The sequence below is a fragment of the Erythrolamprus reginae genome, chromosome 1 (assembly GCF_031021105.1).
Source record: "Erythrolamprus reginae isolate rEryReg1 chromosome 1, rEryReg1.hap1, whole genome shotgun sequence".
In the NCBI taxonomy this organism is placed as follows: Eukaryota; Metazoa; Chordata; class Lepidosauria; order Squamata; family Dipsadidae; genus Erythrolamprus; species Erythrolamprus reginae.
In genome coordinates, this window is record NC_091950.1 from 371,968,105 (window position 1) to 372,242,543 (window position 274,439).

A 274,439-nucleotide genomic window follows, 5' to 3' on the forward strand; every position below is an offset into this window, starting at 1 on the left:
TTAAGGCTTATGCAGATGCCCACCTTTAGGCAATTTCTCTCTAGCCAAGCTGCAGCCATGGGTTTGGATTTTCAGGAAGACACATTAATGTGTAAGTAATCAAAGGGAAATCTCTGAGCTTTCCTGGTGCCTATTTTCAGGGACTTTCCCTCTGGCTAGCCTGTCCTAAAGATAAAACCTGGTAATCCTGGTGATCGACCCACATTGGATCCTGTAACATTATCCAGGGACAGGTATATTCACGTTCACTGGGAAAATATCCCTTCAGTATTAAAGTCCGGGGGAGGAGGAATGGGATACTGGCAGTCACAAGTAAAAACCCGAGAGAAAACATGATAAGAATCTGTCTGTCTGTCTGTCTGTCTGTCTCTGTGTGCCTGTCTGTCTGTCAGTCTATCTGTCTGTCAAACATGTACAAGATAGCAGGTATTGGTATAAACATAAATAAAAGCAAAGTAGGTAAAATGGACAATAGGCAAAGAGTTGCGCTTATGCACTTTCCTTACAGACCTCTTAGGAATTGGTGAGGTCGACAGTAGACAGTCTAAGGTTAAACTTTCTGGACTTTGAGGAAGAAACCACAGAGTCCGGAGGTGCATTCCAGGCACTGACCCCTCTGTTGCTGAAGTCGTATTTTCTGCAGTCGAGTTTGGAGCGGTTTACATTAAGTTTGAATTTATTGCGTGCTCGCGTATGGTCGCGGTTGAAGCTGACGTATCCATTGACAGGTAGGACACTGTGGCAGACGATTTTACGACCTACATTTAGCTCGGTTCGGAGGCGGACGCAGTTCTAAATTGCCTAAGCCCGAGATTTCAAGTCTAATATCCGGAATACACGAGAGTAAATAGGCGCCTCGGGAGCCTTTCATACACCGTCTCTTCGCCTCAGCGCCGAGCGCCGGTTCGCTCGTTCGCCGCCGCTCTCGCGCGCCATTGACCTCCCCTCAGCAAGTCCTGGAAAGTTGCAGGACAGGCCGGGGAGGAGGGGGAGGGGGAAGGAGGCGGGGCCTAGAGACGAGCGCCTGGTTTGCCCATTGGAGGAAGCGCGGCTCGGCCGCTCCAGCTGGAGCCGGACTCCGGGGGGCACGACTCAGGAGTCTGAGGCAGCCTCCCCCCCCTCAGCCCGCCCGCCCCGGAGCACCCAGCCAAAGGCTTGACGTTTTAAAGAGAGCCCTGAGCGCGTCGCTGCTTCCTCAGATTTTTTACGGAGCCCGCGAGAGGGAGAAGCGGCAAGAGTCGTCGCTGCCCCCGTCGCTTCTTCCCTGAGCGGGCTGTACAATCCTCGGCAGTGTCCTGAGACTGTACGGTCGGCTCAGGGACGGCTCGGTTTGGAAAGCAGCCTCCCTTCGGCGACCTTCGGCTCCGCGGTCTCAATTGCGCGGGGAAAGAGAGCGCCTAGCCCCGGGGGGGAAAGGCAGAAGCGGCGAAAAGGGGCCACCCGAGCCCAGTGAACTTTCGAAGGCCTTCGGAGGGAGACCTTCCCACCCACCCCTGAAGCCAGCCGCCCCGCCGCTTGGATCTCTGTGCGCCCGGGCTGCCCCTCAGTCCGAGCGGGACTCCCACGGGGAAGCCTTCGCCTTCCTCTCCTGGCATTTGGGTTGAAGCAACGAAGAGCGGGGGGAGAAAGAGCGAAGCGGGAGCGGCAGGATGACAGCCGAGAAGGAAAAAAAGAGGTAAGAGGAGGGGACGGGGAGGAGGAGTGGGGGACGGGGATGGAGGCACCGGGACGACCGAATGGAAGTTGCATGGGTTGCTGTTTTTCCCCCAACTGTCGTTTTAATGATTGTTGATTTTAAATTGTTCTGAAGTCCTTCGGGATTGGGTGGCATACAAGTCAAATTAATAAATTATTTAATACTGCATTTTATTTGTGTTGGGCTGTGAGCCGCCCAGAGTCCTTCAGGAATTGGGCGGCATATAAGTCCAAGTAAGTAAGCAAGCAAGTTAGTTGTTTGGGATTGGGCGGCATACAAGTCAAATTAATACAGTATATTGGTTTTAGTGAGTTTTTATACTACATTGTATTTGTATTTGGCTGTGAGCTGTCCAGAGTCCTTTGGGAGTTGGGCGGCATATAAGTCCAAATAAGTAAGTAAGCAAGCAAGAAGTAAGTGAGTGTAGCAAGCAAGCAAGCAAGTTAGTTGCTTAGGATTGGGCGGCATTACAAGTCAAATTAACACATTGGTTTTAGTGGTATTATACTGCATTTTATTTGTATTTGGCTGTGAGCCGCCCAGAGTCCTTCGGGAGTTCGGCGGCATATAAATCCAAATAAGTAAGCAAGCAAGAAGTAAGTGAATGTAGCTTCTCCTCGGCCGCCTGGTAAAGCGCCCTACTAAGATTTAAAAACAGCAACAAACAGCGGTCGCAACAAGAAAGCCGCTCTCTGGAGCGCAGCCGATTGGCAAGGCAAGGTCCCTGGGACGATCGTCTTAGGCAGTAAACGGGCATCAGCCTTCAGGAAAGGCGGCCCCTTTAAAAACTTGGGGGGGGGGGGGCTAGGGATTGGCTTGCGCGCCGGAGGTTTCGAAATGGGAAATGCCCCGGTTGGAAAAAGATAACGCGCTTCGACTAGTTAAACCTTTTGAATCGTTTCGGTTCGGTCACTAAGCGGGTCGAGAAGCTCCCGGAAGTTTTAGAGACTTTGATCGAAGGCGAAGGTTTGAATGGACAGAACTGAGCGGACCGAAAGCTGAATCTTTAACACCCTCACTTCGTGGGTTGATTTTTTGGGGGTGGAGATGGGGGAAATCCTATCGACGTCAAAGAATGGAAGCGCCTTGTTAAAGTCTTCTTCCATTGAGATCGATGGGGGTGTTTTCTAGGGAGCTTCCTCCGCCGGGCTGTGCTTGCCCGAACGACGCAATTTCGAATTTCTTTCGATCGCCGAGCAGAAAGCGTGGAATGGCATCGAGGGAGATTGGGAGAAGGAGGTTCGCCCCCTGCGAGGTGCGGGATGCCGTCAGTCCTCCAGTTACTGGGCTTAAAGATTGGCAGAGGCGTAGAAGATGCTTCCAGCCTTGCCTGCCTGCCGCGAAAGTTCAGGGGCGGCTCTGATCCACAGTAGCAATAGCAATAGCACGTAGACTGTTTTTTACAGCCCTCTCTAAGCGGTTTACAGAGAGTAAGCATATTGTCTCCCAACAATCTGGGTCCTCGTTTTACCGACCTTGGAAGGATGGAAGGCTGAATCAACCTTGCCAGGATGCGCTCCTTTTGGAAACAAAACCGCTTTTAAGGAGGGAGCCGCGATTATCTAACAGTCCCCCCAGGAGGCGAGAGGGAGAGAACAGCGAGACTCCGGCGTTCTCAATCAGGGCTTTATTCTGAGAAGTTAATTCTGGTCTCGTAGGGTCTGGGAGAGGTCTCTAAAAGAGCATCTGGTCCACCCCTTCCTTTGAGTCGCGAGCGATTTAATTCGTTCGACGCTTGAAAAAGCAACAGGTTATTTTATTGCATTCTTTCTCTGCTGGAGGAGGAAAGGTTCATTCCTGGTGCAAAATTACTTAATTCTCCTTACAAGTAGCCACTGCTGCCCAGAAATTGCCATCCATTTTTAAATGGTCCCCAATATTTGAAACGCGAGATAGACACCAAGCGGTCCTGGGGGTTAGGATCTATTCCTTCATAAATCCATTACCGGCATCCCACCTGCCCACTCCCAATTTCCTCGGTTTTTTGCTATAGTACCTGACAAGAGGAAAAACATGACTTTCTTATGTTTCCTTGTTTGTCTATTCATCCATACGTGGTCTGCCATCAATGGTTATGACTTGCCCTAGACTAGAGTTAAAAAGTGGTTTCAAAATTTTCAGATTTCTAGGCCAAAAAAGGTTTCCTGACTAGGTTTCACTGGAAGAGCATTGGCCTTTCAAAAGTATCTCCGAATTGCACTCAATTCAGCAGGACAAGGAGAGTTCAAGGAAAGATTAGTTGGGTAAAAATCCAACCTGTCATCCTTTGCTTTGTGTTTTATGTGTATTGGTGTTTGGATCAGCTGGCAGCCACCAGGGAACAGGATTTTTCATGCACACCAATGAAAGCAACTTTCTCCAACTTTTACTCTATTGGATTGCAACTCTCAGGATCCTGAGCTAGTATGATCCACACAGCCTGAAGGTACTGGCTTGTATAAGGCAGCCTCAGAAAGCTACAGTTTGTTTCTTGGTGTGACAAATTAAGCCATTTCTGACAATCAGATGGGTTTGGGGTAAAGGCTCTAGAAAAGGTTACAATTAAAGAGTTTGCAATAAGAAGTATGCAACATTTCTCCTCCCCAAACATCGGATTATCTCCCATTCCCCCTATCTCCATTTATGTCTTCGCCTTCATTGCAAGATACTAACTGTGCAAAGGAGAAATTTCAACAGCTTGTCTTCTTTAAAAAGCATTATCTGTAAAATACACTTCCACACTATCATCGATTTTATTTCCAAACTCTCCAAAGCAGTTTTGAGTTGGTTTAAAGTTGCCTTTCTCTTGCTAATCTCAAAACACAGAGAATGCATGAAGCAAGCCATTAATTGATTAATAGGAGGTACCATCTTTAAACCAGTGTTCCATCCCATTGGTGACCTGGTTTGTCCTATATAACGTGTAAAGATTCAGAAGCTCTAAAACCACCAAGGTACAAGCTACTGTTCTTCTGATTGTTTTATTAACAATGCAGAGAAATGACAACATGAAGCCACCCTGGCTTAATCTGTGTAAGGAGGAAGAATAGCTGAGGAACCAGGTAGCAATAAGGACCTTTTGACATAGCTGCTTTGTGCCATCCATACTTGGTTGAGTTGGCTGAGAACTCAGACACTTACCAGACTGTTCTGCTGGCTGTGAAATCTGCTACTCTATTGCTGATCTTTATCCTGCCTCTGTTCTGGAGTAAAACCTGATTTTTTGCATGCAACAGATAGGATTGGTTTCTGCATACAACCTAGGTGGTGGGGGAAAGTAGCTCAAGAAAAAACGGGCAGGGTCTGAGCTGAATAAAGTGTAATTGAGTGAAGTTAGAAAAGGAACTGACTCACAAACAAAATGATAAAATAAAGATTTAAATAAAACCTTTATCTTTTTTTTTAATGCTTTACTCAGGAGTGTGTTTCAGTGTTATGCTGTGTTAGCGTGTTATGTTATTTCTGTGCACTGTTACACCATTTTGCTATTTCACTGCTGCTCTATTTCAAAACCCAACAAGTAGTTTTGTTTACACTTCATGGCCACTATATCTGACTCTTTTTAGAGATGGAGCAATAGAGGTCCAGCTGATAACCCTAATCAGGAACCAAAAGGTGAGGGGCTGGCCTGCATTTTTCTGTATCTGCCTGTCCTCCTTGTCCCATTCGCAACCACCTATGACTTCATGCATGACATAATGTATGTTGAAGTGGAGCAGATTCTGCACACATTGGTGCTGTGACTGAATGTTGCTGGTTTATGGAGCAAAACCCTGTTTCAACATTCGCTCACCTAAGTAAGATTTAAACCTGCCTATTTTGTGAACTGGGAAACAAGTGAAAGCACAGAATCAATACAGAAAATCAACAACAAATGATGTTGTTTGGCAGTATTCTGCTTGTGGGAGGGAAGCCCTGAGAGGTGATTCTTAAGCAACTATGAAAATTAACTCACTCCAGTATTTCTGGAAAACTGGACTCAGGGTTTTTTTCATTTGGAATTATAGTTGATTTAGAAGAAATCTAAAGCTGAAAATTATCAAAAATATCAGTGAATCAATTGTGTATAAACCCAATCCTGTAGCATACCATATATTGGGAGGGGGGCAATTGTCCAAATACAGTCCAAGTATTGGTTTCTTTTAAACATACAGTACTTCTATTTTCTGCCACTTTGAAATATCAAATTAAAGAGGAGAATATTCTTCTTCCCACTTCATTTCCAAAGTCGGCATATTAATTTTTTAGGTTCAGGGTTGTTGTTTTATACAGATACTTATTCTTGATAGACCTTTCTATACTTCTGACTTGTTGGGGATATTGTTGTCCAGATTTTACAGATGAAAACATATAATTCACTGGTTTCAGAGGTAGATATGAACATGGTTCCCTGTTTAACTTAGATCATCCATACTGAATTGAGCTGGATTTGATGTATTTTAACTGAACACATACCTACATCCACATCATGGATTTTTTTATTTTATCATAGTGTATTTTCATTTTTTCATTTTATTTTAGGGTATGGTCTCTTAAAAGAGAAGCACTTTGTAAATTTAAGGTTGTGTAGGGCAGTCATAATTTTCATTTAACTGGAAATAAATATTGCTGTTTTTAGTGGTACTTATCCCCATCTAAATGTGAAGCAGGAAATAATATTATCTCCTGAGTCCTGAAAAACAGATTTCCCCCACTTTTAGTTTTAGTAAAGCTTGTTCTTTTTAAATTTTACTCAGTTTGATGCTAAGATAATAAAATAGATACAGCAAAATATATTTGTTCCATTCATTCATGTCCCAGTTCTCAGAGACTGCCTGGACTAGTCTCTGCTGTTTTCTTGGCAAGATTTATTAGAAGTGATTTGCCATTGTCTCCTTTCTAGGGCTGAGAGAAGGTGACTGTCCCAAGGTCACCCAGCTGCTATGGCTTGGATTTGGATTATATTACTCTTGATGTAAACTGGTTGAAAGTAGCCATATATTTCAGTGTGCCTCTACTCTAGCATTATTTGCTTATTTTTAAACATTTTCCTTAAGTAAACAAAGTATAGTTAATTTTAATATATTATTTTGAATAGAACTATAGAATAGAATAGAATAGGATAGGATAGGATAGGATAGGATAGAATTCTTTATTGGCCAAGTGTGATTGGACACACAAGGAATTTATCTTTGGTACGTATACAGTCAGTGTACATAAAAGATACATTTGTCAAGAATCATGAGGTACAACACTTAATTTGTCATAGGGTACAAATAAGCACAATCAGGAAACAATCAATATTAATATAAATCATAAGGATACAAGCAACAAGTTACAGTCATACAGTCATAAGTGGGAAGACGTGGGTGATAAGAAAACTAATAGTAATGCAGCCTTAATGAATAATTTTAATATTTTAAATATTCTGTGAAATAATGTATCACAGTAGCTTATATCACAACAATTTTAAGACAACAGCATGTAAAAGAAGACATTGAAAGTCAAAGCAATACAAGTAAAAAATGTTTTAATTAATTTATGTCAAAGAATGGCTCATCATTGTTGATATCCTGAGAGACTAGACCCTGAGATTCTCTGGCTCATATTAAGTTCTAGTTGTTCTGATTGTTATTCTAAGATTGGGGGGTGGGGGTTATGTGTGGAATTTTTATTTACATCAATAAAATAAAATGTGGCTCCTTTAGAAAGGAAGTTGGTTAAATGAATATATGGTCATTGTCTAATAAATATATGATTAATACTTTTGAGAAGAGGGGAATTTCCCCCAGTTACAGTAATTGCTAATGGATATGATAAATCAAGACAAAGCACTTTTGAGTTACACTAATTCCAAAAAGAGACTTGAAATGGATACATATTCTTTCTTTTTGAAATTAAGACAGATATGCTTGTGCTGGACTAGGAACAATTGTTTTATCAATAATTTCACAAATGATTGTCTCAAATGGATAAGAGTGATCATTGTACAGGACATGTCTGTACTTGGTTCAGTTTGAGATATTTTTCCCTCTTACTCAACAGTTAATTGTATATTCTTGTGAAAGAATATTGAAAAATTACAAACATGTAAATTGCCTTCAAATAGTGTATGTCACATATATCCCATGTATCAAAGTGATTGACTGTGGTCTACTCTCTTCCATTGTGTGTGTGTGAGACAGAAATAGGTCCATTTCTTTATTAGATAATTTAACACATGTTGAAGAAAGGGAACTGTAGGAATAGTAATCATTGAATGTCCAACACCATAGGTATCGTGTCACCTTAACTTATTTAAACTCACTAGTTTAACAACAATAAATATATGGATTTGTTAATTTTGTAGTATTTTAAAAACTCCATACCTCCAGTGGTTTCTTCCATTGAGTTTGAGTTATTTGTAATACAAAGAATATAAAGATCTTTATAATTGTCATAAAACATCTCTAAGTAGTCATACACCTAAAGCTAAATCACATTCGTGATTATATAATCCTTCCTTCCTTCCTATATTATACATATGTCTACTGAAGTATATGGGATTAGATGGATGGATGGATGGATGGATGGATTAGATAGATAGATAGATAGATAGATAGATAGATAGATAGATAGATAGATAGATAGATATTGTATAACAGGGGTCGACAAAGTTGTTCAGAATCTAGGAGCCAGCCAAAAAATTTAGGAGCCAGAATTTTTTTTAAGCAAACTTGGTTTTTTGCCGAGTCTCCACCTGACATCGCTTTCACCCCCTCCCCCCCGGCGCAGGCCTGGCTCCGCCGAGCCGGCTCTGCTGTACTCCCGTCGGGATCCGAGGGGAGACCGTTAGTCAGAAACCGAAACAGAGAAGAAGGAAAGGGAGACCGGGCCGGGGACGCGGGTGAGGGGGGGAGGGGGGAGGAGGGGTTACTGGTCGGAAGTCACCGCGCACGCGGCCGGAGGAGGAATGAACAAAACCTCACGCCGGGAGGGGAGGGGCTTCCGCTTCTCTCCGAAGGCGGGTGAGCGGCCAAGATCGGAGCGTCTGTGTGCGGTGGGGGGGAGTGAAGGGGTTCGAGTAGGAGGCGGAATGGAGGCAAGGGGGGGAGGGAGAGACGCACGCAAGCGCAGGGGACGCTGGGAAAGCAGCTCGCTCCGAGGTTGATGGGCGGAGCTACGGAAGCCAAGATGTACCATTTCTGGGCGTAAACACAAGGCGGGAAAAATATACTGTATACCAGTGATTTTCAACCTTTTTTGAGCCGCGGCACATTTTTTACATTTACAAAATCCTGGGGCACACCACCAACCAAAATGACACAAATCTAATAAATAAATAAATAAATAAATAATAAATACATACATACATACATACATACATACATACATACATACATACATACATAAATAACCCCCTCATATATACAATCCCATGTAACATCCCCTTATAAATACAGTCAATCATCAATCATCCCTCCTGAAATTTATACCACTGTCTCATTTCTGGGTACTTCTCCTGTCTTTCCCCCTTTTCTCTCTCGTGTTTCTCATTTCTCTCTCTTCCTCCCTTTTTCCCTCATTCCTTCTCCCTCTCACTTCTCCTCTTTTTCCATCCCTGTCTCTCTCCCCCCCTTATGTGTGTGTATGTATACACACTCCAACCATTTCCAAAACCAGTTGAGGGCTGGGGTTTTTTTCTCTTTTATCCTTTTCAAAAACAGGTGTGGGCTGGGGGGGTTTTCTTATTATTTGGGTGCTTTTTACCATATGCTTCAAGAATCACCTCTCTCTCTCTTTTGTTTCACTCTCCTCTCATTCTCTGCCTCAATCATTTTCTCATTTCTCCTTTTTTCTCCCCTTTTTGTTCTCATTTCTCTCACTCTCCTTTCCTCTACCTATCTGTCTTGCTTTCTCTCTCTCTTGCTATCTTTTTCTCTCTCTTGTTCTCTTATTTTCTCTCTCTCTCTTGTTCTTTCTCTCTCTCATGCTTTCTCTCTCTTGTTCTTTCTCTCTCTGTTGCTCTCTCTCTCTTATTTTCTCTCTCTCTCTCTCTTTCCTTTCTCTCATTCCCTCTTTCTCTCTATCCTTTCTATCTCTCACTCTTTCCTTCTCTCCCTCCCTTTCTCTCTCTTTCCATTCCCTCTTTCTCTCTATCCTTTCTATCTCTCACTCTTTCCTTCTCCCCCTCTCTTTCTCTCTCTTTCCTTTCTCTCATTCCCTTTCTCTCTATCCTTTCTATCTCTCACTTTTTCTTTCTCTCCCTCCCTTTCTCTCTCTTTCCTTTCTCTCATTCCATCTTTGTCTCCTGGGGCTGACTGCGCCTGCCCTGCACCCCCCACCGCGGAGGGAAAGCATTTGGCATCGGCACCGCCAACCCCCCCCTCCACAAGCAGCAAAAGCCTCTGCGACTGAGCCGGAAGGCAAACGGCGCACCCCACCGCTTAGGCTTTTGCTGCTCCTGGGGGGGGGAGGATTTTCTCCTCCCCGCCCCCCCGGCAGCCAAACGTCGCTGGTGCAGGAAAGCAGCGTGTTAAAAGGCGCGCTGCTTTCACGGAAAACAAACCCGGCTTTCCTGGCAACGGAGGATGACAAGCAGGATGAAGCGGGGTGGAGCAACGCGAGGCTCAAGCAGGCAGCTTCCGCGCGTTTCTTTCAGCGGAAGAGGAGGAGAGGGAGCGGATCGGGCGGGCGGGGGCTGCGCCTTCTACTGCCGGCGCCTCCCCGCCCCCGCCCCCAGGCAGGCAGGGGAATGGGGACTGCGCGCCCATGGAAAAGGGCACGCAGGGGGGGTATTTTGGGGTGCGCGGGTAGCGGCGGCGGCGGGCAATAGCCGGGGGGCGGCTTCTGCAAGTGGGAGCTCCAGGGCTGAAGCCTCAGCCCTGGAGCTCCCACTTGCAGGAGCCACCTCGCGGCACACCGGTTGAAAAACACTGCTGTATACATACAGTACAGCAGGCAACATTTTCTAGGCGCCAGACAACATTTTCTAGGCGCCACTGGCGACCAGGCGCCTGGGTTTGTCGATCCTTGTTGTATAATATAGATAGATATTATAGAAAGGAAAAAAGAAAAGACACATTTACATATAGAGATAGAGAATGAGAGCATTTATACACAAAAAACCACATCTCAGTTTCAGTTTCAGTTTAATCAGATTTGTATGCCGCCCCTCTCCGCAGACTCGGGGCGGCTCACAGCAACAGCAATACAAGACAAATCCAATATTAAATTAATTTTAAGAACACCACAAGTTAAAAACCAATCATACACACTAGCATACCATACACAAATTTTATAGGCCTAGGGGGAAGGAACATGTCAATTCCCCCATGCCTGACGACAGAGGTGGGTTTTAAGGAGCTTACGAAAGGCTAGGAGGGTGGGGGCAACTCTGATATCTGGGGGGAGTTGATTCCAAAGGGTCGGGGCCGCCACAGAGAAGGCTCTTCCCCTGGGTCCCGCCAAACGACATTGTTTAGTTGACGGGACCCGGAGAAGGCCAACTCTGTGGGACCTAACTGGTCGCTGGGATTCGTGCGGCAGAAGGCGGTCCCGGAGATATTCTGGTCCGGTGCCATGAAGGGCTTTATAGGTCATAACCAACACTTTGAATTGTGACCGGAAACTGATCGGCAACCAATGCAGACTGCGGAGTGTTGGTGTGACATGGGCAAATTTAGGAAAGCCCATGATAGCTCTCGCAGCTGCATTCTGCACGATCTGAAGTTTCCGAACACTTTTCAAAGGTAGCCCCATGTAGAGAGCGTTACAGTAGTCGAGCCTCGAGGTGATGAGGGCATGAGTGACTGTGAGCAGTGACTCCCGGTCCAAATAGGGCCGCAACTGGTGCACCAGACGAACCTGGGCAAACGCCCCCCTCGCCACAGCTGAAAGATGTTTCTCTAATGTGAGCTGTGGATCGAGGAGGACGCCCAAGTTGCGGACCCTCTCTGAGGGGGTTAGTGACTCCCCCCCCAGGGTGATGGATGGACAGATGGAATTGTCCTTGGGAGGCAAAACCCACAGCCACTCCGTCTTATCCGGGTTGAGTTTGAGTCTGTTGACACCCATCCAGACCCCAACAGCCTCCAAGCACCGGCACATCACTTCCACTCATATATTAATCACGCATCAAACATATTTGTAAATATACATTAGGTTTAAAGTAATTAATAATTGGAAGGATATTTATATGGTTAATTAATAATAATAATAATAATAATAATAATAATAATTTATTAGATTTGTATGCTGCCCCTCTCCGAAGACTCGGGGCGGCTCACAACAAGCGATAAAACAATATTGTACAGGCACAAATCTAATATTAAGAAAAAACTAAAAACCCTATCAATTTAAAAAACCAAACAGCACATACATACCAAACATAAATTATAATAAGCCTGGGGGAAAGGTGTCTCAAATCCCCCATGCCTGGCGGTATAGATGGGTCTTAAGTAGTTTACGGAAGACAAGGAGGGTGGGAGCAGTTCTAATCTCCGGGGGGAGTTGATTCCAGAGGGCCGGGGCTGCCACAGAGAAGGCTCTTCCCCTGGGGCCCGCCAGACGACATTGTTTAGTCGACGGGATCCGGAGAAGGCCAACTCTGTGGGACCTTATCGGCCGCTGGGATTCGTGCGGTAGCAGGCGGTTCCGGAGGTATTCTGGTCCAATGCCATGTAGGCCTTTAAAGGTCATGACCAACACTTTGAATTGTGACCGGAAACTGATCGGCAGCCAATGCAGGCCACAGAGTATTGTAGAAACGTGGGCGAATCTGGGAAGCCCCACGATGGCTCTCGTGGGTGCATTCTGCACGATCTGGAGTTTCCGAACACTTTTCAGAGGTAGCCCCATGTAGAGAGCATTGCAGTAATCGAACCTCGAGGTGATAAGGGCATGAGTGACTGTGAGCAATGACTCCCTGTCCAAATAGGGCCGCAACTGGTGCACCAGACGAACCTGGGCAAACGCCCTCCTCGCCACAGCCGAAAGATGATGTTCCAATGTCAGCTGTGGGTCGAGGAAGACGCCCAAGTTGCGCACCCTCTCTGAGGGGGTCAGTAGTTCCCCCCCCAGGGTAATGGACGGACAGATGGAATTGTCCTTGGGAGGCAACACCCACAGCCACTCCGTCTTGTCTGGATTGAGTTTGAGTTTGTTGACACCCATCCAGTCCCCAACAGCCTCCAGGCACCGGCACATCACTTCCACTGCTTCGCGGACTGGACATGGGGTGGAGATGTACAACTGGGTATCATCCGCATATTGATGATACCTCACCCCATGCCCTTGGATGATTTAAGTTAAAAAGGTAAATCAAACATAAGCATCAGTGGCCCAAGACTGCTGCACTCTTTAATCTACACATGAAACCTTGTCTATTGCATGTTGGGGTGGTTGGGATGCCTGATTAAAGAAAATTTAAAAATGAAAGGGTTGTAGTTGTGTTGCTCTCTGGAAAGGTTTGTAGTTGTGTTGCTCTGTTCCTTGGTAATCTTCAAGGCATCACAATTTGTTGGTTATTATTTTTAAAGCCCTACATGGCTCAGGGCCAGAGTATCTGCAAGACTGCCTTCTATCACATACTTCCCAGTGACTGGTAACATCCCACAGGATTGCTCTTCTTCAACTAAACAATGTGAGCTGGCAGGTCCGCAGGAGAGAGCCTTCTCTGTGGTTTCCCCAACTCTCCAGAATCAGCTACCTCCTGAGATCCACACCACCCCCACCTTATTGGCCTTCTGGGAAGCCATAAAGACCTGGCTTTTCCGACAGACCTGGGGCCTTTGACCTTTGTGTGTGTGTGTGTGTGTGTGACTAGTGAAGTAGATCCATGAACGTATGAATGGCTGCAATTATATTAAATTGAATTTTTTTCCTACTGATTCATGTTCATTTTTGTTGTGAGCTACCCTGAGTCCCTAGGGAGGTGGGCAGCATAGAAAAACAAACAAACAAACATACATGCATGCATGCATGCATGCATGCATACATACATACATACATAATGTACATTGCTTTTGTTTCCAATTAAATTGCATCAAAGTAGAATAAAGAGTTTTGCTGTTCTACAACCATCTGGAAATGAAAAGCAAATTAAAATTATTAAAGTGGCAAACATCATACAGGCTTACTCAGGAGTAAGTCCCATCCAGCACAATGGGAGTTAATTCCACTTACGCATGAGATTTGTAATATTTAGTGCTGTCGCTGTTGCTGTGCCTCAGATTAGAATGACCAGATGTCCACTTCTTGTTGGGGCAGATTTCCTGTTTTCTTTTTTAAACGCAATGTTCCAGTGTTCTGAGAACATTTCAAGCTGAATTCTTGAAAGGTCTTGGGTTTTGTTTTGTTTTTTTCATTTAATCAGAGCCCCTTCGTTCTCCTGAAAATGTAATTAAACATTTATTGTTGCTCCTGCTGAAAGTATTTACAAGGCCAAGTAGATCTTGTTGTTTTGTCTACAAGAAGCAAGTGTTAATTTGTATTACCAAATGCAAAATGTAGCAAATGGTGGCTGGAGTGAAAAGTTCAGTGACCTTCCATGTTATCACTGCTACTCATTTTTGTATTTTGTTGTGTTCCCCCCCTCCCCCCGAAATTCATGGAGGTTGACAATGCTTCATTAGCAAGACAAAATATCAGAGCCTAATTGTAGCACCAAATCACAATGATATTACTTCCCTCCACGATCCAAAATCTCGGTAAGATCCAATAAATACTCAGATGTAAAAACAAAATTGTAACACTATCACTACAAAATTGTAACACTATCAGATAATTTCAATAAGAACTTTGAATTAAATTGACTATACACAGTTTGGATAAAGGAGTTCAGATGAACTTTTGTGAGTTATATGGGAATGGGAAAAAACTAAAAACAATCCTCATTTGTAGATCACTGATGAAATACATTGCTCCTCCCTCCAATTTCTTTATTATAATAGCAAAAGAGAATAATCAACTTCCATAAATAGCAAATACTGCAAAATAACCTGATGAATACAAGCACTACAATATTTATTATTAGGTGGAATGACTTAAACAAAAGCCTTGGATCTTTGTCTCAAGACGTTGATATAGTAGTCCAAATACTAGAAAAGTAAGGAAAATGTAGGAGAGAAGTTGTGACACAGTCCCAAAATTTGGGAAGAAACTTACGTGTGTGCAACTCCCAAAATACTACTGTGGGCAGGAGGCTTGAAAATGAGGTATCTATAATAGAATATGCCTTTTTTGTGCAGATGATTCCAGATCTCTCTCTCTCTCTCTCTCTCTCTCTCTGTGTGTGTGTCTATCTATCTATCTGTCTATTTATCTATCCTGGGCCTAGAAAGCCTAGAACTACGGCGCCTAAAACACGATTTGAATATTGCCCACAAGATCATATGCTGCAATGTCCTACCTGTCAATGACTACTTCAGCTTCAACCGCAATTAACACAAGAGCACGCAACAGATTCAAACTTAATACGAACCGCTCCAAACTTGACTGTAAAAGATATGATTTCAACAATTGAGTTATCGAAGCGTGGAACTCATTACCGGACTCAATTGTGTCAACCCCTAACCCCCAACACTTCTCCCTTAGACTCTCCACGATTGACCTCTCCAGGTTCCTAAAAGGCCAGTAAGGGGCGTACATAAGTGCACTGGTGTGCCTTTCGTCCCCTGTCCAATTGTCTTTCCTTTCTTTCACCTATCTTATATATTCTCTTCCTTTCATATATCCTCTCCTCTAAGTTCACTTTCACCATCTTTTATATTATCACATGTCTATTTTTCTTCCTATGTATTTGTGTATTGGACAAATGAATACATAAAATAAATAAAAAAATAAAAAAATAATTCAACTTCTATGCCACCCAATCCCAAGGATTCTGGGTGACTTACAACAACAATATAAATACAAAACGATAAAAAAGAAGTCAAATTTAAAATCTAAAAAATTATAAAACCTTAATTTAAAAACCCATAAATTAACCAACATGCATACTAAACATTCATATGATTTGGCCATGATAGTTGTTAATTCATGGCCCCCCAGGCCCGCCTACAAAGCCAGTTCTTAATGGCCTTGTGGAAGGCCAGTAGGGTGGGAGAAGTATGGACATCAGGGTGAGTTGATTCCGTAGAGCCAGGGCAGCAACAGAGAAGGCCCTCCCTCATGGCCCCGCAAACCTGCATTGCTTAGTTGACGGGACCCGGAGGACTCTGGGAATTGGTCTCTGGGAAGTATGCGGCATTTACTTGCTGATATCTCCAGTTAAAGAGATATTTGGAAGAATGTGTGAAAATATCATTACAAGATCTTGAACAATTATCACTAGTAGAATAGATATTTTAGATTAGATCAATTAATAGTCTGAAATGGTATAAAATAGATTTCTTTAACACTGAACCACTGAATTTAACTCCCATAATCCCCAACTACTATAGCCAGGGATCTGGATGGTTATCCCCGGAGTTGTACCGTAGTCCCAATATGCTTGGAAATCAGTCTAACATAACCATTTTATTATGTGATTGTAAAAGTATGCAAATCATTATCCTAGAAAAATAGAGCTTGGAAAATCAGATTACCACAGCTTTATTGTTATACTTGTAGTATTGCACTGTGCAGTTCAATTTGTTTAAACTTTGCAGAAATTATGATAGTATAAAAATAGTTTCTGTTCTGTATTTCATTTCCTGTGCTGAAGCAACAAATTCATTATTGTCATCATTTAAGACATGATTTATATATTTTTTGACACAAAGCAAAGTGTCAAAGGCTGTTTTTCTGGAAGACTGGTCTTGTATTCCTTTCTCTGGTCACGAATGTAATGGAATCAGTCACTTTCTTTGACTAGGAAAATACGCTAGTTTACTTACTTGGTTGGCTAGACATCAAGAATCAGGTTGAGAAATAAATTGATGTGCATGCTGCCATGCTGGGCTTACTCAGAAAAAAGATGTAAAGTGAACTGACTCTAAACATTATTAGGTGCCAGATTATTAGATGCCAATCAAAGAAATGCAAGGTCTGAAGAAGCAGTAGATTGTAGGCATCTATATGCATATGTACTTTCTCAAATTCTTCCAGTTTCAACTATCTGGTTTTTTTAAATATATATTTCTTAAAGAGAACAGATTGTGTTAATTGTTTTACTATTTTTTCAGACCATGTATTTCTTTGATTGTCATCTAATAATCTGGCACCTAATAATATTTAGAGTCAGTTCATATTATATTTTTTGAGTAGGCTCAACATGGCTGCATAGACATCAGTATATTTCTCAACTCTTGTTTCCTGACGGTTACCAACCAGTGATGAGCTCCTATGGTTACAGTCAGATACGCAGAACTGGTAGAAAAAATTTGAATTTTTTTCTTTTTTTCCCCTTCTGGGCTCTGGGTATGTTTTTCCTATAACAGTAAAGGCTGAATGTGTATAATTTTATAAGAGCTGTGTATGCGTGTGTGTTTGTGCATGTATGTGTACATACACATACAGTTTAAATAGTAGATAATATATATTCGTGTGCCTGTGTGTAATATGTATGTACACATATGGCATATACACATAGAATTAAATATTATATTTTGGATGTTCAGTAATAGTAAATAGATAGGGAAATTGTATCTCTAACCCTAACACAAACTCTTGACGTAAGTGACATCAAGTTGGCCACCTTTAAGCCAGTCACATGACCTTTAAGCTACCCCGTCACATAATCGTCAAGCCATTCCCACCTGGCCACATGGCCGGCAAGCCACACCCACAAAATAATACCACCCAAAGTGTGGTAGTAAAAATTTTTGCAGCCCTTCACTCTTAGCAACCAACCATACCAACCAATCATACCAGATTACGCTAGTGAAACCAGCTTCCTATATCTTGTTAGAGGCTATAGTTAGTATATCAAGAACCAGGGGTGGGCAGCAGGCAGGACAGGGTGGAACTCAGTTCCACAGGTGGAAATGAAGATGCGTGTGCAGCTCCAGCTAATTGCAGCTGTCACTTCCTGGATTACTGGTCTCAGCTCGGATCTCCTTTTCCCCCCTGCTGCTGCTGCTGCATCTGTGCTCCTTGCTTTTTTCCTCTTTCCTCCTTCCAGGCCTCGGATGAGCTTCCCTCTCTCCTGCCCGGCTCCCCTCCAGCCTCATGTGGCCATCTCATGCCTAGGGTGCAAGCAGAAGGTGTGGGTGGAAGCGGCACTGGCAGCGTTTATGCTTCTGGCAGCACCCGTTTGCCTAACTACCCAGCCTAAGGTGGGGGGCACCCAGGAAGGAGAGCGCGGGAAACGCAAAGCAAATTGTCACCCCAGCGAGCGACACTTGTAAAGCTGTAAGTCGAGGACTTAACAGTTTATTTAAACGATGATCGCTCAAGCCACTCCCACCTGATTACATGGCCAGCAAGCCACTCCTACCCAGTCACATGACCATTAAGCCACACCCACAAAATAAGCCACACCCACAGCGTAGCAGTAAAAATTTTGGCTGCCCATTACTATCAAGGACCTTCTGGTAATGGTTTTTATTAGAGCAGGTCCTCAACCCCCAGTCCATGGCTGGGTAACCAGGCCACGGCATGCCTGAAACTGGGTCAGGCAAACAAGTGAAGCCCCATTTGCGGGATGCAGGCAGCATGTGAAACCATGGCCCCTCTGGTCTGTGGAAAAACCTCTCTCCATGGAATCTGGTGCCAAAAGGTTGGGGGCCACTGCATTTAGAGGTTATGCTTAATTCACTTCCATTGTGTGACATTGCTGTGAACCTTCTGCAAGATCCAGGTCACTTGGAACCAAGGAAGGCTTATTCCCTTCTATGCAGGGTATTAAGTTGGGGATGTTAATGTTTCCGTTAGTCAGTCTGCTTCACTATGGTTCATTGGGTTGGGTTGTTATTGTTATTGTTATTGATTATGTTATTGATTATGTTATTGTTATTGTTATTGATATTGATGATGATGATAATAATAATAATAATAATAATAATAATAATAATAATAATAATGGAGACCTGGTCATGGCTTACAATTGGAACACTCAAAAAGGAGACAGAAGGACTAATATTGGCGGCACAAGAACAGGCCATTAGAACAAATGCTGTCAAAGCCAGAATTGAAAAATCAACAGACGATCCAAAGTGCAGACTCTGTAAAGAAACAGATGAAACAATCGATCACATACTCAGCTGCTGCAAAAAGATCACACAGACTGACTACAATCATATACATGATGCTGTGGCACAGATGATCCACTGGAACTTGTGCCGGAACTACCATTTACCAGTGGCAAAGAACTGGTGGGATCATAAGCCCAAAAAAGTGGTCAAAAATGAGCAAGCAAAACTACTGTGGGACTTCCGACTTCAGACTGACTGAATTCTGAAGCATAACACACCAGACATTGTGATCGTGGAGAAAAAGAAAGTATGGATCATCGACATCGCAATCCCAGGAGACAGCAGAATTGAGGAGAAGCAGCTAGAGAAATTAGTGAAATACAAAGATCTAAAAATCGAGCTGCAACAACTCTGGCATAAGCCCGTGAAAGTGGTCCCAGTGGTACTTGGCACACTGGGCGCAGTGCCAAAGGATCTCAGCGGACATTTGAAAATCATTGGAATTGACAAAATCTCCATCTATCAATTGCAAAAGGCCGCTTTACTGGGATCAGCAAACATAATTTGCCGCTACATCACGCAGTCCTAGGTGCTTGGGAAGTGCCCGATTGGTGATGTAATACGAAATCCAGCATAGTGATCTCGTTTGCTGTGTTGTACTGACATAATAATAATAATAATAATAATAATAATAATAATAATAATAATAATTCAATTTCTATGCCGCCCAATCCCGAAGGACTCAGGGCAGCTTACAACATAATAACAATACAAAAAGATACAGCAATAAAAAAGAAGTCGAATATAAGCTCTGATTTTTAAATATGCAATACTATAACCCCCTAAACAGATGAATTTGTATGAAATCCCTCCACTACACTACATTTAGCATAAAAAATAGAACAATAAGCCACTTTCAATTGTTCAATTTTAATCTATTCATCACAAGGCCCCTGAAACTGGTACCCAAAGTGGTCACAGTGGTCTTGCATAGGCATAATGGGAAACAAAGCTCCCAGAGTTTTGGCACACTTCCACTATGCTTGCAAAGCATGGGCTTTTTTAAAAAAAGAATCGACATTCTCTAACTTGCTCACAGTTCCTTGGGGGATCACTGTTCATGATTTGACAACCCTTGGTTTAATGAGTTTTGCAAATTAAACCTGGTGGTTTATGACTTAATGCAGTTTGTGAACTTAGTTACTTTTGGCTTGTTCAGCAAACCATGACTTAGGCCAAATAAATTCTCAGGGCTGTGCCAATATTCTCCCTCTCCTCATTTTGACTGGAATTGTTTTTTTTTAACATGTTATTGTTTATTTGAGGGCCATTGCAGATTATGCCAACATATAAGCTGCAATTCTTTTTAGTGAATTAAGTCAGACAATGATTCTTGTTACCTGCATATAATATTTACTATGGCTCCCCATTGTACAGTAATTGCATTTATATTGCTAATCTTTTCTTGGATTTTAAGGAATTAATGTGTATTGTTTGAAGAAGAGGTTTGGATTCCAGAAGGTTTTTTATTTGTTGTATATCATGAAACCTATCCAAATGCATGACTCAATTGGGTGTGGTTTAAGGTATTCCAGACCTGGCATGCTGAAGTGTGTGGTAATACTGCTAAACAAAAGTCTTTCTGTAGCCAGTAAACATTGAGCATTAACTGGAACACAGCATAACCCTAACAAGCTATTCCTAAGCTGAGAAAAGGGCAGCAATATGATATGCTCCAAAACCATTTGCTAGATAGGTAACCCTGAAATTTAAGCACAGTGATTTTCATCCACATTGTGCAATAGGGCAACAATAGAGAAATAGGGAAAGAAACCATATTCAAAGTGGCCATAGCTTACTAGTAAAAGGAGAAAACTGATGCTAATTGCTTTAAAAGTTGCAGTCAGTGAAGTAAAAAAAAAAGTTCCTAAAAACTATTCCCAGCCACTTTGTGGGAAAAGGCTGTTAATGGGAGTGGACAGAATGTTTGTCTTGAGTGAATCACTTGGTCACTATTAATTCAAAAGATCTTTGCTCCGCTCATTCCATCTCTTAGCTTGACCTAATTCACAGCATATTTAGAGTGGATAAAAAAATAAAATTCTGAATATGATGGCCAGAGTTGGTTGGCAAGGACACAGATTTTTAAAATAGAAAGGAAAGGAGACACAATTTTAGTTTGCAGAGGGTTGTGCGGGAAAGCATTTGGTTCAGGCTGTGTTTGAATATCTTTCACTGATACTCTGTTCCATTTTCTGATTTCCTGCAAGGCCACTTAGACAGCTAGAGTTGGTCACTGGGCAAATGGAGGGCAAGACTAAGTGCCTTAAAATGGAGTGGCTTAAAACAGTGCTTTAAAAGTTTTCATAGATAGGACGCCCAAGGCAAGAATATGGGCTTCATCTGTAAAACACGATTTAAAAATCTGAGTTGTTTTGGAGCCAATTTTTATAATCTCCAGATTGGACAATTACTTCTGTGCTTTATTTAGACATAATTAAAAGAAGGTGTGGTTTGTTACAAATTAAGAAATGCTCATTCAAAACCAAACAAATCGTACTTCGACCAAAGTATATTATAAGAAACTATATGAAACCTTATTCAGACATCATATTAAACCATGTATTTTCTTTGTGCATTGTGGAGTACAGTAGAACTTGACATTGTGTAAACTCAACTAAATTGTGGGTTACTTAATAAATAACCAGGGATACAATAAGTGAGTCCCACAATTCTGTTACTTTCTCTTTTTTTCTTGTTCTTGTCATTGTAAGTGCATTCTTTTCTCTATAATATATCAAGTTTCTTAGGTAGGACCTTAGCTACAGGTAGTCCTCAGCTTACAACAATTCATTTAATGACTTCAAAGTTACAACGGCATTGAAACAAGTGGATTATAACATTTTTTTTATACTTATGACCATTGGAGTACTAACTTAACAATGGCAGTGATTCGTTTAACAACAGTGGTAAGCAAGGTCATAAATGAGGCAAAATTAACTTAACAACTATTTCACTTAGCAACAGAAAATTTGGGCTTAATTATGGTCATAGGTCAAGGTCTACCTAAGGTTGGACCTAAACCAGATGACCAATTACAGTTATACAGATTGCTGCTTGGAAACCAACTTTAAAGCTATGGTTTCAGTCTGTGAAATGTGAGCCGCTATCTACATCATGGTTTGAATGTATTTTGATACAAAAGCTCCTCATCACTTTTTGTGAATGTAGACATAAAAGAACACCCAGTTGAAAACTTTTTTTTAGATTTAACAACACTTCATCTATTTTAAACATTCTGGCACAGGAGTGTCAAATTCAAGGCCAGGGAGCTGGATCTGGCCCGCGGAGTGCTTAGACCAGGTCCATGGGCCTGCCCCAGAAACAGCAAAGGACCGGTCTGCCGTGCCTCTGCCAGAGCTCAGATTCCCCCACCCCTTCCATGAACTCCATTTTCACTGGCAGGGGACAGCAGGAAACCATCGCAGCTGAAAACAGAATCTGGGAGGGCCTCACATGGCTCTCCTGAGCCATCTGCAGCCCTCCCAGATTCTGTTTTCAGCTGCAACGGCCTCCTGCTGCCCCCTGGGAGTGAAAATGGAGTTCGCGGGGTGGGATCTGAGCTCTGTTTTCACTGGCAGAGGGCAGCAGGATGCTGTCACAGCTGAAAATGTAGTGCTAGAGCCTTTTTTCGCTGGCAGAGCACTCAGGATTTTACAGACACCCCCAACATGAGGGACATCAAGTTGGCTATGCCCACCAACGACACCCCCTGCTCCCAAGGTCAATCACAACCCTGATGCAGCCATAATTGAAATCAAGTTTGACGTTCCTGTTCTAGAATGTTTACATTAGGCACTTGGAAGATTCAGCAAATACTTGTTACCTGGACATCTAGACGCTATATTTGAAGCAGCGTCTAAAAGTGACCAGTTGAGCAAGACCAGTTGAACAAGAAATAGATTGTATTTGATTTTCCCACAGAGCATGTTAGCCATACACAGGGGTGGGCTACTGCCCAGAAGGGAAGAAACACAGTGAAAATGGAGCTCCACCCCAGAGCACCCAATTTGGACTGAGAGATGTTGAAAGAAAATGCAGGGCGTCCTGTATAAGCCACGCCCACAGTGTGTTAGTAAAAATTTTGGTAGTCCTTCACTGGCCATACATAATGACAACAAGTGGTGTGCAATCATTATACTTTTAATTTTAGAATAACTAACTGGTTATTCTCATTTTTGTCTTTTCATGGAAAGTTACAGCCTGATGCTTGAAAAATCCCAGATAACATCAGTAAATCTTCTGGACATTCGCAATTAAGTTATCCTCCTTATAAATAAACACCTGATGCCACTAATTAGTTTTTGCAGTGTTCTGAAAATATTGGGGATGGGGTATACATTAAAAAAGCTATTACTTGTTTAGACCCTCTTTAAAAATGGTAAAAAGCTATTTTAATGAGAAAAATCCCATATTTATGACTTTGCTGCCACGAAAAATGCTAGTATGTAGGTATTGTACATGGTCTGAATTAGAACAAAAATGAAGGGTGTTTTCCTGTTACAATATATACTTACAAAGAGAAATGGAAAAATAAGACTACATTATGGAAATAGTAACCCATGCCATAAAAGATAAGAATTATATTTGTACAATCTGATTGATCAATGATAAAATAATAAAAAACTCAAATAAAAACCTATTAAATCCATGTAACTAATTAAATAGTTAAATACAAATGCATGTTTAAAGATATGCGCAAGCATATCTAGTTAAAAGCATAAGGTTTAAGAAATAAAATCTAAATAGTAGCAATAAAGAGTCAAAGACTGAGTTTTGTAACTGCATAGACATGATGTAATATCCTTGGCTCTAGGTTGATCCTGTCCCCTAAGTAGCAAAACCAAGTAAATTTCTAGAAGTGTAAAAGATTTAGTCTCTTTTGAAATATTCACATACAGGCAGTCTTCAGTTTATGACCACAATTGTGACTGTACATTCCATCTCCAAGCAATACAGTCTTTAATTGAATCATGCCTGATTTTTTTTTTACACAAACTTGGCTTCCCACTGCTTTCCCCGGAAGCCCCCTGGGAAGTTTGTAAATGGTGATCCCATGATCCCAGAATGCTGCCAATGTACACTGAGAGCATATGCGCCAATGACAAATTCCTTGTGGGTCCAACCATACTTGGCCAATAAAGAATTCTATTCTATTCATATCCACATGTCATTAATATATATCAGTTGTCAAGTGTCCAAAGTTGGATCATGTGATCACAAGGATCCTGTGACAATCATAAGTTCAAGGCATGGTCACAAGTCACTTTTAAGTGCAGCAGTGTTACAGAATTGTGTATTTTTAATTTTGTGCAATTTGCCTACTTTCTGTTGATGAAATCATGTAATAAACATTGTTAGAGAGGACAAAATACTTATTCCATTTCTTGTTTTGAAAATTGAAAGATGAAAGACAGTATCATAATAATATCCAAATAGTTGTTTGAAGGGACTACATCCTCTTCTTCAAGGTCTTTAGGAAATTGTGGAAAATTTGGAGGAAAATTATTGTCTCCTTTAATCAATCACAAATTAAATGTTTTAATGAATTAATGTGCTTTCTTCAGCTTAAAGTAAAATGTAATATTTTGTGTGAAGTATGTTTGTTTTTATAAAAAGCACCTGGAAGCCAGCTTATACTTCATGTGCAATCCACCAAATACTTCTAGATCTTTCATCTCTAGCAAACATTTTATTCTTACTAGAATCTTATGAAGGTTTCAGTTACAATCACATACGTATCACATTAAGCCATATTTTGTTTTAACTCCAGTTTGTTTACAATATAAACTTTACTATCTTGCTTCATTCTTCGCACTATGCCAAAAAGAAACAGCCCACACTTTATCTTACAATGCAATATACAATAAAACCCAATTCTCACATAATGTCAAACTGGGAATCTTTTTTTCTGAGCTTGTTTAAATAAGCTACTGGAGCCTGGATCATTGCATAGTTTTGAGGTGTGATATATGGGTTTAAACATTTAATAAATCAACATCTAGGAAATCATGATACTGCCCAGATTCATGATTCTTAAGGGTTTATTTTATTCTGTATCTAATGTTTACATGAGTTTAATAACTGCCTGTTAGCAATGCCTATTCTCAGTAACATGAGAATTGTACCCATATTAAACAGAATTAATACAGAACAGTGCATAATTGTATACATGGCTACTGTTAAAAGACCTGAAGGACCAGGATACACCATCCTGGAGAAAATCTATCTTTGTTCAATCCACATGAAAAGGCATAAATCATAGTGGAAACTAAATAATGATGTGAGAATGAAATGAAAGCAAATTTATTTGCATTGTTAGTCTTACTCTTAATCTTTAGGCATCCCAGGCATTGCTCTACTTTCCGTAATCATCATAGTCCTTCTTGTCTATTGCATTAATTGTTTCCTCCCATAAGATGGGATACCATTAGAAAGCATAGATGGAGGTGCAATAGAAATGAAAATCATAGGCTATTTTTCCCCACAAGCAATGATACCAAGAAATACAGATATTTGAAACTAGCAGGTACCAAAGCAGCTCTATGTGATGTATCTCCTATTAAGTTTGCATAGAATTGTATAGAGGATTCTCTTTTGCATGAATCAAGAACCAAAGCTTCTGTGTCAAGATTACAGTGTTCCCTCAATTTCCACCGGGGGATGCGTTCCAAGACCGCCTGCGAAAGTCAAATTTCCGCGAAGTAGAGATGCGGAAGTAAATACATGTACACTATTTTTGGCTATAGACAGTATCACAAGCCATCCCTTAACACTTTAAACCAGAGGTCCCCAACCGCCAGTCCGCGGACCGGGACCGGGCCGTTGGGGTTTTCCAGCCGGTCCGCGGCGCCGCTGCCCTCCCGGCAGAGGACATTATGCAGGACAGGGTGGGGCGTCGGGCAGGGCGGGGAGAATCATGAGGCTCCTTTGGCGGCTGGGGGCTGCCTGGCTTTGTGATTTTGGCTGGGGGGGAGTTAGGAAGGTCCTACTTCTCCCCCCCCCAGCCAAAAACTCAAAGCCTATCTGCTGGATACGGGCGATGAGCGGGACGAGCGGCGCCGAAGCCGGTGGCTGTGGCAGCTGCTGCAAGAGGCTTCCGCGCCGCTCTGTCCCACTCATCGCCCGTATCCAGCAGATAGGCTTTGAATTTTTGGCTGGGGGGTGGAGAAGTAGGACCTTCCTAACTCCCCCCCCAGCCAAAATCACAAAGCCAGGCAGCCCCCAGCCGCCAAAGGAGCCTCCTGATTCTCCCCGTCCTGTGGAGAAGTGTGGAGGGCTGCGTCACTAAGCTCCACCCCTCCATAACCCCACCCCCATATGACCAAAGCCCCGCCCCCCGGGCCGTGGAAAATTGGTCTAGCTTAAAGCCGGTCCCTGGTGCAAAAAAGGTTGGGGACCTCTGCTTTAAACCCTTAAATTACCATTTCCCATTCCCTTAACAACCATTGACTCACCATTATTACTGGTACTCACCATTGAATAAGACACTTAGTGATCCTGATATTTATAAACATAATTATTTATTAACAATAATCATTTTTTTTGTTAGTTATTTGCAAAAATTATTAGTTTGGTGATGACATATGACGTCATCAGGTGGGAAAAACCGTGGTATAGGGAAAAAAATGTGAAGTATTTTTTAATTAATATTTTTTGAAAAACCGTAGTATAGGCTATTCGCGAAGTTCGAACCCGCGAAAATCGAGGGAACACTATACGTTGTTTTACTCTCTTTCTCTTAAAATATATTTGATATAGCATGTGTATCTTTCCCTAACAATGAAAGAAAGAACCAACAGGACTTCATTTTTTTTAAAAAAATATAGGGTTATATAGAAATTCTGCTCACATAATCAATAACTGCAACTGAGTCAGATTTGGGCTTCTTTTGTAGAGATTTAAATTTACTTTTAATTGGATTTGTATGCCGCCCTTCTCTGAGGACTCGGGGCTGCTTACAACATATACAAAACCCCCCAGTAATAAACAATCCAATTAATAATACATTAAAACAATCCTTAAAATTCTAATTAAAACAAATTTCATTGCAATTCATTCGACAATCATACTAAAAACATTCATTGGTCGGGGGGAAGATCTAAAAGAGGAAGAGGCTGGTTCTCCTCATTTATAGAATTAAAAATATGTTTAGTTTGGCTTTAGTTTAGCCTGATGGCTGACATTAGCCATTGTGGATTATAAACACTAATCGATAATAAAGTGTTGTATATAAATCCTGTAACTGTGACTTACTCAACAAATCATGTTATTATAAACTATGGTGTAGCACAATGCTGTAAATTTAACTAACTAACAAAGGAAAGTGTGACTTTGCGCAACTAGGTTTTGGCAGCAATCTTCTCAAGCGGTTCTCTAAAAAGAAACCACCAGGTATTGACTTGTGGGAGGCTAGAGAACACAATATGTGTGCAAGCAATCCTGGTCTAGAAATATCCCAAATATCCCAAATATCCCAAATATTGCTGCAATTTCCAAGAAATAAAAAAGCAACATGTTTATAGAGTGGGTTTGCTTTAGCAGAGTATTTGGTAGAGCAATGGAACAAAGGTTCATTGAAGGTAAGCACACACTGCCAAAAAGGGCTTATTTATTTTCTGTTTTGTAAAATTATTAACCACCATTAAAGGGGGAAGCCTTAATTAGCAAATTTGTAAAGACCCATGGGTCAATCTTTACTCCTCATAACTACATACACTCCTGCGGGGGGGGGGGGGGGGGGAGGTTGGCAATAGGAAGAAAATTATTTTATTTTATTTATTTTATTTATTTGTTTTGTCAAGTACATATTGATGGCATACAAAGATATAATAATATTTATATATTATAAATATTCCATGCTTTGATATTTTCTTTTCTAGCTTGTAGATCTGGGGTTTCCTGTTGGTCTCCCATCCAACCTCTAATGAGGCCTAATGAATCTTAATTTGTTGAGGTTGACCTAACCTAGCTAACGGCTGCTACCTAGTGGGATGCCTAATGAATTTGTCAATTCTTACAAAAACTAAATGAATTACTTGCACTTTCTTCCTCTCCTTCTTACCCAGTTGGGAGTGAGAGAGATTGAAAAGAGAGACCTGAGCATATCTGATTTTTGTCAGGTACACAGCGTTCTGGAGCAGAGCCCACTGGCAAAAACATGTGGTATTTTATCCATAGCAGCATTAGAAAAGTTCTCTGCTCAGTTTGGCGCCAATGATCGAAGCCTGTTGTTAGCTGGAGTTCACACAGACGTCTTGCCAGGTCTGCCCAGAATACTGTCTCCTGTGACTTCCTGTGGTCTTGCATAATATTTCCTTGCTGTTTGTTATAACTTTGTGCATTTTCTGGAGCTGCCTATGATGCTAATAGAGCACATTAAGGGCTCAGGCTCTCAACCAAAAGGATTGATCCCTTGTGGAGCTGCCGTGGGTCACTTCAGGTGACATAATTAAGTTGCGCTGCTCACGTAAGTGACTGCTGTTCAAAGTTCTGAGACTGATGAAGTCTTCCCCACCTGGGTACCCTTCTGATATATCTGACTTTGGTCCCATAAATAACAGTGAGCCCCTCATCTTTTGAATTGATAGGTGGAGACCATATCCTAAAGGTACCAGTTTAAGGAAAATAGAGGTAGCTGGAGAACCACGCTTTTCAAGCAGAATTGAATCCATCAGCTTTTAGATGCCAACCAGAAAAGATATCAGATTTACACAATCCATTATAGAGCTAACTTCTCATGTAGACACTCCAATAACAATAACAATAACAATAACAATAACAATAACAATAACAATAACAATAACAATAACAATAACAATAACAATAACAATAACAATAACAATAACAATAACAATAACAATAACAATAACAATAACAACAACAACAACAACGATAACGGATCATTGACATCGCAATCCCAGGAGACAGCAGAATTGATGAGAAGTAGTTAGAGAAATTTGCAAAATATGAAGATCTGAAAATCGAGCTGCAACGACTCTGGCATAAGCCATTGAAAGTGGTTCCAGTGATCCTTGGCACTTTGGGCACAGTGCCAAAGGATCTCAGCAGACAATTCAAGGCAATCGGAATTGACAAAATCTCCATCTGTCAATTGTAAAAGGCCACTTTACTGGGGTCGGCACACATCATTCGCCGCTACATCACACAGTCCTAGGTGCTTGAGAAGCGCCCAACTAGTGATGAAATACAAAATCCAGCATAGTGATCTCATTTGCTGTTTTGTATTGCTAACAACAACAACAACAACAACAGCAACAACAATAGAGTTGGAAGGGACCTTGGAGGTCTTCTAGTCCAACCCCCTGGTTAGACAGGAAACCCTACACTACTTCAGACAGATGGTTATCCAACATCTTCTTAAAAACTTCTAGTGTTGGACTATCAAAGATGAGATACTTCAAGCTATTTCTAAGAAATACTACAGCACTATCAATACACATGTCACTCCAGCTGAGGTAGTAAAAAAAAGTGTGGGTCTGGAGAAGATACCTTTTGCCCCTCTTAGTACGGGGCCAATTGCTTTGGCCTTTTTCTATTGGGAATATTTGGGATGAGTTGAAGAAGCAAAATGGATGCCATAATAACTCTAAATTGGTTGCAAATATTTAAAACACTGATTTTAAAACTCCTGACACTCTTTTAAAATGAGTTGAATTAGAGAGGATAGCCACATGTCACGCAAAGGATAAAAGAGTATTTGTCTTTTCTCATGGTCTCAGGTGACCCCTGTCAAACGATCATTCGACCTCCAAAGGGATCCCAACCCCCAGGTTGAGAACTACTGTGTTAGGAGATACGAAGGCAAACCAATCCCTTAAAAATTGATATGCATTATAATAATTTGTCAGTTATATTCCTTTGAAGGTTCCATGAAGCATCTTGTCCATCAAGTCCTTTTTAATTGATTGATTCATCGCATTTTTAAACCACCCATCTCCCTCAAAGAGTTATATTTTATATATTTATATATTGATTATTCTTGGATAGTTACTTCTACAGCTACCATATTTGCACCACAAGATTCAGATTATTATTATTATTATTTATTAGATTTGTATGCCGCCCCTCTCCGTAGACTCGGGGCGGCTCACAACAGCAATAAAACAATTCATGACAAATCTAATAATTTAAAAACATTTTTTAAAAACCCCGTTATTAAGCAGACATACACACAGACATACCATACATAAATTATATAGGTCCAGGGGAGATATCTCAATTCCCCCATGCCTGGCGGCAAATGTGGGTTTTAAGGAGTTTACGAAAGGCAAGGAGGGTGGGGGCAGTTCTAATCTTCCAGGGGAGCTGGTTCCAGAGAGTCGGGGCCACAACAGAGAAGGCTCTTCCCCTGGGACCCACCAGACGACATTGTTTAGTCGACAGGACCCGGAGAAGGCCAACTCTGTGGGACCTAATCAGTCGCTGGGATTCGTGTGGCAGAAGGCGGTCCCGGAGTTATTCTGGTCCGGTGCCATGATATAGGTCATAACCAACACTTTGAATTGTGACCAGAAATTGATCGGCAACCAATGCAGACTGCGGAGTGTTGGTGTAACATGGACATACCTGGGGAAGCCCATGATTGCTCTCGCAGCTGCATTCTGCACGATCTGAAGTTTTCGAACACTTTTCAACGGTAACCCCATGTAAAGAGCAATACAGTAGTCGAATCTCGAGGTGATGAGGGCATGAGTGACTGTGAGCAGTGAGTCCCGGTCCAGATGACCACTAGATGTCAGCAAGTATGCCTTCTTTGTTGCCATCCAGTTATCATCTGAATTTTTGAAATCTGATTTCGGGTGGCATTTATAAATTTCATAATTCTTTTTACATGGGCACCCAACTCAAACTTTGATTTTAGATGTACAATGAACCAAAGGCAGAGGATAAAACAATTCAGTTAAAAGTCAATCAAACATTAATACAGAGGCAGGGGTGAAGTGCTCCTGATTCGCTCATACCTGTTGGTCATAGGAAAATCAGTCATGAAGGCAGCGTAAGACTCTGCCCACCTGCCTGGACACCGCCATTTGGCATGTGAGTGGTGCCTCCCACTCCCTTTGTAACCAGCTCTTCTACGACCCACAGGCATAAACGAACCGGGAGCATTTCACCCATGTACAGAGGTCTTCAAACTTGGCAAACTTCAAACTTTAAGACTTGTGGACTTCAACTCCCAGATAAGATTTATAGCTTTGAGATTTGGCTTAAATGTTAGGGTACCAGGTAACATCCAAACTTAAATCAAAGTCCAAGTCAAGCATTGGCTTAAAATTCCAATGTAATTCTGGAACCACCCTGGCACCTCCACAGGGGAACCCAAATCTGGGCTTCCCACCCAGTTAAAAGTTCACGTGCCCTCCACCCACAAACTTATCACGTTGCCCATTCAGGTTGCGGCAGCATGGCAGCATGGCAACTCCTCCTTCTGCTTCCGCTCCAGTGGCAGAGATATGATGGCCTTGAACCTCTTGAAAGAATGCTTTGTGTCTGTATCTACTCCCTCATGAATTCACCCCTACCAAGTTCCCATAAACATCAGTCCTTCTACCAATAGTATGGCAAGCCGTTGATTCACCCCCAACTTCTGCATCAACTTGACACCAGAATTCTCTAGCCTGGCTGTAGAATTCTGGGAGTTGAAGTCCACAAGTCTTGAAGTTGCCAAGTTTGGGGATCCCTGCATTAATAGAAGACCAGGAACTGACATCTGGGGATTCCAATATTCACAGCCCCCAACTATCCAACCTCCCATCCCCCAGATTTTAATAGTCATTTCCCAGTTCCAAAATTCAGTGTGCTTTTTCATTTTCAATAAATTTGTTTGAACCTTTGATCTTTTCTAGACTTAGAGCTTCCATGCTTTTGAATGTCCTTCTGCAAAGAACTGTAGCAGCCACTGTTCTGCAGGATTATGCTGGCAAGTTAGAAGGGAAGTTGGGATCACATTGATATTACAGAAACCACCAGGGTTGCTTCCATGCGTTTAATTAGTTTCATGTTTCTGTGGATGATACATAGTCTAAACATGCAATGAAGGGGTGGGGGTTACAGTATATCCATCTATTTATTTAGGTTGAGGGCTGGGGCTGCTTTTACTTCTCATCACTTTTGCCACTCAGCTGCTTTTTGGAGCCAACGGCAGAGATGAGAGGCTGCTGCTGCTGGCCCATATCGCCCTCTGAGTACCCGTGGACTGGAGCCAGGTTTTAGTCTGATCCCAGATAAAGTCAAGAAGGAGAGGGGAGTGAGTTAGCAAGCAGCCTTGGCTTCTGCCAGTCCTCCTTAACATTGTTGAAGTTTCCTCATCACGTCTGAGCAGAGAGAGGAGATGGCTGAGCAACTGGGTAGGAAGAAGAAAGAAAAACAATTGAGACTGGGGCACAGGTGAGGTCCTCTAGCCTATTCTTTTCAAAATCCACCTCTTCCACAAGGCCTTTATAATCTCCCCTTGTAATTCTCTTGTAAATATTTAAATAGCTGGAATTGTGTATGTTCTTCCCAGGTTTCCTCCCTTCCTCCCTTTACACCATGGGTTTCCCTGCTTTAAAAATTCCCGTTGCAGTTCTCAGTTTGCAAAGTAGCAAAGTTCACAATGCTGAATAAACGCTAATAGTGGAGATAGTGGTCCTTTTTTTAAGAAAAAAAGAAAGACAAATGTTAAGAAATGACAGGTGTATATAACAGAAATCCCAATAAAATATATCTAGGTGTTGTTTTTTACTAAAGTGCAACAAGGAGGGAGGGATGCATATTGCCTGATTAAATGCAAACTACACAATCTATATGTCTGTCAGCTAAATGTCAAGCAACATTCTATAGCTTATGTGAAATTTTATTTTCTGTTATGTATATGTGATGGCAAATTCAGCTTTTTTTCTTTACTTCCCCAAATTCTAAAATCATAATTGAATCTATTGCTTTAGGGCAGTAGTTGATAATTGAATATATTGCTTTAATCTCTTAATGTTCGGGGAATTCAATATTCTGCCTTGAATACAGGAAACGTTTTAAATTCTATGGAATTATTACTATGTACTGTATTTGAACTAATACAGAATAGGAAGAACGAGTGACTATTTTTAAACTTCTGAGAAAATGCTCAGGGTTGGACTCTGAGAGAGGCTAGGTTTTTTGTTTTTGTTTTGTTAATTACATGCGATCTGTTTTTACATTAATGCATAGCCATTCAAAGTAATCAGCTCTCAGGGGTGGCAAAACACCCATTCTTCTTATGTAACATTAGTACTGCACTTTTTGCCAGTTCCAGTTAGTGCAAGTGTCAAGTCTCAGAGGCAAGAGGCATTGGGAGGGATATCTTGATTGGAGCTTCATGTCTCTGTCCCTCTGTTCCAGTCAGGTCACAAAGATACTGCCTTCCACCAAAGGCGGGCTGTCGCAGATAAGTCTGTCAGAACGTGTCTGAGCTTAAAGATAAAAGGGGTTGGGTTGCTTTGTGGACTGCTGTCGTCTCGGTGTTTAAATTCTTTATATCTCCAGTGTAGCTTTCAGAAACAAAGCTTAAAAAGACTAACAAGTTTTTGTTGGTATAACAGAGTTGAACTTTGATTGAAATCACCCTGGGGTTTAGCCACATTCTCCTCTATTGGAACCTAGGCATTGAGCAACTGGTATTATATTAATGACAAGAAGACTATTGAATGGAGTGTAGTACTGGCTAATTTTGACTACATATAACGATCACAAGAAAGGTTTTCAGGAAAAAGTAGGACAGACAGAACAGCTCTTGGTTTATGGATTTATTAGAATCGACTGTCCATGACAGTCGTCCATGTGTTTCTTGGCTCAACCATCGCCGACACTTTCTCTCTAGATCAGTGTTTCCCAACCTTGACAACTGGAAGATATCTGGACTTCAACTCCCAGAATTCCCCAGACAGCATTTGCTGGCTGGGGAATTCTGGGAGTTGAAGTCCAGATATCTTCCAGTTGCCAAGGTTGGGAAACACTGCTCTAGATACTGAGCTGAATAAACGTGGCCACCACATTTTTTTTGTTTTTTGTTTATTTGTATGCCGCCCCTCTCCATAGACTCGGGGCGGCTCACAACAGTGATAAAAACAATACATGGTAACAAATCTAATAATTAAAATCTAAAATAAGAGTTTTACATTACAAAGTCTAAAAAACCCCAAAACCCAATAGATAAAATACATACACACAGTTATATCATGCACAGAATTACATAGGCAAGGGGGGGATGTCTCAGTTCCCCCAAACCTGACGACAGAGGTAGATTTTAAGGAGTTTATGAAAAGCAAGGAGGGTGGGGGCAGTCCTAATCTCTGGGGGGAGTTGATTCCAGAGGGTCGGAGCCGCCACAGAGAAGGCTCCTCCCCTGGGTCCCGCCAGACGATATTGTTTAGTCAACGGGACCCGGAGAAGACCAACTCTGTTGGACCTAACCGGCCGCTGGGATTTGTGCAGCAGAAGGCGGTCTCGCAGATATCCTAGTCCGATGCCATGAAGGGCTTTATAGGTCATAACCAACACTTTGAATTGTGACCGGAAACTGATCGGCAACCGGCAACATTCTCTAGACTCAGAAAGAGAGTATGGCTTAATAAGAAGCTGACAGAACATACAAAGATCCAGGTTTATAGTGCCTTTGTCCTGAGCACACTCTTGTATTGCAGCGAATCTTGGACCCTTTACACATGGCAAAAGAGAAAGTTGAATACCTTCCATGTGCACTGTCTCCGAAGTATCCTTGGCATCACCTGGCATGACAAATTTCCAAATAGCGTAGTCTTGGACCATGCTGGAATTTCTAGCATGTATACACTATTGAAACAGCGACGTCTTTGCTAGCTTAGACATGTTGTGAGAATGGATGATGGGCGGATTCCAGAAGATCTCCTGTATGGTGAACTAGTGCAGGGAAAGCGCCCCAGAGGGACACCACAGCTGCAATATAAGGATATCTGTAAGAGGGATTTAAAGGCTTTGGGATTGGACATTAACAGGTGGAAAACCTTGACCTCTGATCGTTCAGCTTGGAGGCTAAAGATGCAGCATAGCTTTCTCCATTTCGGGGAGAGACTTGTTCGGCAGGCCAAGGCAAAGAGGCAGTCCTGGAACCAGTAAAATCCGGAGGCCAGCCAGGGCATAGAATGGATCTTCCCTCAGTGTGAAAGAGATTGCCACTCTCGGATTGGCCTTTTCAGCCACACTAGATGCTGTTCTAGGAACTCTTGCCAGAGCACGATACCATAGTCTTTTGAGACTGAAGGTTGCCAATGCTAAGAATCGGCTGTTCTTTCTATATAATTCTTAGAGTTGTTGCTTAGGCCACTATGATATGTTGCTACTTTTATCAATGGTACACAAAGCTATTTTTGTTCAGAAGTCTGTTTTTGCATTGTTCAAAAGAAAAATAACCACCTCCTCACAAGTAAACATGTTTCTTGTAAATAGGATAAAAGATTTTTCCAACTGCAGTAAGATAATTACCACCATAATTTTTATAACAGTTGTATAACAGAGAGGTAAGAGGTAATTTTTATAACAGTTGTATAACAGAGAGGTAAGAGGTAATTTTTATAACAGTTGTATAACAGAGAGGTAAGATATCACCTAGAAATATCAACCAATGATAAATAATGAGTACTCTATGGATTGAAGGGTGGGGCTAAAATCTTAGAGGGTACAAAACCCCTGAAATTTTTCTTTTTCTTCTTTTCTGTTTTATCAACCTCAATGATCGAACATAAAGGCATATGCCCATCATGCTATTCTTTTTCGTGGAAAGCCATGTCATTAAATAAATCAAAGACATGAGATTAAAAATACACCAGGGGTTTTCATAAAGAGCTTCCAGCAATGGCACCTATTCTATAAAATATCCTTATCAGACAAATGTGCCATATGTATTCACTGCATTCATTAGATACTAAATAAAAGCTTTTAGTTGTCTTGTCACTTTCTTCTTAAGTAGTACCATTTATTCAGTATTTTTTAAATAATAATTAGGACTCAATAGATAAAAATTGCAAAATCCAAAGTAAAAATCTGGCTGGCTATACTTCCCCCAATGGAGCACTACCATGATGTGATTGTGGGGTTTGCAAGCTCTAACAAAGATGAGAGTTATACCAAAGAGTCAACAAAACTGGACAGGTTTCATCAGAGGAACCAGACAGAGTGTCTCTCCCATAAACAAAATGGTGAAACATAACTTACAGAAACCTATACCAGAGGAGCTGTTACCCAGGTTAACTAGGGCTGCATTAGAGGTTGGAATTTTTGGATATCTAGTGGCAAGTGGGCTACAGGAGTCTGGCTAAACAACCAGGGCCAACTTCCGTGGAATTATAGTACTGGAAGAAAAGTTAATTACTCATTGCAAATGTACGGATTGAAAACAAACGAATAATGATTTGCTATTCTAAATCAAGTCCAATTCTATTCTATTCAATGTGAAGAGGATACCTGAAAAAAATGCTGCACTTCTGAAAAGAACAACATCCACAATCAGAAATAACAAAAAGTAGCAAATCAGTGTTGATTTATAATATGAGGACCCAGATTGTGGGGGCAATATGTTGGCTCTTTTAAAAAGTGCTATTGCTAACATGTTGTAAGCCGCCCTGAGTCTAAGGAGAAGGGCGGCATAAAAACCGAATGAATTAATGAATGAATGAATAAATGAATAATTCAAAACAAAATATTTACAACTGGTAACATACCTTTATTTTTACAGTTTGTGAAAGTGTCTTGACATTTTTTTTCAAAAGCCCAAGTGTAACACATTTGCTCTGAAACACTGGGGATTCCTGGGCTAGCAAGCCTCTTACATTTCATACTACTTATGTTTCTCAGTATTAGGCAGGAGACCGTGTGCATGGCTTTTGTGTTCTTATTTAAAAGGAACCATATTTTTTTCCTTATAGCTTTATATTAAGTTAGGGATATTTCCCAAACTATTTGCAAGTAGAGTAAATTAGCAAGTACCGTTGCTCTTAATTTTGTACGTTGCGAAGTATATCTTTAATATATACAGTTTCTTTGAGGAAATTTCAAACTCAATGTGAGTTTTTAAAAAATGTTATAATACCTTATTTGTTTTTTTTGTTTTTTTTAAAAAGATCCATTTTCTAGATCTGGAAGTTTCTGATTTTGAATGTCTTTGCAAACGTACAAATGATACAAATGTATGTCAGGGTGAAAGAAGTCCTCATCCTTAGTCATCCTAAAGTTATTTTCTATTAATTAACCAGCTAACCACATAGTCTTCTGGAAGAATTCATCCTTCTCAAACTCCACACTAAACCATAATGTTCAAGTAAGTATGTTGTATAAAGGTAAAGGTAACAGTCTCCCCTGACCAGTCATGCCTGACTGTAGCAGAAGAGCTCATTTCTGTTTCTTAGGATGTTTCTATGGTCATGAGGCTGGCATGACTATACTTTCAGGCACACAGTTTGATGTTACTTTCTTACCAAACTGGTACCTGTGGTTAGGTATTTATTTAGTCCTATTAGGTATGTATTTAGCCCTACATGGCCAGAATACCTACAGGACCACCTTCTGCCGCACAAATCCCAGTGGCCGATTAGGTCCCACAGAGTCGGCCTTCTCCGGGTCCCATCGACTAAACAATGTCGTCTGGCGGGACCTAGGGGAAGAGCCTTCCAGCCCTCTGGAATAAACTCCCCACTGAGATTCAAATTGCCCCCACCCTCCTTGCCTTCCATAAGATGTTGAAGACCCATCTATACCGCCAAGCATGGGGGGGATTAACTTCTCCCCTCACCTTTCCTGACTCAACATATGAGATTGGTGTGATTGTCTTAGAATTGCTAGTTTGTTATAATAATGGGTTTTTTAATATAGTCTATATTGGATTTGTATTCTATTGTATTTATTGTTGTTGTGAGCCGCTCCGAGTCCTTGGAGAGGGGCGGCATGTAAATCTAATAAATTATAAATTATTATTTATTATTATTAGTCACATTTGCATGCTTTTGAATGGCTAGGTTGGCAGGCGCTGGGGGAAGAATGGGAGCTCACTTCATCACATGGTGCTTGGATCTCAAATTGCCGACCTTCCAGTTGACAAGGCCAGCTTGAATTCTATGCCACCATGCCCACTAAATATATTATATAACCAGTGAAGGGCTACCAAAATTTTTACTACCACACTGTGGGCATGGCTTATGCAGGATGCCCTGCATTTTCTTTCAACATCTTTCAGTGCAAATTGGGTGCTCTGGGCTGGAGTTCCATTTTTGCTACCACACTGCATTTCCCCCCCCCATCTGGGCAGCAGCCCACCCTTGTATATATCAGTGTTTCCCAACCTTGGCCACTTGAAGAAATTTGGACTTCAACTCCCAGAATTCCCCAGCCAGCGAATGCTGGCTAGGGAATTCTGGGAGTTGAAGTCCAAATTTCTTCAAGTGGCCAAGGTTGGGAAACACTGCTGTATATAACTCACCTTTAACAGAACTGCCCTTGTCTTCTCTTTCCGGTGTTTTATTTTATTGGATTTTGTTTATTACCTGCCATTCCTTTTTCTAATCTGTATACAGATCATAACAGAAACATTTCCCCTTGCCTTACAGCACAGGGAAGAGAAATAGAATTCTTCCAAAGTTATGGTCTTTTTAGTGGTCTTTTGGCTCAGCAGGATTCATTACAAAAGAAATGTTAAAGACAAATTCTGCAGCCACTTTGTCCAAGGTCTTCTGTCTGATTCAAAGAACATTGCTTTAGCTAGTATGTACTTAAATGCTAAATGGATAATGCATGTGATATTCAATAGTGGAATTTAGAGGCATACATATTTATTATTTATTTATTTATTATTTGGATTTGTATGCCGCCCCTCTCCGAAGACTCGGGGCGGCTCACAACAAGTGAAAACAAATCATAAATAATCCAATTAATTAAAATATTTAAAGATTTAAAAAAACCCATATACTAACAGACACACACACAAGCATACCATGTATAAATTAAACGTGCCCAGGGGGAGATGTTTAATTTCCCCATGCCTGACGGCAAAGGAGGGTTTTGAGGAGTTTACGGAAGGCAGGAAGAGTAGGGGCAGTTCTGATCTCCGGGGGGAGTTGGTTCCAGAGAGCCGGTGCTGCCACAGAGAAGGCTCTTCCCCTGGGGCCCGCCAACCGACATTGTTTAGTTGACGGGACCCAGAGGAGGCCCACTCTGTGGGACCTAATCGGTTGCTGGGATTCGCGCGGCAGAAGGCAGTCTCGGAGATATGATAAAGTTGAAATGCTTCCTCCAAGTAGTTTGAGTCTCAGTTATTACATATGGATATTTTATCCATATAAACATTTCCAACATTTTATTGATCTACCACTTTTCCCTCCTTTTTCTTGAAGTCCTCTAAATTTGTTTTATAGCCGTCGTTCTTTAAACCAGGAGTAATTTAGGCATAGTCTGAATGTAATGGAGCAATTTGTATTACTTGCTTGTAAGTCAAGAATCAAATTTGGGAGTGTGGTTGCTGAGACACTTGTGTAAAACAATAGAGTTAGTTATTTTGTTTGGTTAATGACATTATTTTAGACTGGTAAAAGGGATAGCTGGTCCCTTTAGTTTAAAAATAACTTTTAGAGGGCCTCTTCTCTCCTTATCAATTTATGTGGCGTGCTCAGAGAGTTGCAGAAGGAATGAACAATTTCTCCTAGTAGAAACTTCTATTGATCTTGTGCATTTTGCCGCACTTCCTCATATATACTTTTCTGTTGACACCAAAATAGTAACACAGTGAAACCCCATATGTTTACAGAAAAATACTTTTAGTTGTTTTTAAATTTTATTTGTAATTTTATTAGTCTTAATAATTGGCTTGGCACTACCTAGGCAGTGCAGTGACAATAGTTCCCATAATCCCTATTCCTGACTGGAAACACTAGAAGTTATAATCTGATCCTGTATGGTTTAAACAATAATATCATTGTTTGAAATTGTGTAATTGATCAGCACTTTTTCAAAATCTGGCAACTTATGCAACTGAGAAAACCAGTTTTAGAAAAGAATTTGCTGGTTTCACCCTCTGCTTTTAAAAATCTAAGACCTAAAACTAGGGGATTAAAGTCAAACTAGAGGTTTTATTTTCCTCACTCACTCCCCTAGTTATATTTATGAGCCTCACATATTTTTATGGTTCCCAACATGATTTTATTGTTTATTATTAATAGATAGTGATGGGCGAACCGAACCCGCACAATTCGGGTCCGTACCGAATTTTGCGATGTTCGGTATGCCGAACATGAACCTGAAATTTTTTCAAACTTTGGGCAAAGTTCAGGGTCGTGTTCGGCGTTCGGAGCTTTGACGTCACTGGCAGATTGCTAAGGACGCCAAGGTGATCACTTCCTGGATTCCATGGATATAATCTGAATTTTGAATAGTGTAGTGATTTGTAACTATTAAATTAGCCTAAATGAAAGTATTTTACTGAAATGGATTTTACACCTTTTATTATGGCTAGCTCAGTAGAAAACAGCTTGTGTGATCTGAAAAAATGTATTCCTATTTAACAAGTCAGGCAAAAATTAATATATTAAAGTCTTTGTTAAGGGAAAGTCCAATTTTGAATCCATGTATGTATGTATGTATGTATGTATGTATGTATATATATTTTTTTCATAGATTTTCACGGGTACAGGTATGATGGTCTTGGTATATTCGGGTTTCTTCCCGTGTAGGATTTGGAAATTTCTGGTGACATTTCGACGAGGTCCCACTCGTCATCTTCAAGCTGGTGTTTCTGTCCTAGAACAAGGACAGAAACACCAGCCTGAAGATGACGAGTGGGACCTCGTCGAAACGTCACCAGAAATTTCCAAATCCTACATGGGAAGAAACCCGAATATACCAAGACCATCAAATATATAGGGCAGAGTCCACCGGATCAAATCCCAGTAAGGAAGGGTGTGACTAGCTGATGAGGCCAGAACAAGGCCGAAATGGGACCATCCTAGTCTCCCTTAATTTTAAAATACAAGGCAGAGTCCACCGGATCAAATCCCAGTAAGGAAGGGTGTGGCTAGCTGATGAGGCCAGAACAAGGCCGAAATGGGACCATCCTAGTCTCCCTTAATTTTAAAATTCCAGCTAAAAAAAACCATTTGACACACACACACACACACACACACATATATGTGTGTGTGTGTGTGTGTGTGTGTGTGTGTGTGTGTGTGTCAAATGTTAAAAATATAGGACCCAGAACAGACCCTTGTGGCACACTGCTTGTAACCTGTCTCTGCTCAGAATACTCGCCATTAACAATAACTCTCTGATATCTACGCTTCGGCCAACTGCAAATCCACTAAGTCCAATCTACACTAATTTATCTATCAGCTCTTTATGTGGAACCGTATCAAAGGCTTTGCTGAAGTCCAGATAGGCAATATCCACGGCACCACCGTGATCCAACACCTTTGTGACATAGTCAAAGAAATCAACGAGATTCGTCTGACATGATTTACCTTCAGTAAAGCCATGCTGATTTGGGTCCAATAAGTTATTGTTTTTTAGGTGCTGTTCATGGTTGTGTTTGATCACAGGGGGCCAGGTGGGCTTGGCCAGGCTCTGTCACTCATGTCGGGTATGCCTGTGGTGACTCAAGTGCTCATCCAGCAAAAACAAAGCTGGAGAGGGCTGTGTGTGGCCCTCCTGAACTCTGTTTTTGCTAGCAGAGGGTTGCAGGAGGCTATCACAGTTGAAAGTGGAGCTTGGGATGGCCTTGCATGGCCCTACCAAGCTCCGGGTTTTTTTCTGGCAGAAGCACTGTAGGCTAGTTCTTCATTGTTTCCAAAGCAGCCCTGCAAGCCATAACTAAGCATCCTGTGGGCCAGATGCGGCCCATGAGCCTTAGGTTTAACACTCCTGATCTTGATTTTATGCATTGAAATGTAAAGGATAACTTTGTTTCATCCCAACAATTCAAGAATTGTCATGAAACCGTCACCTGAAATGGTGTAGGATTTTGTTTGAAAATCTCCTTTGAAAATCTATAGTCTCCTTCCACATATCATCAGGTTGCAACTGGAAGTAGAGTCCATGATTTCAGCTCCAGCGCTCATTTTTCTTCTCCATTTGTTCTTTATTTACTTCCTTTCTTGATGGAATGTTAAGAACCTGAAACTTTATATGGTATTCTATGATTTTTTAAATAAAGTGGGACAAATGTTAATATTATATGCCTTAAATAGGAGCTTTGGGCATAAAATAATTAAATCACAAGGGCAAAATATTTCAACACTTCGATGTGTTATTGGCTTTTTGTGGTGTTGTATTGAATCACAGTTTAATCATAGAAAATTTAGAGAACAACTTCACAGATTCATAACTATAATACTATAATTAATAGTACTATGTTAAGTAGTCACTGTTTACTTTCCCTTTGCATTGGGATGTGAATAGGGTACATGTGTCATGTTGGCCCACTTGTTTTCATAATCATCAAAGTAGTATCTCTGTTCCTTAGCAGGACAAAAAAATTAAAAAAATGGTCTCAGTGAGGTTGCGTTATTTGATGTAATGGGAGAACATAACAGTCTCTCCCCATTTTCTGGATTTTACATCCATTCTTATATTGTGTCTTAATCTGAAATAAGAGCACTCTGCATTTTTTAAAAACCAGTGAGACTTTTGTAATAGTGGGAGGTCAGAAAACGGTTTGGTTTTCTAGGCCCTCTACAGCGACAGTGAACTCACAAGGGCTCTCTCTCTCTCATGGGATCGTCAGAAAGGAAGAGAGTTTGTTCTGTTCTACATAGCTACATGATGGGATCTCTAAAAGGACAACATGTACGACAGGCATCCTGACTCTTTGGGAAAACTTTGACTTTTGATCTCAATGGATAATAAAAAGGATGGGGAGGAGAGGAACTTAATTTAGATCCAACTACATACAGCATGCAATGCCAGCTATAAGCAGTGCAGTTTCTCTTTCTTCTTCAGCCAAACTTTTTGAGTTGCAGGAATTTTGCTGGGTTTTAATTGTTTATGATTTGTTTATTTTATTGTGAGCTACCATTTGTACTCCATTGGTAATATGGGTAAAGTGGAGAGATATCCACTGAAACTATACTTTCTTAAACAGAGCTTTTAAAATTTATTTATTTTCCACCTTTATTACTTTTTATAAATGATTCAAGGTGACAAACATGTATAATACTCCTTCCCTCTCCTATTTTTCCCAACAACAACGACACTATGAAGTGGATTGGTCTGAGAGAAGAGCAACTAGCCACCTAGCCTACTATAACTCAGTCTCTTGCTTTTTCTGGACTGGTATCTTAAGTACTAAAACGAACTAGCTTTCTTAAAAGAAATAGGAGTAAGTCTGGATGCAAAGTGCAAAACTTGATTCAGAGAGTATGAATGCTGGTCAGGAACACCTTAAAGTGACCTCATCTCGTCCTGACAATGGGAAAGAACGGACAAACCAATATAATTGTCTGTCCTCTTTCAAATGCAAACATGTGTGTGTGAGTGAAATATGGGTTCTTTGAAATAATTGGTTTGGAATTGAAGTGAGCAATGGGGTTAGTGAGGAATGGGGTCCATACTGTCTATTTTCATCCTAGTGTCTCATTGAAAGAATGTAATGGATAGGGTTTGCATCACAATGGCATAGAGTATATTTGCGTGCTTCTTTGACATCTATATTGTTAAAATGTGTGTATCTTACATTATTCTAAGTTATTATGAAATCAATTATTTAGAATATAATAGCATGCATATATGTGTTCAAAAATAATCAATCAATATAATTTCTAATTATTAAAAACATTTCCACATTAGGCTTCTCCCCCCTTTTTAAAGCAGCTACAGTACTCAGAGTTCACGATAACATCACCATGTTTAAGACCTGGGCGCATTGATTCCTGTCCTAGCATTAGTAAAGCTAGCCATATTAAATTTATGGAATATTTCCTCATTTTCAAGGACTCTTGTTTTACTCCAGCTTGTTGTCATTATTATTGCTGCTGTTGTTTATCTGAAAAGATTCACTGAACATAAAATAGAGACTAAGTGGTAGATATTCTTTTTAGAGTAAAATCTTTTGTATACAATGAGGCAAAGGAATTTTAAACTGATATGCTTTGCTCTTTGTTCTTGATAATGTGAAGGCAGCAGAAGTTAAGATGATTGTGAATCATCTTCACATTGCTTTTGAGGGAATGTAGAAGTTAAAATGTTGATGGCATCGACATATGTAGGACCGTGGGCCAAGTTTTTCGATACATCTTCTTATTTCTACCAATATCAAAAACAGATTCTGCACATTTTCCTTTCAAAAGCAGCCCACAAATATTATCTGCTTCATGCTATGAAGTCAAGCAGATGGAGGTTCTCTACATATATGGCATAACTACAATATATGTCAGCCCACAGCAGCCTGCTAGCACCAGACCTCAGCATGGCCTTTTTAAGGCTCCAAAGTAAAATATTTTTCTATATAACTTCTGAAAATCTTCTTCTTCTAAGAGAAGTAAATAACTGCTGCATTAGACTTGAACTGCATATATCTCACTGGTTTTATGTTTAATGTAACCTTTCTGCTCAAGAGTCAGATTTTATGCCTTCATTCTCATATGCCACTCTTATCCCTTTAATGCAGCGTTTCCCAACTGGTGTGCCGTGGCACTAGTGTGCCGCGAGACAGGGCCAGGTGTGCCGCAAAGCTCCTAGGGAAGCTCCAGCTGGGCGGGGCGCTGCCGGTGCCGACCTGGAGCTCACGCTTGCAGCTGTCCCCCGGCTCCTGCTCGATGCCGCGGTTTTTGGTGCTCTCCTGCTGGGCCCCAAAGAAGGAAGGCAGGAAGAAGGAGAGCTTCATTCTTCGCGCCTTTTTCTTGCCTTCCTTCTTTGGGGCCCAGCAGGAGAGCGCCAGAAACTGCGGCATCAGGCAGGAGCCGGGGGGACAGCTGCGAGCGGGAGCTCCAGGTCGGCACCGGCAGCACCCCGCCCAGCTGGAGCTTCTCTGGTGTCGGCGGCAAGTGTCCTTTGGGGCCCAGCGGGAGGGCACTGGCGGTGGGAGCAGGGGTGGTGGTGGCTGCAGCGGCCGCAGGCAGTCGCGGGGAGATGGCGGCGGCGAGAGGGAGCTCCAGGCGGCGGTGAGAGGGAGCTCTCTCTCTCTCAGCTGACTGCAAGCGGGAGCCCTGACGGTGGCGATTGGATGTGCTGCTGGACGCCGTACATGCTGGCACTGCGGGCCTGCATATGCGGCATCCAGCAGCACGTCCAGTTGCCGCCGTCAGGGCTCCCGCTTGCAGTCAGCTGAGAGAGAGAGAGAGAGAAAGAAAGAGAGACATATAAGAGAGGCAGAGAGAGAGAGAGAAAGAGAGACATAGCAAGAGAGGCAGAGAAAGAGAGACAGAGCGAGAAAGAGAGACAGCAAGAGAGGCAGAGAAAGAGAGACAGAGCGAGAAAGAGAGACAGCAAGAGAGGCAGAGAAAGAGAGATAGAGAAAGAGAGACATAGCAAGAGAGGCAAAGAGAGAAAAAAAGAGAGACATAGCAAGAGAAAAAGAGAGACTTAGCAAGAGAGGCAGAGAGAGAGAGAAAGAGAAAGAAAGAGAGACATAGCAAGAGAGACACAGAGAGAGAGAGAGAGAAAGAAAGAGAGATAGCAAGAGAGGCAAAGAGAAAGAAAGAGACATATAGCAAGAGACAGTGAAAGAGAGAGAGAGAGCAAGAAAGAGAGAAAAAAGCAAGAAAGAGATAGCAAGAGAGACAGAGAGAGAGAGAGAGAGAGAGCAAGGGAGAGAGAAAGACATAGAGGAAGGGAAGGAGGGAGAGAGAAAGAGAGCAAAAAAGAGAGAAAGAAAGAAAGAGGGATGGAGAGAGAGAAAGAACTGCTACCTGTGAAATATCAAAGAAAGAAAGTTTATTCTGCCCAGCATCCATACTCATCTTGTAGTCAATTATATATATCTCAAGGAAACCTTTAAGTAAAACTCAGTTACCTTTAAGTTTGGATTGATTGATTGATTGATTGATTTAATAAATATTTGGATTTGTAGGTTGTCCTTCTCCAGGGGACTCAGGGTGGCTTACAGCATTAAAAAAAATCCCTAAAATCTATAGATTTTAAAAACTAAATCTATAGATTCATTCTTAAATAACATTTATTGATGGATATTTATCATAAGAAAGAAAGAAAGAAAGAAAGAAAGAATGAATGAATGAATGAATGAATGAATGAAGAGAACAACTGAAGGATTATTACAGGAGATATGTGAGGCCACCTGTGGTTGGATGGGGCTGCTGTAATTAGTGCTACAGATAAAAAGAGCAGCATGCTGGTTTAGCCTTGTGGAAGTTTATCTGGTTCATAGTTTCGTCAAGATCGTGGTTTTGCTGTTTCCCTGTTCAAGATTGTGTGTGGACTTTCTGGACTTTGGAATTGGACTCAATTTCCCAGTTACTGGGTGAGAAATCGGATTGCATTTAACCTGTGCCTTGTGTGTATCAGAAATTCCCTTTGACATTTTAAAAGGGAGTTTTTTCTGCTTTTCTGTTGATAAAGACTTTTGGTTTTCCTTTTATTGTGTGGTGTGTGTCTTTCTGGACTAATTACCCTGTAATTACGGGCAGTTGGGACACGCCGGCAGAACAAGAGCATCCTTGTAATATAGAAATGTGAATATACATAAATCTTATACTTTAAATCCCACTGCTTTCAAAACTGTTTTAATTAGGGCCAATATAATACAGTCGGTGATACTACTCAAAACATTTTAGTTGGAAGTATACCACATATATTAAACATAATTGCAAATAAAAAACCCTGTACCCCTCTCTATGTGCATGAGGGATGGGGTTTTACAGTATATTCTAGGTTTTTTTCCATGCCAGCAAGTTGCATGTATGGGGTTGTTAGACAATATTTTATCCAGTCACTGAAAGGTTTCTGAAGACATGAGAACATCCCTGAACTTTAATGATAGGTGGTTGAATTAGGCAAACAGCTGAGTTAACTAAGTAAACCATAATCCATAGCGTGCGTGACGAACTAGCTGTGTTCATATAACACTGCAACAGTGGTAGGTTGATACTGGCTTTACAACGGGTTCTCTGAGTGCGCGTGTCACTGTGCGTATGTGCGCAGTTCAGAGTAAATAGAACTTCTGCATTGCAAACTACGCAAGGAGTTTCCTAGTACGGAAAACAGCTGCGGCGCAGTCATCCTTGATCAGCTGGGCTTTGGAAACAGATAAAGATCATTATAACCCAGGGGCGAGTGGGTGGGTCTACTTTCATGGATACAGAGAACCAGTTTTCTCTCGGCTTGGAATCTCCGTTACCAGTTCTAAACAACCGGTGTGAACTGGCAGTAACACACCACTGTACTGCAAGCTTAATCTAACCTAAATGTGCTTTGTTATTTGGGATGAATCTACTAAATCTTCTTTGCTTCCTCAAAATTGCTATATCTAAATTATTTGCCTTGGACAATTTCCAATGAAGTTAGGAAATTATTAAAACTCCCAGGGTAGCCTTCCTCACTTATATAACAAGGCATCCTAATTCCATTCAAGTATTGTAAGTCCTTTGCAGAGAAGACATCTAGACTTTGGAATATTTTCCACAAAGAGGTTACCCAAGCTGTTGTGAACTGCTCATAAACTGAGTAGTTGTGTTCTGCTGATTGACTATTTTTTATTCAGATGAATTTTGCATGCTTTTTCTTACATGCAGCTCCAAAATTTTATGATTTGTGGTTTCATAATTTGTATGAACAAATCATCTAAATGCAAGATTAAATCAGTTCATGAACCGCTAGAATTTGTAGTCTTCTAACTGGGGCCTATAATTTACAATCTAGAGTTATTTCCAGTATTTATTTTAGTCACTAATATAAATGTAATTTTTGTTGACTTGATATTGACATCATAAGGTTTGGGATTTACTACTCATCAAAAATAAAGCCTATCTCACAAGAGAGTTTTGTTTACTCATAGGTTCCATGGAAACCTAAATACCTTTGAATTTACATCTGCAGGACTACAGCAGATGTATAAATTCCACTTTCTTGTGAGTAACCATAAAAGGTTTGTCTTCTGGTGGGCTCCTAAAGTTATGGCATAACATTCATTCCAAGGGCTTTTCCCAGAGAATTCGTTAGGCTGTGGTATATCTAACCCAACCTCCTTGCCTGTTTAGATGAAGTTCCTATAAATCAGTGGCTTGAAACTCCTTTGCCTAAGGAGATGATTCATACTTACAGTATATTGGATGAAAACATAGGAAATGGGCACTGTAAGCAATGGTATGAAATTTTAATTTGTCTTCACAAAAAATACCTACAGCTATTACAGACAATGGGGAAAGAATTAAAGAAAAACATGAATGTGTTTTAAAAGTTATAATCAAATGTTTATCTGGAATACCTACATTTCCCCCTCTTTTTGTGTCCAGTTTATTGTAAAGCAAAAGTGAGTAAGCATTATGAAAGATGAACATATATCTAGATTGAAGATAACAGACATAGATCAGAAAAAGGTGGCTCCAAAGGAAAATTCAATCTCTCAGTTATCCCAATTAATCCAGGCAAAATGTTTTTTACAAATTTGACTAAAATTGTATCAAAGTATACTTGGCAAGGGAAAAAAACTAGAATAAAATAAAACTCAATGCAAGACGTAAAAGAAAAAGGTGGATTTGGACTCCCGAATTGGAAACTATATTATTATGCAGCAGGCTTAACATGGATAAAGGAATGGATAAAATTAGAAAAGAAAAGAATACTGACGATAGAAGGGCATGACCTCATTTTAGGATGGCATGCATTCTTCTGGCACAAAAAACATAAAATACATACATATTTCAAGAAACATTTACTCAGAAATTGGCTTGACGTTAAAAAATATCACTACCTAAAAACACCAGACTGGATCTCACCAATTGAATCACTCCAACATCGAAATTTAATATAATTTGATACAATAATAAAATACAACAAAAGTTGAGATCCAGGGAAAAATTGGCCAAAAGGGGTATAGAAATAGACCTATATTCAGATACAAGATAAATTTCAAAAGGATAACAAAGGTCATTGTTTTCAGATGGGAATGGGCAACAGAGGAAAAACTAATTGGAAAAATTTATTAATTTTTAATTAGATATAAAACAGAAGAGGAGAAAGTGAAAGAACCTATGATTAGCTGGGCAAGAAATTTTGGGCACCCAATTGATTTAGATAAATGGGAAAAATTATGATCAACTAATTGGCAAATTACAAAATCAGCAGCGTTCAAGCATTGTTGTGGGCAATACGCTTACTCTCTGTAAACTGCTTAGAGAGCACCTATCTCACTTAAGGATACCAAGGATGTTTCCAAATTCATCACCCAAATGCTGGAAATGGAAAGAAGAAATTGCACAGAGGCAAGGATGTATTGAAACAAGATAACCACTTGGCTAAAAGTGGTTATTCCCCGCTCACCACCGTTGCCCCCCCCCTGTCTCTTGCAGCGGCTCTCCCCCACTGCCCGCTCTGCCCCACTGCCACCCACTGTCTTTTGCCTCGTTCGCCGCCATTCACACACCCACGCCTCTCACAGCCACTCCCCCCCACCGCCTGTTCTGCCCCACTGCAGTCCACCACCTTTTGCCTTGCTTGCCACCATTTGCCCCCCTGTGCCTCTCACGGCAGCTCCCCCCACTGCCTCTTCTGCCATGTCACCACCCACCGCCTTTTGCCCTGCTCGCCACTGTTTGCTCCCCCACATCTATTGTTGCGGCTGCCCCCACCACCTGTTCTGCCACACCACCACACACCGCCTTTTGCCCCACTCATTGCTGTTCTCTCCCTGCGCCTCCTGTGGTGGCTCCCCACTTGCTCTGCCACATCACCACCCACCGCCTTTTGCCCCACTCACTGATATTCGCGCTCCCACGTCTATCACGGCAGTTTCCCCCCCCCACTGCTCGCTCTCCCACGTAGGTGGTGGCCTATGGCTCCATGCCATGAGCGGCCCCCCTGGCCCTTACCTTACTCTGGCATGTGACCTCCTGCAGGGGCGCCAAGAGCATGGCCTAGGGAGCAAGCGCAGAAGCCAAATCTCGCACAAGGATGCAAGCGTGTGAGATTTCTGGGTTTTTTGGCTTCCATGCATGTGCAAGCTGGGTGGCACAGAGCTCCGGTCCCGTGGCCTCCTCTGTGCTCTCCTGTGCCACAGGCATCTCTCTCCTGCAGCAAGAGAGAGCAGGCACATGGCAGGAGCTCAGGCAGGCTGCTTTTTCCAACTGCCACTCTAGGCACCGCAGCGAGATTCCAGCTTCTGCGCATGTGCAGCAGCCAAAATATTGCACGCAGATGTCCTTCTGGCAGCAAAAAGTGCCGGTTTCTTTGCTTCCACACATACGTGGAAGCAAACAAACCAGTAATTTTTACTGGAATCGCTCTGTTTGCGCATGTACAGCACATGCATGCCCGGTGGCAACGGAGTGAGGCTACATACTTCATTTCCACCACTGGAATGGTATTTCCCCCATTCTGGGTCCTGCCCATCTCTGTATATACACAATATTAGCTTTCGATGGATAGGGATAAATGCCCCACCTGTTTGTTATACAGTATGTTTGTCTTGTGTGTATTCAGTAAAAAATGTAATAAAAAATTAAAAAATTCAATCTCTCTCTCCCCCCCCTTTCTGTCAGAGAGAGAGAGTGTGTGTGTGTGTGTATGAGAGAGAGAGAATGGATTTTTAACACCTAAGCTAAGATTTTCTTCCTATAGTTTTAATAGCAACCTTAATGACCATTCTGGGCTTAATGATGTTGTAGAGAAGTTTTCAAAGCCATTCTTCCATATATCTGTCTCAAAACTTGGATGATATGGTTCACAATGAACATCATTCTGTCCAGAAGATTATTTATGCTTGCAATTACTTTAAAGCAACATGCCTTATCTGAATATTTTCCACATATAAAATTATGTAATTCTAGTGTTACTGCCTAAACATTGTGTTCATGCTGGATTGAGCAAACACACAAGTAACCTATTACTCTAGGGACAAGTGTGGCACTTAAGTGTGTTCCACCAGCCTGCAGATCATTCTCCCCACTGCTGAAAATTGATAGTATAGTATAATATAAAAAGGCACATAAAACATAATTGTATTACAAAAACACGTAAGAACCATAATTTGTCTGGTATCTTAATATAATGTAAAAAAAAAAAAAGACCTCCTGAAATCCAACAAACAGAAGATGGATAAAAGCTCGCACCAACTCACCTACTTTGTGACTTTCCCACTATGGACACTAAGCTCTCCCAAAATAATAAAGAGGAGAAACTTGCAGCCACAAGAAAATCTCCACTCAAGCTAGGCAGTGCTGCAAAAATATGTAATCTTCCCCAAACTTAAGAAGATACAAAAGATTTTAGCAGCCTTGAACGTACTGTGCACTGCTCAGAAAACACTTTAAAACAATATATTATATAAATGTGACAAAAGCTTTAATTGGCTTTGATTTGCCTGTGTTAATGGACAGCACAAGTGCTGGAGCCCATGCAAAACAAATTTGTTGTCCCTTTTGTCTGCTGTACTCGATAATGAAATAAAAAACTAAATTATTTCCAATTAAATATAATTGGCAGCTGAGCAATGGTAAAATACAACAGAGCCTACCATTAGCAAACAAAATTGATCATCCTTTCTGTGTATGTACTCTTAGCCGCTGCCTCTGCCTCTTTTCTTTGTCATACTCTTTTTTTTTAATCAAGACCATTTTTTCCAGCATAAGTTTGATGCAGTAAAAGCATTGTTGTCTTCTCTCTTTATTAAACCCTGAACAAACTTCCTGTGTTTCTGGTCTATTCTTAGCCTTTTGTTATCTTATTTTTTCCATCAGTTTCTATTGCGTTTGCCTTATCAAGGGGTGTGATCAATCTAAGGTATTGAAATATGTTCCTAATTAGTCTTAAAACATCGTTATGCCTAATATGTATGTATTAATGATGCAAATATTACTTATTGGGGAGGGAGGAGAAGCGTTTACAAATAAAAGAATTATTAATTTTTTTCCAGTGCTTTGATGCTCCTCTCATTTTTACTAACAGGTAATACTTTCATTAACAAAAGTTAAAAAAAAAATTAACAGCTTCATTGAAATATAAACATTGTGTATTTTAATTTGCAGCTATAAAAGTTAAGCATGAAGATTTCTTTTGTACTCTCTGGTTTGCTTTGAGCTGGGATAGCCTGCCAACTAACATCCTGTGCTTGCCAGTTTCCAAATGTCAAGGGCAGCTTGTGTTGCATTTTATTGAGGTCTGCGGAGGAAGAATCATTGTGCTTTGCTACTTTCCCAGCTTCTGTTTGCTTTCCTCACCCCCAGGACAATTCCATAATATACTTGTATGCAGATATCAGGATATCCAATCACAATCACTGCTGACCAAACTAAATGGTGTTAATTCTTAGCACCTTTCCTAGCAAATCCAGTTACTTTATTTTATTGGAGTAAGAGACTGCCATTCACTTTGGTAAGTGTTGTGATTCAGCCTGAGGCTCCTCAGGGACCGGCTGGAGCTCTGCCGGATCCATGCCCAGAGGAGGAGGACAGTGAACAGGAGGGGGAGGACCAGGCAGATGGGGGAGAGGAACGTCAGGAAGAGGAGGAGGGAGAGCAGCCTGAGACCCCCGGGGGGTCTAGTAGCCTGGATTCATTGGATGAAGACGCACAGGCTATAATAGACATGAGGCAGCGCCGTGCAGCTCAAAGACGGGGCCAATTAGAAAGGTATTTCCATCCCTGAATTGGCAACAGCTGGGTTTGAGTGCAGTTCTCCTCAGCAGGGTTGAAAAGGCAGGCCCGCCCTTACAGTCTTGTGGAGAGTTATCAACTGGGAGTCCTGTGACCTTGCTTCGATTCTTGGCGTCTCTGATCTTGGCTTGTGGCCTAGAAGTCTGGAAGACTTGGGGGAGGCGTGGGTTTTATTATCTCCAGCGTTGTTTTTGCCAGCAAGAATCCTGTTTTATTGCCTGGCCTTCGTGAAACCTCTATGAAGCTTCATAGTGTTCCTGTCTGTAAGAACAGTTTTTGTTACCTGTGTTTGCTTTTAATTATATAAACTGCCTTTGCTTTTTACCAGTGTGTCTGGCTACTCTTTTTGGTTGGTGTTGGCGTCTGGGGGGACCCAGACAGAACAATAGGTAAGATGAATGAATAAGGTACCACTACTCTGTTGCAAATTGCCAATATTTAAAGAACACACTAGCTTCCCAGGGAGACTCAGATGCCTGAATATATTCATTTTTTAAAAGATCCTTTGATGGTTTTAAAATGTGGGAAGATAAAATGCAATAGTAGAAGTAATCTACATTTCTATTTATTCCATCATATCCATCGTATTCCTGCACTGCTTTGTCTGGAACTATTTTCTTAGGGAAAAAAATAAAGAGGTATTCTCAGGTGCTGGCTGAGAATGAATCCAAGAAATAACTAGGGTGCAGTTATTAAGTTTAAAACCTGGCCCACCGTTTCAGCCCATTAAAATTAAGTTTTAAACCTGGCCCACCGTTTCAGCCATGGAAACTCAGTTGATTTGAAGCAGTAACTGTACCTCAGCCCAACATTCCTCAAAACATAATTGTTTTTGGAAAACAGTATTGAAAAGAGGAGGTACATCTATTCTGCAAGATTTAAATCTAACAAATAATAAATAATTTTACCAGTGTAAATGTTTGATAACTAGCCAAAGATAGACAAACTGATTTTTTTTTTAAACCATAAATCTTTTAATAGGGATAAAAAAATATGTATGGCATCTTTCCACTTAAGACACACAAGTTATACAAGTGTAGCCTGAACTCAGCTTGACTGATTTAGGAACTTGTGTGTCATAATTACTAGGATGTTTAGAGAGTGACATATGTTTTTATTCCCCCAGAAATATGCCCCTGCCACCTCTAGTTTCTCTAGTAAAGTTAAAACAGTAATTATAGTTGCATTTGGGGGGGGGGAGAACTATTGTAGTCTTCTCCATTCAGTTGTCCTTTAGTTTCGCCAGCCCACATGTCTTTGAAAATCTGACGTTCAGCATAGTTGGAGGACACCAAAGTGGAGAAGGCTGTCACAATGTACTGTACCCCTAGAGATAAAGAAAGCCCATCAAACGGCGTACAAAGAGGGTGTGAGAAATCTAGTTGTCAACATACAGTACTCCAGCTTCTAATAATAAACAGACTGAAGTTTGTAAACTGATTATTAAAGGACAAATACAAGCGTGCCCTTATACACAACAGCAAATATTTTGGTTCCCAATATGAAGAACTGAGCTGAGGACTTTTTTTTTTAATTAGATTTTTGTCATAATGTAAAAAAAAAAATATGTGGGGAAACTATAACAGTAAACTTTTTAAAATATGCAAAAATTATGCAAACCCATTTACAGTACATGTGTAAATATTGTATATGTCTTAAATATTGAAATAGGATAGGGAGCAATACATTAAGCAGAAAATCTGAATATCTTAAAGGAGAAAAACAGCTTAGAACCAAATTGTGTTGTTAAAAAACAAAAAAAGGTCAGAAATGATTCAATAAATAAGACTCAAAATTGATGTCTTTGCAAGAGTATGAAGCAAGATTTTAAAAAATAGAGAATGAGATGCTTTCAGAAGGTGGGAAAGATCACCTGAATGGTGCAAGGGGGTGTGGAGCCTTCTTGGAATTGTTGAAGGGACTGGAGGTAGATGATGTCATATCCCACCCCCTCTGTTGAGAAAGGGCTGCTCAAAATTGAGCACTTAGGTGACAATGATGACATAGGTAAACCCACAGGTGGCCTTAATGACTTGCTAAAAGAATGCAAATGACCAGCTGTTTGGAAGGAGTATAAATCTTTCCATTCCCCACCATCCTGTCAGAGCTGATAAAGAGAAACGTCTTCAAAGAAAAACCACAAAGTCCAGTTGCCTCTTAAAAGGCACCTTTGCAACAACCATGGCCTGGATGGCTGAGAGTCTTCATAGAGTAATGTTATAATCTTTTTTTTATTTTGACATCAAGAACACACTGGTATTTTCTTTTCCTTCTGCTTGGAATCTTTAGTTTCCTCATGGGGCCAGTTTCTAAAATGATAAAGTCACTTATTTTTTATGAAATTAAGATAGACAAAAATAAATCTAGTACTCAGAGGAGCTATTTTTATAGTTAATTCCAAAATATTACAGCCAAAGAGGGTGCAAAAGCTCAGCAGTTAAGATGATGGATTTGTTGGTTAGAACAGTTTTTCCCAACCATGGCAACTTGAAGATATCTGGACTTCAACTCCCAGAATTTCCCAGCCAGCAAATGCTGGCTGGGGAATTCTGGGAGTTGAAGTCCAGATATCTTCAAGTTGTCAAGGTTGGGATACACTAGGCTAGAAAGCCAGCAGCCCAGGTTTGAGACCCGAGCTCCATGCAGCAGGTGAACATCTGCCTCATCCAAGCTCCTGCAGTTCAAAAGCATACAAATGCAAGTAGATAAAGAGGTACACTAAATGGGAAAGTAACTGTATTTTGTGACATCATTTTGGCCACATGATCAGGGATTTGTCTATGGACAATGCTGGCTCAATGGATTAAAATGGAGCACCTGTCTCTATAGTCGACAACGACTAGCAGAGTAAAATCCACAGGGAGTCCTTTATATTTTTTTTTCTTTTTAAAAAATTACACTAAAAACTAATATTCGAGATCTGACTGGACCCTTAATCCATTTATAACTTTCTTAGATCAAACTTTGTTCAAATCCTCTACGTTCTTAAGTTTATAATTATTTTTTAAAATAATCTTTATTAAGTTTCTACATATAAAAACAATTTAAACAAACAGAACCTACAAAGAAAAAAATAAAGAAAAATGAAAGAAAATGGACAGACAAATCAACTTGTAAACTTAAACAACATATAAGGCATTCAGTTTCAGTGGTGTTCTACATATGCACAATAGATAATTAATTTTTATTTTGTTCAGTGTGAATATAAATTCACTGGGGGATTTTCAAACTTGCTGTTCCGAAGGTCTTTAATAGTTGCCTAAATTAATAGGTAATTTCTAAAAGTGGCAAAAAAGTGTGTCTTATAAATTTAGCATACTTTAAAAGTTTCTGCTGGGATTGCAAGCCAGATGGACCTTTTTTTTCTCTCCTGATGCTCAAACCCATGGCAGATTGCTATCCTGGGTTTTTTTGTGAGGAGTAGCTGTCCAAAGCATATGTGAATAATCTCCTATCCTGTCCTTATCTAGAGTAGTTCCAAATAACTGGTCAGCTCACTAGTTCTTTGGTCTTCGTCATTGTTATTGGCTCTGCTTTCATTGAAATGCCTTCAGTTCACCATGCCTCACTCTGAAGTTAAGGTAGTACATTTCAAAAACCCTGGGCAGTTCTGAATACAATTGTAATTTCTATATTAATAATCCTAGCTTTTGACATTACAACTTATAGAGCCAGGAAAAACTGCTATTTGATTGATAGAATTGAAAGAAAGAGGGTGAGAATATCCATGATAAAACAAGGTGGTCATATTCTTTCTTTCACTCTAGAAACAAATGTAAAATATCTGAGTGTCTCAGAGAAATCAATCAGCTATTACCACTCCAACCATTCTGCCAAAAATTAAGTTTTCAGTTTGTGCTAATTTGAATTGGAGTTAAGTAACAAGGGTCTAATAGGGTTAAACAGATTGCTGCCTGTTTTTCAAAGCTCAGTACAATTCAACTAATGATTTAAATGATCTCATGGCTGATTTTATTTTTGGAAGCAATCCTGATAAGCTACTCTGGGCAATATTTTTTCATCTACTGTGTAAAAAAAAGCATTCTTGCAGGATATACTTCTGTTCGCGTACTACAAATATATCACTTTTACTACAAATTGCTTTTTTGCAAGAAATTGAAGCAGATTTGAATATAGTATAGAACTCTTATGTTAATAAAATACTTTTGTTCACCTTGGACCTGCTGAATATTTAATGCTTACTCTGGAAATTGAGGACTTAAAATACAGTGTTCCCTCAATTTTCGCGGGTTCGAACTTCGCGAAAAGCCTATACCACGGTTTTTCAAAAAATATTAATTAAAAAATACTTCGCGGTTTTTTCCTATACCACGGTTTTTCCCACCTGATGACATCATATGTCATCGCCAAACTAATAATTTTTGCAAATAAATAACAAAAAATAATAATTATTATTGTTAATAAATAATTATGTTTATAAATATCAGGATCACTAAGTGTCTTATTCAATGGTGTGTACCAGTAATAATGGTGAGTAAATGGTTGTTAAGGGAATGGGAAATGGTAATTTAGGGGTTTAAAGTGTTAAGGGAAGGCTTGTGATACTGTCCATAGCCAAAAATGAGGTATTTACTTCCGCATCTCTACTTCGCGGAAATTTGACTTTTGCGGGCGGTTTCGGAACGCATCCCTTGCGGAAATCGAGGGAACATTGTAATTACATTTCTATTTTTTTTTTACTCATTGCCATATACAGTATAATAAATTTAATGTAAATGAAGTCACATATAGACATGACTGGACAGCCATTTAGGTGTAGTAGTTAAAGACATCAGGCTAAAAAACACCATGAGTTCGAGTCTTGCTTTAGGCATAAAGCCAGGTGAGTAACTTTAGGTTAGGTACTGTCTCTCAGCCTTGGGTAGAAGGCAGTGGCAAAGATTGGCTCAAAGGCATAAAACAAAAGGGCTAATGTAATGATCTGCTGAAACCTGGAGCTGGATTTACAAGATGTATTCTTGAAAATATTTCGAATTCTAGACCAGAGGTCTTCAAACTTGGCAACATTAAGACTTGTGGATTTCAACTCCCAGAATTCTCCAGCCAACTAGGCTGGCTGGATAATTCTGGGAGTTGAAGCCCACAAGTCTTAATGTTGCCAAGTTTGAAGACCTCTGGTCTGGACTGAAAGGCCCTGGACATCCTCATCTGGTATCTCATTCATCGACTAGGCTTTCTTCATCCTTAGTTGAGCTACACAAAAATTAAAACCACACAAAGGATACCCTTCATTTATTTTTGAGTTATCTGTGTTGAAACCATAGTACAATCTTCGCAATCATACTTTCTGGGAATTCTGAGAGATAATTACCTTGTGAAAGGCTGTCATAATCTCTGTGCTAATTTACACGGATGAGATACGACAGAAGGTCTATTATTCCAACCAAAGTTTGCCAATTTTGGACATTACCTAGCTACTTCTGCTTGAAAAGTAATGAGATTTGCCAAAGAAGGAAAACGTTGCACTGTAAAAAAAAGAATAGATGTGATAATATTTTGAAGATCTCAAAAAGACTTCAAAATTATTTACCAGAAAATGAATGAACTGTTTTCCTTGGCATTATTTAATTGGAAAGTAAAGAGATTCAACAACATCTTAAGAAGGGTAAGGTAAATGTTGTTTTAGTGTCCTTGAAGGTATTTAACAGAAAATGAATGAAATTGTGAACAGTTCCTAAATGGAATCTTAGCTTCCTGAAGGCCAGCATTGTTAGGTTCATTATACCTGTGCAAATGTCTTCCACCATTTTATCTCTCAACATTGCAAGATTCAATAACTCTGATTCTGCTATAGTAGATTCCATAATAGGATGTAGTTAAAGTTATCTGAATAGGCAAAGGAAGATACAGACCATAGAAAAACAGGACAAATGAGAAAGTGGGATATATTATTTAACTTTCTTATTATCCACAACAAAAATTGCAGTGAAAAAGTGAAAAATAGCTTAGGCAAACATGTATATGAAATTAGATTTTCCAAATTGATGCAACAGAGTTAGGAAGCAAATGCCTTTTGTGTGTAACTGATTTTAAATTTCAGGCAGCCGCAAAAATCCTGGGAGGGTACTTGTAAGCCCCCCAGAATTACATTGAGATAAGAGGGATGGCCTATAAATTTTATAAATAAATAAACTGAGATCACAGACCTGATTGGCACTTACCAGGGAAGTGCTACATTGCCCAGAAAAACTATTCAGGAAGGGACGTTCAAAAAGCCTGACAATATTTGACTTCTGGTGGAAGTAGGAGTAGAGGACAAAAAAGATGACTGAGGGTCTGATAACCTTAGATTGAATAGACTAGAGGGAAGAATGTGGTTGTGATGTATGAGAAGAGGAAGGGTAAACCTAGCAATGTGTCAAGCCAACACAATGAGAATAAGGGGAAGTTCATTGGGGATGTAGACTTTTAATACTTTGATCTTTTTATGAGTCCCAGAGTAGATTACCTATTTGATATTTCCTGTTTCTTATAAGTACTTCATACTCAAACAGCTATTTTAGTTTCTAAGAAACCATCTGTACCATACACTTGCCTATTATAGTCTAATAACACCCTGAGCCTAACCCAGCTTCAGGAAAAAATAATTACAATCTCTATTTACACTTATGACCATTGCAAATTGCATCACCCCATGGTTGTATGATTGCAATTCAAGTGTTTGTCAAGAAATTGCCAATAGTCTTGACTATTGCAATGCACTTTATATGGGGCTACCCTTGAAGAGTGTTCAGAGACTTCAGCTGGTGCAAAATGCGGTGGGACATGCAATAACAGGTGTACCAAGGTATGCCCATATTATTCCATCTTTACGCGAGCTGCATTGGTTGCCAATCAGTCTCTGAACGCAATTCAAGGTGTTGGTTATTACCTTTAAAGCCCTAAATAGCTCAGGACCAGACTATTTACAGGACCGCCTCTGACCACATATTCATTGCGGCCAGTAAGGGCCCACAGAGTCGCCCTTTTCCAGGTCCCGTCTTGGCGGGACCCCGGGGAAGAGGCTTCTCTGTGGTGGCTCTAACTATATGGAATCAACTGCCCCCAGACATTCTCCTCCCTGCCGGTCTTCCAGAAAGCCATTAAGACCTGGCTTTTCTGGCAGGCCTGGAATTAAGTTGACTGTAGTGTATGTATGGTTCTTTTAGGATATTATTGTTTGATTATATTATTGCTGAGTCCATTTTGGAATAAGCGGCAAACAAACAAACAAACAAATAAACAAGAAAACATTTTCGTCCGGCTTGCAGTCATGTGATCATGAGCCGAAGTGGCACAGCAGGTAGAGTGCTGTACTGCAGGCCACTAAAGCTGACTGTAGATATGCAGGTCAGCAGTTCAAATCTCATCACCGGCTCAAGGTTGACTCAGCCTTCCATCCTTCCGAGGTGGGTAAAATGAGGACCTGGATTGTGGGGGCAATAGGCTGGCTCTGTTAAAAAGTGCTATTGCTAACATGTTGTAAGCCGCCTGAGTCTAAAGCCAGCATTAAAAAAATAAATAAATAAATTTTCAATATTTTTTTTTTTGCTAGTTTGCCCATTGGAAAGATGGATTTGCTTAATGGTTTGCCGTAGTGATTTGCTTTGTGTCCATTGTAAAAATAGTTATAAAATCAGGTCTGGTCCAGCAGTGAAATCTACTTACCTCCCCTACTGGTTTGGAAGTACATGCTTTGTATAAATGCTTTTTCACCCTCTGACCTTGTGCAGAACACTTTGCACATGCGCAGAGGGTTAAAAAAAGAAAAATGCGACCTTGGGCAGATGGGTGAAGTGTTGCAGTCCTGCTGCTACCATTTCTCCAAACCACCGACGACCACTGCTACTGGTGCGGCCGAACCAGTAACATTTTACCCCTGGTCTGGTCATGTGGCAACTCACTTAACTTGTTACTAAAATTCTAATTTCAATTTTGTAGCTTGTACAGGTAGCTAAAAGAATAGGCAATATTTCACTCCTAGCATGTCTTGTTCCTTATCATATCAGTCTTCTTGCAATGATGTTTAAGATGATATCAATCAATACTAAACAGCTATTTGAAAGCATAGATTCCTGATTCAGAATGTGTATAGCAATCATAAGAGCTCGTTGAAATGGTCATTTTCAAGAAGTACGTCAATGGAAAATGAGCCTGGTCTATATTTATATTTTCTCATTTCAGACTGAAGCATGATCAGTTACAAATGGGAAAGCTCAAGTTGTGAATCAGGTTTATTTTTTGGAGTACATTTGTACAGAGGTTCATATTGATATCTTTCTGGTATTGAGTGAAGGAGATGCATGTTAAAACTTCAGCTAAGAGACCTTTGTACTACAATTTGGCTACCATTACATTTTTTTTCCAGAAAAGATAAAACTTAGCTTTTGGTATGCAGTTTTTAGATTATGTAAATAGTTGACTTATCTACAGGCAGATCTCAGCAATGCAGGTTTAGCTTCTGGGTAATCATGTTTTTGCAACCTGTAGATAACCTATCAAAAATAAATGACTGATGGATACAGTGAAAGACTGGTCTAAGATTAGAATCTTGAGGCTTTCCACACACAAATGAATGATAATGGCCCTCTGTACACCATATTGTTTACAGTGATCCCTCGATTTTCGCGGTCTTGATTTTCGCGAAACGCTATACCACGGTTTTTCAAAAAATAATAATTTAAAAATACTCCACGGTTTTTTTTGCTATACCACGGTTTTTCCCACCCGATGACGTCATACGTCATCACCAAGAGTCACTTCTCTGTCTCTTTCTCTTTCTTTCCTGTCATTCTCTGCTTCAATCATTTTCTCATTTCTCTTTTTTTCTCCCCTTTTTTCTATCATTTCTCTCTCTCTTCCTTCCACTCTTCTCTCTCTCTTTCTTCCTCTCTCTCACTCTCTTCCTTCCTTTCTCATCTTTCTTTCTCTCTTTCTCTATCTTGCTTTTTCCTCTCTCACACTCTCTTCCTCCCTCTCTCATCTCTTTCTTTCCTTCTCTCCCCCTCTTGCTCTCGAGCGGCGGGTGGCGGGCGGGCGGGCAAGCGGCAAGCGGCGGGCGAGCGGGCGGGTACCTACGGGGAACAGTGGCCGCCAGCGCTGCTGCAGGAGGACCCGTGTCCGAAAGCCGGTGAGAGGGGTGGATCGGGCGGGCGGGCGAGCGGCGAGCAGCGGGCGGGCGAGTGGGCGAGCGGCGAGCGGGTGGGTACCTACGGGGAACGGTGGCCGCCAGCGCTGCTGCAGGAGGACCCGTGTCCGAAAGCCGGTGAGAGGGGTGGATCGGGAGGGAGGGCGAGTGGCGGGCGGGCGGTAGCGGCGAGGGCGCCGGAGGCGCTGGGGGGCGGGGACAGCCGACATGCAAAGCAATCTTTGTCGGCTTCCGCACTTTCGTCGCTCCCCGCCCCCAACTTCAAGCCCTTGCGCGGCCTTGGGAAAAAGGTGCACATGTGCAGATGCTGTTTTACTTCCACGCCGCTACATCGCGGAAAATCGATTTTCGCGGGAGGTCTTGGAACGTAACCCCCGCGAAAATCGAGGGATCACTGTATACTTCTTTGGCATCAATTGTGACTCGCATTTTAATTCTATACATACATTAACAGAAATGCAGGAAAATTATATGGAAGGAAGTGTGCAAGTGTGCATTCCAACAAGTGAATTAAAGGAGGATTCATTCCTTCAATGGTAATATGACAAAAGTCATTAGTAGACATTACAACCTACTTTGTAATAGATAGTTGAAAGAAAGAAATTGTGTTTGTTTATTTGTTTATTCACTTGTAGATTGCCATTCAGGATTTTCTTTTTATATTAAGCTTGTGTGTGAGGATGATTGATTGTTTATGTGGCATCAAGTTGGTGTCAACTCTTAGCAACCATAGGAAATGTGTTGTAGATACAATCTATTGTTGAGTTGTATTCTGTCTGATGGACAAATTAGCATATGTGCACTTGGTGTCAAATTTAAAATAACCTGAGTTAAATTTTTGAAATAGCTGGGTACAAAAACGAATTACAAAATGAAGTGTATCCTAGAAGAAGAAATATGTTAACATAGGAAGAGGATAAATTTAATAATTAATAATAATAATTTATTAGATTTGTATGCCGCCCCTCTCCAAAGACTCGGATTTGGAATCTGGTTGCCATAAAATTTGCACGTGTCAATGTAACAATGTTGGATGTCATTTAGGCAATATTGACTACACTTAAATTTTAAAATAAGCAATACTCTTCCTTGGTAGATGAAATTGTGACCAGATAATTTAAGGGCGACCTCAATGTTAAATATTGATGAGTCATTAGAGGTTTTTGGAAATTCTGAGTTCTCTCCAGCTCTCTTAAATGTGAGTAAATTTTGCAATAGACAAAAGACAATGGATTTCATCATAATTTTGAAAATATCTTTAAGTGTTCACTTTCTCAGCTTGACCACTCAGTTCAGTCAGCAGTTTCCATGTGTACATAAAGCCAAACATACTTACCTTTATCTTTTGGTTAGCATGAAAGCATGATATTCTTGTTCTGCAAGTTAACATTTGAAGCTGTACCAGCAAGCTTTTTGACAGCAGCACTTATTTTTGGCAGCTTAATTAACTGTGGATTCTTGACCTTTGAGATGTGGGAATGCAGTAGTGAATTTATATATAAAGGGTGAAGATGTACATTAATATATAGGAAGCTATGAAAGTTGAGGAACATTGCCTTGAAATAATACAAAGGGATCTCTACATTAAATAATAGAAGACTCAGTATAGGGAAAAGAAATGTTTCTTCTTGCAGAACATTGGTAAATACTGTACTGTAATCAATTACCACAAAATATGGCAAGGGTCATCATTATGTTTTAAAGTGGTGCTCAACAGATCCACATGTTTACCACATTCAACTGAAGTTAACTTTCTTGTAACTTTAACCTATCTGATCTAATCTTGCTCTATAAGGAAGAGGCTTTTAACTGGCCCTTTAGGCATTTGAGGAGTGCTTTCATGTCTCCGCTCACTCTTTTCTTCTCCAGGCTAAATATGTACCATAATTCACTGGGAATTTGCATATATAAACAACTCCCAATAATAAAGTCTCAGAGAACAACAGCAACAATGGGGATCAAATGTGCGTTCTCAAAGATTGAAGCAGTTCCAGCACAATGTATCAGTAGTACATCTACCAAATATTGGCTTTAAAAATATAGATGACCACTGAATAACAGTAAAACATTATTATTATTATTATTATTATTATTATTATTATTATTATTATTATTATTTTGTGAATCTCATTGCTACTATGTAGTGATTAACCAAGCCACTACACATTGAGGCTGATAGTCACATCCAATTGCTGCTCAATATCTATCATGCTGCCCTAAACAGAGGCCTAGTTTCTGTGGGTACTTGCCAGCCCTACGGAAAATTACAACCTGGTTTCTGAAGGCCCAACCAGTCATCTCTATGCTTGTAGGGCCTCCAAGGTGATTACTGTTGCAATGTATACAATATTCCTGCCACAGGCTGGAAATGGCAGTTTATCTTAAAGGCTGTAGATTCTTCCCACTATCTCATTTATTTACTGATTAACAGCTAACTAGAGCCGAACTATAGAACTCAAGGCTTCCCGATGTCTTTGCCTAAAATTCCCCTTACCTATAGTTAACACAATGTGTACTCACAGATTTTGAGAGTTAATTATTCCAGAAACATTTGGAAGTTCTAAACTAAGATGATAGTGCATTTCATTATCTTCGTTCAAGGTACTTTTCCTGCTTTTATTCTTCTTTCAAAATGGCTCAGACCCCTTGCGTGGGGTTTTGCTTCCGCGCATGCGCGGAAGCAAAGAAACCAATGTAAAGTGAATAGGGGCAAGCTTGCGGGTGGCAGGGATGCACAGATGTGCACACATCACCGTTTCCACCACCGGAATGGCAATCCCAGGCGTACCAGGGACAACCTAATACTGAATGAGCCTTCTGAAGGTTCAAGGAATCATATCACTTTTCTTTTGAATAGAATAGAATTATTTATTGGCCAGGTGTGATTGGACACACAAAGGATTTGTCTTGGTGCACATGCTCTCAGTGTACATAAAAGAAAAGATACATTTGTCAAGAATCATGAGGTACAGCACTTAATGATTGTCTTAGGGGTCAAATAAGCAATGAGGAAACAATCAATATTAATAAAAATCTTAGGATACAAGCAACAAATTACAGTCATACCGTCATAAGTGGGAGGAGATGGGTGATAGGAGTGATGAGAAAAAACTAATAGTAATAGTAGTGCAGAATTAATAAATAGCTTGGCAGTGTTATATCCAAGATGGCGCTGATGAAGGCTGCCTCGGTGAAATGCTTTCAAATGGTTTTTTTTTCCTTGTGAAGGGATCAGGTTAATCTCAGAGACCGCCTTCTGCCGCACGAATCCCAGCGACCGGTTAGGTCCCACAGAGTTGGCCTTCTCCGGGTCCCGTCGACTAAACAATGTCGTTTGGCGGGCCTCAGGGGAAGAGCCTTCTCTGTGGTGGCCCCGGCCCTCTGGAATCAACTCCCCCCAGAGATTAGAACTGCCCCCACTCTTCTTGTCTTTCGTAAACTCCTTAAAACCCACGTCTGCCGCCAGGGCCTATACAGTTTATGCATGGTATGTTTGTGTGTATGTTTTGTTTTTTAATAAGGGTTTTTTAGTGACTTTTAATTATTAGATTTGTTATACATTGTTTTATTATTGTGAGCCACCCCGAGTCTATGGAGAGGGGCAGCATACAAATCTAATTAATAATAATAATAATAATAATAATAATAATAATAATAATAATAATATATGTGTTTGTGTAATTAAAAATCTCAAGAACTGGCTTCTAATTATATACCAATATGGGTACATTATATATATAATCTACATATATATATATATATATATATATATATATATATATATATATATATATATGTTTTTCTTATGTCGGATTACCCTGGTATATTTTTAAGGAACGTCACAGCTCCTTTTTTTTTTTGCCTCTAGGCCCAACCCAGGGCCACTGCAAGGCAGTAATATATTTATAGCCGACAAACTATATTTTGTATGTGTTAAATGTTTTTAGCTGGAATTTTAAAATTAAGGGAGACATAAGAAAAACATATAATCCGACATAAGAAAAACATATACCCCCTCCCTGGTACAGAGCTGGAAGGATTCAGATCTGATGGGTCTAATTGCTAGCTCTCTGCTTTACAATGCAGAAGCTTCCCAGATCGAATCCCAGTAAAGAAAGGGTGTGGCTAGCTGATGAGGCCTAATAAGGCCGAAATGGATCTATCCTAGTCTCCCTTAATTTTAAAATTCCAGCTAAAAACATTTAACATATATATATATATATATATATATATATATATATATATATATATATATATATATATATATATATATAATATTCATCTCAAGCAAAACTAATTTAATTTGAAAAAGTGAGACTTTCAAAATATACCTTTGCACTGGGAAACATTTGTATTAGCTGAGATGACAAAAGTTGCATTTCTGGTACTTCAGCTTTTTTTTGGGAATGCTCAAATTTAAAGACAGTTTTAGGTGGGTCTCCACCGAGCCTTATACTTACCTTCCTGGGTCAGCATGGCAGATTCCAGCCTATTACTGTACTCACAAGTTTATAATACTCTGCACAGACACCTACAGTGGGTGCATCTCATGGACCATTAGGCACATGTCCATGGTGGCACAATGGTTAGAATGCAGTACTCGCTGGCTCAGGATTGACTCACCCTTCCATCTTTCCAAGGTTGATAAAATGAGGATCCAGAGTATTGGGGACAATATGCTGACTCTGTAAGCCACTTAGAGACAGCTTAGCTGTAAAGCACTGTGAAGCATTGCTATTTGCTTGGAGGGATGTATGCAATGGAGTACCCCAAAGCTCTGTTTTAGGCCCAGTACTCTTCAACATCTTCATCAATGATTTCTACAAGGAGATAGATGGGGAACTTATCAAATTTGCAGATGACACCAAACTGGGAGGAATAGCCAACACTCCAGAAGACAGGTACAAAATACAGAAGGATCTTGACAAACTTGAACAATGGGCACTATCTAACAAAATGAAATTCAGTGGTGAAAAAAAGTATGGTTTTACATTTAGGCAAGAAAAACAAAATGCACAGGTACAGTATATGTGGTACATTGCTCAACACTAGTAACTGTGAGAGGTATCTTGGAGTCCTAGTGGACAACCATTTAAATATGAGCCAGAAGTATGCAGCAACTGCCAAAGAAGCCAACACAGTTCTAGGCTGCATTAACAGAGGGGTAGAATCAAGATTGCGCTAAGTGTTAATACCACTTTATAAGGCCTTGGTAAGGCCACAGTTGGAATATTGCATTCAGTTTTGGTCACCACGATGCAAAAAGGATATTGAGACTGTAGAAAAAGTGCAGAGAAGAGCAACAAAGATGATTAGGGGACTGGAGGCTAAAACGTATGAAGAACGGTTGCAGGAACTGAGCATGGCTAGTTTAATGAAAAGTAGGACCAGGGGAGATATGATAGCAGTGTTCTAATATCTCAGGGTTTGCCACAAAGAAGAAGGAGTCAACCTATTCTCCAAAGCACCTGAGGGTAAAACAAGAAGCAATGGGTGTAAACTAAACAAGGAGAGAAGTAACTTAGAAGTAAGGAGGGGTCAGAACAGTTGATCAGTGGAACAGCTTGCCTCCAGAAATTGTGAATGCCCCAACACTGGAAGTTTTTAGGAAGATGTTGGATAACCATCTGTCTGAAGTAGTGTAGGGTTTCCTGCCTAAGCAGTGGGTTGGACTAGAAGACCTCCAAGGTCCCTTCCAACTCTGTTGTTGTTGTTGTTGTTGTTGTTATATTTGAAATTTTAAAAAACTGTTTATTGATACATATTTTGGAGATCATCCATTTCTGTTGCAGGAGTGCATGGAACTATTGGCATATGTGCAGCAAAATTTGTGAATAGTAGTGCACAATACTGCTATTTCTGGTTCCTGTGGCCAATTAAATCTTTCCACTGTTTGCAAAGTTTTAATTTCCTAGAAGCATCTTAACTGTCTAAGGCCCTTTCTGAGCAAAAAAAAAAAAGATGCAAATGACTTTGCTGTAAGCTCTGCTGGATTTGTGGTCTAGTGAAAGATTAAAACACATAACAATAACAGTAACAATAACAATAACAAACAAAGTGATTTGCAGTGATGGTATGTGGCCTTTCTAATTAAACAAAAAAATAGTTGAGATAAGAACAGGCTTAACTGCAAAACATTATTGCTTAAATTATCTACTTAGCAGCCAATGTTTGTAAGTTCAAGCACACATTCATAGCTTAAGCCTTCTTTAAATCATTGAAAAGAAGATTTTTTAAAAAAATATTTATGAGTAAAGACAGAATGTTAATGTATCAATGCCTCGCTTACTTGGTTGCATTGAGCGTTGTGTAAGGTGATGACATAGAACATAGAATGTTTTGTTCAGAAGGCTCCCATAAGGTTCATACTATTATCAGTTCTCAAAGGTAGATCTGTATTTAGCTGTTTATTTCAACCCCCATCCAACTAAGTGATGCTGCCAAAGTTTTGTTCCTGCCCTTGGAAGCCATTTGGGTTTGGATGGTCAAGAACAAACTTAAGCTCAACTCTAGCAAGACCAAGTGGTTATTAATATGTGGATATTTCAGATTAAGGAACGTTCATTTCTAGTTCTATGCAGAACGGCAATCCCCCAGGTAGAACTAGTGTACAAGATCTCAACTGTCAACGTGTGTTTCAAGAGTGGGTGGGAGTTGTGATAAGAAAGGCATTTGCACAGATTTTATTTATTTATTTATTATTTACTTACTTACTTACTTACTTACTTACTTACTTACTTTCTTACTTTCTTACTTTCTTACTTTCTTACTTTCTTACTTTCCTACTTTCCTACTTTCCTACTTTCCTACTTTCCTACTTACTTACTTACTTACTTACTTACTTACTTACTTACTTACTTACTTACTTACTTACTTACTTACTTACTTACTTATTCCAATACACAATGAAGGTTATACAGGATACTCATAGTAAAATATATCACATCACATGTGGATCACTGCAGTGTGCTTTATTTGTTTAATAAACATGTGACTCACTTAATAATTTATATAATAATATGTAAAACTTAGTGTAAAATTGAATCCAGTCACAGGTTGACTTGACTTTCAACTACAATGACTTAATGACCAAAAATATGGATTCAATTGTGGTTGTAATTCAAGAACCACCTATATGTAAATAAGAATATAACGTGCTTCTTGGGTTGAAATTTCTTCTTTCCTTTATTGTCACAGGAGCAGTTCTGAAAGAAGGAAAGAGAAATCAAGGGATGCAGCAAGATGCAGAAGAAGCAAAGAAACTGAAGTATTCTATGAGTTGGCCCATGAGCTACCATTGCCTCACAATATTAGCTCACATCTGGACAAAGCATCTATCATGAGGCTTGCAATCAGTTTCTTACGGACGCACAAACTGTTGTCTTCAGGTAAGAAAAAAATGTTGCAACTGTGGTCAATTCCATCTTATGATCCAGCAGCACATCTTGTTTCCCATTTAAAAAGGATAGCCTAACCCTAGGAAATCCCAATGTGTTAAATACAATGCAGAATCCGGAAGGAGTTGGGCAGTTTATAAATCAAATAAATTAAATTAATTAAATTAAATTAAACTTAATTCATTTTCTGCTATATGAGATGAAGGTCATCAAAGACTTGATGGGGTGGCTTCTGAGCAGCCTGCCCCTCCCCCCTCCAGCCAGCCAACTCCACCTGACCTACTCCTTGAGTCTCGCCATTCTCCTCCACCACCCCTTCCAATTCAAGTGGCGGCAATTGAATCATTCCAACATTGTGTGATTATTGTTTTCTTGTTTGAGAAGTTGAAATTGGTCACTTTATTTTTAGTCCCGCGAAGTTTTGTTTCCCTGAACACGATGGTAAGAAATACAATGGAAAAACATGATGGAGCTGGAATTCAGTAATTCAGTCTGATGTTCAAATTGGGAAATCTTAAGACTAAGGTTTAAGTCTCATTTAAAATACCAATTCTTCTTGTTTCCCTAAGGAACTTTTGAAATGTAAAACTGAATTACTGTCAGTGAATTGCTGCCTACACAGTCCCAAGCTCTTTCGAATAAAGGGAGAGTCATAAATGTGATCAATAAAATAAGCATATTGTCTAAGTAGCATAGGAAAATAAATTCATTATTTCATCACACAGATAAGGAGTTAATATGTAAAGCTAAATATGGAAATTTTGAATTAAAATGATATTGAGCCTGCAGAATCTCTAACCCTAATTAAAACACTAGGGAATGTATATCATAACAGTTCAATGGAGGAATAAGGATACTAGACACAAGAACAGGTTTTTTCCGAACGCATCACTTTACTAAACAAATAATTCCCTCAACACTGTCAGACTTTCTACTAAATCTGCACTTCTATTCTACTAGTTTTTCTCATCATTCCTTTCACCCATTTCCTCCCATGTTGACTGTATGACTGTAACTTGTTGCTTATATCCTAAGATTTTTATTAATATTGCTTCTTCATTGCTTATTTGACCCCTATGGCAATCATTAAGTGTTGTACCACATGATTCTTGACAGATGTATATTTTATTTTATGTACGCTGAGAGCATATGCACCAAGACAAATTCCTTGTGTGTCCAATCACACTTGGCCAAAAAAAATTCTATTCTATTCTATTCTATTCTACTTCAATTTGATGAATTATTCTGCATACAAGTTTAATAATAAATGATAATAATTACATTTATAAATATGAGTAATTCAAATTGCTACACAGTATATAACAATACATTGTATAATACAATAATTATTATACAATAATTATTCAATAACACATCAGTACAATACAATAACACAATAATAGCCATTGGGTCTGTCATATACTATTTTAATACCAATTGGTTATTATAGCTCTGGTCTGGTCAAAAGATATGACTACCTGTGTGACATAGTTTTTCATCCTTTCCTTCTTCACTATCTGGAGTTTTAAATGGGGGGGGGGGACGGTTTTCAGTTCCACAAAGTTCTGTGAAATAAAACATATACATATTTTCATAGAAAGATTACAGTAGTATGCCCATTTTTGTTTTAACAATTGAGTTTTGATATCTAATGACCACATTCTGATGGGGTTATAAGTGTATTTGTCATAGTTATATTTATCATTTATGTCAGGCCTGGAAACCATCTTGAGCATTGGCTGTTCAGGCCTGCCACATTTAAGACTGGGGAAAACTGGGAGGAGGGATTGTATGGAGCTGGGGAGATGTGTGTTGATAATAACGTTCCTTTCTTGGAGAGTCAAGGCCACTGTCCTCTGCACCTGGAGAGGTGTGACTTAGGAGGCATCTTCAATTGGGATGGTGCATTGATAGGACCATGTGATGGACATGAGGGTGCTGAGGCAGGGGCTTGGATTTTCTTTTGGTGGGGAAAACCCGGAAGCTTTCAGATTTCCCAGATGTGCCAATATGACATCTCTAATAAAATGGAACTTTGAGGAAACTCAAACCTCAGAGTTTGCTTTGTTGGGGGGTGTTACTTGGAACCCTGACAATTTATTTATTTGCTTGTCTCAAACTATATCATTCAATATGGCCTCAATATTCTGTGCCATAACAACTAGCCTAACTCCCTTAGATATAATGGATTTAACATGAAAAAAATAATTAAACAGGGGGACAGGGCAAGATAGCAGCTTCCATTCACTGAATATATTTAACAAAGCTAGTTGCAATCTGTTCAGGATAATTTAATTTGAATTCTTGCTCTGAATAGACATTGGACTTGACAACGCTATCATTATATAAAATTCTTGAAACAGCAAAGTAGACCTTAATAAATCAGATCGTTTGCAAATAATGGTATTGTTATAAGTAGCATCCTTTCACTGGAACAATTTTCTATATCTCACAACTATCCATATGTAAGAGAAAGCTACTTGTGTGCTTGCTTTTCCTAGGAGTCATTCTTTAAATGTAGTATGCTACTTTTGTGTAGAAGATCTTAGAAAATTCATCAGGCACTGAAATCTTTAATAGGAAAAGGCCCTTGTTTAAAGATTTGGTTAGCTACTCCAAGTTGGCGAAGTTAATATTTTAAGCTACAGTATATGAGCCAAGAGCCATTCTAAAACTAATTTCTTTTTCTTCCTGGCTATCTAGGAAGGAAATAGAGCCAAGTATCATTATTTTATTTTTTGAACTGTTGCTTTGATAATGCTTGTCAGAAGAGGAAAGCACACTGGAACTAGGCTACTTTTCCTCAGCCTGGATCACTCTAGCTCTGTTGGGTTTCAGCTCCAAAAATTCCTAGCTATAGCTGTTGCCCATGCTGGCTGAGAATTCTAGGCGCTGAAATTTAGTATTTCTGAAGGCTTGGAGAAGGTAATTTTGGACTTCAAATGTAAAAGACTTCATATTGAAGTTGCCCAAGAAATAATTCAAAAGTTAAAATCTATGAAGCTACTTTGTGGATCAGAGAGCAAAAAATAGGCTCATAATTAAATATTCTTGAAGTCATCCTTGCTGCTGATGTGGTCTGCAGAGATACCGGTATTGCATATCTGGAGTTAGAAACCTGTGATTTCTGTTGAATGCCAGCATATAGTATATAGACTTCTATATTTTCCATTTCCTCCTTTCTTGAAAGAATCAGTTATGCCAGGTACTTAAAAGGAAAACTCCCAATTGCCAGAAGTAGTAGTTCTTTGCCTTGAATTTGAATGGGATAACATTTTGAATCAAAATATTGCATCATTCTTTTGGCTAAGTGCTCTTGATATATGAGTGGGAGGGAATTAAACAGTCTGGATTACAACAGTAACAAAATGAGCGCTGCATATTTTCCTTTTCTTCTCGGGCATGTTCTTTTTCAAAATTTGTCCTTTGCTCATTTTCAGTTAAGTGTCTCAGTTATTTTTTCCAGCACCAATTGAGTTTACAACTTGGATTTGTAATTTGTCTACGGAGAGGGGCGGCATACAAATCTAAATAATAATAATAATAATAATAATAATAATAATAATAATAATAATAATAATAGTTGTTGTTGTTGTTATTATTATTATTATTATTATTATTATTATTATTATTATTATTATTATTATTCCAGAATTTATAATCTTATTTTTAAGAAAATTAGGTACAAAAGATAGTTCACCTATCAATGGAACATATCAGTGGAACATAATACAGTGATACCTCATCTTACGAATTTAATTCATTCTGTGACCAGGTTCGTAATTAGAAAAGTTCATAAGACGAAGCAATTTCCCCCATAGGAATCAATGTAAAAGCAAATAATGCGTGCAACCCTATCCCAAAAGTCACCCCTTTTGCCTTGCGCCGCTAGGAAACCCCACTTCCGAACTTCTGTTGCTAGACGAAGCGCTGGGATTCCCCTAAGGCTCCCCTCGCTGGGAAACCCCACCTCCGGACTTTGTTGCCAGCCAAAGCGCCTTTCTTGCATTGCTGGGATTTCCCTGAAGCTCCCCTCACTGGGATTCCCCTCATTTTTGCCGGTGCTGCTTTGAATCCCAGCGAGGGGAGGCTCAGGGAAATCCCAGCACTTCAGCTGGCAACGGAAGTCCAGAGGTGGGGTTTCCCAGTGAGGGGAGGCTCAGGGAAATCCCAGCGCTTCGGCTGACAATGGAAGTCCAGAGGCATGGCATCCCAGTGGCGGCGGCTCAGGTTCGTAAGGTGAAAATAGTTCAGAAGAAGAGGCAAAAAAAATCTTAAACACCGGGTTCGTATCATGAATAGTTTGTATGAAGAGGGGTTCTTAAGGTGAGGTATCACTGTATTTTATTCATTAGAGAGGTGAAGGCCATTAATATGTCTAGAGTATAATTTCTCATTAAGTGTCACATGTTTTGACCACTTATCTAAATCAGGGATTGGTAATATATATTTAATATTCAAAGGAATAAATAGACCTAAACAAATATCACTCGGTGTGATATTTTATGGACATAAAGATGTATTCACTAACTAATGAAGAATATCAACTGTTAATGGGAAAAACAACTGCCTATATGCTATTATGAAAGAATAGTGTTAAACGTTAATTGAAGGTATTGAAACTTACTGAACCTATTAAAATAAATGAGAGGCATCCATCTTGTCTTAGGTTTCATTATTTTCATTAGTAAGTAAATCTTTCATTTTAAAAAAAATCCTAAAGTTTAAGAATTAGAAACTTTGTATTTGGACTAAAGAAGTGAATAAAATGATCTTAAATGGTTGAATAATACCAAAACATTCTTTTAGTATTTATAAAATATATGTTTAGTATACTTGTGTTTGTGGGGGGTGGAGAGTTAGCAACAAATGGAGTAAAGCAAAGCATCTGTTGTAAATGTAATCCTCTATAAAAGATTTTAAAAATCAGGAATATCTGCTTAGACAAAATTTTTAAAGATTAATAGAAACATAGAAACATAGAAGACGGACGGCAGATAAAGACCTCATGGTCCATCTAGTCTGCCCTTATACTATTTCCTGTATTTTATCTTACAATGGATATATGTTTATCCCAGGCATGTTTAAATTCAGTTACTGTGGATTTATCAACCACGTCTGCTGGAAGTTTGCTCCAAGGATCTACTACTCTTTCAGTAAAATAATATTTTCTCATGTTGCTTTTGATCTTTCCCCCAACTAACTTCAGATCGAGAAACATTAAGCCAGGGTTCTTAACCTGGTGCCTTCATTCTCTTGCCTGGAAAATAATGGGAGGTATCAAAATAAAATAATCAAAATATTTCCATTACTTGATCTATATTTTATGCTGATAATGGAATTTTTGCTGATTTGTCACATTTTTGTAGCATTCCCTTATAAAAATAATATTTAAGTTAAATCTTTTACTTGAAACAAGGAAGAGTTTTCAAGCTTAAACCTTAGCTAGTAATAAATATTTTGTAGGTTTAGAAGTACTGTATAATTATATTATACATAGAACTTTATTTCAGGAAAAGAAAAAAATGTAAGATTATAGAAAATATTTTGGAAAATCTACTCTATCAGATAGTAATTCCTTACAACAAAATTATACTAAAGAAGACAGTTTGCTTCTTATTTGATCAAATGAACATCAGTAAGTCATTTCATATATATTGATAACAACAACAATCACGACAACAACAATACAGCAGTCCTGTTTTTCTGAATACTATACAGACTAAAATATAAACTTTGCTAAAGTCACCTAAAGGTCTGGATGTGATCTTTTGTATCATTTCATAATAGGAAATGTTATTCCCATGTCTTTGAGTTCAAAAGAGTGCAGTATACTAAACCTTGCTTTATTCTGGTTCCTTCTTTACTTAGTAACCCATTTCCCTTTGATTTTTCACAGTAGGCGGCTGAACAAGAATGCTGGGAAGGAAACCTTCAGCTTGGGGGTCTGGTGCCCTGGCTGAGATTACTATTGCAGGAAGCTAACTGAACAATAGCTGTAGAATATTTTTACTATTTTCTTCTTGGTATTCTTGGCTTGACTGGTATTCCTCCCTGAAATACTTTACAGGGGTATAGCTCGTTTAATAATGGAATAATTACCAGAAATCCAATAGATGCATTAAATTAGGCTACATGATCTACTTTATAGGATACCCCTTTCTTTGAAGGTATCCTCTGTTCATCCAGCTGCCCTGGTTTAAACATAGTTAAATGTAATTCATGCATGATGAAATTGCCAGCACTTTGAGTTTTACCATCAACATTAAGTGTCTCAATGGGACACTTAAACTGAGAAGGTATATTGCAATTTGATGTTGCTGTATTTTTGTTTATATTGTAATTATCTCTTCTTTTAAACAGCCATGCCTTTTGGTCTGTTGCTTTAGCTATCAATGGACAAGAGTTTGTTCTTTTTTATGTATGAAGATAGAAAATCCCACAGGTGGAAAGACTTTAATGTGTTAAAATACTGAATAGTTTTGTTCAGTTGTTCTTTTGGGAAGAAATACCTGTGAAGGACATGAACCAATTCAGGTAGTATGTATCCCAGAAGACTGATCTACTTAGTACCCAATTTCCCTGCAAGTCTAATGAACGGTTAAATTTCCAGAATTTGTTCAACCAAGCAAATATATAAGATGAAATGAAATTCAAGTGACTTCTGACATTTTAGCCTTGGACAATGCAAATCAAAGTAGATAAGGTGCATGTTCCTATGGCTTTGAGTTTACAAACCCTGGTCTGTAAGAGGCAATAGTACACCTGAAAACCCATATATAGTCTTCAAGTTGAGCTGAACTCCTGTTGACTTAATGGAAACATTCATGAAGCTTTATTTATGATATCGGGGTGGTTTAAATTGTAGTCTCAGAATTATTTTCCAGTTTGCCTATCTTAAACTATAGCATAGATTTTCTGAAGTATTCTTCCATTTAAAAAAATAATCAACCCTATGCAACATTTTAGATTGCCCCAAATAAACCATATGATTAACTTGAGATCGTCTAAGACAGAAGAAAATTTCGCAGGATGGTGTCTATATTTTTTTTCTGGGCAGGTGTGTGTATCTCTTATGGCTGACTCTCCCATTTTTATTTTCTAAGAATGTATATTGTCCCATGTAAAGCCTTGAGACATTCTTAAATAAATATGGTATTTTGTTTTGCAGCATGTTTCCTTCCTTTTATATTTTTAACTTAAAAGCATCAAAGGAAATAAGTGAAGTCATGTTGCGTGGGGAACTTCCTAGGCCTCAAGGGAGGTATTGACTAGCTCAATAGAGGCAGTGGGCACCACATTGCCTCTCCCTAATAGAGACATTCCCAGAGAATGTTTCTCTTCAGTTTAGGCTAAGGAAGCAAAGGTTATATTGATCATTTTTCTGAAGGATCATCATTTTTTAATTTATTTATCAAACTTCTATGCTACCCATTTTGCTGAAATTCATTCCTTTTTGCCTCCCGTTTGTGCACTCTCTCTCTTGCTCTCTCTCTCTCTCCCTCCCTCCCTCTCAGCAGCTGGAGGATACTCCCTCTGTCCTGTGGCTATTTGTGGTAAAAGTAATGGGGAAAAATAGGAAACGGAAAGAAAGTCATTCACGAAAAGTGAATTGGGAGGGAAGGTGTCTGAATTTTATTTAGCAGAGCCAAAAGGCTACCATGGGTTATAGCTGATCCTGTTATAATTAATAACTTTAATTCATACAAATTCTTGTCAGATATTGGAGCAACTGGCATACAGTATTTCTAAGATAATGCACAGGATTTTCTAAATTATATAAATGAACAAATTTACTTAACCACTGTAAAACCAAGAATACATATTTGGCAGTAAATCCACAAATGAACTGTGGGTTAATTCTGACTAACGATAATTGAGTTTATATGACAATTCAGGTTGTATGTTGATGAATGAGAATGTGGATCAAAAGAATGAGAGGCCAGGTTTGTATATTCTCTTGTCTGCTTTCCTCTTTTTCTTCTCAGTATTTCATGCATCTATACCAAGGTATAAAAACTCCACAAACTATTACTTGCAAACTTAATATCAGATGCTGTATAAAGTAAGTACCGTTCTATATTGTCCAATTTCCCAGCAAATCCTAAAAAGGAAAAACACCTTGGAAAATCTGTTGTTTTCATCATACAGTTTTTATTTTTATTTATTCATTAGTCTTGAGAGAGGGGGGCATGCAAATATAATAAATTATTATTATTATTATTATTATTATTATTATTATTATTATTATTATTATGTCAGTACAACACAGCAAATGAGATCACTATGCTGGATTTCGTATTTCATCACCAGTCGGGCGCTTCCCAAGCACCTAGGACTGCGTGATGTAGCGGCAAATTATGTTTGCCGATCCCAGTAAAGCGGCCTTTTGCAATTGACAGATGGAGATTTTGTCAATTCCAATAGTTTTCAAATGTCCACTGAGATACTTTGGTACTGTGCCCAGCGTGCCAAGTACCACTGGGACCACTTTCACTGGCTTATGCCAGAGTCATTGCAACTCAATTTTTAGATCTTCGTATTTCACTAATTTCTCTAACTGCTTCTCCTCAATGCTGCTGTATCCTGGGATTGCGATGTCGACGATCCATATTTTATTTTTCTCCACGATCACAATGTCTGGTGTGTTATGCTTCAGAATTCGGTCATTCTGAAGTCGGAAGTCCCACAGTAGTTTTGCTTGCTCATTTTTGACCACTTTTTCGGGCTTATGATCCCACCAGTTCTTTGCCACTGGTAAATGGTAGTTCTGGCACAGGTTCCAGTGGATCATCTGTGCCACAGCATCATGTCTATGCTTGTAGTCAGTCTGTGCAATCTTTTTGCAGCAGCTGAGTATGTGATTGATTGTTTCATCTGTTTCTTTAAAGAGTCTGCACTTTGGATCGTCTGTTGATTTTTCAATTCTGGCTTTGACAGCGTTTGTTCTAATGGCCTGTTCTTGTGCCGCCAGTATTAGTCCTTCTGTCTCCTTTCTGAGTGTTCCACTTGTAAAGGAGACAGAAGGACATTATTATTATTATTATTATTATTATTATTATTATTATTATTATTATCCACCCATCTTGCCTCAAGGCAACTCTTAGGCAACACCATTATATAAACTATAAAACTGTAAACTATAAATAAATACTTCTAAAACAATAAAATAGAATTACAATTAACAGTAAAATTGCAGATGAAAGATGGGGGGAGGGAGCAAGATGCACAAGGGCGAAGTGGGTTTTCCTCTTGTCTGAAATGGTATAGAATCTCCTGCTTGAGCAGAGAGCTGGACTAGAAGACAATAGCAACAGTATTTAGACTTATACACCGCTTCACAGTGCTTTACAGCCCTCTCTAAGCGGTTTGTAGAGAGTAAGCATATTGCCCCCAACAATCTGAGTCCTCATTTTACCAACCTTTGAAGGATGGAAGGCTGAGTCAACCTTGAGCCTCCTGAGATTTGATCTGCCAAACTGCTGGCAGCCGGTGATCAGCAGAAGTAGCTTGCAGTACTGCACTCCAACCACTGCACCACCAGGGATCTCTTCCAAAGTCCCTTCCAGCTCTATTCTGATTCTGATTCTTAATCCATCAACCACCTCCAGGGTGATATTTCTCTGTTGAGGCTCCAAGCCAACTGGCAAAGCGAGGCGTTCAGGTTTTTATGGAAGTCAGAAGGGAGCTTCACCACTGGTTAGTTAGTTGTTTGTTTGTTTGTTTGTTTGTTTGTTTGTTTGTTTGCTTGCTTGCTTGCTTGCTTGCTTGCTTGCTTGCTTGCTTGCTTGCTTGCTTGCTTGCTTGCTTGCTTGCTCGCTCGCTCACTCACTTACTTACTTACTCACTTACTGGATTTATATGCCGCCCCTCTCTGGGGACTTGGGGCGGTTTACAGCATATAAAAGAACAATACAAAATATCTTAAATCCAATTTTAAAACTAAAACTTAACAATCTAAAACCCCAAAGATTGTCCTTTGAACAAATCATGAAATATCATAAATTATCCTACAACAAATTGGCTTTAACCACTGAATTATGGTTACTCTCTCACCCTCCCATCAGCCTTGTCTTTGTTATCCAGCAGTTGTGTGTCCTTGCACCAATATCTCTCTATTGCTCCTGGAGATAAGGAAGATGAAATTCCTTGGGAGGATCCAGGCATAGGACTAACTCAACATCATAGCAGCCTTCATATCTGAAAGAGGCTATAGATCATAGTTTAATGGCCCAAAGGAATGGAACTATTTTGAGCGCCATGCAAAAATTGTTTGTGGAAGCACCTTTGATCTTAACACACATTTTTCCTTGTAACATTCTGATTATTTTTACATTACTTCCCCATATTTCCAGCATTTTAATGAACTTTTCGGTCAAGAAGGATAGATTGATATCATCCGTGATAAAGCTTTATATTTAGCATGGTGCCATTTAAATAAAATAATATGCACACAAATAAATGTAGACAACTTTTCTAAATCTGAGTTTCAAATTTGGATCTCACTTGAATCATTTACTTTTGGACAGAGATTCTGATTATTAACTCTTAGCTGCATTCTAAAAAGTTGGAGTACAGGAAATGAAAGAAGCATCTGTGGAAACATGCTCTCCTCCTTTAGGACCGTGTACATCCTGACAGTAAGAATAAATCAAAACTTGTTTACAAAGGTTATTTTTAGCATGAAAGAATATCTTCTTTGAATATTACAGTAGATTAAGAAGACAAGGAATTGTTAGATAGTGATTATTAACATTAACATTATTAACATAATATCTATAACTGATCATTTTCTTTGTGAACAAGGCTTTCATTTTCAAATATAGCACAACCTTCCAGTATTAGGTCAAGTGTATTCCTTGTATATTCCTACCCAAATATTATCTTCAACACTAGCAGTGCTATGTCACACAAACATACACTTCAGATTTTTTTTGTTCTCTGGGTGATGACAACAAAAAATTCTGTCCATTACAATAGATCCATGGACTTATTTATTCTTACGTTATTGTATGCTTTAATGTACTGTAAAAATGAACAATTAACACAATGCAATAAAAAGTTATTGTATTTAATTATTTTATTTATTTGTTTGTTTGTTTTGTCAAGTACATATTTGCAGTATATAAAGATATACAATGTTCCCTCAATTTTTACAAGTTCGAACTTTGCGAAAAGTCTATACAACAGTTTTTCAAAAATATTAATTAAAAAATACTTCACAATTTTTTCCCCTATACCATGGTTTTTCCCACCTGATGACATCATATGTCATTGCCAAACTTTCATCCGCCTTTAATAAATATATTTTTAATAAACTTTAATAAATAAACATGGTGAGTAATAATCTAAATGGTTGTTAAGGGAATGGGAAATTGTAATTTAGGGGTTTAAAGTGTTAAGGGAAGGCTTGTGATACTGTTCATAGCCAAAAATAGTGTATTTACTTCCGCATCTCTACTTTGCGGAAATTTGACTTTCGCAGGTGGTCTCGGAATGCATCCCCCGCGAAAATCGAGGGAACACTGTAATAATATTCATGTACATGATACGAGTAAGAAGGAAAAAATAAGAAGAAATATTAGTTATAATAATATTCATATGCATGGTACTAGTAAAAATAAAAGAAACATTAGAGACATTAGGACAGGGGATGGAAGGCACACTGGTGCACTTATGCACGCCCCTTACTGACCTCTTAGGAATCTGGAGAGGTCAACAGTGGACAATCTAGGGGTAAAATTTTGGGGGTTAGGAGATGACACTACAGAGACTGGTAATGAGTTGCATGCTTTGACCACTCGATTACTTTATTAAATTAAAGGATATTTAATTTAGAATTTGAATGCCACTCAGCCCAGGTTTTGATTGGCAGAAAAGAGCTGCAGGTGGCCATCCAGGCCAAAAATGAGGCCTGCACATGGCAGCTCCCCCGATCCACCCCGTGCTCTCTTTTGGCTGGTAAGGTGCTGCAGGAGGCTGTATAGGCAAAAAATAACCCCTCCCGGCACTTATTTTGGCCCAGCAGGGTTTTATTTTTATTTATTTTTATTTGCTATTCCCCCACTCTTGCTGGGCCGCAGAGAACTTCAATATTGATACAGCCCTCAAAGAAATCCAGTTTTGACACCCCTGCCTTAATCACTACACCAAACTGGAACTCACTATGGATAATACAATACCCAGTGCCCCAAAGGCTCTTATGGCCCTGAACCTGTTGTCTTTCAGGAAAGAGTTAAGGGTGAGGCTGTTCTAGCAGACTCTGAGTTAGTTTTCTGAATGGTCCCACAGATTACCAGCTGTGATATATCTGATTTGTTCTTCCCAACATGTGTGTTTTACTTTCTATTGTTTTAACTATCTGCAAGCCTTTCAGTCACTAATGAATGGGCAGTCTTAAAAGTGGATTGACTGGCAATTTTGAAAAGGATATCTGCCTGAATCAATGGCCTGACTTTCTTTAACATTCACAGCTCTGATGATACTCAGTTATACAACTCCACCCTGTGTCAACTTCTATAGGCATAGCTTGGAGTTTTCCTGCAACTTCTACTTTCCATTGTTCAGAACACTGCAAGTTAATTATATTATAATTATAAATTATAAATTATAATTAGATATTATATTATATTATTACAGTGATCCCTCGAGTATCGCAAGGGTTCCGTTCCAAGACCCCTCGCGATAATCGATTTTTCGCGATGTAGGGTTGCGGAAGTAAAAACACCATCTGCGCATGCGCGCCCTTTTTTTTCATGGCCGCACATGCGCAGGTGGTGGAGTTTGCGTGGGCGGCAGGCGGCACCCAGGGAAGGTTCCTTCGGCCGCCCAGCAGCTGATCTGCTCCGCAGCGTGGCAGCAGCGAGGAGCCGAAGATGGGGTTTCCCCGTTGCCCAGGCAAAGGGGAAACCCCATCTTCGGCTCCTCACTGCTGCCGCGCTGCGGAGCAGATCAGCTGCTGGGCGGCTGAAGGAACCTTCCCTGGGTCTTCCCGCCGCCCAGGCAAAGGGGAAACCCCAAGATCGCTTGCCGCTTGCCCGTCACCCGCCTGCCCGGCTGCTCGCTTGCCGCTTGCCGCTTGCCCATTCACCCGCCCGCCTGGCTGCTCGCTTGCCGCTTGCCCGTCACCCGCCCACCCAGCCGCTCGCTTGCCGCTTGCCCGTTCACCCACCCACCCGGCTGCTCGCTTGCCGCTTGCCCATCACCCGCCCACCCAGCCACTTGCTTGCCGCTTGCTGCTTGCCCGTTCACCCGCCCGCCCGGCTGCTCGCTTGCCGCTCGAGAGCAAGAGGGGGAGAGATAGAGAAAGAGAGAGAAGGAAAGAAAGAGATGAGAGAGGGATGGAGAGAGTGTGAGAGAGGAAGAAGCAAGATAGAGAAAGAGAGAGAGAAAGAAAGATGAGAAAGGAAAGGAGTGACGTCATCGGGTGGAAAAATCGCGATATAGCGTTTCGCGAAGATTGAGATCGCGAAAATCGAGGGATCACTGTATATATTATACAATATATTATATATTATATATATGATTATATATTATATATTGAACACCCAGTTCTTATCTAGAAAGGACTGCAAACAGCAAACAAACAAAAAATCTTAATTTAGAAAATACCTTTCTCAGAAAAGGAGCCTATATTTGGCACTTGTTACAAAATGTCATTAGGAAATTATTTAAATACAACATAAGACAATATTCATTTTGCAGCCACAGTCAAGCAAGATGGGTGGGTGAGCAAAACCATTTCCTTCTCTGCTCAAGTGTATTGAGGTTCAAGACAATGGTTCCAGTAGCTGCTTCGAATTCTCAGTCTATTTCGTCATTTTTCCTGCTTCCCAAAGTCTTCACATTTCTTTCCTTTTTGTTCTCATAGGCTTGGCTGTAATAGCAGCCAGAGGAAAGTATCTGTCATATATGGCAGGTACAGAGGAGAATCAAATTCACTCTTTTGACTTCTGTTCTCTGGAGCTCGATTCCAAAAGACACTTCCATCCTCCTGCCTAGAGGTTCTTTTGCATCCCTAATTACCTTTACCTTGGTGGGAAAGGTCTCTGAGAAAAGAGTAAAAGACAAAGAAAAGAGGGAAAGGCAGCTGTCCAGCAGGGCACATGAACGTATGCTGTGTTTATAGCAATAGCACTTAGACTTATATACCACTCACATAGTTATATGTTTTCACTCACTTATCTACGAATAGGATGGATGGATCAATGAATGACTGCAGTATCTGTTTTTGGCTCTCCAACATCCAAATGCATACACACACACACACACACACATACATACACACACACATACATACATTTATTTATTTATTGGATTTGTATGCCGCCCCCCTCTGCAGACTCGGGGCGGCTAACAACAATAATAAAAACAGCATGTAACAATCCAATACTAAAACAACTAAAAAAACCTTATTTTAAAACCAAACATACTTACAAACATACCATGCATAAAATTGTAAAGGCCTAGGGGGAAAGAATATCTCAGTTCCCCCATACCTGGCGGCAGAGGTGGGTTTTAAGAAGCTTACGAAAGGCAAGGAGGGTGGGGGCAATTCTAATCTCAGGGGGGAGCTGGTTCCAGAGGGCCAGGGCTGCCACAGAGAAGGCTCTTCCCCTGGGTCCCGCCAAATGACATTGTTTAGTTGATGGGACCCGGAGAAGGCCCACTCTGTGGGACCTAACTGGTCGCTGGGATTCGTGCAGCAGAAGGCGGTCCCTGCGATAATACATACATACATACATACATACATACACACATACACACACCTACACATATGACATGTTATACTTTGTTCCCCACACAGTATATAATTAACCTTTGCTATGGAGGTTTTGCATACTGTTAGAGGTAACATGGACTGATGGCTCCCTCCTCCATTAATTCTGTCTACTAAATTCTTTTTTTAACTATCTGAGACATTGGATGGTGTGTTTTCTCAGTCTGAACTAACTACCGTAACTAAATGGGAAGGAAGCCCCATACACCGCAACATCCATTCCATGTCAGTGAACCAGTTAACTTCCTGGCCTTTGGTTCAATGGCCATTGTGATTGCACTGAGATAATTAATTTCTCTTCCCTTCAATCCCTGCATGGCATTCTAACACATATAAAGGATCAATTTTAATCTTTGTGACAATCTTTTGAGTGAAGGTAAGTGAGACTAAATGGCAAGAGATAACCAAATGATCTTCAAGCACTATAGAGGCAAGAATCTTGCCTCTGTTATCTAGTTGAATTTTGGCATCTTTACCAAGCAATTGGTATATTGATTGTTTTCCTTTTCTTTTAAAAAATAACCAAGCACTTGCTGTTTTGAACATCCACCTTCTTAACTTCATCACATTTTGAGTTTTTTCCCCTTAACACTATTACTACAGCTATAAGGTACCATCAGAACCATACTTTAGAACTTCATTGATGACCTATCCTTGTTTATATTTCCTAAAAATATCCATTTTTTGTGTTTTTGATATCAGATATCAGATTTTCACTAGCAAAACCACATTGAATTCCTTGGTGCTCCATTTTTTCCTCATTGGAACTGTTTGCAGTTGCACTTTTAGTATCACCTTAGTGTAAGCCCACCTTCCCTGGGCTAATTTTCCCATGAATTCTCTTGTCATATTATCTTTTTAACCACGGCCTTTGTTGATTAAAATATCTTTTTAAGAATCCAAATAGGTACATATTTGACTATATTCATCTGCAATATTATTTTTAAAAATCTCAAATTTTATTTTTCTTGTTTGAAAGGAGAAAAATTGCACATGGCATTTTAAAAACAAATTGAAAAAATATAACCCAGTCTTTTGCTGGGTAATATTTCTGTACTACCAAAAGGTCATGAATATGGTTAGAATATATATTATGCATAAACTGACCGAGCCCTATTTCCTGGCCAATCTGAGATAATTGCTGAAATCATAACAATTTGTCACTTTTTAACTTTTTAACTTTTTAACATAGATATGCGTATTTTTAAAAAGTACATATATCTATATCTATTAAAGTTATTTCTGTTAAATATCCATCTTTCACAAACATTTAATGGAAGTAATTTACTTGAGATAGAAATGTATTTCTTGTACTAGATAATGTCATTAATGAGCAGCCAAGTCTAATCAAGAGAATACATAAATCTATGTAAGTGTCCAGCACTTTTTCCCAATTTGATTGACCCTTCCCAAATGTCCCCAACAAACATAAACATTATCTTTGGTGGAACTAGGATGAAGGATGGTATCCTAACTAACTTTAGCTTTACCTTCTGTGAATTGACCCTTTACATGATATGCATTTTTGATCCTGGGATTCAGTTATATTTCAAATGTGATTTGGGATGGAGAGGAGGAGGAAGAGGAGGAGGAGGAGATCATGATTTCATGATTCTTGGATTGCTTAATTTTGAAGCAATTAAAGTAGTTTTCAATGGCCAGTGATGCTAGCATTTTTTTCTGATTTTACCAAAATATAGGAATATTTATTTGTAATATATTATATAATTATAATATTGTGTGAATGGTAATTGTGTGAAAATATAATTCTCAATAGCTCTTACACCTACCCTGCTGTTATGCCCATGTTGGCATCCCCATGTTGCAAAACAAGAAAATAGGGCTAAGGATAAAAAAAACAGTGGTGACCTTTAAGCCCCCTATTAAATTTATCACTAGTGATTATTTGTTAACTCAGTCTTCTTAGTTCATAATACTTGTTCCTCTGCATTTCTAGAGTGTGCTAAAATAGAATCAATATGTTTTCTGCTATAGCTGGCAGTTATGTGTCAACAAGAAAAGCCAAAGTGAAGAAAAATAAAAGACAAATATAAAAGAAAAGAAAGAAATAATCGTTGGCAAAATGAGAAAAGGAATGAAAAAAATAATTTAAACTTTTCTCTTGGGTTTAATGGAAAAAGACGGGGGGGCATGGAACTTTGATGTTATATGTGTTGATGGCAGCAAGATTATTTTATGCACAAAGATGGAAGGACACTTTAATCCCCATAATGGATGAATGGTTGCAAAAGCTGATTGAGTTAGCAGAGAAGGCTAAATTTACTGCTTTGATAAAAGAAAAAAACACAACTACTTTAGTTTCTACTTGGAAACCGCTTCTGAACTTTGTGCTTAAAGTGGAAAAAAAATGAAACTTTGATTTTGGGTTTACTGATTACATAGATTTGCTGTTATAGAAATGGCTAATTTATCCTATTATGTAAAAGTAAAAAGTTGAGATTCGATGTTACTTATTCTACTGCACCAAAGGGAGTCAGAAGTCAATGTATTTTACTTCTTCTATACACTTTTCTCTTCCCTTTTTCCTCTCCTACATTTTCTATTATTTGCTTTTGTATTTTTGTATATAAACTAATAAAAAGGTAGAAATGGCAAGCTAAAAATGGGAAGTCATGGATGGCTAGGTCTAGAACCTCCTATTTTTCTTTTCTATAATGATTCTGTGTTGGGGTTACTATGGTTTAACATCTGGTTTAAATGTATGGTACTAAAACATGCTACAATTGTGTTTATTTAGTCCTGGAAAAATAGTAAGTAATTGTATATTGAGATTTATTTATCTATGACTTTATAGGAATTACTTCCAAATTTATATCCTACTAGGGTATATTAATTATCACATGTAATTTCTATAGAAATACCTTTGAATGCTAGTTTGGTGATGTTCCTTCCTATGCAATAGGTAGAGAGTATCCTATTTTTAGTATCCTATCTTATATGTATATTTAATTGAATATACACTACATTCCAGCATCCTGTATAGGACTTAATGCTAATTCAACATCCCACTGTTTAATTTACCATTGTACTTTAAAATGATTGTATTATTACTTTCTGGTTAAATTATGTATTTCTTACGTATAGAGATTTTCATTAGGTTATGGTTAATTGCTTACTATCTTTCCCATTTTACTTCTTTTTGGCTCCCTTTCCCACAACCCATGCCTGCAGTCTCCACCCACAATGAGAGAGAAATTGAGACAGATCAGCAGCTCGATAACTTGTACCTGAAAGCTTTAGAGGGATTTATCACTGTCATCACACAGGATGGAGACATGATCTTTTTGTCTGAAAACATCAGCAAATATATGGGCTTGACACAGGTAAGGGTATTATCTACTCGTTTCTCATACAAGCTGGATATAACTCTCTGCTCCTTCTCACATTCTGCTCTTGGCAAAAGGATTTTTTAAAAAAATAAGATTGAACAAAACATTTTCTATATATCCCTGAGAGACAAAGGATACCTGTTCTGGTGTCTCTGCAGCATTGTTCCATTAAATGACCAATGCATTTATGTAGGATTAGAAACACAAGAAGGTGTTCTAAAGCCATAAAGGTTCTATGTATGCAGCTGTGTAGTGTAGAGAAATAGGGAGATTTGCACATATATATTTGCCCAATAAATCATACCATAAGTTTGGACAGAGGGTGTGAGATATTTTGTACAGATAGGATTCAGCCATACATCCTCCTTCTGTCTTCTTATCTTTTTCATTTCACACTTATTTAGAAACATAGAAACATAGAAGACTGACGGCAGAAAAAGACCTCATGGTCCATCTAGTCTGCCCTTATATTATTTCCTGTATTTTATCTTACAATGGATATATGTTTATCCCAGGCATGTTTAAATTCAGTTACTGTGGATTTACCAACCACGTCTGCTGGAAGTTTGTTCCAAGGATCTACTACTCTTTTAGTAAAATAATATTTTCTCATGTTGCTTTTGATCTTTTGATTTTCAACTAAAGATATGGGTGAGTTTGAAAGTATTATTAATAAGGTCAAGTCTGTACAACACAGCTCACAGAATGATCAACCCTGGTCTACAGACAATGCTTTTAAAAGCCAGGCTGGTGGTGGCAATGCTCCTTATTCATGACCTTATCATGGGTGAGGCAGTCAATGTGGCATATGTAACTGAGACAAGGGTGGGCTTGAAGAGAAGTATGTTTTCTCCCTCGGAGGTATGCCCAGATGGATTTTAAGTTTACAACTAGCTGTAATACCTGAGCAGAGGGAATGGGGTGGAAGTTGTCATTCAGGAAGGTCTAATGGTTTTCGAATGGTTTGTACCACAGATAACTGAATATGAATCCCCAGGATTGAAGTTGGGGTCTAGGTGGATGTGTTGCTGCTTTCTGGACTTCCTGCTATGCAGCAACTTCATTGCCCGAGGTTGAGAGGTCCATGGAGTCTTCAAGTTTGATTATTTGGGGAGATTTAAATTTCCTTAATGTGACATTAACACAGGAGTCCACATGGTTACCATGACTTCCATAGATTAACCCAAGTTACTGAAAGCCCAACGCATGGTGTTAATATTGTGCTGGATCTGCTTTTTATCTCAGGACATTACAACATAATTGGAGAATGTTAGCATCAGTCTTTTGTAGGAATAAGATGACTGTCTGGTTACCTGTTAGCTAACTGGGGCTGCCCCTTGCTTCAGCAGGAAGGAAGGTATTATTTGATCAGAACGTCCCAGTTTTTCTCGGAGTTCATTCAAAGTTTTAATCACCATCTGGAATGGGAATCCTATGGGAGTTGGGACCAGATTGTTGTATAATTCAGTTATGGGTACTTTGTGCCTTTGCTTCTAGAAGAAACCCCATTCTCAAGTGCTCCAAAGTTTCTGATGCATCCTCAAACTGGGAATTCTGCCAAAATTTGGTCCCTTATCATCTGTTTCCTCCCACATCTGCTCCTGCTGAATCGATCTCAAGTGGTTGATTTAACTTGCTGGCTTTACTGATTTCTCCAAGTCAGATGAAACAGTAGGAGTTACCTGCAAAGTTTTTGATCCTGTGACTCCTAAGGAAATTGATAGGCTCCTCATAACTATCAGTCTTTTTACCTAATTATTAGGACCATCTCCCTCCTGGTTTATTAAAGCCTGCCTAGAAATGATATGAAGTTGGATTTATGCAGTGATAAATGTTTCCAATCCTGGGAATCCCTTTTCTTGGTCATACTTTTATCATTACATACGTGGATTACTGCAATATGTTCTACCCGTGTCTGTCCAGCTTTATCATGTTGATTTTATCACATTCTCCCATGTGGTTTTTGTATGTTTGAGGATAGATGGAATTTTTATCCACCCATCTGTCTGTCTGTCTATTTCATTCATTGTACAAATAAATTCATTTTGCAATTTTTTAATTTATTCACCTTTTTCAGTTGATTTTATTCTGCCAACAAGATAGAAATGCCATTCTTGGTTTGTTCACCACCCACCCCCATTTTTCTAGGTGGAATTGACTGGCCACAGCATTTTTGATTTCACTCACCCATGTGATCATGAAGAAATTCGGGAAAATCTAAGCTTGAAAAATGGTAAATATTTTTTTAATGTACTTGATCCCTTGGAGGATTTATTATAACATTGAGGATGAGTTTTCCAAGTTGCATTGTGTTCCCTCTAATTTTTTTTCAGGGTGAGCGGAAAAGTATAGTCGGTCCTCCGCGCTAAATTTGAAATTCCCCGGGCTGAGAGGTAAAAACCTCTGCACTATAGCGCACTGCGCAGCTTAGAGGGAACTATGATTACATGTACATATTATTTATGGGCAAACAATCCCTGGTTGATGGTTCAGTCAGAGACTCCTAATTGTTACTTTGTATTGGTGTGGGCTCATCCTTGTATTCTCATCCTTGTATCCCCCTAGTTCTTTCCTCTAGGTCAGGGGTGGGCAATTAATTTTGCCATAGGGCCGCATGAGAAATTGGGATGGTTTTAGAGGGCCGGACTAATATAATTAACTCAGTTCTACCCAGTACTATATATTATTGGGTAGAACTAAGTTAATTATATTATAATTATAAATTATAATTAGATATTATATTATATTATTATATATTATACAGTATATGATATATTATATATATAATTATATATTATATATTGAACACCCAGTTCTTATCTAGAAAACTTGGACCGACCTCTGCGGGCCAGTCACAGACAGTGGGTGGGCCGCATCCAGCCCTCGGGCTGCATTTTGCCCAGATCTGCTCTAGGTCAATACAGGAGTATCAGGAGAATCCAGTCTTTTAAAACTGGGATGTGTCCACTTTACCTACCAGGTTTCTGGGCTCATCTCTGGTTTGGGGAACCTGGCTTGGAAAGATGGACCAACTCAAACAGCAGTTGACTGTATTGAGAAGAATGCTGAATTATAGCAGCCAAATTGTGTAGAGGTGTGTTTGTCTGTGTTGTGAAGCAACAGAGATATCTTGGTGATGGTACACCAGCCCAATTACCAGTCAGGTGTTATTCATAATTTTTCTGAAAGCATTTTGAAAGCCAAAATGAATAGGCTATCCAGTAAGGATATATGGGTTATCCAGTGTCCCTTCCTAACCATCGTTGCTCAGATCCAATACATATGGACAGTGCTGGAGAAGGGCTGTGCAGTCCTACCAATCACCACTGCTCAACTTCATCACTACCAATCATCACCTGTTTTTCGGGCTCCTAGTGAGCATAGATTTAGCACCACCATAATACTCCTATTTTCCATACCTCATTAGCTGTTTATCACTTAGATTCACCCATGGAAAACACTTGTGCAAAGTCTGGAGTATATTTTGATAGACATACTCATGGACATGCTAGATTAAACCCACCAGACTAGCCATCTATCAAACTTATCTTTTATCCCATATTAAGGATAATAGATGAAAGATGCTTTCATGCCAGTTGTGACCTTTGATGGTAAGGTAGGGAGCCAAAGTCAGTGCAATCTACCCATCCCTTTCTTTAATTCTGTCTGCACATAGACTAGTCAGAAAAGACTGGTGCTCTTGATCTGAAGGAAACTGCTCCTCCATATATTATCTAGTGCCTATTCAAATGTTACTTGACTGTATCTCTAGGAGAAATTGAGGGAGGTGGGAAGCTAGATTGACCTTTTCCTTTCCCACATCTCCTTAGCATATGAAGACAATACCAGCATCTGGGTCATAGAAACTAGGAAGTTGGAAATTGGATAGAAAGGGAGATATTTTGCTAAAATCTAACAGAGCAAACCCAATTAAATAATAAAATCAGTTTATAGCAGGGGTGAAATTCAGCAGATTTAGACAGGTTTTGGAGAACTGGTAGCAGAAATTTTGAGTAGTTTGGAGAACCAGCAAATACCACCTCTGTCTGGCCCCAGGAGTGGGGAGGGAATCGGAATTTTGCAGTATCCTTCCCCTGCCGCGCTCGCCAAGCCAGGGCCACAGGACTGGTAGGGGAAAATTTTGAATTTTACCCTGGTTTATAGGCAATAATACATTTGTGGAATATTATTTATTTTTATTTGTTTTAACCATATCTATTGAAACATTGCATATATAATTATATACCATATTAAATGGGTTAATTTTTAAGATGTCACATGTTTTTTTCTCTTCTTGTTTTTTTTCCTGATTAAAGTTGTTAGTTCCTTCTGCAGGAAATAGTTCTGAGTAAGAGAGCTTATTATAACATCCACTACCCATCTAGAGGGAACCTAGATCAGTGTTTTTCAACCTAGACAAGTTTAAGATGTGTGGCCTTCAGCTCCCATAATTCCCTAGTTACCTATAGTGGCTGGGGAACACTGAGAGTCAAAGTTCACACATCTTAAAGCTATACAGGTTAAGAAACAATGATCTAGAGGATCAAGAAACTATTTATTCTTGTGAATAATAAAGGCTTTAGAACAGTGGTTCTCAACCTTTCTAATGCCACGATCCCTTAATACAATTCCTCATGTTGTGATGACCCCCAACCATAAGTCTAGTGCCAATTCTCCCAAAAGAGCTTTTAGCTGATTGGCAGGAAGGTTAGAGGGACACACCTACTCTAAACTCCTGATTGGTCGGATCGTAAAAATATGTTCCAAGGCAACAAAATAGAAGCTTTAGTTCCTAACACCATAGGAAATTTGTTTTTTCTTAGGATCTTAGGCGACCCCTGTGAAATGGTTGTTTGATCCCTAAAGGGATCCCAACCCCCAGGTTAAGACCACTGCTTTAGAATATAATCAATAGAATAGAAGACTGTTCTGGGAAAATGGTAACTTGATTTAGTTAATAATCACTCAGAAAGGTAGCAGATTTACAGTAACAAAATAGTGAAGCTAAGTAATTTTCTTTATAACAAAAATGATTTTCTCAAACCTGGGCTGCCTGCTAATTAAAATCTGATTATTAATAAAGCAATAACTGGTTTATCTTGCAAAATTTCAATCCTCCTTATAAAATGACATCCATAGTAAAGATTTAAACCTTGGAAATTCTGACAGAAAGTGAATTGATATATATTTCCAGAGCTAATATATTATATATATTTTTCCTTAGGTCCAGGTTGTGGGAAGAAAAATAAAGAGATGTCCCTGGAACGTGACTTCTTCATGAGAATGAAATGCACTGTTACTAACAGGGGCAGAACTGTAAATCTCAAATCTGCCACATGGAAGGTAATTTTAGTGACAATGGCTGAAAAATTCAATCCTATTTTTTCACCATTGTTCTGTATTATAACAACATAACTATGCAAACAAATTTTACATTTCAGGTTTTGCACTGCACGGGACAAATTAAGGTCTACAATACCTGCCCTCCTCATGCTCTGTGTGGTTTTAAGGAGCCACTCTTATCCTGCCTTATACTGATGTGTGAGCCGATTCAACATCCTTCCAATACTGATATTCCCCTGGACAGCAAGACTTTCCTGAGCCGTCATAGCATGGACATGAAATTTACTTACTGTGACGACAGGTAAAATGATAATCTCATTTTTGTTGGGAGACGTAAGCAGCCTTGTTTATTTATAAAATTACTGTAGAATTTTTAAAATTCTTAAAATAGGGATAGACATATAGACATGGCAGAGTTGTAGTATGTTACACTAGATCATCCAGAGTATTTAGTGGGAGAATTTCATTCTTGCAAATTGAAAAATAGTGCTGTGGAGGCTGATCTGTATTAAAACGTTTCTTCGTGTCATGTTATTAATATTTTTTAAATGAATATATCCAAAGGGAAAACATTGAAAATTGTTATCTCTCTCCTGTAATCTGAATTGGTACTGCCAACTATATTTTCTTTTTTTTTCTGGAGGCTTGAAATTTGATTTATTCATAGAGGATGAATCAAATAATCTCTTCATGAAGGATAACCTCTTCATGTTACACAGAAGGATGTCGTTCACTAAATATCCAAAATGCTAAAATAAGAAACAAAACCTTTTTCTCAAATAAAGATGATTTTTTAAAATGGAAAGATCTCAATAAACAGTAACTACTCATATAGAATCATAATAGAAAATGTATTTTATTATACCTCATTTGGCCCAGCATTCAGATTAGGACTATATATTTTTTATTTTCTTGTTTTATTTATTTATAAATTTTATTTGCCACCCATCTCGGGACTACCTGTCATCTAACAATATATAGGAGTTGTATCCAATCTGTATTTTGACTCTGCCTGGAACATCAGGTGTAGGCTGGCTATCCTCGGCTACTTTTCCTCAAAAATCTGAGCTTTATGATTGTTCTTCAACTAACTATAGCTTCCACATATAGCATAGCGCCAAATGTCACAAAGCCTTAATACACAATTTTGCAAGGTTTCCTTTTGCAGTGTGGATCATTTTGGAGGACGTAAATATTACTGATACATGCGGGTAAAATTAAGCCAGAGAGTTTTATAGGCCCATTTGCCTATAATTTTATTTACTTATTTTATTGATTATTTATTTATTTATTAATCAGATTTGTATGCCACCCCTCTCCGCCGACTCGGGGCGGCTCGCAGCAACAACAATACAATGTAAACAAATCTAATATTTAAGTTAATTTAAAACCCCAATTTAGAAACCAATCATACATACTAGCATACCATACATAAATTTTATAAGCCTAGGGGGAGGGAAAGTATCAATTCCCCCATGCCTGACGACAGAGGTGGGTTTTAAGGAGCTTACAAAAGGCTAGGAGGGTGGGGGCAACTCTGATATCTGGGGGGAGTTGGTTCCAAAGGGTCAGGGCCGCCACAGAGAAGGCTCTTCCCCTGGGTCCCGCCAAACGACATTGTTTAGTTGACGGGACCCGGAGAAGGCCAACTATGTGGGACCTAACTGGTCGCTGGGATTCGTGCGGCAGAAGGCGGTCCCGGAGATATTCTGGTCCGGTGCCATGAAGGGCTTTATAGGTCATAACCAACACTTTGAATTGTTACCGGAAATTGATCGGCAACCAATGCAGACTGCAGAGTGTTGGTGTGACATGGGTGTATTTAGAAAAGCCCATGATAGCTCTCGCAGCTGCATTCTGCACGATCTGAAGTTTCCGAACACTTTCCACAATGAAGGTTATAGAGGATATAGTAGAGAAGAAATACAAGATATAGGAGAGACTATAGGACAGGGGACGGAAGGCACTCTAGTGTGCTTATGTACGCCCCTTACTGACCTCTTAGGAATCTGGAGAGGTCATAATATCCATTTGTAAAATAGATTGGTGAGGGGAAAGCTTGCCAAGAAGAAGAAAGGAAAGTGAAATGTCCACTTTCTCTAAGGGATTGAAAGGAAAGGATTGATTACCTTTGGTCAAATACTAAGTCACAAACAAAGAAAAAAGATGAACCAAACTTATACATATTGAAAGCCAGGTAGCTAGACTAACCTCTCACTGCACCTGAAATATAATAGAAGCCTGTAGCTTCAGAGACTGTGGCAATTATTAATTCCCAAAAGCTTATGTCCTTTAGTTATCTAGTGTATTTGTGTTATACAGATTGTTTTTAAATATTCCTGTTGAAGAGAAATTGTATTTTGGAAACAACTACCAGGATATTACTCATTCAGGAAAGAGAATTCATTATATGTCCCAGCTTCATTAGTATTAGACGGCATTTGACGATAGCTATATAGTTTCTGTTTTCAAAACATTAAATATTGTTCTTTTTACACCACCAACACCTTATCCCCACAGACAATTCTCACATGTGGGCTGCATAAGAAATTGAAGGGCAGGACAAAGAGAACAAACTGCTCTGAAAAGAGAAATATTTACCACCAAAACTGGAAATAGAACAACCATGATAACTAGGCTGTTAAGAAAATGATGCTCATATATAAGAAGTTAAATACTCTGTTTTCCCGAAAATAAGACTTATCCTGAAAATAAGACCTTGCATGTTTTTGTGCTCCTAATATAAGCCCTATCCCCCAAAATAAGCCCTACTTAAGAGCCTGGCTGCTCATTCTGTCTAGTGCAGTGTTTCCCAACCTTGGCAACTTGAAGATATTTGGACTTCAACTCCCAGAATTCCCCAGCCAGCAAAAGCAAACAATTAAGGGTCTGTAGAGTGTGTCTGGGTGTTTAGGTCAGGCCAGGGTCTGGGTCTTTATAGTATTGGATAGAACCGATTAATTATATTAGTCCAGCCCTCTAAAACCATCCCAATTTCTCATGTGGCCCCATGGCAAAATTAATTGCCCACCCCTGTTCTAGACTCACAAGTGCTGCTTAAGTAATGGATGGCAGCTGTGGTTGAGGAAGACTTTGCCCAGATACCTCTGGTGTGCCAATTGTGCCCTTTACTGGACCAGGAAGTTTAGCTCATGGTCATTCATGCCTTGGTCACTTCTCATTCAGTTCACTGCAATGGGGCTGCCCATGAAGAACATCCAGAAGCTACAACAGGTCTAAATGGCAGCAGGATGTGCAATGATGGAGCCCTTAAGTTTACCTACGTTGCCTGAGCTTCACTAAGTCTCAGTTTCCTTCCAGGTATAATACAAGGTGCTGGTTATTATCTATTAGTAACAGATTAACAGAGTTGGGAGGGATCTTGTAGGGCATCGAGTCCAACTCCCCTCCCTCCGCCCTGGCCAAGCAGGAGACCCTACATCATTTCTGATAAATGGCTTACTAAATGAGATTGCTTTTCTCTAAGGACATCTACCAGATTGGATAAGAATGGGCATGCTCCTAGTCCCTTCCTTTAAACATTGTCACCTTATGGGAGCTAGGAAGCATGCCTTTTCCATGGCAACCCTATAGAGCAGAGATCTCCAAACTTGGCCACTTTAAGAGTTGTGGACTTCAACTCCCAGAATTCTCCAGCCAGCTTTGGGGACCCTTGCTATAGAGGTTAAGCAAGCCTCTACCCTTTTTAGCCTTCTGAAAAGCCCTGAAGACCTGGCTTTCCTTGCAAGCACTGGGTAAGAGGATTTAATGAGAGGCTGTGTGTCAGAAGTTTAACTTTGATGCCAGATTTTTAATGTTTCTGGTTTAAATAAATGTAATGTGGCACTGTGCTGTTTTGTTATTGACATTGTTTTAGATTGCTGATTGGGAGCCACCCAAATTTCTATATAACATGGGTAGCTAAATAAATGTTTCAAATAAATAAATGGATGGATGGATGGATGGATGCCAGAAGCAACCTTTAAATATGCACCCATCCTGATTAGACTATCACATGGAAGCAGCACATAGGCACCTGCTGTAATTAAGCCCTGAGGTCAAAGTTTACATGCATGCACAAAAGCAACACTGTTCTTTCTTACACAGAAGTAACTATAATTTCTGTTGGTAAAAAGATTGGTTAGATTTCCAGAAGCCATACTTTTACTCTGTGTGATCTTGAATCTATCCCTCTGTTTATGCAGCCTAGAGTTGTGTTGGCTTTTTTAGCAGCTGCTGCACTCTTTTGGCTCATATTTAAATGGCTGTCCACTAGGACTCCAAGATCCTTCTCACAGTTACTATTGTTGAGCAAGGTACCACATATACTGTACCTGTGCATTTTATTTTTCTTGCCTAAATGTAGAATCTTACTTTTTTCACCATTGAATTTCATTTTGTTAGATAGCGCCCAATGTTCAAGTGTGTCAAGATCCTTCTGTATTTTGCGCTTACTTTCTGGAGTATTGGCTATTCCTGCCAGTTTCGTGTCATCTGCAAATTTAATGAGTTCCCCATCTATCCCCTTATCCAAGTCATTGATGAAAGGTGTTGAAGAGTACTGGGCCTAAAATAGAGTCTTGGGGTACTCCACTGCATACATCCCTCCATGTACATGTAGTTCCATTGATCAATACACATTGAGTGTGGTTGGTTAACCAGTTTTGAATCCATCTAGTGGTGTTGCTGTCCATCCCATATTTTTCTACCTTATCTACCTTACGTTATGGTATATTTTGTCAAATGCCTTACTGAAGTCCAAGTAAACCATATCGACAGCATTCCTCTGGTCCACTAATTTTGTCACTTTGTCAAAGAATGCAATAAGATTAGTCTGGCATGATCTGTTTTTGACAAACCCATGTTGGCTTTTGATTATGACTTTGTTTGTTTTTAAGTGTTCATTGATTTGTCGCTTGATTATCTTTTCCAAACTCTTTCCTGGTATTGAGGTCAGGCTGATATGTCTGTAGTTTCCTGGTTCTGGTTTTGCAGTTTCCTGGTGTTCCAGGATCTTTGAAAGATATATTTTTCTGATTCTAATTGTACTTTATTTTTGGGGAGTGTTTTTAAATCCTTTCATTCAGCAATATCATCACTTTGAACAGTCATTGAATAAGTAGTCATAAGTTGAGGACTACCTAATGCCTTGCCATTTTTTATAGTTTCTGTTAAACTCTGACGTCTTACCCATTACCATAACAATTCAAGGATAAAGACTTCCACATAAACCAAAACCAGAATAAATGAAAAGTAAGGGTTTCATTTCTTTTTATTAATCAGGTCTGTTGCAGAAAGCAACAATTTTTTGCAATATTTTCCTTTCTGTTTCTACTGACGTCACACTGTTTGTAACTCCAAACTCTTAATGGCAATGAATGATGTTGGAGGGGGGTTTTAAAGAAACATACAAAATGTAGATGAGAGGTCCGTGTCAATTTGACTATATTTTCTGGAGATAGAGGAGATAAATTTGAGGCAGAACTGTCATTTTGCGCAGTACAGATAGAGACTCTTAGAAACGGAGCCATATACACAGTAGCATAGGAGTCTGAATACTTTCTTTCAGATTTGTTGCTGCCTCTCTTATCTGTTCATGGACCATGTGCCACTTGAAAGGGATGAAGTAAATGATATGAGATTGACAGGCCATTTATCATCACATCTGGTGCTTTGTGCCACATGGAGCAAGCTAATGTGATTTCCATGCCTGCAGTCTGTATGCATTAAGGCTTTAAAAAGCATTGAATCTGAATGTTCTGTAGGTTTCAGAAATAGGCAAAGCTCTACTAGTACCTCTTTGTTAGGCTATTTCAGCAGAGTGTTCCAGGTGGGTCAAAGAGGGCTGAAGAAGAAACACTTTTAGTACATCATGTTTTATGGGGAGTAGAATAAAATTAACCAATTACAATATTTAGTTCTAAAAATTAGCCAAGGCCAGGTTTGTAATTAAAGGAGTAGTGCCCCCAAGTTTAATGCTGCTTAAAGATGGGCCGAATATTAACAAGACCATATGGATAGTATATGCAATTCAGAAGTCATAATCCTTGGATAATATTTCAGTATAAGTCAGGGGTAGAATTTTCCCATTTTCCACTTCACCTGCTCTTTGAGAAGATACCCATTGTCCGCTGACATTTAGGATCTAAACAGCTTTCAGACATGGTATTAGTGAGAATGGGTGAAAAAGCAGTGAAATAACACCTCCTTTGTCCAAAAGATCTTCTAATCCAATAATACATATGATCCCATTGACATGACATTTCCACAGGATATATGTACTATAAGAAGTGCTTTAAAGGTGCATGTATTTCAGAGGCTAATGCCAAATGAAGGAGGTTTGATACAGGCTGAAAAGATAAGATTTTTTAAAAAGTATATGAAATGACTAAAATGCATAACGTTGTCTTTCAGCACTAGAGAAAAGTTCAAAAGTTCCTGAATGGTACTAATTCAAACATTTTAAAAGACAGTCACATTAAATGCTAATATCCCAGCTACTCTGTAATAGACTGATTTGGAAAATACACACCCTGTTGAATGTATATCATAGCCCTGAGAGTTGCTCATATAAAAATGCACATGTTTGGGAAATCAGTAATTTCCTTAAATTCTGCATTGATGTGACAAAATACCAATAGTGCCCTATAAAAATGAAATTGGCTTACAGCAGTAAACCTTAATCTTAAGCAATATTGCTTAGAAGTTCTAATTACTGGATCTTATTCCTGTATTAATTGAAAGGAGAAACTTACATGTTTCATAACTATTGTTATCAATATGTTACTTGGTCACCAAGATGTTCAGACTGGATTTGGCATTTTTAACTATCTATGGCAGTAATGGCGAAGCTATGGCACAGGTGCCACAGGTGGCATTCAGAGCCATATCTGCTGGCACATGAGCTGTTCCCTAGCTCAGCTCCAATGTGCATGTGTCTGCTGGCCAGCTGATTTTTGACTCACACAAAGGCCCTGGGAAGGCGTTTTCGGCTTCCAGAGAGCACCTGGGGGATGGGGGAGGGTGTTATTACCCTACCCCAGTTCCAGGGAAGCCTTTGGAGAGGGCAAAACATGAGCCTACTAGGCCCACCAGAAGTTGGGAAACAGGCCATTTCCAGCTTCCCGAGAGCCTCTGGAGGGCAGGGGGGAGCTGTTTTTGCCCTCCCTGGTATTGAATTATGGAATTCGGCACCTGAAGAAAAAAAGTTATGCCATCACTGATCTATGGAGTCCTTTCCTGAAGACCTGGGATGGGGAGATGTTGATGTTTGATGATATTAAAGGTCTCATCACAGGGTGTAAGTAAGCTGTTTTGAATAAAGTTGTCTTGCAATTGCCTGATAGTGACTTTGTCAAGGCCAATGGTATTCAAATGGTGCTCCATTTATTTTGGGATTGCACCCAAGGCACTTATTACTATTGGCATTACCTCTGCTTTTATCTGCCAGTCAATGAAAGCAACAGTAATACCAATAGATATAGTCATTCTATATCTATTTGCAGGATTTGTATTTTGCTATCATCCCCAGTTCTTTCTATTCTATTCTGCTGTCTCTTATACACACACATACATACAATGTTGTTGTCATTGTTGTTGAAGTTCAACTCATTTCACATATTATACCATGCTAATTTATGCATCATTACATGGCAAAATCAGGCTACTCTACTGTAACGACCAAATGAACACATTGTAAATTGTAACCCATCTTTGTCTCTTTAACATGTCCTTGCAATTTTGTCTTTTTTTTCATTGATCAAAAACCAGTATCTCTCTGTTTCATTGACTGTTTGTTGGAGATAATTGCCATGAGAGCATTTCATTGCAACCAGCAATCTATACCTTAGGAAGCAAGAAAACTAAATGATATGCTTCATAGTTGCTTATTGAATCCTTCCTTCTGAACCCCAGCTCTGAAAGCTTTCCAGATATCTGTTTGAAGCAAGTATTATAACACTTGCCACCATTCCCCATGCTTTAACTACAGTAGGGAAGTCTTCTTTGCACAGTCCTTGGCATATTTTTCTTGTTCTGAAAAGCAAATGTAGTGATCAAACACTTGGGTGAAATGATGACTCTACTGTAGATCAGCTGGATGGACTTTTCTTCCTTCCTCAGTTACCAACCACAATTCACAAGAGTAAAACACTCTTGCAGGTTGAAAACTGTTGTGGGGAATAGGAGGGCAAAAGTAGCGAAAGAGCCCTTTAGTTGCATGAAAAGAGGGAAAAGAGTGGGGGGGGAGGAAAGCCAGACCCCTTCAGGGCAGCACAAAAGTCACAATCCTTATGAGAATAATGACAGCGTTACCATCATTAGGGATAATGGCTACTACGTGCTTACAGGCAGAGGAGACAACGTATTTGTTCTAAGGTTTTATTTCCTGGCTTTGTAAGTTTAACGTCAACTAGGAGTGATGCAGTTCAAAGGGGAGGGAGTAACCTTATTGAAATCTTTTCATTTCACAGTTTTTTAAAAAGAGTTTATCCAATTATACTATACAGATAATAGGATTCATGCGCTGGCTTAGATATGATCAAAACTATACACAATGTTAACAAGGTTACACTGATATGTTGAGGAGGAGGAGGAGAAAGGCTTTGTTTTTAATTATGGCAATTGTTTTAATATAGAATACATGTTATATTTAATAAAAGATAATCCTATGTATGTGATTTTTGAACCAATCTTCACAGGACCACTGATTTGTAGGTTAGTACTGATTTCTACATTGATGACGCAAGGATCTGAGTCACTGTGTGAAAATCATTGTGGAATTTATGTTAGGAAGTATTATTGCATAAAGTACAGCATAGGATTCTCATGGAGATCTGGGACAACTTCAGTGTTAGTAGCTTGCCTGGTATTTGTTTGTTTAATTTTTGCTTTACTAAAAGAAATGCCAGAAACAATGACCTCATTCCTAGTGATAAATTCCAACTGAAAAAGTCAACACTGTGTAAATTATGGAACCTCAAAGAGGAACAAAAGTCAATAGTTCAATTTTTAATTCAGTCTTTTATTAAATTCCACCTCACCCCATGAGTTTCTTCTAGTCAATTGTTTCAAGAGTAATCAGAGCTGTGGTTGTTATACCCAGACATGAATTTCTTACCTAGGACTAAGAGATAATCAAACTATGAATCAAACATGATCCTCCTTAGTTTGCACATTTCTCTATTCTCTATCTCTCTTAAGTTCTCCATAGAGTCCCATTATGTAGGTTTTATTGATAATGTAATGTAATTGACTTGCAATAGTTTGGAAACTTTAGTTAAAGCTTATCATAGGTAACTGTAATGTAGCTGCAATGTTTATAAAAATTGTAAAAAATGACATGTGAGAGGGAAAGAGAAGTATAACCATTGCCAAAAGTCATGAACAATGCATCTGATCATAGCTTGCAGTCTGGATTGGAATTCCTAATCATAAATAGTCTGGAGACTTACACCTTTTGTCACCTAGAAGTCCTTAGAATGGAAGATAGGAGATGCAGTACAAATCTACAAAACATTATCTAACCCAGTCACAGGAATTATTCTGCTCATTCAGGAACCAAATGCTAGGCTAAGACTACAGATCTGACTGATATGTAAGATTGAACAGCTCTTGTTTTAAATGAAATTTGTGTTATATGCAGTTACCTGGATTATTGAACACTTGATTACCAGTTCTGTAGATTTGGCAAGAATAGATTACGGGTATAATGTATTCAATCATTTCTTGTTGTAGGATTTTTCTTTTAAATTTAGTATGTAATTAATATATGTATATTTTGTAAAGGATAACAGAATTGGTTGGATATCATCCTGAGGAACTGCTGGGCCGTTCTGCATATGAATTCTATCATGCACTGGATTCTGAGAGTATGACCAAAAGTCATCAAAACTGTAAGTCATCCTCAAACCTATAATTATTACATAAAACATGAGTTGAACATGACAGGATGATGTTGATGAACAATAATCATAATCATAATAAAACTACAATGACTACTAGGTGGTTCCAGTAGTAATCGGCACATTGGGTGCTGTGCCAAAAGACCCCAGCCAGCATTTGAAAACAATAAACATTGATAAAATCACGACCTGTTAGTTGCAAAAGGCCACCGTACTTGGATCTGCACACATCGTACCAAAATACTTCACACAGTCCTAGATGCTTGGGAAGTATTCGATTTGTGATATTGTGATACAAAATCCAGCATATCAATCTTGTTTGCTGTCTATTACTGTTTTATAATAATAACAACAATAGCAACAGCGAGAAAGTTGAAACTGTTTCACACTTAATATGTGAATGTAGCAAAATCTCTCAAACTGATTACAAAGTTAGACATAATTGAGTTGCTAAAGTAATCCATTGGTCATTATGTAAAAAAAATTTCAAATACCTGTATCTGAAAAGTCATGGGAGCACAAAGTGGAAAAAGTTACTGAAAATGAGAAGGTGAAGATCTTGTGGGACGTTTGAATACAGACAGATCATCATTTGGAACACAACACGCCAGATATCAGGTTATCGAGGGCCAAAGATTACAGTTTATTGATATCGCTGTGCCAGGAGATGCCACAGTCAAAGAAAAAGATCTGGAAAGAATTATGGAATATTGTGACTTGGCAATTGAAACTACATGGCCATGGATGAAACATGTAACAGGGATACCCACTTTCATTAGGTCATTTAGTACCACGTCCAAGAATTTCACAAAACACATCAACAAATTGCAACTTCCTGCAATAATCCCAGCGGAGCTGCAAAAAACTACTCGGAACATCATATAGTTTAAGAAGATACTTGCTTGATACCTAGGATGCTGGCAGCAACCCATATCAACCATTAGCACCAATCAGTGGTATTATGAGCCGCTCCGAGTCTTCGGAGAGGGGCGGCATACAAATCTAATAAATAATAATAATAATAATAATAATAATTATTATTATTATTATTATTATTGACATTTTTTAAAAATGTTCAGTTGACTGAGTTTCATGCTTAATGTATAAAAGAGATTCATCATCATCATCATTACTTAGATTATGAGCCTTATGTCTCTTTCATATAAACCTACATGTCATACGCCACAGTTGGAGGTATATTTCTACAGACATCTGTATAGAAGGCTACATGTATGTCTCTAATTCTCTGTAAATGGTGTGATTTGGAAAATAATTGATGTTGAGAACCAGTCCTTCCAAAAAGTGACCATTTTATTTAAGAAAACAAAAATCTGGAAGGACCATTTTTTTTAATATCATAACTTGTGCATTACCATTGTCATTATGGTCAGGAGAGAATGCAAATAGGTTTCCTGCATATGGGAGGGATTAAACAAATGTCTCTCTCCTTCTTATATGAGGGGAGGAGTTTAGATGTTAAACACCTATTGTATCTATAAGCAAAAATTGGCAGTGCAATCAGAGGGAACCTCTGGTGTGGGGTATGCTTAAATTGATAAGGGAGTTTCATGTGATTCTGAGGCCACATTATCCATTGCTAAATTCAACTGTTTCCTCACTGCAAATAAAGATAAATGCATGCATCTTGGGATAATGGTGCAAGATCCAATCTGAGCAGTCACCGGGTCTTCCAAACTTTCTTATCAATGACTCAAATACAGTGATAGCTTCACATTGCAATGAACAAGGACATTGCATTCAATTTTGCAGCTACTGTGATTGCTGGCTGAGCAGGGACAAAAACAGCCAGAAAAATGATTGAAGCCTGGGAAACAGGCTCCTTGTCAGTCAGTAGGACTGCCTCCTGCCTAACAAGTACTTAGGAGTCGAGGATGCAGTGGCAGAAGGCAACAACAATTAATAACTTAATAGCCAGCCATCAATTTATTTATTTTTATTTATTTATTTATTGGATTTGTATGCCACCCCTCTCCGAAGACTCGGGGCGGCTAACAGCAATAATAAGACAGCGTACAATAATAATCCAATAATAAAAACGATTAAAAACCCATTAATATAAAAACCAAAAATACATACAGACATACCATGCATAAAATTGTAAAGGCCTAGGGGGAAAGAGTATCTCAATTCCCCCATGCCTGGCGGCAGAGGTGGGTTTTAAGTAGCTTACGAAAGGCAAGGAGGGTGGGGGCAATTCTAATTTCTGGGGGGAGTTGGTTCCAGAGGGCCGGGGCCGCCACATAAAAGGCTCTTCCCCTGGGTCCCCCTAAGTGGCATTGTTTAGTTGACGGGACCCAGAGAAGACCCACTCTGTGGGACCTAACTGGTCGCTGGGATTCGTGCAGCAGAAGGCAGTCCCTGCAACAGGAACCATATAAATATAACATGTAGAACAGCTCAGTGCACATATTCCTGAAAGAAAGAAGTTCCCTGATGACAAATTAAAAGCTTGGAAGACTAAATCTATAATCCTAGTGACTGACCTAGACTGGATCCTGTTTCATCATTCATCACAGACAGATTTACCTATACAAATGCCACCATTCATGGCATAGGGCCAGGTTATTTCTGTCCACCCAATTAAACTGGGCAGTGATGCATTTCAGGTCTCTTGGATCATACAATATCATCTATCAAGGCCAAAATCATTCCTTCTCAGTAATTGTGCTGCCCTTTGGAATGAAATACTGTATCCCCAGATATCCATTGGCTATCATCCTGATAATCTTCAGGGGGGTCTTTCAAAATTTGACAGCTGTTCTAGGCCATCCAGTAGAATGCTGGTGGAGACCCTGCTGGTTATGTTTTAAGTTAAAGGGAATATGTTTGTCTGGTTATATAAATAAGGATTTTCTACTTTAAGCCCCTAAGGGTCATTCTGTACTCTGGTTTCCTTCAAATATCATAAATAAATAGATAAATAAATAAATGCTCTTGCTAACTTAGGCTAACACTGTAATATATCTGTGAATGCTTAGCACACCATAAAGGTTGCTTTTTATTGTAATTGGAAAGTTTTTCTCAAGCAGAAAATAAACAAAAATCTACCTTGATGTGATTAAAGTAAGAATGGTATTCTATAAATGTTATAAATGCTAACAGGAAATGGGTAAAGGCATTTAGGCTTATATACCACCTCATAGTGCTTTTATAGCCCTCTCTAAGCAGTTTACAGAATCAGCATATTGCCCCCAACAATCTGGGTCCTCATTTTACCCACCTCAGAAGGATGGAAGGCTAAGTCAACCTTGAGCCGGTGGTGAGATTTGAACTGCTGAACTACAACTAGCAGTTAACTGAAGTAGCGTGCAGTCCTGCACTCTAACCACTGCGCTACCCCGGCTCATTTTTACCCATGTTAGGGATTTGGCAGTGGGTTTTTTGAGGAGGGGAGAATTCACACTGAAGGACAAAGGAAAAAATGGAGGCTTTTATGAAACTATAAATAAGCAAATAGCTGTGTGAAACCTGTTACACTAGTGTGCCGTGAGACATGGTCAAGTGTGCCACAAAGCTCAGAGAGAGAAAGAAAACAAGAGAGAGAGAAAGAAAACAAGAGAGAGAGAAAGAAAACAAGAGAGAGAGAAAAAGAAAGAGAAAGAGAGAAAGAAAGCAAGAAAGAGAAAAAGAGAGAAAGAGCGAAAGAGAGAGAAAGAAAGAGAGAGAAAGAAAGAGAGAAAGAGGGAGGGAAAGTGGGAGAGAGAAAGACAGAGGGAGGTAGGAAGGGAGAGAGAAAGAGCAAAAAAGAGGAAGGAAGGAAGAGAGAGAGAAAGGGATGGAGAGAGAGAAAAAAGAAAGGGAGAGAAAGAGGGAGAGAAATAGAGCGAAAGGGAGGAAGAGAGAGATAATTTTTTTGTCCAAACTTTCCCCCCCCCCCCCCCACACTCAATGTGCCCCATGGTTTTGTAAATGTCAAAAATGTGCCGCGGCTCAAAAAAGATTGAAAATGATTGATCTATAGGTACCAATCTGCTGCGTAATACAGTTGTTAGAAACAGAAATGAAGGGGCTGTTTAGGTCACTGAATCCAATCCCTTGCTCAATGTTTTAATAGAGGCATGGCAGCTCAATGGTTTAATGAAGGTGGAGATGGTGTCTGCTCCAGAAGTTTGAGTGCTAGCACTGTGTGGCAGGGTGAGCTCAGTTTCTAGCCACCTAACAGTTCAAAAGCACGTTCTGTGCAAATAGGTGCATAGATACTTCAGTGGGGAGATGAGTTGGTGTTCTATGCAGGCAAGCAGATTCCTGCCGGCTCTGAACCTTTCCGCTTGCAAGACAGGTCCAAAGAAGGGAGGGGACCTTCAATAACGCTGCAGGGAAGCTGCTCATCTTTAAGTTTGATGCAAAGCCAGCTTGTCTTCCTGTGGCACACCTTGGGAAACGCATGAGCATGTCTTACAATGGATCTGGTAAATGGTCAGCCAAACTACTATGCTTTAATAGCATTGTGGTTTACTTGCTAGTGCAATAACATCATATGCTACTAATAATAATAAAAATAGTGCTTTGGTGGGAAATATTAGAGACCCTTTAAAAGATGTCTATTTGCCAAGATTCAGATAGCTGCACAAGGCACCAGAAGGCCAACCTATAGATCAGTGTTTCCCAACCTTGGCAACTTGAAGATATCTGGACTTCAACTCCCAGAAGTCCTCAGCCATCGAATGCTGGCTGGGGACTTCTGGGAGTTGAAGTCCAGATATCTTCTAGTTGCCAAGGTTGGGAAACACTGCTATAGATGACCATGTTTTAGAAGTCTATAGTGACTCATGCAACCACACTGTATAAACTGTTTTCCTTTCTGAATGCTTGTATCCTCCATTGAGGACCTGTATACTGCACGAGTCAAAATATTTGCTGACCCGTCACATCCTGGACATAAACTTTTTCAATTCCTACCCTCAAAACGTCGCTACAGACACTGCACACCAAGACAACTAGTCACAAGAATAGTTTTTCCCCAAACGCCCTCACTTTGCTAAACAAATAATTTCCTCAACACTGTCCAACTATTAACTATTTACTACTATTGTACTACTAGTTTTTTCTCATCATTCCTATCATCCATTTCCTCCCACTTATGACTGTATGACTGTAACTTGTTACTTGCATCTTTAAGATTTTTATTAATATTGATTGTTTCTTCATTGCTTAGTTGATCCCTATGATAATCATTGTTGTATCTCATGATTCTTGATAAATGTATATTTTCTTTTATATACACTGAGAGCATATGCACCAAAGACAAATTCCTTGTGTGTTCAATCACACTTGGCCAGTAAAGAATTCTATTCTATTCTATTCTATTCTGAACAACAAAACATTCACTGCACAATCCTACGTATGTCTCTGAAGTCAGTGTGACTCAAGATTTATTAACCCTCTGATAAATGAAAGCAGGATGGCAGCTTGTTCTATTTTTATTGCTCTCTGTCCTCTTGTATCTTAATTCCTTTCATATTGTTTCTCCCCGTAGCTTGTTACATAATATCTAAAAATAGATGCTAATGATAGTTGCCTATATATTGTCATTGCAGAATGGTGCCCTATTGGCTCCCCCCCTCTAAGAACAAGCATTAAGTTAAGTAGAGGAAAAGATTATGTACTGAAAACGGGGTATTAACATACATTCATGGGGAGGTTGTGGTCTTACTGATTTGCTTAAATGGGTGTTTTGTGACTGGTCACAAACATCATAGCAGGCTTTTTAGGGGAATAATATCTCATAAATTTTAAATATAGCTCCTCTATGAACAATTAAGTGCCAATTCTAATTTCAAAAGTGCATGTTCAATGTCCTGGCATTGCTATTTTTAATAAGACACATTTTATTCGTTATTTTTAAAAAGAGATACAACTGTTTGAATGACCAAGAATAATGTTTAAGTCTAAGATAGTATTAGATATGTTCACTGGTGTTATTAATAAAACATTATGAAGATGAGATAGAAATTAATTAATTAATTAATTAAATTTGGCACCAAACTAGATACTAGCAAACAATGAGTTCTCGTCTCACTTTAGACATGTGACTTTGTCTACTCCTTCTCTCATCCCAGCCTTTTCCTCCCAGGGATGTTGTTGTGGGAAAAATAGAAGGTGGATGGAGTACTATCTCTATTTACCGCCTTGAGTTCTTTATAAATATAATCATGGTGGGGAGAAAATAAATTAATAATAAATACATTTACATTTTATTGAATATGTGATATGGGAAAAGAGAGAGAGAGAATCTTTTCTCTTATATGTCCTCATAGAATTATCCAAACAGTATTAATACTAATACAAATTTATGTTTCAATTTTTAATCTGTACTGATCCTGCTGAGTTCTATCATTCATTTTGGTTGCTGGCCTTCTTTTTTTTAAGCTAGCCTATATGTATCTTTGCTGTTTAAAACAATTATAGTCTTTTAAGCTAGGAAATTATATTCAATAGCACAGCTATCCCTAACAACCTTTTATTTAACATGGGTCCGTGTCCAGTCAACGAAGCAGTGGAAGTGATGTGCCGGTGTCTGGAGGCTGTTGGGGCCTGGATGGGTGTCAACAGACTCAAACTCAACCTGGATAAGACGGAGTGGCTGTGGGTTTTGCCTCCGAAGGACAATTCCATCTGTCCGTCCATTACCCTGGGGGGGGGGGGAATTACTGACCCCCTCGGAAAGGGTCCGCAACTTGGGCGTCCTCCTCGATCCACAGCTCACATTAGAGAACCATCTTTCAGCTGTGGCGAGGGGGGTGTTTGCCCAGGTTCGCCTGGTGCACCAGTTGCGGCCCTATCTGGACCGGGACTCATTGCTCACAGTCACTCATGCCCTCATCACCTCGAGGTCCGACTACTGTAATGCTCTCTACATGGGGCTACCTTTGAAAAGTGTTCGGAAACTTCAGATCATGCAGAATGCAGCTGCGAGAGCAGTCATGGGCTTACCTAGGTATGCCCATGTTTCGCCATCACTCCGCAGTTTGCATTGGCTGCCGATCAATTTCCGGTCACAATTCAAAGTGTTGGTTATGACCTTTAAAGCCCTTCATGGCACTGGACCAGAATATCTCCGAGACCGCCTTCTGCCGCACGAATCCCAGCGACTGATTAGGTCCCACAGAGTGGGCCTTCTCTGGGTCCCGTCAACTAAACAATGTCGGTTGGCGGGCCCCAGGGGAAGAGCCTTCTCTGTGGCGGCCCCGACTCTCTGGAACAAACTCCCCCCAGAGATTAGAACTGCCCCTACTCTCCCTGCCTTCCGTAAACTCCTTAAAACCCACCTTTGCCGTCAGGCATGGGGGAACTGAAACACCTCCCCCAGGCATGTACAATTTATGCATGGTATGTTTGTGTGTGTGCTTGTTAGTAAATGGGGTTCTTTTTAAACTTTTTAAAATATTTTAAATTTATTTGGATTTGTTACGATTTGCTATATTTTGCTGTGAGCCGCCCCGAGTCCGCGGAGAGGAGCGGCATACAAATCTAAATAATAAATAAATAAATAAATAAATAAATAAATAAATAAATTACAATGGCCTGAGAAAAAAGTCACTTATGTTCTGTCCTCAGATTTATGACTGTCACACCACCACCAACAATCATCTTAATTGGGCACTTGGCAACTGGCTCCCATTTTTGACAGTTCCAGCATTTTGCAATCATGTGAATGTGATGTGTAAACTTTCATGTTGGTTTCTCACAAGCAAAGTCAATTGGGGGAGCCAGAATCGCTTGACGATCACATGATTTACTTAACAACTATATGATTCACTTAACAACTGCAATAAAATTGGTCATAAAATTGGGTTTGATCATGAGATGACTTGCTCACTAGTGCATTGCTCAGCAACCAAAATTCCAATCCCAGTTGTAGTTGTAAACTAAGGACTACTGTGTGCATGAATATGCAACTGTGAAGGGATAAGATCTAGAAATAACATCTGGGTAGAGGTAAGCTACAAAGTGCTCTATAGTTTAGCGAGTAAGGAAGTAGAAGATCATGCTGTAATTTGAGCTGTGAAGTTGTAGTTTAATGTACCTTAATTGCATGTTTATCTGCATAGTTGTATAAAAATGTAAACATTCAAATTTATGCAGATGAAGAATATTTGCTTTAAAAAAAAATATGAAATCACTTTCCTTAATCTGAATTAAAAGAAGAAGTAAAAGAAGAGGGGGCAAAGGTGGGTTCCTCCCGGTTTGCACCGGTTCTATAGAACCGGTAGCAAACTGCTGCTGATGTCACAGTGACATCATGGAACCAGTTCTCTCAGTGCCTGTCCATGGACGCTGCCAGCTTTAAAAAAAAAAAAAAAAGATTGGGAAGAGTTGTCAGGGGAAGGGATTTTTTTCCATTTTTTTCCTTCTGCGCACGCACAGGATCTGAGTTTTCAGCACTGCACATGCGTTGCCATCTTGTTTTTGACTTTAAAAAAATGTTTTGGATTGCAAGATAAGTTAGAACCCACCCTTGGGGAGGGAGGCAGAATGTCCCAAAACAATTGCTATGGAGTAGGAAACATAGAAACATAGAAACATAGAAGATTGATGGCAGAAAAAGGTGGTCCATCTAGACTTCCCTTATACTATTTCCTGTATTTTATCTTAGGATGGATCTATGTTTATCCCAGGCATGTTTAAATTCAGTTACTGTGGATTTACCAACCACGTCTGCTGGAAGTTTGTTCCAAGCATCTACGACTCTTGCAGTAAAATAATATCTTCTCACGTTGCTTCTGATCTTCCCCCCAACTAACCTCAGATTGTGCCCCCCCCTTGTTCTTGTGTTCACTTTCCTATTAAAAACATTTCTCTCCTGAACTTTATTTAACCCTTTAACATATTTAAATGTTTCAATCATGTCCCCCCTTTTCCTTCTGTCCTCCAGACTATACAGATTGAGTTCATTAAGTCTTTCCTGATACGTTTTATGCTTAAGACCTTCTACCATATTAGTAGCCCGTCTTTGGACCCGTTCAATTTTATCAATATCTTTTTGTAGGTGAGGTCTCCAGAACAAATATCTCCAATATCATTTTGTAGGTGAGGTCTCCAAAAACCGTCATGAGAGTATTCTTGGAAAAATTGGAATATTGAAAGGTATCAGGAAAGAGAAAGAGAAAAGCATACAAGATTTGGTAGTACCAGCCTCAGTGGCGCAGTGATTAGAATGCAGTACTGCAGGCTGCTTCTGCTGGCTGACGGCTGCCTACAATTTGACAGTTCAAATCTCACCAGGCTCAAGGTTGACTCAGCCTTCCATCCTCCCAAGATCTGTAAAATGAGGACCCAGATTACATTGTGTGTTGTGCAAATAGTCCAAATCATAGACACAGGACAAAGTGATAATGCAATGTGCTCTGAATTGTTGTGAAGATCATTTAGATTTAAAGGAGCCCAGCTTTGATTTAGCATTGTATTTTTTTCCAATCAGCTTGATTTAGGATATGGCTTAATCTAATGCATGTTCCTGCTTCCTGGTTTATGGTAACCACTTCTGAATTTAACAATAGCATCACAGACTAGACTTCTTCCAGAAATTCAGCTATTTATGTCTACAGTTCATTGTGAAAACTTGAATCAGAGGAGGGACGGGAAGCAGCATTCTAAATTCAGTATGTTAGGGCAGTATCTTTAATAAGCCAACTCACAGGATTTCCAGTTATCAAAACTCCAGACAAGATTGTAAACTAATCAAAAGGCATAGGGGAGAGGGAAAAGAGCTTGTATTAAAAACATGAAGTCTGCATTTGACTATAGTCTAAACTGAATTATTCAAGAGAACTGCAAACTTTTCAGCCTTTTTAACAACTTCAGTTACTTGAAAAGGTGTTCCCAGACTCCTGTTTTGCAAGAGTCTCCTCATCCCATTTCAGAGTTCACTCCTAATTGCAAATTAATAACAGTATTTTTTAAGCTTGTTTATAATTTACCAGAAATTGCAAGTGAGCGATGGAAGGCCAAATTTCTTGCTAACACCCAATTTATTAAAGATGACTAATATAAAGTGACCAGATTTTAAGATTGGGAAAGAGGGACACCATTGAGTGGGGGCGGGGGGGGCAGGGGGGCTAAAAAAAAGTTTAGCCAAAAAAATTTACAAAAAAATACTCTCTCTTACTTTATTTCTCTCTTTCTCTTGCTCTCTCTCTCTTGCTGTCTCTCTCACTCACTCTCTCTCTTTATTTTTCTCCCTCTGTCTTTCTCTCTCATTCTCTGTCTCTTGCTCTCTCTGTGTGTGTGTGTCTTGCTCTCTCTCTCTCGCTCTCTCTGTCACTTGCTCTCTCTCTCTTGCTTGCTTTCTCTCTCTCTTGCTCTCTCTCTCTCTTGCTCTCTACCCCTCTTGCTCTCTTGCTCTCTCTCTTGCTCTCTCCCCCTCTTTCTCTCTCTCTTTCTCTCACTCTCTCTTTCTCTCTCTTTCTCTCTCTCTTTCTCTCTCCCTCTTGCTTTCTTTCTCTCTCTCTTTCTCTCTCCCTCTTGCTCTCTCTGTCTCTTGCTCTCTCTCCCAACCATCAATGAGAGAGCGCGCTCAGTCTCTTCATTCGTGGCACTGGGGTGAAGGCAAGGAAAAATGCTGGGCCGAGACAAACACACCTTTATTCGCCGGGCGAGCTGGTGAGCAGATGGGTTTTCCCGCCTGGCGCAAACGCTGCTCTGTCCCTCCGCCTGTCCCCAAGCACAGTGGATGGGATGTCAGAGCAGCAGTGGGGTGAACGCCTCGGCCACGCTTCCCTTTTCTTTCCCTGCCTTTGCTGTTGCAGCCAGCAAGCCCCAGGGCAGTGGCCACAGGAAGGTGTTGAGCTGGGGGCGAGGAGCGAGCAACAGTGGAAGAGGAAGGTGTAGAGGGAAGTGAGCAAATAAAAAGAAAGAAAGAAAAATAAAAGGGGGGGGAGAAAAAATCAAGACTTTTTAAAAATGCCCCGGGACTTGGGACAAATTGCTAAAAAGCGTGACTGTCCCGCTGAATGTGGGACGTTTGGTCACCTTAGACTAATAGCATGTGAGATTGTATGGAAGAAGATGTGTTTCCCTTTTTGTAATGATCAGCTGACCTTCAGTTGGCCCAAAATGAAAGAATTATTTATCCACTCTTAGATATCATTCTCCACTGACACATTTGTAACAGCAACTTGTTGTATCAGAACATGGTGTGACTTGTTTTCTTTTAAAGATGAAAGCACTAAAACTCCTCTGAGTAATGTAACAGGCACATCACACGATGATGCCTTAATGAGTTCTCTATTAAGAATTCCATGTAATAATGTTTCACAGGCATACAGAAGCCATTTGCTTAAATGGTTTTCAGACAAAATCTTTGACTTTTTTTTGTTTATGCACCTCACTAATCTAATAATCAAAATATAATCTCTTTAAGAGCAAGATTATTCTGAATGCAGAACTTCACCAATAAAGGGATGCAATAAAAACATTAGAGGAGCTCTTTGTAGATTATACATAAACAAAAGATTTAGTATGGCTATTTGTTCACCTTAAAAAGAATCTATCATTATCTCAGAAAAGTCCCAGGCAATTGTTTCTATAATAGTCTTGTTTATTAAGCAGTTCCTTAGAAACATCTGTTTACACTAAATGGGAACTCAAGATGGGTTACATATCACTCGATGCTTGCATTTTTATCACAACAAAATACTGTAAGTATGATAGGTTGAGCTGGGAGAGAAATTGGCCCATAAATATCTAGTCAGTTTCCCTAGCTAAGGAGAGACCGTAACATGGATTTTGCCAGTTCTAGTCCTAGAATCTCAATCATAACACCACATTGTTATGAATTATAATAATATAATTTGATGAATCTACTCAGAAGCAAGTCTCAGAATTAGAGCCTCTCAGATTTTCCATTTGCAAAATTGTGTAAAGTATTTTGAAAGCTGGGATTTAAATAGTACAAGAATTTTGCAGTATTTATAATGTCAAGCTGGGAGGGAGGTATTTCTAATTACTGATTTGGAGCAGGACTTTTATCTTTCCTCAAAGCAAAATTTGCTGGCTTGGTTATTTTATATATCAGGTTTCTCTTATAATAGTTCCCAATATGATTTACAATTAATACAAAACTATTTATAATGAGCCGAGGTGGCGTAGCAGGTAGAGTGCTGTACTGCAGGCCACTGAAGCTGACTTGTAGATCTGAAGGTCAGCGGTTCAAATCTCATCACCGGCTCAAGGTTGACTCAGCCTTCCATCCTTCTGAGGTGGGTAAAATGAGCACCCGTATTGTGGGGGCAATATGCTGGCTCTGTTAAAAAAGTGCTATTGCTAACATGTTGTAAGCCGCCCTGAGTCTAAGGAGAAGGGCGGCATAAAAATTGAATGAATGAATGAATGAATGAATGAATGAATGAATGAATGAATGAATGAATGAATGAATGAATGAATGAAAATAATAATAAATCAAATCAATATTATTTAAAATCTAATTATTATTATTTAAAATCTAAAGTCTGCAGAGAGGGGCAGCATAAAAATCCAATAAATTATTATTATTATTATTATTATTATTATTATTATTATTATTATTATTTACAAACCTGTCAAGCAACAATTGTTTTTCTTGCCTCTGTTGTTGTTCTTTTGATGTTTGCATAGCCTATCATTGGTTGTAACTATACTTATACTTCTACTGGTTCAATGTGCCTAAATTCTTATCTAAATCAGAATTAAGCCAGCTTCAAGGGAATCCAATGCTGGAAACTGCCTCCAGTATCAAGGATGCGATCAAGTGAATTCTATGATCCTTGGGAAACTGCCCCAGAAGTCATATTGAAGTACCCAAATCCATCAAAGACTTGACTTCTGCCAGATAGAAATAGAAATGTCAATGGGAATAATGGAGATGGCTGATTTCTCTCATCAGACTTTTCTCCTCCCTTAGAAGATGCACCATTGGGCCCACTTCAATTGGAAGCTTGCAAGAGTCGAGAACTGAAGTGGGCCCTTACATTGTCTTGCTGTTCCTTACTTTGTTACAAGTGAATGAACGCTTTAACAGATCTCTGATGCCACAAATTTCTGATGGTTTTAGCAAGGTGCCATAATAATGGAAAATGATATTGAAATGCAATTGCTCTTCTTTGCACCTTTCCCTTTCCTTTTCTTTCTCCAGTATGTGGAAAAGGTCAAGTGATTACAGGGCAGTATCGCATGCTTGCCAAGCATGGTGGTTATGTGTGGCTTGAGACTCAAGGGACAGTCATCTATAATACTCGGAACTTGCAGCCCCAATGCATAATTTGCGTAAACTATGTTCTAAGGTAAGGCATTCTAAAATCCCGAAGAAAGCTAGTTAAATGAGAATGGTTGAAGAAGTAACATTATCAGAGCAGTTTTGCATGTTTCTGTGAGATGTCTCAAAGATGCTTTTTTTCCTTGAGGAAGATGTTTCACTTTTCATCCAAGAAGCTTCTTCAGTTCTGACTGAATGGTGGGAACTGAACTGACCTGAAAGACATTTCTTGGATAAGAAGTATAATTTCTTCCTCAATGGAAAAAAAAAGTCCCGTTGCTAGTGATGGGCAAACCCAATGGTGTTCGGGTTCGGTATGTTCGGACAAACTTTACGCAAAATTCGGCCGAACCCGAACTGAACCTAAACTCGAACTCGAACAGGGAATCCCTCCCACTAAGAGATTCCGAGGGCGGAGCTTTGACGTCACCAGCAGGTTGCTAAGGACACCAAGGTGATCACTTCCTGGATTCCATGGAATCCAGGAAGTGATCACCTTGGTGTCCTTAGCAACCTGCCGGTGATGTGAAAGCTCCAAACGCCGAACACGACCCCGAACTTTGCCTGAAGTTTGAAAAAATTTCGGATTCGTGTTCAGCATACCGAACACCGCAAAATTCGGTACAGACCCGAATTGTGCAGGTTCAGTTCGCCCATCACTACCCGTTGCCTTTTGAGAAAGCATATTTGAGACAGCCATTTCCTGGATGACTGGAAATCTCTCTAGACACTTTTTATGAAGCTATTTCCAAATTACTCAAATAAATAAATCATCTAAATATGAGCCAGCAGTGTGCAGCAGCTGCCAAAAAAGCCAACACAGTTTTAGGCTGCATTAACAGAGGGATAGAATCAAGATCACCTGAAGTGTTAATACCACTTTATAAGGCCTTGGTAAGGCCACACTTGGAATACTGCATCCAGTTTTGGTCACCACGACAGATGTGGAGACTCTAGAAAGAGTGTAGAGAAGAGCAACAAAGACAATTAGGGAACTGGAGCAGAACTGGGTTGTAACATACCTCACTGCTGGTTCGCTTCCTCCTGCTCTGTGTGGCTGTGGGGGTGCTTTGCAATACTGAAAAATATAAAAAAATTCCCCCACAAAAGATAAAAACAAGATAGTGCTGGAAGCTCGGCTTCTGCACATGCGCAGAAGAAAAAAAACAGATTTTTAAAAAAAATATTAAAAATTTCCCCAAAAAACCCGATGGTGGCATCCATGGAACAGCACCAACAGAACCAGTTCCATCATGTCATTGTGACATCACCAGTGGATTGCTCCCAGTTCAAGCAAACAGGTCAAAACTGGGAGGAAACCACCTCTGAACTGGAGGCTAAAATACAGTATATGAAGAACAGTTGTAGGAACTGGATATGTCTAGTTTAATGAAAAGAAGGACCAGGGGGAGACATGATAGCAGTGTTCTAATATCTCAGGGTATGCCACAAAGAAGAGGGAGTAAAGCTATTCTGCAAAGCACTTGAGGGCAGGACAAGAAGTTTTTAAGAAGAGATTGGATAACCATTTGTCTGAAGTGGTGTAGGGTTTCCTGCCTAAGCAGAGGGTTGGACTAGAAGACCTCCAAAGTCCCTTCCAACTCTGTTATTCTATATAATTCTGTATAACAGGGCAAGCCTGGAGTGGGGAAACTGTGCCCCTGCAGATTTTGTTGCAGAATCCCAGAACCAGAAATGGTTATAAGCCAACAATATCTAGTTGTCCACAGATCTTTGGTTAACTCTCTTATTGTAATCCTTTGTATTTACATGAATACGTCTTCCATAATACAAAATATCTAACACTTTATCTTGTTAGTGAAATAGAGAACAACGACATTGTATTCTCCATGGATCAGACAGAATCACTGTTTAAGCCTCATATGATGGCCATGAGCTCTATATATGACCATGGAATTCCAGTGGCTGATAAGAGTGACTTCTTATTCACCAAGCTGAAGGAAGAACCAGAAGAACTTGCTCAGCTGGCGCCAACACCAGGCGACGCAATTATTTCTCTTGACTTTGGTTAGTAAAATTTTGGAAGAATAAGTGGTGAAAATCATCTTGCGTTTGTATATAGTTAACCACTAGAGAGTTAGTAGATTACAGCATCTCCCACAAAGTATCAGATAAACACAGTTAATAGATGATGGATGAATTGCTAATTATTGTTATGTTTCATACTGATTATTACTCTAACTGTGGATATTTTAATTCTTGATGATTGATTAAAGAAAGTCAGTTGTTGACATATCAATGACTTCACACTTAACAAAAGAAACATTAGTGACCATTGAATGAAGCTTAATATCTCTCACTAGATTAAAATTTAGCTATTCGCTATTTGGGGAGTAAGATAAGCTTCCTCATCTGAATATATTTCCCAACTCGTTTTCTTTTTCAAAACAAAGTACAGTGATACCTCGTCTTACGAACTTAATTGGTTCGGGGATGAGGTTTGTAAGGTGAGAAGTTTGTAAGACAAAACAATGTTTCCCATAGGAATCAATGGAAAAGCAATTAATGCATGCAAGCCCAAACCTCACCCCTTTTGCCAGCCGAAGGGCCCGTTTTTGCACTGCTGGGATTCCCTTGAGGCTCCCCTCCATGGGAAACCCCACCTCCAGACTTCCATGTTTTTGTGATGCTGCAATTCCGCTGAGGCTCCCCTCACTTGGAAACCCCACCTCCGGACTTCCATTGCCATCGAAGCACCGATTTTTGCGCTGCTGGGATTCCCCTGCAGCATCACAAAAGTATGGAAGTCCGGAGGTGGTGTTTCGAACCCCAGCAGCACAAAAATGGGCACTTCACTGGCAACAGAAGTCTGGAGGCGGGGCATCCCAGTGTCAGTGGTTTAGGTTTGTAAGGTGAAAATAATTTGGAAGAAGAGGCAAAAAAATCTTAAACCCTGGGTTTGTATCTTGACAAGTTTGTATGACGAGGGGTTTGTAAGATGAGGTATCACTGTACTAGGATTGCTAGTACCAAGGATGAACTGACCTTGCTTGCCTCAATTTCAGGAACGCAAACGTTTGAGGAAATTCCTACCTACAACAAAGCTGTGATGACTCCAAACACTCAGTGGGCTCCAGAAGGGAAGAACCAGGCATCTCAGACTGAAAAAGTGACTGTGCCGTCATTTACCTTGCCTCAAGCGGCGCCTGGCAGCAGCACGCCCAGTGCAAGCAGCAATAGCAGCTGTTCCACTGTAAGAAAGAACTTTGCATTGAAATACAGCAGCATTGCCATCTCTGAAGTTGGTGGGGGGGAGTTTCCTACCAGCACTAACTGGAATTATAGTAGAAATAGGTTTGTTTGTTTGTTTTAAAAAGGAATTACTTCCAGTTGCCTTTATCCACTGAACCCACAACCAATATCAAAGGTTGATGGTGAGTGAGATTAGTTTGGTGTAATCCTGCTTCAATCAGGACATAAAAATGAGAGAAAAGGAATGACATTTTCAGAGAATCCACACATACACAGAGAGGGTGGGGAGAGGGAGGGAGAATGAGAGAGAGGGAGGGAGAGGGGGAGAGAGGAGGGAGAGACCTTAGAAAGGGAGCAGCCATTCCTAAACCTTAAGAAGGTAATATGAAAAGTCACCAGCAAATGCAAAGGCAAGATCAGGAAAAAGAATGTTCCCATACAGCAGTGGTTCTCAAATAGTGGGGCGGACCCCCCACTAGGGCAGGCACAGAGCAATGCGGGGGGGGCATGTGACCCTGGGGAATATGCTCTTTTTTTGCCACAGGGAATAGGGGTTTTTTGCACACAGCAATAGCACACAGCAAAGAGTAAGAGATATGAAGTGCATATAACAGACCCTTAAGGGACACCACAGAAAAATATGTAACAGGGATGAAAAGAAAGAAGGGGAGAGACGGAGATAATGTGGCAAATGTAAGTCCCCCAAAAGCCAAGATGAGGAAATATGACGAAGAATATATAGCGATGGGCTTCATTGTGACTACGGTGGGAGACGAGGAAAGACTGGTATACTTACTGTGTCCAAAAATGTTGGCAGCAAACAGCATGAAGCCAAACAAATTAAGGTGTCACTTAAACACATTACACCCCAACCACACTGATGAGCTGCTTGAGTTTTTTCAGAAAAAACGTGCTGGATATTGCAAATAGTTCCAGCAGAGAGTTGTGGGGGCGCAAAATGTTTACTTCGCCTTGGAGGGGGGTGGAACAACAGAAAATAATTGAGTTTCTACCATTCAGAAATGCAAACATTTCCTATTATCTCATCTGATTATATATATCAGCCTGGCCAGAAAGCAAAGGCAGCCAGTTTATGATTCTCTCACTCACTGGAGTTTTAGCTAAATCAGCCCTGGTTCCTGAATCAGCAGAAGGAGGAAATAAAGCACAATTGAGCATTCTCTGTTTCTGTCATTGCTTTTGCACCATATTTTGAATGTGAAGCAGGGCACAGCTTTGCATCTCCAAGCGCTTAAAAAAACTGGGAGTATCAGGGCAGTTGGCCTTCTGATTTTTCATTCTATGCAGCTATGCATCTAAGGAGAAGGGTGGCATAAATGTATGAGCCGGGGTGGCGCAGCAGGTAGAGTGCTGTACTGCAGGCCACTGAAGCTGACTGTAGATCTGCAGGTCAGCAGTTCAAATCTCATCACCAGCTCAAGGTTGACTCAGCCTTCCATCCTTCCGAGCTGGGTAAAATGAGGACCCAAATTGTGGGGGCAATAGCCTAGCTCTGTTAAAAAAGTGTTATTGCTAACATGTTGTAAGCCGCCCTGAGTCTAAGGAGAAGGGCAGCATAAAAAATGAATGAATGAATGAATGAATGAATGAATGAATGAATGAATGAATAAATAAATAAATAAATAAATAAAATTTTAAAAATCAAATAAATAAATAAATAAATAAATAAATAAATAAATAAATAAATAAATAAATAAATAAATAAATAACTGTATTACAGCCATTGGTGTACTTGCTGATAGTCTGTTTTCTCGTTTCATCCTAAAGCCAAGTAGCCCAGGAGATTATTACACTTCTTTAGATGAAGACCTGAAGATAGAGATGATTGAGAAGCTTTTTGCCATGGACACAGATGCCAAGAATCAATGCAATTCACAGGTAAGAGACACCAGAAATAAATGAGCATCAAACCAAAACTCAGAACAGCATGTTGTTTCAGTTTCTTCTGTGCAGACCTAAGAGTCGCTGCCTACTGCTCTTATTCATTAAAATGGGAAGCAGTTATAGTGCAGGGGTTCTGCATTAATGGGAGAGATATTATGGAAAAATCATTTCCATTTCTCTAGACTGGACTTTTCAATCTGGCAGTGTCAGGTTAGGGGCTCTTTATATGGCATATATAACTTCCTATAACATGTCTGACAGACGGTACAACTTCCATCATTCTCTGTCATTGTGCTATAGTCTCCAGAGGACTTCCAGGGGGCAGGAGAGACAATTTTCGTCCCCTCCCTGTTCTGCCAGCATGTGCAGTTATGGGTGTGCACATGCGCTTTCGGCATCCAAGGGAAAAAAAGGTTCACCATCACTGCCTTAGACATTGTTCTGGGACATGAGAGGGATTCTAGTTTTCTACTTTTAAATTGTAGTATCTACTTTTAAATTGTAGTAACTCTGTAATATAATCTCCTAAACCCCAAAACTTTACCCTTAGACTATCCACTGTTGACCTCTCCCGATTCCTAAGAGGTCAATATTGGGAAAGTGAAAAATGGGCTTATTGGCCTCACCAGTTGTTAGCAAATGGTCTGTTTCTGCATAAGTACAGCAGCGTGCCTTCCGTCCCCTGTCCTAATGTTTCTTTTATTTTTTACCAGTACCTTGCATATGAATATTATTATATCTAATGTTTCTTCTTATTTTTTCTTGTTACTAGTATCATGTATATGAATGTTATTATATCTTACATATCTCCAATATGTACTTGACAAAACAAACAAATAAAAAATAAATAAAATAAAATAAATACATTTGTTTTTCTTCATTACCCCGCTCTTTTTAATTTTCATTGGACAGAGTGACTTCAATGAACTGGATCTTGAGACTTTGGCTCCTTATATTCCCATGGATGGAGAAGATTTCCAGCTGAGCCCTATTTGTCAAGAGGAGCATCCTCTGTGTGAAAATGTCCAGCTTCCCCAGCATAGCTTAAGTAACATGAGCAGTCTTTTCCAACCGCTCGCTCCCTCTTCCCAAAGCGACTTCCTGCCAGAGAAATATTGCCAGCCAGGATCTGACAAAAGCATGCCAGCGGGCCAAGGGACTCTGCCACTGGCATTCTTCAACCATGGGAGTCAACCATCCTCATTCTTGCTGCCCTATTATGCACAAGCCAACACTCCACTGTCTTCAATGGGTGGGAGACCAAATACACAGTGGCCGCCTGACCCACCATTACAGTATGTGCCAACAAAATGGAGAGGAATCAGCCATAAGTCTTTAACAAGCTCTGCATCAGACCCTCCATCACTGCATTTGCCCAGCAAAAGCACAGATAGAAAAAGGTAATTCAACACAGAAAAGGATTTTCTGTGCTAATAGACAAAAACAGTTTAAATTCAGCAAAATAATGGCTAGATTTTTCATTTCACACATACATTCATGCTTGTGGAGGCAAGTGGTTGAATCAGAAAGAAGAAATGAAAAATACAATATGCCTTAATGGCAAAACAAAAATATCAGAGCACAGCTTATTATCATATAAAAATAGAAAGTTCCCAGCAAAACTATTTGTCAAAGGGTCAGAGGAAGGTCATGGTTTTGTAATGCCTATTTTTAAAAGAAGTTATCAGAGCTGCAATTAAAGAGATTATGTGCTAGAAGTTGAAAATGACTTCATGGCACATAATCATATCTCTTCATTAAAAAAAAACACTTTAAAAAGTGCTCACATACTGTGAGAGTATTTGCACAGTGTATGTGTACAACAACTCTTTTTCTAATCCTGCAGCTGAGTAAGGATTCCACTTCTTTCATTAGAGCCATCCTTTCATCCAAATAGAAAAGGGGAAAACTTCAGGAAACAATGAGTGTTGTTTGACTCTCTGGGTGAAGATTAGTGTTGGGTGAACCAAACCTGCACAATTCAGGTCTGTGCCGAATTTTGTGGTGTTCGGCGTGCCGGACCCAAAACCGATTGTTTTTTTTAATTCGTGCTTCGGTTCGGCATTCGTGCCAAACACCACAAAAGCCACTGCCCGGCTGTCCTCTGCTGAGAAGAGGAGGAGGAGCCGTATGCCGGTGGTGGCGGAGGAAGGCAAACACTAGGGAGCGGTCGGGAGGCTGGGATGGAAGCACAAAAGGAGCTGGGGAATCCCACTAAGAGATTTCGGGGCGGAGCTTTGACGTCACATATACCGGCAGGCTGCTAAGTACGCCAAGGTGATCACTTCCTGTATTCCATGGAATCCAGGAAGTGATCACCTTGGTGTCCTTAGCAACCTGCTGGTATATGTGACATCAAAGCTCCGCCCCCAGAATCTCTTCGTGGGAGGAATTTCTCAGCTCCTTCAAAGGGAAATCTTTTCATGTAAAAAAAAATATTATTTTTACGAAAAAGGACGCCGCAGCGGCGCCGCAAGCAAAGGGAGGTCTTTTCACGTAAAAATAAAAATGAATAAATGAATAAATTTGTGATGGATGATTTATGGCTCTATGGCTCTTAATTATGGGGTTTTAATCTGTAAATTTTATTTTGATTTTGACATGTTATGAGCCACCTGAGTCGCAGGAGAAAGATGGCATAGAAATCAAATAAATAAATAAATGTTGAATTTCTGAGGTTCTGTCCAAGAACAATATATAAATCTGACAAATAAAATCATTATTAAAAAAATAAATAGAGGAGGTGGTTTTGAAGCAACTCCCAGACCACCATTTATCTTTGCACGATTTATTAACTTTAGAGATTAAAAAAGCTGCTAATGTTGACATTGGGTATCAATGAGTGAATGTCTGTGGCGCAAGCTAGTGATTTTCCCCCACCAGAAAGTCAACAGTACTTAAGCAATGGAAACTAACTGCAGAAAACAGTTGTTGGTCAATAGTTAAATAAAGTGCTATTATCAATTTGCACAGCTCACTCTGTTCTTTCCATTTTAGCTTTCTGATAGGACATTTTACAGAAATGTTTCAATTTTTATTAACATTGACACAACTTATTAATGTTTATCATTATTTAATGTTTATCATTGTGCCAATTATGAATCTCTGTTCTCAACTACTAGGCACTTTTGTCTTGCAAGCTTCTGTTTTAACCATTGATATAGGAACATATCTGAAAAGAAAAGATTTCTCAGACCAGCATGTCACATTTCTCTAAATTAAAATAAAGCCAGTTTCAACTTAATATTTAAAAATGGTTTGTTTTGATAGATCACTGGAAAGTTTTGGGCAGCGTGGCATAGATATAAATCCAGCCCGAATAGCTCTTGCCAACAGTCTGAAGTTGAAGCGTCCGTTAGATTATGAGGACCAAACGTTTCAACATCTGAATGGGGTAAATTTATTATGACTGATCACTGTATTTTGTCTTTCATGGTTTCAAATGTAAGGGTGTACAAGTTTTATTCTTTGAGTAGCTTATGTCTTCGTATTTTACTTTACCTACCATTAGACACAAGAGGACATATCCGGCCTTAATCCAACCCACTTAATGTTGAAAAGAATGAAAATTCTCAGAGGTGAAAATTGTGCATTGCTTTCAGAAAAGAAGTCACTCAGCACAAGTGTCCTTAATGGTAAGAATTTTTATAAATTGGTAACATAGCAATAGCATTTTTACTTATATACCATCCCATAATACTTTACAGCACTCTCTGATCAGTTTACAAATGTTAGCATATTGTCCCCAACAATCTGGGTCCTCATTTTCCTGACTTCAGAAGGATGGAAGCTGAGTCAAACTCCTAACAGTAGAATGCAGAGTCAGCCTGCAATATTGTATTCTAACCACTGTTCCACCAGGGTTCATATACGACCAAAATAAAACACACATAGTAGGATGGGTCACTGTTTGGTGGCTGTGAGCAAACTACCAAAAAATATGTAACAGAGGTATGTGCATGCTTTGTCTTTCATATTTACCAAATTCTATGCTACCTTATCTATGCTCTGCTTCATCATTCTTAAAATTTATATTGGATTTGTGTTGTGGTTAGCTCTGGCCCAGCTCCTGCCCCAAGGAATGTGCAGGTGGATGTGGGGGAGACATCCACATGCCGCAGGCCTGTTTTGCTCCCGATTGAATCTGTCAATGAAGCCTCCTCTGACCAAGGAAGCATGAGTGACAGGGAAGAGGGGAGTTTGGCAGACAGCCCAGGAGGAGATCAATCATCTGTATCGTCCTTGGATTCTGAACAAGAATTAATGACACATCCACGCATGTGTAGAGTGATGCATAGGAGACAACAACTGAAGGATTATTACAAGAGAAAATGAGGCCACCTGTGGTTGGGTGGGGCTCCAGTAATTAGGGCTGCTGCTATAAATAGCAGCGTGTGTGTTTGGCCATTGTGAAAGAGTATCTGATCGCAGTTCTTCAGGAATCATGTGTTGCTGTTTTCTGGACTTTGTTGATTTTTCACGCCTTTGAAACCAAAGCAGAGCAATGTGTGTGCGTGTCTCACTTCATTGGAAGAAGAAGGGGTGTGAAGTTTCTTCACAGCTGCTAGCTAAGTACTTAATGACTGCTTAAGGGAAATTGTACAGACTACCTGGTTGTTTTGGGATGAGTGCTCTTTGCAATACAAAAAGAGTGCTTAGTTTATTTTGATTTTTGGGATAAATAACATTGTTTTGAATTTTCAAATGTGTATGTGTCTGAAATTTGTACCCTTGAATTTTCGGGAGGCTCCTACCAGAGAGCCCGGCAGAACAGGTGGTATACAATGTTATAACAATATTTATATACATGATACTAATAAGAGAGAAACACTAAGACAGGGGATGGAAGGCCTGGCAGAACAGATTTGTACTCTGTATATTGTATTGTTGTTGTTGTGAGCCGCCCCGAGTCTTCAGAGAGGGGCGGCATACAAATCTAATCTAATAAAAGTAAAAGTTGTGCTGAATTAGAGTGCTGGACAGTCTTATCTAGTGTTATTTCACACAGTGAAAATTCAGATACTTCTGATAAATGTACAGGCAGGTCCAATGACAATATCTGACATTGGTTTCTGTAATTCAGAACCAGGAGTGATCCAGCAATTCTAAATGGTATGAAATTCTGGATGGATAGGGAAAAAAATATTTTTCACAAAGCACATGATTAAAGTGTATTGTCAGTTACCATGAAATATGAGTCATAATTTAAATATTTTAAAAAGAAGCTTAGACAAATGCATAACAGCGACTAGCCATGTGTTGGCCATTTACCTCCTCTAGGATTAGAAGAGATGGGTCATAATAAACACCAACAACTATTATTATTATTATTGTTGTTGTTGCTGTTGCTGTTACTGTTATTGTTGGCAGCAATCAGTATCAACCATCAGTGCCAGTCAATAATATTTACAATACATTTTTAAATGTTCAATTGACTGAGTTTCATGTTTAATGAATAAAAGTATATAAGAACAATCATCATCATCATCATCATCATCATCCAAAGCGCTTATGTCCTACCTACTTTTCAGTATCATATATTCACAAGGTCATTACCCAGTTGTCATGTAAAAAAAACCTTTAGGTTTTTCAACCATCTTTCAATGACCTTTGGCAAGAGTAAGAATATCTCCACATTACGTATGAATAAAAACTGGATGCATGAATTCATTGTTAATATCTAATCTACTCATGCGTATACATAGCTCCATCTTCCATTACTGCCTATTATATGTATATATAAACTAGTTCTAACCTTGAAAAATCTTTGTAACTTAAGATATTATGAAGTGATGATTGCCATTAAATTGACTCTAGTGGCAGCTTAATTTCCTTCTGCAGATGCTTGCAATCTGGAATGTATCCGTAGAGACTAATTCATCATTCCTGAAACTGTCTTATGAAAACATGGGATATCTGTCCCACCACCATCGTCACACACAAATACTTTCCCAGGCAAAATATAAGCTTGGCTATGTGCAGCATTCTGTTTCTAATAGTATTTTAAAAGCCAATTTTTAATTTTTTAATTGTAGATAAGTTTATTTATAACCTACAAAGATGCCCAGGCCAGCCAGCGCATGTGATGCAGCAACAACAGCAAGATCTACCCCTGTCCTCTGGCAACTCTGCAAATAATTTCAAAGCTGTGTACTCTCCACCTTTTTACAAAACCCCTTATCAGGACTTCAGCGTATCACAAGCTTATAGGATGTCAGGTAAGTATCAATTTTAGAAAGATTACATACATACAGTAATGAAAATTTTGCTGTTAAGAAAGATACGAGTCCTTTAGCAGGTGGGGTGGATTCTTTCTCTGAGATGTTGAAAATAATCTTTTTGTGGATAAAAGTTTTTTATTTTCCTCCACTTTTAAACAGTGCAATATCAAATACCTTCGATCTTCAATACAATACAATGAATTTACATTTATATTCGGTATTTATCATCCAACAATATGCTGCCTCCTTTACTTTTATCACCTGAATATACAAATATGAATATACAAACTTACAATACTATTTGCTATTACATCTCATCTATTTGCTTTCACTTATCTATTAAATTTTATTACATTTAGGCCAAAGTGATTTTTTTCAATTGTCATACATCTTTATTTACCTCTTAAAATTTCTTTACCCTTATCATATACTAATTGCCCTTCAAAAAGAAAAGTTATTTAATCTTAAATATTAATTATCCATACTTTATCATCCAAATCTTACAAGATATTATCATAACCATACTATTCCCAAGGAAAGAAAAGAAACCAAATTATATCAAGTAAATCTACTTAATTTTGATCATTATATATCAACACCATCAGTTTAATAAACCCTTAATCTAACCTGTAACTGAGGTGGTACCATGAGCAATCCACTGAAGAAATAAGTTGAAGATTTTTCTATAAAGTCTCATATAAATAAAACTCAGTTGCTAATCTCCTCTTGGATCTCCTCTCCTCTCTTTCTATTCCTAATCCTATTCATATTCATATCCGACCTGTATTATTTTTACAAGTAAGATGACAGCCTCATGTAATCCTCCTCCCTCCTCCTATTATTCCTCACAACAATCCTGTGAGGTGAGTTGGGCTGGGAGAGAATGATTGGCTCAGGATCACCCAGCTGGCTTTCAAGGCTAAGGTGAAACTTGAACTCACAGCCTTCTAGCCTGGTGCCTTAACCACTAGACCAGACTGTCTCTTTTAATTTTATTAATCCCTCTTAGTTAATAAACTGGTTATAGAAAAACCTATATGATGGTTGACATAAGTCAAAATCATCACTGTTTTATAAATAACTAGAGGTGCTGGAAAACTGGGCAAGAATAAATATTTCAGAAATGGAAACAGGGATAAGTGGGCCTGATATCCCAAAGGTGCTTTTTCAAAAGATAACTGGACTTACTTCGGGGGGTTTTCCTTGAAGATGTTTCACTTCTCATCCAAGAAGCTTTTTCAATTCTGTCTGAATGGTGGGAATGGAAGGATTTGACTCAATGTGGGAATTCAGGTATATAAATTAATCTATGCAAGGAATATAAATCCTTCCATTTCCGTCATTCAACCAGAACTGAACATGTTTCTTGGATGAAAAGTGAAACATCTTTAAAGGGGGGAATTTTCAGCTGCCTTTTGAAAAAAGCAACTTTGGGAAAACATGTCTGAGAATCTCCATAGACAGTGAACCTAATATTAACTGGAGAAATGTTAGAATAGGGAGGAAACCATTCATCTAGCATTTGAGTCTAAAAACAGTTTCCAGACCTTTAATAGTTTTAATTTTTACAATAGTTTTCGCTTTGTGCCTCTGACTTCTTTGCTCACTTATTATTCAATCCCTATTTAATTAACTATATAATAATAATAATAATAATAATAATAATAATAATAATAATAATAATAATTTATTAGACTTGTATGCCGCCCCTCTCCGACTCGGAGCAGCTCACAACAAATACAAAGCGCAAATCTAATATTAAAACAATTATAAAAACCCATTATAAAACAGTCATACCATCCAATTAAACCAAACATAAAATGAAATGGGAAAGGGTCAGGAAGCCATGTCTGATCATAGGAGCTGGAATGGCACAATGGTTAGGATGCAGTATCGCAGCATAGGTGGGTTTTCAGTAGTTTGTGAAAGGCAAGGAGGGTGGGGGCAGTCCTGATCTCCAGGGGGAGCTGGGACCACCACAGAGAAGGCTCTTCTCCTGGGGCCCACCAGACGACATTGTTTTGTTGACGGGACCCAGAGAAGGCCAGCTCTGTGTGACCTAATTGGTCTCTGGGATTCGTGCAGCAGAAGGTGGTCCCGAAGGTATTCTGGTCTGATGCCATGTAGAATATATGGATATATATATATATATATATATATATATATATATATATATATATATATATATATATATATATATATATATATATATATAGGATATATATATAAGGATATCACTTCACATTGAGCTTTCATAGCTTTTTTTTAAAAAACTTATTTTGTGCTAATGTGACTTTTTTTTAAGTTCAATCCTGCTGCTAACACCCTTTGTGTATGAAATATATTGCTCAGCTTCTGCATTATTATTTATGTTGTTGTTGTTTTCCCCCCTCAGGAGTTGCAAGTCGTCTGCTTGGGCCTTCCTTTGAACCTTATTTGTTGCCAGAATTAACCCGATATGACTGTGAGGTTAACGTCCCGGTGATGGGCAGTTCGACACTTCTGCAGGGAGGCGACTTGCTTCAAGCTCTTGACCAAGCCACTTGAGCAAATCTGGGAGCCCCCCTCCCCCCCTGGGGCTGATATTGTTCCAAGCAGCTGCAGTTTTAAAATATATTTTTGCAAGTAGACAATTTCTAATACCAATTTACATTTTTACAAGATTTTATTTACTTGTTGAACTTGTCCACTTTACCAAATAGTGGCCTTTCTGAAAAGTTAACTCACTTTCTTATTTGCTTTAAAAGAAGTATGCATCTACTGTGTTTTTCCTTTTATTCCAATAAAGTGTTCCTTAGAAAATTTATATTATATTATTCCCATTTGCTGTGTGTAATTTATATGTTCTGAAATTTCCTCAATATTCATGCTAATTAAAAAAGAAGAAGGCTTTGTGTGTGCTAATGCCTGCAATTGTAATACTTTGGCTCAATTTATTGTAACTGTGTCCTTGTTTTTTTGCCAAAGATTAAGTGAAATAAATATTTTCCTTGATGGTAGTCAGCACTGCCTTTTTCAAACAGAGGACCTACATGGCCATTCCATTCCCAAACTGTTTCTTAAATTTTCTAGTGTGCAAAGGAATACAAGCTTCAATTTTTTCACAAATCCAAAAATAAGAGAAAAATTGCTGTTAATTCTACAAGTTAACTGCTGTGTTGCCTAATCCCTGTGAAAATTGTAGTCTGATTTAATGTTTGGGTCAGTGTCCTCATTTAAAACTTAATGTTCCGGTAACCCAAAAATGGTTTGCAATAGTATTCAAAAGCTATGCATATCAAGAACAAAAAATGAAGCATATGTAAGAATGGGTCATTTAGTTCCTGCTTCCTCTGTAACATTGCAAATTATCTTAAAGTCATGCAGCATAGAGACTCTGCTTCACAACTTATCCTGATTTAGCTTTAAAGAGGGATGCTTTTGGTGTTGTGTATTGAAGAACCAAAGCTTTCCGGCCAATCCCTGCCATGGATTTAAACAATACGGAAAGTGCCTTCTTCCCCTGATCTTAAGAGAACTCCCACAATTCAATGTTTTCCTAAATTGAAATAAGTGGCAAAGTTGCTGACTTTTTAGGTTTTAACTATGTATTTCAGAAAAGGATCCAAAATAATAGAACTATTGCATTCTATCTCATTTAGATGAGAATTAATTCTGCGGAATCTGTCTAATTAAGTCAATAATTTAAAAGAGAATTGGGGATAGTCATAAAAATACTAATCACCTGTATTATTGTATATGTTTTTAATGCCATAATGTTTTCACACAACCACCATGCTGATTTGATAGTTTTGTCTGGGTTAAATATTTATCACATACATACTGGTACTTTATAATATCTTTTAAGATAGAGGCTGAATTATGAATGCTTCTTTGGGATTCTTTTTTCCAGTTCCATTGTTTTGTTATGCTATGACAGGAATTATCTGAAGATTATCATTAACACTGCTAATTGTAGTTTAGGCTTTTGTTTTTCCCTCTCAGCTAGCCAGCCACATCCTTCACACTACCAATTTGTGTTCAGAAATAAATACATTTGCTTGTTTGTTTGTTTGCTTGCTTATTATGCTATAGAAAATATTTTAGACTCTGGTGCAATTGATATTTTTGTCACTTTTTTAAAAATATACCTTAACGCTGATAATCTTTCCATGCAAATAATCTTTTAGTAGGTTTTCAAAAGACCATTCTGAATTTTCAGAAACACTATAAGAAAACATATTGGTGCTCAGGAATTTATTTAACTAGAAGGAGTCCATTTCATTCCATGTGGTCCTGTTTGCCTTTACTGAATAAACAGGAATAGCTGTATATTCAATTCAGTAATAATATAAGCTCCAGGAACTTAGCAGATTTAAATTTATTTATTAAAACCATAGAACAGGTGTGTACTAAGGCCCTAAGGTCTTATCTGTCCCCAAAAAACTTTGGACCCAATCCTTAGAGACCTCCCAAAGCTGTTACCAAACAGCAATATTTAATAAGACAAAGTAAAGTGATTAAATGTGCAAGTAGAGATCAGTTGTGTTTATTATTTTAATTTGAATTCAGTTTAGATGTAAATGAAATGACATCATATTAGAGAGCTGCCGCCAGCTTGCCCAAGGTTTAATGTGATGCTTGACACAAAAACAGTTGCACACCCTTTAAATTTTAAAACAAGCTTTAGAAGGCCAAGGTAGAGTCAGTGAATCAGGAAATGTGATGATGTTACCTGATGCTGAAGTCTCACCTGCTTAGATGATTATCTTGTGCAAATTAGCAACCAATTGAAATTTTAAAAAACAGAGATTTCTCTTAGAGTAAAACTGGTTTCATTGGAGAATGGGGTCATGGGGAAACACTTCAGAGCAAGTTGTTGGAAGGAGTGAGGACTCTATGCCCCTGGGAAAAATCAGAGAGGAAAACAACTCCTGTTGTATAAGTGGAACCATACTTACATGGCATTAAATTCTACCCTTAGAAATTAAAACAGTTTTACTCTATTCCTTGTGCTCATTGCCCTCATAAAGACAAGTGTGTTAATATTTACGGTTCATTGAAGACCATAGGGTTCAAGATGTAGCCAAGCTTTCCTCAAAATCCTATTTATTATCTTGACTAACATTACTACCTTTTGAAGGGGGAAAGGAGAGTTTCAGGCCTATATTTATTTGTGGTTTACTGCTGAAGTGCCTTAAACTGCTTCGTCCATATTTGCTACAAAATATGGCTCCCATTCTTTCTACGTGAGAGATATAAAACTCTGCTAGAACTTTGTGTGTTCGTCATTGAAGGTCCTTGTAAACCCTTAGCTGTTGCCTATCTGCCTTACACAGAATTAGAACTTTTGACAAGTGCTCCATCTAGCCAAAGCTAAGTTAATGGAAAAGGAGAAAACAGATTAAATGTGATGTAAATAGATTTTGCTTGCATTTTTGGAAAAGAGTTCTTCAAGCTAGGTAAACTCATGAAAGAAGTTGCTTACAGAAAGATTTCAGAGTGAAATGTGTTCAGGAATGAGGTCTGCTCAGGGATCCTTTTTTTGTAAAGCCATTACACTTTTGTTTATTGATTCCATAATGAATGGGGTGGAAAGACTCAGTCAGAAATGCTGTAAAGATGCCCTGGTTCTTTTTGTTCCTCTCCATGTTGAAATACTCACACTAGGGAGGTTATTCTGTTCCCCAATTTTTTCATCAAGGATTTTAAATCATTTTTCAACAGCTCACTACATTGTACCAAGGGCAAACGCTTGTGAAAGAAAATTCTGGAGCGTGTCTTCCACTCAAGATGTTAGCATCTACAGGTGAGATTTTATAAGGCAGAGGGAAAATTGGGGCCAGTCAAAGCAATCTTTATGGCAAAGGATAAAGAGGTATACAACTCCCCCAATTCCAGAAATTATTCGGACTGAAAATTGAATCTTCAGAATTGATGACAGGAATATCGTCTGTCTCATCTAAAAGTAGCGGCCTAAATTAAAAATTATTAAGCAAGTGGTCCAGAGACAAAATGTGTCCCATGCCGCTGAAAAATGTACATTCTAGATTCACATGAAGTACAAACTCAACCATCAAATATAATTCTATATCTATGCCCTGCTGAAAGAGAAAGGACATAATTTTGGAAAGACATGTATAAATTTGCATTTCCAAGCGTTTGCCTAAAGCCATGCAGATTTCAGGAAGAATTTCTCAAAGGGTACCCATCATAATATACCCTTTTTCAACTTGGTACTCTCCAACGTTGATTACAATTTTAAAAAATACAGAACCCACAATACTTTATATCAGGAGGATATCATGTGGAGGAAGACTACCATAATACGTTCACAACTAATTAAGTATATGGCATAATTTCAGATCTGCAGGAAGAGTGTTTTATCAGAATATTGTATTTAAAAATTAGGACTTATAAAGCATTGAAGTATTGTTTATATATATATATAGTTTGTCATAATGCATATGTTCAAAAAAATGCAATGTATTACAGCTTCAACTAAAATATATTTAGCAGCAAATTTAATTTTACTTAATGTGACTCTCATATATGAGTTTGGATTGGATCAGATTTTCAATTATCATAATAAAGTTTTAATTTTGGAAGAAACATTAAAAATATCCACATTAAGCTGCTGATTTACAGTGACATCTCTGGAGCTAAAGTGGTTGAAGCAAAACAGCTCTTTTGTGATAAAGAGCTGTGTGCCTGAATGGCACTCATATATTGTTACTTTATTTTTATTTGTAGTTTCAGCATTAAAGTGTTTACCCTAACCTTTTACTAAAAATACACTGAGGGAGAGGGAGACTATGCTTATAATATTAACCATAACTATTGTCATAATTATTTCATGTTCTCTCTATTGTTGAATTCTTTATTGATAATCTTGTAACTGTATGGCAACTTTTAATTCAATAAAGAAATGTATTTTGACACTGATACTTTATTAAAGATTACTGATCCTTCCATGTCTTGTGACTCTTCATTCCAGCAAAACAAAACATCAGTGGAAAGTATCTTTGTGGAGTGCAAGTATTTATTAAATTGTGTATAAAAGAAGGTTTGCAATTATATTTAAATGCATCGACAAAAAAATGCCATCTCGATAGCTAATTAAAAAAGGATACTCAGAGAAGTCTAAAATGAATCTTGTTTCATATCGTATTTATTTATCCTCTATAAAATTTATAAATTTTATGTTAGGATAGAATTATGCTTTTTAAGTGGCTTGAAATTTTCCATTAAACAACATCCTTACAAAAAAAACATATAACTGTTTACATTCCTTGATCTTCTCTTCCAAGTTAAAAATATATTCCCCAGGAAACTCCTTTTGCTGTTCCTCCTAATCTCTTCCTCCTCCCTCCCACTTCACTGATAGAGACTATAATTTGTTAATCAATGTAGTATAACATTCATATTCTCAAGTACATATTTTACAGATAACTCTATGAAATTATTAAAATTCCACAGTATTACAAATTTATTTAATATCAAATTCATTTCAATTTTCTTTTTATTTAATAAGACATCCTAATATTTTCTAAAACGATTAAGAATTGGCTATGGCAGTGTTTTTCAACCAGTGTGCTGGGGCACACTAGTGTGCCGCGAGACATGGTCAGGTGTGCCGCGAAGCTCAGAGAGAAAGAAAGCAAGAGAGAGAGAAAGCAAGAGAGAAAGAAAGCAAGAGAGAGAGAAAGCAAGAGAGAAAGAAAGCAAGGGGGAGAGAGAAAGAAAGCAAGAGAGAGAGAAAACAAGAGAAAGAAAGAGAGAGAGAAAGAGAGAGCAAGAGAGAGAAAGAAAGCAAGAGAGAGAGAGAAAGAGAGGGAGGGAAGGAGAGAGAGAGAAAGACATAGAGGGAGGTAGGGAGGGAGAGAGAAAGAGAGCAAAAAAGAGAGGAAGGAAGGAAGAGAAAGAAAGAGGGATGGAGAGAGAGAGAAAGAGGAAGGAAGGGAGAGAAAGAGGGAGGCAGAAAGAAATAGAGTGAAGGGGAGGAAGAGAGAGAGAGAGAATTTTTTTGTCCAAACTTTTTTAAGGCCCCCCCCCCCGGCAACTCAATGTGCCCCAGGGTTTCGTAAATGTAAAAAATGTGCCGCGGCTCAAAAAAGGTTGAAAATCACTGGGCTATGGCACCAACAACCACATATATTGTCTTATTTTATTATTGGATATTTTCTTTTTTTAATTAAAAATAAACTTTATTTGTAACACACAAAACACAAACAAAAAAACCACACAAAAAAATTACAATAAATGTTGGACAATTTGTGATATACCTGTAATACAATTCTAATAGTGCCTATTTTCTATTACACAGGTTGTATTTACATAATATACATCAAATCGTAGCAAAGATCTTATTCTAGTATATCTTTTTCTCTGTTTTCCTTTTGTGACTGATCCTCTGACAATCACTCTCCAAATTATGTAACATTTATTAACTCTCTATTTTTTTCCTTTTTTCCATCCAATCATACTATAGAACCTATCCCAACAATTAGTTTACTCTTACTCATCTACATTTTTTATTTCTTTAGTTGAACTATCCATTTCTGCACACATTGTAATTTTTTCGATTATCTCTTAGAAACATAGAAACAGAAGATTGATGGCAGAAAAAGACCTCATGGTCCATCTAGTCTGCCCTTATACCATTATCCTGTATTTTATCTTAGGATGGATATATGTTTACCTCAGGCATGTTTAAATTCAGTTACTGTGGATTTACCAAATCTTCTTCAATAGGCATATTTTCGTTTTTCCAATATTGTGCAAGCACTATTCTCGCTGCTGTCGTTTTATGGAGGATTAGAAACAATTGGTTTTTTCCAAAGTTTTCACAGGCTATACCTAACAGAAAAAATCCAGGTTTCTTTTCTATTTTTATCTCTAGTATTTCTTCTAACCATGTTTGAATTTTCCACCAATAATTATTGGATATTTTCAACTGGTCGTGACAATTGTACCAGATTCAGTGTTATGTGCAGTTATTTATTTCCCTACCATGTTTCTATCCTGCTGCGCCTCAAAAAACTTCAAGGTGCTGCATACACAGGCATGTAAATACAAGTGTCTTGTACAGCTGACAAATTGTTCATAATACTGAAGTAAGTTACCTGGTTTCACCTTTGGACTTGTATGGCATCAACCATAGTTTCTTTGACAGCTGCTGAAGTTCTGAATTATATTTCATCTCTACTGTTTTTCATTTTTGTTTTTAATTATAGAAAGAGAGAGCGGGGTTGACTTTTTCTAACAGGTGCTCCATAAAAGCATAGACCAGCCACCATGGCTAGTCATGGATGCTAATGGGAGTTGAAAGAGGCACTCATTCTCCACCCCAGATACACACTGATGGACCACATTGAAGACCACATTAACTCTTGATTCTATGAACATAAGCTAGAACATTTATTGAGAGGGGGAATTGTGCATTTCTGTTGACTCCTCTCCAGGTGATTGATTGATTGATTGATTGATTGATTGATTGATTGATTGATTGATTGATTGATTGATTGATTGATTGGATTTCTATGCCGCCCCTCTCCGAAGACTCGGGGTGGCTAAGAACAAATTAAAAAACAATAAATCACAATAAAATCAATCCAATTAATTAAAATTACAAAACAATATAAAATCCCTGATTAAGTTAAAAATCAATCACACCCATTCATACCACAATCATACAATCATTCGTTGGCCAGGGGTTAAGATCTAATCAGCCCAAGCCTGATGACATAAATGAGTCTTAAAACTCTTATGAAAGGCGAGGAGGGTGGGGGCAGTACAAATCTCCAGGGAGAGCCGATTCCAGAGGGCTGGGGCCCCCACAGAGAAGGCTCTTCCCCTAGGTCCCACCAAACATTGTCTAGTTGACAGGACCAGGAGAAGGCCGACTCTGTGGTACCTAACTGGTTTCTGGGATTCATGTGGCAGTAGGTGATCCCGCAGGTAAATTACCAGCCCACCTCTGGATTTCGGGTTGTAAAAGGAAAAAGGAGATGTAACGATGATTATATTTAGATGTATAGGGACTATTGATTATAATTTTTAAAAAATTACAGGAAAACCTCAATTAATAGTTCATTTGAGAGAAGCCTTCATAATTTGCCCCACTTTGCATGGTTTGAATATTTATATAATTAATTTTGGAGTTATTTGCAATAAAACCTCTATTTAAGTCTATTTAATGGAGGGTTTTTAACAGTGTTTCCCAACCTTGGCAACTTGAAGATATCTGGACTTCAACTCCCAGAATTCCCCAGCCAGCATTTGCTGGCTGGGGAATTCTGGGAATTGAAGTCCAAATATCTTCAAGTTGCCAAGGTTGGGAAACACTGGTCTATTAAATAGTAGGGTATTCCAAGCAAAACATGGGTCAACTACAGCCAAAATTAGGTAACCAAAGAACAATTAAATTTGTTCTTCACATCTCAGCATAGCACAGAAGGCTTAATCTCAGGCTTTATGACATGCTGCTGATTGGCATCTTTTAGATCATCTGTGGTCTAAAAGGTGCCCATCAGCAGCATGTCATAAAGCCTGAGATATCTTTCTATCTCAGCTGCCAAAAAAACCAACACAGATCCAGGCTGCATTAACAGAGGGATAGAATCAAGATCACACAAAGTGTTAATACCACATTATAATGCCTTAGTAAGGCCACACTTGGAATACTGCATTCAGTTTTGGTCACCACAATGCAAAAAGAATGTTGAGACCCTAGAAAGAGTACAGAGAAGAGCAACAAAGATGACAGTCTCAAAATGGGTGAGCAGAGTGGTCGGGCAGTAGGAAAAGCAAGTAGGATGCTTGGCTGCATAGCTAGAGGTATAACAAGCAGGAAGAGGGACATTGTGATCCCGCTATATAGAGCGCTGGTGAGACCACATTTGGAATACTGTGTTCAGTTCTGGAGACCTCACCTACAAAAAGATATTGATAAAATTGAACGGGTCCAAAGATGGGCTACAAGAATGGTGGAAGGTCTTAAGCATCAAACGTATCAGGAAAGACTTAATGAACTCAATCTGTATAGTCTGGAGGACAGAAGGAAAAGGGGGGACATGATCGAAACATTTAAATATGTTAAAGGGTTAAATAAGGTTCAGTGTTTTTAATAGGAAAGTGAACACAAGAACAAGGGGACACAATCTGAAGTTAGTTGGGGGAAAGATCAAAAGCAACGTGAGAAAATATTATTTTAATGAAAGAGTAGTAAGTAGATCCTTGGAACAAACTTCCAGCAGACGTGGTTGGTAAATCCACAGTAACTGAATTTAAACATGCCTGGGATAAACATATATCCATTGTAAGATAAAATACAGGAAATAGTATAAGGGCAGACTAGATGGACCATGAGGTCTTTTTCTGCTGTCAATCTTCTATGTTTCCATGTTTCTATGACTAGAGGACTGGAGGGTAAAGCATATGAGCACATGTCTATCTTAGTGAAAAGAAGGACCAGGAAAGACATGATAGCAGTGTTCCAGTATCTCGGGGTTGCCACGAAGAAGAGGGAGTCAACCTATTCTCCAAAGCACCTGAGGGTAGAACAAGAAGCAATGGGTGGAAACTAAATAAGGACAAAAGCAACCAAGGGTGGGCTACTGCCCAGATTGGGGGGGGGGGAATGCAGTGGGGTAGCAAAAATGGAGCTCCACCCCCGAGCACCCAATTTGCACTGAAAGATGTTGAAAGAAAATGCAGGGCATCCTGCATAAGCCACGCCCACAGTGTGATAATAAAAATTTTGGTAGCCCCTCACTGAATGTAACTTAGAACTAAGGAAAAATTTCCTGAGAGTTAGAACAAATAACCAGTGGAACAGCTTGCCCCCAGAAGTTGTGAATACTTCAACATTAGACAATTTTAAGAAGATGTTGGATAATCATTTGTCTGAAGTAGTGTAAGGTTTCCTGCCTCAGCAGGGGGTTGAATTAGAAGCCCTCCAACTTAGGTCCCTTCCAACTCTGTTGTTGTTGTTGTTACATACAACATGTTTTTACACCAAAATGAACTTGACACTTCTTCAGCTGAGGAGTATCTTCTGATGGCTCTTAAAACTGAGGATTGTGACTAAGTCTTTTAATGGACGATTATCTGCTATAAACCCTGGGACCTTATGCTTTATCCTATGAGCATCTTTAGAAGGAAACGCAAGCGGGGGGTGGGAGGACTTTTTTTTCCAGTGGGAAACCAGAAGGAGAAAGACAACATATTGTTTGATTCTCTTTTTTTTAAATTTCTTCTCTACTATATCCTCTATAACTTTCATTGTGTATTATTGTGTATTGGAATGAATGAATGAATGAATGAATGAATGAATGAATGAATGAATGAATGAATAAATAAATAAATAAATAAATAAATAACCATGCAAATAAATAAACAGGTAAAATGTTTACCTGGGAATCTGGGCTAGATTTAATTTGTTCCCTGCATGGTACAAAGTCAATTCTAATTGGCTCGAATTTCTATTTCCTTGTACAGCTAGGGAATCATTGGAGATTTCAGCCCTTACATTTCTTCAAGTTGAGCATATTGTATACTTTGCATCCTATTCCAAATCCTTTATAAAATCTATTCCAATCTCTTTTTTTTAAAAAAAATTGCAGCTGACTAATACCATCTTCTGGTCAATCCAGAGCTTTATATTATCTTTGGGAATTCATTTGAGAAAGGGGGGAAAAAACTCTTTTAGAATGATCTGGAGAGCTCTATATTTTTCTACAGCACTGAAAATTTATATTTTCATCTTTAAAATTACTGCCAGCTTGGCGAGGCAGTCCAGACAGGACACACATCCAGATGAACTAATTATTTCATTGTAGGGCAACATTAACAGAGTCTTGTTGTCAGGCCAAAGCCATCATTTTGAGTTAGAAACTTTGGCTTGCCCCAAGTAGAAAAGTACTGTGGGAATTGGGGAGGGGTGGTTGCATGAGGAGGAAAGATACTAGCCATAACAAATTCTTTCCAGAGACTCAGGGTCGTTCTTTGTTAAGAACCAGCTGGAAGTACAGGGGAGGATCATGGACAGTGAGAGAACTGGAGTAGACCATGTGGTGAACTTGTGGGTGTGAGGACAAAGGATGAACCTTAACCTGGGTGGACAACTGTAGGAAAAGTTAGTATCAGGTTGACTACAGTTCACAACCAACACGGTTCTGTCATTAAATTTGAAGTTGAGAGAAGGCCAAGATTTGGACTCTGATTTATCTCTTGGATATTATTTGGAACACTGACATTCTGAAAGTAAAACTCTCCCTGAAGAAATTAAGGAGAGTCCTTCTGACATGTTTCCCATGCCGGTATTTCTTTTTTGGATTGAGCTGCTTCTTATCTGACTGTCCCTTAGCTATGACACTTCCCCGTAATCTCCCAAGGTCATTCTCATATTCCATTACAATTACTCATAAAAGTAGTTCTACACTTCTATCTTTAAAACAAAAAAAAACACACGTTGTCTCTCTTATGATATTAGGGAATGAATCCTCTGGTCACATATCTCTATATGGCAAGGCCAGAAAGTTGCATTAAAGGAATTACATTATTTCAACTCCCCAAGGGATCGTTCTAGGGAAGTGTTTTTAATAGGAAAGTATACACAAGAACAAGGGGACACAATCTGAAGTTAGTTGGGGGAAAGATCAAGAGCAACATGAGAAAATATTATTTTACTGAAAGAGTAGTAGATCCTTGGAACAAACTTCCAGCAGACGTGGTAGATAAATCCACAGTAACTGAATTTAAACATGCCTGGGATAAACATATATCCATCCTAAGATAAAATACAGAAAATAGTATAAGGGCAGACTCGATGGGCCATGAGGTCTTTTTCTGCCGTCAGACTTCTATGTTTCTATGTTTCTATGTTCTGACTGGAAATTCTGAGAGTTAAACTGCAATATAACTGTGCTGGGAAAAGCTACTTTATGGGGATTTTATGAAATTGTTAAGCAACTGCAGAGTATCACATTAAACACTGACCAGGATTGCCGTCCCCTATCCCATGTCTCCCAGAGGGCTGCATCATAGAAATCACAGAATTTTCTTGGCTGATTTTTGTAGCTTCAGGAAAGAAGACCTCTGAAGTATTTATTTTTGTTTGTTTGTTTGTTTATTCATTTATTTATTCGTTTATTTATTTAGTCCAATACACAATGAGAGTTTTAGTGGGTATATATACCAGGGTGATTCGACACAAAATGTAACCCTTCCCTGGTACAGAGCTGAAGGGATTGGATACTGTAGCCTAGAGGATAATTCTCTGCCTTACAAGGCAAAGGTTGCAGGTTCAAGTCCCAGTGGGTATGGCTAGCTGATGAGGCCAAAATAAGGCCGAAATAGATCTATCCTAGTCTCCCTTAATTTTCAAATTCAGCTTAAACATGTGACACATACAGATAGAATTGTCGGCTATCAATAAAATTAACTGCCTTGGAAATGGCCCTGGGTTGGGCCGAGAGGCAAAAAAGGAGCTGTGATGTTCCTTCAATATACCAGGGTGATTCAACACAAAATGTAACCCTTCCCTGGTACAGAGCTGAAGGGATTGGATACTGTAGCCTAGAGGATAATTCTCTGCCTTACAAGGCAAAGGTTGCAGGTTCAAGTCCCAGTGGGTATGGCTAGCTGATGAGGCCAAAATAAGGCCGAAATAGATCTATCCTAGTGTCCCTTAATTTTCAAATTCAGCTTAAACATGTGACATATATATATATATATATATATATATATATATATATATATATATATATATATATATATATATATAGATTGTTCTGAGTTCGGGTTTTGCCCTGTGTAATGTTTTGCATGTCTATGCGACGTTTCGGTAAAATCACATTTACCATCATCAGGCTGGAGTTCCAATCTCTGTGTTTTTGCATATATATATGGCGATTTTTCAACCCGGAAGTCAAAACACCATCTGCGCATGCGCGCCCTTTTTTTCTATGGCCACGCATGCGTAGATGGCGCCGGGCAGATCAGCTGCTGGGCGGCTTCCCTGGGTCTTCCCCCTCTTGCTGGCGGGAGGGCGAGCGGCGGGCATCAGCGAGGAGTTTGATGAATTGTATCACACCAAATCAAATTCCTCATCGGTCATATAGTGGGGCAATAGGAAAGGGCAACTATACGGACTTCTCTCAGTTTGATATCCCTGATGTGTTGCATAGGAGCCAGCTTTTAGACAGGGGAGAACCAAATTTAGGCATATGTGAACGAATTGTACCTCTTATTAATACATCCAATTGTCTAGAAAGTAGGAAGTCAATACGTTGCTTTGACTATTTTCAGCTTGCAAAATGTAGTAGAGATTATACTTTGTAGTTGATTCCTGGAGGATTAGATAAATAATGCTGTTATTTGATAGGAAAGCTTGGGGTTAGGTGATAGCTCAGCCACTTCAATGTCATGTTGCATCTTTCATGCTTCACTTTACCAACAATTTTCTAGACTAATGAGATTTGAAGTGAAACAATCCCTTTGTTTTCTGATAAAATAGTCCCACATTCTTGATTTCTAACCATATTCATTCAAGCCATTAGAGAATTTTATAGTGTCCAAAAACAAAACAACCCCCCCCCCCCACTCTGTTCTATATTTTCTTTCCGTACTGGATTGCATTTGCAAATAAGCTGCATATACCAGAGCAACAAGTTGATGCAACAATCCATTGTTGTGATTAACATTCCAAAAAGCAGTGTTTGACAACAAATGGAAGCACCAAACACAAAAAGGCAAACAAGTAAACTGAATTATTATAAGGCAGCCTATTTTAAACAAAGAGATTCCCAGTCAATGAAATGGGATTTGGATATGTGCCAGCCAGCGTTTCTATCTGTCCTCAATTTCCACACAAGAGCATGGCGCATGTGCTGTTGAATAATATGAGAATTAGGAATTACACTTGAAAGATTTGTCTGGCCTACTTTAAGTTAGACACCCAACTAAAATTGAGTGGGGATTTAAAACATCTTGATTTGTGGCAAAAAAAAATTAACATGCTGGGAACTCTTGCACAGTTGCTAATGAAGTGATGGCTATTTAAAAACCCAGCTCTTTGTGCATGTACTGCAGTCTTTCCCCATCAGGTCAGGTTTTAGTGGTTAAATAATTAGTGTTTGTTACAAATTTGGAGAAGAACAATTTTAAACTTTTATTGGCAGATCTTCCGCTCCCTCAGGTGCTCACTGCCCATGGGGTTTAAAATTTCACCACTCACTGCCATTGAGATTTAAAATTTTGGCCTCAGTTCCAACGCAGCCAGTTGTGACTTACCCATCAAGCAGTGATGGGCTACCAAATTTTTTACTACCACACTGAGGGCGTGGCTTATGCATTTTGTTTCAACATCTTTTAGGGCAAATTGGGTGTTATGGGGTGGAGCTCCATTTTCGCTACCCCAATATGGTGCCCCCCCCCCCGGTCCAGGCAGTAGCCCAACCCTGCCATCAAGTCTTGCTTCCAGCCAATTGGTACAAGGACCAATGGTGAAATCCAATATTTTTTACTACCAGTTCTGTGGGTGTGGCTTGGTGGATGTGGTGTGGCCTGATGGGTGTGGGAGGGGAAGTATACAGTGGTACATCTACTTACAAACTTAATTTGTTTCTTGACCAGGTTCTTAAGTAGAAAAATTTGTAAGAAGAAGCAATTTTTCCCATAGGAATCAACGTAAAAGCAAATAATGCTTGCGACTGGGGAAACCACAGGGAGGGTGGAGGCCATGTTTCCTCCCAGGAGATTCCTAGAGAGGCCCCATGGAGGCTTCTCCCCACATTTTCCGGCCCTGTTTCCTCCCAGGAGATTCCTAGAGAGGCCCCACGGAGGCTTCTCTCTGCCTTTTCCGGTTACAGTTTTGGAGGCTCGGTGGAAAATGGTTCTTGAGAAGAGGCAAAAAAATCTTGAACACCCAGTTCTTATCTAGAAAAGTTCGTAAGTAGAGGCATTTGTAGGTAGAGGTACCACTGTCCTGCAAAATCTCATTCCCTCCCCACTCTGGGACCAGCCAGAGGTGGCATTTGCCGATTCTCTGAACTACTCAAAATTTCCTCTACCAGTTCTCAGAACCTGTCAGAACCTGCTGGGTTTCACCCCTGACAAGGACCAAAAGAAGGGGGGGGGAATTGGGCTAATAGTCAGAGTCTGTAGGTATTTTACACTGTTGCTTCTTTTTTTCTGCCAGTCTAGTCCCAAGGTATCCCTTCAGAATGTGGCTGCCTCTGGACCACATGCCAGTATTGGGTTCCTACTGATACAGATGAGGACATTGTGTGGTTATGTGCAAAAAAATTGCCAAAATCTCACACAAACATCCCCTTGCGAGATTTTACTTCCTGCTCATGCGCAAAAGCAAAATCTCATTGGGACATGCACGCAAGCATGCCAGAGACCGGAAGCAGTGTGCGCAGCTCCAATTTTACTACTGGTGCAACCTCCGCCTTAGTACACCTCTCATCATCTTTAAATTCTGGTTACAAAGCTGGGGTTCAATAATATCTGGAAAGCTACATTTTGCCCATCCCAGTTTTATACTTATTTATTTTATTTATTTTATTTATTGATTTTGTCCAATACATAATGAGGGTTTTAGTGGGTATACACATAGTAAAATACATGATGAAGGTTATAGAGGATATACTCATAGTAAAATATATCTAAGAAAGAATAGAAGTTATAGGAATAGAACATATCAATGAAAGCATAGAATAGAATAGAAGAAGAGATATAGGAATTATACTGCACGAGATGACTTGACATATACTCTCTGAGAGAAGCCAGAAATCCTTATTAAGTTCACATTTTTGGGCCCTGCTTTTGTGAAGGCAAAAACTATCTCAGACCAGTTTACATAGAGTAAAGGGGTGGACATTAATAAAAGCAAAGATTAAAATCTTTAATCTTTAAAGGCCTCTTACAAATTGCGAAAATCAATCTCTCTTCCAAGACAAATCCCAGATAGAGCAATAAAATGTATGGCGATAAGCTTCAAGTAAATAAAGCAAAAAAAGGGTTGATACAGAACAGGGTGGACTCCTGTTTTTTAATCCAGGGAAGGTTGGTCCCTGCCTGGAGAATGGACTCCTTTGAGCTACATGGGAAGCCCCTTTCTCCCCCAACCTCCAAGTCAAGCAGAGCATGGCTGATTTCCAAGTGCCCGAAAAGTGAAGAGGACAAACAGAACTCCCAGTGAAGTTCTGTGAGAAGTGAGATTTTATGTCTCACATGTAAATTGTGTGTGTGTGTGTGTATGAGAGAGGGGGGGTTGGAAAGCTCTATCCTCCTAACCTAAGGCTTAATGTTTGGCGTGAGCGATACTCTCAATTAGGATTACTGTAGCAAAGCCTTTGATTCAGTGGTCCATGACAAACTATTCCTAAAACTCAAATCCTATGGCATCTCAGGATCCCCCCATAGCTGGATTACAGCATTCCTGTCAAACAGACAACAAGTGGTCAAAATAGGAAGCACCATATCCACCCCTGTCCCAGTTAAAAGCAGTGTTCCCCAAGGTAGTGTACTAGGACCAACGCTCTTCATTCTCTACATCAATGACTGTAAAAAATATGACTTCAGTAACCGAGTTGTCGAAGCGTGGAACTCATTACCAGACTCCATAGTGTCATCCCTAAACCCCCAACACTTTACCCTTAGATTATCTACGGTTGACCTATGCAGATTCCTAAGAGGTCAGTAAGGGGCGAGTACAAGTGCACTAGAGTGCCTTCCGTCCCCTGTCCTATTGCTCTCCTATATCTCCTATACTTTTCTTCTATTCCTATATCTCTTCTTCTATTCTTTCATTGATATATTCTATTACTATACCTTCTTTTCGATTATTTCTTGGATATATTTTACTATGAGTATCTCCTCTATAACCTTCATCATGTATTTTACTATGTGTACATAGATATATACCCACTAAAACCCTCATTGTGTATTGGTCAAAATAAATAAATAAATAAATTATAGGATCACTACAAGAACTATGAATCCATACACTTCCATCACCTTTGTTCAACTATGTTCTTTATCTATATTTCCCTTTCCATTGCCAGTAACGTATTCACCCATTTATTTCTAAAAGAAGCATAAATCTTCTTTAAAAATATGTTGTTGTTGTTGTTGTTGTTGTTGTTGTTTTTAAAAATAGGCAGATAGATTTGTTAAATTGTTAGAATGATTTTTTTTTTAAAAAAAAAGGTTAACTTTCTTTTTCTTTACATATCTTTATGACGACTATAGCTGACATTGTCCTAGGTATCTGATTTTGATTAAATTAGATATTTGCTTCTGATTGAGATCTTGTGAAATACGCATTTCCTTTTCTTGTTTTGCTGCAGTATTTATTTTGATCAGTCCTGTTTAGTGAATCTGCAAGTGGGTTCCATGTGCGTACAGATGAATGTGTGATCCAGATCTTGACGCACGCACACATATGTACATAAATTGGTATATGTATTTATATTTTCATTTCTACATATTTATAATTTTTAGAAAGTAGAAAAATAAACTACTCTGGAGAAACATAAAAACATAGAAGATTGACAGCAGAAAAAGACCTCAATGTCCATCTATTCTGCCCTTATACTATTTCCTGTATTTTATCTTAGGATGGATATATTTATTTATTTTATTATTTGGATTTGTATGCCGCCCCTCTCCAAAGACTCGGGGCGGCATACATATGTTTTTCCCAGGCATGTTTAAATTCAATTACTGTGGATTTACTAACCACATCTGCTGGAAGTTTGTTCCAAGCATCTACTATTCTTTCAGTAAAATAATATTTTCTCATGTTGCTTCTGATCTTTCCACCAACTAACTTCAGATTGTGCCTTATTGTGTTCACTTTCCCATTAAAAACACTTCCCTCCTGAACCTTATTTAACCCTTTAACATATTTAAATGTTTCGATTATGTCCCCCCTTTCCCTTCTGCCCTCCAGACTATACAGATTGAGTTCATTAAGTCTTTCCTGATAAGTTTTATGCTTAAGACCTTCTACTATTTTTGTAGCCCGTCTTTGGACCCATTCAATTTTATCAATATTCTTTGTAGGTGAGGTCTCCAGAACTCAACACAGTATTCCAAATGTGGTCTCACCAGCGCTCCATATAGTGGGATCACAATCTCTCTCTTCCTGCTTGTTATACCTCTAACTATGCAGCCAAGCCTTCTACTACTACCTCCGGAACCATTTTCTGTCGCACGAATCCCAGCGGCCAATAAGGTTCCACAGAGTTGGCCTTCTCTGGGTCCTGTCGACTAAACAATGTCGTCTGGCGGGCCCCAGGGAAAGAGCCTTCTCTGTGGAGGCCCCGGCCCTCTGGAATCAACTCCCCCCAGAGATTAGAACTGCCCCCACCCTCCCTGTCTTTCGTAAACTACTCAAGACTCATTTATACCGCCAGGCATGGGAGAATTGAGACATCTCCCCCAGGCTTATATAGTTTTATGTATGGTATGATTGAGTTGTATGGTTTTTAAATGATGGGTTTTTAGATGCTTTTTTAACATTAGATTTGTTACATTGTCACATTGTTATTATTGTTGTTGTGAGCCGTCCCGAGTCTTCGGAGAGGGGTGGCATACAAATCTAATAAATTATTATTATTATTATTATTATTATTATTATTATTATTATTATTATTATTATTATTATGTCAATACAACACAGCAAACGAGATCACTATACTGGATTTCGTATTTCATCACCAGTCCGGCGCTTCCCAAGCACCTAGGACTGCATGATGCAGCGGCGAATTATGTTTGCCGATCCCAGTAAAACAGCCTTTTGCAATTGACAAATGGAAATTTTGTCAATTCTGATGGTTTTCAAATGTCCACTGAGATCCTTTGGCACTGCGCCCAGCGTGCCAAGTACCACTGGGACCACTTTCACTGGCTTATACCAGAGTTGTTGCAGCTCGATTTTTAGATCTTCGTATTTCCCTAATTTCTCTAGCTGCTTCTCCTCAATTCTGCTGTCCCCTGGGATTGCAATGTTGATTATCCATACTTTCTTTTTCTCCACAATCAGGATGTCTGGTGTGTTATACTTCAGAATTCGGTCAGTCTGAAGTCGGAAGTCCCACAGTAGTTTTGCTTGCTCATTTTTGACCACATTTTGGGCTTATGATCCCACCAGTTCTTTGCCACTTGTAAATGGTAGTTCCGGCACAAGTTCCAGTGAATTATTATTATTATTATTATTATTATTATTATTATTATTATTATTATTATTTGCTTTCACTACCTCCTGACCGTACTGTCCACCCATTTTGAAACTGTCAGAAATCACTACCCCTAAACCCTTTTCTTCTGAAGTTTTTGCTAATCGTTGTGTGACAGAGAAGGCAGGCACTTCCTTCTGGGCATAAGAGGGAAGGGGGTCATGTTGCTTCATATCTAGTTTTGCCCATCTCCAGTTTCAACCAGCACCAGGCATTCCAGGTATTCTGCCCCAAAACCAGCAGAGCAGGCTGCCCCTGATCTCAGTCCAGATAAGATTTCTCAGAAATATTTGAGCATACCTCTACAGGAAGACCCTCACTGAAAATATACGTATTGGCAGGTCCTTTTAATCTTTGTCCTAAATTCCACTGAAACATCTGACAGATCCTACCATCTCGTTCTGCATCATCCAGAACCGATATTGAGAAAACACCAAATCTGGTCTTTGCCAAATCATTATTTTAAAGATCCATTCCATAAGCTTTCAAGAACTACAGTGGGATATTACATATGATAGTAAATGTACAATTTAAAACATAGAAATCAACAGAATTTCTGAACACTGTCAGAAATTATGTTGATCTCTATGTTTTAAATTAAATCGCCCATGTGGAGGAGGAGGATCAATTTGTTTAAGAAAACCAGAGCTTTGAATTCTATCCATAAGCCTGATTAAAAAAACTAGGGTATTTCTCTGGTGGTTTCCAGAGTCTTGCATAGATTTCTGTTTCAAGAAGCTTTGACATGTGGCAGACCTCAAGATGAGGGAAGGGAAGGGATCATGAACAATTCTGGAGCAACTAGCTTGGAAGAGGATCAAAAGGGTGGCAGAGATTGTTCTTAAAGAATCTTGCTTACTTAGATATAGGATAATTTATGTTGACAGTTTATTTATTAGTGAAGCAAAATGGACCAGACTTATTGCTCAGACACAAGTCAAATTGTACTTGGTCTATTTTAAATCAAGAGACTCTATTTTTTTTTCCATACTTATCTTGAACAATTCTGTTCATCAGTCATTTCTTATACCACCCAACACTCTCTGAGTTGTTTGTAAAGAAAAGATCAGTGTTCTTATACTCAGGTACTTCTAACATTCTTGGGAATCTTTCAGACCTAATTGTTTTATTAACAACATAACACGAGGCCTGCAACTTTTCTTCTTCTTTAACTCCTTTCTCTCCTATAAATCTTAACGCTCCAAATCGTGACTAGTGATGGGCGAACCCAACGGTGTTCAGGTTTGGCAAGTTTGGACGAACTTTACACAAAATTTGTCCGTACCCGAACCGAACCCGAACCCGAACCCGAACAGGGAATCCCTCCCACGAAGAGATTCCAGGGGCGGAGCTTTGACATTACCGGCAGGTTGCTAAAGACGTCAAGGTGATCATGTCCTTAGCAACCTGCCAGTGACATCAAAGCTCCGAACGCCGAACATGACCCCGAACTTTGCCCAAAGTTTGAAAAAATTTCGGGTTCGGGTTCAGCATACCAAAACCACAAAATTCGGTACGGGCCCGAATTGTGCGGGTTCGGTTCGCCCGTCACTAATGACACATTTCTCTTATTGATTTTTCCAACTGATGGAATATAGAGAGCATGTTGGTTTGAATCCTGGAGTATTTGCTTTTCTTTTATGAAAAGCCCTTTAGCTGCTAGTGATTGGTTGTTTCATAGTTTCAATTATTCAGAAAGGGAACAAAATCATGGCAACTACCAAATGGCTGAAAACAACTTGTGTTGAAGGGGGAAGGAGGCTGTTTTTGTTTTTTTAAAGGAATTTATCAGAATTGCACAGGTAAAGTAGGATCCAGGAGTCAAAACTCATCCTGGACTTTTCCTAAAGATACTTTGGGATAACCATGACCTGCATGGCTGAGAATCTCCATAGAGGCATCCTGGCGAGTTCCTCATGGAGGTGGTTCCTCATTTTGCTTTGGCGAAGCCTCAGCACACTATTATTCTACAACAGTGTTGGAAAACATCTTTGGTATATCTTTGGTCAGTAAGGGGCGAGTACAAGTGCACTAGAGTGCCTTCCGTCCCCTGTCCTATTGCTCTCCTATATCTCCTATACCTCCCTTCTATTCCTATATCTCTTCTTCTATTCTTTCATTGATATGTTCTATTGCTATATCTTCTTTTTTATTCTTTCTTAGATATATTTTACTATGAGTATCTCTTCTATAACCTTCATCATGTATTTTACTATGTATATGTATGTGTGTGTGTGTGTGTGTGTGTGTGTGTGTGTGTGTGTATATATATATATATATATATATATATGTAGATTGTTCTGAGTTCGGGTTTTGCCCTGTGTAATGTTTTGCATGTCTATGCGACGTTTCGGTAAAATCACATTTACCATCATCAGGCTGGAGTTCCAATCTCTGTGTTTTTGCAAATGAATATTAGCAACTGACATTCCTTCTTAGCATGTAGTGTGGGGGTGGAGATTTGCTTTGAATGTAGCAAATAGATTGGGTGACTATGCTTCCGTGATCTGATTGGTTGGTGTAATCATGGTTATAGAAGGAATGGTATGAAGATTATGAAGTGTTTTGTTTAAGTCTGATTTCCAAATATAAAATTCTAAAATCATAATAATTAAAGGATTGACATATTGATTATAATGAAGTTTTTATTTTGTTTAAGGCTGGTTTCCAAATCTCTGGCAGACGTGAGGTATCATCCCGTTTATTTAAACAAAAAGATCTTTTTTCAATTTCAATAGCTTCTAGAGAGATTCTTTTATATAAATTCTCTGTTTTGTGGAGTAATTTAGTTTTTTCAAAGTCAATTTCGTGCCCTGTTCTTTTAATGTGCTGGACAAGGGAGGAGGTCTTCTCCTGTTTCTTGACTGCATTCATATGTTCTGCCATGCGCTGGCTCACTCTTAGGTTAGTTTGTCCAATGTATGTGGCTGCACATGTTTTGCAAGGGATTTCATAGATACCTTGGTATTCTAATTGGATTTTATCTTTGGGGCTCCTTAGGATATTAGATATTTTTTGGTTAGTGCAAAATGAGGTTTTGATGTTATGTTTTTGTAGAATTTTACTAATTTTATCCGTGGTGCCTTTGATGTAAGGAAGGATGGTGGTGCCATTGTCCTGTTCTTGATCTTGTTTTTTGGGGGGTGTCTCTTTATTGATTAGGTTTGTTATTGTTTTCTCTTTGAATCCATTAGAAATTAGTACATCTTTGAGTTTGTTCAATTCTGTTTTTAAGTGCTCATGGTCAGCTAAGCGTTTGGTTCTGGTGATGAGAGTTTTGGCCACTGAGGTGATTTGTGCGGGGTGGTGGTGTGAGTGTGCATTTAGATAACGGTTGGTATGGGTTTTCTTTTGGTAGATAGTATGTCCTAGGCTGCCATTGGGTTTTTTATAGACCAGTACATCTAGAAAGGGAAGTTGATCATTGATTTCTGTTTCCATAGTAAACTGTATTTTGGGGTGTAGGCTGTTGAGATGAGTGAGGAAATTGTCTAGTTTTTCTTTACCATGTGGCCAAATTACAAAGGTATCATCAACATATCTCAGCCAAAGTTTGGGTTTGTATTTGGCTTGCTCTAAAGCATTATTTTCGAAATATTCCATATAGAGGTTGGCTATGACAGGTGATAGAGGTGATCCCATGGGGGCTCCCTCTATTTGTTTATATCTTTGTTCATTATAGATGAAGTATGTATTGGTCAGGCAGTGGTTGGTAAGGTCTAGGATATATTTGGGGGGTTTGTGTTTGTCTTGGATAGCTGTCAAGGCTTCTGTAATAGGTATTTGTGTGAACAGGGACACGACATCGAAACTTACAAGTAGGTCATCGGGTTGTAGGTTTTGTTTTTTAATTATTTGTATAAAGTGGGATGAATTTTGAACATATGAGGTAATAGTTTCTGTATATGGTTGAAGGTATTTGGCTAAAAATTTGGCAAGGTTTTGTAAAGGGGAGCCTATAGAACTGACTATTGGCCTGAGAGGTATTCCTTCTTTGTGTATTTTTGGAAGGCCATAGAGTTTTGGACATATGGAAGATTTTTCTCTGGGGATGATTTTTTGCTGGATTTCTTCGCTGATGGGAGAGGCCTTGATTTTAGATTTGGTGGTTTTTTCTAGGTAGGTGGTAGGATCTGTGCTTAGGAGTTTGTAGGCCGGATTTTTTAGAAGATTTGTCATTTTTTCCTTGTATTCTGCTGTGTTCATTACTATAGTGGAGTTTCCTTTATCAGCTGGAAGGATTATTATATCCTGGTTTTTCTTTAGATTGATAAGTGCCTCTCTTTCTTCCTGCTGTATGTTGCTTTTTGGAGGTTTACTAGAGCACAGAATATTAGTGACTTGGAGTCTAATTTTGTTAGCAGTATCTGGGTTGATTTTATGTAAAGTTGTTTCAATTCCACATATGATATTTTCAGTTGGTATTCGTCTTGGAGTTATTGCAAAATTAAATCCTTTTGAAAGAATATTGGTTTCTGTAGTGGTGAGTATCTTGTCTGATATGTTATGTACTGTTTTGGTCATAAGTTGTTGTGGAGGGCTGGGTTTTTGCTGTACCTCTAGTATTTGGAGTTTCTTATTATGTGTGTCTGTTTTGTATTGGGTTTCTGTTTCTGCCCTCCAGATTGATATTTGTTTGAATTTATCCCAGAGTAAAGGATGTATTTGGTTACTGATTTTAAGGTGAAGAGAGAGTAGATTTTTGTTGATTTCATCAAGTATGAATCTTTTTTTGTGGAGTTCATTTCTGATTAGGGCTAATTCAGTTCTTTTTAGGATCCTCTCTATGGTTGGGGTTTTTGGGTGGAATTTTAGTTGGAAGTATTTGGGAATTATTTTTTTGTCCCTGCAGTTGCGTAGGAATGTGAGATCACATAAGATGGAGGCTTTTCTGACTTCAAGTTTTTCATAGGTCCTAGTCAGTAGGAAAGTGTCCTCCCCGTAGAGGCAAGATATTTGTTTTCGTAAATTTTCACGGGTATATGTATGTAGATTGTTCTGAGTTCGGGTTTTGCCCTGTGTAATGTTTTGCATGTCTATGCGACGTTTCGGTAAAATCACATTTACCATCATCAGGCTGGAGTTCCAATCTCTGTGTTTTTGCAAATGAATATATATATATATATATATACGTAAATTTTCACGGGTATATGTATGTAGATTGTTCTGAGTTCGGGTTTTGCCCTGTGTAATATTTTGCATGTCTATGCGACGTTTCGGTGAAATCACATTCACCATCATCAGGCTAAAGTTCCAATCTTTGTGTTGTTGTAAAATGGAATGTTAACAACTGTCATTTCTTCCTAGTATATAGTGTGGGGGTGGAGATTTGTTTTGAATGTAGCAAATAGATTGGGTGATTATGTTTCAGTGATCTGATTGGTTGGTGTAATCATAATTATTAGAAGGAATGACATGGAGATTTTTATGAAGTGTTTTGTTTAAGGCTGATTTCCAAATATCAAAATTCTAAAATCATAATTATTAGAAGGATTGACATGCTGATTATTATGAAGTGTTGTTTTTTTTTGTGTTTTTTTTTGTTGTTTAAGGCTGGTTTCCAAATTTCTGGTAGGCGGGACGTGTCATCCCTTTTATTTATGCAAAGGGGTCTCCTCTCAATTTCTATAGCTTCTAGAGCAATTCTTCTATATAAATTCTCTGTTTTGTGGAGTAATTTAGTTTTTTCAAAGTCAATTTCGTGCCCTGTTTTTTTAATGTGCTGGACAAGGGAGGAGGTCTTTTCTTCTTTTTTGACTGCATTCACATGTTCTGCTATGCGTTGGCTCACTCTTCGGTTAGTTTGTCCAATGTATGTGGCTGCACATGTTTTGCAAGGGATTTCATAGATTCCTTGGTATTCCAATTGGATTTTATCTTTGGGGCTCCTTAGGATATTAGATATTTTTTGGTTAGTGCAAAATGAAGTTTTGATGTTATGTTTGTGCAGAATTTTACTAATTTTATCCGTGGTGCCTTTGATGTAAGGAAGGATGGTGGTGCCATTGTCCTGTTCTTGATCTTGTTTTTTGGGGGGTGTCTCTTTTTTGATTAGGTTTCTTATTGTTTTCTCTTTGAATCCATTAGAACAATAACAAACCTAATCAAAAAAGAGCACATTAAAAAAACAGGGCACGAAATTGACTTTGAAAAAACTAAATTACTCCACAAAACAGAGAATTTATATAGAAGAATTGCTCTAGAAGCTATAGAAATTGAGAGGAGACCCCTTTGCATAAATAAAAGAGATGACACGTCCCGCCTACCAGAAATTTGGAAACCAGCCTTAAACAACAAAAAAAAAACAACAACTTCATAATAATCAGCATGTCAATCCTTCTAATAATTATGATTTTAGAATTTTGATATTTGGAAATCAGCCTTAAACAAAACACTTCATAAAAATCTCCATGTCATTCCTTCTAATAATTATGATTACACCAACCAATCAGATCACTGAAACATAATCACCCAATCTATTTGCTACATTCAAAACAAATCTCCACCCCCACACTATATACTAGGAAGAAATGACAGTTGCTAACATTCCATTTTACAACAACACAAAGATTGGAACTTTAGCCTGATGATGGTGAATGTGATTTCACCGAAACGCCGCATAGACATGCAAAATATTACACAGGGCAAAACCCGAACTCAGAACAATCTACATATATATATATATATATATATATATATATATATATATATATATATATATATATATATATATATATATATATTTATGGCAGATCACCCTGTTATATTGAAGGAACGTCACAGCTCCTTTTTGCCTCTAGGCCCAACCCAGGACCATTTCAAGGCAGTTAATTTATTCATAGCCGACAACTATATTCTGTATGTATCTAAAAACATTTGATACATATATCTATCTATATATATATCTATATATATCTATATCTATCTATCTATCTATCTATCTATCTATCTATATACTGTACACTATATATATATATACTGTACACCCACTAAAACCCTCATTGTGTATTGGACTAACTAACTAACTAAATAAACAAACAAACAAATAAATAAATAAATAAATAAAACTTAAAATTCAACTATTCAAAGTGGCATGCTTATTTCTTGTCAAGTCTCAACACAAAAATGGCTATTTTTTTTTTATTCACAGGGAGAATACAAATGTTAAAATTGAATTCAACATCATTTACTATTTTAGAGGATCACGATATCTCAAAGTATGGGTACAAAATGGATTAGGCATGTCTCATTTTGAAGCTAGTTTTCTCTTCCTGCCCAAGTCCATATGAAGGGGTAGAGTCAAAACAGTCAAGATGGCAGCCACAATCATGCAATCCCCTATGCGATCGAAGCCCCACCCTGTAATACCAGGTTCCTTTTACATGATCTCCTGGCTAAGTTGCAAGGGGCCCCTTGCTTCTCTTCCTCAAACCATATTTACCAGCTTTCACCAGCTGGCAAGAGAAGAGCACATCTAACCATAATACAAACATGCCCTGACATACCCCTTTTCTCACATGACATTGCCTTTGTTTGACCCTTATCCCATCCTGAGATAGTCTTCCATTATAGTCCCAGTATTAAAGCAGTTTTGTACAATGTCACATTGTTTGTCATTATTATAGGATTGGCTTTACCATCCACTTTTTCAGATGCATCATCACATACATTACTGCTACAAAAAGAGGGTTGGCCCAGTTTTTATTGATTGGTTAAGACTGGTGTAGGCATTCCTGTCTGTTCCTTGAAAGATCTCCTCCAGGACTCTGCTCTCTGAATCTGGTACTTTTCTTGCAGACATTTTCATAACTCAACTACAGTGGTACCTCTACCTAAGAACGCCTCTACTTAAGAACTTTTCTAGATAAGAACCGGGTATTCAAGATTTTTTTTGCCTCTTCGTAAGAACCATTTTCTACTTCAGAACCCAAGCCCGGACAAATTTCCCAGGAAATTTGAGAATGGCATGAAGGCCCAGCCAGTTTCCTGCCATTCCCCTTGGGTTTTTATCTCTGGTGCAGTGTATGGGAGGCAGGTAGGTTACCATAATCAGATCAATGGCCCCAGTACACTGATGATGTTACTAGGTAGCTTCATTAGTGTACTGGGTAATGAAACGTCTAAAAGAAAACAACCAAGTTCAGAGAGCACTGAGGACCTCATAGCTCAACCCTGAGCTACATATATTCTGTTCCATATGTCTGTTCTGTTTTGGATAATGAGAGAATCCTTTTGAACTACATTTCTTCCCAGACCTGTCAGTTTCGGCTGATCTGGCCAAGCTGTTTGGTTCTCACCAAGCCAGTGGCTGTAGGGGAGACTCCTAACACAGGTTATAATGGGCAGGACAATAGACAATGTGCAGGAAGCTTTCAAGTTCAGTTATGAGATTCTGTTACTATCATTGTTACAATCAAAGCTGCACTGAACTACATGGTTTGCTTTTCTGGTCTATTTTGTAAGGCTGGCCTCAATCTTTGAAGTCTGAATGACGTCTTTGACAGTCTCAAAGTGGGTGAACAGTGCAGTCAGGCAGTAGGGAAAGCAAGTAGAATGCTTGGCTGCATAGCTAGAGGTATAACAAGCAGGAAGAGAGAGATTGTGATCCCGCTATATAGAGCGCTGGTGAGACCACTTTTGGAATACTGTGTTCAGTTCTGGAGACCTCACCTACAAAAAGATATTGACAAAATTGAACGGGTCCAAAAATGGGCTACAAAAACGGTGGAAGGTCTTAAGCATAAAACATATCAGGACAGACTTAATGAACTCAATCTGTATAGTCTGGAGGACAGAAGGGAAAGGGGGAACATTATCGAAACATTTAAATATGTTAAAGGGTTAAATAAATTTCAGGAGGGAAGTATTTTTAATAGTAAAGTGAACACAAGAACAAGGGGGCACAATCTGAGGTGAGTTGGGGGAAAGATCAGAAGCAACGTGGGAAAATATTATTTTACTGAAAGAGTAGTAGATGCTTGGAACAAACTTCCAGCAGATGTGGTTGGTAAATCCACAGTCACTGAATTTAAACATGCCTGCGATAAACATATATCCATCCTAAGATAAGATACAGGAAATAGTATAAGGGCAGACTAGATGGACCATGAGGTCTTTTTCTGCCGTCAATCTTCTATATTTCTATGAATGTGTTTGTCCCTCACTCTCTGTATTTTCATGTGAATTTGGGAGGCACTTACCCAAGACATCTTCTCAAATTATTTTCCTCACAATGGCCCGGGCCCCTTTTATGTGACTGTTACCTTGTTAGCAGCTCTTCCTTTTGTCCTTCAAGGGAGTTCCCTGTGCCTTCCATATAAGGGGCTCAAGCCCAAAGAGGGATCATCCTTCGTCTAAAGCAGAATGCAACTTGAATCTGCCAGAGGAGATCAGCTAGAATGGACAAGCTGCCTTTCAGCAATGTTTCTCTGCTATTACTCATCATGGGGACTAATCTCATGATCAGATATATGCCAGACTCTGAGATTGGTCCTAGCATATACTTAGCAAAGTAGAAAGGTCATAAAGGTCAGGGGCAGAATATGACTCCAAAGCTAAAATATTCAAAAAAGGCAAATTGACAAGATATAGAAGAATGCATGTGCACACACACTCTCACAGAGAGGGAGGAGAGAGAGAGGAGAGAGCTTCCTGTTTCTTCTCTTCTAAATTTAAATGTTTGTGGCTTTGTGCAAAAAATGAAGACCTAAGTTAGATATGGTGACTTTTTATATTTCTGTTTGGCCTTTCAGGCCATCTGATCATTCAGGCTCTCCAACTGGATAACTGTATTCAGACAGAGGTTATACACAATCTGTATTAAAGTAGGCAGGCCTGTTGAAAGGCATCTTGTATTTAGAGAGATGGTCTATTTGGTTTAAAACCCCTGCTGTTCTGTTCGGGTCCTATGTGACCCGAAACCAAATTTGAGTCCCCTGTAAAACATTTTCCCTGCATATCTGAAACTTGAAATTTCACGACTGTTCATCATTTCAGGAGTTCTCTCTATGAGAATTTTTTTTGGGGGGTGGGGGGCTTAGTTTTTGCTGGGCAAAAAAAGTTACAAATCTTCTGTTCGGGTCAAATACGACCCGGACCGAAAACTCTTCATTTCAAGTGCTTATGTTTGGTCAATTTGAAAACTTTTTTCACTTGGAAAGTAGTCTGAACATTTCTGCACACAATGATATGAAAATTGAAATGAAAAAATTAATCCTTATTGGTTTATTTTGCACATAAATGTGCCTCACCCCGTTTTTGTGAAAGTTTTTTCAATTTATGGATAGTTTTGCTTGCAAAATGCATTCTATTTTACTGAAGTTGGTGTGGGATTGGTAGCTTGAACATTTCTGAATATAGGAAAAATATAAAGGAACTGAAAAAAATGATTCTTACTGGTTTTTTAACATTATGTTCAGAAATGTTCAAGCTACAAATCCCACACCAACTTTAGCAAAATAGAATGCATTCTGCTAGCAAAACTATCCATAAAGTGAAGACTATTTCACAGAAACGGGGGGTGCATGCATTATATCAGCAAAATAAACCAATAAGATTTACTTTTCTCATTTCAATTTTCATATCACTGTGTGCAGAACTGTTCAAGCTACCAATCCCACACCAACTTTAGTAAAATAGAATGGATTTTGCAAGCAAAACTATCCATAAATTGAAAAAACTTTCACAAAAACGGGGGGAGAGGCACATTTATGTGCAAAATAAACCAATAAGGATTAATTTCTTCAGTTCAATTTTCATTTCATTGTGTGCAGAAATGTTCAAACTTGTTTCCAGGTGAAAAAAGCTTTCAAAAAGACCAAATATAAGTACCTAAAATGATCAATTTGCAGTCCGGGTTAAATAGACCCAGGAACATAAGATTAGGGAGTTTTTTCGAACAGAACAGCTTATTAAAAACAAAGAAACTGAAACAAGAAAATTCCAGGGGACCACAAAGTTAGTGAACAACAATTAGCTTCTGTCCTCAGACTAAGGAAACCCACAGGTCACTTTTTCACTCCAACACATTCTTAGAAGAGGAAAAAAATGCACAATCTGAAGTTACACATAACATCCGAAAGTTATTACCAAGTTATCCTTTTTAATACAGCAGGAAAGAGAAGTTTTTAAATATATTACTGAATATTAACTTATTCAATTTAAATTATTAAATTACATTCAATGAAATTTAGGGTTGCATGATGTTTCGTTTTATTTTGTTTTTGAAGTGAAACTTTTGGGCTGCCACTCAAAGACCACATGCAGACCTCAGCCCATGAAAAATCATGCAAAGCAATCAAAATTGTGACAGGTTTTGTCACTCATTTGCTTGCAAGCATTTTCCTTCCCTGTGATCAGTTTTGCCCAAATAAGCACATGCATATTTTATAAAAATCCATCCCTTTTTTACTCTTCTTTGATAGCCTCCTTTTTGATGCTATTTAGCTGGCTCTTTTAAGGCAGACTTGAACAATGAACCACAGAGAATGACTCTACTACACAGTCACATCTGCCTAAGTTGCTATGGAACCAGAATGAAGACTAACTGTCTTCTGAAATATTTTCATCGTCCATCAGCATGTTACATTGACAAGCAAGATACTATATTTTGCAGCTTCTAAAATATATAGGTTTTTCCCCATGATAATTCCTTACAGCAATCAAGTCCAGGATTGATGGGTTACTAAAGCTATTTTTTTTAGCCTTGAGTTCATTTGCAACTAGTGCTTAGATGAATTATATTTTCTGTTCTTTGTAACTCAAAGATGTCCAGTCTAATTGAGTTTATTTTAGTTACAACATCTTTTTTTGCAATAGGTAGCCCTCTTGAATCTCTTCAAACTCGAGAGAAACTTGTGGCTCAAATTGTTCCCCACCAGTTTCTCAAGGACCAACAATCTTGTACATGAATTTTTTCTTCTTGATAATTTTTTCACTTTGTCCCCAGATCCAGGAAAATAACAATATTAAAGCAGCTTTGCCCTTTATATCCAGAGCAAAAGTATGAAATAGTGATTACCCTATTTTCCTTTTTACTGAAAAGCTTTTTTAAAAAAAATTAAAGAATATTTAATGTTTCGAGCCAGTTCCATGTTTGGTTTAAAGACAAGAGTGAAAAGAAAGAAAAGCAATGGACAACAACTTGCTACTAAGCATTATCTGAGACAGCAAATGTAATGACTACATGGGTCTTTAGAATAGAATAGAATAGAATAGAATAGAACAGAACAGAACAGAACAGAATAGAATAGAATTTTATTGGCCAAGTGTGATTGGACACACAATGAATTTGTCTTGGTGCATATGCTCTCAACGTACATAAAAGAAAAAGATACATTTTGGTGAGAGTTTTCCTCAATTAGAACATTTTTTTCCCTTTAATTTAAAGACATAATTTCTAAATTTAAATCTATACACATACCAGTAGATTGGCAAATATAGATTTTATTCAGGCAAGCCTCTGCTAAGTTCTGTCAGTGCAAAGACTCCTATCTAACAATCTATATATGTCTTTGTTGTCTTTGCTTAATGATAAGAAATGCTTACCACAGGGCAGATAAAATTAATGCCTTAAATTTAAAGAACAAAATCTTATCATCTGTCCTCATGAGCATCCTAAAAATCAATACAAATGTGATTTTTTTTCAATCCACAATGCAGAGGTGCAGATTGTTTATTTAAAAGTGGAACGTCATTAAAAATTTCCCTGCAGATGGAAATATCATGTTATAGGGCTTCTATTACGTTCTTTTTTTATATTTAGCTTATTCTACCACTGACAACCAATATCACTACAGTTCACAATAAGCAATGAAATTAGAATTAAAATAAGTTTTATATTAAAACACTTAAAACCATCAGTTAGTTCCCTGTTTTAAAAATATTTTAGAACGTTTTTATCTCGATGGGGAGAGCATTATAAAAATTTTGGGCAACTATAGAGATTCCCCCAAGTCATGCTTTTAGCACAAGGATATTGTGATCTTCTTCAACTCTTCTAGAGTTAAACCTGGCCACTGAGATCTCAAGCAAGGGACACACCTGGTATATTAACCCCAAAAGATAATAATTGATGTTTGTCATACATGTTAATCATAGTTTCCCAGGTTGTGTATATATTGATTCAGTGACTCTGTTTAAACAGAAACATTTAACCATCTCCCTGGATGTGTGATTTCTCACAATGATTATTGGTATTTATTGGGTTCTTCCAACCAATTACAAGCCTTTAGGGGAAACATATTATTATTATTTGACAAAGTTGCCAAGATATAGATTTGGGCATCACTGATATACTGATAGTCCATAGTTCCGAATGTAATGGTCTGTTCAGTATCTTCATGTAGATATTGAAAAGCATTAGAGATATAATGGAATTCTGAAAGGCAAAATATAATTTAATATCTGGAAAGATATGTTAGAAGAGAAAAGAAAATGACAGAAGGAAAAAGGAAAGCTCAGACTGAGACATCAGTTAACAAGGTTTTTTGTGAAATTCCCTTCATAGATCATTATAGAAACTTAGAAAAACAATAGACAAAATTGAGTTCTTAACTAGCAGCTTACTAATGTAGTCCAATTTGCTAATGAGTGCTTATTTGAAAACTTTGGAAGAGTATAAATGTATGATTCATGGTTCATTATGAATCCCCAAAATTGGGTTAGGAAACTCTAGTTCAATTAATCATAAATATAGCTATCATGAGAATATAACCAGTAAATAGCAATATTAGCATAATTAAGTTTGCCTCTGAAAGTGGAAGAAGTTACATTTAAAGGTTTCTCTAACCCTCCTCCATCACCTTTTTGATATAAGATGTAGTTAGATATCTACAGCACAGTAGATACTACTGTCTGTATCACTTATCTATAATCTGAATAAAATAGTTTGCAAGGGTTTCCCATTGGGTATCACAAGATCCCCCCAAAAGCAAAACCACTACTACATCTCAATTATTTAGTCAACTTCCTCAAATAACCGCAAAGTGAGAGGTTCTCATGGGAAAAAAGAAACCAACAATGCCTTTGCTTTTTATTTTTGATGATGCTAAGAAAGTGTTCTACTGTGTAATGCCAGAAGAAAACAAACAGTGAAAGCCAGAGAAGAGGGGAGGGGGAAATGTTTATCAAAAATATGCTAGTCTAGCTTGGCTACTTTCCACACTAGTTTTATTACATTCAGCTAATGTGAATGAGGATAGCAGGAACTATGGTCCAAAAAATAGGACCATCCAAATAAAGGATGGGCTAACTTTTTTGAAGTGTAAATTATGAAGCATCCATTAATTACTATCCTTACTAACCTAAGAGCTGTGATGGTGCAGTGGTTATTTGTTTGTTTGTTTGTTTGTTTGTTTGTTTGTTTGCTTGCTTGCTTGCTTGCTTGCTTGCTTGCTTGCTTGCTTGCTTGCTTGCTTGCTTGCTTGCTTGCTTGCTTGCTTGCTTGATTGATTGATTGATTGATTGATTGATTGATTGATTGATAGAGCCAGCCTATTGCCCCCACAATCCAGGTCCTCATTTTACCTATCTCAGAAGGATGGAGGCAGGCATGGGGGAATTGAGATCCTCTTTCCCCCTAGGCCTTTACAATTCTATGCATGGTATGTATGTATGTATGTATGTATGTATGTATGTATGTATGTATGTATGTATGTTTGGTTTTTATATTAATTAATTTTTAATCATCAATACCAAATTACTATTGTACACTGTTTTATTGTCGCTGTTAGCCGCCCCGAGTCTCTGGAGAGGGGCGGCATACAAATCCAATAAATAAATAAATAAATAAATAAATAAATAAATAAATAAATAAATAAATAAATAAATAAATAAATAAATAAATAAATAAATAAATAAATAAATAAATAAATAAATAAATAAATAAATAAATAAATAAATAAATAAATAAATAAATAAATAAATAAATAAATAAATAAATAAATAAATAAATAAACAAATAAATAAACAAACAAATAAATAAATAAATAAATGGAAGGCTGAGTCAACCTTGAGCCGGTGATGAGATTTGAACCTCTGACCTACAGATCTACAATAAGCTTCAGTGGCCTGCAGTACAGCACTCTACCTGCTGTGCCCCCCCAGTTAGAATGCAATACTGCAGGCTACTTCTGCTGGCTGCTGGTTTCCTGCAATTTGGTAATTTGAATCTCACCAGGCTTGAGGTTGACTCAGCCTTCCATTCTTCCAAGGTCGGTAAAATGCCATCCAAGATTGTTGGGAGAAACATGCTGACTCTGTAAACCTCTTAGAGAGGGCTGTAAAGCATTGTGAAGCAGTGATGATGTTTGTCCATTGTGTTCGAAGGAGACCTTGACATTTAATGGGTTGTGGGCTGTACACATTTATCTGCAGGTGGTTGAAAAGGCCTATATGGACACGAAATGTTCTGCTACATGTAGGGCAGACATGTGTGGGCACCATTGTCACAGCATTTGCAGCTCTGGCTTTGTGGCGTGCTCGCTTCTCTTATGCTTTGAATGTTCTTCTGGCCTCAGATGTCTGGCAGCCTTGGTGGATCAGCACACGTTATAATAACTGAGGCCTCCGGTAGGTCAGAACACAGAACACTTTAATTAGAACTCATGCCAGGCCGGCAGGTACAGGCTTAGAACAAGATAAACAATACAGAAGCTTTTATACACGTAGCTGCCTGAGGCAGCGACCAATTAAGAACAGGGAAACTTCCCGCTTACAGTGTATCCAGGAAGGCGCGCCAATCAGCACCTTGGATAGCCTGGCTCGCTGAACTCCTAGCGGCCGGCTTCTAATAAACTGACAGACATAACAATCCTCTCCCCTTGGCTCGCGCATATATAATCCTTTAAGTATGAAGGTCTGCGGCTTATTCTTTCTGAACGACGTGGCTCTGCACCGCGGGGCGAACCTGGATTTAACCCTTCCGCGTCCTGACTTAAATCAGCACTTTGGGATAGCTCCGCCTCTTGCCCTGCTCCAGCGGTCGCTTCCCTGGCTCTGCAAGCCTCGATGGGAGGTTCCTGGAACCCATCTTCGCATTGGTCCTCGATCATCCGATCTTTCCCATCTGCACTCTTATCCAGGCGCACCTGATCTAGGTGCCTTCTCCAGACCCTGCCATCTTTAAGCATTACCTCAAATGAACGGGGTCCCAATTCTCTGCTAATAATTCCCCTTTCCCAGGTCTTGTCTCCGGAATAAGACCGCGCATACACCAAGTCTCCCAGCTGTATGTTCCTTCCTGACTTATCCGGCCATTGCACCCCCAAGGTGTAACCAGGGTGCAACCTATCTAGAGTAATCCTCAGTTTCCGGCCCATCAGTAGCTCGGCCGGAGTCTTACCCGTGGACACACATGGAGTCGAATGCTGGGCCAGCAACACATCTGCCAATTTCTCCTTCCACGAGCCCTGTGGCATCTTCTTCAAAGCCTCCTTAACCATCCTAACTGCCCGTTCTGCCTGGCCATTACTGGCCAGATGCCAAGGCGAGGACAAAGCATGCCTAATGCCCACTGATGCCAGGAAGGACTCAAATAAAACTGAAGTAAACTGTGGCCCATTGTCTGAAACTATTAGATCCGGAAGGCCATGCGTGGCGAACAGCCCTCTTAACACATCTATCACTGTCTGAGCCTGAGTAGATCCTAACTGGGCCACTTCTACCCACTTGGAATAGGCATCAATTGAAATTAAGAAGGTCTGGCCCATAAACGGACCAGCCAGATCAATGTGCACTCTAGTCCAGGGTCCTGACGGCGGCTCCCATGCCAATGGCTCCGCCCGTGGTGGAAACGGTCTGCTCTCCTGACAACTCATACAATTGGCCACCCTCTGCTCTATTTCCCTGTCCATACCCGGCCACCAGACGTAATCCCGGGCCAATCCCTTCATCCTCACGATGCCTGGATGGCCCTTATGTAACATAGCCAGCACTTCATTCCGTAATCTGCCTGGCACTACAACTCTTTCACCTCTTAGTATGGTGCCCTTCTCCACCGAAAACTCCAACCTGCAGCGCCAGAAGGGAACGAGCAGCTCGGCGGGGGTCGAATTCGGCCATCCCCGCAACACCCACTGTCTCACCTGTGACAAAATACGGTCTCTTCCTGTTTCTCTGGCCACATCCCTTGCAGACAAGATTGAAGTCTCCTCAGATAAAGCAAAAACTGAGCAGGTCGGGGCTGGATCGGACAACAATTCGGCCAGAGGGCATCGGCTAAGGGCATCAGCATGTGCTATGTGGCGACCAGGTTTGTAAATTAAGGTATAATTGTAATTGGCCAGGAATACGATCCAACGGGACATACGTGGTGAGAGAACGGTGGGACTCTGGCGGTTACCAGCTAGTAATCCTAAAAGGGGCTGATGGTCAGTAACTAACTGGAAACTCCGCCCATAAAGGTATTCATGGAATCGACGGACTCCAGCGATAAGCGCCAATGCCTCCTTGTCTATCTGTCCGTAGTTTCTTTCGGCCTGGGCAAGAGTCCCAGAAAAGAAGGCTATGGGTGCCTCTGAGCCATTAGGCAAACGATGACTTAAGACAGCCCCGACGCCGTACTGCGAGGCGTCGCATGTTAAGACCAAGGGTAACCCAGGGGAGTATTGAGCCAGAACGTCATTTGACAGGAGAATTTTCTTGACCGCCCCAAACGCGGTTTCCTCCCTCGGACCCCACTGCCAATGTGAACGGGAGTCCAGCAGCCTGTGAAGGGGTTCGGCCACGGATGCCTTATGCGGAATAAAGACCGCATAGAAGTTTAAAAGCCCCAAAAATGCCTGGAGTTCAGCTTTTGAACGGGGCCTGGGGGCATCCTGAATTGCCCGAGTTTTTTCCGAAGTCGGGTGTATTCCCTGTCCGTCCACTCGGAATCCTAAGAACTCAACCTCTGAAACCCCAAACACACACTTCTTGGGTTTGAGCTTCAACCCCGCCCCTTGGAATTTTGCTAGTACCTTTCGAACTCTGGAGAACAGTTCGTCCATGGAACTCCCCGACACCAGGACGTCGTCAAAATATGGTACAGTTCCCTCGAGCCCATATAATAACCGTTCCATTAACCCCTGAAATATTCCCGGTGCAATGGAGACCCCAAACTGAAGGCGATTACATCTGAAAACCCCCCTATGGGTAACGATAGCCTGGGCTTCAGCTGTTGGGGGGTCCACGGGAAGCTGCTGATAAGCTTGGGACAGGTCAAGCCTCGCAAAGACCTTGCCATTTCCCAGAGTGTGGAGCAGCTGCTGCACCACGGGCAAAGGATAAGAGTGGTGGGCTAAAGCCCGGTTTACAGAACATTTGTAGTCCCCACATAGTCTTATACCCCCATCCCCCTTAAATGCAATAACTAATGGGGTTTCCCATGCTGCTTGGTCCACAGGCTCTAGGACACCTTGTGATATAAGGTGGTCCAGTTCCGCGTCCACCTTTGGCCTGAGAGGAATGGGGACCCTGCGGGCTTTCAGCCTCACCGCTGGAACCTGGGAGTCAAGGCTGAATGATATAGGGCTACCCGTGTAACAGCCCAACCCTTCGTTGAATACTGATGGAAATTCCTTAGCAAGTTTCTCAAAGGCTGAAGCCCCCTGTACTAAGTTAACCCCGGTGACAGATAACCCCAATGAATTAAACCAATTTAGTCCCAAAAGAGTTGAGAAAGGTCCATCCACCACAATTAAAGGCAGCTTGCCCACAAAAGATTTGAATTTCACCGTAAAACGACCCTCCCCCAAAATCGGAATTGAAGAGCCTTGGTAGTCTCTGAGAACTGAGCTGCAGGGCTGAAGGTGATTCTTGCTTAAACGGGGAAAACAACGCTTTACGGTAGACCATGAAGCCAAAGAATGCGCTGAGCCAGTGTCAACTTGCATTGAGCACCAAGTGTCTCCCAGGCGAACATCAACAGAAATTTTCTCTGTGCCGCTCGACGTCTTCCTGACATACGAGGTAGTTTGGCGCGGAAAACTGTAGACGGTGTTACATTCATCCCGGCGGTTTGATGAAAATTGCCTTTGCCAGTGAGGGTTATAATTCTGGGACTCCCTCTGCTCCTTTCTCGGGGTTGGTGGGGATCTACGGGAACGGCAGACCCTTGCAATATGCCCCCGGGCACCACATCGCCTGCACGCAGCGTCCCGGAATGGACAGCTCGCTCTAAAATGGCTTCCCCCGCAGCCCCAGCAAGGAGACAGCGGAGGACGGGGACGGGCAGCAGGCAGATTTCGGCTGCTGTTAGCTGCCAGCCGGCAGACCTCTTCCTCCTCCCCGGCATTGGAATCCTCCTTGTCTGCCACAGGCGGGGGCTTATCTGGAAGCGGCAGCCCTTTACTTGTGACGTTTACCGAGCTGTCCATGGCCGCTAGAGACAAGGTTGACAGCTCGAATGCACGGGCTTCTGCCAGAGCTGTTTGAAAAGTTAAGTCCCGGGTGGCCAGGAGACGCCGCTTAAGGCATCCATCCCTCACCCCAAAAACCAATCGGTCAAGTAAATAGTCATTGAGATCTGTGAATTCGCAGTATAACGCAGCCCTGCGGAGAGCGGCGACAAAATCATTAATTGACTCCCCTTCTGCCTGGTTCCTTTGGTAAAACTTGTATCTCCGGGCACAGCGGGACGGGGCAGGGGCATAATGATCCTGCAGCGTAGACAGGAATTGCTGCCACGGAATGTCATGTATTGAGACTGGGGCGAACAGAGCCCTCGCCGTCTCAAACATCTCTGGGCCACAAAACCCCAGGAAATATGATCGCTTCCTATCCCCTGATATTTCAGTATATCCATTTGAAATTAGAAAACAATCGAAGCGGGCCACGTAGGAATCCCACGTCTCCCCTTGAGGGTCGAAAGGGGGAAAGGTCAGCTGTACTGACATCTTCACTTACTGTCTATTACTTAGCAAGACTTCGCATGGATTGCTCGCCTCTCGTCGCCAGTATAATAACTGAGGCCTCCGGTAGGTCAGAACACAGAACACTTTAATTAGAACTCATGCCAGGCCGGCAGGTACAGGCTTAGAACAAGATAAACAATACAGAAGCTTTTATACACGTAGCTGCCTGAGGCAGCGACCAATTAAGAACAGGGAAACTTCCCGCTTACAGTGTATCCAGGGAGGCGCGCCAATCAGCACCTTGGATAGCCCGGCTCGCTGAACTCCTAGCGGCCGGCTTCTAATAAACTGACAGACATAACACACTTCATGTTGGTCAATCTTGTGCCAGGGTATCCCAGGAGGTGGTGTCAATTTCAAGGGACTTGAAGGAGTCTTTCAATATGTCTTTGTATCGCTTCCTTTGCCCCCCCCTCCTGTGATCACTTTCCTTTAGACAGCTCACCATAGAGGACCTGTTTAGGGATGCGATGGTCTGGCATCCTAGCCATATGGCCTGCCCAGCCTGTCTGGGCTTTCATCAGCAGGGTGGGAATTGATGGCAGGCCTGCTCTGGAGAGGACCTCAGTTTCAGGCACCTTATCCTGCCACCGGATCTTTTATTTATTTATTTATTTATTTATTAAATTTGTATGCCGCCCCTCTCCGCAGACTCGGGGCGGCTCACAGGAACAGAAAACAATATATAATACAAATTCAATAATTAGAAAGCTAAAAACCCATAATTTTAAAAAACATGCACACAACATACCATACATAAACAGTATAAGCCTGGGGAAGTTATCTCAGTTCCCCCATGCATGATGGCAGAGGTGGGTTTTAAGGAGTTTACGAAAGGCAAGGAGGGTGGGGGCAGTTCTAATCTCAGGGGGAATCTGGTTCCAGAGGGTCGGGGCCACCCCAGAGAAGGTTCTTCCCCTGGGACCCGCCAAATGACATTGTTTAGTCGACAGGACCCAGAGAAGGCCAATTCTGTGGGACCTAATTGGTCGCTGGGATTCGTATGGCAGAAGGTGGTCCCGGAGATATTCTGGTCCGATGCCATGAAGGGCTTTATAGGTCAAAACCAACACTTTGAATTGTGACCGGAAATTGATCGGCAACCAATGCAGATTGCGGAGTGTTGGTGTAACATGGGCATACCTTGGGAAGTCCATGATTGCTCTCACAGCTGCATTCTGCATGATCTGAAGTTTCTGAACACTTTTCAAAGGTAGCCCCATGTAGAGAGCATTACAATAGTCGAATCTCGAGGTGATGAGGGCATGAGTGACTGTGAGTAGTGAGTCCCGATCCAGATAGGGCCGCAACTTCAGAATTCTACAGAGGCAGGTCATGTGGAAGTGGTTCAATTGCCTAACATGTCTCCTGTATATAGTCCAAGTCTCACTGGCATACAACAGGATAGTTAGCATTGCTGTTCAGTAGATTTTGAGCTTTGTAGCAAGGTTTACAAGCAGCCTTGAAGCACTATATAAGTCCAAATAAGTAATGCAGTATACAAGTCTAAATGCTATTGCTATCCTTGACTTTCATACCTCTCACTGAAATTTCAAAAATGACAATAGATTGTGCCTGGTGATTAATGGAGTGGCAGATAGCAGATAACATCCCAATTTCTCGTGTGGCCCCATAGCAAAATTAATTGCCCACCCCTAATATAGAGGAAGCATCTGTGATTTCATGTGTGTGGTGAAGCAGTGGTGTGTGTGTGTGTGTAAAAGGGACTAATTGGAATGGATGTGTGTGTGCTTGCTATATACGTTTTCTGGATGATCATGTCTTAGGAAACCTAGTGTGACAATAATTAAAGCTATTACAACTGAAGCTATTATGAATGTATTTGATTTGTGGAAAAGCCCGCCCCCTTGTGGTGAACTGGTTATTTACTAATTTTCCTCAAAAGTCCTGCAGAAGCTTATTGGAAACTGTTGACTTCCATTACTTGAATAGAAGTCCTATATAGAGTCAGTTTGGAAGTGGTCTCCTTGGATGGTTGGTTCACATATGCCACTTGACTGCTTGCATGCACGACAACTTCTTAGATAGACCCTAATCCCTGGAGATAGGAAAACCATTATATTTTCCAAATTTGTACTCGGCCTTGTGGTTCAGATGGTCTTGGGTTTGATTTGGAAGCTCATTGAAGCATGAACATCAACTCCTTATTCTTTGTATTAATTACGAGGGTCACCCAGAAGGTAATGCACCACTTTTTTTTTCTCAGCGTACAATAATGATATGAATGCAAAACTTTAGATATACATTATTTGAATTGTCAGGAGTGTGTGTGTAAATTTTGCATTTCTTCAGACAGCGTATCTGCAGCAGTGTTTTGAAATGGCATCCGTAGGTGATGTACATTACAAGCAGCGTGTCATCATTGAATTTCTCACTGCAGTGAAAGAAACTGTTGGGAATATTCACAAAGGTTTGTGTACATTTTATGGAGATTCTGCAGTCGACAGAAGTACTGTTAGTTGCTGGGCACAGAGGATGAGGACATTAGAGTTGATTCGCACAGTGCAGAAATGGCTTTGTGACCAGAACAAGGAGTAGTACCAACAGGGCATACACGCCCTTGTGTCTCGCTGGAGGAAGGCCATAGAACGGGATGGAGATTATGTGGAAAAATAGGGAGTCTAGAAGAAACATCATTCCTTCTCGTGTGTAAGTTTCATTGTGTTCAATAAATAATTGTTGAAGAAAAAAAAGTGGTGCATTGCTTTCTGAGCGACCTTCGTATTTATAACTAAGAAGTGATAGTAAAATGTTGTTGTGATGGATACCAAGATAGATTCCTTTATGGAAAACAGCTTTTTCACAAAAGTATTCTCACCCATCCCTAAAAATTATTTCTGAAAGCTATTATCACACACAACTCTTGCTGGCTTTCACATTATCAGGAAATGTCAGCAAAGAGTTCTAAATTTTTATTTGCCCTCATCTTTGGGTCATCAGTACTGGGATGGAAGCATCTGGCCTGATTAAGGAAGACACAGTCAGTTAATTTGATCATTGCATCATGTTCCTTTTACACAAAGTTGGAAGCAATGGAATGAGGTGGTGCATGGAAAAGTACAAAACTACTTCCAAGTAAAATGCTGCATTTGCTCAAACTACTTTGCATGAAATACAAGAGGCTTCTGGATCCCATGTGTGATTCTGTCTTTCATAAGAGAAACATCTTTACTGGAAGATGTCTTATTCTTTCTTTTTGATATTTAAAATGTGTATTTTTATTATATGCAAACCATATAATTGTTTTCATAAATCAAATATTATAGCAACTCTCTTCAACTTCTCCAGGTGTTTTAGACTACAGGTTCTATCATCTCAATTAACATATCAGTGAACAAACCTGTATATTTTTTAACACACAGTAAAAAAAGCTGCTTTTAAGAACAATTTTATGTGATTCAAAGACATAACATAAAATATTTGATTTTGTCAACTTACATCAGAATAGAAATAAATATCTAAGTATTTCTTAATTTTCTTCCAAATTTAATTCCTGAATACCCAGAGAAAGTTCATATTAAAGCATATTTTTAAATGCTAGATATTAAAAGATGGGTCCAAGTAGACAAAGAAAATAAGGAATGTTAAATTTTTAATAAGATGAACTGTACTGCCAAAGTACACATGATAACTTGTGAAATATGTGGCTGTACATTTAATAACAATATGACCCACACCAATTAGTAACTAATTATACATATGTAGTCTCTGACCTTGAATTTTTTCATAATTCAATTTCTGCCCATCAAACTTTTCTGTAAAAGTCAAAGGAGCAATTCCGATCACCATTAAGTTTAGTTGACAACGTACTAAGATAATAAATTGAAGCAGCGATACTATTTGAAAGCCTAGGAAATTGTACCCTTGGCATATATCCAGCATTTCATTTAACATATTTCACTAGAACAGAATAGAGTAGAGTAGAGTAGAGTAGAGTAGAATAGAATAGAATAGAATAGAATAGAATAGAATCACTTGTTGCAGCTTTTTACATTTTATTGACATGTTCAGTTGCATATTGAAAGACTTCCTCAATGCCAACGTGCTGCTATTGTAATAGACCTTCAGTACCAGAAGAGGTCACACAAAGACAATTCTGGAGCAAAAAGCACTATTTGTCAGATAATCTGATTTTTGAGGACAAATGTGCTCTATTTTTACTATATGGAAGACCAGCAGGTAAAGTTTTCCCTACTAATATTCTATCTCCTTTTTAAGAAAAATCCTTCATTTGCTCACAATTTGTCTCCTGCTCTTACTATGAAACAAGAAGATACATTGCTTCCATTAATCAAATAACAGAGTAAGAAATCTAGACATATCCTTAGTATTAATAGTGACAAAAATAGTTAATGAAAAAAGACTTCTTTAACAACCACTTTCAAACTGGCTTCATATGTATCATAACCATTATATTTATTAAAACAATTATTATAGCTATCTTTGATATTATAATTTTCTAACCACAACTGTCCTATAAAATAAGCCACAGTAAGTGCCATATTACATATGCTCAGAAAGTTAGTGCCTCATCCAAAGCAGCTGAATAATTCATGAAAAAGCAAGATTTGAATTCAGCTCATCTCTTACCAAAATGCCCTTATTCTATCTTTTAAAAGAGGGATGACCAAAGTAGTTTTTTTTCAAGGAAGCTGCCCTCTTACCTTTGCATTTTTCATCCTGATGATCTCTCTGGAGACTGCAATAAGTTCCCAGCAGTCGATTTTATTGCTTTGCATAACAACCTCTATTCAGGTTATTGGGCAATGCAACTCAGCCCACAGCCTTTCTTTTCCCTCTTCTTATTCTTTCAACTTGCTGCTGCTCTGCAGACTGTTGACTTGAAAGAGGTGGGGTTCCTTTAAAAATATGTGAAGCTTCTATCCAATGATACTTTGGCAGGCAGACTTCCTGTGATGATAAATCAGCTTCTGTGTGTGCATGTGCATGTATCAAAGACATTTGTGTGTATAAGTTTACCTGATCTTGTTTTACCAGAGTTATTAAGGTCAGTGGGGCATTTGTAAAGAGGCTAATTTTACTATTACTTTATTAGTCTAATTGCCTTTGTTGATAAAATGCACTGTATCATCCAATCACACTGGCTGGCTTCACTCAATCCACTGAGCCACGAATGAATTAATTACATTTTAGAATAGAATAGAATTCTTTATTGGCTAAGTGTGATTGGACACACAAGGAATTTGTCTTGCTGCATATGCTCTCAGTGCACATAAAAGAAAAAAACCTTTTAAACACCTGGGGGACATTAGATAATTTAGTTTTTCTTCAGTTCTATTCTACTAATGCAAGTGTGTTTTCTATGGTTGAATTTCACTTGGAATTTAATGTTTAATATGTGGTCCACTTAAAAAATAGTTTATTTAGTTAGTTAGTTAGTTAGTTAGTTAGTTAGTTAGTTAGTTAGTTAGTTAGTTAGTTGGTTAGTTAGTTAGTCCAATACAGTGGTACCTCTACTTACGAACTGAATTCATTCCATGACCAGGTTCTTAAATAGTAAAGTTTGTAAGAAACAATTTTTCCCACAGGAATCAATGTAAAAGCAAATAATGCATGTGATTGGGGAAACCACAGGGAGGATGGAGGCCCTGTTTCCTCCCAGGAGATTCCTAGAGAGGCCCCATGGAGGCTTCTCCCTGCCTTTTCCAGCCCTGTTTCCTCCCAGGAGATTCCTAGAGAGGCCCCACAAAGGCTTCTCCCTACCTTTTCCGGTTACAGTTTTGGAGGCTCGGATTTGTAAGTGGAAAATAATTCTTGAGAAGAGGCAAAAAAAATCTTGAACATCCGGATCTTATCTAGAAAAGTTCATAAGTAGAGGCATTCATAGGTAGAGGTACCACTGTACTTCTTCCTCAAAGCATCAATATGCAAGAATGCAGCTGCGAGAGCAATCATGGGCTTCCCTAGGTATGCTCATGTTACACCAACACTCCGCAGTCTGCATTGGTTGCCGATCAATTTCCGGTCACAATTCAAAGTGTTGGTTATGACCTATAAAGCCCTTCATGGCATTGGACCAGAATATCTCCGGGACTGCCTTTTGCCGCAAGAATCCCAGCGACCGATTAGGTCCCACAGAGTTGGCCTTCTCCGGGTCCCGTCATCTGGTGGGTCCCAGGGGAAGAGCCTTCTCTGTGGCGGCCCCGACGCTCTGGAACCAGCTCCCCCCAGAGATTAGAACTGCCCCCACCCTCCTTGCCTTCCGTAAACTCCTTAAAACTCACCTCTGCCGTCAGGCATGGGGGAATTGAGGCATTTCCCCCCTCCCCTAGGCCTATACTATTTATGTATGGTATGTCTGTGTGTATGTCTGGTTTAATAATGGGGTTTTTAAATGTTTTTTAAATTTATTAGATTTGTCATGAATTGTTTAATTGTATGCTGTGAGCTGTCCTGAGTCTACGGAGAGGGGCGGTGTACAAATCTAATAAATAGATAGATAGATAGATAGATAGATAGATAGATAGATAGATAGATAGATAGATAGATAGATAGATAGATCGATCGATCGATCGATCGATAGATGATAGATAGATGATAGATAGTTAGATAGATAGATAGATGATAGATAGATAGATAGATAGATAGATAGATAGATAGATAGATAGATAGATAGATAGATGATAGATAGATAGATAGATAGATAGATGATAGATAGATAGATAGATAGATAGATAGATAGATATAAGATAGATAGATAGATAGATAGATAGATAGATAGATAGATAGATAGATGATAGATAGATAGATGATAGATAGATAGATAGATAGATAGATAGATAGATGATAGATAGATAGATGATAGATAGATAGATAGATAGATAGATGATAGATAGATAGATAGATAGATAGATAGATAGATGATAGATAGATAGATAGATGATAGATAGATAGATAGATAGATAGATAGATAGATAGATAGATAGATAGGTATCCACAATTTTTTTTCAAATTCCATGTCAATTTATTAATATTGAAGACTGAATGCTCAGATGGAGGGCAGCTCTTTAAAAAGCCTTAAAAGGGGGAGAGGGGAGGGGGATATAACATTCAAGAAAGAAGATACCGTGAATTCCTTCAACAGCCAAACCAAAACCTGCATTCATCAGGCACACTAGGAAACAAGCAAGGGCAAAAGAATAAGGGCAAAGAGATGAGACACATAAACTTCAGTGAGCCACCTTCCTCTTGTTTCTGTTGCTTAGAGTCTGCTGCTGTTCCAAGGTTGTTTTTTTCTCTGTTTGTAATCCATGAGAATCTTCAAGAAACCAAGATACACCAAAATGCCATAGCAGAATATGTGATGCTTTGTAATAAAATAGAAAACCAGCTCCCTTGCTGTGTAAATAACATGGATAAAGATGAAGCAGAAAAAAAATAGGGCATACTGGTTCTGGGGCCGGAATAATTCGTGGAGCTGTTGTCCAATCTGTAAGGGAAAAGAACAAAAAAGAAACAACGGTGAAGTTGTTAATAGGCCCGTGTGTTTGAGGCAAATTTCAAAAAAAAGGGAGCAACAGTGTTTGTAAAATATTTATATTTCCTTAATGTATAGCATACTTCAATCGCAACAACACAAGAGCACGCAACAGATTCAAACTTAATATTAACCGCTCCAAACTTGACTGTAAAAAATATGACTTCAGCAACCGAGTTGTCGAAGCATGGAACTCATTACCTGACTCAGTAGTGTCAACCCCTAACCCCCAATATTTTTCCCTTAGACTATCCATGATTGAGCTCTCCAGGTTCCTTAGAGGTCAGTAAGGGGCGTGCATAAGTGCACCAGTGTGCCTTCCGTCCCCTGTCCAATTGTCTCTCCTTATCTCATTTATCGTTTCTTCCTTTCAAATATGTTCACCTATACTTTTATATCTTTTCTTCTATTCTTTTCTTTATTTCTTTTCTTTATTTATATTACTACATATCTATTCTCTTCAATGTGTATTATGTATTGGACAAAATTAAATAAATAAATAAAATAAAATACTGTACCTGGGGGTTAAACTACACCTATACACTTGTCATGTGTATAAATGAGCAGGTTTAGTCTGACCACTGCTAGGCTCCTTCTCCAAATTGTCTCTTCCACTGGTTGAAATATTTAAGACCTTAAAGATGCCAAATAATAGACCCAAAGACAGGGGTGGGCTACTGCCGGGACGGGGGGGGGGACACAGTGAGGTAGCGAAAATGGAGCTCCATCCCAGAGCACCCAATTTGCACTAAAAGATGTTGAAAGAAAATGCAGGGTGTCCTGCATAAGTCCTGCATAAGTGTGGTAGTAAAAATTTTGGTAGCCCTTCACTGCCCAAAGGTAATCTTCTCAAGAGTTCCCCTATACAGTATATCATTTACCTGATAAGCTTTGCAGGAAGAAGCCACATAGAAATATACTCCTCAAAAAAATAAAGGGAACACTCAATAACACATCCTAGATCTAAATGAATGAAATATTCTCATTGAATACTTTGTTCTGTACAAAGTTGAACGTGCACAGCAGCATGTGAAATTGATTGTCAATCAGTGTTGCTTCCTAAGTAGATAGTTTGATTTCACAGAAGTTTGATTTACTTGGAGTTATATTGTGTTGTTTAAGTGTTTCCTTTATTTTTTTTGAGCAGTGTACTTTAACTAAAACTAAGTAAAAATGTTACTGCATCATAACAGTAGCTCATGCGATCAGACATGTATTGTGATACTATTTCCCCAGGAAATACAACTTGAGTAATTGAGTAATTGATGCATGGAACTCACTATCTTACTCTGTAGTATTATCACCTATCCCCCAAAACTTTACCCTTAGACTATCCACTGTTGACCTCTCCCGATTCCTAAAAGGTCAGTAAGGGGCTTACATAAGTACACCAGAGTGCCTTCCATCCCCTGTCTTAGTGTTTCTCTCTTACTAGTATCATGTATAGAAATATTGTTATAACGTTGTATACCACCAATATGTACTTGACAAAACAAACAAATATTTACTCCTTTACTTACTTCCTCTTTTTAAAAACTATCTTTGAATCCCAGCCCTTTAGAATGATGCACAACTGCCTCTGTTTGCCTTCTCAAATCGCAAGCAGTAACTTTAATAACCATAAAAATTATATTAGCTAGACTTGGGATTTTGGCATCTCAGCCATTCCCCTACATTGTCTTTGCAGCTCAAGCACAGAAGCAAAATTCTTCTGTTCTTTCCAAAGTGGAACAAAGCAATAGCAAGATAGCATCTCCCAAAGAGAAATATCCATGGGAACATGGAGATGGGCCCTGTCAAAAATCAGAAACACCAGCTTAAGTTCCCCTTTCCTTGGTTTTTAAGGCCACTTGTTTCTGAAAGCTCATGCTGGAAATTTCTTGAGGCTGCTTGTAACATAGAAACTGGAACTGCTTTGATTATTAATCCCCTTTCGTAAGAGATTGCAGAACTCTTAACAGCAGCCTTCCCCAAGTCGGTGGCTTCCAGTTGTGATGGTTTTGAAAGAGTTTTGAAAGAGGTTTATTTTATTTATTTATTTATTACTTAGATTTGTATGCCGCCCCTCTCCGAAGACTCCGAAGGTTGGTGCATTAAAGAAAGCTCTGTCGTTATTAATAAACGGTAACAACACAAGCTTAACAAACTTAAACCTACGACACCAGACTTAAAATTCTGGGCTTAGAAAACATAGACGTACGTTCCCTTCAGCATGACCTAAGCCAGTGATGGTGAACCTTTTTTCTCTCAGGTGCCGAAAGAGCGTGCATGTGCACTATTGTGCATGTGTGAGTGACCATGTGAGGCACCATAATTCAATGCCTGGGGAGGGAGAAAACAGCTTCCCCTGCCCCTCAGAAGCCCTCTGGAGGCCTGTTTACCAACTTATGGTGGGCCCAGTAGGCTTCTATTTTGCTCTCCCCAGGCTCCAAATGTTTCCCTGGAGCCAAGGGTAAAATCGCCCTCAGAGGCTCTCTGGAAGCCAAAAACGCCCTCCCAGAGCCTCTGTGTGGGCCAAAAATCAGCTGGCCAGCACACACATACACGTTGGAGCTGAGCTAGGCAACAGCTCATGTGCCAGTAGATATAGCTCCGCATGCCACCTGTAGCACCCGTGCCATAGGTTCGCCATCACTGACCTACGCATAGCTCATAAAATTAGTTGCTACAACATCCTATCTGTAAATTACTTCAGCTTCAGCCATAACAATACATGAGCACACAACAGATACAAACTTAAAGTGAACCACTCCAAACTTGGTTGCAGAAAATATGACTTCAACAACAGAGCAGTTAATGCTTGAAACTCACTACCGGACTCTGTGGTTACATCCCAAATCCCCAAAATTTTAATCTTAAACTGTCTATTGTTGACCTCACCCCATTCCTAAGAAGTCTGTAAGGGGCGTGCATAAGCACACCAGCGTGCCTATCATCCCTGTCCAAATATTCCCTTTCATTTATACCCATTTTATGTATTTAAATAATGTTACATTTATGTATATTATCAAATACATACTGGACTAATAACTAACTAACTAACCAACCAGATAGATAGATAGATAGATAGATAGATAGATAGATGGATGGATGGATGGATGGATGGATGGATGGATGGATGGATGGATGGATGGATGGATGGATGGATGGATGGACGGACAGACAGACAGACAGACAGACAGACAGACAGACAGACAGACGATGATAGATAGATAGATAGATAGATAGATGATAGATAGATAGATAGATAGATAGATAGATAGATAGATAGATAGATAGAGACAGTGAGACACAGAGAGACAGAGAGACAGAGAGACAGACAGACAGACAGACAGACAGACACAGACAGACAGACAGACAGACAGACAGAGATTTGTAAACATAGATTGTAGTATGGAACTAAGCTGTTGAAGGTTTTAATAGCTCAATACCAGCAAAGTAACCATGGCTAAGAGCAGTGATGGGCCACCAAAATTCTTACTACCACACTGTGGGCGTGGCTTATGCATTTTGCTTCACCATCTTTCAGTGCAAATTGGGTGTGCTGGGGTGGAGGTCCAAATTTTGCTACCGGAACTGCGTTCCTGGCCGTTCCCTTGGGAGCCAACCACTGGCTAAGAGTCTATTAGATTAGAGCCAGGGCACCATCAGCTTTTTGTTTTTATTAAAAGGTTTCTTATTTGCCTGTTATGCCTCCCCACTTACTGATTGAGAAGAAGACTTTTGGCGTAGCTGTTCCATTTTTTCTTCATGCAGACGTCGCTTTTCATTATCTTCATGCTTGTACTTTAGCCTAACCATGGCACCATCCAACCTCATCTTCTCCAAGTCAAGATCAGTGTTTGTGATCTGCCTTTTGTTCAGATTACCCATCCTTTCCAAACTGTTGGCCTCACCTATCCTGGGGTATATTTCCGGCAGCATAGCATTGCCCCCTCTTTGTGTGGTGATTACCATCTGCTCTGCTTGACTCTTGTTGTCTAAGATTTCTGTCATATCATCAGGAAAGTAGGAAGAACCCGGAGTCTCCCTTGCAGCATCCTGAAATTAAAAAGTATGACTTTAGTCTTTATGTTTTGCCCATAGCATTCGGCCACAGGAACTACAGGAAATATCTATCCCCCATTTCCTCCCACTTATACCTGTATGACTGTAACTTGTTGCTTGTATCCTTAAGATTCATATTAATATTGATTGTTTCCTGATTGCTTATCTGTACCCTATGATAATTATTAAGTGTTGTTCTTCATGATTATTGACAAATGTATCTTGTCTTTTTATGTACACTGAGAGCATATGCACCAAGACAAATTCCTTGTGTGTCCAATCACACTTGGCCAATGAAGAATTCTGTTCTGTTCTGTTCTGTTCTATTCTATTCTATTCTATTCTGCAGAACTACATCGAGGTCAGTTTCATCCATGTTTTCTTCTTCTCATAAGCTGACCAAACGTTTCTGTCCAAGTGCAAGCAGAACTCATTGGCCTGATAGGATCATTCCAATGGCTGAGATAATGGAGTTTTCCAGGAATAGTGAGTCATTTTCAGACAACTGGAAGCAAAAAGGAAGTTTACTTCAAAACACTTTTTTTATTCCATTGCTGTGAGAAGCAGGTGAGGTCATCTTGTATTGAATGAATATTTGGATTTTTTCCTGTCTTTCGCTGGTCTTGAAAAAAAAACCCAGCTGACAATAAGAAATAGTTGATGCATTGCCTAATCTACTTTTAAAGATGCTTCTCTTATTAATTACTGTGGGAGTGAAACCCACCTCCGGGAATCTGAGAAGAATTCCTTTATAAATGGAAAAATAATATAGGAAAATCATAAAAAGTTACCTCTTTGGCGGATGTTTGTTATTTTTATGAATTTATAACACCATCATGCTTCTTCATTTCATAGCATGACTCAGTCTGTTCAGTACCTCATGGCCATAAAGATTAACCCTACTTCCCCTGATCAATAGAATAGAATAGAATAGAATAGAATAGAATAGAATAGAATTTTATTGGCCAAGTGTGATTTGTCTTGGTGCATATGCTCTCAGCGTACATAAAATAAAATATACATTTGTCAAGAATCATGTGGTACAACACTTAATGATTGTCATAGGGGTCAAATAAGCAATGAAGAAGCAATATTAATAAAAATATTAGGATATAAGCAACAAGTTACAGTCATACAGTCAACATGGGAGGAAATGGGTAAAAGGAATGATGAGAAAAACTAGTAGAATAGAAGTGCAGATTTAGTAGAAAGTCTGACAGTGTTGAGGGAATTATTTGTTTAGTAGAGTGATGGCGTTCAGAAAAAAACTGACATTATACTTATTTAGAAATATGTACGGAACATCTTAGTTGTTTCAGATCCTATTTTATGTTAAGGAATAGCATTAAGCATATGAACTCATCTCACACATGTTGAACTTAAGCTAGTGTAGGGAAAAGAATATAGGAAAGTACAAAGGAAGAATTGCACACTGTTGTGATGGGTGCCCAAGATGCTTACCGAAGCACACAAAATTGACAGTCAGTGCTGCCTGAGAATTTCTTGACCATTTTGAGTTTGAAGGTGTTGTGGTTGGCTCTGGGCCAGCTTCTGCAATGGGGAATTTTGACGTTGCTTCAGGGGAATTTTCGGGTTCACAGAGATGTGTGTAATTGCCAGAAGATTCTGATAGTGAAGATTCATTGCCAAGGTCAGAAAGTGGGAGTCGGGAATCAGACGGAGAGAGGGGTGCAACCAGCCCATCAGTTAATGCTCCCATTAGTGAGACGTCAGACTCGGAGGAGGATTCGCTGGTAGATGCCCATATGCGCAGGCTCATGACAAGAAGGGACCAGCTGCGCAGGTATCATCGAAGATAAGGGAGAACACCTGTTGCTGAGGCAATTAGGTTAATGTGTTTGGTGATAAATTGTGTTGGGGAGTGTGCACGTGGGTATTTATCCGTTTGCCTTAATTGCTCTTTTGTTTTTGCTTTTGGCTGAATTCCAGGACTGTTATCTGGGTGAGAGAAATTTGGCTCTTCTTAAAGTGTGTGCTTTCAAAACTGTTTCGGATAAACTATTTCCATTTTTCTTCTGTGCTGGTGTGTATGTGTTTGAATTTGCATTCCTAACTCACTGGGGGGCTATTAGCGAAGAGCCCAGCATTAAAGAAGGGGAGGCTTTTCTCAACTGTATAGTGACAGGAGATGAAACTTGGGCTTAAGCAAATGTCAATCAATGCAGTACGTAATACCATACCCATTCTCCTTCAGCCAAAAACCTCAAAATTCAGCAATCGGTGAGAAAAACCTTGGGCACCTATCATGCACAAATCTTGGGCACCCATTGCAGCAGCGTTCATGCCCTTAGTGTTCAAGTAGTGTATTACAGTACGCATTTCACACTTGGAGGGATCTCTAACCTTCACCACAACGCCAGTCAATGATCTACTGACCACTGGCACGCTTGTTCTCTTCCGCTGGCTTCCCACTACATGACAGTAATATCAACTTCCCCCGTGAACATTCCCCATGAAAGCTACGTGCCTTGTAACCTTACTTTCCAGATAATCCTCGTACTACAGTAGTACCTCTAGATACGAGTTTAATTCGTTCCAGAACGGAGCTCGTATGTTGATCAGCTCGTATCTGGAACAAATGGCTTTAGACTTTGTTTTTCCCCACCGAGATAACCAGAAGCAAGGATTCTTGTGCCACCTAGTGGAAACTCGGCTCGTATCCCGAATTTGAGCTTGGGTGTCAAACAGAAATTTCACTCCCGTCGTGGCTCGTAACTTGGAATTCTCGCATGCGGAGCAGCTCGTATCTACAGGTACTACTATATTCATGTTTTTTATTTTAACAAACCTGTAATCCCTTTCATCAAAGGGAGTCAGGACAACTGAATGGAGGTGAACATTTATTGTCCAGATGCCTCTCCTGATGCCTACGCAGAGTTCACAGCATATATTTTTCTTTGCACCCAGGAGAGAAATATCTGCCTCTACCTAGGATCAAACTCACAGCCTGCTGATTGTGAGGTGAGAGCTCCACTTCCAGGTTACCTTGCCTCTATTTTATTTTTGTTATATGTCTAGGAATTCTTGTGTCATTCAAAATGAATGAATTAACTGTATCTGATCTTTTCCCACAATATGAAAAATAGAGTCCTTGTTGCAACGTGAGAAAATATTATTTTACCGAAAGAATAGTAGATGCTTGGAACAAACTTCCAGCAGACATGGTTGGTAAATCCACAGTAACTGAATTTAAACATGCCTGGGATAAACATAGATCCATCCTAAGATAAAATACAGGAAATAGTATAAGGGCAGACTAGATGGACCATGAGGTCTTTTTCTGCCGTCAATCTTCTGTGTTTCTGTGTTTCTGTGTTTTTGTGTTTCTGTGTTGCTATGTTCAGGGGACCAGAACACTGTAAAGATATTATTTGTACACTAACTACTCTTCTGTGCAATAAACTCTCTTCCTGAGCTGGCCTGGATGATTTCTGGTTTGGTACTTGTCTGAATTAAACTTCTTAAACTTTGGAATTTCATCATCCATGCAAAGGGTGCCCAACTAAGAACATATCAGGATTTCCTTCTTTAATTTTTGCATTTTGACCTTTTAGTCACCTTTCTTTCTCATGCCAAACTTGGGGGATGGATGCCAGGTTGGGGGGGCAGGTAATATGGGAGAAGCAAAAGCGACCAAACCACTACTTCAAGAGGAGCTAGGAGAACAGTATGCAGACCCAAAGGATTTCAGGAACAGAAAGTCTGAAACTCTCTGCCATCCATTCATCTATGGAGCTGATTATCGTTACAAATATGTTACTCTTTTGGGATTATTTTTACCAGAAGAGATGGCCCGTTGCCTAATGGTAAGGTAGAAAAAAAGGCAAAATGAAGACTTCCCCACAACCCTCTGCCACATTCCTTCTCACCATGTTTTCCTTCTGCTTTTTGGAATCTTTAATTGGGGTTATCTGCACAGCAAACTCAATTCCTGCCTGCATGTCTTTGAATTCCACATTGCCTCCTTGATAAAAGTATTCGGACCCTTCCAGGTTGCTCGTATGATCCAGGTCTGCTTGAATCTCCTTGTCTGTGTGGTGCACGGACTCTGTCTCAAAGTTGGAGAAATCAGAAGATGAATGGCGTTCTCTGGCTATTTCCTGAAACAGATCAGATACCGTGAGGGAGGACTTGTATATAACCCATAGAATACCAGATGTAGAATTTTAATAGAACTATAATTTTGGGATTATAAACATAAGTACAGTGATACCTTGTCTTACAAACTTAATTGGTTCCGGGACGAGGTTCTTAAGATGAAAAGTTTGTAAGACGAAACAATGTTTCCCATAGGAATCAATGGAAAAGCAATTAATGCGTGCAAGCCCAAAATTCACCCCGCCCGTTTTTGCGCTGCTGGGATTTCCCTGATGCTCCTCTCCATGGAAAACCCCACCTCTGGACCTCTGTGTTTTTGCAATGCTGCGATTTCACTTAGGCTCCCCTCACTGGAAACCCCACCTCTGGACTTCCGTTGCCAGCGAAGCGCCCGTTTTTGCACTGCTGGGATTCCCCTGCAGCATCACCAAAAACATGGAAGTCCGGAGATGGGGTTTCCCATGGAGGGGAGCCTCAGGAGAATCCCAGCAGCACAAAAACAGGTGCTTCACTGGCAACGAAAGTCCGGAGGTGGGACATCCCAGCGGCAGCGGTGGGTTTGTAAGGTGAAAATAGTTTGTAAGAAGAGGCAAAAAAATCTTAAATCCCAAGTTTGTATCTCGAAAAGATTGTATGACGAGGCGTTTGTAAGACGAGTTATCACTGTATGTAATTGTGTAATAGATATTTAGATTGATGATTTTTAGGATTTTAAGTATTAAATATATACAGTAATAATAATATATTTAATAATAATTGATGTTATAAGTAGAAATTAATAATAATAATAATATATTTAATAATTAATTGATGTTATATGTAGAAATTAATAACCAAATTAATTAACTTGGATGCCGATTGTATCGCCAGAATTTAAATGAACGGAAAGCAGTGATAGAATGAACTTTCTTTTTTATAATTATTAACCTATGAATATATATCTCCATCCGAGTTGTAAGTTTATATTTACTGTTATTTGTAAGTGTTTTTTCTCTTGTTTTGTTTTGTTTTTTCCTTTGTTTATTTGGTTGTTTGTACATATGTTTGTGTATGATTTGTTTTTAAAGAATTTCAACAAAACACATTTTTTTAAAAAGAATACCAGTTGTAAATCTTCTGCAGGAATGGAAAACCTGGCATATTCCTATCTGCTTCTCCATTGTCCTGCCAGCTGAAACTCTTGAAAGATTGAATTCTGGGAAACCATAGATTCTGCACTCTTCTTTTACAGGGGTTATCCCTGAATGTGTTGTAATTACCAAGAAGGGGGGCAACAAACATCATTAAGAAGACTCAGAATTTTATGATATTTGGCAGAAGGTATAAACTTGGTGGGATAAAAAGAAAAAGAGATAAGCTTGTTGTTATATTACTTTGAAAATTTGAAATTAATAGCAATAGCATATTAGATTGTGATTATTTACAATATAAATGTACATTTTTCCCTCTCTTATCTTCTTTATTTCAGTTTGATTTAATTTACAAGTTAAAAATTTCCATATATATTTTTATAAACCTTTAGATGTGTTTTTATGTATTATTTTATAATAGATATCTTCATACATTTTGTAGATGGTGTTAAACAACAATAAGGTCTTTCCTTTTTTTTCCCTATACAATGAAGACTTCTATTCTGAGCGGAGCGACTGTAGCTCCACTAAATATTATATGTTGTGTTTGTTATGTTTGTTTGCAAAAAATAATTTTTTAAAAAAAGTTTTTTTAAAAAAAGAAAACTTTTCCCAGGTCGTGATGACTTAAGATTTGATCCCAACTAGGGATCAAATCTTAGGAGTTATTCTCAACTACAGCTATTGAGCGCTTGGAAATGCTGTTTTAATTCCTGGCTTAATTAATTGTTCTAAAAGATTTGACATTTTTTTTAAAAGGGTGGGTCTTGTTGGCTGAAAAGCCAGCAACCCAGGTACGAAACCTGAGCACCATGTGATGGGGTAAGCTTCCAATCTTCACCACAGCTTGCTTGCTTTATCTATTTGTCTGTCTGTCTGTCTGTCTGTCTGTCTGTCTGTCTGTCTGTCTGTCTCTCTCTCTCTCAATCTATCTATCTATCTATCTATCTATCTATCTATTTATCTATATATCTATCTAATTTGTATGCCACCCAATTCTCAAAGGACTCTGGGCGGCCTACAACAAAATATCATATAAAAACAATATAAAAACAATTTTAAAATCCCTCACACATATTGTGGCCGGAACTAAAAGTAAAAGGGGTATCATTCGCTCAACGGCTCCATGCCTGCCGGCAGAGCCAGGTCTTCAAGGCTTTCCAGAAGGCCAGTAGGGTGGGGGCAGTACAGATCTCAGGGGTACAGTTGGTTCCCGAGTGGTCGTGCCACCACAGAGAAAGCCCTTCCCAGTTAGCTCTTGCCAATCTAGCAGTTCGAAAGCATACAAATGCAAGTAGATAAATAGGTACCACTTTGATGGGACCATAGCAGTGCTCGGTGATGCCATGCCAGCCACCTGACCACAGAAACAGCTTTGGGCACCACTGGCTCAACAGCCTTAAAACGGAGCTGAGCACTGCCCTCTAGAATCAACAATGACCAGCAGAGTAAAATCTGCAGGGAGTCCTTGACTTTTACTTACCTTCTTCTTATTTTCCGCCCCATCACTACAGAAAAAGTTCTAAAAGGAAAATGCATCCCTTCTTTTGACCTGTTTTCAGCAGGGCCCTTTGACATGTGCCATTCTCTACGTCAAAACTCTCCAGACAATTCACATTGTAGACCTATGATTTCACTAAGCTATTGGTTTAATCTTCCCACCAACCTGAATGGGGCCATACAAGTTTTCAACTCTGCCTGCCCTGGGCTTATGTTAATTTTGCAAATGGGTGTTATTTATACAATGCAGTGTTTCTTATTTTTTATTTAATGGATTGAAGTATTCCCTTTCCACAGGTTTTAACTTAGTAATGTATTAGAATTTCTTACCATCGTAGATCTATTCCCAGCAAGAAATGTACGTCGGTCTCTGATTTTTAGGCAACGGTCTCTATTCTCCTGTTTGCCCCATCTAGAAGTCCTAAAAGCAGCTGCCCTGATTTAATACACACGCAAACTCAGGCCCTTGATTCCCTCCTAAACTGCCACAGCAGTGATGTCAAAAAAGTTCTACACTGTGATGACAGAATTTTCTTGTTGTCATAACAGTTAAGATAAAGTGTTGCTAAGGAATAAGTGTGGATTCCTGTCCACTCACATCTCATCAAAGGAGGGTTTTTTTTAATATCTTGCTGAGAAGGACTACAAATTTATCAGCAGTCTGTGATTTGGTCTATTCAATGATGTATTTTAATTAAAGGGTTAAATAAAGTTCAGGAGAGAAGTGTTTTTAATAGGAAAGTGAACACAAGAACAAGGGGGAACAATCTGAGGTTAGTTGGGGGAAAGATTAGAAGCAACGTGAGAAAATATTATTTTACTGAAAGAGTAGTAGATCCTTGAAACAAACTTCCAGCAGACGTGATTGGTAAATCCACAGTAACTGAATTTAAACACGCCTGGGATAAACATATATCCACCCTAGGATAAAATACAGTACAGGAACTAGAATAAGGGCAGACTAGATGGACCATGAGGTCTTTTTTCTGCCACCAATCTTCTATGTTTCTAATTCGCTTAAATGTTAATCAGTCACTTTCTTCCACAATCCACACTGAGGTGTAGAAAAAGGGAATTTTCCAGATATATACACACTGCTCTCGAAAGTACAATGATGTTTTAAAGTTTTTATATTAACACTGTGCTTTTTTCTGATATATTGAATAGTGGCCTATGCACAACATACTATATAAACACTACCATACAGGCTTTTCTATGTAGGATTTTATGGATACAGTAGTTTCTTAATTGTCTCATTTCCTCTTCCCACAAGTATTCTTATCCTAGATTTGATATCTTCAGTCACTTAGAAAAGTTTCAGTATTTTCATTTCTTGGGCTTCTTTGTGAGCTCAGAGGGGAAAAATTGTTCTGATTTCAGGCTGATTCGTATAATACAAGCCTACGGAGAGGGGCGGCATACAAATCCAATAAATAAATAAATAATACTTGGAATAAAGGAATTCTCAGTGCCTCTCAAGGTAAAACATCCTCTTTATTTTCTCCTCTACATTTTAACACTGCAGGCAGTTTTCTTTCCGCATCATTTTTATCTCAGCAATTAAGTAGATAAGCTTGGAAGTAACATGAAAGACATTCCACAAGTCATTCTAAAATTTATGGCTAATTAGGGCTAGCTAGGAGTCATAAAGAAACACACATCATGCTTACGCTTCAGAGTAAGTTTGGGATGCAGCCATTCTTTTTTGCAAGATTGAACAAATTCAGCGGTTCTTCCATTTCACACCCGGATGTGACATAATTCATTCATTAATTACTCTCTAATATCTCCACCCACTTTCTTCCCAGTGTTTCTGCAACCTTCGAAAACGAGCATCCCTCCATCTGTGGTCTCCCCCATTTGAGTCACTCAAACTCATCTGTATGTCATTAATTCCGTGGTCTACACTAACATTTATGATTTATGATCTCTAAATCCCAGTCATCCTCCGAATCTGAAAACTCCTCACGCTGCAAGGGAGTACACACAACAGAAAACAACTTTTTCCTAAGCATGGAATCCCAGCACTCCAGCTATCCTTGCTTATTTCTGAACTATCCTTTCCAATTGTTCCATCAATCAAATCTCTTTGCAGACAACTAAATAAATAATCTTGTATACTCCTGTTGGGTCCTCAGCTGCAGGGACCTGTTCCATCTGCACATGGATTTAGCTTATCCAATCCTTACAGCACATAAGGGGACTGGAAACTAAAACATACGAAGAGCAGTTGCAGGAACTAATTTATTTTATTTGTTTATTTATTTATTTGTTTGTCAATCAAGCATAGGATAGTAGTTTATATAAACATAGAAACATAACATAGAAAGTACAGTGATCCCTCAATTTTCGCGGTCTCGATTTTCGCGAAACGCTACACCACGGTTTTTCAAAAAATATTAATTAAAAAATACTCCACGGTTTTTTTGCTATACCATGGTTTTTCCCACCTGATGATGTCATACATCATCACCAAGAGTCACTTCTCTGTCTGTTTTTCTTTCCTGTCATTCTCTGCTTCAATCATTTTCTCATTTCTCTTTTTTTCTCCCCTTTTTTCTATCATTTCTCTCTCTCTTTCTTCCTCTCTCACACTATCTTCCTCCCTCTCTCATCTCTTTCTTTCCTTCTCTCTCTTTCCTTCTCTCTCCCCCCCTCCACTTGCCCACGAGAAGAAAAAAAGCAACCTCTGCCAGGCAGCTCCCCTTGTGCCCCCGCTTTGTGCCTGCCAGGGTTTCTGGTGCCTTGTGCGGAATTGGTTGCGAGGTCCGCCTCCGGCTAAAGGTTGTGGCTTGGGCTGGTCGGCCTCGGAGGCGGGAGAAGGCGAAGAGCAAGCAGGGAACCCAGCGGGGTGGATGGCGGCGGCGTGTGTGTGTGTGGTGGTGGGGATAGGATAGAGAGGGACCCGGGAGAGTTCGGGTCTACCGCTTGGCCGCCGCCGAGGAGAAGCGCGGGGAGGGCGAGAGAGGGAGATCGTGGCATGCGAGGTCCCTGCAGAGCAGAGGGGGTGGCTGAGGCGGCGGAGGCGTAGCGGCGGCGGCAGCAGGCGAGCTTGGAGCCTTGCTTTGCCTCCTTCGCTGCAATAAAAACGAAGGGGTCAGACGCAGCCTCGGCAAGCCGAAGGTTTCCGCAGCTCTGACCCAGAGCAGGAAGGGCTGGTGGGGGCGGCGAATCCACCTCCCCAGCCACCGGAGGGAGATCGGGCTGGTGGGGGCTGCGAATCCACCTCCCCAGCCACCGGCTCCACCATCTGCGCATGCGCAGCCATGGAAAAAAAAGGGTGCGCATGCGCAGATGGTGTTTTTACTTCCGCACCACTATACCACGGAAAATCGATTATCGCGGGAGGTCTTGGAACGTAACCCCCGCGATAATCGAGGGATCACTGTAATGATAAAAAAGACAATAGGACAGTAGGACAGTAGGATAGAGACGGTAGGCACAATGGTGCACTTATACACATTACAGACTTTTTAGAAAAGAGGAGAGGTCAACTATAGACAATCTAAGATTGAAGAATTTGGGGTTGGGGGAAGAAACAACAGTCAGGAAGTGCATTCCAGGCGTTGATCACTCTGTTGCTGAAGTCATATTTTCTGCAGTCTAGTTTGGAGCGGTTTAAATTTAGTTTGAATCTATTACGTGTTTGTGTGTTGTTGCGGTTGAATGTGAAGTAGTCATTAACAGGAAGGATATTTTGGTATATGATTTTGTGAACTACAGTTAGATCAGTTCGGAGGCTGTGTAGTTGTAAATTGTCTAATTTCAGTATTTCAAGTCTAGCGTAGTAAGGCATTTTGTTGCGGGAGGAGGAGTGAAGGACTCTTCTTGTGAAATATTTCTGGACACTCTCAATTGTATTGATGTCTGATATGCAGACATGTCATACATATGACATATCAGACAGCTAAGTATACTCGGTCTCAGATTCCCTTTGCCTTTCTTCGTATTTTCAAAAAAACATTTGACTTTCCTTACAACAAATAACATCTGTCTGTTAAAAAGACTCCCCCTCCCCTTAATAGATACAGTTAAGCCCCTGCAAGTTGCCAGCAGTGCTGTGAGAAGAGAGCCTGGAGGAAGCTGAGTCTGGAACTTGTGACATCATTAAGACAGTTAGCCTGGAATGTAGATTTGAATAATCTGGTTTTGGAAACCAGGACAGTTGGGATCTGACTGAAGGCAAAAGGACAGATTTAATTTAATCTGTACATTTATTACTATCAAGATACTTATATCTCTCACTTTGGTATCCAGGTTCTCCATGGTAAGATCTAAACTCTTTTCAAAAATGCTCAAGGCACAATTCATTCACTTTATCCTCACAAGAGTCTTGCATGGTAGATTGGGAAGATAAACTGGGATGGGCCTCCCAAAAATTTCTCTGGGATTCATTGGGGATATTAATTGGGATTACAGTTTCCTCACATTTCACAAAAAAAAGATTCTAGCTGGTTTTATTATTTCTATACCTTTGAAAACCATGTTTAGATATTTCATGTTTTATTTGACCTTACTTTCTCTGTTTCCACATCTTCAGTTTCAAGCAAAGTGGATGTTTCCTTAGAAAGCTTGTACCATAAAATTAATAATCCAGCATCCTCCCCCCCCCCCATTTCTCTTTCCCTGTTTGATAGACTATAGACTATATATTTTTTAATTCTCCCATATCTCCTCTCTTGCAATTTAAATCTGTTGAATTTTGTCCTGCCTTTTGGGGCACGGGGAAATTAACACACACCCCAATTGTTAAGGTTGATGTAGGGTTTGATTGGATTGTGTGATTATTTTATTTTATTATAAGGGTTTTAAATTGTATTTTTAAAAATTGGATTTGTACACTGTTTATGTTGTTGTGAGATGCCCCGAGTTCTCGGAGAGGGGCGGTATACAAATCTAATAAATTATTATTATTATTATTTCAGTACAACACAGCAAACGAGATCACTATGCTGGATTTCGTATTTCATCACCAGTCGGGCGCTTCCCAAGCACCTAGGACTGCATGATGTAGCGGCGAATTATGTTTGCCGATCCCAGTAAAGCGGCCTTTTGCAATTGAGAGATGGAGATTTTGTCAATTACGATGGTTTTCAAATGTCTGCTGAGATCCTTTGGTACTGCACCCAGCATGCCAAGTACCACTGGGACCACTTTCACTGGCTTATGCCAGAGTCGTTGCAGCTCGATTATTAGATCTTCGTATTTCACTAATTTCTCTATTAATAATAATAATAATAATAATAGTAATAATAATTATTATTATTATTATTATTATTATTATTATTATTATTATTATTAAGTAGAGTAACTCTTTGTCCTCTTTTATCTTTTTTTAGTTTTTTTATCTGCCTCTCAGCGAACTATCATCTTCATATGGTGGGAGGGCTCAAATGTCACAGTGATTCTGGGATTAATTGCAGTGGTACATAATATTTTGTAATGGACATCTTTGTCTGTAAGGTCAAAAGGAAAGGTTAAGGCTAAAGGTTATCCATAATAGGAATGAAGGCAGGTGGGACCTTGCAGATGTAAAGAAGGCACTCCAAAATCAAAGTAGGAAGATGATGATGTTGCAAGCTCCTTTTCCATGGTTGTCAAGAAAACAGTATGGACATGGTTGGAATATTTAGACAAGTTTGGGTGCCAGATTCCCAGGTCAGAATGTACTCCTGTAATTATAGAACAAGGACATCCAGTTTTCATAAATGGATCTGGAGGTGATGAGAAGGCCAGACCAAAGCTGTAAGAGAGTCCTGTCACTGTGGAGGCAGTATTAAAAAAAATACTTTTTTGTACTTTTTTTTCCATGTAAAGACACATTGACACATTAACAAGGGTTTTTAGCTGTTTTAGTATTGGATTTATACATGCTGTTTTTACCACTGTTGTTAGCCGCCCCGAGTCCACGGAGAGGGGCGGCATACAAATCCAATCAATCAATCAATCAATCAATCAATCAATAAACAAACAAACAAATACATTTGTCCATGGACTCACTAGGAATAGAGGTCAATGGCATCTCACTAAGAAATAAGTTTTTAAATTTATTTTATGGACAAAAAGGGTTGGATTTTATACCACTACTCCAACAATCTTAAAAAAAATCCAGGCTTTTCTTAATCATTTATATGGAATTTCCCCACATTTCAGATGCAGAAATCCTCAGGTAGGAGAAAAATACAGAAATCTATGACCAGGATTGTGAATTAATCCTTTCTATTATATCGGTGTTTGATGGATGACCGTGCCTAACTTTTCAAACATTTAGTAAAAATGTTCATAAGATTAGCTCTAGCATAACTGGCCTGCCCCCCCCAAAAAATCCCTATGAATATTTTTAGCATTCTCACTTCGATGTCACTCATGGTTCAGGTTTTTGTAGTCCAGATATAGTAGCGCTGTATTACAGGGATCTCCAACCTTGGCAATTTTAAGACTTGTGGGCTTCAACTCCCAGAATTCCTCAGCCAGCTTTGCCTACAGTTTTTAAAGTTGCCCAGTTTGAAGACCACTGCTGTATGACATACTCCCAAAATTTCAACTGTGGTCACAGACACCTCAAGTTTGGGACTCCCTGGCTATATTCCCTAATTGTAAAGGAGGAAGGAGCTCTGATCTCAGAATAAATCATATCAGTTGCTAGAATCATCATCTTTATAAAGATCTTTCTACAACAGAATAGGAAATTCTGAATTTGTGTTGAAGAATTGGGTGGGGGGTTTTTTTTTTCATTTCACTTCACTTTCGTATGCAGTGTTTGCAATCTAGGATTAATTGACCCCCTTTGTGATTCCTATAAACAATGGCCCTATTTAGCTCAGCTAATTTCTTTCCAGGTCGACTTTCCAAATCAAAATAATGCAAATCTATTTTTCAGCTGAAACGTCTGGAGCTCCATGTAGCTTTGGAGTAGGATATTTTCCCATGGCAGAAGATTTCACCTGCCATCTCCTTCCCCTCATATAACCATGGCTTCCCGATGCCAAATGTGATTATTCACCATTCTTTTCAATTGTGAATAGAGTGATGATGCCATGCTTGCTTTCCCTCATTTCAATGGCTGCAGCATGTTTTAGCAAACTTCATTCATTCATTCATTCATTCATTCATTCATTCATTCATTCAATCAATCAATCAATCAATCAATCAATCAGTTAGTTAACCTAATTTATTTATTTATTTATTTATTTATTTATTTATTTATTTATTTATTTATTTATTTATTTATTTATTTATTTATTTATTGGATTTGTATGCCGCCCCTCTCCAGAGACCACTCATCTTACCTAAATGATTTTGAGAAGTTTGTAGCCAATTATTTAAAAATAATGATTCAAGAGTGAGAACTGTGGCATTGTGAGACAGTTTTCATGTTTTCCCATTGACCATGTGGAAGGACCACTTCCAGATGTGAGGGTCTTTGGAATTAGAGGCTGGTTGTAGTGAGGACAGTGTGGACTAGTCTGAAAGGACATCTGAGAGTTTGGAAACTGAAAACAGTGCTGTGGAAGAGAACTACATTAAAAAAAAATCATGGACACAGTGAAACTACAATTATTATTTTTTCCAGTCTATGGATCTTCTCTTGTCCTTTCACTCAGTTGACCTTTAATTTATAATATTTTAATTAATTGGATTATGTATTGGATTGTCTTTTCACTTGTTGTGAGCCGCCCCGAGTTTTCGGAGAGGGGCGGCATACAAATCCAAATAATAAATAAATAAAATAAATAAATAAATATAGTTTGTTTGTATACATCTGCTTTTTCAATGTATTTCTCCACACTTTCCATGATGGGTTTCTAGAGTGCCATTGATGAGAACTCGATATTTTCATTTGTTCAGAACAAAATCAGTTTGTTCTGGGACCTAAAACCATTTGAATGTCCTAACCATTGGAAGGTCTTAAGCATAAAACATATCAGGAAAGACTTAATGAACTCAATCTGTATAGTCTGGAGGACAGAAGGAAAAGGGGGGACATGATCGAAACATTTAAATATGTTAAAGGGTTAAAAAAGGTTCAGGGGGGAAGTGTTTTTAATAGGAAAGTGAACATAAGAACAAGGGGACACAATCTGAAGTTAATTGGGGGAAAGATCAAAAGCAACATGAGAAAATATTATTTTACTGAAAGAGTTGTAGATCCTTGGAACAAACTTCCAGCAGACATGGTTGGTAAATCCACAGTAGCTGAATTTAAACATGCCTGGGATAAACATATATCCATCCTAAGATAAAATACAGGAAATAGTATAAGGGCAGACTAGATGGACCATGAGGTCTTTTTCTGCCGTCAGTCTTCTATGTTTCTATGAATGTGTATTGCAAGGGAAGATAAACTTTTCCTTCCATATATAACAAGTGTCATTTCCAATGTCTGTTACCACTGCTAGTGCTGTCTAGAGTTGCTAGAAATATCTGGAGGGCCACAGCTTCTCCACCTCAGATATGGAGAGAAAGACTGAGATATAGAAAGCTTAGAACTACGACGCCTAAAACACGATCTAATTATTGCCCACAAAATCATATGCTGCAACGTCCTTCCTGTCAATGACTACTGCAGCTTCAACCGCAACAACACAAGAGCACGCAACAAATTCAAACTTAATATTAATCGCTCCAAGCTTGACTGTAAAAAATATGACTTTGGCAATCGAGTTGTCGAAGAGTGGAACTCATTACCGGACTCAGTAGTGTCAACCCCTAACCCCCAACATTTCACCCTTAGACTATCCACGATTGACCTCTCCAGGTTCCTAAGAGGTCAGTAAGGGGCGTACATAAGTACACTAGCCTGCCTTTCGTCCCCTGTCCAATTGTCTTTCCTTTATCTCATATTATTATTATTATTATTATTATTATTATTATTATTATTATTTATTGGATTTGTATGCTGCCCCTCTCCGCAGACTCGGGGCGGCTAACAACAGTAACAAAACAGTATAATCCAATACTAAAAACAGTTAAAACCCATTATATAAAAAAACAATCATACATAAAGACATACCATGCATAAAATTTTAAAGGCCTAGGGGGAAAATGTATCTCAATTCCCCCATGCCTGGCGGCAGGGGTGGGTTTTAAGCAGCTTACGAAAGGCAAGGAGGGTGGGGGCAATTCTAATCTCTAGGGGGAGTTGGTTCCAGAGGGCCGGGGCCACCACAGAGAAGGCCTGGATGGGTGTCAACAGACTCAAACTCAACCCGGATAAGACGGAGTGACTGTTGGTTTTGCCTCCCAAGGTCAATTCCATCTGTCCTTCCATTACCCTGGGGGGGAATTATTGACCCCCTCGGAGAGGGTCCGCAGCTTGGGCGTCCTCCTCGATCCACAGCTCACATTAGAGAACCATCTTTCAGCTGTGGCGAGGGGGCGTTTGCCCAGGTTCGCCTGGTGCACCAGTTGCGGCCATATCTGGACCGGGACTCATTACTCACAGTCACTCATGTCCTCATCACCTCGAGGTTCGACTACTGTAATGCTCTCTACATGGGGCTACCTTTGAAAAGTGTTTGGAAACTTCAGATCGTGCAGAATGCAGCTGCGAGAGCAGTCATGGGCTTACCTAGGTATGCCCATGTTTCACCAACACTCCACAGTCTGCATTGGTTGCCGATCAACTTCCGGTCACAATTCAAAGTGTTGGTTATGACCTTTAAAGCCCTTCATGGCACTGGACCAGAATATCTCCGAGACCGCCTGCTGCCGCATGAATCCCAGCGACCGATTAGGTCCCACAGAGTGGGCCTTCTCCGGGTCCCGTCAAGTAAACAATGTCGGTTGGCGGGCCCCAGGGGAAGAGCCTTCTCTGTGGCGGCCCCGCCCCTCTGGAATCAACTCCCTCCGGAGATTAGAACTGCCCCTACTCTCCTTGCCTTTCGTAAACTCCTTAAGACCCACCTCTGTCGTCAGGCATGGGGGAACTGAAACATCTCCCCCGGGCAGATACAATTTATGAATGGTATGTTTGTATGTATGTGTGTTTAGAATATGGGGTCTTTTAAATATTTTTAAACAGTAATTTAGATTTGTTGTAGATTGTTTTTTCACTTGTTGTGAGCCGCCCCGAGTCTGCAGAGAGGGGCGGCATACAAATCTAAATAATAAATAAATAAATAAAATAATAATAAAGGCTCTTCCCCTGGGTCTTGCCAAACGACATTGTTTGGTTGACGGGACCCGGAGAAGACCCACTCTGTGGGACCTAACTGGTCGCTGGGATTCATGCAGCAGAAGGCGGTCCCTGAGGTAATATCATATATCTTTTCTTCCTTTCATATATCTTCTCCTCTACTTTTATATCTTTTCTTTATATATAATACTTCATGTCTATCCTCTTGAATATGTATTGTGTATTGGACAAAATAAATAAAATAAATAAATAAATAAATAAAATAGTGTTAATTAGGCCATCTCAGAAATGTCCGAATGATGTCTTCCTCCCTTTCTTATGTTTTAGGAGGTGAGTGAAGTGATGCCAATATGTCCTGCCAACCTCTCTGCTATGACTGATAATCTGACGAATGGAGATCAGATGATGCTCTTGGAGACCCTGCAGCAGATAGAAATCATAAACAGTCCTCTGCCATTCGAGGCAGTGGTCCAAAAGGAGAAAAATGTCCACAGAGATGATACGTGTGACTACGCTGAGCAGCAGGAACAACGGAAAGCCAGGCACACGCAAACCCACGAAACTGACAGTGAGCTGGAGAGGATGCGCTTGGAGTTCGAGCTGACCGTTCTGAAGCAGCAGCATGAGGAGAACGACAAGCAACGGCTGCACGAGGAAAAGATGGAGCACATACGCCAAGGATCTCCCTCCAGGAGTGCTGCTCACGTGGAAGAGGACCAGTTTGTGGGTAAGCTGGACCCCATCACAGAAATCGAGCTGGAGAAGTTGCGCATGGAGTTCGAACTGGCCAAGTTGAAGCACATCTCTGAGGAGAACGAGAGGCAGCGACAACACGAGCAAAAACTCTATGAAGAGAAGGAGAAACAGAGGCAGCACGAGGAGAAGATGGCACAAATGCACCAGAGCCAAGGAAACCTCCAGATAGTGAGCCAGAAAGTATCTGGGTGTAGCCCTGTGGAAGCCACGGTTGAAACGGCTTCCGTGGCCTTTGCTGAGATAGGTAAAATGAGGATAGAGCTCCAGCTGGCTTTGCAGGTACAAAAGCCACCACAGGTGAAAGAAACGAAGCTCTCCAGCGAGCAAGATGGGCATCAAGAGAGCCCGAAATGTGAACAGCCATTGGAGACCACCCCCAAGGGGAAAAAAGTGGATCCGCCCACAGAGCAACGGAATGATGAGGTGACCGAACACCTGGGCCTGCAGGGGCCACGCATTGTGGTCAACGGGGCAGAGTCACAATGGTCAAGCAGCAGGCTGGACATAGCCATCGAGACCGAGCTGGAGAAGAGGCGGATGGAGTTCGAACTGACGAGGCTGAGATATGAGCATGAAGAGAACGAACGTCAGCGACAGCATGAGCAGAAAATGGAGCAGTTGCGTCAGCAAATATTAGCTAAGGATACAGCGTAGGATACACAGGGTACAGGTAAGAAAAAGAGAGCCTGCAATGTTCATATTTTGCCCTCTTTACTTGAGGATCCATGGACTCTGACCAAGGGGAGGATGGCGAATGATAAATAGTACAATTTTCCAATGGGGATGCTAGGATTAGTAGCCCAAGTGCCATTTGGTTTGAGGGGAAACCACACTGGGCATTTTTTATTATTATTATTATTATTTATTAGATTTGTATTTATTTATTTATTTATTTATTATTTAGATTTGTATGCCGCCCCTCTCCGCAGACTCGGGGCGGCTCACAGCAAGACACAACAATTCATAATAAATCCAAATAAATTTAAAATATTTAAAAAGAACCCCATTATTCTAACAAACACACACACAAACATACCATGCATAAATTGTACATGCCCGGGGGAGGTGTTTCAGTTCCCCCATGCCTGACGACAAAGGTGGGTTTTAAGGAGTTTATGGAAGGCAGGGAGAGTAGGGGCAGTTCTAATCTCTGGGGGGAGTTGGTTCCAGAGAGTCGGGGCCACCACAGCAACAGAACAATACAAATCCAATAGTTAAAAACAATTTAAAACCCTTAATATAAAAACAATCATATGTCTCATACAAACCATACGTAAAGCGGGAATTGAACTACACAATGCTCTCTCCTAACTAATAACTAACTTAACTATTGTATTTAGTGATGGCCTCCTATGGGTACGGTCAGGCGCGTAGAACCGGTAGATAAATTTTGGTCAGGTACGTAGAACTGGTAGAAAAAAAATGGATTTTTTTTTTCTTTTTTTTCCTTCTGGGCTCTGGGTATGTTTTTCCTATCGCAGTAAATGAGATTGAACATGCATAATTTTAGAAGAGCTGTGCATGTGTGTGTGTACACACACATACAGTTTATATAGTAGATAATGTACATTTTTTGTGTGCCTATGTGTAATAGATATGTACACATATGGCATATATACCTAGAATTAAATAGTATATTTTGGATGTTCAGTAATAGTAACGGAAATTGTACCTCTTTAAAATGAGGAGAGGCCAGGCACCCTAACCCAAACCCTTGACATAAGTGAAGTCAATTTGGCCACCTTTAAGCCAGTCACATGACCTTTAAGCTACCTCGGTCAAATGATCATCAAGCCACTTCCACCGGGTCACATGGCTGACAAGCCACACCCACAAAATAAGCCATGCCCACAGTGTGGTAGTAAAAAAAATTGCAGCCCTTCACTGATTGCATGTTAAGAAACTGTCTTTGGGACAAGCATAGATATTGCATAGATCTGCCAAGCATAGAGCTGTCATGGGCCTCCCAAGATATGCCCATGTCTCACCATCACTCCATGAGCTACATTGGCTGCCAATTGGTCTCTGAATGCAATTTAAAGTGTTGGTTATGACCTATAAAGCCCTACATGGCTTAGGACCAGATTACCTATGGGACCGTCTTCTGCCTCATGTATCCCAGCAGCCGGTTAAGTCCCACAAAGTTGGACCTAGGGGAAAAGCCTTCTCTGTGGTGGCCCCATCCCTTTGGAACCAACTCCCTCCAGAGATTCATACCGCCCCCACCCTCTTGGCCTTTCTCAAGGTTTTAAAAACTCACCTTTGCAGAAGACCTGGGGTCTTTCAGTGTTAACACCTTGCTCCAGCGAAGATATGGATGTATATGATGGGATGAATGTGGATGAGTATTTTTAAGAACTGAGGTTTTTAGTCTACATTTTAGATTTGGATTTCTTTTGTAGATAGATAGGTAGATAGATAGATAGATAGATAGATAGATAGATAGATAGATAGATAGATAGATAGATAGATAGATGATAGAGAGATAGATAGATAGATAGATAGATAGATAGATAGATAGATAGATAGATAGATAGATAGATAGATAGATAGATAGATGATAGAGAGAGAGAAAGAGAGAGAACAGATGTAAGCTGATTCAAAGCTTGGGAATGAATACAAGAATATACAGGTATTTCTTGACTTACAACAGTTCATTTAGTGATCATTTGAAGTTACAACGGCACTGAAAATAGTGACTTATGACTGTTTTTCAGAGTTATGACATTGGAGTATCCCCATGGTCATGTGATCAAAATTCAGATGCTCAACAACTGATTCCTATTTATGAAGGTTGCAATTTCCTGGGGACTGTGACCCCCTTTTGCAATCTTCTGACAAGAAAAGACAATGGGGAAGCCAGATTCACTTAACAAGTGCAGTGAATCACTTAACAACCAAGAAAGGTTGTAAAATGGGGCAAATCTCACTTAACAAATATTTCTTTTAGTAACAGAAATTATGAGCTAAGTTGTGGTCATAAGTCAAGTCAAGAAACTATCTTAGTTTCTATTAACTTAGTTGAAGCATTAGAAGCCTAAATCTACACCAGCAGGAATTCAATACATTAGTAGCATTGTAAACTCTAATTCATGGGAATGACTAAACGGGAATTTAGCCACATGCGCACTTCACAACTGCTTGTTGGGTTTGAGTCAATGGGGGCTTTTCTCTGGAATTACAATATGAAAGGAGTTGATTTTATGGGAACATCTCTGTACAATGTTAACACATTCATTCTTTTTCATCCCTGCAGTGCGAATGAGGAATCCGTGTAACTATTGCTGTACCCCTTCCATTAAGAGGCTGTGTTATAGGGGCTGAGGTCACTGTGTTCTGTATACCTATAATCCTTCACCTTCAATTGCCAGGGAGCATATTATAATTTGTTGAAATACTCTACTATCTGTGTATTGTGTTTTTCTTCATTAAATGTTACAGGATGTTTTGGAAAATAAAAACCTTGGTTTCAAGATGTTTCCTTGGTCAAACCTGTTTTTGGACGTTTTATGGGGAATCAACGAATTCTATGGAACTGCATACATCAAAGTGTAATTCAGTTTCCCTGGAACAATGTTATGAGTCCAGAAATGCCATAATGAAAGAATAGGTCTCCTGAAATGTATTATCTGCTTCGTACAGTATCTAGATGCTACAATATCTTCTTTTTAACCTATTCCATCAGTGGTATCATGCTGTTATTTCTAGCAGTCATAATCAGTAGATTTTAAATGAATAGATGGATGGATGGATGGGTGGATGGATGGATAGTAGAAAGAGAGAGGAAAAAAAGAGGGGGAGGAAGGAAGGAAGGAAGGAAGGAAGGAAGGAAGGAAGATATAAAGCGTATGTTTTTGTTGGGAGTCTGTAGTATGACTTGATATGTGCATAGGTTAACACTTCCTCTTTGTCCATTCAAGTGTTATTATTGCTAGCAGAAATGTGACTGTATTCATTAATCAGCTGTAGGGACAAAGATTATTCCCAGTCATCTGCTGAAAAGACTGGGGCTTTTTCTTCCCTAATCTCCTTTATTGAGGTTCAACTATCTCTGTGTGGAAGTAGAGCAAACTGCAGGCATAAAGTTATTTTATCCTGCTCTCCTCCCTTCTAAGGTTACTGTATGTAATATGTAAGGTTACTTTATTTATCAAGAGATTGTCTTCTTTTGTTCTATCATTTATCTCCTCATCTATGAAATCAGTTTCTTCTAGTTTATTAATCAGCTATCTTAATGAGAAATGAACCATGATATCCAGCGCCAACTTTCAGTTTTAATAGCCTTCCTGCAGCATTCAAGATCTGCAGTCATTGTACAGAGAATGGAAAGGCAAAGTTTTGGGAGCAAAGCCTAGGGCATTACCAATAGTACAGCAGCAAGTGATCCAGTACTTCTAACATGCTAAGCATGTGCCACAATGAAACAAAAATGGAATCAAGTACATGGAAAACATCACTGCCTCCTATTGGTGTTGTGCTCGTCATTTTTCTGGATGCAATTTTTTTAATTTATGGGAAATTGTGTTAAATCACCTCGCTCACACTTGTTTTTTACTAAAAGCCATTTCATATAGGACTGCAAACTTCTTTCAAGAGAGCAGTTGGTTTTGTAAAAATCTGCATTTTTAAAAAACTGCCCTGAGATAAAACGTTAAAGTCAGAAATAATGCTGACTACCAGTCATGTACATACAACATTTTCTAGAGAGAAAAAACTGTTGCATCTCAACTATATAGATGTGCAGTGATCACTCACTTTTTGCGGGGGATGCGTTCCAAGACCACCCACAAAAAACAAATTTCTGTGAAGTAGAGGAAAGATATTTTTAATGTATTTAACAAGTATTTGGACTTTTAAAACCCTCCCTGTATTGTTAACCACCCACTGCTGCTGACCCCTGAGAGAGACCGGCTTCTCTCAGCGGTCAGCAGTGGTGGTAGTGGCTTTCCTATAGTCGGGCGGCGGCGGACGATCTTCAGAGAGTTGAGAGACATCCACAAACTGGAGGACAAGACAAGCCGAGCCTTCTCCCGTGATGTGTGGGCTGAAGGAAGCTGCCGCTGCAGTTTCCCCCACACACACACAAACTGTCCCTTCCCCAGCGTTCTAAGACGCGAGGCCTCTGCTGGGAATGGGGATGCAATCGCTGTGAATACAGTTTTCCTGGATTTTCCTTCATTATCCACGAAATAGCAGCCATAAGCCCCCTTTGAAAAAACCCATGAAGTAGCAAATCCGTGAAAGATGAACCACGAAGTAGCGAGGGATGACTGTACAGTGAATTGGAAAAGTTCTTCACATAGGAATCTACAAATGCTTATTCTTTTCTCCGAAATGTTGAAAAATTATATATACAGTGTTCCCTCGATTTTCGCAGGGGATGTGTTCCGAGACCGCCCGCGAAAGTCGAATTTCCGCGAAGTAGAGATGCGGAAGTAAATACACTATTTTTGGCTATCCAAGCCTTCCCATAACACTTTAAACCCCTAAATTACAATTTCCCATTCCCTTAGCAACCATTTAGATTATTACTCACCATGTTTATTTATTAAGATGTATTAAAAAAATGTTTTTTAAAGGCAGACAAAAGTTTGGCAATGACATATGATGTCATTGGGCGGGAAAAACCGTGGTATAGGGGGAAAAACGTGAAGTGTTTTTTAATTAATATTTTTGAAAAACCGTGGTATAGACATTCCGCGAAGTTCGAACCCGTGAAAATCGAGGGAACACTGTATTAGCAGCTCTACCCCACCCCACCTCATAGCTGCAGTATCACAACCAGAGGTTGTGTATATGTGTATACACATATGGAAAACTGCCTTCGATATGATCCTGGATTGGGCCAAGAGGCAAAAGGAAGCATTAAGCTCCTCCCATATTTGGGTATGCCAGAGTGATCTGACACAAAAAACATATAACATTTCCCTGATACAAAGCTGACAGAATGAGATCCTGTGGCCTAGAGGTTAATTACAAGGCAGAGGCTACAGGTACAAATCCCAGCGAGGGTATGGCTAACTGATGAGAGGAAACAACCTCAAAATAGATCTATACTAGTCTCCCTTAATTTTCAATTCAGCAAAAATATGTTACACACACATATACAGGCCCGCCCATTTCATCTGGTTTATCTGACTTACAGCACATAAATGAATTTTGGAGAGCCAGTGTGATATAGTAATTTAAAGCTCCAGGTTAGAAACAAGGAAATAGCCAGGTGGGTGAGTTGGGCCAGTTATTGTCTGCCTTAAAAAGGAGGCCAGGCAAACCATTTCTGAAATGACCTTTCTGAGCAGTCACCAGTTTCAAAACTGACACAAAAGCCTGAAAAAGTGGACAGAAAGTTGACCATCCCTCCAATAGCGATGCATCGCTAGGCTAACAACTTCTGGTCTAATTAACCGATAGCCTAATTTTCATCAGCAACTGTGGCTAGGAGAAAGTGTTCTGTTCTCTAATGTACTTCTCAGCGGCTCAAAGGCAAACTCCCCAAACGCCCCTCATCCAATGGTAGACTGCTAGCCGGTATGCCTAACTGGGCTCATCTCCGCGGCTCTCGAGGTACCATGAGTTTTAGCAGAATTATGCTTCTGCACCTGTGCAGGTAGCAAACTCGCACACGGAAACACAGGTGTGCCCGTGTTCCGCATGCGCAGAAGCAAAAAAACCCTCACCGGAACACGGGCACAGAAGCATAATTCCGCTCAAACTCACAGTACCTCCAGAGCTGCAGAGACGAGTCCAATTAGGTGTACCGGCTAGCAGCCCACCACTGCCCTTATCCCATAAAAACAATGGCTTTAGCCCTTGTACAGGAGATCTTTGCTCACTTTAAAAATGATTCAGAAAATGTAGTATGAATTTCAGCCACAAACAGCCCCTCTCTGCTATTTTAGCATACTATCAGGCACCAAGGCAAGCCTGACATTGAAAAGAAAGGGGGAGGGAGATTACAACATTTTCTTAGTCCAAGGAGAGGATTCCCTAAAGCAGCGTTTCCCAACCGGTGTGCCGCGGCACACTAGTGTGCCGCGAGACAAGGTCAGGTGTGCCGCCAAGTTCCGCTTCCCAAACCGGAAGTTGAGTGTCCCGGCTTCCTTTCTTTCTTCCTTTCTTCTTCGTGCCTTCCTTCTTTGCAGCAGGTGAGCTTGGGATTCGGCGGGATGGCAATAGCAGCGGCTGAGGCTTTCACTTGTGGCATCAGGAGTGCTAATAGCGGCGGCGGCAGGCAATAGCGGGGGGCGCGGCTCCTGCAAGTGGGAGCTTCAGCCCTGGAGCCCCCTCGCTCCCATGGCTTCTCGTCGATGCCTCTGCCTGCCCGACCCGCGGGAGTGCTAATAGCGACGGCGGCGGGAATAGCGGGGGGAGGGGGCTCCTGTCCGCCGCCGCCGCTATTAGCACTCCCGTGGATCGGGCAGGCAGAGGCATCGACGAGAAGCCATGGGCGCGAGGGGGCTCCAGGGCTGAGGCTTCCACTTGTGGCTGTCCCCGCCCGCCCGATCCTTCCTTCTCTCTGGCTTTTTTGGGGTGCGGCTTCTTCCACAGCGGTGGCTGCAGCGGCGCTGGCGATCTGGCCGCTAGCCGCTCCAAGCGCTGTGGGAACGCCCACCCCTCTCACAGTCCCGTCCCGAGCTGTCAGTAAAGGGGCTGTTTCCCATCCCCCTGCCAGCTTGCTCGGAACATTCAAACTAAGGGAAACCTTCGCTGGCCTCCACAGAGAAGAAAGGAAGAGAGAGAACGAGAGAGAGCAACAGAGAGAGAGAGAGTGAGAAAGAACAAGAGAGAGAAAGAAAATAAGAGAGAACAAGAGAGAGAGACTAAGAGAGAGAGAAAGAAAAGAGAGAGAGAGAAAATAAGAGAATGAGAGAGAGCAACAGAGAGAGAGAGAAAGAACAAGAAAAAGCACAAGAGAAGAAAAGCAAGAGAGAAAAAGAGAGATAGCAAGAGATACTGAAAGAAAGCAAGACAGAGAGAGAAAAAAAGAAAGCAAGAGAGACAGATAGGAAGAGGAAAGGAGAGAGAGAGAGAAATGAGAACAAAAAGGGGAGAAAAAAGGAGAAATGAGAAAATGATTGAGGCAGAGAATGAGAGGAGAGAGAAACAAGAGAGAGAGGTGATTCTTGAAGCATATGGTAAAAAGCACCCAAATAATAAGAAAAAAACCCCAGCCCTCACCTGTTTTCGAAAAGAATAAAAGAGAATAAAACCCCAGCCCTCACCTGGTTTTGGAAATGGTTTGAGTACACACACACATATAAGAGGGGGGGGAGAGACAGAAATGAGACAGTAGTATAAATTTGAGGAGGGATGATTGATGATTGACTGTATTTATAAGGGGATGTTACATGGGAGTGGGTAAAATGAGGACCCAGATTGTGGGGGCAATATGCTGGCTCTGTTAAAAAGTGCTATTGCTAACATGTTGTAAGCTGCCCTGAGTCTAAGGAGAAGGGGGCATAAAAATTGAATAAATAAATAAATAAATAAATAATATTTACTGTCTTTTTGTGTCATTTTGGTTGGTGGTGTGCCCCAGGATTTTGTAAATGTAAAAAGTGTGCCGCGGCTCAAAAAAGGTTGAAAATCACTGCCCTAAAGCACAATATGGGTTTTTTTTAATAAGTTCACAAAGATGCCTAAAAACATCCAGTTCACATAAATGAACAGCAAAGAGGCACTGTCTTGCCTACATCCCCTCATATATTGGCATCCAGATCAGTATTCTGAGGTAGGTTCCTGCCAGTTTGGACTGGTTCTATAGAACCGGTAGTAACTTGGTGGTCTGGGTCACTGGAACCAGTAGCGACCCAGGCCTGCCACACCCCTGAGCCAATTCTCTCAGCGGCGCCATAGGTGCAGCCATCTTGTTTTCTGCTTCTGCGCATGCTCAGCTTTGTTTTAACACTGCGTATAAGTGTGCACGCACAGCATGTCACGAAGAGAAACAGCAGTGACGAAAACTGGAACCCATCCCTGGATATTGTTCTGCCGGGCTCTCTGATAGGAGCCTCCTGAAAATTCAAGGGTACAAATTTCAGACACACACGTTTGAAAATTCAAAACAACGTTCTTTATCACAAAATTCAAAAGAAACAAAGCACCCTTTTTGTATTGCAAAGAGTACTTGTCCCAAAACAACCTTATAGGCTGTACAATTCCCTTAATCAGTCCTTAAGTACTTAGCTAGCAGCTGTGAAGAAACGTCACAGCCCTCCTTCTTCGAATGAAGTGAGACACACACACTTTGCTCCGCTTTGGTTTCAAAGGCGTGAAAAATCAACAAACAGCAAGGCACAGTCCTGAAGAACTATAATCAGATAATCTTCCACAATGGCCAAACCAACATGCTGCTGTTTGTATCAGCAGCTCTAACTACTAGAGCCCCACCCAAACACAGGTGGCCTCTCTTATCTCCTGTAATATGTCCTCAATTGGTCTCTTCTATGCATAACTCTGCGCCTGCGTGGGTCCAAGACTTCCGCATCCGAATCGACCGAAGATCATGGAGATTGGCTTCCTGGGCTGTGTGCGAAGCCGCCCTCTCCCAAGTCACTCCCACCTTCTTCTTTGTCTGAGGAAACTGCACTACCTGTCTCTGTCAGCAATAAAACAGGCCTATGACATGTTGATGTTTCCCCTACATCCACCTCCACATTCCTTGGGGCAGGAACTGGGCCAGAGCCAAGCACAAGAGATATAAATTAGGAAGAACTTATTTTTTTCGCATATGGTCATCGGAAGAAGTCAATGAGATGGCGTAACTGTAAAGGTTGTATGGGAGAGAAGGGAAAGTGGCAGAAGAATTTTACAATGAGTAGCTAAGTTTAGCCAATGCAGAACCCAGAATTTCCATTAAATTGAATCATGTCCACAGCAGCAGTGTTCCCTCTAATTTTTTGGGGGGGTGGGCGGAAAAGAATAGTGTCTGAGCGGCAGTCCCTTCGGGACTAGGTGGCACAGAAATAATAAATAAATAAATAAATAAATAAATAAATTAACAAACAAACAAATAAAAAACCCACCCTGTTTTGCCTCAGAGAATTTCAAAATAAAATACTGTACCATGTGTCTATAACAGTGAGCTCATAATAGGGCAACTCTATCAATATCAAAATGCCACTTAAATAGTTGAGCTAGTTTCAAACTAGATTTTGATTTTCTTTCTCTCTTCCTTACTCCCATTCTTTTTCTTTCTCTTTTCCTTCCTCTCTTTTTTCTATCTGCTTCTCTCTCTTCCTCTCTCTCTCCTTCCCTCTCACTCTTTCCCTCTCGGCTTCTGGGCAGGTTTGGGAAACTCTGAGTTGATGATGATTTTTAAGTGAGCGATTGCTCACTGCTCAGCTTAGAGGGAACTATGGTCCACAGTGTACCTAGCTCAGTTGCAACATGTGCCCTTTTTTTTAATGGAGTGGTAGAAAATAGTTCATGTCCTGATTTCTGCTACCAAACATAGTTTAATTCAACCTTCTCCGAAGCTGGTGCTTTAAGATGTACAGTATGTTACTGCAACTCTCATGATCCTTGTAGGGACTGCAATGCTAGTTGGCAATCAAATAATTTACTTATTCAGAACCCTCAGAGATGTGCTGGAGATTGTAATTTCCACAATTCATGACCTTGTAGACCAAGTTTGAAAAGACTGAAGTAGTCTAACACCTTTAGACTGTGTTAAATAGGGAAAAGATACAATTCTTCATTTAATGCTTCTCAGGTGAATAGCCATCCCTAATGAATGGCTGGCCCAATTCACCTATACATAACTTGTGTGAACCACAGTTGTCTGGGTTCACAGAACATGCTAAATATTAAACTATGGCATATAAATCACACTGGTTAGATGTACACAACCTGTTAACAGACCAGTAAATTGTATTTTAGTATGTGAATTCTTTCACTATATTTCTGAAGTGCTTGCAGTTTTGTGATAAGGTATCTTACTTACTGATCAACTGTAAATCATTTTACTGTCCATGTGTGTTTTCACCATTTCTACTAATTGCTGTGTATGTCCTGCCATAAGCCTGTGTAAACAAGGCATTAATAACTCTAGCTCACCAAATTATGGAGGCTGAAGCCAAATACCATTATTCCAATGGCCAAATTCAGTGGCCATCATTTTGGGAGATTTATACAAGGCAAACTTAAGGAAAAAGCTACCAAAATACTTTCAACATGCCAATTGTCCCACTAGAGGCAAGAATACTTTAGACCATTGCTACACAACCCTAAAAATGCTTATCTGTCTTTACCACAAGCAGCTGTGGAACATCTGCGATGATTCATCTTGTACCTGCTTACAGGCAAAGACTTAAAACCACAAAACCAACAATTTAATCAGTGAAGACTTGGACTGAGAAGGCAAAGTTAAAGCTACAGGCCAGCTTTCACTGCACTGATTGGAATATTTTTGAAAATACCTCTGCAGACCTGGATAAACTCACAGATACTGTAGCACCATATGTCAGCTTATGTGAAAATCTGTGTGTACCGACCAACAGCTTGAGAAGATACAGCAATAACAAATCTTGGTTCATAGCTAAATTTAAGCAGCTACATCATTCCAAAGAGGAAATTTAATAATAATAATAATAATAATAATAATAATAATAATAATAATAATAATAAATAATAATTTATTAGATTTGTATGCCACCCCTCTACGAAGACTCGGGGCGGCTCACAACAATAATAAAACAATGTTACAGTGGAACAAATCTAATATTAAAAGAGAAAAAGACATATAAAGCCCTATCATTTAAAACCAAACAACACATACACACCAAACATAAAGTATAAAAGCTTGGGGATGGTGTTTCAGTTCTCCCATGCCTGGCGGTATAGGTGGGTCTTGAATAGCTTACGAAAGACAAGGAGGGTGGAGGCAGTTGGGGGGAGGCTGGGGGAGGTGGGGGCAGGCTGGGGGGAGTTGATTCCAGAGGGCCGGGGCCGCCACAGAGAAGGCTCTTCCCCTGGGGCCTGCCAAACAACATTGTTTAGTCGACGGGACCCAGAGAAGGCCAACTCTGTGGGACCTTATCGGTCACTGGGATTCATGCGGTAGCAGGCGGTTCCGGGGGAAATTTGTAGTAGCAGGCGGTTCCGGAGGAAATTTGTAGTAGCAGGCGGTTCAGGAGGAAATTTGTAGAAAATGTGATAAAATGCTGTACAAAGCGCAAGACCTATTTCATAGACAAAAGCCAGAAAAAGCTCCAGGCCAAGACAAGATAACTCCTTCTATGCTCCTTCTATGCATAAAGTCTATGCTGGCCAATTGGGCCCCATTTTCATTCAAAATTTCAATAAATTGCTACAGGTGTGCTATGCTATCTTCAATAAATCACTAGAGGTGTGCTATGTTCCTTTTTGCTTAAAATGCTCTACTATCATCCCAGTGCCAAAGAATCCTACCACCAAGGAACTGAATGTCTACAGACAAGTTCTAACATCTGTAGTTATGAAAACCTTTGAAAGCCTAGTGCTGTCCCATTTGAAAACCATCATGGATCCACTGTTAGATCCCCTGCAATTTGCATAGTGAGCAAATATATTGACAGATGGTGCTGTTAATATCGCTCTGCACTACATCCTACAACATTTTGAACCTCCAAAACCTACGCAAGAGTTCTCTTTGTAGACTTTAGTTCAGTATTCAATACCAACATTCCAGACACTCTTCTAATTAAGCTGAACCAGCTAGTGGTACCTCAACATATTTGGAAGTGGATCATAAGCTTCCTAACATACAGGAAGAAGCAGATGAAGCTAAGTAGAATCAAATCAGATATCTGTACAATTAGTACAGGGACTCCCCAAGACTCTGTGCTCTCTCCACTTCTCTCTCTATACCAATGACTGCATATCAAACAATCCATCTGTTAAGCTATTGAAGTTCATAAATTACACAACAGCGATCAGCCTAATTCAAGACAATGGTGAATCCGCATATAGAAGGGAAGCTGAACAGCTAAGCTTGTGGTGTGACCAGAACAATCTGGAACTGAATTCACTCAAATCGATAGAAATAGGGGTAGACTTTAGGAGAAACCCACCCATATATCCACCTCTTACAAAACTATACAACGTAGTATCAACAGTAGAGACCTTCAAATTTCTATGTTCTACCATATTAGAAGATCTAAAATGGACACCTAACGTCAAAACCGTCATAAAAAAAACACAACAAAGAATGTTCTTTTTGCGTCAACTCAGGAAGCTCAAACTGTATAAGGAGCTGCTGTTATAGTTCTACTATTCCATTGAGTCTGTCATCTGCACCTCTATAACTGTCTGGTTTGGTTCTGCAACCCAACAAGACAAATAGATGGGAATGATATTAAAATTACCATTCCCATAATAATTAGAGGATAATCAGAACTGCACAAAAAATAATTGCTACCAACCTGCCTTCCATTGAGGATTTGTATACTGCACAAGTCAAAAAGAGGGCGGTGAAAATATTTACAGACACCTCACATCCTGGAGACAAGCAGTTTCAACTCCTACCCTCAAAACGATGTTATAGAATATTGCTCACCAGAACAACTAGACACAAGAACAGTTTTTTCCCCAAACACCATCACTCTGCTAAACAAATAATTCCCTCAACATTGTCAAACTACTTATTAAGTCTGCACTAATAATCTTCTCATCATTCCCATCACCCATCTCTTTCCACTAATGACTCTATGACTGTAACTTTGTTGTTTGTATCCTTACAATTTATACAGACTGGTTCCTAATATGATTTGATTGCTTATTTGTACCCAGAGTATCATTGTGTTGCCCCTTATGATTCTTGATATCTTTTCTTTTATGTACTCTGAGAGCCTATGCACCAAGACAAATTCCTTGTGTGTCCAATCACATTTGACCAATAAAAAATTATATTCTATTCTATTCTATTCTATTCTTACTCCACTGCTGAGTTGAAGGTGAATTCTCCTATTTTGAGACAGCAGAGGACTGCCAAGAAACTTGGAATCTCTATGGCCTCTATTTGGAGCAATTGTATCCTCTGACATTTTTCCAAGGTAACAGATGAAAAACATCTAGCAGATGTTATTATACACATAAGGCTGCCCTTATGTGTGTAATAATATTAGAATGTATGGGAATTTTTTTTACTAATATAGGAAGGAATAGGTCTATTGCTCTCACAGGATATGGACAAGATGAAGGCAGTGTCATGGGGATGGTGCAGGAAAATGAATGTTGTTGGGACAGGTTTTTCTATTATTAGATGAAAGTTTGAAAGTACGGTAGCTATGGAATACGAAATTGTTTTCCTGATAGGCTTCTCCCTACCTACAGAAACCTAGGAAATAATATAATGTGATTACTTTGATATTATTGAAAAGTGACAGCATAATGACTTTTCCCCCAAAAAAGTTGTTTTTTACCTTTGATTATAGTTAATTTTACCCTGATTTAAAAAATAATAATATCCAGTCACCCTAACATCACACCAACCTAAACAGGGTAAACCTATCATCTACTACACAAAGTATTCCTCCATTGAACTCTGGGCCAGTTGTAACAATAGGCAGGTTAAACATCACAGTGTAGAATCTGTGACATCAGCTTGACAGTTGGATCTGCAAACCTGGCTTTCTTGTGAATATATTGTCAGAGACAACAGTTATAGAAGTACATGATGGAAAATTGAAAACTAGTGGAATTGACGGCATCTGGTTGCATCTTCCAGCCTTTATATTCTTACTTCCTGTTGCCTTGAGCCTAAATTCATCATGGTAAGATTTACACTTGTTATTAAATAATAGAGAGCTTTTCCTTCTAATGCAAACAGTGGGCCTAATATCCTAAATCTAGATTGGGATTCCAGGAGGAACAAAATGTTAAGATCTTATTCTTCATGCAAGGACCTGGATTCACATTGCAGCTAGTTTCATTGACATTACAGCTAATTATATTGATGGGAACACTTCCCAAATCACAGTTTTCACAAGATAATTTTTTTAAAACCAGCAGTAAAGAAAAACCAGTCAACTCAGTAGGTCACTTTAAAATAAATAAATGGATGTTCTCTGGGGGAATAAAGGGATCAGATCAACATTTCATCATCTGAGCTACATCACTGAGAATTTCCTTTCTTGAAGAATGGCCTGTCCTTAAAAAATTTGCAAAATTGTTTAATACATCATGTTTTGACTATGCCGAAATTAAAAAAATAACTGAGGCCCACATTATGAATAAACTATCAATTTCCATAATTACATTGTTTCCTTAAATAATTTTTGCTTACCTGAAAATAGAAAATAAATAACTTAATAATATTCCATTTATCACTAATAGCAAAATGTTGTGTGCTTAAATAATTATTCACTGAAAAACAGCACAGGATTCCCAAACACTCTGAATGTTCAAAATTAATTGATATATAGTTCTGTAAACAATAGCAACTTGTTTTAGAAAGAACTGCACAATTCAGACACTGAGATTGTTATATGAATTTATAGAACAACAATTTTCATGATAATACATCATTCTACCAATTTTCATATTTTTCTTCTTTTAAAAATTAATTACCCAGTTGAGGCAATCTTCGACTTATGACCACAACTGAATCTAAAATTTATGTGGCTGAGACATTTTTAAATGGATTTTGTATATTTTATTACATTTTTGCCACAGTTGTCAATGAATCAGTATAGTTGAAAAATTAACGACATGGCTGTTAAGTGATCTGGCTTCCCCATTGACTTTGCTTGTCAGAAGATCGCAAAAGTTGGTCACATGACCCCAGGTCACTGCAACCATCATAAATATGAGCCAGTTGCCCAGCAGGTGAATTTTGATCATGTGACTATAGGGATACCGCAATGGTAAAAATGGACAGAGGTCAATTTTTCAGCGCTGTTGTAACTTTGAACAATCTCTTACAAACTTTTATAAGTCAAGGATTACCTGTATATAGAACAGAATAGGACTAGGAATAGGAATAGGAATAGAATATAGAATAGAACAGAATAGAATAGAATAGAATTCCATATTGGTGAAGTGTGATTGGACACACAAGGAATTTGTCATTGGTGCATATGCTCTCAGTGTATATAAAAGAAAATATACATTTGTCAAGAATCATGAGGTACAACACTTAACGATTGTCATAGGTGTTCTGGTTTCTGGTAGAAATTCAGCAAGTGCAAATAACTTTTATCAAACACATTATTTCATAAACAAAGAAACTCCATTTTATTCTCTTCTCTTCTGGTTATACACACATTTCATACTGGTGTATCTCTCCTGGCTCTGTTATCTCTCTTAATTGCATTCCTTACATTCCTTCTCCTGCTCTGCTACACAAGATTTATTTCGTAAAAGCATGCTAACTAAAAAAAAGCAGACAGACAGTTAATCACACAGAATACTTGGCTTACTTGGAGGGCGGCATAAAAAATCAACATCTTTTCGTTTGGCAATGTTGAAACTCCACCCTTCTTTACTAGTCCAATCACATGCCAATTACCTCACTTAATTATTTAACCCATTCATCTCCTTAATATCTTCTTCCAGACCTTTGCTCTCTACGTTTCTGAATTCTTCTGAATTTAGGATTAACCCAGCGTGCCTCTAATTCTCCCTCACTAGATCCTGAACTCATAGCCCCATCCTGTGGCTGGCCTCCCACCTGTTCTACTACCTGTAACCCCGAGCCCCCCACTACTTCATAAACACTATCTGAATCTGAGTCCTCAATATCTTCATCATCCTCCAACTGATCAAGAGTATGTACAACAATAGGGTACAAATAAGCGATCAGGAAACAATCAACATTAATATAAATTGTAAGGATACAAGCAACAAGTTACAGTCTATTCAGTCATGAGTGGGAGGAGATGGGTGATGGGAACGATGAGGAGACTAATAGTAATGCAGCCTTAGTGAATAGTTTGACAGTGGTGAGGGAATATATGGTTTTGAAAATGATTTTCCTTTTCTTGCTTACGCTAAATTACCTTTATTTCATATAATACTGGTAGTAATTGGTATTCAAATTATTATAAAATAATTGCCAAATCACATTTATTATACCAAGACCTGGCTTTATTTTTGAATTATTCAGAGTGTTGTCTTTATGTCACTTTATATACCTAGTCCATTAAATACCTCCTACACCCACATCTTACGCTAGGAGGACAACCCTGAAAATGTATCTTCGGCAGCTGACAACGCAACGGAGCAAACCACAGGTCCTGATGATTTGACTGAGCCACCTTGCACACCTAATGATGTGACTGATCCATTGGACATTAGAGATGAAGAAGCACTCATGAGGACAAAGCCACAGCTGGGGCTGAGCAACCTGCCCTCTGGCTTGGCCAACAGAGAAGGTGAAGTGGATGCCTGGGTTCAAGAGGAGCAATCAAATACCAAGCAGGTCAGTAACTTGGCAGCCCAGCTGGAGAAAATGCGCCTTGACATGGAGCTCGCCATGACCAGATACCGTTATGAAGATAAGGAGAAGCAGCGACAACACGAGGAGAAAATGGAGGAAATGCGGTTGCAGGCACCATCAGGACAGGTGAGGTTGGCAGATAGGAAAAAAATTCTAAGAAAATCAATTGCCACATTGTTTTAGATTTAAAAACTGACATTTATTGTTATGGGTTTCTTCAACAATCCTTCTTTCACTTCTAGTAATCTAGACCAGTGTTTCCCAACCACTAGTGTGCCGCAAGACATGGTCAGGTGTGCCGCAAAGAAAGACGCTCAGCTTCTGGTCTCGCAACATTTTGCTGAGAGTGCGAAGAGCAAAAAGTTATGAGACCGGAAGCTGAGCTTCCTTCTTTGCGCCTTCCAAGTTTTCCGGCAGCTGCAGCGCCCCGCCCGGCTGGAGCTTCCCTGGCAGCAGCAGCAGGTAAACTCAATATTCCCCAGGATTTTGTAAATGTGAATAATGTGCCGCGGCTCAAAAAAGGTTGGAAAACACTGATCTAGACAGCATAGACCAAGGGATCTTTAGAGAGACACTGCCATAGTTAATTGCCATAACTATTGTAGAACTGATTGACAAACCATATTTTGCAAAAGACTGGATCTCCTAACATTTGTCAAGAACATATTAATGCTAAAGTTATTAAAATATGATTGGGTTTGTTAAATTTCCTCATAGTAACCAAGAATTAACAATAGAAAAGTTAGAACTAATTTTTAAAAAAACCATTAGGGGCAAATTGTCTACTATTGCTAGTATTTTGCTTTTTCTTTCCAATTAGGAACTCAGGTCAAAGAGCTCAAGCAATGTACATTTGGTATAATCATTTGCTTTGCTCTTACACAGTGGAGAGGGGGGCAAGCAATACCACCTTGTTATGTCATCAAGCAAAACCCATAAACGGTGTCGTTTGCACAGGGTATCGTTTTGTTTGCATCAAATGCCTTCCATTCTTGCTGCGTGTTGTTGCATAATACATTTAACCTTTTCACTTATTACCATTCTCTAATTACTAAATAAATGCCTGTCTCCTACTGGATAATGAGCAAGTCAGGGGAAGTTTTCCCCCAGTTCGGACTGGTTTGTTTGTTTGTTTGTTTGTTTGTTTGTTTGCTTGCTTGCTTGTTTGTTTAAATATTTAATTAATTAAATAAATGTATAGGCTGCCCTTCTCCAAATAGACTCAGGATGGCATACAATAAGGTTATCAGAAGTCTTTCAGGGGTCTCTTTAATTAAGTAGCTTGCTTATTTCCATATTTAAAGTCTTTCAGGGGTCTCTTTAATTAAGTAGCTTGCTTATTTCCATATTTAAATCTCCAGTAGTTCTGGGGCATAGTTGGGAATAATCCAGTATTTCCAGACTTGTAGTTTATTGTCAGCAAATGGCACTCCCAACTTAAATTTCGGTATTACCACTCGGCAATTGTCATTTTAATTATAAATCAATTATAAAAGCAGAATAGGTTTTATAGGTAAAATCACCCAAGCTGGTAGAGACCTGCTGGTGATGTCACAATGATGTCACTGAACTGGATCAGTCAATGCTTGTCCATGGGCACCACCATGTTTTTTGTGAATTTTTATTTTTCTTTATTTTTATTTATTTTAAGCATATGCAGAAGCTGAGTTTCCAACATTGTGCATGCGGTTGCCATCTTGTTTTCGGCTTTCTTTTTCTTTTTAATTAGTTTCTTTTTTCTTCTGAGCTAGTGCAGAAGCTGAGCTTCTGGTACTATGCATGAGGTCACCATCTTGTTTTCACCTTTCTTTTTATTATTTTTTGGGAAAACTTTTTTCGCATCACACATGCCCACACAACGTGGGAGAAAGCGAACTGGCAGCGAGGTAAGTTAAAATCCACCCCTGGAGCAAGTGTTGAAATGTACCACATTGGCTAAGAATAATTGAGAAATATTAAGTGATCCAAACAACACACGTTAGTTCAAGGAAGTCCTCAACCCATTGCCTGGGGTAAGGAAGATCTGAATGTGGATTAACAAGTTGAGATTAAGTTCAAACAAGAAGAAAGAAAACAGTTATGGTTAATCCACAGACACATTTCCACGTTAGTTCAAGGAAGTCCTCAACCCATTGCCTGGGGTAAGGAAGATCTGAATGTGGATTAACAAGTTGAGATTAAGTTCAAACAAGAAGAAAGAAAACAGTTATGGTTAATCCACAGACACATTTCCACTCTCTTTGAAAAAATCAGGGTTACAATTTAGAGATACCCCTGGCTACTCAATGCAGGCTTGCCTTTGCCCAGCTTGGTAGCTGTATTCTTTCTTAGGGAAGTTTGAGCTGGCTGCACCTGATAAATATCAACCTTCTGGTATCTCCAATGTGCTCTTGGTGGAGCTGCTCCCAAGAAACCTTCTGAAAACACAACTGGGACAAAATTTATCATCAAAGTTGCTCTAACGTATATAGTGGATGTCATGTATTACAAATATGTGACACAAATTTACCCAATTTGCTTTTGGTCTAAATTCAAGACAGTGGCATCCATAGCAAATCATAATGTGAGCAATAACGATAACAAGCTAATTACAGTGTTCCCTTGATTTTTACGGGTTCAAACTTCGCAAAAAGTCTATACCACGGTTTTTCAAAAATATTAATTAAAAAATACTTTGCTGTGTTTTCCCCTATACCATGGTTCTTCCCACCCGATGACGTCATATGTCATCGCCAAAATTTCGTCTGCCTTTAATTAAAAAAATTTTAAATAAACTTTAATAAATAAACATGGTGAGTAATAATCTAAATGGTTGCTAAGGGAATGGGAAATTGTAATTTAGAGGTTTAAAGTGTTAAGGGAAGGCTTGTGATATTGTTCATAGCCAAAAATAGTCTATTTACTTCCGCATCTCTACTTCGCGGAAATTCGACTTTCGCGGACGGTCTCAGAACGCATCCCCCACAAAAATTGAGGGAACACTGTACTTATGTACTTGATCCTAGTGTCTGGTGCAGATGCCTATGTCATGATACCTTGGTGAGGAAGGAATCCATGATTCATCATTATTCCCCTTGACTTTCTCAATCAATCCCAATGAATGCAGCTGTGGCACAAAATTGCCTGAACTTTATTTAAATTCTTTACAACCTCATTAACAATATCAGGGAAGCTTCTAAGACAGTGATGGCGAACCTATGGCACGGGTGCCAGAGGTGGCATGCAGAGCCATATCTGCTGGCACGTAACTCATTACCCTCAGTTCCAACAGGCATATATGTGCTGGCCAGGTGATCTTTGGCTCACACAGAGGCTCAGGGAGGGTGTTTTTGACATTCAGAGAGTCTCCAGGAGAATGGGGGAAGGTGTTTTTACCCTCCCCTGCCTTATTTAATTATTTATTTATTTATTTATGTATGTATGTATGTATGTATGTATGTATGTATGTATGTATGTATTTATTTATTTATTTATTTATTTATTTATTTATTTGATTTTTATGCCACCCTTCTCCTTAGACTCAGGGCGGCTTACAACATGTTAGCAATAGCACTTTTTTAAACAGAGCTAGGCTATTGCCCCCACAATCTGGGTCCTCATTTTACCCACCTCGGAAGGATGGAAGGCTGAGTCAACCTTGAGCCGGTGATGAGATTTGAACCACTGACCTTCAGATCTACAAGTCAGCTTCAGTGGCCTGCAGTACAACACTCTACCTGCTGCGCCACCCCGCCACCCAGGGAAGCCTTTGGAGCCTGGGGAGGGCAAAGCACGAGCCTCCTGAGCCCACCAGATGTTGGGCAACAGGACATTTCCAGTCTCCAAGGAGCCTCCGGGGGGGTGGAGGAACCTGATTTTGCACTCCCCAGGCATTGAACTATGAATGTGGGCACTCGTGTATGCACGATAGAGCACATACCCGTCCTTTCAGCACCGGAGGAAAAAAAGGTTCGCCATCACTGTTCTAAGATAAAAATCCAAACTCATACTCAGTTGAAAGAGTAGTGTAGCCATCAATACCGAATAAAGATGTGGACTTCAGGATCCAATAAGAAATATTTACTGGGAACCAGAGGTTTGTTCTCCCAAGCTTTCACATCCTGGAGCACATCCTGGAAAGTGAGAAATTCCCAGTTGTTAGGCTCTAGCATGAGTCCAAAATCTTGGAACCACTGTTCCTGGTAACTGACTCGGATTGGATTCTGCAACATAATCCTGGGATACATATATTTGCCTTCATTCACAAAAGATCTGGACTTTTTGAGACAATTTCCTATTAAATTGATAATTGAATTTCCTATTACATGTAAAAATACTGGCTGGTGCGGCTGTGAAATGTTTAGTATTGAGCATGGCGCAATGCCTTGGAAGCATTTGAAAGAAGCTTACCAACTTAGAAGTTGGATAGACTATTCAGTACACTCAATGCAATAAACCAATGCAATCCTACATTGCATTAATAGAGGGATACAATCTAGGACTAGGGAGATAATAATACTACTCTATAAAGCCTTAGTTAGATCACACCTAGAGTACGGCATCCAGTTTTGGTCAAAAAAGATATTGAAATTCTAGAGAAAGTGCAGAGGAGAACAACCAGAACAATTAGAGGACTGGAGATTACAACATACAAAGAGCAGTTGCAGGAAACCCGAATATGCCAAGACCTTCATACACACACACACACACACACACACACACACACACACACATATATATACACTGCTCAAAAAAATAAAGGGAACACTTAAACAACACAATATAACTCCAAGTAAATCAGACTTCTGTGAAATCAAACTGTCCACTTAGGAAGCAACACTGTCTGACAATCAATTTCACATGCTGTTGCGCACATTCAACTTTGTACAGAACAAAGCATTCAATGAGAATATTTCATTCAGATCCAGGATGTGTTCTTTGAGAGTTCCCTTTATTTTTTTGAGGCAGTGTATATATATATATATATATAGAGGAATAAAGCTGATTCCAAAGAAGGCCAAACACGTACCTTTGTTCTTTGCATTTTCAGGGACTGATAGTATAAGAAATTTAACTGGAATGTCGTCTTTCTTCTTTCCACAGGTTTCAGGAGGTGGCCATCATTTCCTCTTACCGCATGACCCGCTTACTTTGTTCTTATACTGTTTCATCTTCATACACCTCATCTATATAGCAAAAGAACTTATCTTCTTTTTCTTTAAGAAGCACGGGATGTTTGCCATTGGTGCTATCCTAATATTTGCCATCAAGATATTCTGGAATTAGAGCCTTTGACCTGTGAGGCTCTCTTTTCATAACAGCCATGGCCGCCGGCATCTGAGCAATTCATAGACTTGATTGAATGAAACTTCCTTATCTCCTATATTTGATGTATAGAAACTGTAAGCCCTTTCCTGCAAGAGTTTCGTCAGCTCTATACAGTTCGGGTATTTTGAAATCTACTTTGTGCAACACAATAAAGCACAACACTTTAAAAAATATTGACAGATATACCATCGGGCTTGAATAAATTATTTTAATAATTGAAAATAGGGATGGCCTCAAATGTAATCTCTGTTTCTTTCCCTCCAAAGTTCACTCTTTCTAGTAGTTCTCTAAATAGGGATGCCATTTTTTAAAAAAAATCTCAATTGCTGTATATTTTGATTGCAATCTACCTTTACAAAATGAATGCAGGTCTGTTTATCATTAGAAAACATACATGAATTTAATCGAGTCAACTTTAAAATAACCAAGAGCGGATTTATCTCCCTTTAAATTTAACATGGAAAAATGCAATCCTAAATGAGTTTATGGGGAAGAAAGCAAAGTAGCAGATTTGCTAGTACAGTGGTACCTCTAGTTACAAACTTAATTCATTCCATGACCAGGTTCTTAAGTAAAAAAAAGTTTGTAAAAAGAAGCAATTTTTCCCATAGGAATCAATGTAAAAGCAAATAATGTGTGCGATTGGGGAAACTACAGGGAGGGTGGGGGCCCTGTTTCCTCCCAGGAGATTCCTAGAGGCCCTATGGAGGCTTCTCCCCACCTTTTCCGGCCATGTTTCCTCCCAGGAGATTCCTAGAGAGGCCCCACGGAGGCTTCCCTCTGCCTTTTCTGGCCCTGTTTCCTCCCTGGAGATTTCTAAAGAGGCCCCACGGAGGCTTCTCTCTGCCTTTTCCGGACCTGTTTCCTCCCAGGAGATTCCTAGAGAGGCCCCAGGGAGGCTACTCCCTGCCTTTTCCGGTTACAGTTTTGGAGACTCAGGTTTGTAAGTGGAAAATGGTTCTTAAGAAGAGGCAAAAAAATCTTGAACACCCGGTTCTTACCTAGAAATGTTCGTATGTAGAGGCATTCATAGGTAGAGGTACCACTATATGCATCTAGTTCCTTATTTTATTTATTTATTATATTTAAAACATGTAATCGCCTGGCCAAAATGGACAGGATTTTGTTCTAGCAGCAGTCCCATATGTATGAAAACTATTACCTGTGGTTTGAATGAACAAATCACTCAAAACCTGAGCCAGATGAGAGAATGGTGGATTCTTGAATACAGCAGGGTTCCAGAATTCCATTTTGGAGCCTTACCATAATGGGGAGTGCCACTCATTTATTTTTTTTCAATATCTTTATTGACTTTTGGTGGGGGGGAGATCAAGGTAGCCTATATGGCAGTGATGGTGAACCTTTTCTGGATCATGTGCCAAAAGGGTGTGTGTGTGTGTGTGTGTGTGTGTGTGTGTGTGCATGCGCTAGTGTGCCCACACCCATTCCCTCCCCTCCAGATATATGCATCTCCCACGCTGCCCCTGCACATGTGCACAGCCCCCTCCTGCCCCCACGCCTGCGCATAGGCCTCACTGAAGCCTGGGATGGTGAAAAAACAACCAAACGGGCAAACCGGAAGTTCGGGAAAAGGACTTCCGGTTTGCCCATTGGGCTGTTTCATACTCAGAAGGCTTCAGGGAAGCTTCCGTGAAGCCTTCAGAGGGTGAAACGGCCTTCTCCAAGGCCGAAAATCACCTTGGGGAAGCTAAGATAGAGCGTGCCCTCCAATATGACTCCATGTACCACCTGTGGCGCTCATGCCATAGGTTCACCATCACTGCTTTTTAAATAAGGGGTGTTTACTGACTTTTAATTATTAGATTTGTTATATATTGTGCTATTACTGTTGTGAGCTGCCCCGAGTCTACAAAGAGGGGCGGCATACAAATCTAATAAATAATAACTTCCTCTTCTTTGGGGATATTTTCCCCTTTCCAAGTTATTAAAGTTATTAAAAAAATATTAGAATGCGCTGAAATGGATATGATGACAAGACGGTTAAAAGATCAAGAAGAAACAGAATTTTATGAGATATAGAACAAAGTATATATATGGATAAACAAGAAGAAATATTAAAAGTAAAAATAAACAAATAAATAAATAAATAAGAGAATTGTATTAGTAGAGATATGATTTAAGTGTTATGCTAGAATTAGTAGGGATAAGATTTAAGAGTTATGCTAGAATTTAGTTTATGTATGAAGATTTATCATGACAAATTTCTTCTTTTCATTTAAAGTAATAAGTTGACTTTAAGCATTTTTTGAATGTATTCTTTTTTTTGTATTGAAATTTTACTTCTAGAATAAGCGGGGAAGATACAACCCCATCTCTATGTTAAATGTATGTTTGTCAGTTTTCTCTATTTTAAGATAATTAATAAAATTTATTGGAAAAAACACAAATCTTAATAATAATAATAATAATAATAATAATAATAATAATAATAATACTGCTATATAGGGTCTCTCTTCATTTTTATCTACTCAGCAGTCTATGAGATCTGTTGCATGGACAAAGACTTCCTTGGATCATTCAGTGCTTCCATTTGAATTAAAACCTAAGTTTCCCACTCTGCAAGTTTAACTGTATTGCAGACCTGTCTATCCCAATGTTTCTCAGCCTTATCAACTTTAAGGTGTATGAATTTCAACTCCCAGAATTCGCCAGTCAGAAATTCTGCTCTATCCAATCCTGACTGTTTCCTTCTGAGGACTTTGAACGTACCTCTTATTTGGTGGGATTTTCTTTTTCTGATGAAGGGAGAAAGTCAGGGGTGAAATGCTCCCAGTTTCTTGTGCCTGTCAGTCATTGGACACAGGTCGCGAAGGAGGTCCAAAAGGTTGGGGAGCCCTATAATAAGACATTAGATCCAGAAGCATTCTTGAAAAAATAAAGTTTATGCTAGGTTAGTGCTTTCTAGTATTTCAACCTCCCATTTATAAATCTTAAATTAAATTGAAGCAGGGAGATTAGCAAGGGAAACTTATCATTAACATATGGTTGCCCAGCAGCCTTGTACGAGGATCGCCCAGAACGTAGTGCACCACATTTTTTTCTTCAACAATTATTTATAGAACACAATGAAACTTACATACAAGAATTATGCTTCTTCTACATTCCCTATTTTTTCATGTAATCTCTGTCTCGTTCTACTGCCTTCCTTCAGTGAGACACGAGGGCGTGTATGCCCTGTCGGTCCCACTCCTTGTTCTGGTCATGAAGCCTTGCACCTCTGCCGAACCACCTTCTAATGGCCTCGCCCTCTGTGCCCAGCGACTAACCATACTTCTGTCGACTGCAGATTCTCCATAAACTGTACATAAACATTTGTGAATATTCCCAACAGTTTCTTTCTCCACAGTGAGAAATTCAATGACGACACGCTGCTTGTAACGTACATCACCTACAGACGCCATTTTGAAACACTGCTGCAGCTACGCTTTCTGTCTGAAGAAATGCAAAATTTACACACTGACAATTCAAATAATGTATATCTAAAGTTCTGCATGCGTACCATGACTGTAAATTGAGGGGGGGAAATGGTGCATTACTTTCTGGGCGACCCTCATATTATCCACTACTGTCCAAGTGGATTCACCATTGTGCTCCATTCATTTTTTTCTATAACCCAGTGGAGGCACATTTGTTTGCCTGCAACTCTGTTTAAAGAAAAATTAGGGAAGAGATAAGGGAAGAGATGGCTAGTGAATTCTTTACTTCCCAAGAATTATTAACTGAAGACACAATTTCCCATCAATAATAATATTGCATCCAGAAAAATGAACATAATACCAACAGGAGGCAGTGTGTTCCCATGTACTTGATTCCATTTTTGTTTCATTGAGGCACATGCTTAGCATGTTAGTACTGGGTCACTTGTCGCTGTGCTATTGGTAATGCCCTAGGTTTTGCTCTCAAAACTTTGCCTTTCTGTTCCCTATACAATGACTGCAGATCTTGAACATTGCAAGAAGGCTATTAAAACTGAAAGTTGGCACTGGATATCATGGTTCATTTCTCATTAAGATAGCTGATTATTAAACTAGAAGAAACTGATTTCACTTCATAGATGAGGAGATAAATGACAGAACAAAAGAAAACAATCTCTTGATAAATAAAGTAACCTTACATATTACGCTAGAAGGGAGGAGAGAAAGATGAAATAACTTTATGCAGGCAGTTTATTCTACTTTCACAGGGAAATTAGGGAGGAAAAAGCTCCAGTATTTTCAGATGACTGGCACTAATCTTTGTCCCTACAGTTGATTGATGCATGCAGTCACATTTTTGCATAGCAATAATAACAAATGGTCAAAGATGAGATGTTAACTTATGCACATGTCAAATCATACTACAGCCTCCCAACAAAAAGTCTGGAAAAGATATGCTTTATACCTTATACAGTATACCTCTACTTAAGAACTTAATTGGTTCCGTGACCAGGTTCTTAAGTAGAAATGTTCTGAAGTAGAAGCAATTTTTCCCATAGGAATCAATGTAAAAGCAAATAATGCATGCAAACCCATTAGGAAAGAAATAAAAGCTCGGAATTTGGGTGAGAGGAGGAGGAGGAAGAAGAGGAGGAGGACAGTCACTGCCAAAGGAAGAAGGTAAGGTGAGCGCCCCCTTTTGCCTTTCCGTGCCCAGACACTTCGGGAGGCAACCTCACGCTGGGTGCATGGGAGGCAGCGCGAGGGAGTCACCACAGCGAAGTGGTTTATTCCCTCTCCATGCGCCCAGAGAAAGAAAAATGCTCCGTTCGCTCTGGGTTATCAAAGCCTCCTTAAGCACCACCGAAAGGCTCCTCTGGCATCCCAGAAAAGCCCGAGATGGCCGAGATTAAAGGGGGAATGGCAGGAAACTAGCCGGGCCTTAATGCCACTCTCAAATTTCCTGGGAAATTTTTCCAGGCTCGGGTTCTTAAGTAGAAAATGGTTCTTAAGCAGAGGCAAAAAAATCTTGAGAACCCGGTTCTTATCTAGAAAAGTTCTTAAGTAGATGCGTTCTTAAGTAGAGGTACCACTGTATTTCTATCTATCTACCCATCTATCTATCTATCTATCTATCTATCTATCTATCTATCTACCCATCTATCTATCTATCTATCTTTTGTAACCCAGGATAATCAAACAACTGATTATGTAGCAATGTTTCTCACAGAGCACATGAATATATGTGATTGGTTATGATCCTTTTAAGATCAATTTACTCTTTAAAATCTACTTTTTCAACAGGCATCAACAGGCAACAGACTTTCTGGGAGGGTTTTGAAGATGTTTCTCATCCAAGAAGCTTCTTAAACTTTGACTGGATGGTGGGGAATGGAAACAATCCATACAGAGCTAAAGAAGCTTTTTAGATAAGAAGTGAAATGTCTTAAAAAAACACACACCAGGTAGTCCAGTTGCCTTTTGAAACAGCACCTTTGGGACTACAATGACCTGGATGACTGAGAATCTCCATAGGCATTTAAAATCTACTGATTATGACTTCCAGAAAGAACAGGATGATACCACAAATGGAATAGGTTAAAAAGAAGATGTTGTAGCAGCTAGATGCTATACGGCGCAAATAATACATTTCAGGAAACCTATTCTTTCATTGTGGCATTTCTGGACTCATAACATTGTTCCGGGGAATCTGAATTACACTTTGATGTATGCAGTTCCATAGAATTAGTTGATTCACCATAAAACTTCTAAAAACAGGTTTCACCAGGGCAACATCTTGAACCCAAGGCTCTGAAATACTTATTGACTGAAGAAGAATAAAATGCACGGATAGCAGACTTTTTCAATAAATTATAATATGCTCCTCGGCAATTGAAGGATTATAGTTATAATGAACAGTAACCTCAGCCACTGATAACATAGTCTCTTAATGAAAGGTGTACAGTGTTCCCTCGATTTTCGTGGGGGATGCGTTCCGAAACTGCCCGCGAAAGTCGAATTTCCGCAAAGTAGAGATGCGGAAGTAAATACACTATTTTTGGCTATGAGCAGTATCACAAGCCTTCCCTTAACACTTTAAACCCCTAAAGTGCAATTTCCCATTCCCTTAGCAACCATTTAGATCATTACTCACCATGTTTATTTATTAAAGTTTATTAAAAAAATATTTATTAAAGTCGGATGAAAGTTTGGCGATGACATATGACGTCATCGGGCAGGAAAAACCGTGGTATAGGGAAAAAACCCGCAAAGTATTTTTTAATTAATATTTTTGAAAAACCGTGGTATAGACTTTTCGCAAAATTCGAACCCGCGAAAATCAAGGGAACACTGTACAGCAATAGTTACACAGATTCCTCATTCGCACTGTAGGAATGATAAAGAATGAATGTGTTAACATTGCACAGATAGGTTCACATAAATTCAACCCCTTCCATATTGTAATTCCAGAGAAAAGCCCCCATTGACTCAAACCCAACAAGCAGCTGTGAAGTGTGTGTGTGTGTGGCTAAATTCCTATTTTGTGAACTAGAGTTTACAATGTTGCTAATGTTATTGAATTTGAGTTACAGATTGAAGCACATAGGCTTCAGTCAGGTCCTCCATTCTGGAGGGAAAATACTGACTGCTGATTGGCTATGCTGTCTGGCATATAAAAGGGCTGGCTGTCAGACAGAGCCTTTGCTGGATTGTAAATAGTTGCGAAATAAAGAGCTGTTGTTTTGGCCATTTCTGTCTGCCTCTTTCACTCACCCCATCTAACAAAAATAATAAAAAGGAATGAACCAGAAACTGAATCATGTTTTAAGTCTATCCCCTAACACAGTGTTTCCCAACCTTGGCAACTTGAAGATATTTGGACTTCAACTCCCAGAATTCCCCAGCCAGCGAATGCTGGCTGGGGAATTCTGGGAGTAGAAGTCCAAATATCTTCAAGTTGCCAAGGTTGGGAAACACTGCTCTAACATACTGAGATGAACATTTTGAAAACCAGGAAATAATACTATACAAAACTACCTTAGTGAGCCTTCAGTGAAGTGACACTTTTAAAAGGTGGCTGCTTTAACATGTAATCAGATTATTTGTTCCAAGCATTATTTCACAATGAATTCTGGTAAAGAAAATAAAATTTTAAAATGTCCAATCTTGCACAATATGCTAGTGGTTTACTATTACCTTTTAAAGGGTTTTTTGGTTTTTTTAAAGTTCCCATTCTGTTCTGTCTGGGTTTTCCCAGACCTCAACACCAACTGAAAAAACAGCCAGACACTCTGGTAAAAGCCAAAAGTATTTTATAGCTGGAAAAAATAAGCACAAAGGAAAACCTGTCTTCACAACAGACAGGCTATCATACGTTACAGCAGGGTCCTGATGTCCAGTCAATACCACAAGCTTCTTGCTGGCACCCCCCCCCCCCAAGGTTTCAATAGTCCAAGGCACAAACCAGGATTGTAAGCCACCAAAGTTCACAGACAGGTCTCACGAATCTCCAAGATAAAACTCCACAAGCCAGGAAGGGTGGGTCCGCCTTTTATCCTTTCCCAAGAGCACCACACCCAAACCCAGCTGTGACCTCTAATGCTGGAAATACTTAGCCAATTGAGTCCGTCTCTGATTAGCTCTCCTTTGTCGCATATCTATGATGTCTTGAGCATTTTCCCCTAAGGAATCCAGGCTGCTTGCTGGGGAGAGCTCCCCCTGGTGGGACTCTGGCTGTCCTTCTTCTTCAGCCTGGGATTCCTCTTCCTCGTCAGTCTGCACCTCCTGTTCCTCAGCCTCTCCCTCTGAGCTGGAAACCGACAGAAGGTCAGCCATTCCCGGAGGGGTCCCAGACTGAACCACAACACCATCCCCCCGCGGAAGGCCCCTCCCCACCTGCCAGCGGAGAGGACGCGGTTTCTGAGGGAACTGGGCGTGAAAATCCCGAATAAGGTCGGGAGCGTCCAACAACGCCGCTTCCACCCAGGAGCAATCATCAGGGTCCCCCTCTACCCATTGCACCTTGTACTGGAAACAACCATCCACCCAACGGGAATCCACAATGTCATGTACCATAGCTTCAGGGAGGTGGTCACGAACACACGGGGCAGGAAACACGGGAACATTGGGACGGAGCGGACAATTGGGAGGGACAGGGACTAACAGCGAACGGTGAAACACAGGGTGAACCCGCAAGTTGGCCGGCAGGGTGAGCCGGTAAGCCACCGGATTGATCACCCGCTCAACGGGAAAAGGACCCAGGAACCGGGGATCTAATTTGTGCCGGGGTAATTCAGAGGCTACATATTTCGTGGACAACCACACCTGATCCCCCACCACCAAGGGGGGCACATCCCGTCTGGAGCGATCAGCCACCCTCTTGTAGTCCTCCTTGGCTTTATTCAGGTACCTCTTCACCATCTCGTGGACCGCCTGCAGCTCTGAGAGAAAGTCCTCAGCAGCAGGCACCGGGGAATCTAGGAGGGTCAAGGGAAAGAAGCGAGGGTGAAATCCATAATTTGCGAAAAAGGGCGTGAGCCGGGTCGATGAGTGACGGGAATTGTTAAAAGCGAACTCCGCTACAGGGATAAACCGGGACCAATCAGTCTGGCGATCCGCCACTACACACCGCAGGTATTGCTCCAGTATCCCTATAACTTTTTCGGTACCTCCATCGGTCTGGGGGTGCTGCGTCGATGCGAGGCACACGGACACATTCAGGGCCGACATCAATTCCCGCCAAAACCGGGCTGTGAATTGTGTTCCCCTATCAGAGACCACTCGATCCGGAAGCCCATGTAACCGAAACACGTGACTGATAAACATTTGAGCCGTGAGTTGGGCAGTGGGCACCCTAGTGCAAGGTACAAAATGAACCATCTTGGTGAGCATGTCCATCACCACCATGACTACCGTGAAGCGAGCAGAGGAAGGCAAATGAGTTACAAAGTCAATGGACACGGCACCCCAGGGTCTCTCAGGCGTGGGCAAAGGTTGCAGTAATCCCGGTGGGGCTCCAGTCACCCCCTTGGCCGTACGACACTGGACACAGGTGGCCACATAGGAACGCACATCATCTTGGAGGCGTGGCCACCAGAATGTCCGAGAGACTAGCTCCAATGTTTTGAACAGGCCAAAATGCCCCGCCACTGGACAGTCATGACACTGGGTCATAATCAACCCTCTCACTGGGCCGGCGGGAACATACAGCTGCCCCCGGTACCGAAGCAGACCGTCTTGAAACGTCCATGGGGAATTGGGTGTTAACTCCCGCACTCTCTGCGCTACAAACCCATCCTCCCGCTGCGCCTCCCGTAAACGGCGACGCAAGTCCACTGGGTCCTGAGTGGCAGCCAAAGCTGCAGGGGGTAAAACTGTCTGCAGAGGAGCCGGCTCCTTCGGGTGCGTGTATTCCGGCTTGCGCGACAAGGCATCTGCTCGAGGGTTCTGGGCACTGGGAGTGTACCTGATGCGGAAATTGAACCGCGCGAAAAAGAAAGACCAGCGGATCTGTCTCTGGTTTAATTTCCGAGCCGTCTGCAAATACTCGAGGTTCCGGTGATCCGTCCGTACCTCGATTTGATGACGGACCCCCTCCAGGTAATGCCGCCAATGCTCAAAGGCGGCCTTCACCGCTAAAAGTTCCTTCTCCCAAATAGTATAATTCCTTTCCGAGGGAGACAACTTCCGGGAGAAGTAGGCACACGGAAACAACATGTCACCGGGACGATGGGCTTGGAGGAGCACTGCGCCAACCGCTACATCTGAAGCGTCTGTTTCTAACACAAACGGCCGAGCGGGATCAGGATGGCGCAGAAGCGGTTCCGCCATGAACGCCGCTTTCAGGGCATCAAAAGCCCGCTGTTCCGCCTCCCCCCAACCAAATGGGACTTGTTTTTGTAACAACCGAGTCAAGGGCGTGGTTAACGTGGCATACCCCGGAACAAAAGCCCGATAGTAGTTCGCAAACCCCAAAAGACGTTGTACGTCTTTCACCCGTCGTGGAGGTTGCCAAGACTGAAGTGCGGCCACTTTGCTCGGGTCCATGGAAATGCCACCTGGAGACAAAATGTGCCCAAGGAATTCGACGGTAGTCTGGAAGAATTGGCACTTCTCCAGCTTGGCATACAACTGCTGCTCCCGCAACCGGAGCAGGACCCGGCGCAGATGGTTCAAATGCAAGGCATGGTTCGGGGAATACACTAAAATGTCATCAAGGTAAATCACCACAAAGGCGGCGATAGTCACAGCAGAGGCGAAGATCGCCTGTTTTCTTTTTCACGAACAAAACAGGGGCAGACAAAGGGGACTTGGATGGCCGAATAAATCCCTTGGCCAAATTCTTTTCCACAAACTCCTTGAGAGCCACAAGCTCCGGCTCGGACATGGAGTACAAACGACCAGCCGGGAGCTTGGCGTCAGGGAGCAGGTCAATGGCACAGTCATACGTCCGATGCGGTGGTAGCCGATCCGCCTCCTTTTCGTTGAACACATCGGCGAACTCCTCGAGGCAACGGGGTAATTGAATCGCGGGAACTACTGGGCCGTGGGCTGCGCACACATGTCGGTGATGGTCCACGCACTGCAAACTGGAGAATGTGACCAGGTTCTGAGACCACACCACCTGCGGGTCATGTGCACGCAGCCATGACAACCCCAACACGAGGGGAAAATGAAGCCCCTTGGTAACATAAAACTGTAGGGCCTCCTCATGAGTTCCGATGCACATCCGCACCGGCAGGGTCTGGAAACGGATGGGACCAGCCAGCAAAACCCGCCCATCGATAGTCTCCACAGTTAATGGCGGGGTAACAGGACAAAGGGGCAAGGAATGACGTTGGGCAAAGGCTTCGTCTAAGAAGTTTGTCGTCGCCCCCGAATCCACGAGGGCCAACGCAGGGTAAGTCCGAGTCCGTTGCGCGATATGCAGAATCACCGCAAGCGTCAGGTGTCGAAACGGTCCGAATTCGGGAGTCGTGGAGTCAGAAGAAAGTGGGATCCCCGCCCGACCTAGTGTTGCCACCAAGCCGGGCCCCCCTCGTTTCCCGATCGTTCCGGCGACGGAGGACATCCAGACGAAGGCCCCGCCATCGGAGAGTTCAGGGCAGGGACGGGGACACCAGGGGTTGTCTCCTGTAACTGCACAGGGGACGCCATGGGAAGCACGGGAGAACTGTAGGGTACGGGAACGACGGCAGCCACTGTGCTCCGCCTCTTGTGGGGACAAACGACAGCAAAATGTCCCGGGGCCCCACAATAGAAGCACAACCCAGCTGCCCGCCGACGCCCTCGTTCCTCCGGGGTCTGTCGGGGTCGGGCGTAACTCACGTCCATCGGCTCCCCGGCAGCAACACGATCCATCAAGCGTGGAGGCAGCGCTGGTGAAAAACGTCGGGGCGCAGGGACCGGAGCCGGGGTGCTTATGGTTGACAACCCCCGCCGCGAAACAGGTGTCGGCGGGACGCCTGACGCACGGGGGTTGGACCGTCCCGCTCGACGGACTTCCCTGGCCAACAGCCTGGCCTCTATTGCCAAGCAATGCCGCTCCAAACCGTCCAACGTGCCGGGCATCACCTCATGCACCAATGCGTCCAACATCGTGTCTGATAGTCCATCCTGAAAGGCCTCGATCAGGGCAGCCTCATTCCACTGGACTTGCCCGGCCAGAGACCTAAAGTCAGCCATATAGTCCACCAGGGGGCGCGAACCCTGGCGTAATTGCTTCAGCGCCCGCGTGGCCGTTTGTTCCTGCACCGGGTCCGCAAATTGGTGCCGCAGCAAGTCACAGAAAGCATTGTAGTCCTGGAGTAGCGGATCATCCCGGGTCAGGTAAGGTGCCACCCACGACGCTGCAGGGCCAGCCAATAAACTACACAGAAACGCCACCTTGTGGTCATCCCCTGGGAAGTGCATCATCTGGGCGTTGATAAAAAGCTGCACCTGGCTCTGGAACGCAGAAAACAGCCGCCGGTCCCCCCAGAACTTTTCCGGCATCGCCACAAAACATTTCCTTCTGGGCAAAGGTGCTGGAGGTGGTACCACAGGTGCCGCCTGGGGTGGGGCCGCCTGGGACAAAACCTCCACTTGACGTTGTAATAACAAGACTGTCTGGGTCAATTGAGCAATGTCCCCTCGCAACTCTGCAAAGACAGCCTGCATGTCAGCTGCAGAAACATCCATGGTGACAGGCAAAAACAGGAAGCCGAAAAACAAAAGATGTCCAACAAGGAACCAGCAGCAAAGAGCAAGGAAAAAAGCAACCAAACCACCCCTCCAAAATGAGCACCAGGTGTCTGGTGGTTGGTGGAGTTTTATACTGTTCTGTCTGGGTTTTCCCAGACCTCAACACCAACTGAAAAAACAGCCAGACACTCTGGTAAAAGCCAAAAGTATTTTATAGCTGGAAAAAATAAGCACAAAGGAAAACCTGTCTTCACAACAGACAGGCTATAATATGTTACAGCAGGGTCCTGATGTCCAGTCAATACCACAAGCTTCTTGCTGGCACCCCCCCCCCCCAAGGTTTCAATAGTCCAAGGCACAAACCAGGATTGTAAGCCACCAAAGTTCACAGACAGGTCTCACGAATCTCCAAGATAAAACTCCACAAGCCAGGAAGGGTGGGTCCGCCTTTTATCCTTTCCCAAGAGCACCACACCCAAACCCAGCTGTGACCTCTAATGCTGGAAATACTTAGCCAATTGAGTCCGTCTCTGATTAGCTCTCCTTTGTCGCATATCTATGATGTCTTGAGCATTTTCCCCTAAGGAATCCAGGCTGCTTGCTGGGGAGAGCTCCCCCTGGTGGGACTCTGGCTGTCCTTCTTCTTCAGCCTGGGATTCCTCTTCCTCGTCAGTCTGCACCTCCTGTTCCTCAGCCTCTCCCTCTGAGCTGGAAACCGACAGAAGGTCAGCCATTCCCGGAGGGGTCCCAGACTGAACCACAACACATTCTAGCCTACTTCTTCTACTTCTTCTAGACCAGCGTTTCCCAACCGGTGTGCCGCGGCACACTAGTGTGCCGCGAGACATGGCCAGGTGTGCCGCCAAGCTCCGGCTTGGCGGGGCGCTGCCGGTACTTCCGTCCTGGGGCTCCCGCTCGCAGCTGTCCCCCGGCTCCTGCTCGATGCCGCGGTTTTCGGCGCTCTCCTGCTGGGCCCCAAAGAAGGAAGGCGGGAAAAAGGAGCCAGGACGGAAGTACCGGCAGCGCCCCGCCCAGCTGGAGCTTCTCTGGCGTCCACGGCAAGTGTCCTTTGTGGCCCGGCGGGAGGGCACTGGCGTTGGGAGCGGGGGTGGTGGCCGCAGCGGCCGCAGGCAATCGCGGGGAGATGTCGGCGGCGAGAGGGAGCGCTCTCTCTCTCTCTCTCTCTCAGCTGACTGCAAGCGGGAGCCCTGACGGTGGCGGTTGGACGTGCGGCAAGTGTCCTTTGTGGCCTGGCAGGAGGGCACTGGCGATGGGAGTGGGGGGGGCGGCCGCAGCGGCCGCAGGCAGTCTCGGGGAGATGGCGGCGGCGATAGGGAGCGCTCGCTCTCTCTCTCTCAGCTGACTGCAAGCGGGAGCCCTGACGGTGGCGGTTGGACGTGCGGCAAGTGTCCTTTGTGGCCCGGCGGGAGGGCACTGGCGATGGGAGCGGGGGGGGTGGCTGCAGCGGCCGCAGGCAGTCGCAGGGAGATGGCGGTGGCGAGAGGGAGCTCTCTCTCTCTCTCAGCTGACTGCAAGCGGGAGCCCTGATGGTGGCGGTTGGACGTGCTGCTGGCGCTGCGGGCCTGGCATATACGGTGTCCAGCAGCACGTCCAGCTGCTGCCGTCAGGGCTCCCGCTTGCAGTCAGCTGAGAGAGAGAGAGAAAGAAAGAAAGAGAGACATATAAGAGAGGCAGAGAGAGAGAGAAAGAGAGGCAGAGAAAGAGAGACAGAGCAAGAAAGAGAGGCAGAGAAAGAGAAAGAGAGATAGAGAAAGAGAGAGAGAAAGAGAGACATAGCAAGAGAGGCAGAGAGAGAGAGAAAGAAAGAGAGACATAGCAAGAGAAAAAGAGAGACTTAGCAAGAGAGGCAGAGAGAGAGAGAAAGAGAAAGAAAGAGAGACATAGCAAGAGAGACAGAGAGAGAGAAAGAGAGAGAAAGAAAGAGAGATAGCAAGAGAGGCAAAGAGAAAGAAAGAGACATATAGCAAGACAGTGAAAGAGAGAGAGAGAGCAAGAGAGAGAGAGAAAAGCAAGAAAGAGATAGCAAGAGAGACAGAGAGAGAGAGCAAGGGAGAGAGAAAGACATAGAGGAAGGGAAGGAGGGAGAGAGAAAGAGAGAGAAAAAGAGAGGAAGAAAGAAAGAAAGGGATGGAGAGAGAGAGAGAAAGAAGGGAAGGAAGGAAAAGAGAAAGAGGGAGAAATAGAGCGAAAGGGAGGAAGAGAGAGGGTTTTTTTGTCCAAACTTTTCTTTAGCCTGCCCCCCCGCCCCGCCCCCCCCCTTCAGTGTTCCCCAGGATTTTGAAAATATGAATAATGTGCCGCGGCTCAAAAAAGGTTGGGAAACACTGTTCTAGACAACTGCCATTTCATGACTAATCTGTACAGTACTAAAATCTGGGCAGATTGAGAAAACTCTTTCTGGCCACTAGTGCTTATCTGGATTTTTGCGGTCCAAAGGCAGGGCCCTAATCAGTCTAACTAAGAGAACTTTTTGTGTGCTATTAGAAGACAGGCAGCAGTTATGGATTTAATTACGGCAGGAATAAGGAATATAAAAGAGAGTCGCCTATGGAGATTCTCAGTCATCCAGGTCATGGTGTTCCCAAAGGTTGCTTTTTTCCAGAGGCAACTGGACTACCTGGTTTTTCTTTGAAGACATTTCGCTTCTCACCCAAGAAGCTTCTTCAGGGCCAGAACATCCAGTTGCCTCTTCAAAAAGCACCTTTCGGATAAAGTTTCTTTTGTTTCTTCCCCAAACCCCAAAAACTTTAACCTTACATTCTCTACAGTCGACCTCTCCCTGTTTCTAAGAGATCAAGGGGCATGCATAATAGCACCACTGTGCCTACCATCCCTGTTCTACTGTCCTCTTTTATTGTTTTTTTTTAATCTTTATACAAACTACTACTATCCTATACATGTTCGAATGGATGGATGGATGGATGGATGGATGGATACGTAAATACATACATGCATACATACATACATACATACAAGCCATATCTGTAAAAACAACATCGCTTGCAAATCGCATAGAGGCAATTATCACAGATGCTGTTTTGGGATGTCAGGATTCATTTATAATAATGGTAATAATTAGAAACATAGAAGATTGACAGCAGAAAAAAGACCTCATGGTCCATCTAGTCTGCTCTTATCCTATTTCCTGTATTTTATCTTAGCGTGGATATATGTTTATCCCAGGCATGTTTAAATTCAGTTACCATGGATTTACCAACCACGTCTGCTGGAAGTTTGTTCCAAGCATCTACTACTCTTTCAGTCAAATATTTTCTCAGGTTGCTTCTGATCTTTCCCCCAACTAATCTCAGATTGTGCCCCCTTGTTCTTGGGTTCACTTTCCTATTAAAAACACTTCTCTCCTGAACCTTATTTAACTCTTTAACATATTTAAATGTTTCGATCATGTCCCCCCTTTCCCTTCTGTCCTCCAGTCCAGACTATACAGATTGAGCAATTCTGTGCTTATGCTGTAGGAGCAAAAAAAGAAGAGGGATGGGGGGAGGGGGGTGATGATGGGATTTTCCGCCTCGAGATTCCAAGAAATCTGTCAAGTTCGAGTAAACGCCGCTTGATTCACACATAATCATCGTCCAGCTGCAAGAAACCTTCTGCCCCGTTGCAAAAGACGCCGCTGGATTCATTGCCTCACAACAAAAGCCTTTAAAAGCAACGAAGCCCGCCACGTCCTCCTCGGCTTTCCACCCAACTCGTTTCCCCCGCTCCCCTCCCGCTCCAAGTCCATCTTCCCGGATCGAGGGACGCCACACGTGCGGCGCTTGTGAAACGGGGCTCCCTTTTCGACGACGTGCAGTTTCGGCCGGCCACTTTCCTGAGGCGCTGCCCACTTCCGCGGCCGCTACGTGAGTCGGAGCATCCTGTCCGCGAAGCAAGGGATTGTTTTCTTGGCTCTCGGAGGGCGCTAGAGAGATCCCCGGCTGCGGGCGCCCTCTGGCCTCAACTCCGGCCTCTGTGGCGACTCTGTCCGGGACGGCTCGACGTTCGTGGAGCTTCCCTCAAGTGGCCCTCAACTCTCGCGGGAACGGCGGGGTGGGCCCTTGTTTGTTTTTTTTCCTTATTCTTTGCAGGGAGGCCTCGACTTACGACCGGAATAGAAACCAACGTTTCTGCTATTATCTTTAAAAGTGAGGTTTGCCCCGCTTTACGACCTTTCTTGCCCCGAGTTGTTAAGCGAATCCCTGCTGTTGATAAGTCGGTAACCCCGGCTGTGAAGTGTGAATCCGTCTTCCCCATTGCTTGTCAGAAGGTTGCAAAAGGTTTTTTTTTTTTTGCACGGTCATAAATAACAACCAGTTGATTCAAGAGTCCATTTTGGAGTGAGTGGCATATAAATATAATCAATCAATGAATCAATAAGTATCTGGGGTTGTTTTGTGTTTTTTTGCAAAAAGTTTTTTTCTCCATCAATCCATACCTTCCACATACCTTCAGATATTACAGTATACATAAAAATACATAATTATACACTTTAATCAAATCATTTATAGATTTGTTATATACATATATAAAACAATTTTTTCCAAATATATTTTTTCTGAAATTATATGCCTTTTAAAAAAAGAAAAAAAGTATAAATCTAATTTTGTCATCTGGGACAACTTCCAGTTAATTTCACACACACACACACACACATTAACTTCTGTTAGCTTAATTTACCAAGATAGTTGTTCTATCTTGTACCAAGACAGTTGTTCTGGGGGACAGAAGGAAAGGGGGGTGGACATGATCGAAACATTTAAATATGTTAAAGGGTTAAATAAGGTTCAGAAGGGAAGTGTTTTTAATAGGAAAGTGAAACACAAGAACAAGGGGGCACAATCTGAGGTTAGTTGGGGGAAAGATCAGAAGCAACGTGAGAAAATATTATTTTACTGAAAGAGTAGTAGATGCTTGGAACAAACTTCTGGCAGATATGGTTGCTAAATCCACAGTAACTGAAAACATGCCTGGGATAAACAGTATAGCACAGAAGTCTTCAAACGTGGCAACTTTAAGACTTGTGGACTTCAAATCCCAGAATTCTCCAGTCAGCTGGCTCTATCTATTTTGTTGAAATATATAGAAAAATGGCTAGCTAATTAGCTAGCTAGCTAGACAGACAAAGGGACAGATGATAGAATGTTGGTAACTGTCACATCATGATTAAACAATTCCATTGTTTTTCTGTAACTGATCACATACTTTGGCCCATTCCAACTCTGTTATTCTGTTATTACACTGGGAAATCATATCAACTTAATTTCTATTAACTTGCTGTTAAAGATTCAAAATATCTGCCGGAATAAATAAGTGTTAAGCATGCTGTTCAAATTACACAAAAAACAAAATTGATGAACACAACCACTCTCAGAATAGGAACGGGCCAAGGCTGGCCCAACTTCTGTTTTGTTGGGTTTTTTTTTTCCTTTTTTGAAGATAGGAATGACATCAGCTCTTTTCCAGTCCTCTGGCACTTCCCTGGTGCTCCAGGATCTTTGAAAAATATAGTTTAGTGCAGTGTTTCCCAACCTTGGCAACTTGGAGATATTTGGACTTCAACTCCCAGAATTCCCCATCCAGCAAATGCTGGATGGGGAATTCTGGGAGTTGAAGTCCAAATATCTTCAAGTTGCCAAGGTTGGGAAACACTGGTTTAGTGGTTCTGAGATCTCATCTGCTAGTTCCTGCAGATCCTTGATGTTAAAGCTGGAAGTCAGCTAGCTAGAAGGAAAAAAGGCAGGAGGCAGCTTTGCATTAAAATAGCTGTTTATTTAGAGACTCAATTCAAACAGTTAAAAACCAGCTGGGACTAATAAGCTTCTCTATTTATAGGGGAGCTGCAGGGGAGGACCAATAAAAACTATCAAAGTCTCCCACAGACTGGCTGTTTAAGTTCAACCAATCAGGTAGCAGTCAGGGCGGTTAAGCCAGGATTTAACACGGTGTAATCCATCCAGTCCTGGTGATTATAACTCATCTAGGATAGACAGGTGTTCACTTACCATTTTCTTTCCCATTTTAACTTGTGTTCCTAATCTGTTTTTATGGTGCTGTTTTTGATAGGTTGGACTGTAGTTTTGCTTTCTCCCTGTTGCTTGCCACTTTCTCCAGCAATGGATCAATTGATTCCTTGACTTTTTTCTTATTTTTAACACATTGGAAGAAGCTTTTTTCAGTTATTGTTTACTTTTGTTGCAAGCCTTTGTTCATTGTGAGCTTTAGCTTTCCTTACTTCATCTTTACAGGTTTGGGCTATTTGCTGATGTTCTGCCTTAGTTATTTGCCCTTCTTTCCACTTTTTGTCTTTCAATTTGTCAGAGAGTTTTTTCTGCAGCTTCACTGGTTTCTTTTGAGAGCTGTTATTTTTCTTCTTCATTGGTATTGTGTTAGACTAGGCTTTTATCATCTCAATTTTCCAAATTTCCTAAGTTTCTTGAGTTGCTTTTCCCTTGAGATTCTCACAGTTTGGATTAGCTGTGCCTTTATTTCAACTGACAGAGCATTAACGTCTCAATTGCTGATCATTTTAAAGATGTGCCTCTAAAGAAAAAAGCATTTTCAGATATCTATACCTCTGTTACAAAAAACAGCCATCCTAACAGCATCTATAAACTTTATAAAAACCTTTACATGTTAAGACACTAGAGGTCCTCAGTGAGCAGTTCTTGGAGTGATCTGGGGATTTTAATTCCCACGCCTTTTGCATATAATAGATGATTTTATTTGTTTCACATTTTTTAGGCCCCTGTGTTTAAAGGAATATTTAGTGGAAGCACAGATTGACATTTCATCTGTTTCAAGAACATGAAATAAATGAAGCATGTCCAGAGAGTGTGACCAGATTGGTCAGAAGATCTGTAAAAGATCTATAAAAAAATAGCAAATTAGGCTGAAGAAAAAAAGTTTATAAAGATAAATGTCCAAGCTCTTCCAGAAGAGTTATTTATTTTTAGTTTATTAATTTTATTTATTTTTATTGGTCAAGTACATATTGTTAGTATACAAAGATATAACACTATTTATATACATGCTATTGGTACTAATAAGAAGAAAACATTAAGACGGGACGGAAGGCACACTGGTGCACTTATGCACGCCCCTTACTGACCTCTTAGGAATCGAGTGAGGTCAACAGTGGATAGTCTAAGAGTAAAGTTTTGCTGGTTTGGTGATGAAACTTCAGAGTTAACATTCTGTAGTTTCTATTGTGTGCTAACCAGAGAGTTAACGCACAATAGAAACCGCTTGTTCTCAGCAGCTGTGGGCAGCAGGATTAGTATTAATGGATTGAATTGCAGAGATTTCAGAGATTATAGAAAAATTATAGATGTTATAACTACCAGTAATCACTAGCAGAAACTCTTAATTTCAGTGGGATTTTGACATCAGTTTGCAATACTCTGTTTTATTTAATGATTGGAAAGGTCTTGCAAATATCATTCAAATATTAGAAGGGATGGGCAAAACCCCTTTTCAATTCAATTTTAACAAAGAAGAAACACTACATTTGGGACAGTGAAGAGGGGGAAATGGGATATCAGGGCAGGGGGGATGGACCCATGGACATCAGAAAGAAGAAAAAAGGGATTGCTTGATATAAAGGCATTATTTTTAAGCCCCTTGTTGAAAGGAACATACAATGGTACCTCTACTTAAGAACTTAATTTGTTCCACGACCAGGTTCTTAAGTAGAAAAGTTTGTAAGAAGCCATTTTTCCCATAGGAATCAATGTAAAAGCAAATACAGTGAACCCTCGATCATCGCGAGGGTTCCGTTCCAGGACCCCAAGCGATGATCGATTTTTCGCGAAGTAGCGGTGCGGAAGTAAAAACACCATCTGCGCATGTGCAGATGGTGTTTTTACTTCCACCGCCGCAGCGCGTTGCTGGGGAGCGCGCGCGCGTTGCTGGGGCCGCTCCCCAGCTGGGGAGCGGATCTGGGGTTTCCCCAAGCGCGCGCGAGTTGCTGGGGCCGCTTCCCAGCTGGGGAGCGGATCTGGGGTTTCCCCAAGCGCGCGCGCGTTGCCGGCTCCGCTTCCCAGCTGGGAAGCGAAGCTAGGCTGCCCCAAGCTCGCGCGCGCCACCCGCCCGCCCACGCTGTTGCCGGCTCCGCTTCCCAGCTGGGAAGGGGAGCTAGGCTGCCCCAAGCTCGCGCGCCGCCCGCCCACCCACGCTGTTGCCGGCTCGCGCGCCGCCCGCCCGCCCACGCTGTTGCCGGCTCCGCTTCCCAGCTGGGAAGCAGAGCTAGGCTGCCCCAAGCTCGCGCTCCAGCCCACCGCCGCTGGGGTCTTACGGGGCAAGAGGGGGAAGACCCAGGGAAGCCTCTGCCCGGCGGGGAAACTCCACCATCTACGCATGCGTGGAAGGGCACGCATGCGCAGATGGTGGAGTTTACTTCCGGGTTGAAAACTAGCGAAATAGCCCTTTCACGATCCTTGAGGACGCGAAACTCGAGGGTTCACTGTAATGCATGCAAACCCATTAGGAAAGAAATAAAAGCTTGGAATTTGGATGGGAGGAGGAGGAAGAAGAAGAAGAGGAGGAGGACAGTCGCTGCCAAAGGAAGAAGGTGAGGTGAGGGGAATCAAAAAAATCCAAAACTTTAAGGCTTTTAAAAAAATGGCAGGAAACTGGCTGGGCCTTCGTGCTGCTCTCAAATTTCCTAGGAAATTTTTCCGGGCTCTGGTTCTTAAGTAGAAAATGGTTCTTAAGAAGAGGCAAAAAAATCTTGAACATCTAGTTCTTATCTAGAAAAGTTCTTAAGTAGAGGTGTACTTAAGAAGAGGTACCACTGTATAACCCAAGGGCAGGTCAAAAAGTTTGGTTTAAGGATGGGGAATCTTGCTTAATTGATGTTGCTTTACTGATATTTTAGACGTAGGATGAAGGAGCTTAATATATTGTTGTTTCTGCCTTTGATGTATCTATTGCAATTGAGTTATTATTGTAAATATTTTTATCTCTTCTCTACCTGAGAGTTTCTCCCATAATAGCACTGTTTTCTCTCTTTTTCTACCCCTCTGTGTTCCCCAGATCTGTGAGACTTCTACCAAAGTGAGATTGATCCCTAAAAATACTTAGATGCGTGACTATCAAGATTGCAGATGAAGACTGAAAATTTTGGGGGGAAACCCACAAGAAAGCAAAGGCAAACCACATGCATAGCATTGTCAAGAAAAATGCTCAGGCATATATGATATCTGTGAATCTACTGGGAGTTGAGGCCAAGGCAAATGTGACTTTTATCGAAGTAACACTCACAGACATTCAAGATAATGGTTTTAATGTGTTCTTAATTGCTTTTCAAAGAGAGACAAATAGAAAAAAAAGCCACACAAAGATGAAAACACATACATTCCCCCCACAAAAAAACCACAAAGTAAATGCAAAACAGCATTTCACTGGAGATGTAACAATGATAATGCTTAAAAAAATAGAATAGAATAGAATTCTTTATTGGCTAAGTGGTGTCTACGGAGAGGGGTGGCATACAATTCTAATAAATAAATAAATAAATAAATAAATAATAAATAGTTGAACATACAAGGGGTTTGTCTTTTGTATATATGCTCTCAAATGTTTTTGCAATGTCCTACACTTATTAAATTTTGGAAGAAAATACTGGATTATGTAAACAATTGTGTAACAAAAGCTAAAATTTTCAGATGATGTTATTCTTTTCAACTGCATAACTAGAATCAGAATTTTACAACCTGACAATATAAATGGATAGTCTATACCAGGGGTAGGCAAAGTTGGCTCTTCTATGACATGTGGACTTCAACTCCCAGAATTCCTGAGCTAGCATGATTGGCTCAGGAATTCTGGGAGTTGAAGTCCACAAGTCATAGAAGAGCCAACTTTGTCTACCCCTGGTCTATGCCAAAAGACTGATACTGCAGTATTGGAAAGATAAGTCTTTGGCTGCTTTTACTAAATGGATTGAGTATGAACAAATACACTGCTCAAAAAATAAAGGGAACACTTAAACAACACAATATAACTCCAAGTAAATCAAACTTCTGTGAAATCAAACTGTCCACTCAGGAACTAACACTGATTGACAATCAATTTCACATGCTGTTGTGCACATTCAACTTTGTACAGAACAAAGTATTCAATGAGAATATTTCATTCATTCAGATCTAGGAAGTGTTATTTGAGTGTTCCCTTTATTTTTTGGAGCAATATATAATAATATATAGAACTAATTGATACAAAATATAGTAGGTGAAAAACATGATAGCTATATAAATGCACTACAAATACAGTGTTCCCTCGATTTTCGCGGGTTCGAACTTCACGAAAAGTCTATACCACAGTTTTTCAAAAATATTAATTAAAAAATACTTCGCGGTTTTTTCCCCTATACCACAGTTTTTCCTGCCCGATGACATAATATGTCATCACCAAACTTTTGTCCACCTTTAATAAATATTTTTTTTAATAAACTTTAATAAATAAATATGATGAGTAATAATCTAAATGGTTGCTAAGGAAATTGTAATTTAGGGGTTTAAAGTGTTAAGGGAAGGCTTGTGATATTGTTCATAGCCAAAAATAGTGTATTTACTTCCACATCTCTACTTCACGGAAATTCGACTTTTGCGGGCGGTCTCAGAACACATCCCCCGCAAAAATTGAGGGAACACTGTATATACTATGTTTCCTTGAAAATACAGGTGCCCATAATAAGGCCAATAAGGCTTTTCGGTGCATGCGCTGAAGTAAGTTCCCCCAAAATAAGCTTCCGCAACTACTTTCCAGGAAAAGAAGGGGACATATTCTGGAAGCTGCTCTTTTTGCGGTGGGCACTCTTTTGGCTAGGAGAGCAAGCAAGAGGCAGGTGTGTATGCACCCCGCAGGACTAGCTCAGCTCCTCTGGGCTCTGCCTATGGCAAGTCCATCACCTTGGTAAAAAAAACCCTAGACACACATACAGTCTGGGAGAAACCCCACTTAGCAGTAGTGACTGCGAAAGAGATCTTGGAGTCTTGGTGGATAATCAACATGAGCCAGCAATGTGCAGCAGCGGCCAAAAAAGCCAACACTATCCTAAGCTGCATCAACAGGGGGATACACTTCAAGACCATGGAAGTATTAATATCACTTACTACGCCCTAGTCAGACCACATCTGGAGTACTGCATCCAGTTCTGGTAAACACACATTGAAACTCTGGAGAAGGTGCAGAAAAGAGCAACCAAAATGATTAGGGGACTTGAAACCAAGACTTACGAAGAGAGATTGCGGGAACTGGGCATGGATAGCCTAGAGAAAAAGAGGGCCAGAGGAGACATGATAGCTGTATACAGGTATATGAGGGGTTGCCACAGAGAGGAGGGGGCCACTCTATTCTCCAGAGCACCAGAGGGCTGGACGAGGAACAACGGCTGGAAGCTGACCAAGGAGAAATTCAACCTAGAAGTAAGGAAGAACTTCCTGACGGTCAGAGCGATCAACCAGTGGAACAACCTGCCTGCGGAGGTTGTGAACTCCCCAACTCTGGACACTTTCAAGAGGAGATTGGACTGCCACTTGGCTGGGGTGCTTTAAGATGCCTGCTCAGGCAGGGGGTTGGACTTGATGACCTACATGGTCCCTTTCAACTCTAACAATAAATAAATAAATAAATAAATAAATAAATAAATAAATAAATAAATAAATAAATAAATAAATAAATAAATAAATAAATAAATAAATAAATAAATAAATAAATAAATAAATAAATAAATAAATAAATAAATAAATAAATAAATAAATAAATAAATAAATTTGAAACACATCTGCGAGGAAGAGGATGTGAGCATCGATCTCTGCCTCCTTGGAGGTAGGAGCACATTTCAAAATGCTGCCACAGGCAGGCCAGAAGAGTCGAGCCAGTTCCATGGTGGCTCATGCAACTGCATTTTGGACTAACTGCAGTCTCCAAACGCTCTTTTAAAGGTAGCCCCATGTAGAGCGCATTGCAGTAATCAAGCCTTATAAGGCCCTATTCTTATCTTTGGGAAAACATAGTATGTCATTGAATAATTGCATTTGATAATTGTTTTTACTGTTAAAATGATTTTTTTTTAATTTTTCATTTGTTGTATTCTTTGCAGATGTGTCCCAAATTCCTGGATGATACTAGGTTGTAGACAAATGATCTACTCTTTCTCCAATATGAGCTAAGGTGGCGCAGTGGTTAGAGTGCAGTACAGTAGGGTACTTCCGCTGACTGCTAGCTGCAATTTGGTGGTTCAAATCTCACTGGCTCAGGATTGACTCAGCCTTCCATCCTTTTGAGGTGGGTAAAATGAGGACCCAGTTGGGGGTGATATACAGTGAAGGGCTGCAATTTTTTTTCCTATCACACTGTGGGTGTGGCTTATTTTTTGGGTATGGCTTGCCAGCCATGTGACCAGGTGGGTGTGGCTTTGCAATCATGTGACTGGAGGTGGCTTAAAGGTCACATGACTGGCTTAAAGGTGGCCAACTTAACGTCACTCACGTCAAGGGTTTGGGCTAGGGTTAGGGTGCCTGGCCACTCCTCGCCTCAAAGAAATACAATTTCCCTATCTATTTACTATTACTGAACATCCAAACTATACTATTTAATTCTATGTATATATGCCATATGTGTACATATATATTACATACAGGTACACAAAAATAGACATTATTTACTATATAAACTGCATGTGTATGTACACACACACATGCGCACACAGCTCTTCTAAAATTATACACATTCAACCTCATTTACTGCAATAGGAAAAACATACCCAGAGCCCAGAAGGGAAAAAAAGAAAAAAAATATAAAATTTTTCTACTGGTTTGGCATACCTGACCGTACCCATAGGAACTCATCACTGGAGATATGCTGATCACTTAGAGAGGGCTGTAAAGCACTATGAAGCAGTATATAAGTCCAAGTGCTATTGCTATCATAGGGTTTCCAAGAGGTGTGAATTCCAGCTTCCAGAAGTCCCAAACAGTAAGACCATTGCTATGAATCTTAGGAATTTAAAATTGTGATCCTACAGCAGGGGTGTTAAATTCGATTTCATTGAGTGCCACATAGGGTTGTGTTTGACCTTGGGGGCCGGGGTAGGCATGGAAAGCTTGAGGTCAATTGGGTCAGTGGCCTCTGTGGTGGCCAAGTGCTCTGCCAGCAAAAACAGGCTCCAGACCTCTGTTTTCAGGTGCAATGGCCTCCTCCCACACTCTGCCAGTGAAAATGGAGCTGTGTGTGTGTGTGTATGCAGTCTCCCCAAGCTCCATTTTCATTGACAGGGGCCAGCAGGAAGCTGTTGCAGTAGAAAACAGAGCCTGGATGCTCCTGGGGTCCATTTTCGCTGGCAGAGGCACCACAGGCCAGTCATTAGCGATTTCTAGGGTGGCTCCATGGGCCGGATCTAAGCACCCTATGAGCCGGATCCGGCCCCTGGGCCTTGACTTTGACATCCCGTCTTAGAAGATGCCCGGGATATCTGATCCAATGTCTGTATAAGATTCCATACAAGCAGTGTGACTTAGACCAGGAAGTAATTATGGGTTTTTCAGAAATTGTTTTCCTTTTCTATGAATTCACCTGGTTAATCCTCATAGCCTTTGAATATTGAGCCTGTAGTCTTGTGTATACTTGCTTGGAAACACAGTTCCACTGAATGAAACTTAACATCTAAATAAACTTGTGCAATATTAAATTGTGATAGATGTTCTGTGGCTTTTAAGTAAATCTGGAAATAGTTTTATGACATGAATGTGAAAGCCAAAGGTTCTGGGCTATTTCTTTAATGGAGCTCCTAAAAAGGCAAAGATGCAGCCACAAGTTGCAAAGTTACACTTATTGCAGGAACTGATACCAAAGTATCTCCTGTTGTAACATTTTCACTCACACTTTCTAAGAAAGTGCAAATTAATTCAGAATAGAAAATTCTGAGAATGCAAACATTGCTGTTTGATGATTGGAAACCTGAGGGTTGCATTGTCTGCATTTGGGGCATAACAAAAGAGTATTGTGTGTGGCACAAACACAAGCTTAATCCTAGAGGAAGCACTGTTGATTTATCCAGTTCAGAATCCTGGATTTGATACAGGGAATCATATTTATTGCTTCTGCAGTGGTCATAAAGATGTATCTCCATGTGTATACATATATCTCATTTTAGCACAGAAGAAGAGTGATTATATGGTAAATTGTTTCTTCCTTCATTCTAGCTTTCCATGTTCTTTTTTCTCTGTTACTGAATTAATTGCAAATTGTGCTCTTTCTCAATAGATCAGGGGGTCATAATTCCAGGGGGGAAAATTCAGAGGAAGAACAGTGTTGAAATGCTAAAGCTAATAATAATGATAACTCAAATAAGCAGGGGACCATGGTCCAAGAGGAAGAATTTATTTTGGAAAGGGGAAAGTGTGAATCAGGTATTACACATCAGTCACACAAGAGCAGCAAGGTAACCAAAAAGAGAAACCACCTTCTGATTGGTGGTTCAATTGTAAGGGATGTAAATTTAGGAAAGGATATGGAGGTTTTGAAAAAGGTCAGGTGTTTGCCAGGTGCTACTGCCAGCAAAGACAAGAGGTGTATTCTTAAGATAGTCAAGAATGCCAGTAAGGACTGTGATGTTGATGATATTATACATCTTGGCACAAATGATCTGTCCCAAAAAGATGTACTTTCTGTGCAGAATGACTTCCAGAGCTTGAGGTATGGACTTAGTAGTATAGGCTGTATACTTATCTTTTCAAAGGTTTTACCTGTATATAAAGAACAAAAAGGGAAAGGCCCATGTGTAGCAGAGTTTAATGTGTGGCTAAAGGTATGGTGTAAAAGGGAAGACTTTGGTTTCATTGATCATGATGTCTGCAGCTGGTCCAATGAAAAACTGTACAAAAGAGATGGTTTGCATCCATCAAAGAAAGGGACTGAGCTACTTATAGTTTATTAGATTTGTATGCCGCCCCTCTCCAAGGACTCGGGGCGGCTCACAACATAACAGTGATACAATACATTACAAATCCAATAGTAGAAAAATAAAATCAATTTAAAAAACATTAATAACATAGTAAAATCCCTAACTATACAATCATACACATTCAACCTAATCCATCATACAGTAAGGGCAAAAACATAATAAAAAGGGGAGGAGAAGGTGGTAATTATCCCGACGCCTGGTGACAAAGATGGGTCTTCAGCATTTTACGGAAGGCGAGGAGGATGGGGGCTGTTCAAATCTTTGAAGGGGGTTGATTCCAGAGGGCCGGGGCCACCACAGAGAAGGCTCTTCCCCTGGGTCCTGCCAGCTGACATTGTTTGGTCGACAGGACCCGGAGAAGGCCAACTCTGTGGGACCTAATCGGCCACTGGGATTTGTGCGGCAGAAGGCGGTCTCAGAGATATTCTGGTCCGATGCCATGTACTTGGCATTAAATTCACAGATTTCCTAGATAAACATTTAAACTGAACAATGTGGACAGAGAATATGAAGAACAGTTGCAGGAACTGGGCATGGCTAGTTTAATGAAAAGAAGGACAAGGGGAAACATGAAAGCAGCGTTCCAATATCTCAGAGGTTGCCATAAAGAAGGGGGAGTCATGCTATTCTCCAAAGCACCTGAGGGTAGGACAAGAAGCAATGAGTGGACACTAATCGAAGAGAGAAGCAACTTATAACTGAAGAGAACATTCTTCACAGTTAGAACAATTGATCAGTGGAACAGCTTGCCTCCAGAAGTTGTGAATACTTCAACACTGGAAATTTTTCAGAAGATGTTGGATAACTATTTGTCTGAAGTGGTGTAGAGTTTCCTGCCCAAGCAGGGGGTTGGACTAGAAGACCTCTGAAGTCCCTTCCAACTCTGTTGTTATTATTAAGCTATAAAATGACTGATTGACTGACCTCTTTGCTCTGGCAAGGGAATGTACATGACAGATTAGCATGAACTCTCAGAAGCCAAATTTGTTTGTTTGTTTGTTTGTTTGTTTATTTGATTTTTATGCCGCCCTTCTCCTTAGACTCAGGGCGGCTTACAACATGTTAGCAATAGCACTTTTTAACAGAGCCAGCATATTGCCCCCACAATCCGGGTCCTCATTTTACCCATCTCGGAAGGATGGAAGGCTAAGTCAACCTTGAGCCGGTGATGAGATTTGAACCGCTGACCTTCAGATCTACAGTCAGCTTCAGTGGCCTGCAGTACAGCACTTTACCTGCTGCGCCACCCCGGCTCTCATATGCTCTCATTCTCACTCTTAATTTTTAAAAAAATAAATAAACAAATATGGTTTTGCCAATTTTGCCAGAAGACAGAGATTGCAGATTGTTTTATCTGTATGTGGCACCTTTTCTTTCTTTCATGGTATTCATTTTCCAAGATAGCTGTTTAAATTGTGATATTACTTTACAATACTTGTTTTATAATTAAAAGCTAAAAGGTTACAATTCAACTGGCAAAAGATTATTTACACAGTTCAGTGCATTTGACAACCTGAATTTCTTCTATTAGAAATAAGCATCCTTGAGTTCAAGAGAGATTTATTCCCAAGCAACATGTTCAGTGGAGCTTTCTCTCAATTAATTAGTCAACATTTACACTAATAAATTTGGCATCATACTTTATTCTGTTGGATAAATAGAACTAGACTCAGATGTCATGCTAGGCCACTGGATATCTACCACAGTGTCAGGATTTGCATGATCCACTAAATCAAATCAAACAACATTTTGGCATTGTGCGGTATGTAAAACCAAGCGCTGTCTTGATGTCCTAGTTTTGAATTTAAACCTTTCAGATCTTATTGCAATATCCCTGGATATAATTTATTAAATGTAATGTAGAAAATTCTGGAGGACCTAATTTTGTATTTTAACTTTCCTTCTTCCAAATTGTCCAGTGCATGAAGTTAACAATTGGAAAAGAAATGCTTTCTCTAATCTCATCTTCAAATAATGGAATTATTCTTTTCTCATTGCATCCAAAATTTTATCAAACATAAACAAATATGAAAAACAGCAGGAAAGGGGTTTTTTTAAAAAAAAATTGCAATCTATAATAACAAACAATCTTATAATCGTGGTATTGAAGTACTAAATACTGATGAAGCTCATGTGGGAAAACATATATAAAATATATTTTATACAACTCCTCTTTCTATGAAAGGAATTATTTAAGGCATTGAAGTTTATTCTGTACTAGTCCCTTAAATATTCCTAGAGAGTTTCTATCTTCTATCTTCTGGTCCAGAAATGTTCCTCCAAGCAACTTAGCTTTATTCATTCATTTAATCAATCAAATGATTGCCCAACTTGCAATGCAACTCTATATGGTCAGCATCGGGTTAAAACAACAAACAAAAACTAACAACCCATCATATCCAAAGTCATACATTCATCCAGTTGATCAATTCCTTAAAGATAGCCTCACAGATGGAGCCAGCCTAAAATTTATATTTTGAAGTCATGTGACAATGTTAATTCATATTCAGACTTCAAAATATAAATTTTAGGCTGGCTCCATCATGGAAAATAATAGTTACAGATGTGGGCATCACATTTTAGTGGTCCAGAAAATAAGGCCAATGAGTAAAGGCCAAGAATGTTTTTCATTTAGCTTTGGAAAGATATGGCTAAGGAGTAGAACAAGGGAGATATAGTTGCACTTCTAACACAGTGGTGTCACATGTAAGAATGCCACAATGCTTCTCACATCTTTGAAGGAAGTTATGGAATAATGGTCTTGGGTAATGGGAATGCAGATTCCATTTGAATGCTTGGAAAGCTATTCTCAATGTGTCCCTACATTTTTACTAAGTTATAATGATTTTGGTTTAGTGTGTTGTGGTTTCTGGTTCAATAATTTAACCACAGTAATCCCTATATCCATAACCACAAAATTGTACTGCTGTACATAACATGTTTTACTAGGCTTCCCTTGAGAATGTTTAGGAAGGATCAATTAAAACAGAATGAGTATTAAAGGTGTTCCATAGGGTATCAGATGTATACTATGACTATAGCTTAAATAAAGGTTTTAAAATTAATTTAAAAGAGTGGGTGGGGGAGATTATTAAAGAACAATAGAGCATTGGGCATGCTGACATCATCCTGAAACAGCGTGTAGAATCCTGATAGATCCCATCTGCTACCCATCACTGACAGTAAAATAGACCAGATTTTACAAATTTGCAATTGCCACTGGATGCTTTTGGCTTAATGGAAGAAACATGGCTTTAGCACTGGTATAGTTATGGATGTTTACATCTTTCTTATTCATGGGCTGATGAACGTAATGCAATAAAGACCCAGGAAAAAAAAATACTTTGTCATAGGTATTATTTATTTCTATCCTGCCTTTATTATTTTTATAAATAACTAAAGGTAGCAAACATAACTCAAGACGGCAAACATAACACACTTTCCTCCTCCTATTTTCTACCCTATATATAAAGGGCTTCTAAATTATTTTTTATTATGCCCCACATAGGAAGAAGTAAATATTTCACACGCCCCCCAACTCTCCACCGGGATGATTGTTTGCAATATTCAGCACGTTTTCGCTGAAAAAACTTGAGTAGCTTATCAGTGTGATTGGGATGTAATGTGTTTAAGTGATGCCTTAATTGGCTTCATGCTGTCCTCCACCAACATCTTTAGACACAGCAAACATACCAGTCTTTCATTGTCTCACAGTGAAGCCAAGTGCTACATACACTTTGTGCTATTTCCTCATCTTAGCTTTCGGGAGACTTGTTTGTCTCATTATCTCTGTCTCTCTCCTCCTTTCTTTTCATCCCTGTTAAATATTTTTCCATGGTGTCTCTTAAGGGTCTGTTGCTGCACTTCATATTTCCTGCTCTGTACTGTGTGCTATTTTTTGGTGCAAAAACCCCCTACTCCCTGTGGCAAAAAAAGAAGAAGCAAGTTCTACGGTATCACGCACCCCCTGGCATCGCTCCATGTCCCCCCGGGGGGGCACTCCACTATTTGAGAAGCACTGCAAAGTGAATTGGGCTGAGAAAGAATAACTGGCCCAAAGTCACCCACATAGCTTTAATACTAAGCAGGGCTTGAACTCACATTCTCACGCTTTTTAACCTTGTACCTTAACCAGTAGTTCAGCTTGGGTGCCAAAAGAGTGCATGTGTATGCGTACCCACACCCATAATCAATGTTCCCTCTAATTTTTTTTCTGTGTGGGCGGAAAAGTATAGTGTCTGAGCGGCAGTCCCTTTGGGACTGGGTGGCATAGAAGTAAGTAAGTAAGTAAGTAAGTAAATAAACAAGCAAACAAACAAACAAACAAGAAAAAAATTCCTTTCTTTTTTATTAAAAGAAATTAATAATAAAACAAAACCAAAATCTATTACTATTATTACTATCTTCTCTTTTTCCATTCCTGTCTCCTCCCCCCTTGTGTGTGTGTGTGTGTGAACCATTTCCAATAACAGGTGACTTATTGGAAATGGTTCAAGAGTTCACACACACACACACACACACACACACAGCTGGGGATTTTTTTTCTCTATTATTATTTGGGTGCTTTTTACCATATGCTTTAAATCAAGAGTCATTTCTCTCTCTTTCTCTCTCCCCCTCTTGCTCTCTCTCTCTCTTTCTTTCTCTCTCTCTTTCTTGTTTTCTTTCTCTCTCTCTATTGCTTTCTTTCTCTCACACTCTTTCTAGCTCTCTTGCTTTCTTTCTCTTCTCTCTCTTGCTATCTCTCTCTCCCCCCTTTCTCTCTCTCTCTCTTTCTCACTTACTTTCTCTCTCCCTCTCTCTCTCTGTCAGCGAGGGGGCTGCGAGAGCGCTTTCTCCGAGCGCTTCGGGAACGCCTGCCCTGCCTCTACTGCAGCCCCCTTGCTGAAAGTCCGGGACGAAAGCGCTCCCAGCAAAGGGGCTGCGAGAGGGGCGGGCGGGCATTCCCGAAGTGTGTGGAAAAAACCCTCTCTCGCAGCCCCCTGGCTGGGAGCGCAGATGAGAAGGAGGAGGAGAAGCCGCAGCCACCGCCGCAGGAGAAGTCGCGCCCCAAGGCAGGAGGAGGTGAAGGAGGAGAGGGGGCAAATCGGTGTCGGGATGGAGTGACCCCCTTACCTTAGACAAGGCGCTCAGCCCGTGAGGAGTGAGCCGGGAGCTTCCGGAGGTGATGGATATTGAAGTACAGACAAATCATGTTCGAATGAACAATTAGTTTTTATTATAAAAGTATAAAAACAATAATAGTCTGAAGAGACATAAAAAGCACATCCTCTGGCTAAGGATGTATGGAGAAAAGATGTCTCCTAATTAAGGACAGCCCTTCTTCTTCAAGAAGAGACAGGATGTGAGCAAACAGGTTACATCACACAGGAGGAGCTACCTTACTAGACAGAATTAACTCTCTAACTACTGGATGTTTCTCAATGTCGTTGGGGGCTGGCAATTTCCAGCGCGACACCCCTTCTTTGTCAGTCATCAGAGACAAGAGGGACATCAGGACATCAAGACATCAATTCACTTAAGGCACAATTTGTTGGTGAGGTATTCATGTTGATCAGCTGGCAATGGCTTATTCAGCAAGTCAGCGATCTGCTCAGTAGTAGCCACATACTGAAATTTCACGAAACCATCTTTCACCTTCTCTCGGATATTTTGATACCGGATGTGAATGTGCCGTGAACGAGCTCCAACAAATTCAGCTTCAGCAATGAATGCAACTGAAATATTATCCTCCATAATAACAATTGGTGTCATAGGACCTTTCCAAATACTATCAATGAGAGGGAAAAGAGACATTAATGCATTACAGCAATCAGAAACACATGCATATTCAGATTCAGTTGAAGAGCAAGAAATAAATTTCTGCTGCCTAACTTTCCAAAAGAAAGGACAACCATTTAAAAACATGATATAACCAGAAGTACTTTTTCGTGTTTCTGTGTCACTTGCCCAGTCAGCATCAGCATAACAAATCACTTCAGGGTACCCAACATGATCTGGCTCAAGGTACAGCTTCTTGCCTTTCGTGAGCTTCATGTATTTGAGCAGCTTCTTTATGCAAGACCAATGAAACGTGGTAGCCTTTCCAACGTATCTGGACAGTAGATTCACACTCAGTGAAATGTCAGGTCTCGTCCAGCTGCTGATGTACAATAGCGATCCAATCACTGACCGGTACAATGTTTTGTTCTCAAAATCAGGATACTCTTCTCGGGTTAACCTGTAAAAGTCAGTTTGCATAGGAGAACGACAAGTATGCGCATCAGACATGTTACAATTTTGCAAAAGCTGGTCAACCTTACTTTCTTGTGAAAGAGAGAACCCCTTCTCAGTTTTCTCAAACTGAACACCTAGATAATCATTGATATGCCCTAGGCTTTTCAAGGTGAAATGTTTCTCAAGGCCCTTAGCAAAAGTTTGACTAGTGCTTTCATTGAGACCCACATAAACAATATCATCAACATAAACAAGAACAATTTCATAAGTCTTACCTTGCCCTTTTGTGAACACGCATCCATCAGATTCGGACTTAATAAAGCCCATTGAATTTAGCTTTTGGGATAATAATTTGTACCAGCAGAGAACGCTCTGCTTGAGGCCGTATAAAGACTTGCTCAGAGACCAAACCTCTCCTTCTCGGTTCTGGAATCCAGGAGCACCCTTGACGTAGATCTCTTCATTCAGATCAGCGTTCAAATAGGCAGTCTCTACATCGAACTGAAAAACCTCTAAACCCAAAGCAACAGCAGTGATTAGGGCAATCTTGACACTTTCATTTCTGACTGTGGGTGAGTATGTGTCTGTGTAGTCTTCCGGATAAACTTGAGAAAATCCTTGAGCTACGAGTCTAGCTTTGTACAGCTTTTCTTCATTAGGTTTTTGTTTGACTTTATACACCCAGCGTGTGCCAATGACTTTCTTCTTGTTAGGAGGCTCCACCTTCTGGAACACATTAAGTTTCTTTAAACAGTCCAGTTCGTGTTCCATAGCCTCATGCCATTTTTCTTGTTCAGAGTCAGGCAAAAGTTTGATCTGGTGAAAATGATCAGGTAGAAGTGTAAGATTGTTACACATGAAAAGATAAGGAGAGTCAGATACTTGCTGTGCAAATCTCTTTGGAGGAGTTCCTTTGGTAGTTCTCTTGGAACGTCTGGGAACGCTGGTCCATCCTTCATCATCATCTCCGCCTTCAAGTTCATCACCAGAGGTTTCCTCGGCAACTGTCGAAGGCTGTTCATTATCTGGAACATCAGGAATATCTGGCACAGCTCCCTGGGCATCAGGACTCTGCACACTTTCCTTAGGAAAATAAACTGAAGTATCATTACTATGTATACTGGACCAATTTGTGTCTTCCTCAAATTTGGCTGAATTAGAAATGTAAACTCTGTGATGAGAGTCAGCAAATTTGTGGTACTTGGAGACTTCATCAAAGCCGATGAATCTCATTCTTTCTGACACAGGACCTCCTTTTCTTCTCTGTTCAACTGGAATGTTAACAGTGGCATAACAACCAAAAATGTAAATGTTTTGAATGTCAGGTTTCTTGCCATGGAGCAAGTAATAAGGAGTGTCTTGAATGACGCTACTCCATGTTCTGTTAACAATGTAATTAGCATACCTTAATGCTTCGCCCCAGTATGAAAAGTCCACGTTTGCATCCTCAATGAGACAACGAAACATTGTCTGCAGAATCCCGTTCCTGCGTTCGCACACACCATTCTGCTGCGGCGTCCCGGGTGATGAGGTCTGCTGGCGGATTCCATTCCTGGCCATCCATCCTTGGAACTGTTGCGACATAAATTCGCCTCCACGATCACTTTGAATCCGCTTGATCCAGACGTCGTGTTGGGTAAGTATCTCTGCAGCAAAGCCTTTAAAAGCCTCAAACGCCTCTGATTTTTGTTTTAAAAGAAAAACATAGCCAAATTGTGAGTAACTGTCAACTACAGTTAAGAAATACTTACGTTTACCAACAGTAGGCCGAAATGGACCGACAACGTCGGTATGGACCAATTCAAAGATGCGTGTACACAGCCGGACAGCAATTTTTGGAACTGGGGAATGCTGGGATTTTGCAGAATTACAAATTTTACAATCTAGGTAAACCTTGCAAGTCCCATCAATTGTGAAACCATCAACATATTCAGACATCTTTGCTAAGACGGGGTAAGAAGCATGCCCCAAGCGACGATGCCATCTGTGAATGCACCTGGAATGAAAAGATTTGTTTGTTAACATATGTTTAACATTTTTAACAGCATTAGGAACCTCAGGGGTTTCATTGGTTTTAGGAACCTTTGAACTAGCGGTGGCACCAGGGTTTCTCTCTGGACCTGTGCATACGCCCTTTGGAATGCTTATACTTACACTACCTTTGCTGGCAGGTTTGGGTTGCAAATAAAAGACACCTTTGATGGGGATGGCAGTAGCAAGAAGTTTGCCATCCTTGATAATGTTGGTGTCAACAAGTTCATAGTTTATTACAACCTTCAATTCTTCTCTCAGGCAATATCCACTAAGGATGTTGTTCTTGGCAGTTGGAACGTAGAAAACATTTGAGATAAGGGAGTCCAGTTCTTTGACGAAGACTTTTCCTTTTCCTTCCACCTTGGAACGTAGATCACCAACTCCAAACACTTCCTTGACATCTGTCGGGTGTAGCTCACTGAAGGATTCCTTCCGGTACGCGATGTGTGCCGCTGCTCCACTGTCTAGGGTCCATAACTCACGAATGTCGTAGAGTGGACTCTTGTCAGGAACAATGCTGAGGTGGATGGTACCAACATAAGTAGGTTTGTCATCTTTTGAGTCTTTGGGAGTTGACTTTGCAGCTCCAGAACTCTTTCCTCTGGATCCTTTCTTGTGTGCGCCTTTAGGCTGGGTTGGATAAGGTGGATGATCAGTCTCGCCAGACTTCACACTTTGCACATCAGGAGATTTGCGAGTGTCATCCTTCTTAAAAGGTTTCTGGCGTGAGTACTTTGGAGTACTTGTTTTCTGCTGACCGCCCTTGGCCAAGTTAGATTTAAATGCTGCTGACATAGGTCTAAGGCCAGTGTTCAGCAACTCTGCTTCTTCAGTTAGCATGTTACAGAGTCTCTGAGTAGATTTCTGGGCCATTGGGAGTATACTGAACTTGTAAATAACTTCCTTCCATTCAGGACCAAGGGAAGTTATAATAGCCGCATTTACTTGATTATCATCGTAACGGTATCCTCTTTCTTCTAAATCTTTATGCATTGTAAGGATTTTAGAAAGGTGAGGTGCAAGTTCGCCCCCTGTTGGAAGTTTAGTGTTATTAAACTTGGCTATCAGTATGTAATTGCCTTCATCTGATATTGGCCTAAACATGCCATCTATTGACTGCAATATCTGAGCAGAAGTAATGTCATGTGTGTCATATCTCTGTGACAACTGTGAGTCCATGCTCATAAGAATGAGTAGCTTGGCTTTTATGTCAGCTTCCCTTTCTTCTGCAGTCCAGCGCCTTACTGGGGGATTATGAGCGATCCCATCTATGTCATGAGCCAGTAGGTGCAAATTTATTCTGTGAAGCCACTTCCTATAATTGTGTCCATTAGGTAACAGCACAAACTCACCTTTCAGAACAGAGGAGGTGATGGTCTGCCTTGTTGATGCAGTCAGCTGGACCGCTTGGAGTTGCTGGGGTTGAGCCCCAACCCCTCCTGACAAACCTTGTGGCTGTACCACCTGGGGAAGTTGTGCAGGCATCTGCGGAATAAAAACTGGAGGTCTCTGCGATGAAACAGAAGTACCTGAAACAAATGGAACTTTTCTTTGCATTTCAGCAGCCATATCTGCCTGGGAAAGTCCCTGTCTGGCTTCTGGCAATGGTTTTTCCTTTCGGACGTTCCATCCACTAGTGGCCGCTGTTGCGTAACTTGTAGCAGTGGGGGAAAGCCTCCCCCTTTCTCTGTAATCAACAGTTTCAAATTGCAAAGGGACCATTTTTTTATCTTCGGGCTGGGTAGCCCTCCCTTCTTGGAAAGGGATGTGTTCTATGTTAGAGCTTGGCGGAAAAAAGTGTGTGACCACGGGAGGATTTACGATGTGCACATGCGTATCTTGGGGTGAGTGGGAGGAATGGATTCCTTCTATCTCTCCCTTTGGAGAATGAGCACGTGAACTACCTCTCAGGGACATAACCTCCATCTTTTCTGTAATAAGTTTAAGCTGAAGTTTTTTCAGAGATCGTAATTCAGTCCTGGCATTATCAGCCTTTTTTAAGTAACTGAAATAGATTTCTTGCTGCTCTATATTTTTCATTGTAGGAAGGTTATCAAAATGGAGACAGACTGATTCCAAAGCGTGAATCTCCTTCTCGTCCTTCTCAATGAGCTGCTCAATTGTCTGCAAGTTTAGGGAAGTTCCTTTTATATTAGCAGAAGCGAGAGAGCTGAAATCATCTAGGTGCCTTGTCTTGGCTTGTGCTTTAACATGCGTACCAGATGATTGTGAGGGGAATAGAGTTAAAGTTTCTTCCTCCTCATCTTCGCTAGGATTAATGGAAAGACTGCCGGAGGGCTCACCCTGGGTAGTTTTACAATCCTGTTCCCTGGTTTCTACATCATCAATGAAGTAAGATTCACTTACGGTTTGATGAGTGCAGGCGTCAGCTGGAAGAACTTCCTTCTCACCGTGCAAAGACATTGTAGGATTCCTTTTACAATCGGTTACACGAATTGTCTCCTTGAGTTGGGCCAACTGGTCACTCGTGAGGGAATCCATGTAGGATTGCATGAGAGGATTACGTTTCTTTTTCGCTGGCATTCGGGAAAAATTCCTAGGAAGCTTACGGGGTGTAAGCGGGGTCTATTACTTCAATAAGAGCCGTGCTCTGTCTACCATGTCGGGATGGAGTGACCCCCTTACCTTAGACAAGGCGCTCAGCCCGTGAGGAGTGAGCCGGGAGCTTCCGGAGGTGATGGATATTGAAGTACAGACAAATCATGTTCGAATGAACAATTAGTTTTTATTATAAAAGTATAAAAACAATAATAGTCTGAAGAGACATAAAAAGCACATCCTCTGGCTAAGGATGTATGGAGAAAAGATGTCTCCTAATTAAGGACAGCCCTTCTTCTTCAAGAAGAGACAGGATGTGAGCAAACAGGTTACATCACACAGGAGGAGCTACCTTACTAGACAGAATTAACTCTCTAACTACTGGATGTTTCTCAATGTCGTTGGGGGCTGGCAATTTCCAGCGCGACAATCGGGCGGGCGGGGGGCAGGGCCGAGAGGCCAGGGGCACTAGGGGGCCGGAGGCACCATGGGGAGGCAGGGGCAGCCGCGGCTCCCTTTCCTTCTACTGTCAGCGCCTCCCCGCCCCCGCACCACCACACCGCGGGCTGGCAGGGGGATGGGGAGCGCGCGCCCATGGAAAAAGGGTGTGCGGGGGGTATTTTTGGGCACACACCTGCTCACGGGCACAGCTTACGGGGAACGCTGCCCATAATGCAATTTCCTGAAGGTCCCTGCAGCTGATAACAGAGCTCTGGATTGACCCAGAGCTCTGTTAACAACTACAGAGGCGTTTCCGAAAGGACTTTCCCGAAGGCCTCTCTAGCTGATAACAGACCTCCAGATCAATCTGGAACTCTGTTATCAGCTGCAGAGGCCTCCAGGAAAGCCTTGCCAGCTGCAGAAGAAATGGGCCAAGGTGTGTGTGGCCTGGCTGCAACTGAACAAAGCCAAAGAAGTTTCTGAAGACCTCTGACAACGAAAAGGAGGCTGAGGGTGACGAACACAAGTGAACTTCAGGTTGGCCCGTTGGGCTGTTTTTCACCATCCCCAGGCTTCAGGAGGCTTTCCTAAAGCCTGATGAGAGTGAAAATGGCCAAAAAGACAGCCAAAAATCAGCTGGCCAGCTCTCATATGTGTGCTGGAGCTGGCATAGGGCAATGCCTGTCATGCCCTCAGATATGGCTCCACGTGCCACCTCTAGAATGTGTCATAGGTTCACCATCACTGCACTAGGCCAAATTGGCTAGTGTTGAATGGCATGTTTGTATCATGGTTAGATAAAAGAAGGGAAAGGTTCTTGATTCCTGAATTGCAGGATAATCTCTCCCTTGAGATTAGGTGAATCCCAGCATAGAATATTACACGTGTGTATGATTGTATATATGTATATATTAGTAATATTTATATATATGCCAGATATTAATTAAACCATCTGGGTAAATGGTTACTTATTACCTCTTTGAGTAAGCTTTTCTGCTTAAGCGTATTATCAGAGGTCACTAAAAAAAGGATTGTTAAAGAAAGATAATTTGAGTCTTCTATTTTAATGCTGACTGTTTGCTAACCTCCTTTTCTTGGACACGAACCTCCTTTTATAGGATGAGGAGAATAGAATAGAATAGAATAGAATAGAATAGAATAGAATAGAGTTTTATTGGCCAAGTGTGATTGGACACACAAGGAGTTTGTCTTGGTGCATACTCAACGTACATAAAAGAAAAAGATACATTTGTCAAGAATCATGTGATACAACACTTAATGATTGTCATAGGGGTCAAATAAGCAATGAAGAAACAATCAATATTAATAAAAATCTTAGGATACAAGCGACAAGTTACAGTCATACAGTCCTAAGAGGGAGGAAAAGGTTGATAGGAATGATGAGGAAAACTATTAGAATAAAAGTGCAGATTTAGTAGAAAGTCTGACAGTATTGAGGGAATTATTTGTTTGGTAGAGTGATGGCGTTCGGGAAAAAACTGTTCTTGTGTCTAGTTGTCTTGGTGTGCAGTGCTCTGTAGCAATGTTTTGAATACTGAAACTCTCCCTCTTTATAGAGACAGACTGTTGCTCTGTACAGTTAAAGAAAATACTTTTGGGTCCTGAGTTTAGTCTGAATCAGTAAAGGTTCAACGGATATATTCATCTACCTTAGAATTTTTGTTGGAATGATAATGATTGATGGAACCTAAATTTACCAGCTGTGGGATTATGTGGATAACTTGGGTTGGGAAAAACAAAATGATTTCAGACCATTCAGTATAATGTCGATTTCTTAGATGTTTTAAAGAGCCCAATTGGATCATCTGGGGTTTTTTTTTTCACCCTTCAATAGAATATTTATAATCATAGTAATAATAAGTTATTTGGTCCAGAAAAGATATTTTCTAAATTAGCTGTACAACTGCTTCTTAAGAACAGCTGATATCATTCCAAGACTGAATGTCAAACCCGTCCAGTCAATAGATTAGGTCTAATAAAAGAAAGAATCAAGAAGGCATGTGGCCATCTGCATTTTTCATTACTACAAAAAATATCTTCTTGAGCCGGAGGCAGAACAAGCTGAAATTAATTTTACAAAGTTAGAGAAGACAGCGTATTACACACGTTACTGTTTTCAGCATTCAGATGACTTGGATGTTGAGGTATTTTATCCTCAAAGCATCTAGGAAATTCATTATTACAAAGAATCCAGAGTACTATCTGGACAGATGTCAGTAAATCTCAAATTAGAAAAATGACCTGACTTTTTGAAGATTTAGCGCATTTTGCTTTTTTCAGTGTCACAACTTAAGCATGACTATGTCCTAGAGTCACCCCAACATTTTTAGTCATAAATACCCCCAATTCAATGCAAAATATATTTTGGGGTTTGCATATGTCTGAACTAAGTATGAGTAACCAATTCTTGTTCTAATAGATTAACGTCTGAAAATCTACCATACTTCTCATGGAACAGTCTGTCACATCTGGAATTAAAATAAGATGTTTCATAGCTAGCCAAAGCATCTTTCTTCTCAATTCAACAGGCAATATGTACCATAGCTTTAAAATAAACATCTGCAAAAAGCATGGAGCCTTTTGGACTATCGAGGGCATTTAGCAATCAGGCCAATAATCCGTTTTGTTTCACAATTCTCTAGTAAGATAAAGTTCTCAATAATATTGCCAGCTGTAACTGTCAAAGTCTCTCCTAAAGATTCAGGAATCCCATTTTTCTTTAATAGCAGATCATTTTATTAGCTCCTCACCACTGCTGCAGAAAGAAGTGGGGGAAATAATATCACAAAGCCAAACTTCCTCAGGAAGTTGTTAACACTGACAATGAGGCTATACATAATGCTTAAAGAAACTTAGGACTACCTGTTGTGGATTGTCTGATAGTGTTCAATGCACATTAACAGATTCATTTGCATTACAGCCCTACTCTAACCCAGTGTTTTCCAACCTTGGCAACTTAAAGAGTGAATGCTGGCTGGGGAATTCTGGGAGTTGAAGTCCAGATCTCTTCAAGTTGCCAAGGTTGGGAAACACTGCTCTAACCAACATAAGGTAAATAAACAAATAATTCTTCCTGCCTTTTTTCAGCCAATGCAACATGCCGGAGCCAACCCTTCAGTAGTGCAAATGCTGGATTCTCTGTTGTTGTTTCTATTTATCTAATAATGACCATTTTGGCATTCATGAATATAAGTAAAAGCAGTAATTAATTTACTGGTACAATTTTATGCTTACTAATCATGGCTATTAAAGTCACCTGTGAGTAGACTTTAATCATATGAATCTATATTCTGTTGTTTCAAATGTTTAATTCCATCCTTCCTCTTCAAATGAGAGTTAATTTCTCTTGGGGTAGGATGTTAGCAACTGGAGAACAGTATGTTCAATGGATTGCAGCCTTTGACCCTCATGTAGTTGCGCTTAGTCAGTGCACCTCTCAAGCTATAAGATTGAATATCTGATGTTCATTACCTCTACCAGTTCTCATTAAATTAGCATTTTCTGTTTTTTAAATGTGAAATAAATGTTATAATAATAATAACTCAAAATTTGTCTGTAGGACAAGAACCTGCAGGAAATCATGTTCAGATTCCAGATCCCTCTTCATCTTCCCAAAATACAGTAGTTCTTCAGTTCAGCAAGAACATAGGTAATTCACATGTTTCTACTGTTTATTTTCCTGGGCTGGAAAATTCACTTTTCACCTGATTCTCTTATTCCCCTGCCTTCACTATTTATTTATTTAATTAATTCATTGCATTATCACATACTAAGCTTTGGATAAAAATAAAAGATCAAAATTAGAGATCTGCTAGTCTTTAGTTATAATAAAGTTTATATCAGTGGTGCCAAACTCAATTTCATTGAGGGCTGCATCGAGGTTGTGTTTGACTTCAGGGGGCTGGGATGGGCATGGCCAGCTCAACATCACTCGTGTCGGGGTGCCTGTGGAGGCCTGAACATTGTGCCCGTGAAAATGGGCTCCTGAGTTCCATTTCCATTTGCGAGAGCCTCCTGCAATTCTTTGCCAGTGGTGTGCAGCTGTCCCAAGCTCCATTTTCACCACCAGCAGCACTGTGGGCCGGTCCCTCATTGCTTCCAGGGCGGCCTCATGAGCAGATGGACCGCATTCTGCCCACGGACCTTGAGTTTGACACCCTTGGCTTATATAATTGTCAAAAATACAGTTGTGTGAAATAAAAAAATATTGAATAATGACAAAGCTTGGTGTTAAGTGATTGAGTCATTTCAGCAATAATTGACAGAGTTACATCATCTGTAAAACCTTTTATACCAATTTGCCTTTAAATTCCTTTAAAATGTAGAATAAATTTTACTTATTTTCCCTATTTTTCCACATTGATGCACTGTGATATTTCCTTAAAATTTTGCATCCATTTTTCATGCAGTTTAATTTGTCTCCATATCATATTTCACTGACAGTGTAGACACATGACCTAATAAGTGACTTTATATGGTAGAACGTTTTAAGATGGCTTTTTATCTTTTCAGCCATTTGCAAATACACTGCTCAAAAAAATAAAGGGAACACTTAAGCAACACAATATAACTCCAAGTAAATCAAACTTCTGTGAAATCAAACTGTCCACTTAGGAAGCAACACTGATTGACAATCAATTTCACCTGCTGTTGTGCACATTCAACTTTGTACGGAACAAAGTATTCAATGAGAATATTTCATTCATTCATATCTAGGATGTGTTATTTGAGTGTTCCCTTTATTTTTTTTTAGCAGTATACATTACGTCCAGTAGGTTCATTCCACCATGGAGCAATACCTGTTACCGGTATATCTTTAACCTGAATCTGAATATATCACATTGATACTGTGATTAAATTTTCCTTTCAGGATTTTTCTTTAGAGTAAAAAAAACCCCATTTGATGAAGAATGTTAATGGTAAGATCATTACGCTTGCTTTTTAATAATGTGGCTCATCTTACTCCATCTCTACATATGAGTTTAAGGCTATGTGCTTCTGTAGGAAGTTAGCAACCAACCCTCTCCTAGAGAAAAATGAAATATCTTATAGAAAATATTAAAAAGGCAGAATATTGTATAGAATATCCCCGGAAACATACTTTTAATAGCCCCCACCTTTCTCGATATACCATCAAGGAATGACCCAGCTCACTGATCTCCCCCTCCCACACACACACACCTTTGTTAATAGCCTGGACCAGTCTATTCTACATAACAAAGATCTACCTCCTTCAGACAGCCATATTAGGAATTGCCCAAAGTGTTTTCATTACAGCAGCAAGGCTCAGCCAAACCTGAACTCAAAAATACAACCTACAGAGTTGCTCCTGCATGGTCCCATGGGAATCTGACAGCCAAGCATTTCTTGCACAAGAGGAGGAGGAGGCCCCCAGGGTGGGCATAGAACAAGGAACTCTCAACATCTCTGCCTTTTTTTCTCTTCCCCCAACATCTGGAAGCCTGTGGTGCACCTTTTCTGTTCAGGAGTTCATGCCATGTGCTTCTGTCCTCCATTAAACCTTCCTTCCAAGCAACTCCCATGAATCCAGTGTCTTTTCCCCACTTAGAACTGAACCGAGAAGAAGATTCCTTACAACATTTCAGAGCAACTATTCTTTTGTGAATTATTCTTATTTTTTTTCTTTAAAAGGAAGTTATTTATCAGCCTAATGGATCATAATTAATACCTACCTGAGAATAGGTCTTTTGGAATGCATGAATGGCTTAGCAAGTAATTTAGCTCATCCATCTTTGGTACTTTCAAGAAAAGAGACAATACCAATAAAATAATATCAGAAATTATTTCAAAAAGAATGGATCCACTAGCATTAGTCAAATGCAAAACCTGCTGGTTCAAACATAAATTGCTAATTAAGTATACTTCAGATGAAATGTGCAGTGTGAACAAATCAAATCCGATAGGGGTGTGTGTGAGAGAGAGAGAGTGAGTGAGTGAGAAATGTGTGTGTAAAACAGCAAATTTATGCCAAACTGTGATATTTTCTGCACAGGGACTAAATGCTGGCAGGTTGAAAACCTTTATCAATCTTCTGCTAATTGTTTGACTAGCTTTTGGAACTTTTCTTCCTTACACTGCAAGTTCATTTCACTACAAAAGGCAGAAAAACAAAATAATCAGTCAAGGGAGTAACACACACCACTTTGCTAATTGCACTGGAAGACATTTGTGCAGAACTTTAATTGGGTGTGCCATTACTGGAAGTCTTTTAACAATCCCGATTGTAAAACTATTCTCCAATAAAGGACAATATCTGTAGCACAGGGTTGAAATGAGAGGTCCTTGGTGTTATGTTTGTACTTTTAAATAAAAGTGACCACTGATTGGCTTAGGCGCAGCCAAGGAAAACCTTGGCGCGAAAGTTTAAAAAAGGGTGGACAGACAGTTTTCCCACGCTAAGCAAAGGTATATAAGGCGCGGCTTTAGCCGTTAGCCAGCAGTCACTTCCTACCTGCGAGCTGGTCACTTCTACTGTTCCTGTTGCCTAATAAAGAGCTGTTAACCTTCCAGCTTCTGATTTAACAGTGGCAACGAGAGGTTCGAGCCTTCGTGTTCCAGAGATGGCTTCAGCAATGCCTCATTCATTACCCTTCTTCAACCCAGACGAAAATACGTGGACGGCTTACATGTCCAAGTTCTGCATCTTTCTCCAAGCAAGCAATTTAAACGACCCATCGGACGACAGAAAACAGGCTATATTCTTACACTATTGTGGTCCAGCGATTTACAACTTGGCTACCACGCTTGTTGATCAAGATTTAACACTTGGTGCTCTCTGAGTTTATTTTCTGGCACCAAGGCCCCTTTCAAAAATTTTCTTTGATATGTGCGTATGTAATGGTTAAATTGGTGGTATCCAAGAGTCTTCAACATATAACCAAAATTTCTTTTTTATATATAAAGTTGTATTTATAAACATATATACATAACACAGAGAACAAAGGCATTTAAAAACATTGGACATTTGTGTAGCAAATCTGTGTTACATTTCTTTCTTATTGCGCTCACAACCTATTACACAACTATTTTTACATATTTATTGTAGACAAGTCGTATATATTGATCTTATTTATATATCTAATCCTATATCTATTTTCCCTTAACCCATTTATCACCAAGAAATATCTCTTTTTTAAAACTTTTTCAATCCTACTATTATTATGACTAAACGTTCATTTATTACTTTGTCCTTTTCTCCAGCAAGCAGAATTTGCCCCTACATTTATAATATTCTGACTCTTCCTTACTTTTTATTTCCAGTGTTAGTTTATCCATCTCTGCACATGATATTCTATTGTTAAGTGGGACATTTATTAAGTTAGTTTTGCCCCAATTTGCAACCTTACCTGCCACAGTTGTTAAGTGAATCAGTGCAGCTGTTAAGTAAATAACACGGTTGTTAAGTGAACCTGGCTTCCCCATTGATTTCGCTTGTTAGAAGATTGCGAAAGATGATCACATGATCCCAGGACATGGCAACTATCATAGAGTCCATTGCCAAGCATGTGAATTTTGATCATGTGACCATGGGGATGCTGCAAACAGTTGTAAGTGTAAATACTGTAATTTAATCAGTTCTGTTATAATACTGAATGGTCACTAAATGAACTGTTAGTCAAGCACTACCGATATCTGTAGATCACCCTTGTTTTTGGTAGCGTTAGAAAGTTGTGACTGTCTTATGTTTATCTGTGTAAGCTCTGACCTGTTTTACATAATGCCAAATCCCACGCCTGAAGTACATGATCATACTGGTACTAATCATGTTTTTTCAGAAATTTTTCCAAATGTTGAAATACAACCAATAAAAGAGAATATTTGTAGCTCGGGACTGAAATAAGGGGTCCTTTGTGCTTTCCGGGTTTGCTTTTTGCAGATGTTTCATTACCAAAACTAGATAACATCGTTAGTGCTAGTTATCATCACTAGCATTGATGAAGTTGCTTAATTTGGGTAATGAAAGCTCAGAGAGCAGCAAGGACCCCTTGTTGAAATACAACATTTGGGATCCTTTACTACTGGCCATGCTGGCAGGAGCTTCTGCAAATGGTCTTTAAACAAGACTGGGAAACCGCAATATTCCACAGAGGAATCATTGAGTCTGTCATCTGCACCTCTATATAACTGTTTGGTTCGGTTTTGCAACCCAATAAAACCAACACAGACTTCAGAGGATAATCAGAACTGCAGGGAAAAAAAACAATTGCTGCCAACCTGCCTTCCATTGAGGACCTGTATTCTGTACAAGTCAAAAAGAGGGCAGTGAAAATATTTACTGACCCCTCGCATCCTGGACATTAAACTGTTTCAACTCCTACCCTCAAAACGTCACTACAGAGTACTGCACACCAAGATAACTAGACACAAGAACAGTTTTTTCCCAAATGCCATCACTCTGCTAAACATATAATTCTCTCAACACTGTCAAACTTTTTACTAAGTCGGCACTACTATTACTACTAATTTTTTCTCATCATTCCTATCACCCATTTCCTCCCATTTATGACTGTATGACTTTAACTTGCTGCTTGTATCCTTAAGATTTTTATTAATATTGATTGTTTCCTGATTGTTTATTTGACCCTATGACAATCATTAAGTGTTGTACGTCATGATTCTTGACAAATGTATATTTTCCTTTTATGTACACGGAGAGCATATGCACCAAAGACAAATTCCTTGTGTGTCCAATCACACTTGGCCAATAAAGAATTATATTCTATTCTTTGTCTGAATGTATTTTAGAAAGTTGCTTTGGATCTAATCAGATTATTTATTCTTTTAGACAAGCTCTCTGCTCTGGTAGATAGCAGCTTACAGATTTTCAGGCATGGCATAGTTTCTTTTTCACTCTTTTCTTTTTAAGCAGAGATATTGGAGATTCCCCTGAGATTTCCTACTTGCTAAGGAAATATTCTGCCATGGTCCTTACAATGTTTTAGAACTTGCCAGACCTCTGATACTATCACCAACCACTGGATGTCAGGGGTAAATGCCTGCCTTATTTGATGTGTCTGTATTCTTTTATGTCTTGCCAAAGAAAAAACAAGATGTTATAGTAAGTTCCCACTCTCTTAAGTACAGTATTACCTTAGAACTTATTAGCTGCAGCAATATGGCTACAACATATGCCTTCAGGCCTTGTTTCTTTCCCTGAGAATCATGCATATTTTTATGATTTATTTTGTCACATGATAAATGTTTTGTTAATTTTCTTATTCTCTTGCAAAACAGAGATGATTGTAGTAATTAACTCATTAATCATTGCAGGTTTTTAGGCCGCCTTAAGCTTCCATCAGATTTATATATCCTTTGAGATGAATGCACCATGATTTATCACTCTTGGTTCAGGAGTGGGTCATATAGTAAGGTGACCCTTTTGTGCAAATCATATCAAAATGTGTCGAATTAGTCTACAATGATTATATTTTGTATGCAATTGTTCTGAGTTTTTGTTATTTGAAAGCCCAGATTTTAATTTCCCTTTTTAAACACAACAACTGTTGTTATTGGAAGCAGAGAACCGGTGGTTAAATTACAGTATTTGAATCCCACCATATATATAATTATACCTACATACATGCATATCATCCTACTGTTTACTTGTGAGGCTAAGGAACATTATGCAAAAAAAGGAGAAAAAAACAGTAGCCAATGGCATTAAAGACATGACACAATAAAAGAAAAGGAAACATCGTCAAAATTATTTACCGCATACCTTTTTATCTTTTTTATCCTTTCTTCCACCGGATCCATATTGTTGTGGTTGGCTCTGGCCCAGCTCCTGCCCCAAGGAATGTGGAGGTGGATGCAGGGGGAACATCAACATGTCATAGGCCTGTTTTATTGCCGACACAGTCAAGTAGTGCAATTTCCTCAGACGAAGAAGAAGATGGGGGTGACTTAGAAGAGAGGGGCTTGGCACACAGCCCAGGAAGCCAATCTCCATTATCTTCGGTCGATTCAGATCAGGAAGTGTTAGACCCACGCAGGCGCAGAATTATGCATCGAAGAGACCAATTGAGGAAATATTACAGGAGATAAGAGAGGCCACCTGTGTTTGGGTGGGGCTCCAATAATTAGAGCTGCTGATATAAATAACAGTGTGCTGGTTTGGCCGTTGTGGAAGATTATCTGATCATTGTTTCTTCAGGATTGTGCCTTGCTGTTTCCAGACTTTGTTGATTTTTCACGACTTTGAAACCAAAGCAGAGCAAAGTGTGTGTGTTTCACTTCGTGGAAGAAGGAGGGCTGTGACGTTCCTTCACAGCTGCTAGCTAAGTACTTAAGGACTGGTTAAGGGGATTGTACAGACTGCCAGGTTGTTGAGTGCTCTTTGCCACACAAAAAGGGTTCTTTGTTTCTTTTGAATTTTTGTGATAAAGAACATTGTTTTGAACTTTCAAGTGTGTGTGTGTCTGACATTTGTACCCTTGAATTTTTGGGAGACTCATACCATAGAGCCCGGCAGAACACATACATTGGTTTGTACATTGCCTTTGGATATTAAAATTCTCCCCTTTTTCTTTTGAGGATCTCATTGATTCTGTCCCACTAAAACATTCTCTTATTTGTTAAGCATTCCATTTATTTTCCATGCATGCCTCACTTCCATCCTATAGTGCTTTTATTGCATTTAGCAAGCAATTTTCAGCTTGATATCCATACAAAATGTTCTGTTTTACAGGTAGTTGTTGACTTATGACTAGAAACGAGTATGGAATTACAATCGCGATTGTAGTCATTAAGCTAGTCGTGTGACTGGAGATGATTTTATGGCTTTTTTTTTTTTTTGCAGTGGTTGTTAAGCTAATTCATTTTACCCAATGAAACTGTTAAGTAAATGCCAGAAACTATTACAAAAGCCATTAAAAATTGCAGTCATGTGATTGTGGGACATTGCAGGGTGCCATAAATTTGACTTGGTTATCAAAATTCAATCATATGACCATTGTAACTTCAAAATCAAGTCATAAATAGCTTTCGGAGGGGGGGGGTGTCTGTTATAATTTCGAACAGTCACTGAGTAACCCAAGTAGTTCAATTTCAATGCCAGTTATCTCTCTTATTTTCTTTAGCTTTTAAAACTTCTGATTCTTTTTCACCTGTTAATTTTTTAGTGGTATGTTGTGTCCTCTACTTCTGCTTCATTATTATTTAAATGTTACTGTAAATTTAAACATTGCAAAGTTTAAACTATATAATAGTTTAGTCAACAAACTTCAGTTCTCCACTATGCAAACTATATCCATTTTACCCCATGAGCTTGCTCATAACACTGTTATGCATTTGGTCATCTTGATTACTGTGAAACAGCCTATCGCTAGGCAACTAATGGATGGTCAGGGATTAAACAAAGAATATTAATGTTCCTTAATGGCTTAAAAACTCTTTTCTATGCCTTTGGGATGGGGAATGACACTGTTGGGTTAATAAAGGGGCAGGAAAGAGATAATTTTAGAAAGCCTGAATGTAGCAAAGAAACTATTGAGATAAGTTACTGGTAGTTAAAAGTGAAGCCATATTTTTTTTTGCAGTTCTTTTTCAGGAACCTAAAGCAAGAATAACCTATTTATTATTATTCTTTTTACGAGTATATTTGCTTCCATGAGTTCTTAGCATGTCTAAGAAGAGTTCTGCCGCAACAGTAATTAGCCCAAATGTATTTCTTTTTGATGAAACAGCAAAGAGCACATGCTCACAGTCATGATTCCTGATGCTATCCTTGTACACATTGTTTTAATGAATGCCACTATCTTCAATTTTCTTCAAGTCAAGGAGTTGAGGTGAAGGATTTATGTATGAATTTGCTTTGATTTATAGGGCACCCATCTCCTGTCAGACTCAGGACTGCATACAAAAATAAAACATAAATACAAAATTTAAAACCCCAATATTTTTTTTAAAAATTCATTCGTTGTTACTGGGCGGACCAGAGTGTTATCGCTCAATGGCCCCAGGCCTGCCAGCAAAGCCATGTTTTTAAAGCTTTTCGGAGGACCAGGAGAGTGGGGGCGATGCAAATCTCTGGGGGGGAGTTGATTCCAGAATACTGGAGCCACCACAGGGAAGGCCCTTACCCAGTTCTGCCAGTTGGCATTGCTTGGCTGATGGGACCCAGAGAAGGCCAACTCTGGGGGATCTAATCGTTTGCTGGGATATGTGAGGCAGACTGGGCTTTAAGAGGATTTTAGAAATATTATTGCAGTATGTTAAATTTAGTCACTGCACTGTCTCATCAATGGTCAGAAAAAAATGGCCAGAGACCTCTTCTACTTCTATACGTGCATTTAGAAACAGCATTTATAATTTACCATGATACTAACCAAAAAGTTGGGCTTAATGAACTAATCTAAGAGGTACATTGGGAGAACATGTTTACAATGTTTTCTTTTTGTTTGGGAATGTGCTACAGGTGAATGTTGTTAATTGAAAGTAGATGTGAATGGGATTAAATATGGTCTTGAAATGTTTTTCCCAATTTTAGCAAGGTCCAGATGCATGGACTTTTAAATCCCAGAAGCTTTTGCAATCGCCATTCTGTCTGGGGAAATTCTTGGAGGATAAGTCAACTTATCTGAAGTTATCAACATTGGAAAAGACTAAAGACACATGATCTTCTTAGCCATGAAGATGACAAGTTGATGTTGGGTCAATCATTTTATAGTCTGGTAGTCAGGACATCCCTGGTATAAAGATTTGTTTGTTTGTTTGTCTGTCTGTTTGTTTATTTATTTATTTATGCGGTTTGTAGGCCACCTACTTCCTTATGGACTCTGGGCGGCTAACAACAATATAAAAAAAAATGTAAAAAACAATGAAACAATGTTAAGAACCCTTAATTAAAACATTTATCTATCAGTAAGGACAAGATAAAACTGTTCACCGGCTCCAGGCCGGCACATGATGAAACCATTCACTGGTTCCATATTGGATCTTCGAGTCTTCGGAGAGGGGCGGCATACAAATCTAATAAATAAATAAATAAAAATAAATAAAATCTATCTTTAAAAATAATTAAATGGTGAGCTGAATGATGAAACTGAGTCTTAGAGATCTTGATTAAAATAGCCTTTCCCAACCCAAGGGCTCCCAGATAGGTTACATTGTCTTGTGTGTACTGTAAAGGTTCTGCCATTCTGTCAGGCTATCTAGAGAGAACCTGCTTAGGATCTCAATCCTAAGGCAGGGTAAGATGTGTGGAAGGCAGTTTTTCAGTAGTTTTACACTAATAGTTTTCACTAATTCCTGATACAGTTTTCTTACTTCTGACTTTCAGGAAACTTTTTTTTAAAAAAAAATTTAAAGCAGTCTTTTGGCAACTTTTCATCTCTAGTACATATGAATGGTGACTTTCTGCATTTATTTCAGTATGTTTCAATTACTGTTTTGAATTATTCTCTGGGGGTTTGGTATCTAGGATTCTTCCATTAATAGCCTAGAATTGTCTGATGGGGCAATGTAAAATTAACATATTGTGTTAGTTATACTATATAGGTAGTCCTCGACTTACAAAATTTTGTTGTGAAGTGAAATACATTTGTTAAGTGAATTTTGGTTCATTTTACCACCTTTTATGTCAGAGTTGTTAAATGAATCACTGAAGCTGTTAAGTTAGTAACACAGTTGTTAAGTGAACCTGGCTTTCCCATTGACTTTGTTTGGAAGGTCACCAAAGGTGACCACATGATCTTGGAACACTCCAACCATCATAAATAGGAGTAAATTGCCAAGCATCCGAATTTTGATCACTATGGCAATACTGTAGGACAGTGATTTTCAACCAGTGTGCCGCGGCACACTAGTGTGCCGCGAGACATGGTCAGGTGTGCCGCTCAGCTCAGCTTCCGAGATCGGAAGCTGAGCTTCATTCTTCCTGACTCCTTTTTCGTGCCTTTGGGGTCCAGCGGGAGAGCGCTGGCAGCAGCAGTGTCGGACAGTAGCCGGGGCGGTGGCTGCGAGCAGGAGCTCCAGGTCAGAGGCACCAGTAGCGCCCCGCCCAGCTGGAGGTTCCCTGGCGGCACCAGTTAGTAGCCGGCAATGTAGCCGGGCGTTGGAGTTTGGGGTGGGGAGCGATGAAAGTGCGGAGGCCGGCGCCGTGGCTGCCCCCACCCCCCAGTGCTTCCAGCCCCCTCGCACGCCTGGCTTCTCACCACTGATGCCCGCCCGCCTGATCCTCCCCTTTCTCCAGCTCCTCCTGCAGCAGTGGCTGCAACGGCGGCGAGCGCTCAGAGAAAACCTCACAGCGGAGGTCGGTGAAGGTTCTTTGGGATGTCAGGGGCGCGTGCGCGCACGCTCCCCATCCCCTTGCCAGCCCACCCGGAACATTTAAAATAAGAAAAAGCTTTGCCGGCCTCTGCAGAGAATAAAGGAAGAGAGAGAACAAGAGAAAGAAAGAAAAAAAGAAAGAAAGGAAGGAAGAGAGAGATAGCAAGAGAGACAGAATGAGAGAGAGAGAGAAAGAGAAAGAAAGAGACAGAAAGAGGGGGAAGGAGGGAGAGAGAAAGAGCAAAAGAGAGGAAGGAAGAAAGAGAGAAAGAAAGAGATAGCAAGAGAGAAAGAATGAGAGAGAGAAAGAGAAAGAAAGAGAGAGAGAGAAAGAAAGACAACACGAGGGGGAAGGAGGGAGAAAGAAAGAGAGATGGAGAGAGAGAGAGAGAGAGAGGAAGGGAGAGAAAGAGGGAGAGAAAAATAGAGCGAAAGGGAGGAAGATATATTTTTTTTGTCCAAAATTCCCCCCCCCCCCGCTCAATGTTCCCCAGGATTTTGAAAATGTGAATAATGTGCCGCGGCTTAAAAAAGGTTGGGAAACATTGCTGTAGGAGGTCATGAGTATGAAAAATGGTTGTAAGTCACTTTTTTGTAACTTTATAAACAGTCACTAAATGAATTGTTTTAAATGGAGGACTACCTGTAGTCGACTATACTATACCCTGGCTGATGTGTTCAGTTACTATTATCACTTGCCTGCTACCTTAGATAGTATCACTTTGGAAGAAAGTTGGGTTAGCTTTTTTTCCCTTAGCCACAAAGATTTCTCAGTGACCTACCTCACCGACTGATTTTATCACACAGTGCTGTTATGAAAATAAATATGTTTGAGTTGGCATAAAATATAAAAAGTTAATACAGCGTACAAAAATAGAACAACTTTGCTAACATCAATTCCATTGTGCTGATGTTGCTAGGTAACAGATTTTAAATTGACAGATAGATATTGTCCCGATCATAAAACTTATAACACAGCATTCAATTTTTTAAAAGGGTTTCCAAATTCATATAAATATACATGACATCCCCCTTCCCTCCTGCTCTTAACCAACAGGAGGAGAGAATTTATTTAGTTTTTTTATTTGTTTGTTTGTCAAATATGTGTAAAATAGTAGTAGTTTGTATAAATATAAGTAAAAAGTAACGATAAAAGAGGACAATAGGACAGTAACATTAGGCACAGTGGTGTTCTTATGCATGCCCCTTACAGATCTCTTAGAAACAGGGAGAGGTCAACTGTAGATAGTCTAAGGTTAAAGTTTTGGGGATTTGGGGAAGAAACCACAGAGTCAGGCAATGCATTCCAGGCATTGATCACTCTGTTGCTAAAGTCGTATTTTCTGCAATCGAGTTTGAATCTACTAGGTGCTCGTGTATTGCTGCGGTTGAAGGTTCGTCACTCGTGAGAAATCAAGAACGATTTCTAAAAACATTTCACCAATAGAAAAGCACATACACAAAAAATAATACTGTTGTTGGAATTTGGGGGTGGGGGAGGAAACAAAATGATAAAAGGGACTGGAAACCAAGACATACAAAGAGAAGTTGCTGGAATTGGGCATGGATAGTCTAGCGAAAAGGAAGG

General features: G+C 40.1%; 3 protein-coding genes across 4 annotated transcripts; 2 read left to right on the plus strand and 1 right to left on the minus strand.

Moving 5' to 3' along the window:
- The first annotated feature begins 1,038 nt into the window (after window positions 1-1,038).
- Window positions 1,039-134,077, plus strand: EPAS1 (endothelial PAS domain protein 1). Of its 2 annotated transcripts, none has more exons than XM_070734574.1 (16): window positions 1,039-1,675; window positions 68,962-69,152; window positions 87,133-87,284; window positions 89,439-89,523; window positions 92,515-92,633; window positions 92,732-92,934; window positions 102,420-102,526; window positions 115,668-115,815; window positions 117,607-117,815; window positions 118,814-119,001; window positions 120,789-120,899; window positions 121,818-122,305; window positions 124,176-124,299; window positions 124,417-124,540; window positions 126,941-127,123; window positions 129,522-134,077. In XM_070734574.1, the coding sequence occupies exons 1-16, from the start codon at window positions 1,650-1,652 to the stop codon at window positions 129,671-129,673; spliced, it is 2,610 nt and encodes an 869-aa protein (XP_070590675.1). In that variant the 5' UTR covers window positions 1,039-1,649; the 3' UTR covers window positions 129,674-134,077. The 2 variants fall into 2 exon arrangements, with proteins under 2 accessions (XP_070590675.1, XP_070590674.1); XM_070734573.1 differs by lacking the exon at window positions 1,039-1,675 and adding an exon at window positions 32,074-32,220.
- Window positions 134,078-173,190: 39,113 nt separating this feature from the next.
- On the plus strand, window positions 173,191-200,937 carry LOC139161818 (GRB10-interacting GYF protein 2-like). Its single transcript, XM_070741442.1, has 3 exons — window positions 173,191-173,280; window positions 197,032-198,130; window positions 200,717-200,937. The coding sequence occupies exon 2, from the start codon at window positions 197,047-197,049 to the stop codon at window positions 198,112-198,114; it is 1,068 nt and encodes a 355-aa protein (XP_070597543.1). The 5' UTR covers window positions 173,191-173,280; window positions 197,032-197,046; the 3' UTR covers window positions 198,115-198,130; window positions 200,717-200,937.
- LOC139161825 (transmembrane protein 247-like) lies at window positions 175,234-222,979 on the minus strand. The gene is made up of 4 exons (XM_070741455.1): window positions 222,917-222,979; window positions 183,708-183,938; window positions 179,476-179,811; window positions 175,234-175,722 (listed from the first exon to the last, which is right to left on the minus strand). The coding sequence occupies exons 2-4, from the start codon at window positions 183,777-183,779 to the stop codon at window positions 175,495-175,497; spliced, it is 636 nt and encodes a 211-aa protein (XP_070597556.1). The 5' UTR covers window positions 183,780-183,938; window positions 222,917-222,979; the 3' UTR covers window positions 175,234-175,494.
- Between the last annotated feature and the right edge of the window lie 51,460 nt (window positions 222,980-274,439).

Excerpts from the sequence above, each read along its gene's own strand:
- LOC139161818 (XM_070741442.1), top strand. The coding sequence starts at position 197,047 with ATGCCAATATGTCCTGCCAACCTCTCTGCTATGACTGATAATCTGACG.
- EPAS1 (XM_070734573.1), top strand. The coding sequence starts at position 32,165 with ATGGCTGAGCAACTGGGTAGGAAGAAGAAAGAAAAACAATTGAGACTG. Across the intron at positions 124,541-126,940 it reads CAGCACAAGTGTCCTTAATG|ATAAGTTTATTTATAACCTA; the intron begins GTAAGAATTTTT and ends TTTTAATTGTAG. Across the intron at positions 127,124-129,521 it reads ACAAGCTTATAGGATGTCAG|GAGTTGCAAGTCGTCTGCTT; the intron begins GTAAGTATCAAT and ends TTCCCCCCTCAG.
- LOC139161825 (XM_070741455.1), bottom strand. The coding sequence starts at position 183,779 with ATGCAGGCAGGAATTGAGTTTGCTGTGCAGATAACCCCAATTAAAGAT. Across the intron at positions 179,812-183,707 it reads AAAAGCAGAAGGAAAACATG|GATGCTGCAAGGGAGACTCC; the intron begins GTGAGAAGGAAT and ends TTTTAATTTCAG. Across the intron at positions 175,723-179,475 it reads AAAAGTCTTCTTCTCAATCA|ATTGGACAACAGCTCCACGA; the intron begins GTAAGTGGGGAG and ends TTTCCCTTACAG.